General features: G+C 47.9%; 2 protein-coding genes and 4 long non-coding RNA genes across 7 annotated transcripts; 1 reads left to right on the top strand and 5 right to left on the bottom strand.

Annotated features, from left to right (window-relative positions):
• Positions 1 to 41,594: 41,594 nt before the first annotated feature.
• LOC137841905 (uncharacterized) lies at positions 41,595 to 48,043 on the bottom strand. The gene is made up of 5 exons (XR_011088824.1): positions 47,498 to 48,043; positions 46,552 to 46,894; positions 45,924 to 45,974; positions 44,302 to 44,421; positions 41,595 to 42,274 (listed from the first exon to the last, which is right to left on the bottom strand). It is a non-coding gene; the product is annotated as an uncharacterized lncRNA (long non-coding RNA).
• Positions 48,044 to 73,656: 25,613 nt separating this feature from the next.
• On the bottom strand, positions 73,657 to 99,472 carry LOC137841544 (heparan sulfate glucosamine 3-O-sulfotransferase 3B1-like). The gene is given in 3 exon segments (XM_068654531.1): positions 73,657 to 76,787; positions 98,864 to 99,094; positions 99,096 to 99,472. Coding segments are annotated over 3 exon segments (1,050 nt in total). The 5' UTR covers positions 99,296 to 99,472; the 3' UTR covers positions 73,657 to 76,168.
• Positions 99,473 to 102,183: 2,711 nt separating this feature from the next.
• Positions 102,184 to 104,996, top strand: LOC137841546 (uncharacterized). The gene is made up of 2 exons (XR_011088651.1): positions 102,184 to 102,230; positions 102,678 to 104,996. It is a non-coding gene; the product is annotated as an uncharacterized lncRNA (long non-coding RNA).
• Positions 104,997 to 111,401: 6,405 nt separating this feature from the next.
• Positions 111,402 to 211,713, bottom strand: COX10 (cytochrome c oxidase assembly factor heme A:farnesyltransferase COX10). The gene is made up of 7 exons (XM_068654529.1): positions 211,557 to 211,713; positions 210,832 to 210,956; positions 209,696 to 210,020; positions 200,518 to 200,642; positions 144,306 to 144,376; positions 125,901 to 126,133; positions 111,402 to 113,727 (listed from the first exon to the last, which is right to left on the bottom strand). Exons 1-7 carry the CDS (start codon positions 211,597 to 211,599, stop codon positions 113,285 to 113,287), a joined length of 1,365 nt encoding a protein of 454 aa, XP_068510630.1. The 5' UTR covers positions 211,600 to 211,713; the 3' UTR covers positions 111,402 to 113,284.
• Positions 211,714 to 212,136: 423 nt separating this feature from the next.
• Positions 212,137 to 219,459, bottom strand: LOC137841545 (uncharacterized). The gene is made up of 3 exons (XR_011088650.1): positions 219,388 to 219,459; positions 212,726 to 215,132; positions 212,137 to 212,337 (listed from the first exon to the last, which is right to left on the bottom strand). It is a non-coding gene; the product is annotated as an uncharacterized lncRNA (long non-coding RNA).
• A 10,321-nt stretch (positions 219,460 to 229,780) lies between these two features.
• LOC137841825 (uncharacterized) lies at positions 229,781 to 235,916 on the bottom strand. 2 transcript variants are annotated; one of them, XR_011088774.1, is made up of 4 exons: positions 234,927 to 235,916; positions 232,960 to 234,651; positions 232,755 to 232,877; positions 229,781 to 231,996 (listed from the first exon to the last, which is right to left on the bottom strand). It is a non-coding gene; the product is annotated as an uncharacterized lncRNA (long non-coding RNA). The 2 variants fall into 2 exon arrangements; XR_011088773.1 differs by lacking the exon at positions 234,927 to 235,916 and having other exon boundaries at positions 232,960 to 234,849.
• Between the last annotated feature and the right edge of the window lie 52,442 nt (positions 235,917 to 288,358).

Here is a 288,358-nt window from a genome sequence, read left to right on the forward strand (position 1 = left end):
CCCCCACTTTTTTTTTTTTTTTTTAATAAAAAAGGGAACTAAAAAAAAACAACCACCACACCTCAATTCCCCCCTGGCCATGTTCTTAGACCTCCAAGTAACCAATGCCAGGCTAAACAGACGTGACATAACTCAGCAGATTTTCCCGAGCTCTAATTGAATTATAAGCCATTACTTTATGGCTGCATGTAAAAAGCTTGCGTATTCCCTGCCCGGCAGAGCGTGATTTACTGGGCACAGGCAGCTGATAGCAGGCTTGGTGGGCAGGGTGACCTGGGGACTTTCCTGGGACCACCTTTGGCTGTGGTGGCCAAGCCACATCTCACCCCTGCAGGCTGGAGCTGCTGGGTCTGGGTCGGCATCCGAGGACAGACTCAGATCTGCAACCAAACGCCCTCGCGTGCTGGTTTCAGTGAAACAGAGGGGGGAACCAGTGACACACAAATGGTCGTTTTGGTCTCCATCCCCAGATAAATCACTTATCTGTTTTTTCTCACTGCGCACAGCAATGGCAGTTTATGAAGCAGCTGTCTGAAAGGAAATTTACTGGACAATTAAAAGTGCTGACTTTCAAGCAGTGCTCTCGAGGTGGAGTCTAAAATTATTGGGTGTGAAATGCAAATAGATTTAACAGTTTTACTGCTATTTATATGACATTCACCCATTCCCAGCCATTTTTCCTCCCCCCCTATTTTTTTCTCTCATTTTACACGGTCCCAACTTTCACAGGTTTTAACGATCTCAGACACATGTAGTAAAACCTGAAGCACGCTCCAAGGCTGAACAAACCCAGATCAGTGGTGTGTGCGGCGAAGGAAGGTGGGGGAAAGCAAGCCCTATCCCAAACCCTTAACAAAATATTAATTTAGAAATAAGCCGGTAATTACATTCAGCTTTGGGTCTGCCCCACAGTCCTCTGTGGCGGTTCTTATTCAATCAGCTTTTGGCCAGCACCCAAAAAACCTCCTACTCGAATAATCACAAATTGACCAAACGAGCTGCTCCCCAGCTCTTGGAAACCCCTCCCTGATGAGGAGGGATGTGGGAAACTCAGCATGGCAGTGGGTCAGGCCCCGGAGAAATCTCCTTCCCATGGGCATGCCCATGAAGCACCCATGGCCCAGACGTTCCCTGGAGGTTCAGCACAATCTATCGGAACAAGGATGGAGTTTTTATGAGGCTTCATTCCTTCCTGCTACATTACATTAATGACCAAAACAGTCCATAGCTTAATTAAAGATTAACTGTTAAGATCAGCAAAGCAAGATTGCTTCTCCTGCTGTTATTCATCCCGGGGCTCTGCCTGGACAATCTGAGACAACGTGAAGCAACTTCTGCGGAGCCTCCAGCACCGAGCAGACTGAAGGTTTTTGTGCCTTTTGGCTCATCTGATTTCTTCATTTAATTGAGGGCAGGCATCTACTGTTCCTGCTTACCTCCTCCCAGACCTCATGTCATAAAAGGTGCCCCTGGAAGCTTTGCCATGCTGAGGGATTTCTGGGCTACTGGTTATGGGTTTCTTGTACCTATAGTCTCTGGTGCCGTACAGTTTACCAGTGCTGAGGAGAAATATTTGCTTCTCAGATATTTTAGGCTGTTGCGTGAGCTCCATTGTACCAAAACAACTCTAATCTCAGCCTGGTTCAGAGCCAACTCTACGCATTTACTGTTTAGCTTACTGTGTCTGTGCTCGTGACCTTCATTATCTTTTGTGAAGCAGATCAGCAGCCTCCCTGCCAGATTCTTCCATCCCTGTGTTGTCTGTGAAATGGTATTTGTTACTGTCTAAAAAATGCCACAGCTGAATTCACAAATCATGTTTGTGGGTGAAGTGACTGTTGTTAGCGTGGTCAGATAGGCACACCTATCCATCTGTCCACCTGTCCATCTGTCCTGCCATCACCGTGACCTCAGTTCTGCACAATTAGCTCCAATAAAGAGATGCATCTATATCTGAGCCTGTACAAAACTCACCCATTTGGTTTAATTTAGTCTCACCAAGCTCATTTACCAGCATCCCTCCTGTGCCCTAGGCTCCCCCCAGCTATGTGAGGACACAAAACACCCCTCTAGGTACTGCAGATACCACGCACCTGAACCAAAAGCAAGACGTAAGACACACACCCTTAGCCACCTCCCTGCGATTACAACACCATATGACCATACAACAGAGGCGAGGTGCCTGAGCAGCTATGCTGTGGCCCCAGGTGCTCTCTCAGGATCAACACCTACTTGCCATGGTCAAGGTTGGCTCAGAGAGCAGAGGCACAGCCTTCATTGGGTCTCCATCACTCTCCTCCTTCTCTTCCAACCCACCATGCAGGGAACGTGACTCACTACCCTTTGTTTGCAGCTGCAGTTATAGGATATGTTCAGGCTTTTCTCCATTTCTCTTTCTACAGAAATTAAATCAGACGTGGAGAAAGTGGAGCACTGTCTTGAATGTCAATGTCTCTCCCTTCACCCTCCCATTCCTGTAACTCACCCATCAAGACAAACCCCCCAAGATCCTTCCTTGCAATCTAATAAATAATAATAATAACCATTCTACCAACTCATATTTCTGCAAGCTGGCAGTGATTTATTTTTTTGGCTCTTGCATCTGAAATAACTGAAAATATTCAATGGGATAATGAAAAATCTTGCTTTTAATTCTGAAGTGAAGTTTGCCAACCTGGAAGGTCTTTAATAATGATTTTCTGATGAACACATACTCACTGGGTCTCCACTTGGCAGCTACATTATGGTGAAATCCCTCTATATCTGTATATCATGTATGCAAATGTAATTATAATCAGTAGTGGGGGGCAAAACCAGTACAAGTTCAGGGATCCAGTCAAGAAGCTTTGACTTGGAAGAAATTGTGCTCCCAATACAAATAAATAGGGCAGCTCAGAGAAAACCATGCTTATGCCAAGGCAGTTTTGCCCCTGACACAGAGCAGAGTGGGGCTGCTCACATGCAGTGTTATCGAACTTCTCCCTGGGGTTTCCCAGCTGGAAATGTCTGTGCTTGCACCATATAGCTCGTGGGCAAGGAGCCTGGCTCCTCCAAGAAGCATCACAATCACTTCTGTGCCTCCACAGACGGGCTGTAACCGATGTGCAGTCATGTTGTGTGGGTGTCTTGCACATGAGCTACCAGCCTTAAAGACCACACACTGAAGGTCTGATGTTCCCAGCCAAGAGGACACGTCCAGGAATATCCAGCTGGAGGTGGTGACCTGTCAGTTGAGGACTATATTAAATACTTTCTGCACGCACTGGAATACCTAGGTGTACCTGTATCTCCTCCAGCATGCACAGGACCCACAAAGGGGTGAAGGACTGGAGCTTGCCCGCAATACCTGAGATAACACCCTGGGAGAGGGTCAGCACCATGGGGCTGCAGCTGACAGGCACCATTGGGTGCAACTCCCAAAATTCAGAGCTTTCCCAGGTCAGTGCAAGTCCCCAGCCAAGCTGCAGAGCTCACCTTGGGCTCCCGAGGTGGTTGGACACAGCTCTGTCTTAGCAATTCACAGTCCCAGGAGCCAAGTGCCTGAACCTCATGCTCCTCAGGTGCTCCTCGAGTGCTGGACATGATGCAAATGATGCTTTAAGGGCAGGTCTAGCTGCATGAGGATTTGATGGAAACAACTTCAACAGGGACTAAGCAGAGCAGACATTGTTAAGAGCAATGCTCTTGTTTTCAAGTGTGCTCTCAGACCCTATTGACCCCACCAAGTAGCAGCTACGGGCCTTTCTGCAGCACTGTGATAAACCCAATTCTTTTGTGGTACGTCCCAAACAGGGCTGCCATTATCAGATCCCCAAATAAGTCAGGGGAACCTGAAAAATACTTGAAATTACAGGATGGTCAGCATAAATAATTGCCAGGCCTAGAGCCCCTCCTGTACACCATGGAACCTCTGGATTCACTCCCGTGAACACTTGTGGTGGTGCAAAGCCAGTACCAATGAAGAGAGCTGAGCTCCTGAGGAACACACATGTACATCAACATATGTATAAAAGTGTATACATATATTATAATTTTGCTATGAAATGGTGATCTTTAATTCCTTGTCTGCGTTTCCTAACCTCCTGCCCAGCAAGACCAGATTGTAATATATCCCTTATTGGTTTATTAAAATAAAATAAAATAAAATAAAATAAAATAAAATAAAATAAAATAAAATAAAATAAAATAAAATAAAATAAAATAAAATAAAATAATAAAAAAGTCTTTACTTTATCATTTCCTGTTCTGCACTTCCCAAGAACCATTTGCAAAATAGAATCACTTTCGGGCTGCATGCAATTTTCTATTAACCAGAACAAATGAATACAAACTCCAGGTCACGGTCCAAGTAGTGAAGAAGGGAAAAGAAAGGAAGGCCAGAGCAGGGCTAAATGGTTGCCTAGGGCAAGTGATTTCATAGCTGCTGAAATATCAAATGTATGAGGCTGTTCCACGGAGTGGGGAGACGTACTTTAGGATGGGCTTGTAGACTCAGAGCTGATTTCTAGATGGAATTTCATGGAAGATGGAAAATCTAGACCAACACACAAGAAATATTTTTAATAATAACAATAATAATAATACACATACAGTTTTGGGGAAGAAAGTAGGGATGGGGACTCAGGAGGAAATAATGCATTAGGTTGTGTTTGAGCTTTCTGGATCAGCATTTAGTAGGAAGAAGTCAGGGCACTATCTGCTCTCAGTCTGAGCTGCGGACTAGCTGTGCTTCAGCATAGAAAACAGAAAAAGAGACAGCTCTTCATCTCTAACCTATTTGTCTAGTAATTTGAGATGAAGTTCAAGAGAGATCCATACTTCTCTAAGGAAAGTGATGTAATTGCGGTCAGTGCTGAGCTGACCTTCTTATCAAATGTGGCCACTGGAGCAAACAAAGTCTGGCCACCACATCTGGAACGAAACCTCTGAAAACCAAGCGAGAGTGGAAGGGGGAGCAGGATGTGTAGAAACTCTTCTGTAAGGCTATTTCATTTCAACAGTGTCAAAAGATTTTGTTTCAAATGTCATCTTGATTCATTTCATTTTGACTTTTGTATTAAAACACTAATTGTATTATATATAAATGTTGACATTCTATGAATATATTAATACATTAATATTGTAGTATAATATAACAGTACGGACAAAATGAATGGAAATGACAGTACACATACCAGATGTGTGAGCCCTGTCAAAAACGCAACTTTTCGCAGCCCCAAACATTTTCAGATTTTCTTTTTACCTCGTATTTCATCTGTTCCACCCACACTAGCTAAACCCAGATTGTCTAAGAAGGAGCTGCAAGGAAGACAGAGCTTGCAGGTTGGTTTCTAGCAGTTTTACAGCCTGTACGGGTTCCTGTGTCCTCACATATCCCACAGCAGGACACCACGGGCAGAGGACCCATATCCTTAGTCTCATTTTAATCATGTGCCCTTTTTTGTCACCCTCTTTCTCTAGATTTTGGCTCCAGGTTCACGTTGGACCTTCTTCCCTGCTCCCCCCAGCCCATCACATGCAACACAGCTCTGCGAGCACAAAGGTCTATGCTCATTCCCCTGCCAACATCACCGAGAGGAGCAGGAGGAAAGCAACAGCTCAGGTACTGGGATGAGAAACAGGAATTATTTAACCTTCAACAAAGCTCAGTGAATCTGTGAAAAGGTTTGATTTTTGACCAAAATACTTTTGGAAACAGTCACTGCCTTTTCATGTGACGTGACGGAGCTCTGCTGTGGTTTAGTACCCACTGACACTCATTTTTTGCTCACATCTAGAGATGGTTTGGAAAGAGAGTCCCCTCCTTCACAGGGAAAATATGGTCACAAACTATTTTTCCTTAGTTTTTAAACAGAATTAAAAAGAAAAAGGAAAAATGTTTGGGCCTCTTGGTTTTTGAAAACAAAAACTTTTTTTTTTTTTCAGTTGAATTCTTAAAATCTTTTGCCAAAACCCCAAAGCTTTTGGATTTTTGTCCAAAAAATAATACAATTGGGTTTTGAGGTATTCTTCTGGCAAGAAAACAACATTCTGAGGAGAGCAGATGCTTTCTGTAGAAAAATGTCATCTTGTCAAAAGCACAATCTTCCATCCTAACGAACGTTCGTGCCAGAAAGCATTCGATCAGCTCTCCCAGCATCCCGTATCCCCTTTCAGGGATAAGCGACATGGTGCCTGTCTTTTAACAAGATGAGCCTTCTAAGAATAGTTACTGAGGAATCATGAATTTCTGATCAAATCAGGGCTTGGTAAACAGGATTACAAAAGGAGCCACTCTTATGTTCCAAACCATAGGATCCACCTATAGCATGGCGTGCAATTGCTGTTAATAAAATGACTCCATCCTTAAATACAATTCCTCTGTTGTATAAATATATATTTCCTCGGCGGGACATTGTGGTTACTTTAAGAAGCTGGAAGACATCAGAGCATCACGTTCCAAGTTTGGCATTGAACAAGAAGCCACCAGAATTAAATCAAAGTTCTTCTTTCTGGCAAGCAAAGCAAGTGTAATGAAAATTCCAGCCTTGATCCTCTGCCAGTGGTAGGCAGCAAATTGAGTGCATGCCTACCACTCCCAAACTGAAGTCCCTCAGTCTTGCCCAGGATGCCAACTACCAGAAGTACAAAAGATGAAAACAGCCTGCCAGACACAGCAAACCAAAGCACTCTCTTCATTAAGAGGAGCTTATTACTTTCTTACAGCTCCACCCATGAGCAAATTCACCCTGCTCGATCTTGCTGGGACTGATGAATGGAGGCTGATTGCTTGTGGTGAACTTGGTATTCCAGGAAAGCATTTGAGGTGCCTCCTCCAGTCACCAGCACCTGCCCGGATTCCCACCCAAAAGATGCACATTCTCTCCAATTGCAAAGCGTAAGACCACCGTGGTTATAAAGGCAATCCCTAGTGAGGCAGGCTGGAGAACAGAGCAGAAACATCACCAGGAGAGCAGACTGACTTTGGAGAAGGGGCAGGTTTACCAGGCTGGGTTGCTTTCTCTCAAAGATCTGAGTAATATCAATTATTAAGAGGAAGTGAAGCTGCTTTTCTTCAAAGCACAACTATTTCACCTGCGGTATGCGGCACATTCACGGCAGCCGGTGCCGTGGGGCCGCGCCAGGCTGTCTGCTGTGCTGGTTCGGGCTGGCCTCCACTGATGACAGAGTCCTGAGTCCAGGGTCCTGCCACTCCAGACAGCAAGGAGCCTGAAATGGCCACCTTCCCCTCTGGAACAGAGGCATCACGGTAGGCACAGAAATTAAACGAGGAGTTTGTGGCTGAGAGCAGTACCCAGATCACCCGTCTGCTTAGTTTTCTTGTCTCACTGATGAGTGCCCACCATCCTGTCCTCCTCTCATCCTCATCCACCTGAAAACCCTTTGCACCCATGCAGCAGTGCTCGTCCCACCAGCCACTGCTGTGCTGGGCACCTGCACCAAGCTGATGGAAGAGGGGCAAAGGCAAAATCTTCATTTATCTTGAGAGGATTGACTTTTGCCTTCCCAAGACTTGTGCTTCCAGAGCACATCCACTGAGGCCACAGAATTGTTTCAAATTAATAGAAATGAGGCTAAGAAGAGGGCTTTTCCTGCTGGCCTGATGTAGCTGCACTTAAAAGCCTGGGAATATTGCTACAGTGCTGGATTCAGGGAGCAAGGGAAGGGGATTTTTGAAATGCTCAGCCCTATTTTCTTAGGGACTGCAGTGAGAAGAAGGTTAGAGCAACACTGATACTTTTGAAGGTGCCATCCTACACTGAAGAAGAAAGTGAGGCTTTGAAAATATTGAACAAAAAAGGAACCTTTGAGATTTTTTATTTGAAAGTTGTAAGAACGGTATACCCCGATTAGTGACCGCCTCCTTTAGAAAACACCAGCTGCTGTCTTTATCTATACGTTTATTTCAAGAAACGTGGCCATTTAATAATTAATGTGTATAAGTGCCTAACTATGAAAATGCAGAATGAAATATTAAATAGACTTGGTACCAAATGGGAGGACATCCGAAAGAGAAGGAATGAGAGCAATGTCATTCCCTATTCCCAGGGAACAGCCCCAAGCATCTGGAGCAGAATGAATCCAGGTGGATGAATACAAAGCGCTCGGCAGGAGAAGAGCAGGTGGGTCACTGATATTATTGTTGGAAGCCCTGGCCCCTCGCAAAGTGGGACAACCAGGAGACAAGTCTCTCCCAGCAGCTCCTGCCTTGCTTCCTGAGCCAAAACTGGCCTGAATGTGACCAGGCACATGCAGAACATCTTCTCAGGGCCACAAAATGGTGAGTGTTACAGCTGAGTATGAATAATGGAGAGTACAGCTCGTGGAGCTGACAGCACAGGCTGAGAAGCATGGTTCAGCTCCCTCCCCACCCTTTGGTAAGCTCCTGATCTGCTTCTGGGAGAGAGGATGCTTTGGAGTGACCTGAGGGTAATCAGTCTGAAGTTGGACAGAGCTATTTCTATTATCACTGCTGGCGAGAGCCAAGGTTATTGATTGTCTCGAGACAGAGAGAACTTGGGTAGGATGTTGATACAGATATCAGCAGTATTTAGTGTAATAAACAGCTTGGAAGTAAAGTTAAACCTCACACTCCAGAGCTCAAACAAATCACTGCTAGAAACCAAGCTGAAATGACTGTGGGTTACAGATAACAGCCCTCCTGCCTTCACCGGGAGTTTTATGTCTCCAGCTGGCAGAAGCAGCAGTATGGGGAAGGCTAATTTGCCCAGGTTTTCCTGAACATTTCTACTCAGGTATCTGGGGGTTACCTGCATTTCTGGTTTTCCAGGATTCCTGATTGGAACAGATGTGTAGCATCTCCAGCCAGGCTGGTGAATAGCGAGGCATGTGCAAACCCAACAAACAGCACGCTTGTGGTAGCTCCGACACTTTGGGTAAGCACTGACCTTACCACAAGTGTTCCTCACTGGTGCTGGGTGAACATCAGCCTCCAGAAACACTGGGCACAGGCCCCACAGCTCACATCTGTCTAGGAAACGCTCAACAAATACACGGAAATGCTGGGTAGTGGCAATCAGATGCAATGTTTGACAGCTCCGCTCCCATGTCCAGACTTTTCTCCATGCTCTCACAAAATGCTGCTCCATGGGATGTGAGTACAGCACTGTTCCTATCCCACCATAAAGACACCTCGGTTTCCATCACCCCACGGTGAGACTGTCCTGCCTCCAAGAAGAATAGGGTCTGCCAGCAAATCACCCCAGCAGATGGGTGCAACAATGCTGCGTGAGGATGGATGGAGCAAGCACAGTCGTGCAGAGCCTGAGGGGAAGTCTGCAGAACAGAAAGAGGTGGCTCAGAGGTGGAAAGCAAAGCACCACAGCCATTGACCACAAGCAGAAAAAGGAACCAGCTCCTAGCCCAGGGCACTTCTCCCGTATCTGGGCTTTACAGTCCAATTTCAGACGTCAGAAAGTGCTTCCATGGGAGCAAGAGACTCTGGTATCCCATTGAATAACACAGGGGCATATTTTCAGCTGGCTGAAATCTCCATAAGGCCAACCCAGCAAACTTACAACAAGCTCAGATATGTCCCGTTCAGCCTGGAAACGAGAACCCCCTCCATATGTTTGCCCTCCAATTCCTCACAATGAAGGAAAGCATGAAGACTCTGAATCATCCCCAGCCAACTGTATATTTGTTATTTTCTGTATTTACTTCCAACTCCAGGATTAAGAAAATGACTCCAGCACTATGACATCCATACAATTAAATGTATCATTTTCCCATCGACTGGCTGGCTGTGCCAAGCCGGGCAGCTCGGATGCCGTCGCCATATGGAAAGCATCTCTGCCTGCACAAGACTCAAACGTGACAATTAGAAACGGGCTGGGTTCCCCCCAGCCACGAGCAACAAGGCACTCTGGAAGCACTTAGTGAGGCTGAGAGGACCTCGTCATGTTAGCAGAGCAAAGGGTATCTGACAGGCCTTTCCACTGCGACCGAACTGTGAGCTTCCACTGATAGCCCCCAGGGGAGGCGATGTGCCCAAGTTTTCCTGCCCCAGACAGGTCCAACAGCCCTGGGAAATTCAGAGTAGCTCCCCAGGACCCTGCTCAATATCTCCCCTCCAAGGACGTTCTGGTAGAAAACATTACACAAAGACCCAAAACATGAACAATGTTGGGGCAGCCAGTCCTCATAGCCACTTGTCTGGGGCTTTCCTACCGGAGATGGGGGGAATCCCGACTCTTAAATCCCCACAACAGCTCCAATTCAAAGCAATGTAATATACAGCTCCCCAAAACACCAAAACTAGTGCCAGCCTTTGCTCCCCATCCCCTTTTGTTAAAACAGAGGGTGTTCTCTGGTCTGACAGCACCACGAAGGTCTGGTTGCAGGGCACATGTTGGCACCGTACACAGCACACCAAGAGACCTCTCCTTTCCCAGAATCGCTGCAGACCCCGCTTGTCTCATGCCCCTCTCTCAGCAGCAGGTCTCGGGGACTCTGCAGGGTGGTGCTGCCATGGCTGAGCAATCCCAGTTACTTTCACAGACATGGACACGACGGAGGCATTAACCTGAGCTGCTCCGCACTTGCTGAACCAGACCTGACCTTCTCCTCTGCAGCCTCCTGAGATGACCTTGATCTTACTCACGTTCCCTCCGCTCCTGAGGTTGGGTTACACCCATGGTTCTGGACTCTGTTTTAAGTCTCCCATGAATAACAGTGTCAGATCTTCACGCAGCTATCTCAGGAATGTGGCCAGGCTGATCTCCATGCTTACTCAAGGTGACATTGATTCATTTTCCCTCTCACTGGCCAGATTACATTATGGGAATGTGCTCCGTAACATCGTCACCCATCCACCACCACCACCCAGCTCCCATCCCTGACCTCCACCTTTGGCAGCCCCTGCTCCGGGATTTGGGGTTTTCTCATCAGCAGAACACACACCCAGAGGCACTTTGGGCTTGGAAACAGGCTGAGAGATCGCATTTAGAGAAGCATCAGAGGCCAGATTTCACACTGAAGTACTGTCCCTAAACCGTAATCATTTCATATTTACACAGCAGTGCATAAATCAGGTGTAACTCCAGGAAGGGCAAACAAGTTGGGAATGGGAAGACCATCCCCAGCTTCAGACCCCAAGAAGAAGCCAGAGGTAAAGAATTTCACATTAAGTGATTCACAAAAAAAATTGTTTTCCTATCCAAACCCTCCATATGGGACTGCACCCCAGTGCCTGTTCATGGCATGGACCCACATCACCTCCCTGACTGTCTGTGCTCAAGGCAGTGCTGAAAAAGAGGCATTTCTTCTTGACCACAGAGGTGATCTATCTACGTAACATGTGGCTGAACAATGTTTAGGCAAGGGACTGGGGTTTGTGAATCACATCCAGGTCTTTGTTTTATTCCAGGCTTCTGGGGAGAGTTTAAATAAAGGATTCAGCACTGGGAAAAATAAATAAATAAATATATAAATAACAAAGAATAAAAAGACAGACAGACATCTGGAGTGTGGCACGGGGCCCTCTGCTCGGGCTGACCCAGTTACTGGGAGAGCATCGCAGGGAGATCCTGTTGAGCAGGAGGAACAAGCAGCCGAGGGCTGAATTCAGGCTCAGGGTAAACAAACCCAGCTCTCACCACGTGAGCGCTGCACGTTTCCACCTGGTCTCCGTCTGATCACGATCATCCAGAGCTGCAGCCGTCCCACCTGGCGCAGAAGCAGCAGCAAGGAGCGAGGACTCCTGCCCACCGCAACGCCAGGACACAGCATCCCTGCGGCTCGGTCCTGTGCCCACGGGGAGGAGGGCAGCTCTGCCCTGCAGCTCCCCGTGTACAAACAATGGGGAGGACAAACAAACCCAAAGTGCCTCTGCCAGAGGAAACAGCAGCTGCACCTCCTCGTGTTGTGTGTGTGGCCGTAGGGACACGAGGACAGGCAGTGCCAATCCACGCCGCAGCCCATGCCCAAGCCAAAGGGGCTGGGGCAGAGCCCTGCTCCCTCTTGCCATGGGTACAGCCCTACTTTGCTGTATGGCACTGGTCAGGGAAATGCACCTCCTTCAGCTTGCCCCAGAGAAACAGCTCTAATCCCAACAAAACTTCTTTTAGGGTGGAGCAGAGAAAACACCCCAACACCCCAGGAATGAACTCAAGCTCTTGCCCACGTTCTCCCATCTGCTTGCACTGGGGCCCACCTGCAAGTGAAAGAACAGCTGAAATGCCTGCCCGTTTCCTGCTAATCAATCCTATTTTCCAAGTTTTAAAAATAGGCAGTAAAACAGTGCCCGCAGGACTCTCTGTGCAGGTTGAAGTCCATGCACAGGTTGCCCTGGACAAGCCGGGGCAAAGTGCAGGTTTGATGAGACATCTCCAAACAAAACCGCTGGCAGTTGCTGATACCCAAACTTCTATCTTTCAGCTTGCTACTAACAACCTTTTACCAAAACTGATTTCAATTTAAAACCAGGCTGTTTACAGGAAAAGATGTCAGTGTGAACGTTCCCGAGATCTGGCTTTTGTTCCCCTGAAAACACATTTACTTCTAAAAGACAGCGTTTGGTAAAGCAAGTGGCTCGAGGTGTTTTGGCAGGAAGCCTCCCAGTTCTGACTCAGGGCAACACAGACAGCACAGAGGCGAGATAAACAAAAAGGGAGGTTTGGAAACGTGGGTTTAAATCAGTGTTTTGGCCATCACGGTGGCTCACAGCTGAGTCATGCAGCTCTTGCCCGAAGCACAACCACCCAGGGAAGCTCAGCTCTGACAAAAAAGTCGGAGACGTGATTTTCTGAACTGAGGGAGAAGCCAAGGTGAAGCCGCTGGATGCTCAGGAGGGGTCAAAGAGGAGAAAGCGGGTTAGCCACAGACAAAAAAATAAAAAACAACAGCATCCCTATCAGCAAGGCCAGGGAGAGACGCCGGCCCCATAAGCGCCCTCTCCCAGGTCAGCGCCCCTCGGGGCAGGGGAGGCGCCCTCTGGGCCCAGCGCATCGCCCCCAGAGCAGCCTCCCCTTCCTGATAAGAGCTGACCTTGGGACCGTCCCATCGGCCTCCCAAACAAAGCAGACCTCCTGCTAGTCCTCACCAGCACCCTGATTATTTTCTGTCACGTCTCAAGGCAGTTCAGAAGCTCCTCTGCCAACAGACTGCAGCAGAGATGTCGTGGCAGACCAAAGCCCCATTTCGATCAGTAATCCCACACTCCAACAACAGCCTCCTCCCCTCCCCAAAACAAAATAGGAATTAAAAAAAAAAAAAAAAGCTCAATTTTTCTTCATTATAAGCACAGAAAAACCTGGCCTAAGAAACGTAGAGCCTGAGGAACAAAGGCAGGACTTCTCTTCAGACCTGAGCATTCCCCAAGCTCCTCCAGGGTCCTTGGCACCCTCCAAACCCTGTCCAGATCTGGTGCTCTTTGGGGTTAGCTCTGCAGCAGCTCCCCGGGATAGTGAAATTTTCAGCAAAGAAAGGAAAAAGAAAAGCTAAAAATCCCTGTTACTCATTGCACCAAAGTAAAAGCAGATTCTTTCTCTTTTAACAAAACCTCATTATGATAGACAAAAAATGAAAGTTTGGGGAGAAAATGTGCCGCCTGCTGATAAGAAGTTTTTTTTTTTGTTTTTTTTTTTATTAAACCTACAAGGCTGGATTGAAACTTCCCAGCCTTTGCTGCTCCCCTCAAGACTGCATCCACACAGTTTGAACTCCCCAGTCTGAGCAGCTGCAGACGATTTGCTAAATAGGCCTTCGAGCTGTGCCTGTGCCCCTCTCACCAATGTCCCCACCCCATGCTTGTGGGGCAGTGGAGACCTTTAGGATTTCCACTGGGCTACTGATGCTTCCTTCAGAGATGCCCCCTTCAGATGTACACTCACGCACTTGGCACCCACGTCACACCCCAGCAGCACCCACTGCGGGCTCCCCTCTCCCTGCTGCCACCCAGAGCTGGACCCAGATGATGCTTGCTCTGCCAAAAAGCCACATCCACGGCCATAGGGTGGGTAGGGCCCATTTGCTTTCAAGAAGAGCCTTAAAGACAAACCCTGGCTGCAGCACAGAGCTGTGGGGTCCTCGTGGTGCAGCCTGATGCTGGGGGCTGTGACTGACTTCGGTGTAAGGTCTGAGGTGTGGGTGCCCACACCCAGCACAAGCCCAAGCGCAGATAAAACAGGGCACAGCAGTGACAGGGGTCAACCAGGACAACTTGTGATGTCAAGGAACATCACAAACGACATAACCTCGATGTGCAGCCCCCTTTCTTCTACTGCCTTGAGCGTGGTGGCCACAACCCAAGCAGCAAACGTCACCCACGAGGCAGCTGTGCTGTGCCGGGGGACTGTGCCCGGGGTATGGCTCTGCTTTCCTCAGAGGGTCCCTGGGAAAGGCAGCTCCTTTCTGCTGGCCACGAACAAGGGGTTTGTCCACTCTGTGCTGTCAAAGATAGCTCTGGGAATCAGAAAAGGCTGGGTTTTTGCTCCAGAGTGATCACTTGGAAAAGGAGAGTCAGCTTTACTTCAGGCTAAGTGGGAACGTGTAACAGAGCCTTTCTCTAATGGGATGCTAAAAGCCCACAGCAACTCTTCCCGGAAAACAAACAAACAAACAAACAAACAAACAAACAAACAAAACCAGCAATGAGTAAAGGCTGCTGCAGACCTGACCCTCGCAGGCAGCAGGGCACCCACTGGTAGGGACCGAGCCAGCGCTGATCGCAGGGACACACACGGAACAGCTCGCACAGGGGGCACGCGGGCACTTTCTGCTGTAGTCATTGTTTTCTGATAGAAAATTACATTTCCACAACAGTGAAAAATACATTGTGGAAAACATTTTTTTTTTTCCAATCAAATTGAATTTTTTCATCTGGTAAATCAAAATGAAACATTTCCTTTTAGACTAGTTTAAGCCGGACAGGAATGTTTCATTTCAGTGGAATTACCTGAACTGCTCTATTTTAAAAAGGGTTTCACCGTTCCACCCCCATCTCCCTGTCAGCACACAGCCTAACGGGGAGCTCCCTTTCCCCAGTGCCCCATTTTCCTGCCCTGGACCGATCCTGCTGGAAAACTTCTCCCACCAGACCCCACTCCCATGCCCCTGGGGCTGTTCTGGGGGGACCACGACGCAGCGCTGCCAATTTCCAAATGAACCCCTCTGCCACTCAGCACAGCAAAACAGAGACCGTGACCCATGTTTCCAGTGTCTTTCGTGCCCCAAACCTACCTTCCCAGTTATATCTAATGTTCGCTTAAAAAGATTTCAGCTTCATTAATAATCAGAACAGACAGTGGGGGAATAATTAGCAGGGTAATTGGAGAGCACAGAGAGCCATGTGCTCAGGCAAGAATGGCAGTGAGTACTTCGTCAGAGGGAACGAGCAAAGAAGAAACCCTCATCTGCACCAAGGACCTTGTTTTATCACTGATTTATTGCAAGGCCCCAGCCACGCCAGCAGAGCTTCAGCAGAGAGCAGCATGTGGCCACAACGAGAAGGAGCCAGGCTGAAGACCACCTAACCCCTCAGCTTCGTGAGCAAGGATTTTATACGTTAATGTCACGTCCCACCTGCTGCCTAAAACAATTTTCCAAATGGCTTTCCAATTCCTACGGCACTGGGAGGGGTGGGGGTTAATTATATAAGAGTTTCCAGAAGTTTCAGTTATGTCATGTATGTGTCACACAAATGCAGAGCGCAGGAAATAGCTGAATTTCAACACCTAAAATTAAAAATTTTCCAGGGTAGCCTTCCCCTTCGCAGCCTGAAGGAAAACATCCCCTTGTTTCACTCCATGAGGTTAGCGTTAGGTGAGAAATCCTGCTGGAGATGGCAGGGTCCCCATAGCATGGATCTCCCATGGCACTGAGGGCTCTCTGCCACTACAAACTCACGCATCCCATCTCTACCAGTACATAATTACAGTTAAAATTATTATTATGCTGTAAATATGTTTTGGGCTTTACTAACACATAAGCATGCTCAAAAATCAGCATTTCCATTTCACTGCCCATTTTGGCCAGCTCAGCATCTAACTGTGCCCACAGGGGTAGCGATGTGTCCCCTCCGAGCCAGGTGTCCCACCCGGGCCACGTCCCCGCTGTCCTCGTGCGGCCACAAGCAGCAGAGTCCTAGGGGACATGTCCTGGGTCAGGGGCCAGTTTGCAGGCACTGGACGTGAATTGCTCTTGAACTGAAGTTTTTCCATTTTGTATGAGAAACAAACTGATTCACTAAACCCAAACAAGCGCCGGTATATTTTTTTCCCCAGTGGCAATCTGCTTTTTAATCAGTGTTCTGATTTTGTGAGAAGCATGTTCTCTCCTGAAGGCCTTTCAGCACAAAACTCCTCAGCAAGCCTCACTGCTGGTTATTATATTAAGACTATGTTTGACTGATTTAAGAGAGGCCACAGCCTCGGGAACCCTGCATGGCATTCATGGTACCACACGTGCTGCAGTGTCGTGGAAGGGACAACAGCGCCTGGTGCAAAAATGCATTACCTTATTAAATGCCTTATTGAATGCAAGTTCCCTGCCAGACCGTGCTCGCTCCTTCTCAGGGGTGTGCATGACTTCCGTGGACCTGTTCTGGGGCTTAAAGGATAATAATTAGCACAACACATCGTCAGGGTGTAGTTGAGCACATCCCGGCAATAATATATTTATTTAACAAATACTTTTTTTTTTTTTTTGGTACAAAATGTGATGAGGTTCACAGCACTTTTGGCTCCTGAGCTGGGCAGCACCAGTCTCCACTGGGATGGAAAAACCCCCATGGCTCTGACAGCCCCTCCTGAAGCCCATCAGCATCTCCTCGCCAGGGTTTTGGGCTGCATGGACACAAGTCCAGGTAGGATTTCTGCTAATTCCTCCCATCTACGAACACAGCAAAAGCAGCCATGCAAAGAGCACTGCAACGTGTCTGCCTCTAGCTGCTGCTCTCAGGGAGCTGAGAAGTGCCCAGCTGTAAATACTGTTAGGTCTGGTGACATTTTCCAGCCCTTTCTAAACGAATCCAGTTTTGTTTTGTTTTTGCAGAAGTCCTTCCTCACTGCCCTAGGAGACGTTTCCCTCTCCCACATTAGCAAGTTTCCTTTTGCAAGACCGGAGCCCTTTCCAGTCCATCCCAGCTCTGCAAGGATGCCCTGCAGTGTGACAGCTCTCGGCGGGGACAGCCCCGTGGTGACTTCAGTCCCTCTCACACAGTCCGCTTGTGCCTTCGTGCCCAGCGGTGCTACAGATGTGCAGCGTCTGTTCTGTGTTCACTGGGCAGGACAGCATGAAAAGAGCCAGATGCTTCGGTTAAAAAAGAAAATTAAAAAGAAAGAAAAAAAATAATAATAAAAATCAGTGCCCAATTTCACATCTGCAGCTCCAGAAAGCCAATGAGAAACAATGGTCCAGAGCAGGGCTGTGTGTGTGTGCTGGTGGAAACCCAGACCTGCTGATCCTTGTGTGAATGGTGCCAGCCCCGAAATCCCCAGCCCAGCCCTGCAGGCAGCAGGGCTCAGAAGCAGCCCCTTGCTCTGCGGGTCTGGGGCCGGTCCCCGCAGGCGGCACAGGCACAGCCGGTTCCCGAGCTCACCCCAGCTCCCCATCAGCACCGGCTGCTGATCTTGTCACCAAAGCAAAGCCAGCAGATGAAGCCTCCAAACTCCCTTTTTGCATTGCTTTGAGCTTGAGATACAGGAAGGGAAATTAATCTGAATGCAGAGCTTACTCCGTGCCTTCCAACAAGAGTGACCTTGGCTTTTAACCATTGCTTTTCCTTTCCAACCCTGGAGGCTCTCATGTGCCCGGAGCAAATCAACCCTGAGGGAATCAGTCAGCCCTGCCTCTGCCTCAGTCTTGAGGTCTGCTTTCCTGTACATATTAATGTGCTGCAGCCCTCAGGACTGTGTAAATACGGTCTGAGAAGCACAACTGTGCAACAGCAACAACATTTGGCACAAACACGCTCCTCAGCCACTGAGCTGTGCCACGGCACGCAGTGCCACTAACAGCCATGTGGCTCTGCCCAAAAACCCTTCTCACCAGGAGCTGGGGACCAGGTGAACACAGGCTGGAAGGCGCAGGCAGCTGGATGCAATCTCAGCTCTCGGGTGACTCTTACAAACAGCTAATTTGCAGCAGAAAGTCAAGAAATGGAGCCACCCGACCTGCTATCCCCTCTCCCAGCATTTCCCTGTTGCTGGAGGTGAGGGGAGCAGCTCACCGGCTGGAAGGGTGGGGAGCACCCGCACCCGCACGGTTATTCCCAGTAATAAGATGCCTGTCAACATATAAACCAATTAGGTGCAGCTTTTGTGCTCGTAATAAGGCTGGGCAAAGTGCTTTCTCTGAGCAAGTGCTTTCAAGTGAAAAATAGCTTCTGAAAGAATCTGACAGTTTGCACATGAGGTTTCAGTTTGCTCGGGGTTTGGGTTGTTTTAATTCAAGTAATGAAAATTCTCACATTGTTTCAAACCAAGAAACTGTGTCTAGGTTTTCAAGCGTTTTTTCTGTACCCAATTTTAGATTGTCTTCCTTTTTCCTTTTTTTTTTTTTTTTTTTTTTTTTTTCCATGGGAAGAAGAAAGAAAAGAAAAAGGAGGAAAGTGTTTGAGGTGTAAACATTGGAAATAATTATTTTCTGCACTTTAATTAAATAAACTTATTTCAAACCTGTATTTGTGTGTGCTTCCGTGTACTACCAAGAGAGATCCAAATTTTGGGGTGGGAAACAGTTATTGTTTTAGTTCATTTTCCAATTATCTGTAAACCACTGGCATCACAGTTTAGCCCTTATCTTAGAGATAAACCCTGAATTCTGGCTGAAATCAGGAAAAAGGAAATTACAGGAACTCTTGTATTTTGCAAGTGACTACAGCTGTCCCCCAAAACTGTTTTTGTCCTAGGTGGAAATGCTGAAGAACAAAAAATTAGTCCTATGCATCGTATCACTCTTCAGAGGACAGCAAAAACAAATCCCATTTAGACTAAATGGAGGCATCAACCAAGTTTTGTATTTGAATTCCAAGCCCAGGGGGCTGTAAGTGAGGCTGCGTGACTTATATGAATAACAAGAAAAAACAAGATGTTCCCCAAAAGGAGGACCCATCAGTCCTGACCCCTGAAAGTGACTTTAGCCTCATCCCGGCTGTGCAGCTGCCCAGGCTAATTGCTGTTTCTTGCAGATAACAGGAGAATCACAAATATTGAGTCATTATCATCTCCCTCTAGCGGTTACCTCAGCTCTCCCGACCCCAGGCTGTGGGTTGCAGAAAGGCAGCGATGCTCGCAGAGAACTGTGAGCAGAAAGGAGGAGCTGCAGAGAAAGCTGAGTTTGCAGCGAGCCGCTTGCACAGAGCCCTGTTTGCACAGCTCAGAGATTAAATTCAGCCTCTCAATCTGCCTGGCTAAGCACCCGAGCTCTCCTCCTCCCTGCGATGCTGCAGGTGACCCTGACGAACCAGCAGCACCTCTAAATAGCTCGAGTTATTTATTCTTTGCTAGCAGACGACACGGGAGCCATCAGCACCACGTTATAAAGAAGTCAGCAGCGTTGCCTGTGTCGTCCCCACAGCTCCAGCGCTGCCCTGTGACTTGCTGGTGACCCATCGCTGCCCGTGCACATACAGGGCTTGCAGGAAAGGGAGATGGGGATGGGGTGGCAGAGATCACCTTGAGAAAAATGAGAGTTTTTCTACTTCAGAGTAGCTGGCCAGAGGGCTACCAAAGACCTGTTCTGTAATCAAAGGCAAAATCACCCCCCAGCACCCTCAATCTCCGTTCAACAGATTCTGAAGTTGCAGAAGTGCATTTCCTGTGGAAAGCTGCTTTTAGAGAGGGAAGAGCCAAGGGACAGAACCGGCAGTGGCAGCACCAGGATCCAGCCTCGCACTCCCCGCAGAGCCCTGCTCTGCCCGCAGCCCACCTGCCGCAGCTGGAGGGGCTTTGTTCCACCTTCCCCTGAGAAACGGGGGGAGGGAGACGTGAAACCTACCCAAACGTTAAAAAGAAAGGGAAACCCCCCGTCACAACAAACAGCCAGCCTCCCAACATGTGCAAAAGCCATTTCCAGGAGCAAGGGAAGGGAATCCAGTCCCTTTTTTTGTACAATGGCAGCGAGGAGATGCAATAGCAGCAGCACAGGGAGGCACAAGGAGGCAGAGCACTTGGGACCAGCTAATTCCCAGGGTGGAAAGTGCTCGTGCTTTATTTTTACAAAGCAGCCCCAGCTCTGTGGCACGTACCTGGAGCCTTCGCCTCCCATCATAGGAGGCTCCATGCTGAAACACCAGCCCTACAAGCATCACTCAAGCATCAAGCTCACAGTGTCCGTCTACGCAGGACCAGCGAGGCACTATCAGACACAGCAATTCCTGCTCTGGCTTATCTCAGCAAGATTTTTCAATTCTGCATGAAAAAAGAGCAAGTGGGAAGAGAGGAACCAAAGGGCTGAGGACAATATGTACCTACGTACGGGAACAAAGAGATTTCAATTAAAAAAGGGGAATCAGCAAAGCCCTGTGAAGTATGAATGAGCTGGTGCACTCCCAAGGGCTGCTTTGAAATCTGAAGTGTTGTATTTTGAAATGGACACAGACCTTAGCGGGAAGTGGGGGAGCAGACAGTAATGGTTTAATAGACTGTGGAATGGCTATAAAAAAAAGGGGGGGGAGAAAAAAAGAAAAAGCAGATGGCAGCCCCTTCGCAGGAGCCATAAAATTTCATGGTGTATTTTCTATCCTTGCCTTCACTGTAATTCAAGCCTTGGGGGCCAGCTTTCTCTGGCAGTGGTTCCAGAGGGGCCTTGGAGGGCAGTGCCGGAGGAGCAGAGGCTGGGCACGTCCTGGGCTCACTGACCACAGGCTCCCGCTGGGGCTGGAATGGGAAATAAAGAGAAGTTGTGTAGGAGAAACGCCTGGGAGGCTGCCCAAAGGCAGCTTTGCAGGGGCAGGTCAGAGCCCCAGGAGCAGGAGGCTCGGGGAGGACACGTGGCCAGGGCTGTGTCTGACAAAGAAACCTCTGCGACCTCCACCTTCCCCTCCTGCTGGTTGCTTTTGTGCTGCCCCAGACCAGGTACCTGCCTCTGAATGTGATCTAAGCATGGTTCAGCTCAAAACCATGTCTGGGGTTGACTTTGGCTTTTTGTCCTTTGAAGCAAGCTCCCAGATATGAACACAAATAAAGCAGTGCAGAGGTAAACGTGCAGATGTTTCAGTTCCATCAGCAGGCAGGAGCAGCGCCCTGCACTTCAGTGACTGGGTTTGTGCCAGTTCTGGTGGTGTTCCAGGTTCTCACTTTGTCTGTTCCCCAAGCCCACCCTTGCTGCTATTGTTTTTTAGTTTCACACCACGTAACACAGCACAGCGTGCACGGAGCACCCCATAAATGCCCATACAGCACAGTCCTGTATCCCTCGCTCAGCACCTCCACAGGTATGGAAGCAGAGCGTCACCAAACCCAGAAATGCAAGATTCCTTCCACTATGCCATGCATGGCCATTTAGGCTATGAATGCAAGGCATGAGATGAAGTGTTAATCTATCCATAATATATAAATACAGAAGAACAATTGCTATGCTGGAAGAAAAAAGGAGAGGCATGATTTCAGTTTGACCTTTTTGACACGTTAGTTCAAAGACAAAGCATTCCAAACCCATTAGAGATAAAAAGCAGTAATTGGAAATGAATGCAATGAAAACTCAAGTTTTCTTCCACCTGTTCCTCACTGGAACCATTGCTACATTGAGGATAAGGAGGAGAGAAAGGAAAGGAAAAATAAGCCTCCTGAAGCTGTGTGCTTCAGTTCCACTTATTCCAACTATTCCAAGATCTAAGAGGTTTACAAAAGCATTTGTTTCAAACTGATATCAAAACCACTTTGGACAATAAATACTTTCTCTGGTATTCTTGAAGTTCAAAACTAAAAAGCTTCATCCACATTATAGAGGGGTGTACATTACACATGGACATTATATAGGATATACAGCAGCAGAGGGAACACGGGAAGGATGCTGAGGGTGAAGAGTGCAGAAATGCAACAGAGCACGCGTGCTCAGGTACCACTTTCTCCTGCAAAACAGCTGGCCCCATGCTCCACCTTGGAGTGATAGGAACACTGCGCTGCCTCCCAGTGCCATGAGAGCTGTGTTTTGGTGGGTGGAAATAGAAATAATGGAGACTCAGGGGTGTTGGTGGTGATGCAGCTGGAGGGGGCAGAAACAATTCTCCCTCCATTTGTGTAAGGAAATGAAAGCAGCTGGAGACACGGTGAGAAAAGGGGACTTGTGCTCTCTGCTAGGATGGAGATGGACATTCCTATACAAGCAGCAAAAAGAGGCATCATTTTGCTGGTAGCACAGTATGAAAGGACCTATCTTCTCAGAACAGGAGGAGGGAAGGAGGAGCAAAAACAGGCTTCCTACTCCCTGAGCATCACCAAGATCCCTTTATTGTTACATAAAGAAACCCAGAGATGCAATTCCTCATAAAATTACTTATTCTGGCTATTTCTTTAGAAAACTCTCCCAGGTATACATCATTTCAGGGCACCAAGGCTCTGTTCTTGCTGTTTCAGCACTGTCAGTGTCCGTAAGTCCTGCCCAGCCACAGGGAAGGTGGCAGCTACGTGGCCGTCCTCCTGTGTGCACCAGCCACCAGCACCACTTCCCACTAACGAGCAATTCCTCAGGAAGGTTAAAGAAGAGTCAAGGTTTTCATTAAGGGCTTGAGCCATTTAATTGGTCTGTTCTGACTAATGCAATAATATTTGTGGAAAGACCAGGCAGATAAAGGAAAAAGTAAACAAGGTCAGCAGTGCCCACGTGAAACGAACCCTTGACGGTGTGGCTGAAAAGCTTCTACTGCCACCAAAGGGGATGCTTCACCTTATCCCGCTTGCTGGAGTTTGCACTTGGGGGTAAGCTGCTTCTTGTTTCTATTGAAGAATTTGCCTTAGGGATGAGCAGGTTTGTGCTGAATTAATGCAAGGTTTGTACTGAATTAACACAAGGTTTGCATGCACAGCCTGCACAACTGGTGCCCTGGTGATCCTTTGCCCTGTTTGTATGGGTAGGAGTGGAAACTTGCCTTCAATAAAATAAAATAATAAAAAGCATTGGATGGGTCTCCAGGAAATGAATTTTTCTTAGAAAGTAAAGCCAAAAAAAAAAAAAAAAAGATTTTTCTACACTTTTGCTTCCCCAAAAGTTTCCTATTTCCCCTTCTTTAAAAAGAGGGGATTACCACCAAAAAAAAAAAATTAAATAAATAAAAATCTGAAAGTGCGGCTATTAGAAATTTTCAGTAAAATATGAAGAAGCAGAAAATCTGATGATAGAGTAGGGGGCACTATCCTGCCCCATCTCTGGTGAACTTTGCCCTGTTACCACCAGCATTTTAGGGCTATCCCAGCTCCTTCTGGAGCCCCCTCCCCAGTATCATCCCCAAATTGCTCTGCAGTCCACGGGATGCTCGTCAGACACACGGCACCCGGGAAGATGAAACGTGAAATGTTCAAAACAGACCAAAGGAAGCATTTCTAATGTGAGTAATTATCCTGTGGCGCTTCCTGCCATGCGATACAAGAGAAGCAAATAATGCAGAATAATTCCTCAAAGACTCGGTTACCGAGTTGAATAACAGCATCAGCTGCAGTTTTGCTGCCTTGGTCCAGCATTATGAAGACTCCTGGTCCTTGTGCTTCAAGCTAATCCCCTGCTGGGATTAGAAAAGCAAACAATATCTCGGTATCAATGACACTCACAAGTTCAGGTAATGAGCAGGGCTCAAGTGTTGCTTCTGGGGGCTGGCTGGCAGAGGAGATAAAGGATTGGTTTTGCTTCCATCTTCTCCCATGCACCCGTTTAGTCTGCCTGTATTGTTTTGCATACAGAGTAGAGGAAGCCTTTCTTTAATGGAGATGCCTTTCTGCCTCTCCATTGCTTAAAACCGACTACTTAAAAAGTATAAAGCACCACACAAGCATCAGGAGCCTGCATTTTTCTACACAAGCCAACACGTTTGGCTGTAGGGAGAGAGTCACATTCACGCTTGCCATCTGCCAGCACCACCCAGGCACATCCAGGTCCACGTGGGGCTTGTCGCGGTGGCTCCCCACCCCAGCTTTCCAGGTGCTGAGCTCCCATGTCCCAGCCCAACGCATGGAGCACATTTCTCAAGAGCCAAGCAACCCATTCACACATGGGATGAGCAGTTGTGCTGCTCGGAGGAGCCACGGCTTTCACGCTCGGGTTGGCACGGCTGTGGCTCCCCGGGCAGGTGCCCGCCGGTGCGCGGTGTCATTAGGAAGCGGCTGTTCCATGTCCTTACACAGTAACCTCGGTGCTGCTACATGAGTAAACGACGAAGTTACACATTAGGTCGTAACATTTCAGGACCTATTAGGAACAAAAGTGCCTTTGTGAACACACGGGTTACTGAATAACCTCCTCCATCCCCATAAAAAGCAGCAAGGGGTTTCAAGCTTTTTTCTTCTTTTTGAGCAAGCTCTGGTTTATATGCAAGACGGGATCTTGAGGCTCCTTTTTGCATCTCTACAGCTTGCCTGCCTTGCTCTGGGCCTATCAGCCATCCTTAGAGCAGGACGTTGGCAGGACTGAACTTTAAAACAGCTTTTGGGGCTCAATACAAAGGGCTTAGTGACCTGCTTATTTAGGGCAGGAGCAACAGTACCCCTGAAACACCCAAAGCCCACCCATCTTTGGGTGCCTTACACCTACTCCATCTGGCCCTGGAGAGATAGAGGCAAAACAAATCGGGTCTTGGTTTTATATATAGATATGAAAAAAGCATAGCCACCCTACGGGGAAAGAGGGAGAAAGAAAACAGCCCACATGCACGCATGCTTATGCTGCAGCTCACCTACGGGCACAAGGTACCCAAGGTAACAACCTCGGCTCTTCCAGCCCCCTGTGCTTGGACACGGGTGCTGCTAGAGCACCTGTAGCTGCTGCCTGGCCCAGCAGCAAGGTGGGAAGCCATGCAGAACTTCCTGGTGCCTTTCTGTCATCCACCAGCCATCAGGCACATCCCTGACACCACTGTTTATTACAGGAATGTTTCTCAATCATCTTCATACCCGCTGGAGAGGGGCCAGAATTGCTGGAAGTGCCAGACCGTGGATGCTGCCCTGCAGGCCTTCCCGGAGCACAGCTGAGTGCAGGAAGGCTGCTCGCCCCCCTGCTGCTTTCCCATCTGCCATCTCCTCCGAGCTACCTCCGACCCAGCTTTCTCCATCCCTGCACTAGCCGTATTTCTTTTGGGATTGGCCATAATGGAGACAGCAGTGCGCACCAAGCCCCGTAATTGTTCCAAGCTTTCCGTAGCCCTTCCTAACGCAGACCCAGCCCACAAAATGAGCACAGTGGGAGCCCTGCTCCGACAGGCACTACCTGAGCTCAGGCGGTGTTTTCCCAGAGCAGTTCATCAGGGATGCTAAAATAACCCTCTGCTCCCTGCTCCTGCACCAACCCGATCTGTTCCCATTTCCTACCAACAAGCCCTTCCTTCAGACAGGCCCCTCTAGGTCCTCTCCCTTCCACCAAGATCTGCTCGAAATCCCCCTGCACGGAGCCCTGGGAACCCAGCAGCTTGGTGCTCTCTGACCTTCATTTCCTCTTCCGAGCCAGAGAAAGACTGTCCCACAAGCTGATTTCCCAGACCTCACACTTGAAGGCACATTAATGTTGCTGTAGCTCTGATTACATTACATGCATTTAAACCGACTGACATTTCCCACCACCTGCAACGGGGAGAGCCCAGGGCGATGCTGGGATGCTCAGGCTGCAACATCCAGAGGTGCCTCTGCCATCGAACACTTGACCAAAACCACAACGGGGCAGCAGCAAAGCCAGCGCAGGACCTCTCATATCACAATTTGCAAACCATCACCCAAACCACTGGGTAATGCACTTAAAAGCCCATCTATAAATAAACTTGTGCTTTATATAGACCCAATTAGAATACACTGGCAAATTATCCAAGGGGGCTGGCAGACACATACTTTACTTCAGGTGTCAGCCGCAGGAGAGCGTTATGGGTTTCACATTACAGGGAATGCATTGTGACTTTGAGTTATATTGCACTTAGCCTGTAAGTGAAACAATAACAGCTTGGTCTATGGAGATAACACCCCAGATCAGCTCCCTACAATAAATTAGTGAAACATTCCACTCCCCAGCACTGCAGTCTCACACCTCTAAATATCAGCTCAAACTCTGAAGGTTTGATGGAAAAAATGGTGTTAAGTCTCATGGTGTTTGAGGAATTTCCCAATATGCACTAAATTAACTTTCTGGCTGCACTAAACAGAGCAGGAGAAAACAGCCCCATCGGAGACAGATGCAAGGCAAGAGATCCAAGCAGCTGTTTTGCACATGAAATCAGATTGAGATTAACACTTAACCTTGGAGTTCTCACTCTGGGGGGAAAATATAGCTTCAGGTACCCCCCTGTTCAAAAAGACCCTCAGTTTCTTCAGAGGACTAGAATGAATTAGGAATTGGAAGTCTCCAGACCATGTTTCCCACAAGAAGTCAAAGGAAGAAAATCTCTCTCCATCAGCAACAGCATCGACTTACGTTCATCCTCTTTGTTTCCTCTAGCCTGGCATTTTAAGGACTTGGCCCAGATCTTTGAAGTACAGTTCATCAGATTCAGCTGGAGAAAACCCCTCATCTCAACACACTTTGTATTGTCAGAGGACCAAGACAGACACAAAGTGTGATTAACAACAGACGTAAAGTTCTGTACAAAGCAGCAATGTCTCTTCGAGGCGTAAACAGGTGGAAGAAAGGCTTTCATGGATACAACCCCACAAAGACTCGTGCATTGGAGAGCCTGACTGTGCTTTTTTTTTTTTTTCTTCACATTTGCTGATATTTACACAAATTCAAAATCCTGGAGGAGAGAGCGAATAGTCCAGGTGCTGACCAGCCTGAACCAAAGCCATTAGGATCCCCTGGATCTTCCCCCTTCCCTGGTTAAAAGAGAGCATCCCCTGGAGCCTGGCTGCACTTCCCAAAGGACACAGCTCATTTAGGCCACTCTGCAGATAACATGAGTTTGTTTTCGGGGAGGCAAAGCAATCTGTCCATAAGGATTTCTCACGCTTCATACGACAGCCCCGGTCAGGGAAATACAACATTAACTACATTGAAAGAAATCGTTGAATGAATAAATTATAAAAGCATTCAGGGTCCCTATCTGGGGGATTATTTTACACACTGGTGCCGAGCAGGTTAAAGGAGCATGTTTGACTGTTATTGCATTCCCAGCAGCGTTCGCAAGGCCTCGGCATCGCTGTGAAAGTGAGACTATGGACACGAGCTTAGCAGAGCAGAGGGCACAGTGCAGCAGGGCAAGATGCTGGGTTTGCCAATGTCACCTCACCTTTAAAGAAAAGCAGCCCAAGCACCAATCCTACCAGCATCAAAGGAAAGCCCTCCAGGCCCAGCTGAGCACAAGTCCATCAAAACAAGCCCTCAAACCGCGGTTTTGCAGCAGAGCACAGACCCTGCCCTTTAATTCCCACCCTCCTCCTCCTCCCCACACAGCACAACATCAGCTCCTTGCTTAGCCAGCACCCAGCGCCACCAGACACGCCGTCGGTGCACGTACCTACCACTGCACGTCAGAGGATTTCAAAGAGCTTTGCAAATATTATACAATTAAGCCTCCCAGCCCTTGTGTGGATGGGCTGGGTATTATTCATCACGGTTTCTCAGCCATTGAAGGAGAGACAGAGCCATTAAGTGATTTATCTAGTATCACACAGAAATCCTACAAGAGAATTAGGATTATCACCTAGATCTCTGGATTACCAAGCCCTTTTTAATGCAATTTATTCCTGATCAAAACCATACAGTCCACTTTGTGGCTTTGCTCGTGGGAAGATTCCTAACCAGGCGGAATTTATACAGTGGGATTTTTTAATGCAGGAATTTTCGTTTATACAGATGCATTTTAACTCAAGGAGATGAAAAAAAAAAAAAAGAAAAAAAGAAAAAGAAAGAGGAACGAACTACCATACTACCATTTAAACCAGCAAATGTGCAAAGTTCATACCTTTGCATTTAAGAACAGTCATCAATGGGCTTTTGATATAAAGTTAGCTGAAAATTATAGGGAGGAGCACTCAGAAGTGCGGGTGCTGATCCCAGCATGACCTTGTCTGCAGACACCCAGCCTCTGCCTGGCGAGCAGAAGGTGAGAGCCTGGCTCCCTGGGAGCAGGAGGAGCGCTGCCATCCCTGCCAGTGGGGCCAGGGTCTTGCTCGGGGTGGTTACTGGGTGAACGCTGTTGCCTTTGGCATGAAAGGCCTCCCCAGGTCATTGTAAATTATAACGAAATGGTATTAATTTTGGCCTTTTACCCAAAGAAATAAATGTCTTTTCGGGAATAAAGCCTACCCACACAGAGGCTACGAGCTTCAGCCGGGGGAGAAAAAGGGCAGCACGGAGCCAGAGGCAAAAGGAGGGATCTGCTGCTGCCTCGTCCATTTCAGACCCACTGCTCATCACAAAAGGTTTTCATTTGGCCCCTGCTGTACGCCCACAGTCCCTGTTGGGCTGATCTCCCCAGGCAAGCAGTAAATTACGTGCCCCCACAGCCAGCCCCTCCGCTCCCCTGCCCATATGGTGACCCTCAGCACTGGTGAGCGGGGCTCAGGTGAGCCCAGGCTCTTGCCCTAAATGTCCCCGTGTCAGCTCCGTGGGTGATTTTAAGGTACATCATCACCGCTGCCTCCCAGAGGTGTTATTTGCCATCTGGAGCTGGGCACGCATTTCAGATGAAGACATTAGCCATTAGCAGGAATACTTCTCAGCAGACTCCAGTTGTTTACATTTGAAATGTAGCTTGGTCGCAAAAAGTGCCATAAAATAAAAATAGTGGTGCTTTCAAAACAAAATACTTCAGTTTTCTTTTGAAACAGTGTCCAGAAGTGAGAACAAGCTTCATTTATAGAAAGAATTTGAAAGGATTAAAAACTTAAAGCCAACAGAATATTTTCTGACTGACTCAGGACCAGATGGCTGAATAAGAAAAAATTTTAAATCAAATCAACCCCATGGCCTTCATTTCCTTCTTTTCATATCCAAAACAATTCAGATCGATCCTGTCCAGATTCAGTAAATCCGACTAAAAACAAAAACCCACCTTCCCACTCCCCCCTCGCCAACAGAGCCGTCGATCAGACCCAGTGTGTGTAAGGGACCTTAGCTGAGGTGCTCTCAAATCCCATTTCTCCCTCCCGGGTGCCCCATGGCTGATATTTGCAGAGCAGCGACACAGTTCCCATTGTTTCCATTTCTTTCTGTCTGGTGCTATGTGGTCTAAAACACATTTGGCCCTGAGTTTGGGGGGAAAACCCAGCATTTTACTCCCTTTGCATGGAACACAACTGCTGTACAAGGGTCTAATACCTATCCTAAAAGCCTTCCTGGCCCATTAGCCCTGATGTTGGCCACCCTCCCTCCAAAAATTAGCTTTGCAAGGACCTAGCTTATGTCTGGGCTTCCCTGCAAGCCACTCTAGATCCTGCAGAAGCCCAGCCCATTGTACCCGCACCCTGAGCGAACCTTCCCGGCACTCAGATCACTGCAGAGCAGGTGCTCCAAGACAGGGAACGCATGCATGTTACGACTACAGTTTGAGACGTTTTTTTCCTCATTTTCTACAAAATGAAATCATTTTGACTCCAGGCTCTTTACAGCTGTCACATCTGAAACGGATTTTGCCACTTCTGTGTCCAAAGGCTGCCTTTGCAAAAGGAGACATAACACAAAAATCCCTAATAACGAGGAGGCAAATCATTTGTAAATTGAGCCATAGTATCTTTGGTTGTGACATTAATTCAATTCTCTAACTGCCACACTTAGGCAGAAACATTCCCTACCTAGTTAGTGATCATAGAAAAAAACAGCAATAAGCATATAACAAGAAACCCCAGAAACAAATAACACCGGCCTTTTGCAGGGATTGTGTTTTGGAGCATTTGCATTTCAATGGGACAGAAAGCATTTTTTCTCAACTGTGCTTTGCCAAACTCTCTAGAGCACCCTTTTCTTTCTGTTTGATTAATCATTTCATGCTCAGAGTCTTTAAAAACACTGCTGCTTCTAGCAACCTGGTAAGTGTGCATCTCTTCAGATAAATGGTGAACATTAAGGCTCTCCCCTGGCTAGTTCTTTTCCTATTCCAGCTACTTCAGCTCCTAAACATGCAAACATGCAACATGTTTTCTAGCTGGGTACAAAACGTGGTGGATTTGAAAGACTAAAGCAATGCAGGTCCCCTTGCCTCAACTGGGGCTGGGAAATTACGAAAGCCAATCTAATAAAAAGGTGAATTTTTCCAAGTGTGCAGCATGATTAAAAATCAGCCAATTAAAGTTTTGATTCAATATAAAACCTGAATGTTTCCAAATGCATAAAGCAGTTGACACCAGGCTGACATCTGCCCTTTCCCTGCAGCTCTCCATATGGAAAAGAAATCGACCTGCCTTCCCCGTGCTGCTCTATAGCAGAGGAGCAGGGAGTGAGCTAAACCAAATTCACCAGCAAAGTCTTTGCCCCGAGCTTGGCTCCAACATGCAGACCTGCTTTGTTTCTGCACAGCTCCTGAGGCTGCTTCATAGCGCATAAAAATACTGCACTGGGTCAAGCCATCTCATCCTATATGTTCATCTGTCTCTGACAGTGACAACAGGAGATGTTTGGGGAGAACATGAGCCCGGCCACTTTCTGCAGTCCCTTCTTTTTGTACCAACAAAGTGTCCACAAACACCAAGTATGGGATGCTGGAAGCACACCCATGCCCCATTGTTTTAGTGTCTGTTTATGGTGCTGCTGCATATGACTTTAAAAAAAAAAATTCCCCCTTTGAACCTGCTCAATTCACCACTTCTATTAAACTTCCTTTTGTTCTTACAACATGCTGCTTTACTGACCTCCACACTTTGTGAAAAAGGCGATTCTCACACGTCTACTAACCAGATTAACTCACGAGTCTGCACAAATATTCATTTGCAAAGCCCACAGGAACTGCTGCTGTTTTTCAAGAAACCCTCTGGGGTTTGCAATTCTCTTCAGTTTGGACAGCAGCATGGGAACATTGCCATCCCAGCAAGTTACCCAGGAGCTGTGCAGAGGAAAAATTTCTGTAGGAAGAGGTTTCTTAACAGACACAACATGAAACAAACTGCTATTCCATTCCATGTCCTTCTCCAGCAACCCCCTGCAGGTCTTCACCACGCTGGGTAGGTAGGACAAGAGGAACACCTGCATCACCCCAGCATGTAATACACCTCTGTCATTCCCAGGGTCTTCCTGCCCTTCCACTGAGGGGATTCTAGGTCTGTTCTGGCTGAGCAGCGTTTCCTGAAGCACTTGAACATCCAAGTACGAGGTCTCACTTCGTACATAACTGATCACAGCAATGAATATATTCTTTAAATAGTTTATAAAAATTTCACACTAGGAAGGGAACAAGAGAACACAAATGGCAAATGCTAGTCCTGCTGCCCAGAAGGTACTCAGACACAGGCATGGTTCAGCACTGAGAGTGTGCCCAGGATGGGACATTGCTGCCTGCAGGAGGAGGAAGAGACATGCACTTATTCCTCCACCCTCTTCTGAAGCTCTGTAAGTCCTCCTTGGAAAAGGGAACTGGAGAAACAGGTCCATTTTGATGCTCTTTTATCTTGGACAAGCCAAAGAGCTGGTACACCAAAGACACTAGACATCTCGTTTTTAATGAGGCCATTGATTCAGCTTCAAAAAGATATGTGAGAATTTTATTTTTAAAACTGAAGCCAGATCTGTTTCTGCCTTCACCTTTGTTGCTTTAATCTTAGCTGAAATGAATTACAAGAAGAGCATTTCATAGAGAGCAGTGAGTGAAGCCCCATTCAAGGGAAACCCATCTCTCTTTACAAGCAAACACCACCCGTCCTCTTTCAAACACACCAAATTCCTTGTGTGGGGATCAGTGCTGGGAGCTGCACTCCTCACCTGCACGTGAGCCTTCAGCTGCAAGGAGGGTGGATAACAGGGCCCAAAACTCTGCGTAAAGCAGACCTACCCTTCTGGAGCATGCACAACTTTTATGTGCAAAGAACTGCTATAATACATGGTAATAACAATTGCATTGCAGCCCAGCATTATTTTCATCATAAGCCTGTTTTATAGTATTTTACATCCAGGTGATCTCTAATGACCTATTTCTCACGGAGCAGCTATATCCCACTCTTAGTGAAACCTCTTCTGTTTAACATCCATGCTGCAGGTTAATAAATGCCACAGTGTCATTTCCTCTACTTGCTGGTTTTAGCAAATGTCAAAGGGCAACCTCATAGCAAAAAACAAGCATAGAAAAGGGAAACAGCAGCTACCAATAATCTCAGAAAGCTTTACCATTCTTCATCCAAGTTCTTTTAGGTTTACTTTGTGTTCATGTTTACTTTGAAGAAATCAGAATTTATTATCGCTGTCCATACCACACTTTGCACTGAACACCCCAGTGGCAACTTGCTGAACTAACAAATCTGGAAGAAATCCCTCATTTTTGACACCCCAAAGAATCAGATAGCCTCCCCTTTTCTGTAGACATACTATAATAGGAGTAGAAAAGTCAGTTTGATTCAAAGCTTGCCTTGAGAAATTCATAGGCCCATCTGGCATTTCTTTTTTTAAAAAAAAAAAAAAAAAGTTTCTATTTTCAGTAGTATTTAAAAAAAAAAGAAAAAGAAAAAAAAAAAAGAAACTATTAATTAACCATAATTCTCAGGTTACTGAGAGATTTATATAGGGAACATGAACTGTCCTTCCTCTCCTGCACTTTAGTCAAAACAGTATTATTAAAAAAATACATTACATGCATTAAAAAGGCACTGCATCCAAGGCAACGCACTGCAGGGTGACTGGGTTTTTGGAGTGAAAAGTTGAATGGGCAAAGATAGCAAAATTGCATTCAACCTAAAATAATTTAGGCTGAAGTACATCTGGGTGACAAATCACTGCCCCAAACTTTACGAGCCCTACACACATAGCAGGAGTGAGCAGGCACCGCATCAGCCCACACAACCATGCAGCACCAAAGGCCTCCATCCTCACGTAGGACTGTACATTTCTGGAAGCATTGCTACAGAGGGGATGGTTCTACACGTAGTTTCAAAGCAAAAATCCAAACAGGCTGTTTGAATCACTCAGCTCCTATCACAGGGTCCCACACTGGGTCCATCCCTGCCAAGGACACAAGTCTGTGTACTGACCAGCACTGCCTGAACATTTTGTAACCACAATTTGAGTGGGAGATGGCTGCTTGGTGAACAGTAGCAAGTCAGGCAGCACAGAAGGGAGGAGATAAGGCTCCATGGTGATAAACTGGCCCTGAAGCAAGGGCATCCCACGAGGCTGCTCCACCTACACACTGTCAGTCGTCCACCCCACCTGCAGGAAGGCTGCACCAAGACAAACGGGTGCAATGCAATCTCATGCAAGAGACGGGGGTTTTTGCCCATTTTCCATCCTGTATCCATTGTGGCAGGTTGAGGAGAGGCGTGTGATGGATGCTGCCCCAACCTCACAGCAGTGAGGCCTCCAGGCCTCGACCCACACAGGTCCCAATTAGCCAAAATTAGCCAGCTGTGGCCAGGATTCGTCTTCCCTTAAACCCCTAACTGTGTGAAAGCAACAGCCCCTTTCTCCGAGTTGCCCACTCAAGCCTTTGTGGCTGTACACCCTTCCCAGGCAGCGTCCTCCGCTTTTATTTCCTCTCTTCGTGAGCCGTGCCAATCATTAAAGTCTTAGCAGCCCCATTATCATCCTGGGCAATTCTTAACTTAACTCATTAAGCTTTAAAGTTGTTGAACCGCAGGAGGAAAAAAAAAAAAAAAAAGAAAAAAAAAAAAAAGAAAAACACCAACCAAGCAAATGCTTAAGCACAATAAAAGGATGTTAATGTTTTACCCCACTGACAATGACTGAATCTGTAGGACAATTATTATGGATATTTCCATGGGTTTAGTGTTACTTTTTACTGGCATGAGGTCCTCTGTGCAGAGACTAATTAAAAATGGAGTTTAATCTGCAGCCAATCTCAGAGGTTGATTTGAATTCTCCCACTGTGAACTTTCAAACATGGGAGCACGTCTGTTTGCACCGACAGGATCCAATATCCTGCCTTTGCAATGGACGTTTTACATTTTGGCAGGCTGCATGCCTATGATTATGCCAGACTGTGGCATTAATAATTCACCACCTGAACTAATCTTTCAGCATGAAACACAAGTAAAGACGACATTAAGTGCTGCTTGGATTCCCTTCCTCTGCTGTTCTCCTATTGTGTCTTCAGATTGTGCTTAATCTAGTGGGAATTTAGTACTAAATTAACAAAAAAAAGACTTCTTAAGGGGTCAAACCCACATCAATTGCTCAAGAGAGAAAGCAGTCTTTCCTGCTGAGTTTACATTAATACCATGATTTTTATTTTTATTTGAATCTCTGCATCAGAATGAGATAAATTGTGTTTAGATTAGGATGCAGGAGAAGATAGAGGAAATTTTAACCACTTCCTAGTGAACAGCTTACTAACATTTTCCCCTTCTTCCCCCGCTCATGTGAAAAAGCAGGTTACCTGCAGAGACGAGAGGACACCCCCCTCGAGCACAAGAGTAACGCTTTCTAGTTAAAAAGTAGTTTCTGCAGTGAAACAGAAGAGAAACCTCCTCTAGGAAACAAAATCATGCTGAAATACTTTTATATGGTTAAAAATAGCCTAGACCATTTCAGTATGCTCAGATAACTGTCTGTCCCACGTTCAGTTGGATGGGCTCAAGCAAAGGAGCCATAGAGCAGGTTCTCCTGAAGGCTTTTTGCAGTGGCCCTGTTTCTGACATCTGCGTCCTCTGAACCTCAGGTGACTTGAAAGCTTTAGCAAGCTACACACATTCCAGGTCTTCCCCTTCTCAGGGACTCTTATTTTCTTAATTTTAAATAAAAAGATAAAGTAACAGAGTAAAGGAAGATACTTCTGTCAAAACTGAGGTTATCTTTCAGAGCGTTTTGTAGAACATGCAGTTTTCCCTCATAGCCCTGCATACTTCCCCTTGCAGCCTTAATTGTTGCATCCCAAAAGCTATTACAAGGAAGGGAAAATACTGTGCTTTCTATCCCGAAACAGCCTGTGTTGCTATTTTACACATATCCACAGTTCTGGTGCTGTTACCACATTAACACATCGAGATTCCAAGTAAGGTCAGCGCCTTCGTCAGCCTTTGTACAGTCAAGAGACAGTCCTTGCCCCAAAGACCTCAAAATATAAATAGATAAGACAGACAAAGGGAGAAAGAAAGAGAACATTTCTATCATTGTCACATCACAGATAGGAAAAAGGAAGATAAAATGGTTTGCTGAAGGTCAGTGACACAGACCTGAGAAAAGAAGACTCTCAAGTTTCTGCCAGGCATCTTTACCCATGAAGCTGTCCAAAAAAAGGCTCCATTTCCTCTGGTGCTTTGTTCAGGTCCCTGGAGTGATACCCAGAAAGAGGAGCTGCAAGGAACCTTTGCAGACTCTCAGAGATGCTGAGTTCTCAAGAACTCCTGGAAGAGGTCCTCACAGCACTGCCCAAAGGCAGGCCCAGAAACAGATACCCCAAATTTGGACCTGGCCCCTAGGAACACCAAAACTCAACAAAAACACAGCCCCAGAGCTGCTCCTCAGTGCCCATCAGCAGAAGAAACGGGATGCAGGGTTCAAGAAGTCATCCTCCAAGCAACTGGGGCAAGAAAATATGAAAGACTGGAGAGAGTGCAAGAGACTGAACTGACCTGCCTTGTGTCAACCACAGCACTGTGATGGGGAGAAGGTGCCTAGCTTAGGTGTTAATATATCAGCTTTTCTGGAGCATGTAAAAGACAGACTTTTCCAACAGGAAGGAGTAAGTTCACTACTATCCTTTTCACTTTGATAGGAAATCAGGAAAAAAAAAAAGAAAAAAAAAAAAAAGCAGACCTTATGGCATAAGCCATTCTGCAGAATAGTTTGTTCTTCAGCCCCATTTAGCGGCTGGTATATGCCCTGTCCTCTTAGATTTCCCATCCTTTATTCATTTTGTCTGGATGTCAGAGAAAAAGCTCTCTTACAGGCTTCACGTCCCTGCATATCTCGTGGCAGCTGGCTCTGTGATTAACTGCGCTGTGTGGTGGCTCTCATCCCCGGCTAGGACATGCCAAGCAGGTAATATTAGAAGTCTTATGTTGAAACAGAGTTTAAGAGTGTGTTTAGTTAACCCAGGTTACAGTCTGCAGTTTCTCTCTGCTTTCTCTGCCTCCCCCCGAGCATAACCAGGCATAGAAATTTGCAGGTTTTGGGTTTTTCTTTTCTTTTTGAAGCCTTTGTCTTCACAGAGCTGTTAGATACACCACAGCAGGGACCTGTGCCGTAACACAAAGTAAGCAGCAGTGCAGAAAAAACTTGCAGCTGCATCACTAATGGCTTTCCACGTGGGATCTACACACAGCATTGTGGCAGGACTATGAGCTCTGACCCAGGTAAAGAAGCTTCATTGTAGAGTCAGACTGCAGTGAGTGTCCGGGCCAACACAGCCATGAGAGCCGGTCCCAGCTCAGGCTCTAGCTTCATCCCTGGCCCATAACATTCACACAGCGATGCTCTGACCTATAACAGCATCTTTAATTGCCACTATATCCCAGGTGACCAGAAGAGCCCATGTTTTACCCAAGCCTCTGACACTTTCCAGCCTACAACCCACAAATCACCTTGGCTTTGCCCCTGAGCTTCCCTTTGGAAACCAACACCTCCCCTGCTGTCTCCCCAAACCCAGTCCTTCCTGTAAACAACTGAGCACCGACTGTTAACGTAGCTCCTGCAGCCATCCGGAGCCATTACCAATGTTTAAAGAAAGCTTGAATTACTGATGGATGGGACACTCCAGCTCACGGTTGTCTTTGCTGCTGGCTGGTGTGTGGCTGTAACTCTGCTTGCACAGCCCGAGGAGGGTTGTGCTGAGCTCTTCCAGGAAGAATACAGAGCTATGGAGATCCTTGGTCTTTCCAGGGGGAAGGATCCTTCCAATGCGCATGGGACAAGGCCCAACCAAGACAGAAATAAGAAAGCTAAGAGAAACCAGTGCAAAGCCAAGATCAGAAATACAGCCTGGCTAAACAGGACAGATGTGTTGCCTACTACCAAATTGGCCATTATTTATGTCCAAATTACCCAGCTCTTGGAAACTTCACTTTTTTTTTTCCTTCCTCACATCTATTAACTTTCTGTTATCTAGGGGAAGTGTGGAGCAATGTCTTCCAGTTTCTTCCTCTCACATTTCTCTCCCCAAACACCCACAGCCAAGCTGGGCAGGTAACAGCAGCCCCACTAATTGGGACAGTCATGGGGACAGCTTGTCCTGCAAACCCACAGGGCAGCAGGTTCTTGGCACCCCGTCCTGCCCGCAGACCCACACCTGTCCTGTGTCACAGCCGGGCTGCCCAGACCTGGAATCTAATCCCAGGAGGGAGGTTATTTTATCTTCAGAGAAAGGCAAACAGGATGGGCGCTCATCGATCTTGAGAAAGAAACATTAGCCAAGGCAAACACGCCGGGCTCTGAAGCAGCAGGATGTCCATGAGGTAATGCCCGGATTCACCCTGCCATCTCCTTTTACACTAAGGTTAGACTTGGAGGGAAAGCAAAGAGATGTGAGCACAGGACACAGAATCTCTACACATTTACCAAACCTCTTCGAAATCAGCACTGGTTCCTCACTACACAGAGTTCAGAGGTAGTACTGGCAGCTATCACACAGCGCTGTCAGACCTGGGAACCTACCACCAGCTGCCCAGGTTGTCTACCTGAGCTGGGTCCCCACATATCACGTGCATTGCCTTCTACTGCTTTGAGCCATTCAGCCACGCACCAGGACGCTTTCTCAGGGCCCACTGTAAAAAGGTTTCCCTCTTATTTATTCTGTGGTAGTTTCCCCAGTGAGATGGTGATCTGGCTGGAGAAGAGCCCAGGCATCTCCAGTTGCAGCCAGCTGTGGCTCAGCACGAGCCAAGACAAAGGCACCTTGGCAGGAGAGAGGAACAGCAGGACACCAACTTTCCCCCACATCACATGTGATTTTGTTCTAGAACTGATGCAAGAACTCCCACAGAGAAGCTCCTGCCGACAAGCTTACCTTTATCCAAGGCTATGAGACCGTATTTTTAGTTGTTGGCTCAGACCTTCTTACTTCTGGCCAAAGAGCAAGCAGGAGGCAACCCAGAAAGCCTGTTGTAACCAGCCTCGTGCTGTCCCCTTCTGGAGCCAGCTGACAGCCATCCCAGATCGGAGTTTGGTCAGAGCAGCAATAGGATGACACGGGGACAGCAGGAAACGAAGCGCTCCAGGCTCAGCCACAAGGCCATCTATCAGGGGCTGAGAATTACTTTGCCCTCAAGAAGGTTCTTTAGATAGGTGCTGTTCAAAAGAACCTTTCAGCTAAGGAAACTAAGGAAACTAAGGAAACTGTTGTGACTGCAAACCCCAGCATGCAGTGGCCGGGCTTGCAAGTACTCATGGAGAACCCAGGGGTCTCTGTTAGGATTACAATCAACTGCAGCATTTTTGCCCCTGATGAAGGCTTACACCATCCCAAACCCAGTAAAACAGAAGACGACCCATTACTCTTCTGCAAAACCTAGCTGCCAAGGAGCAGACAAAAAGCTCCCAGGAGCAGTCAGAAGAGAGGCTCTGATGCCTAGGTCACACCGCCCTGGCAGCGGCCTCAGCATTTTGAAGTCTCAGGTGCTTCCCAGGTCTAACTGGCAGAGATGGCACCAGGAGGAACCGTGGACCTTCCCCTGGAGCCAGTTTCTCTCGTGAGAGAAATGGGAAGAACAGACATAATTAAAAAGCATTGGGGGAGAACTTAATGGAAAGTCGGCAAAATGGGTGGTGGCTTTGTTTGAGCTGCAAGTCAAAGTTCTGTTTGATCTGCTCATTTACCAGAGCTAGTTCAGAGAGCTAACTACTGGCATGGACCTCAAAAGTTTATTTCCTTGCCAGTATTCCCAGGCTTGTATTACCTCCTTTAACAATAACACCATAAAATTAGAGCTTCGTTAATGCCGAGTTCCACATTAATCCACAGAAGACAGTAAACAGACCTAACGTGACCATCCAGGCATTGACTAAAACAAACACCTCAGAGGATGCTGTAAGAAAGACTCACATTTAACAGCGCTCACCATCAGAGACGTGTCATTTTGTAATGATTTGCCTCATTAAGCCCAGCACGACAGACCTGCCTTCCCTGCTTGGATGCTTTCTGACACCCAAAACGGGTGCAGGTGGGAGGCAGCACGCATCCCACTGAGGCTCCCCTTGACCCAGCCTGCCTCCTGTTTCTGGTTAAGAACTTTCAGCAATTATTTTTAATGCCAAAACACAATGTTTCACAGCTGATAGGAGATCTGAACTGTTCCAATGGGAAATTAGAATTTGTTTTAGAGGGCTTTCGATGGAAATACGCATTCAGTAAGTGGGGGGTCTTCCCACCTCTCGTCTTTCCTGAAGAAGCAGAAGTTCATATTTCCCTTGGAAGTTTTAATTCTTTCAGTAAAATATAATTTGTTTTTAAGCTGGAAGTTTCAGCTGATTTGACTGAAGTGGCATGTTGCTGCCTCTTGGGCTTTAATAGTTTAATTTTACTTTTTGGAAAAAAATATTAGAAAAAAAACTTACTTAAATGGGAGCCTTTGTTAGAAGAGGTTATTAAAAGTTTTGGAGAAACTTTTGTCTAATTGAAAATTGTTCTTAATAACACTGCATTCCATTTCAGATTTAATTTCTCACTATTTTATTTACTTTCTGCACCACAATCCCTAGTAGGAAATTTAATCTAATCCCAACTTTGGAGATATTAACAGCCCTTTTTTTGAACATGCTATCAGAAATCTGTGAGCATCAGCTTTGATTTAACAGACCTCTGAAGTGCAAGCCTTTTAAATGGAAGAGTTCTCAAAAAAAAAATCTCTGTTTAATATCAGCTACTGGTAAATCTACATTATCACTATTGATTCTGACAATTCTTCACATTTCTATTGAAAGTGGAAAACATTTCTCAGCAATTATCAAGAAATATTTTTAAAAATAGACAAGTTTATAGAAGTGTATCTGATTCTTTTATATATATATATATTTTAAACAGGCCCACTTTTCCCTTTAGAAGTCCACAGAACGTAAACAACTGACACAAAAGATTCCCACCCCAAAGCCATCCTATAGTGATTTTCCATTTCTGACCAGCTCTAGCAGCCACTCAAACCTAGCTGCACAGAGAAAAACAGAGAAAAGCTGTTCCAAGCCAGTGCCCCAGCCCACCTCTGCACCCCACAGCACCCGATCCCATCACTGCCTGGGCTGAGCAAGAAGCCACGGGACTCTGGCTTGGCTTAGCACAGTAGGAAGAAAAAAAAATCTTTCCTTTAGAACTTCTGTTTTTTCATAGCCTGCAAAAAAATAAAGACCTGAAATCAACCTAGCGATCCGACAGCAGCCAGCCTTACACTTTATTCACGTGCCACGGTGGAACCAGCCCAAGTGTAGCACCAGAGAGAAGGAGCCAGGAGTAATTCCCTGTGTTTATTTTCCCTTGGTGTGTGAAGCCGGCTGCCAGGCAGAATCACTTACCTCATGGGCACACGGCACCGCTGTGAGCCGGGCTGGGGGCAGAGGCGAAGGCTCCAACCTTTGATGCTCAGGAGTCTCACATCTTCCTTAAAACAGAAAGAAAAAAACAAAAAAACAAACAAAAAAAAACAAACAAAAAACAAAACACAACAATTTAGGTTCCCAGCTGAAAAAAAAAAAAAAACACACAACATAAGTATGCCTACCAAAATGACCTACCTGACCCCTGTGGCTCCGAAGAGAAGCAAGATACCAAGTATAACAGAAGTTTCTTCCACAATGACCTATTTCCATCCAAAACGACATGCCCTATTAGAAGCCCTGGCATATCATCAGGCACTGCAGTGACTACAAAGGCTCCAATTCAGACACGGCTCTGAATAGCAGCCACGTTTCGGAGGCCTGCAAAGGCTCTAGCAATGCTCAGCATGCTGTCCTCTTCCCCCTTGGCAGCTCCACAGCAGCCACCTACAGGGCCTGAGCAATGGAGAAGGACTGCTGACCACTGCCCACCCCCCAGCAGGGCAAATCACCCCTCCTGCACAGCTCAGAGCAACCAGCACCAGCCCACGGGAGCAGCAGACATCCCCCCCCCTCCCCAGGACCTTCTGCAGGGTTTGGCTGCTCAGAGCTCCTTGCTTTATCCTCACCTCCACAAAACAGCTCAGAAAGCTGTTCTGTACAAGAACTGCAAACTGGGGAGCTGTCCCCAGCCCTCAAGCTCTGTGAAACTCACTGACTGCAACCCCCCCACCTTTACCAGTGCCCCAGCCCCACTGGCAGTGATGTGCCCCCTGCCACCCCGCGGCGTCCCACAGCTCCTTAGGCACCTGCGTGGCTTTTCCCTCAAACAGCAGAGGCCGAAGCCTGGAAGAAGATGATGGCCTGAGGGTTTCTTCATCTCACCCGTTGTTTTCCCACTTTTACAGTTACTGTAGAGCTTGCAAGTGCTCTGGGACTTGTGCCCCTAGCAATCACCTGCACTGTCACAAGGATGGGCTTTGGCTCCATGGTGACACGGCCGAAGGGGGGCTGTGGCACATCCCGTCCAGCAGCACTTCACCCCGTATCACGCTGATCCGCCTCCACTTCGGTCTTCTATCAGTGAAAAAAATACATTGTGAGAGTGACATTAAAACCTCCAGAGCCAAACGAGGCTCCCATTGTGCTGCCCCACACCACGGGGACAGCAGCTGGCCCCAGCCAAAGCCATGCCCCCGTCCTGCAGCAGTGGGGGCTCTGCGGGGTGGAGGCTGGACGGAGGTGCTGGGGGTGCTGCTGGTCGGGGGTCTTGCAGAGGGAAGAGGTCTCCACATGCCCTTCCTTCCTCTCCAGTCAATGCTTTTCATCCCAGCCTCTTTTTCAATGTAGAACATCTCACTGCCACAAGAAAACTTTTTTTTTTTTCTTTTTTCTTTCTCCCCGACAATGGTACTTGAAAGCCCTCAAAGCTGCCACTTTTCTGTGCTTTGGTTTTGTTCCCTTTTTTCTCCTGCTGGCTCTCTGTCCTGCCCTGCAGATGAGATGTCTGTTCTCCCCCCCTAGCTACCCCACTTACCTCTGAAAAAGAGAGAAGAAAGCAGAAGAGAAGAACCTGAGAAAAGAAAAGCAGAAAAAAGACAGAATGATTAAAATAAAAATAGGGGACAACTTGGGGCCAGGTCCCTTTTCCTAGTGTTATTCTTCCTCAAAACATTAGTAGTTTTTATCACTTTTTTTTCTCTTTGACAATTAATTTTGTCAGCTCTATCTGAGGTTGTTGTAGATGTAAATGGGGAACTAAGGCGTAGGCTGGCCAAAAAAAGAAAAACATATTTTTTTTTAATTTCCATTTTCAGAACCAATCTCCGTCCTCACAGCCAAGCAGTGCTTCACAATCCTTTCACTCTGAGATTTCTCCTAGGAGTTGGGGTCTCTGCTACTTTTCTGTGACTTTTGTTAACTGCATTTATTTTCCTGTTCGCATACATTCGGGTTCCCTTTACCTGGATGCAGAGCTGATCTCGCACACACAAACCCCAGCCCACGGCCACCCTGCTGACCACAGCCAGGCTGCCAAGGATGATCAGAGACCTGGTCTTCAAGAGGGCTGCAAATACTCCCCTAAGCAGCTAAATCACCTGCTCCAAGCCAGAGGAAGCCTGCCAGATTTAGCTCATTGGTTTATTGCGACTAGAAGAAACCCTGCAAGGAGGCAGGGCAGTGGTGGGATGCGGGGCAGGACATTTTCAGGCCAGCCCAGGATGCCCACACTGGCTGGGAAGAGGCTCCCGAGCCCTCTGGTCTGCCCGCAGAGCCTTGGAGTGCTCTAACCCAGAGCGCTGGGGTATTTGAGATCTCAATTATTTATGTGTTCATGCTGTGGGTTAATGCTGACTGACACTAAAACACTGCCTAGATTTAGCTTCATAAAATTTTTATCCCCACTATGAACTGCAAGTCTTTCTCCAATTTCATTTAAAGGAAACAGAGTATTGAAAAGCCTACTGAGGAATTCATGAGCAACCAGCTACAACCTCACTATTCCTCCTAGCCAAATCCTGGGACTTGATTACCATGGCAACATATCATGATTTTAATTCCCTTCCTGATTGACCCTGCACACAGACTAGTACATCTGCTTGCTTTCCTAGGAGCTTGCCATGCACTTTGGGTGTAAGGTGCATGGTACTTGCTCCTTAGGGCCTGTGAGGGATCCAGGAACAGATGCTGTGTCCTTTTAGGGGTGAAACAACCAGAAAAGGTCAATAAAAATCAGCAAACCCAATGCAGTCAATGCTGTTGATGCGCTGACCTTCGAGCATCACAGACATCCAGGTGTAGCCCGTGCAGTGGGAGCTCCTGGATGGAACAACTTTGGGGTATTTTGTGGGGTTTTACTTATTGCAGCAATCAGGAGTGGCAGCTTCCACCACTGTGATGAGAACTGGATGAGAAGTGTCTACAAAGATGCAGCTTCTCCAGGGTTGACAAGTCTCTGCTTTGAGATTTGTCTTATTTCAGCAATCACTGCACTCACAGGCATTTACAGGATTATTTTCTCCATTTGTCTCACTAGGGCTGACACTGGAGATGCCTTTCCCAATCCATTCACTGTACCTACACAAATACAGCATCATCACTGAGAACAGACAAAGCTCAGTGTGTGCCCATGTTGGTGTCACCCTCAGAACGGTGATCTCAAGCACGTAAAATCAATGGCTTGAGGTGGAAAACCCTCGTTCAGACTCAGAGCCCATCAGGGAGCCCCCGGTGTCACAGACATTTGGGTGCTCACTTCAGTGCACTTCATACACAGAAAAAATAATCAGAATTCCGATTCTCACATTAAAATCTGCATATAATAAAAGAAATGTGGGCACATGCTTCTTACGAAGCAGACACACAAACCACTGTGACCAGCACTGACAGAGCAGCTTTGTGCATCAGTCACTCATCCCTGCCCATGGAGAGGATCCTTGTGGTCTGGACCTGCCCTCTGAACTCCCTTAGCTTGTGTTATACATCCATATCTATATTTATTAGCATGTTTTATATATAATATAAGTAATGCCCAATCTTGTTGCAGACACCCGGAGACTCACAACTCATTTAAGCACAGACAATACACAGGAGATTCACCTTTCTCTAAGCCCAGGAATGAAAGCCTCATTGAAAGGAGCAGATTGAAACCTCAGCAGTCCGGATGTAGCTACCAGACGGCGTGTTCCTCCACCTCGAGAGATCCAGCCCTTCCTCCTGCTGAAGGGTTAAAATTTTGAACAGAAACCACAGTATTTTCCTTCTTTCTCCGAGCTATTTTATTTAGTTACCCTTTCATTATTGTTTTCCTTCTTCTAAAATAAAAGTAATCTAGGTAATCACGATCATAAAATGGACGTGAGCAAAATGGGTACTGCGGGGTTTATAAAATACAAATTTCCCTTTTCTGGGAAATACGGTCTCTTCTGCACTTAAGCTTTTCAAGCCCTGCCCAGCTCCTAAGGTGGCATGGACCCCATAAGGCTCGTAAGCCCCCGAAGAGGAAATCACTTAAATATCCAGCCCTCCTCAGGACCCGCTTCAGCGCATGCAGGGGAGCTGCAGCCTGGTTTAAGCGTGGGCTTCAGCACTGCCTTGAACAGGGATGCTTTCTGCATAGGAGCAGGAAAAGGCCGTCATTAAGAATAAATTAATGAATGTCTAATAGATGAGCTGGGTACCGCTGAGCCTGCACAGCGATGCCGTCAGCAGGGGCGAATCGTGCAGCTCAGCTAAATGTGCTCGAGCCGAGGGACTGCCACCGGGCTGAAAATCTGACCTGCATGAGGTAACCCAGACACAAGCAGGAATCAGCTCCTTCGCCAACAAAGGAGCCCATTGGGTTTGGGTTTTCTTTCCTTTTTTTTTTCTTTTTTTTTTTTTTCTTTTTAAACTCTTCTGAAAATGACCCAAGAAAAACCTTCCTTGATGTCAGCCAAGCAGTTACTGGCAAAATTTCACTGACACGAAAACAAGGAATCTTTCTTACAGGTTGAATGTATCCAAATTGCTCCAACCCAGTCAAGCCCTCTTTTATTTTATTTTTTTTCCATTCCTCTATTTATTTTTGAACTGATAACTGTTCTGTGCATTTAAGTCAGCCAGAAAGGGGGAATTCCACTTTGATTTAGGAAAGGAAAACACCAGTTATTAGCCTGAGACATCATGTAATCTCCTCTAGAAATTAACTGCTATTTCCAAATGACTGGAAAATCCTCAGAGAAGGGCAGGTCTGAATTCTGGGTCTCCTAACCCCAGAGAAGCTCCTCGATACCCTGTGCAGTGGCAGGTAAACAGCTCAGAGCCTGCATTTATGTTGAAAAGCCACATCACTTCTTTCATTGTCTGTTTTCCACATTAGTGCTGAGGCTTGAACTACATAGGAGATGGCTGTGTTTGCAAATGAGGTATCCCAGATCCTCTTCAGTGTCTGAAATAGAATCCAGTACACCCCAAATAATTACCTTAATGGTTTTTCAGGTGTATGGACCCCAACTTTTGCTTCCAGAGCTGTTATTTTGCCCAGAACAATCAAGATTTTGGGGGGAAGATGCTGCTTTATAACCACCCATTTTATCAACAGCAAGAAGGAAATTCTCATTCTCTTAAATGAATCTAACTCATTTTAAAAAAGTCCCATATTATTTACAAACTGGCAAATCTACCTTTATTTGTCACTGCTTCATAGAAATGGGGGAGATGGGCAAAAGGTCAAATTTTACCTTTCTGATCCTGCCTGGCGTGGGATGCTCTGATTTCACACAGACGGCCACCTGCGTGTGAAGGTAACGAGCTCTGGGTTATCTGATGAACTTCCAGCCATAAATACTTACATCTCTGCTGCCTGATGTAGCCTCACAGTGTGATTGTTGGTATCTCCCTGTGTGTGTGCAAAGCCACAGAGATGTCGCACGGTGCATGGTGGGCACCCATGGCATGCACACATGCAAAAACACGAGGGGAGGCATCTGTTCAAGGCCCTACAGCAACCCAGGCTGAGCCCAGTCCCTAATTTCCCAGGTGTACCCATATCACTGAAGCTTGTGGGAGCTTCCTCTCCCTGTTTTCTTATGTTTGGAGCAGCTTTGACCAAACTGCAGAAAGGGAGGCTGATGGAAGGGCTTGGGCTCGGTGCAAGCCTGAGCTGTCACCACGGGCTCCTTGCAGTCAGGGCAGAGAAGCTGCCACTGCCAGAAGATGGTACGGTTCACACTAAGAGAGCTGCCCAAAGCAGAAAAATTTCCATCCTGCCTTACACACCACTGAAATTCAGTCTACATCTACAGAAGACTCACCTGCAGCAGCAGGTGAGCCAAGTCCACCTTGCCCTTTCCCTGTATCCAAGCTCACCTCCTGGCTGTGGGCTACCCCACTCGGGTCCTTCCATCCTGTCTGGGGGTGAGGATCATCCCGGTCTGACACAGGACAAGTGGCCTCACTGCAGGCAACAGCAGGAGCCTTCCAGGAAAGGGTGTAGCCCCCTGCCAGTGCTAGGAGGAAGGTACAACATTCTTCTGACCACAGCTTGCCGGGCTCCACAGCAGCTTGATGGGGCTTTGCTAAAGAGATCTGTGATCTGTTTTTCTCCCCATGTTGACCCAAATCCACAGCCAAGTGCAGGATCGACTCCTGCGCACACACTTGTTGCAGACCTTGGTGAAACTCCAGGAAGACAGATGTACCACTGGCAGCCCTGTACAACGACGTACATTTTTATGCTAAGTACTTTTTTTTTTTTTTAATGTGCTGATTTTTTGGCAACGTGACAGCAAAGTTAATCAGACCTTTCATTGCTTTAACCAGTTTTAAAGGATTTGTAATATTATACTCACTTATTAGAGAGCAGAAGGAAATTGTTTGTCTGATTCAGAACCCGTTATTTATTGTGCAGTAAGAGCACAATCACCTAATACAGTCAACAGCAAGATATTTTATCTGAGTTTTAGGGAGGTGGGAGTGGAAACCCACTATCCCATCCTACCAAGTGACATAAACCTACTGTGATCTCAGAAGCCACCTCCTGAATACTAAGGAGCTGGGACATAATGGCTTTTAAAGAATATAGTTTCCAATTAGGTCATTGGTTTCAAACACAGGGTGTACTAAATTAGTAACATTTGGTGGTAAATTTCTTTGAAGTTCTCATTAATCTTGGTCTTGGATTTGAACTTTTCTTGGCCATGTTCCTTATAGAATTTGGATCCCGGTTATGTCAAAACAACTGATTAGCCCCACAGTTTGAAGGCAAGGGGGATTAGGTAGGGCGGGTGTTAGATTTCATGAAAGGCCTATTTACCTAGTCGTTTAGCATGACCAAATGGGAGGGCAGCCAACAGGGGCGACGTGCTGGAAAAATTCCAGCGTTCCTGGCTCATTAGAGATCTCTGCAGCAAATGGTAGCGTTGCACTTGTGATAGCAGCCACTGTTCACATCCAGCTGCCTGCTGGGCCCAGGCAAGGGCCGAGGATTTCCCCTGCCCCGTGAGGGCCCTGCTGCCTGGTCAGGCCGCCCACTTCTTCATCTCTGGGGAGATCAGTGGAGGAAGCACTTCCCAGGAACGTCTTCAGGCGGTGATGCTGCTTCTTCATGAATGGCCCAAAGCAAAGTTCACCTGAAAAATCAATCGAACTCTTTCCATCAATTGCAACACATTCAAAGCCAGGCTTCTGAATAGATCAGTCACCAAAACCAAGAATTGTTAAGAAGCTCACGGGGATGCTCTGACATGGCCTTTATCTAAAGAAGCAATAAGTTTAATTCCTGAATTAATGAACCAGAAGAAAATACACGGTGAGTCATGGCAGCGGCGAAGCTTGGGAAGTTCTCAATAGGACATGCTACAGTGAATCCAACCTGCAGCACACTTGTGTCCACGGTGCACATCTCCTTCCTGAGGGCTCCAATTAGTCAAGGAACAAAGGAGTACACCCGGAGGCCTTTCCGCGAGATCACAGCCCGGTGACAGGGACCTGACAAGTAGAATACTCAGAAGTTTCATGAAGAAAAGTGCTCTCACTGGAGCATTCAGCGGCTGAGAGCAGACCGAGAGCCAAGCTACTGTCTGTCCCCAGGGGACATCTGATCTCGAGCCAAGACAGAGTGCCAGCCCCGGAGGGTGCAAGGCCAACGTCACTTCCAGGTCAGGTGGATGCACGCTGCCTTGGCAGAGCTTCAAGCCCCGTCATCTCATGCAGTTACCGCTCACTTCCATGGGACCAGAGCAGCATTTCCAGGTGGTAAAGCTGCACGAGACACCAGCCAGCCTTCACGCTGCTTGGCTGCTGTCAGCAGTGCCCTGTGAGCAATGCTTCTCCTGTTTGTCCTGCAGAATAGACCTGGTAGCCAGCGTGACTACGTGGCTTTGCAGCTGAAATGCACTGGAAAATTGGAACTGGTGCAGCAGTGGCCGTGCTTGCTAAGGAGGACAGCACGAGTATTCAGCCCCAATGGCACAGTGTAAAACTAAGTGCAACTCATCTTCTTGGAAGGAAAAAATAATCCCAAGATTGTGATTTCACTTAAGAAAATGACTGGTTCAGCTCTAATTTTAAATGAAATTCTTGCTTCCGTCTCTAGACAATCTACCTAAAACACTTCATCAGTGCTCAGGAAGTCCTCCCTCACACCAAAATGCCACGATTGTCTAAACCCAGACCTCGTTCTCACCAGCACCTAATACACACACTCAGCTTTCAGCATGGGTTCAGCCTCTTTGACTCCAGCAGGGACTCTTCTAACATAAATAACATTCCTACATATGCAGAGGTGTTTGCAGGATCATGGCCACACAATTAATACAGAACTAACTTTAATAAGCCTAATTAGGGTCATTCCCCGATGGTGCGAAAAGTAGCACTGATACCTTACTGGCTGGGGAGGGAGAAATCACAAGTCTGATCGACCACGTGTTACTTCCCACAACTTGGTGACCTCAGGGTACGACTTCAGAAATCCCTCCTATAAAACTGGAGCTACAGAAAAGCGACCTGGCTGCATTTAGATGGAGCCATGGAAAATACTCTCTTATTTTTTTTTTTTTTTTCTCAGCAGTACACCTTGGCTCAGAACCATTTCTTCCACAGTTAGGAGCTCAGTAATATCCCTCACATAATGATGTCAAAGTACGGAAAAAAAAAAACAACAAAGGGGGAGAACCAGCGTGCAAGGGACTTTCTGGAAGGGCCATATCCTAAAGAAGTGGAGCGTTTTAGTGGTGTTTAGCAGAAGTTACACAAAGAAGAAAGAGAACTTCGATGTGGCACTTGTTGTCCTGGGTCCTCCCCGGTGAGCCCACAAGACCTTGAGCTGTCCCTGAGCTTTCAAAGGAGGGGCTGGCAGAAAGCTGGGGGGTACCCACACCTCGGGGAAGGAGGAGACGTGTCCTGGCCCGATGCGGTCACCGATGCTCCAACATCCTTGGACACTGCACAGCCAGAGCAAGCAGGCAGCGAACACACGTGCTCTGCAAGAGGAGCTTGGAGTTTTCCAGGGGAAAGCATTTCCTCTGGTTCTTCTCCAATTAAAAATCACTCGGTGGCCTACAGCAGCTTCTCGTCTGGCATATCGTGAAACCACTATTTCAGCACAATTTACAGCCTTTTGGGGAGGGGAGAACGTGGTTATTTAGTAACTTCCCTGCTCGCCCCTAGGAAGGTCAGATCCTTTTGTTCCTTGCCAGAACAGTGAAAGCCGTAAACTACAGGAGGGAGAGCACGCTGGGAGCCTGTGCTGCGAGTGCACGCACCTGGATAACCCCGCAAACAGCCGTGCACTGCAGGCAGGTCACGCATGGAGACGCAGAATATTAGGGGACTGAAGCATCAGAGCACGGTACGCAGCAGCAGTGCTGGAGGGCAGTTTAAGAGCCAAGTGCTAGAACACAAAGTGCATGGATTAGGTGCGTTTTATTGAGATTTGGATGAAATCTGCCACTTGTAACCAAGCGTTCAGTAGACACCAGGAGAGGCTGATCCCTATTAATTTCCCCTCACCAGCCTTTTTCCTGTTAGGAGACAGAAAATAGCAAAGCAAGATTCAGCCTTTCATCCCCTCCACTGCTGGCACCTCTAAAGCATGGTGTGGTGCCCAGCCCTGCTGTCAGCGGCTCCCTCAGCTTGCACAGTAGTGCGATGCTCATACGGGCTTATGGAAGGTTAAAACAATAAAACAAACAAGAAATGAAGCAAAACAACATTAAAACATAATAAGGAATGAGAATAACTTGCCAAGAAGCCCCTCCTAAAAGAAATTATTTTAAAAGTTATTAACAAATATTAAGGATTTTTAAGGGGCAAAAAGCTAGCAACATTATTTCCATGTTGTTTAGTACCCAAAGTTTTGCGGATATTTAATTATTGCTGTTTTCACACACCCCAGGCAGGCTCGCATGACACAGATGCCGCACTCTGGGGGAGAAGCCACCTGAACAGGCAGAACATTGTTACGCGACTTTTTCCCACAGCTTCTCAGAGCTTCCAGACAGTGGTTTGGGGAATAAGGTTAAAAAGTCCTCAGGGCTCAGAAAATCCACCAGTGAGAGAAGGAAACACCTTCCATTGTCACTACACATTTGTTAACATTTCATTTCACAAGAAATCAATACAGACCAAGCTGTTTCTGCCAAAACCACAAAGGAACAATGGTCCAGTCACCCCACCCCAAGTTTTGTCACCCCACCGAAGCATAAAACAAACACTTTCCCTCTGCCTCCCCTGTTTACTCTGAAAAATATTTGTCCGGGAAGAGCCAAAACTTATCTTCAGGAAGCTTGCAGAGGAAAGATAGCAGATGAGAAAATCGAGAGAAGAATTTTGAATAGTCCAAGCAACGAAGGCAAAGCAGTGGTTCCCAGCATCATCTTCATCTCAGCTTGCTTGCTCAGCCTGACAATCAACATCTTATTATGCAGTCCTAACATTTCTCTGCAATTTAAACACGGCATCAGTAATGGTGTGTGATCTTCAAGGTCACTTTCTGAAGAGCTGTCTTTAGCCCAGTAGTCGCTAGCTATTTAGGAATAAAAATGACAATTTCACTAAAGCAAATTACATCCTAGAAGTGTAATACACTTCAGCAAGTGCAATGGAAATGATCAGACGGGGGATCTGGCTTGGAATGCATTAGCTCTCATGTGTATAAAGCAGGTTTCTGGTATCCAGAAACATTTCAGTGTAGCCTTCAGAAAAAACGTGTCCCCCTTTTTATTTTTTTTTTTTTTATCTCCAAGTACATTGATTTATAATCATAGTACATTAAAAAAAAAAAAAGCACTACCCTTTGCTATTGTATATGCACGCACCAGTCTACCTAACATACATTTCCTTGGATATTTTTTACCTTGGGAAAAAAAAACAAAAAAACAACAACAAACAAACAAACAAAAAAACCCAACAACTTTATCCCTGCCACACATAGGCGAATATTACGTCTTGCACATGAAATGCTCCTTTAACCTGTCGTGCCATTTATTTATTTTTCCATGCTCTTAACTGAAGAGAATCTTCTTCTTCTATACAGCCATGTGCTCCTTCTGCCTTAGCCAGAAATTGTTTGGGCATCACTGTAGCTCCTGTGATGGCTAACCAATGTCACCAAGGCTGGGCTGTGACATCACAGACCGAGCGGGTTCCTTTGGGTTTACCTACTCATGTTTAGGCAGTGCATGGAACAAGGTCCCTGTAAAGCCCTGTACGTTTGATTGAGGAGGTAACTCAGCTAATATACATTACATACCATGGTGCGTTACTGGAAAATTCTGAAATTTTCATGAAAGTCCAAGAACTGCAAAATAATTGCCAAAAATGTGTGTTTGCAACTTGATATTGCTCCTCTGTTTCTGGGATTCACATGAAGTCTTCAGGTCTGCTGATATTTTTGATCAGAGCATCCCTTTCTCACAGGAGAAGCCAGAATAACGCCACCTTTACACATACGTTTTAATTTAAGTCACTCTATTTAGCTCAGTCTGATCAATCCTTGATGTGATACCCATAGAGAATGGTAGAGGCACTGCCTCAACACCGAGGAGGGAAACTGCCCACAAAACAAAGCAGCTGGATCAAGTCTAGCAGCCAGCAGTACAGAGCAGTTTTCACCCAGGAGGACCAGGGGAGACATCTGGGTAGGTCCCGTTCCCCGTTACGGGTGAGGCCATCCATGTCCTTGTAGCTGGCAGAGGAGCCAATTGCTTCCAATTGACTGGTCTTAAACCTTTAGAGCCAACTGACCAGCAGGAAACACATGACTCAGGTGTGTCACTGTGATTTAAATCATCTTAATATGTCCCTAAATCTTCACGTGCTGCCCGTTGTTGTGGTATCAACTGTCCCCGCACTTTGAAAAATTCAAACATCCCAAAGCTGGGAACAGGACCAATTTGCCAAGAGCTCACAGACACGAGATTAAAACCTAAAACATTAAGAGCCTTCTGGGGTTTGGGTTTCCCCCCACTTCCTCTCTCACCGAAATCAGGAAGTGCAAAGAAGCAACTGTGAAAATAAAACTTAGTTTCTTTTCAGAAAGTTACTTGAACTTTTTGAACCTTCTGTTCCATTTCCATTTAGGGCAAAAATCCAAGATAGTTATTCCTGTACTTAAGCCAGGTTCGGTCATCCTTAGTAATTAAGGGCACTAGATCAAAAATGAAATTTATTGTACCAGTAACACAACCACAATGGACCTTCATAAAACTTAACCACATGGAGAAGTGGGTTGCCTGAGATCTGCCATTCAAGCAGGCTTTATTGCATTTATATATAGAATCATGAAAAATAAATTAAGAATGGGGATGACCCTTTGTCTACCTAGGGGCCTGGAAAAGATGTTTGCCTCTGATACAGTTTGAAAATTAGCATTTTATAGGGTCTGGGATGCCGCCTGACACAAAATACTTTAAAATTCTGTAAATAATGTAAGTAAATTAACAAGAGATAGCGACTGCAATGAATAAAACATAAGTTAAGTACCTTTCTGTTTCCCCTGAAGCCTGGAGGAAAAAAGTGACTAGATTTGGCTCTTTGGGAAAAAAATTGCAAGTAGTCCTAGTGCTGGGAGGAGAATACACAGATAATTTAGAGAAACACCAAAAAGTCACTCTGAAGCATCTTCAATTCAAGTCTGAGGAAAGACAGTCTCTTATGGCAAGACCTTGGGGTGAGTGTTAGCTGCCTGCAGGACAGGCTGGCCCTACAGCCCTGAGGGCTCAAGACGGCCACCAGGGCCCGGCCTTCCCCCCCTTCCTCATCCCTCTGCTCCCCTGCTGGGGTCTTTGGCAGATGCCTCTCCTCAGGAGCTCCTTCCTCTGAAGGTGAATGCTCCCGAGAGCTGCTTTCCAAGCCCAGCACCCTGCTCAGGGGCTGTCCCTCTGGGAGGCTAAGCAGAGCGCAGGGGCATCTTCACCATGAAGTCCTCTGCTGTCACTGCAGCAAGTCAGAGCTCGGAGGGGCAGTGAAGAGCAGGGAAGCCCAGTTTTGGTGCTTCTTGCTCTGTTGTAATGTATGCGACTGTAGCTGACGTGCTTCAGGCTGAAGACCAAGACCACCAGTCCCATGCTAGCCCAGGGCTCCCTCTGCTTCATGAAGTCCACCTGAGAGCCTGGACACGACTGAGCAGTCCTAGCAGGGCTCTGCAGCACGGCATGGCTTTGCTGTGTAGACTGTCTGGGGACAGAGGACAGCTGGGCCCTCTCTTTGCACTGACTGAAGTACAGATGGGGCTGTCCACTTGCTTGCAGAGCCCCCTCTGTCCTTTTAAAAAGAGAATCTCTTTTGGTATGACTTTGGACAAGAAAATGAGTTGCCTATTTGTGACACAAAGCACGTGTCTCAAAGGAGATCTATGAGGTCAAATGCATTACATTCGGTGAGGCATTTGGTTTCACGACTCATATATTTGCATTTACACTTTGGATCTGGCCTTGAAGGCCTAATCCAATGTCCCTGGCTAAGCCAGAGCAGGAATCGTGCAGCAGCACGCCTGCTCGGAGGCGCGAGCCTTATCAGATGGGCTAGAAATATGACAGCAAGAGCCTCTCCCAGGATGTTTTGGCTTGTGATCCGAGATGAACACCTGGAAGCAAACAGGAGCCTGGAACAGATTAAATGAATTGGCCAGACTTTCTCATCTTGTTAGCATGCTGCAGGCTTCATTTATGTTTTGGACAGGGTTTCAGAGTGCTTCTTTATTTGATTCAAACCAGATAGCCCATCACAAATCTAAAACTCCTGCTTGTATCAGCATCACCCAGATACTGTCCCTGCAGCAAAAGGTCTTTGTGACAAAGGCATCTCTAACAAATTCAAACGGCGCACACAGACTGGGGCTTTGCTGCAGATAAAAGCTAGCAGAACGTTCCACATTGTCTCCTCTCCTCCACCTTTTTCATCTCACTTCTTTGCTTCTAGTTTCACTGCCCCAAATCACAGGAAGATTCAAACTGTGACAGCTTCCAGAGACTGCATTAGGACATCCAGCTGCAACCGGTAAAAGGACAAACAATAACATCTCCTCGGAGAGCCCCAACCACAGCCACACCATGTGCCATGGCTGGGATGCAGCTGGTGCACTGCGTCGCACCAGCGCAGCCAACAGCTTTTATTAATTTTCCTCTCGAGCAGCAACTTTCCTATCTCCCTATTTATGGAAGTGACTCAGAGGTCCCCGTGGAGATGAGGTTTTTGTAGCCATCTCCTGTCTTCAGGAGATGCACAGCAAGGACAAGGATGCCCAGATGACACCAGCGGTGACGTACACACACTGCCATAACACTGCTCTGAGCCACCAGCCCCGTTCCACCCCCAGCTCTCATAAAAACTTTCAGGCAACACAACGTCTTGTAAGATTTAAGTGGATTGAAAATGTAGTTGGATGTCAATAATCAACCAAGGAAAGCATAACGCAGTGGAGGACCCAAGACAGCAACAGCACCAGCATGAGAAAGACAATGGTCATTGGCCCCAGAGGTCTTCATTTGTGCTGCTCCTAGACCACGGGATTTCACCACCGGGGGAATCCCAGCCTGCCTTTTTGCATCTGCAGGTAACAAGAGCAAAATCCTTCAAGAGAAATTCAGCAGCTTCTCTTCCCCCTGCTGCTGCTGAGGACCCAACATCTCATCGATCGTTTCCACATGGTTCGTGCTGACAGTATGAAGCCATGCTCCGCACAGGCATTAAACTGCTAACATCAATTACCAAATCAAGAAAATGGAAGGATTTTATCAAGCACCGTTACTGGCAGATCTGCCTGTGTGCAAGGCCTTCCAGCAAGCATATAAATCATGGAGTTAAACTGTAGGGAGGTGCACTTGGCCCTGCGGTGGGGAGAGCTTTGCTCACAGGCAAGGGAAACGGTCCAGAGCCTGCGCCCAGCCAGCCCCTGGGGTCCTCTCAAGTCCTGCACTGCCCTGGGCTTGAAGCAGGAAGAATTTGGGTTCTACCCAAACTTTACCATTGTCTGATCTGGGGCAAGGTACAACCCCATTTTGTGCCTTGATTCTTCTAATTTAAAATGGAAATGAGTCCAGACAGCTTCTGAGAACTGCTTCAACCCATGGGGAAAGAAGAAACAACAACAACAGAAACAAACAAGCAAAGGTCTTGCAGATGCCACAGTATCAGAAACTGACAACTGATTGTATTTCCTCTGTAAGAGCAGAAATCTACGCATCTCCCTAATCCATGACTTGTGGTCAGAGTAGCCACTGCTTAGGAGCTTTTCTCAGAGGACGGCAGAATTTAAAGCTCATGGCTTTACAAGCAGGCAGAATGGTTTTGCTTTTAAAATCAGTTTACACTGAAAAATGCCCAAATCATTTGCCTTCTGCAGCCTCTTATCATCCCCCGCCTTCACATACCAACACTATCAATTTAGCTGTAGCTTTGTTCAAATGCTATAAAGCACCAGGCAGAAAGTTCCATCTGTGTCAGAAGTCCCCCACCTTTTAATATTTTTTTATTTTAGGGAATTTGCAATTTAATATAAATCAAACCTGCCTCCCCTGGGCTGAGGGCTGGCTGGACAAATTGGGGTTAGCTGCTTACATATTCTAAAGGAAGCAGAGCTGGACAGGGCTGCTCAACAGAGTGATTTGCCATTCCTGGGGCACAACCAGGCTGATCTACACCAGAAGCAGCTCCTGGAAGGGACCTGGCCTTCAGACACATCTGCAAAGCACCTGACGCTGCGCAAGGGACTGCAGGAACTGCAGGACCCAGAGGACAAGGTGGTGCATGGGAGAGAATTAATCAGCCTGCTCTGAAGAAGAAAGGGAAGAAAAGAGCTTGGCCCACATGATGAAAAATTTAAGAACCCACAGCCTGGCAGTTTCCTCCTGGGGAGAGTTACAGCACAGCTGGAGGAGAGGCAGAGCTTTCCCTTTGCACATGTACTGCATAGAGGCTGCACCTAAACAAATTGCTGTTTTACTCGCCACAAGTCCTTTCCTCTCTCCAGAAAGGAAACAACCAAAAGATAAGGAAACCTTGCCTTTTCAGTTGACATTTTTGCTGAGTCTGAACTCACATTACTGCAGCACCCCAGCCTGAGCTAATCCCACTGCATCTCCCTTGTGCAGTGTCAGCATTAGCTACTCTGATTTTGTAGGGAAGAGGCTAAATTAGAGCATTTACTAGCCCTGGCATCCTTCCCTGTAGAACAGCCAACTCCCTGACCAAGGAGACTGCACAGTTATAGAAAGGAGAAGCAGCTCCTTTTCTTTGGGATTTCTCCTCTTTCCAACAGTTGGAGCGGGTGGGAGCATCGCACCCCTGGTGGCTCCGTTCCCTGCAGGTAAGGCAGGGACAGTGCAGACATTGTACAGATACGGAGCTGGCAGCAGAAACCATGCAAGAAGAGCAGGCAGTGGCTGTATTCGCCCACCCTGCTGGCCAGGAGACCAGGGTGTCCCCTCCGCCACCTCAGAACATGAGCAAGGCTACCAGGGGAGCCCTGGCACCAGCCCCGCTCCCTCGAGCGCCACTGCTAAAACCCCAGCAAATTCAACAGCGGCTTCAGAAAACAGAAACCAGGGCAGGCAGCAGCACCCGTGGAACAAGCAGGGCTTTATCCAAACATCTGCACCTCCGCTCCCATCACCCATCAGGCCAAACAAAAACAAAGGCACAAGCTTTCCATTTTCTTCTTTTATTACCCACCTTAAAAAAATAAAACAAAACCCTGGTCAGCCCCAGGATTCCTATTTTTATGGAGACCATCCTGCCAGGCTATTGCTCCACAAGGACGTCATTAATGCCATTTACAGCTCGGCTAATAACCGGCCTCTCTGCTGCTCAGTAGGCGAGAGCTGTGGAAGAATCATTACAGAGGCGATCCCAGCAAAACCTAATTCTGCCTGGCCACACGCTGGCAGGGCCAAAGCGGCAATCTCTTGGCGTCCTGGCTGTAAAATCAAATTAAATTAAAGATCCCACTTCACCAACGGCCTAATGCTAATTTGTGTAGCATTTCCATTAAACAATGCTAGCTACAGAAAACATACACGAAAGCACTTCAACAATTTAACGGGGAACATTCCAGTAGGAAACATTATTAGATTTTCCTATTAAGCTGCTCAGGGCACACACTCGCTTAATAGACGTTAATTACATTAGCAAGGCTGCAAATTCAGCCCTGGTGGAATCTAAGTGACTTTTGCAAAATTGACTCAGTCCTGGAATTTCTGCCTTTTTTTTTTTTTTTTTTTTTTAAAAACCTTTTGTCACTACAGAGAGAAAATTGGAACCAAGCCACAGTGTCACCACTTTTTCAGCAGTGGCTTTAAACCACTTCAGCGTACTGGTGGATTTTGCTTTCACATTGCCAGAGTGGAATTTTGACTAATTTCCCAGCTTGGCAAAATAATTGGAGAAAGCTCATGATATTTGATTAATGACTTTATGGCTTTTTTTTTTTTTTTTTAACAGCAGAAAGAATATTTGATGTTAGAAACAGAAGAAAAAAAAAGTTATTTCAGTTAGTATTTTTGTCAAGCCACTAAAGTATTTCATATTTCTTCTAAATGTGTTTGTGTTCTATTACATTCAATGGGGATTTAAATATACGCTTTGAGTTAACAAGGCATATAATGATTAGCTTAAATCAAGATCTAATTACAGAAGATTGTTGACAAATGGTTTCAGACAACATGTAAACGCAAGCCAAAGAGCACTCTGCTTGCACCCAACAGAATTATTCTTTTCAAGATAATTAACTTTGGCCTGGACATATCATCCCTAGCATTTGGGCCTGTGCTCCAGACAGCTAACCTCAGCCACTTTTTGGAAGAATCTCCAGTTTTTATTGACTTTCAAGGGAGCCTAAACATAGATTTAGTCCTCCACAGCCACATCATTGAGCCATTACTTCTGCCTCAACACTTAATATTTTGGAGGTGCAGTTTCTGTTTGGTTTTGCTGTTCACTTTTACACTTTGCTCTTTTTTATTAGTAAAAACCAAGAACCTTGAAAAGCTCTGCCTCAAAACTGACTCTGACTGCCGGGAGTAGGCCAGTGGCCAAGGCCAGGGCTGGAAGGCGCTCCCAGACCCCCAGCCCCACGTGCACCTTAACCCCCGAGGGGATTTATGTCCCTACAAGCACAGGAAGGGCACTCCCACATGCAGCGCAATCTCCTAAATCTAAATTAGTCCTGCCGTATTTTAAATTCAATAAAGAGCTGATTACTCCAGGCCCTCAAACAGCCTTTCTGTTCACTTAAACTTTTCACTATTAGAAATAGTAAACACAGTATGCACTTTAAATATATCCGAAGCCTTATCCTAATCCCTTCCCTTGCTCTTAGCCTGTATGATTTCTAACACATGTGTTGCATTAATAATTAAGATGAATTTAAAGGAAGATTAGGCCTAATGCAAGACATGGGAGGTGCTGGAGCTAAGCACTGTGGCAAAGGAAGTTGACGGCCCCACTTGAGCCATGGCTGCCCTACCCCTCCTGGAGGACACCCTCTGTATTCACCCTCACCTCAGTGCTGTTGCTCCTGATTTAGGATCTCCGGGGAGCTTTCTCAGCCCCCAGACAGGGAGATCAGCCCAGAGGTTTCATTAGCTGCCAGCCTGCCACTTCTGCAGCACCTGGGACCCAAAGCACAGCGCTTGCCGATGGCTCCCTGGTGCTAGGCCTCCGCTTCCACCAGCAGCACAGCACGACAGCCTCAGCACCACATGGGTGTTGTAGCAGGAATCCTCCAAAAGTAGGGCCCTGGCTGAGCATCCTGAAAGAGCGTTCCCCTTCCTTCAGGGACTGGCAAACCTCCATAGCTCGTTACTGTAAATTAAACCCAGGCGGGGGCACCTCCCAGCCCAGCTCAGCCAGTGACAGAGCAGTGTGGATGGAGCAGCTGGTGCTGCCCTGCTCCTCCTCTCTTCAAAAAAAAAGAGAGGAACAAAGACCTGTGTTTTGTTTTTGAAGAAACAAAGACATGCGTTTTCCCCAGCTCTGCATCTCCAAGACCCATTTCTTCTAGCCACCAGCCTCAGCAGCCAGGAACAACCACCTCTCCCCAAGCTCTCACAGTCCTCTCCTCCAAAAGGCTTTAAGTCCAGATCTTCTTGTGCACAAGAGCGCTTCATTTTGAGTTCTTCCAACGTGAAACCAGCAGGGTTTAACCCCCAAGGAGAATTTTGAAGCTGAGGTGCTGCTCTCTGCATGCCCAGCCACTTTGCTGTAGGATAACCCCATGCCTAGCAAGGAAAGACTCATGGTGCTGACTCCTGACCAGCTGGGTGGAGATGGAAAACCAAGGAGGGGAAGGAGGAGGTGTCCTAATGTGGCAGTACTGGGTAGACCTAAGGTTTGAGGGAGTTTGGGGTAACTTTACTCCACTCAGTTGCTCTGAACTCTCACCAAGGGCTCCAGCTCCACGTCCCGGTGGCAGATTCGCATTTGCACCTCTCTGAGCACACCAGAGAGGAACAGACATTTCCCTTCGGTGCACCAAGGAGGTGGAAACAAGACACTGCTTGTCTCGACGTAGGATTTCTGACGGCTTTAAAGCAGACAGACACAAACTGAAAGTCCCCATTAGCAATCCGTCACCTAGGCAATTGCTCATGTTCTGTCATTTTGGCTAAAGTGTCATTTAGAATAATTGGCCCTTTTCAGAGGCCAAATACTATTTATGAACCCTCCCTTAAAACTACATATAACCAATAACATCTCCAGCATGAAGTCTTTTGGGCTTAAAACATCTAATTAAGCAGATGATAACATCAACACAACTTCTGCTCCACTCCAGGAGCTGTCAACACACAGGACTGACTTTTTTTTGCAGTTTTTATCATGAGATCCATTATATCTGGCATTTCTCTTCCATCGCTAGCACAAGGACTCATATGGTTATATATGCAACTCTCAGCTCTTTAATTTAACTCCATTTTCAGCATTAATGCTTGAAAGAAAAAAAAAAAAAAAAGACTCTAAAAATCATGACCCAAGTATAATTGAGGCTTCAGAAGTAGAAGCTATTTCAAAGCAAAACAGAACCCCTCCCTGCCATCATGCCCTCATTTATGACAGCAAAGCTAGATTCAGAATCACTTAAGATATTACTCAGCTCAAGTGATGCATCAGGAACAAGGCTGCAGCTAATCCGCTGAAAGCATCACTAAAACCCCAAAAGCACAGAGGGACCTCGTCCCATCTCCCACGTCCTCCTGCGTGCTAGGGCAGCTGAGCTTGGCTGAAGCCCTCCTCTAAGGAGACTGGTTGACTGCAATGATGCCAGGTGTTTTACCCATTGCCCCAAAAATAAGCATTAGGCAGGAATGCACAGGCTCGGGCGCACTGCTGTACCAGCAGGTCAAAGGACTGGAAAGGAAAGAGAATCAGACTGGAGACAGGGCTGAGCAAGTTTTCCTGAGTAGCCTTCTGTGATGGGAAAGAAATCTTCTTATTGAGTAGCTGGTGGTACTGGGGATGGCAGAAGACAGATGCAGAAATGAAAACACTTTGAAGTGCAGCTAAATAGCACAAGTGCTCTGCTCAGCCCAGGGAAAGCCTCAAGCCAAGCGCAGCCAGCAGCAGGCACGGGAGGGAAATTCAAGCCTGAAGAGGATGTTTAGTTTGGGATAGCAGCTTTGTTTTCCTCCAGCTGCAACCCAGACACTGTTTTTCACATTGCAAGATGTTTTCAGCTCTGCTCATGGCATACATGTACACAGATGAGGGACTTTGGACTGATGGCAGTGGCCTCCTGCTAAGGACAATTCCACCATTTTAGGGGCACTGAAGGCACAACTGAGGCTAGTTTTCTGTAGAAGGGACTATAACTGAAAAACTTCTTATTCACCTCAGGAAAGGCATTTGCATCTATTCACCTCTAAATCCCCAAACTGTAGATCAGGCAGATTCAAAGCCCACATCTGGTCATCTTACAGACTGCTCTCTTCTCACTCTTACAAAGATAAGTCCTTCTTCCAGCAGGTAGCCCCATCTGAAACTGCTTTAACACGGTGAAAACTTGCCTCTGCCTTCCTTCTTAGTAAAACCCTTCCAAAATCTGCTGCACCTTTGGCTCGTTCCTGGGAACAGCACCATTCTACATTTGTTTGTGTTTATGCTCTTGGCCTGCCAAGAAGCAACTCTGACACCTTTCTGCCCGTCAGCACCCCATAAAAATATTGGAGCATATCATAACCTCCAGCAACAGAAGCCGTTGCTAACCCATATGCAGCGCACACACCCATTTTTGTCAGTGGGTCCAGGATTTCAGGACTGTCCTGGGGATGTTGGTGACCTGCCCATCGTTCCCTCTGCTTTCAGGTGTCAGGTAGAGCAAGGCCAGATGCTCACCTCCCCGGCACGAAGCCCCATTAGCATGACCATCCGCATGCTGATATTCAGCCAAGGGCTGAACTCACCCGACCTCGCTTGGCGTATGAGATCCCAGCCCAGAGAGGTATGGCTGCAGGCCAGTAAGAAAACAGATGTCTGCTATAGACACCACTCATTGATACTTTACTCCCATTTATTATTTATCCAATACAGACTCCAGGTCAATTAGGGTTCTGTTTTTGTGAACTCTCTACTAACATTTTTAGAAACAAGGTCTGACTAAGAATAGCTGCTCAAGAGATGGAGAAATTCTCTTGCCAAGGGACATGCTGACTCTCGGTAGTTTCCTGCAGGAGGAAGATTGTCTCAGTGGCAAAGCTCACTGGGAGCTCAGTGAGAGTCCAGAGCGAGTTCAGTCTTCGGGATCAATAGAAGCTGACAAATAGATTACGTGCCCAAGTATTAGCTTTCTGGGTACAGCACAGGGATGTTCTGAAGTCGGCCACTTTGACTGTTTCTAAGCCAGCTTTGCCACCTTCTGAAGATCTCACAAGCAAGTTTTCTTCAATTACAATGGAGGGAAACAATCAAAAAATAATAGAAAACAAACAAATAAAAAACAATTGTGCTTTTAAGATCATAAAAGGACCTAAAAGGACAGTGCAAAGACTGACCATATGAATATAGAAGTAACAGTTGGCAGAATGGAAAAGAAAAAGAAGTCACCCCATGGGAGCAGGGAAGGCTTCAGCCATTGTTGCAAGCTCTCTCCATGGGGAAAAGCAAGGCTGGTGACCATATTTCCATATTTTACTAAGAGAGAGACATTGAATCAACTGTGGTCTTCTGACCAAGAGAGAAGCGGTTACTCATGTACATGCAAACACAGCAGCTCTCGAGTTACTCTTGTTTTGCAGCAGGAAGGAATTTCCTTGTTTGCTTTATCAGATCTGCCTTGGAAGGAGAGATCAGCCATAAGGATATTTTGTTCCAGGTTCACCTCGATCCCACGAGATGCCCAAGGCAGGGACCTGATCTGGCTCCCCTCCACTGCTGCTGGCCAGAGCAAAGTTCCCAGACCCTTCTGCACCAGTTTGGTGTGTTGGGGAGGGCTAGGCTGGAGGAAATAGTGTTTTATTCCCTCCATGCTGCATACAGTAACTATACTTGCCCAAAATAATTTATAGCAGCTCCCCAGAGATGCCCAATGGAAACCAAAATCAGCAGAGGTGTGCCCCAGATCCCTTTTCTTCACTGCAATGCAGGGGTAAGGGCCGGGGAGCAGCCTGTGCAAATGCAGCCACAGGAGTATTATCAAATGACATTTTCCTTTACCCAGAGATAATTGATGATCAGGCCGTTAGAACAAAGATTAATGTCAATGGGTCACAGAAGATAGTCTAGAAGGGACCTTGAGGTCATCTAAATCCATTCAACTGTCCCACAAAAGGTTCATGTCTGACAGATATTTGACCCCTTCAAAGTAAGTGGGAAGCTTCTGACCAATATTTTAAACAAAAATATTCCTTGGCCAACTATAAAATACTTCATTCATTTTTCTCAGATGGGAAAAAACTCTTAAGGCACTTTTTTCTAGGTATTTTGAAAACAGAGTCAAACTCTTAAGCATGCCCATCAAATGAAGCACTTCTGAATTCCAGATTGTTTCTAGCAAAATAATTCATCTTGGGGTAAACAGAACTCTGGAGGATTATTCTTTTCCTCTTTCCTGCCAAGAACTTCAAGCTGTTTTCATTAAAAAAAAAAAAAATGCTTATAATTGCCAGAGGAAAAGAAAAAAACAACACACACAACAAAAACCCCACCAACACAAAACACACAGTTTTTTTGCACAAATCAAGGCTCATTCATTAAGGACAAGAGCTGATACGGGGACGGGGACGTACTGTTGCACAATACCCAGGTCTGCCTCCCCTGAGGCCATAAGGACACTCAGGGAATTCGGTCAGAAGAGTTTTGGTGCAATGACCTCTCTCCTGCACACTTTTCCCTTGTTTCTGTCTTGTCCCTCCTTCCTGTGCAGGAGGAGATTTGCCTGCTAGCAGCGGGGATAGAGGGGGGTTAATGGACCTTCATCACCACTCTGCTGAACTTGACTGAAGGGTGCCACCTGAGCGTGCAGCTCTTGGAAGACGGATGTGAGAGTGCAATGCGGTGTTTCCCTCCCATAATTAGAATTTCATCATGTAATAATAATAGGTAGTGATTGATCGTGGCCCTTCACCGCTGCAGGATGTTGGTCGTTAGGAGAAACTGATTGATCACTGGAGCTGCTGCCATTTGGCCACGCAGAGCCCTTCCACTGCCTTTTAGAAGGGGAAGGGAAGTCTCTTTAAATAAATAAAACTTTAGGAGATCCCAGATCACTATCAGGAGACTCTTAGCCCCTTCCTACACTCATTGTCAGAGGCAGCAGAGCAGGAGGTTGCAGGAAATCTGCCACAGAAAGGCATCATTCGGGTGCTGTGAGCCAACAGAGATCCTTTCTCCCCAAAGTCGTCCTTCAGCTGGAGAGACACCGAGGCAGAGGACAGCAAGGACCATCCCGTTGGGCATCAGAAGGGCTCTTTTAGCCGATGGCCCTGGCACAGGGACAGGCTTTCTGCTCTCTGACCGCCCAGAAGAGCAGAGGTCCAGCTCTCAGATGGGATTTTTATCTGCTTGAATGCTGCAAACAAGCTGTGGGCTGAAAGGGCAGGAACCCACCGCAGGTTACCAGCTTTGCTGCACGCTTCCTGCATGTCCTTGGGTAAATCTGCATGTCCCTGGCTAAATCGCTTCACCTCTTTGCGCAGCAAGGATGAAACTTCTGGGGTCTGAGCATGGCTTCTGGGGACAAGGACTGACCAGGAGGCTGGGATGCTGCCCTTCCATCCCACAGGGTCTCAGTGGTGCTGGAGACCTCCTGGGACCTCCTGCACCAGCCACAGAGACCTCAGTTCGAGGCTGCATCCCTTTCCATCCCCTTGAGAAACCCAGCAGTTTCCCAGGTGACTTTAAGCACTGCTCGATGACAGTACATTAATAAACAGAGAGATCTGCTGTCTGACAGCGATTCAGCGCCCGTACCCTGCTAGCATCTGCCAGCAGTGTTGTCAAGCACCTAACTGCCTGTAATTGAGCTCTCAGAAGTATCTGCCCTGAGGTGAGCTGCGGAGAAATTTTACAAATGAAGATAATAGATGTTTATGTCACACACACGCAATGAGAAGCGGCAAGCTCCGATTGCTCTCTTGATAAATTCACCTTCAGCAGCGGCTGCAGCAGCTCTGTCTGCAGCTGAGTCGGGGTGTCTCCGGCAGCACCCGGTGCCTTGCCAAGAGGAGTGAGACTGCTTGCTGAGCCATGCCCAGAGCCGGGCACAGTCATCCGTGTAACACCATCTCTAACATCTTTATCCCACAAATATTCACAGATTTCCCCAGATTTCTAGACAGGATTCATTATCTGCAAGCATTCGTCAGAACATCTGGAGACACAGGGCCAGCTGCGTCGCTAATGCTAATCAATACAGCTCCCTTGAAGTCGACACAGCTATGCCAGCTTGCCCTTGCCAAGTATTAGTCAATCTTTTCCAACGTGCAAGCTCTTCCTGAACGTATTGTTTATTCCCAGGACACATCATTATTTACACTTTCAAATGAGAAAGCGAAGGTGGTGAGCAGCAAGAGAGATGCACGTGCACCCAGCTGCAATAGCCAAGCGCTGCCCCAGAATTAACGACGTCGGCAGGGCAAGCTAGGGCGATGCCGGGAGCTCTCTGCTGCTTTCAGGAGAGAAACAAAACACAGGCCTGCAGGCAGGGTAAGCAGCTTGCCAAAAATCATCCAAACAATTCAGCAACAAGAACCAGACCTCCCAAAATGCGGGATTTTGTTTCCTCTTTTTCGATGACCTTCTAACAGGGTCGTGGACTTGTGAAGAACCGGAGAAATGAACAAAGCACCTGGAGTTTAAATGACCGAGGTAACGCTTGCAGAAGTGAGCGGTCCCAAAGCCCTGATTGCAGCTGGGCATCTAATTGCCAGCAGCGTTGGTGCGAGTAAATCACTTTTATATTCTCAAGATAGGGGCAGGCCATAGGAACCTGGTTCCCATCAGCTTTCCGTAGGTGCCCAAGGTGCTTTTGAAAATGGGATTGTACAGAACTGGGGGGAGGGTGGGGAAGGTGGGAAAAGCTTCATTGTAAATCTTTTAGAGTGTCTGTGAAAAGCTGAGCGACACCCAGAAGATCAAAGTCTCCCACTGTTATCCTGCCTTGAGAAAGGCAGAAAGTGAAGCTGAGACCCTGAAAGCATTGCAGCTTCTGAACGTGGCTTTCTCCACCTGCAGCAACCTCTTGGCTTGCACATCCACGCAGACCCACGTAGGGTCTGTTGGCTTCATCTCTGAAGAGCTCCAAGTGAGCCTGTGTTTGTCCCTTCCAGTGGTGGCTCTTCACAGGCACTGCCACAAAGAGCACACGGGCACTAGGGTGTTGCAGGAAGCACGGCCGAAAGCACGACAGACACCAGCAGAGTCAGATCATGCTCCAATTTATTGCCCGAATAGCCTAACTTTTATAGTGAACTTAACAGGGGCGGACAGTGTTTCACACAAGATTATAGGTCAAAAGCACTCAGACAAACAACTACAAGAAAACAACCCCACCTGCAAGAAAACAACCCCCTTGTGATTAGCAGTCACATAGACCTTGTCCTTGAAGCCAGCTGCTGGTAACAATATTTTTCTGAATTCCTCAATTGGGCGATGTGGGAACACTGTCATGGGAACTTCTCATAGTTGCCCTGGTTGCTTGGTTTGCTCAGCTACAGCAAGCCATGGGATTTTTTGCTGTTTCAAAAAATCCCTCAACACTTGGGGACACTTGGCCAGAATTTCAGGCACTCCCCTTCCTCAGCAAGTCCAGTCCTTGCACCCCAGCACCCCGCATGTCAGCCCCTTGTTTTGAGAAGTCCCATGCAAGGCCCCTCACCCCAAGCACCCCATAGCACTGTATGCTTGAACGACATCCCTCAGATTGTCTGCAGGCAGTTATTCACTGTTGATACACAAATACTGTATATTTTCCAGCACAACAGCTGAGTTTCCAAGCATGCTCTCAAACAAAGCACTATAAAGCAAATATACACAGAGGAAGTGTAATGAGATCCCTGTGCTGTTACCCCTCCAGGGCTGGATAATGCTAGCCCCACACATGGCACATGAATTTCCCGAAGCCTGACAGCCAGCTGGATTTCTTGTGCAACCTCTGTGGCCAGGCCAAGGTAGATGGAATACGAATCAAACCCCACCAGTCGCATGGGGCTGCTCAGGATGGAGCAGCAGGAAAGTACCTGCCTGCCCAGGAACTCCCTGCTGCCTTCTGAAGACTTGTGCTTCCCCTCGAAGCAGCTCCCACCCTGCTGCCAAGGCCCCGTTGCTCCACTGAAGACTCAGCTGCAGTGTGCGGAGCGAGGCTGGTATGCACCAAGCTGAGCATCTGGTCCTCCGCCCTGGAATTGGAATTTGGTGGCAGAATAAAGCCTTACTCTGTGCTGACCCTGAACTGGGCATGTCCCAGGACCCCCCGAGCAGCAGGCAGCCCGCAGTGCAGCTGGAGATGCCGCACACCCCCAGCTGCCCGTGGCTGCAGACCCAGCTTTCGGGGCAGCATCTGCTAACTCAGACGCTGCACTCCGGTGGAGCTGTCCTGCACGGGCTTGCTTGGTGCTGCTGGGCCCTAGATCTGTGCTTTGGAGCTTCCCCTAGCAAAGCTGCGTCTGGACTTGGCTTGAAGTTCACTTTTTCCATCGTTCTTTGATTAAAGAAATCCATGTGCAGCCTGACACTTCTGCAGTTGATTCTGGGTTAGTTCATCACTGAAAAGCAGTGACCAGAGGTTTGGACACAGCCCAGGGGTGACAGCACATCTCCATACCTGCTGGTAGACCCTCACCTGCCAGCCATCAGTGGGGTCAGGGGGCTGTCACCACCCTGCCTGCTGCAGGGACACAGCCAGCCCTCCAGGTCCTCGCTCTGATCCCCACCGCCCCATCTGGCTGCCTTATGCTGGGTCAGGATTAGCAGAAGCATTAGTGCCACTCAATTTTCCAAAAAGTTGTTTTCTTAGTTTTTAAGCTACACGGAAGATTCTGCAAAGCTGCATTTTCCATAGGAAACAATGAACATGCAGGGAGAAGTGAGTCACAAAAATCTCCTTTGGATTCTAGGGGAGTTTTGCTTGTCAGGCTTTAAAAAAAAAAAAAAAAGAAAAGAAAAAGTTTAATTTTTGTTTAAGTGGAGGGGAGACTAAGACATAGACGGGAGCAGCTCTGCCTCTTCTACAGCAGGTCATTCACAGCATGGTCTGTCTTGAGCCCACCTTAAGATGTGCATCCCTGGGTCCAGACCAGGTTGTCTGGAGCCTTTTCCAGTTCTTAGCAGTGAAATCACGTGCCAGAGCCCTCCAGCTTTGTGGTCCGAAGCCACACGAACACGATGAACCTGCTCCCTTTTCCCTTCTCCTTTGTGAGCTCAGCTCGTGGAACTCAGCACAGGAGCCTGGCTGATCATCCAAGAGGACAGAGGTGAGAGGAAGAACATGGGAAATCCACACCAGCTGTATCCATGTTCCACTTGAAGGCTGTTGGTGAAGCAGTAGGGAAATGCTGAGCTGCAGGTCACTTCTTTTTTTCCCAAAACAGCCAGAAGTGCTTTTTCAGTCCTGATGAAAGCTTCTGAGCTAGATATGGTTGACTAGCCAGAGCTCTTGATTATGCACTGTCTTAGTAGGCATGACCCACTGGGTTTCAGAAATCCTCTTGCATATGAAATACCCCTAAGCAACTGCAGCCCATGCGCAGGGCACAGAAAGGCAGGATCTGCAGCATCCCTTACCCGTTCTCCGTATCACTCCCCAGCGATCTGTTTATTGCCTCCAGCTTCCTCCCCAGCTCACCCTTTGAAGGCAGTGGAGCTCCGCCAGCTGAGGCCCTGCCTGCCCAGCCTTCCTGGCTGCTCTCCTCCTGCTCTCCCCGAGGGGTCGGAGCAGTGCTCGCTGTCTGCCCGGGTCATCTGCCAGCCAAGTTACCTTGCAGCAACCCGGGCTGGCTGCACACTGCTGCTCCTCCCATGGGAGATAGATGCGGAGGGATTGCTCTCAGTGACTATGAGCAGCAGGCTCTGCTTTTGCACTGCTTGGAAACAAAGAAGGGTTTTGTTGTTGTTGTTGTTTTTTGAGGTTCAGGGCAATATATGTAAAGCACCCAATAATTGGTTGCCTTTCTAGATTACCTAAATCTCCTTTGATCTGCAGCTGGGATTGGATGCTTCATAAGAAGGGGTGTTTACTTGTCACTTCGGGTTATGTTCTAGGTGTGCCTTGACAAGGGAAAAGACCCCAATGCACAGCTGAAGGAAGGCCAGGCACAACAGCACCTCTCAGTTGGATTCTGCTCTGTTCACCTGGGAGCAGCACAGCAGAAAAGTCAGTCTCCAGCTCCTTGTTCTTGGAGCTGTCTGGGGTCAGAGATGGGCTGCTGGCTGCAAACTACGTCTGATACAGTCTAAGGAAGTACTGAATGGGAGCATCCCATGGAAATGCCCTCAGGTTGTACCGGGGGTGGATGTTAGGGAAATTCTTCACTGAAAGTATTGTTAAGCACTGGAACAGGCTGCCCAGGGAAGCAGTTGAGTCACCGTCCCTGGAGGTATTTAAAAGATGTGTAGATGTGGAGCTTTAGGGACACAGTTCAGTGATAGGCTCGGCAGTGCCAGGTTAGTTGTTGGACTTGATCATCTTAGAGGTCTCTTCCCACCTAAGTGACTCTATCTTAAGGGCTTGCTCTAGGGACTTGGAAATAAGCTAAGCCTCAGATAACAAATAATTAACAATAAAATATCAAAATGTTAACCAAAGCAGTAAACAAGGAAACACTTCCAAAAACCAGGACACCCATGCCTGGGACAGAGCTACACACAACAGGTGGAGGAACCGAACTTGAGGCTCTGCAACAGCCAGCATTTACAGGACGAGCTGGGGATGTGGTAGGAAACAGTGAGGAGTCAGACAGTCTGTGGGAGGCACATGACAAAATTCCCTGCAAACTGCAGGAAAACGCCTTTAAAACAAAAAACACCACAGCCTGTGGACCCAGCTTGTGCCAGAAGAAGAAACAGGGGGGACCAAGGGGAGCAGGGACAAGCTGGGGTCCTGAGGAAGATGTGGGGCAAAACCTACCAGGGCTGCTGGGGAGGGAGGCTACAGTCCTGCCATGAAATCCTGGCTGGACTCCCTGCCCCTCTCCAAGTGCAATGCAGAACTATCCAGGGATGCTGGATATTAAAAGAAAAAGAAAATCCTTTGCTTCAATGCCAAAGACTTATATAAAAAATAATTCATGGTCAGATTAATGAGAGAGAAAAAGTCATTAGAAATCAAAAATGAGATAGTTCTGCTGTAGACATGAGTGATGGTGAGAAATAAATTATATTTGGCTGACATTACTTAATTAGTTGGAAACATGGTGCTTTCTTAAATTTGCTTCAGTGAAGCTTTTAAGCTTTTGACACATAAATTCCCAGCTAAATAACCTACATGTCAAGGCAGCCAGTTGCATCTCCTCTGCCAAGCCATTTTTGAGCATATTACTTTAAAATTTCGTTCCTTTGTTCAGCGTTTGGGATGCTACTAGGGCATGGCACATAATTCCTGTCAGGAGCCCAACACCCAGCTCTGACTTTGTTCCCGAGGACAGCTGGTACTGATGTCTTCCCAGCCACTCCTGGTGGGTTGGGGAAAAGATCAATCCAAGACAAATGGTGATGGCTTCACTGCTGCAAGCAGCTTGAACAACAAGAAATACTTTGTGTTGCTGCAGTGCTTCTCATCAAGCACCTCAGAAGACTTTAATGAGCATGAATTAACTCACAATTATAGCTGACGGTATAAATGGTTGCAAATAATATTCCTCAAGGATGCTCTTCAGTTCTTAACTGAAGAGATGCAGAGATAGCAGCTGACTCCTGCAATCCTATTTATAAGCCCTTTCTCAGAAGGAAGGGGAAACTGTGGAGGCAGAAGTCTGGATCCAAAAGTCATGCAAAACTGGATCGTGGTCTGTTGGACAAGAAAGGAAAGCAGCAATAAACAGGGCACACAGCCTAGCAAGAAGAGTTTAGAAACAGGAAGGTAAACCAGCCTCCTGCATCTCTGGTACCAGTCATTCCCTCTCCATGAATCAGCGTGTAGGGCCCTGCAGTTATCTGGAATTGCTGCCTTAAAATAATTATACCCCTCGCACAGGGGACTCCTGGCTGGCAGGAAGCTCTGAGGACTCGCAGAGGCCATGAAGTTTTATCCTAGCTGGAGGTACCAACACTACCATTTGACACAGGAATTCCTTCCTCTCTAATAAAGAGGCCATTAAACACGGTGCTCAACACTTGTCTTCCATAGAAGTCTTTGAATGATTTATAACTAATTCATCGTTATTATTACCTTTTTGAATATATGCATTAAGAAAAGAGTTAACACCATGATTCTTAACCACAGTTCTTAACCACAGAGAAAAATTGGGGGATAATAAAATGTAGCTTTAAATAAAGCTATTAATGGACAGATCTCATACCTATTTTTTTTTCCTCTTTCTTTTTGAAGGGGAAGAAAAAAAAAATCAGGAAGAGAAGCAAAGCAATTCCTATCACAATGTCATAGTGGCTAGGGAGCCAGGACCACCAAGGGCATGAGCCAGCTGGGAATGGGAGACGCACAGCATACACCACTCTCAAGGAAAACTTCCAAAAGTCCCTTCCTGAAGCCATGCCCAAAGCTTCCTCAAGCTTCAGGGTTACTTCCAGCACATCCCTGTAGTCCAAAACCCAATAAGCACGAGCCACCTACAAAGCCCACCAACCTTTTCAGTGGCTTTGTTGAAGTGGACTCAACTCTTCAAGTTCTACCAGCACCTTTTTGCCTCGGCAGGGCCTCCCAGCTCTTTCCTTGGCCACCCGGCCCTCCACACCACACTCACAGAGGTAGCCCAGTCCCTTACAGCCCAGTTTTTCCCTGCTCTGTGCCTTCCCACCCTGGCACCCACACCTTCTCCAGGTGGCACTCCTGCAGGAGGCTTTCTGAACTCCAGACCCCAAACACCTTCACCAGGAAGGCAGCGTTCATGTACAACCTGGGGCCCTGGCTGATTGTTTCATCTGAAAACTCACCACATTCTCCCACCCTCAGCCTGTTCTCACCTAGAGATAAAGTAAATCCACCCCAGTACTCAGCACCACTAGCAGCGTCCTTTTAACAGTTGCCTCAGCCTCATCAACCTCTCCACCAAACCATTTGAGGTCATTCCAGAGCCTCCTTTTTTAGGGGAGGCCCCCAGAGCCACCACCAGACACTTCAGCACACCTGCATGGCAAATGCTTCTCTGATCCAGTACCCGATCCCAGAAGCCACACAGAAACCCTTATATTTCAAACACCATCACCAAAACACCATCTGAGGATAGGGCCCAGCCCAAAACAAGCAGGGAAACACATCCCAGTACCACAGGCCCAGCTGCAACTGGGAAGAGCCTGCAGGGAGATGCAGGGCAGACACCAAGCCCCACGTCACAGGGACTGACCTTCCCTTTCTGTCAGCACCAACCCCCCATTAAGGAAAAGCACCCATGCACCTACCCCAGAAACAAGCCGTTCCTGCACGATAGAAGAGGGGCAGCCCGCTATGGCTGCTACAAAAGCAGGCCCAAAGGCCAGGCCTACAGGCCCCGGCTTTGAACGCCATCAAGGCGAGGCCCCAGTGAGCCCAGGTCAGCTCACCACATCCAGCTGCACCACTTCATAGCTACAGGGGAGCTCTAAACTGAAATCTGCATATATATATATATATATATGCATATATATATATTTTAATGTATAACACCTGTAGAGTTTAAGTGTTGCTGGAGTTTGGGAGCAGCTGGTTAAAATCCTGCCGAGCTGGAGGCACCTGGGTCAAATTCATCCCTAATTGCTACATCGCACCTTGTGCTGGGTTCTGCCTCCCGTTCTAGGTCTCTGAAAAATGGGCAGAGAGATTCCCATCAATTCCTCTGCACCGGATGCAAGACTTGCTGAGGAAAATTAAAGTATTTTAATTCAGTTTAGTTCAGTGGCAATTGCTATGTTACATAAATCTGCAAAGCTCTCTAGGTGCTGCTCTGTATAGCACAGGCCTGGGACTCTTCTGAATTTAATGAGAGTGAATTTTTATGTCGTAAGCGCTGAGTGTGTAGGGAGCAGTGGTGACTGCTGGCCCCAGAGGTTTGGAGCAGCATCACTGCAGGAGGTGCAATGCTTTAGGAAAGAAGCCTGGCACTGGAGAGGTTCCCCATGGTTGGGAAGGACCAAACTCATCCTCCGGCACCCCGACACAGGAGGACACTGTCACCGACCACCAAACCCACCCAGCTCCCGCTGTGGGGCCACGGGCCAGCCCCCAGGTCCCCCTCTCCAGCCCCGTGTTTGACAAGGACGTGTTGGGTGGGCTGCTCGCTGCCCTGCCTCCAGCTTCGGGGCTTTGCCATGGAGCCGGCACCACCAAACCCTGGGTGCCCAAGGAGGTGCCCAAACCTCCGCCCCCACGCCTGCAATGAATACAACCGTGCCCATCGCTTGGTAAAATATACTTTTTATTTGTTCATACAAATAGTATGAATTATCAGAATTCCATTTTCCTAGAAACATCTTTCTCTGTGTAAAATTAATTTGTGTTGTTCGTACCACAAAATATTTGATTTACATTTTTTCAGGCTTTTTTTTTTCTTTCCATTTTGTTCTTTTTTTTTTTTTTTTTTTTTTTTAAACAAATTGGCTACTCTACAGTACCATGTTACAGACAACACATCACTAATACCTGTACTGCACTTCGGAATACAGGACTGAATGAAACTCAGCCATAAATTAATGTAACAATGTGAAGGAAAAACAAAAATGGAAAAAAAATGGAAAAAAAAAAGAAGGAAAAAAAAAAGAACTTCTAATCACACCTCCAAGCTTAACTTAAAAAAAAAAAAGGTTGTTGTTTTTTTTTTTTAATGATGACAATAGAACTGATTCCGGTATTAGCAACCAGATGTACGCCACGGGGAATTCACCTTTCTTGTCACATTGTTAGGTAAGGCCTTTATATTAGATGAAGTCTGCTACAGACTTCATTACAAAGGCCTAACGATTTGCTTAAGGTTACAAGAGTTATTATTCACCCTCTGTGTTTCTACTCTCCAAGATTGCTTCATGAGAGCTTTTTGCAGCAGGGCTTGATTATACAAATTAAGCCCACGCTCCGCCATACAGCTGAGGAAGGCATCAGGACATGAAGAAGCTGTTTCCAGGAGGAGAAGGGGGATGCTCAATGGTCCAGCATTAAACACCAGGCACGCACACGTGCCCCAGAGGGACCCGCGGGCAAGGAAGCCACCAAAGCGGTGACTGCGTGGAAGGACGTGGCCAGCGCAGCCACGGCTGGGAGCTCGCCCCGGGCTCGTGGAGAGGATGAGTGTTGCATAGTAGGAAGACTGAGGGTTTGGGAACCCCAAGTCACTCTTTTCCACCAGGAAGCATTTACTTAGCACCCCACCCAAGCCCTGCGGCACCTTCCCCTGGGCCACCCAGCACCGCAGGGTTTTGTGACTTGCTGGTGTATCCATCACCTGACTGGGGAGCGGATCCGGGGGCCTGGCTGGGCACCAAAACACCCCGAACGTGCATAGATCCATCCACCACCCTGGGTTCCCAGCTGCGTTTTGGAGGACAGGGTGGTGTGTGTGCTCCCTCAACCTATGTGGCACAGCAGGTCCCACGCTCACGTTGGTGACCTCCGGCAGCAGGACCGTGTTGGCTCTAAAGCGTTGCTTTGGTGCTAGAAATGGCTCGGGGTACAAAGGAGAGGATTTGCCCCACCTTCTTTTTGTAGGAAGACTTGTTTGGAGGCAAAGCCCAAGGAGGGAGCTGATCCAGCTCACAGCAGGTTTACTACGAGGCTCAGCCTCATCGTGCTCAGCATCTCCCATTCCTCCAGGGCACACCAGTGCTTGGCGACCCCCTGTGAGCCCACAAACGCCTCACCAGCACTGCTGGGTGCCGGGTGGGCTGAGCTGAGCTGAGCCCAGAGCCCTGAGGTTCAACCAAAGCCCCAAGGGCAGCGCTCTGCCTGCACACCTCTGCAACCACTGGGTCTGCTCCGGGCTGCACGCAGCTGAGCAGGACCAGGACCAGACCCAGCCCGGCTCCAAAGAACCTTTTCACCACCAAACAGCCACAGCAAACAGCACCAACGGGCTGGCAGGAGCAAGGAGGCTGCAGAAGTAAATGAACTACCTGGGAAATCCCAGCACGTGCGCGGGCACTGCCGCAGCAACGCCGCCTGCAACCGGCACGGAGCACGGCACCTACACACACACACACACACACATTTTCACATTTGTCCTGCAGGAAAGATTTCAAATGCATAGAGGGGTTGTGGGAAAGAGCCTCCTTGCCACCGGGCAAGGAGAAGCAGGCTGAGGGGCCGGCTCTGCCCACACCACAGGCTCGGGGGCCTCTCTGCAAGGCAAAGAGCCCCGCAGAGCCCAGGACACCGAGCAGGGGCTGTATGGCTTGGGGTGCCCCACGCAGGCACCCGGGCTGCAGGGAGGTGTGCGGCTGCCCCCCACCCACCCCACAGAACCCCCCCGGGACGAGGGAGCAGAGACCGGGACACCGGAATAGGGAAAGCAAGTGTTTATAAAGGCCAGATACCCGTAACAAAAATAAATTTGTGCTTTCCCTCCCCTCCCACCCTTTCTTTTTTTTTTTTCTTTTTTTTTTTTCGATTTTTTAAATACAAATATTCTTTAGGAAAAATGGAAGCACCGTCTGTTACAAACCAAACCAAAAAAGGGGAGAAAATGGGAGGGAAAAAAAAAGAAAGGAGAGATGTATTAGAATTAAACAGGGTGGAATGTTAAACAGGTTACGGGCTACCATTCTAGCCAGTGCGGTTAGGCAGCTTAGTGAATTAATTGCTTAGGAATTAAAAATAAATTATTATAAAATAGATTTCTGTACATTTTACATACATATATATCTCTTTATATACGCAAACCGTGCTGGGCAAGTAATTACAGGGGATTTTCCCACACCAGCCTCAGTCCCAGCCGAAGTCCTGCCCCGTCATCTGGTAGAACTTCATGTTGAAAGGCCGGTAGAAGTCCCGCAGCCTCTGCACCACCTCCTGGTCGATGTCGGGGTGGGTCCTGCCTTTCGTTTTCCCCAGGCAGTGGGGTTTGCTGCTGCCCTCCGCCTTCTTCAGGCAGGGGAAGCCCTTGGTTTTGTTGAAGTAGAAGTGTTTGTCGGTGATGATCCTCTTGAGGCCCAGAAAGTCCTGGACCCTGCCCAGCTCCCCCGCGGGGTCGCTGATCAGCCTCTCCCCGCTGACGAAGAGGATCTGCCCGATGGGGAAGTAGAGGAGCCAGTTCTCCAGGTGCTTGGCGTAGATGCCGATCTGGATGGCGCTCCACGAGGTGTCGATCAGGCCCGTAGTCCTGTTTTTGAAGGTCAGGCTCTCAAAGGTGGGGATATCGGGCTTCTTGGAGAGCGTCTGGGTGTAGTCCGAGATGGCTCTGGTCACGGGGTCCCGCACCACCACGATGAGCTTCGTGCCCTTGGACATGGAGGAGATGCGGGCCGGGGCCTCCTTGGTGACGAAGTAGCTGGGGGTCTTCTCCATGGTGATCTGCCCCTCCAGGGTCCTGGGCATGAGGTCCCTGCAGCAGAACACATGCATGGGTTACAGCAGGGAACAGCAGGGAAAATACACATAATACATGCAAACATCCATACTCAAGCACAGATACACAACGATTTTCCTCCCTAAAATGTCTGCGTGGGCCATTCAGCTTATACTGATAAATCCATTTTCCAGTGATTTAGAGTTTGGGGAGGGATTATTATTATTAAAGGCTACTGTTAGAAATCCAGCTGAGCAGTCTCCCCGGGCTGGGTGAGTCAGGCCACACGTACGTGGCTGCATGCACCATGCCCGTTCCCAGCTGATGATCCAGCCAGGATGAGTCCACGGCAGAATTTCGCGTGGCTCAGGTCAACAGCAGAGAGCTCCCAGCCCAGAGCTCATTTTCCCCACGGTAACGAGAAGAAGGGCTTAGCAGAAGCCAGGAGCTCACCAAAGCGCATCCACCCTGCTTTCCCTTAGCATCCCAAACACGTTTTTCCCAATTCAGGCTCGAGGGTGCAATTTGTCCCCAGCATGTGCCTAGCTTGTCACCCAGCTACCTTGGTCCCCTACACCCAGCAGAGTGTTTCCCTAACAAGCACAAGAAGGAGCATCAAGAGCTGCTGGTGGCATCTTCAGCATGTCCCAGTCCTGCACCCAGTGAGGACAACCTCTCCCCTCTCTCCTCCACCGCCACGCTGGCTGGGATACGGCACATGAGCATGGAAAACTCAGCTCCCAGGCAGGATGCACCCTCACAAAACACCCTTGAAGCCCAAATCCTTGAGCAATCCCAGCACATTACTCTGGCTATTTGTAATTAACCACACGGAGAAAAACTGGAGATCTTGCAGAAATGGTGGAAGTGGCTCAAAGCAAAAAGTAATTTTTTCCTAACAGCCATGGACAAGCCTAAATATTTTAGACCTTCTGCCAGTTCTTTCCCTTTATACCCAACGGGGCTCATTTGCTGTGAGCCGGTTAAAAAAGGCAAGAGGGGAGTCTGTCACAAAATTAAAGCTATAAAACTTGATTAAGTTCTCAAAGCATCCACCCATCGCGGAGAAACGACCGGTGAGCGTGTGAGCTGCCAGCCTGGAGGAGCGTTTCCCCCAGCCGTGCTGCACACAGCCACTGCTTGTTCCCCTTTGCTTAATAAGAAGCCAAGGGGGAAGAAATGTGTCCCATCTGATCTGAGGGCAAATAATAAGAAATTCCAGAATGAGTGGTTTGATTGAACCATGAAGCGTTGTGTGCCTATTAAATTTAGACAGTAGCCGTTCACGCACTGGCTGTTTGATGCAGATTGTGCCTGGTATTCTGCTTCGTCTCCTGGCATTACCTTCACACCGTGTCCCTACTGACAAGGGCCGGGTGACCCCACACACCTCCGGACCCCATATCGTGCAGGAGGGGAGCTCTGTGCAGCCCAGACCCCCCCATTTGGCACAGGCCCCTGGTGGGCGATGAGCCCTGTGCCAGCTCCACCTGGGTGACCGGGAGAGGCGGTGGTGGACCCCAAGCGAAGGGGCCCCATGGGCAGCAGCATCCCCTAGGGCTGCCGTTTCACACAAAGCATCACGCACAGACACAACTCGTGTCCGGTCCACCCGGCTCCTGGGGTGTGAGAGCTTCTGGAAACCAGGAGCTGGCACCTGCTGGCAAGCAGTGACTGAAATAAAACCGACAGATCCCTCAGCTTTCTGGAGAATTTGGCAAACTGGTCGCGCCTTCAGAGAGCGCCAGTCATTAATGCTCAGAGAGCAACTCTTAAATCTACCGTGGGCTGGCGTGGATTTTGACAGACTCCTCATTACGCCGTGTCTCTTTTTATGGCCACATTAAATCTGAGTGGTACATCCTGCGCTGGCCACCGAGCGCTCCCCAGCTTGATTTAAGGGGTTGGTGTCAACCCGTGAAGTCCTTCAGGGCTTGGGACCTGCCAGGAGAGGGAAACGCTCCCCAGGACATGCCCGGGACCCTCAGGCTGCACCGAAGCCCTGAGCAGCAGCAGGTCCATCATACAGGACCCGGACATCGCCACCGACTTCCCCTCCAGGGCTGCTGCAACCAGCATTTACCAGGCTCCTGGGAATGATGCAAGGCTTAGTTTTTTTTTTTTCTCCTTGCACAAGAGAGGCCTTGGGTAGGGCTGGGCCCCAGAGCCCTGGGAAAGAGGAGGAAATTGCTGGGGGTGGAGGTGCGGAGTCAGGCGATCTGGTTGGGAAACTCTTAATTAGTGCTTCGGGAACCCAGAGGAGCCAGAAGTGGAAGTCAGGAGGGAGCAGCTCCTCGTCTGGGAGGCATCCACCGGTGGCAGTTCCCTCGCAGAGCCACCAGCACCTGAAGCCCTGCTCCTGATCCGTGCCTGAGGCCAACCAAGGGGTCTTGTTGCAGAAAGCTGAGCACGCTCGGTTCTGTCCATCCCCAGCCCTCCCCCAAGTGGGGTTTTTGGAGAGGAGCTGAATTCCTGGCACGTGCAGAACATCTCGCTGCTGACCCACCAGGGCGAGAGAAGCCAAAGCACACTGACACTGCTACCGGAGGGACAGCACGGGCTAAGAGGAGCAGGGATAGAAACAGGGCCTTCAACCCCAAAATGAGAACGGGATCCATCAAACCCAGCCCCTCCACCCAGATGGGTGCGGGGCAGAGCCCCCTGTTAAGGTCCTGGGGGCTGTCGGGCACTGCCTTGCTGGAAACGTGGCTGCACAACAGCAGAGAGCAAAGCCAAATGCTGTGACCCGTGGCCGTGGTTTGAACCCCTGACAGCATCACATCCAGGAAAGCAAAGTTTCACTGCACGGGCCTGTCTGCAGCACGGAGCTTTCCCAGGGCTCCCAAAATCTCCCACAGAGGCAGCACCCGTCCTGCTGGCAGCCAGAGACAGCAGAGCCTCGGGGACAGGAGGAGTGGGAAGGTTTTGCTGCTCTGAACTCACGCAGGCGGAAAAGTCACCACGAGGGGATTGTTCCCAGTCACACCACACCTGGAGAAGGGCAAAATTGGAGAATTTGGAGAATGGAGAAGGGCAGAGCACTGCAGCTCCGGCACAACGCGCACACTGCAGGCAGTGCTGGGAGCAGGAGCAGGCTCCAGCCCGCAACGTGTCTGCTCCTGAGGCTGCCAGACACCAGGGGCAGCGCCAAAGGGAGGGGAACACGGAGCTGTAAGGGCTGCAGGAGCTGCAGCCACCGAGAGAGAGAGAGGCAGGATCAGCAAGATCCCAGCACGGTGCAGGACCCCCAGGGCAGCTCCTGAGCGCTGCGGGGCCCCTGCTTTCCACCCTGCTTTCCACGGAGGCTTCACGGACACATCACAGACCCGGCGGCTTCGTGGTGCAAGGCAGGGGTGCCGAGACGCAGCCGCTGTCTGTACGGGAGAGGAAAGGGAGGCGAGGAGGGATTCGGGCTGTGGGAAGCGGCCACCTGAGCGCAGACAAAGCTGCGGCACCAGCCGGGACGGCGCTGGATGGAGACGAGCTGCAGCAGATAGCAGGGTGGGAAATGAAGGCGGCATGAGAAGCTTGGCACGCCGTCCCTCCTGCCTTGTTATCCTCCTGCCTTCTGGCAATCTGGGATTCAAAAACCTCTGGAGCCAGCGCGTGCACCCGAATCATCCTGTTTCATATTGACTGGGAACTGTCTGAGCCTTTTAAGCCCTTTCAGCCTTGAGAACATCCCAGAGCAGCGAGTCCCAGCGCCGAAGCCCTGCCTTTGAACCCTCTCCCTGCGTCCCCACTCGGGAAGGGATGAGCTGCTGCTCTGTGGGCACAGGAGAGGAACGCCAGGGTGCCAGGCACCGAAGCCCCACACCCCTGAGCACCACACACAGCACCCGGGGTCCCAGGGGAGGACGGAGAGGCAGGGGGATCACGGCCATGAACTGCCCCCAGGCAGGGAGCAGAGCCCCTCACTCCAAACACACTGAGACAGAGGAAAAGCTTTTCCCCTAATGAGTATCTCCCCCGCGAAGCCTGCACCCTTCGTAGGCGCAGTGATAGGCTTAGCCTAAAGATGGATTGGCCTACTTTACCTATTAACCACTTAGGGTAACCCAATAAAGGCTCTCCCCATTCAAACACCCCTAATCCCCAGCCCCGCGCAGCTCCGAAGCCCGCAGTAGGTCGGGATGCTAAAATAAACCTGCTGGCTCGGAGGGGCTGGGGGTGGGGGGAAGGATTTGTAATTTTTTAAGTGCAAACTTCTCTAATGTGAAAACCGGACCCAGGGCAAGCTGAATTTACAGCGTGGGGATGACAGGTGGCCCCGGGGTAATCCAATCCTACAGCCTAATGCCCTCGGTGGCAGCTTTGGTCTGCGCAGAGGGGCTCTGGGCTAATCTGCGGCCACCTCGCCGCCGGCGGCAGGTAGGACAGACGGGCAGGAAGGACAGACGGATGTACGGGACAGACTGCAGCCTCCCAGGGAGGGGAGCAGCACCGCAGGGTGCCCCAAGGTGTGGCCGTGCTGGCCCAGCCTGGGGGCAGAGGTGGCCCCCCAGCCACCTGCCCGTATGGAGGTCACCGTCAGGCCGCCCAGCAGGGACCCGGTGAGCCCAGGTGCTCCTGCCCCCAGCCACAAGTCCCGGAGCCAAGCGGATTATGATTTCTCCTCCCTGGGGAGGGCTTGGGGCTGGGTCTGTCCTTTGTGCTACCCAGGAACTGAAGGTGCCCTCGCAGCATCGCTCTGGGAGCCGCGTGGATGCTGTGCTTGGCGAGGAAGCGAGCGCTGCCCCAAACCTCCGCGGCACAGGAGCCACCATCCCCCAAAACAGTGCTCACAGCACCCCAGAGAAACAAAGCTGGGGGCAGAGGGGAGGTGCAAGGCTCCCTGTGCACCGGTGGGGTTCAAGTGGGGGTGCCCCGTGCTGCAGCGAAGGCTCGCTCTGGTCTCAAAGCACCCCCCACTCCCAGACTCCTGAGCTGCCTCAGTTTCCCTCTGCAAGAACAACAAAACCTCACTCCAGAGGGCGAGGGCTAGCTGTGCGCAGGGAATTCTAAACCCACGAGAAGCATCATAAAAGTTAGGACAGATCACCAACATTTCGGGATGCCAACAAGTTCCCTGCACGCTACGGGGCAGGCCAGGCAGCATCTGCACAAGCCCTGTGGCAGATACAGCAGGAACAGCTTTTTGTGCAGGATTTTTAGGCTTTCCCCCCCCACAACTGTGCCTTAGCAGCAAGGAAAATAGAGGAAAGGTGGGGAGGAGAAGTCAAGCTATTTTGGACACCAGCCACGTTTACACCGAGCTCAGCCCTGTAATCCAGGAGCGTTTGCTTGGCCGCACAGCGGTGCGCAGGCAGAGCAGCCAGCCTATTTCTGGCCACGCTCTACCCAAATTCCTGACTGGTGTTTCGAGAAAAGAAAAAGTCATTTCTTCCCAGAAAACCAAAATTTGGAAAGCTGACAGTTTCTGGGGAAAGTGCCCCCAGATTCTCGCAACAGGCAGTCTGAAAAACCACACGGATTAGTCCGAAAGCGAATGGCAAGAAAGGTGAGCAGAAATGGAAAAAGCGAGCACGAAAACTCTTCTCTCAGCCTGGAGGGAGACTTTTAGCCCCCAGGTGAGGTGAGCAGCCGAGGCAGCCCAGCACATACGGAGGGACAATTTGGAGCAACTGATGAACCTGGCGTGGCTTTTGTCGCTTTTCTAACTTGTGGGTCACCTGGGATGCTGAAAGCAAACGAGCCTGATGGTACCAGATCAGAAAACCTTTACAGAAACGAATATAGAAGATGAGGCAGGACGAAGCCTCCCATGCTGATGCTCTGCAGCCCATGCACGCTGTCCCATCCCATCCCTGTTCCCCAGGGCTGTTTGGGTCCCTGGCCCTGCTCAGCTCGGGGTCCCCCAAAGCCCCATCCCGTCTGTCCCATCCCATCCTGCTGCCTTGAATCAAACACGCTTTTGAGAAAGGTTTCACTGCCATTCCCCTTGCAATTCCCATTTTCTATCCCCCTGCTTCTCAGCTCCCTATAAATAAATAAATTTAGGCCAAGTGAGATCGGTCAGAGCTGCAGACGGGCAGGAAGGGACGGGCTGGCAGCGAGCAGCTCTGCCTGGGCAACACTCGGTTGGTGCACGTCTCTGAGGCAGCACGAGGCTGTCGGACAGCAGGAAAAACACAAAAAAAACGTGAGCGGGGCAAGGATTGCGCTAACACTGCCGGCTTCATTCCCTGTCAGCACCTGATAGCGAGCGAAGGTCTGGGAAGCAAAAACCCAGAGCATCAGCAGCATCGGGTCCCAGGGCCACCACACTGGACCCATCCCAGTCCCATTCTGCCCCTCTCAGCAGCAGCAGAACCGATCCCGTCCCAGTCCCACGGGGATGCAGCACGGGAGGGCTCCGAAGGCTCCGTCCCCAGCTCCCTCCGTGGGTACCGCAGCACCCAGACACCCTCGGCTGGTATTTACCCCCGGCTTTCAACCGGCTTTGTGGAGCTTAAACTATGCACCGCTATCTCCGTTATCGCTGGACAGCAAACCCCCTCGTATTGCTTACAAGAAAGCAAATGCCGAAAGGAGCAGGATTATCGTGAGGCTCCTTAAAGCCCAGGCTGAGCTTTGCAGAAGATAGGAACAGCGCCGAGATAAGAGCCCGGTCCCGAGCACAGCGGGGCAAACAGCAGGGCTGAGCCTCCCCACGAGTCTGAGCCTTTATGGCTGCTTCTCCCTAAAGCTGGACCATAAAACCATCAAGCCCCAGAAATCCTGCTCTAAAGCAAGGACCTGACAAGCCCGGGGAAAGAACGGAGGAGTAATAAAGCTTTTAATGGCATCACGGAGCCTGCCACCGGCAGCGAGGCGCGCTGGCTTCGACACCCGGCTTGCTGGTGCCAGCAGATCCGGCTGGGAAAGGAGGAAGATGATGGGGAGGAAGAAACCAAGAGAGGAGAGGCAACAGCAAACGCCTGTTCACTTGCTGCTTTCTTATTTGACACATCTGATTTTTCTTAGCCCAATTTCCCCGTCTCGGGCTGCCCTCTCCTCCCACCGAGGACCGGTACGGTAGCACGCGGCCTCTCCTCTTTTTATTAGCAGCGGTGAGAGCAACATGTGCGCCTTTGTCTCGAGCGGGGAGCCCGATGTTTGGGTTGGCAAATTATACAACAATAAAAGGGAACGGCTGCGGAGCAGCCCCGGCCTTTCTGAAAGGGGTGTAACTCTATCCAGCTCCCTCAAACACTCGCCACGACGCTTACACAAACCAGATGATGGGAATTAATGAACTTGGGGGGTGAGAAAGGGGGAGATAAAGGAGAAGGGAAAGGGGAAAATAATATGTGGGCATGAAAGCTGTGGTTTTTCTCACCCTCCTCGCTCCCTGCCCCCAGATCTCTCAGGTCCCCGTCACCTGTTGCAGACTCTGGGCAGCAGGGGAGCAGAGGAAGGCAGCAGCACGTGAAGGCTCCCCTCGAGGAGCTCCTTCCATGGGCTCTGACGGGATGGAAAGGTGGTGTCCTCACGTCCTGGTGTCCACCACCACCTGGGAACAGGCTCCAGCCACGGAGTCTGACCTCAGTTCCTTCGATGAGGATGAAAAACCCCAACAAGTGCTGGGGAGAAGGGGGAAGAGGGCTCTCACTGGAGAGCCAAAGCACCACAAAGACTCCTTGAGGACGGCGAGGACATGCCCGTCCTTGGCAATGGGCACAAAAAAAACACCCATCCTACCACAGCGCTGAGAGGAAGGGCTTAAGAGGATGGGGACCAGCAGCCTGAAACCCTGGGGGGACACACGGAAGAAAGTCCCTCCTGACAACCATGTGCCCAAAACTGCTGCTGCCCACCCCAGGTACCCGCAGGGAACAGGGGCAGCACGGCAGCTCCTGGGCTGGGCAAAGCCACCGTTGGCTCTCACCCTGGCCACGGGAGGGCTCGGGCAGCCCCCAAGCAGTGCTCCTGCCTCCACCAAGTTCAGCTCAGGACCCTCCTGGCCCTTGGAGCATTTTGTCTATGCTTTGGCAGCTCCCTCACCCATCTCACAGACTTGCAGGGAGCGCAGCCCGCTCCAGCTCCTTGCTTGCTCATCGTGCACCAGCACCTGGCCTCGTGCCCCAGCCCCGCATCCCGGTTACAAACGCTCCCCAAGAACTTTCCCTCCGCCTTTGCTGGAGCCAGGCGAGATATTCATCAAGTCCACCAGTTCATTATACAGGTTCTGCTCTTTATGTAAACAGCAAAGCCTCTTTCTGTCCCCCGTCGTACTTAAAAGCTCTGGACTTCCACTAAATAATGATCTTCGCTGAGGGGAGAGGGGCGGCGCTTTCCATATCAAAGGGCTGCTTTGGAGGGATTTACAATAATTTAAGATGAAGTGGTAAATATTCCATTCACTTCACTTTATCTCCAGTAATAATTATAATCCTATTAGCGAAGTCCCAAGAAAGTGATTGCATTATCAGCCAGCGAGCATCTATGTGGGTTTCTTGGAGGGGGAAGGCCATAGGCAGGGAGAGGAGTAAAAGCAACAAAAGATGCGATTGCCAGCACCTCCCTCCCCCCAGCAGGATTTGGTCTCCATTGTCCCGATGCTTCAATGGTGCTTTGCTCTGAAAATAAGAGCTTTTGAGTGCAGAAAGGGGGTGGGGCTGAAATGAGCATCTTACTCCTCCCGGTCAAGCCCGGTCCCTTTCAGGGCCACCAGGTCCCCCTGCTGCCGCCCCGGGCACAAAGAGCTCTGGTTCCTCTTCCTGGCGGGCACGGCGCCCCCATTAAAAGCTAATTGCTGTTTCTGGGTGAGTTCTTCAGAATATTGCACAGCAGCACCGGACTTCGCTGCCCACCACTCGAGTCATGTGAGATTAGAGTAATCTGTCTCCATTTCAAAAAAAAAAAGAAAAAGGAAAAAGAAAAACACTGCTTTTGTTTAAAAGAAGAGCAGGGAGGGGGCAGCGCTGTGAAACACGTGATTTAAGGGGGGAAAACAACCCCAAACCCAGCAGGAAACACGACTGAGCTAACTGGCAAACTGGGACTGGGGCTTTATTCCAGCAGAGCGCCGGCCAGCTGCCCCCAGCCCAGCATTTTACTCCTGCGTGGCGTTCCCTCCAGGTACACCTCACCGAAAGGTTGAACTGCGATTTATCCCAGCTCAAGTGCTCCAGCTGCACCCCGGCAGCCTCCTTCCCTCTCCTCGGGCACCACGAGGCCTCCCTGCCTCCTCCAGCAGCTCCTTTGCCCAGCGCAGGGGGGGCTCAGCTCCGCAGCCCAACAGAGCCGTGCAGGGACAGGTCTGGAACAAGCCAAGGTTACTTTCATGGTGTCCAGGAGTCCAGGACAAAGCAGCGATAACATTTCCTTCTATAAATTAGGCAAAAAGGGAGGAAAAGGAGGCAGGGTTTGAGGCATCTGCAGAGTTTCAGCACTCCCAACGCGCTCCCTGGGTAAAGTAAATTCTCCCAGCTGCCTGGCTTCTGGCTCTTACACCGCGCGAGCCTAAAGGACCAGCCATTTCCCTTCCCTCAGAGATTCACAGCCCTGAGTTGCGTTATGTTTACTGAGCTTATGGGACATAAAGGTTCAGTAGATCCACTCGTATATTCACAGCAACACAGCGATGCTCCTGGAGCACCTCGCAGGGACCGCTGGTTTAGCACAGCCTGGTGCCGCGACACTGCCGTGAGCTCAATATTTGGGCAGTGCAGATTCCCCCCGTCCGTGGGACACCGCACCCAAAACCTGCTGAGCTGCAGGAACCAAACGGCCCCGTCCAAAATAAGGACGTTTCCTCTCCTCATTCACAGTAACGGCCCCGATCCTCTCCAAGACGCTGAAGCCCCACAGGCGCTGCTCCTCACTGGTCCTTCAGGCACCTCTCCTCATTCCTGGAGCAAAGGGATCAACCTCCATAGGGTTAAGCCACATGTACACAAGGATTTGGGGGAACGTGGTTTGTTGGCTTTCAGCTGGTGTCCCTGAAGCCCCAGGTCTTTCAAGAATTTGATGTCCAACCCAAGCAGCACGGTGGCTAACAGGAGCTGAACATCCCAGCACCAGCAGCAGAGCAGAGCATCCTCCTGGCTGCCCCAAAGGGACACACTGCAGGGCCAGATCCTGAGATTTGCTCCCAGCATGGGGCCTCCCATCCCCTGCTAGGACACCTGGAGGAATTTCCTATCCCTACCACATCCCTGTAACCCCGTAAGCCCACGGGAGGTCATCCACCAGCCTCATCCCTAAAGGCTTTCTCCAGGGACCTGTCATGCGGGTGGTGGGGAGCCCAGCGAGCAGAGCACGTCTTGTTTTGGACCCAAGAGGTGCAGTTTGTGTATTTAATGCAGGAGAAAAGGGTCACTTCATGTAACCCCCCATCACTTGTAGGGCCACTACACACCATGGCAGCATTTTTCCAGCCATGCTGCAACAGGGAGAGCTCCCCCAGAACAGAAGAGCTTGGTTCAAGGAAAGCAATGCCTGCGTGGGTCTGTCTTGGGGTGGCACTCTGTAGGGTTTACGTGGAGATGGATTTTTATGCCTGTAAATCCATAGGGGAAGCCAACGCTTCTGCACCCCTTCCCTCTCCCTGGAACAGCCAGGGCACCACGTTTCACCTGCTCTGATTTCGCTACGGAGAGGAAAAAACTAAAGGCCAGAAAGCGCAGAGCCACCCCCTAACTAAACGCTGCACAAGTCAACAGCCCCCGAACAAAACCAACGCAGCGAGATACGGGCAGGACCCGCGCTCCCCTCTCGCCACGTTCATAAATCACAGCCCCGCTGAGAGGTCTTTTGTGTTTCTCCCCCAAGACCTAAATTAATGCCCTAATGTGTGTGCCTGCACAGGCAGGTAACCAGTCACACCGATAATGCTGCCTTTTGTTCGGCGCCCGCGCGAGCGGCCTCCCATTTGCACAGGGAGGGCTCTGCTCGCCTCCTCCACACACACACGGCCCCCACAAAGCCCGGCCCTCCTGCGATTAGGAGCAAAGCCCCCGATAAAGCCCCTTGCTGCTCGGGAGGCACCCTCAGTGATCCGTCCCTCTGTGGGGTGGGACACGCTGGATGGGGTGGGCAAAATGACCCAAAAGGGGCGAGTGCTGGTGGCAGCTGTGTGAGCTCTGCTCCACTTCCTCACCATGGGGACAGCAAAGCAGAGAAAGGAGAGGAGAAGCTGCTCTGTTCATCCAGAGCTCTCCTCCAGGCACAGGGAGTCCTTGGAGCATCCTCCACGGAGCAGCTCGGCCCCTGTGCAGCCTGCAGGAGTGTAGGTCTTGGGGTGGCAAGGCCAGGACAGGCTTCAGAGCAGCCCGAGGACAGACATACATCTGCCTAAAGGGCTGCAGGTCTTTAAAAAGCCGCACGACATCTCCAGGAATCCACCTTCTGCGCCTAATGGGATGCTGTGGGCAGAAGATAAGTGAGCAGCACTCGGAAACAACAGCTCACAAAGCAGCCAACTTTCCATTTGTACCATCAACCCTTCAAGAAGTTATTTTTTCTGTCCTTTTTGATATAGCCATGTACGTGTGCATGCTCATAACATGGTCCGAGCGATGCCGGGAAGCTGCTGCCACCCCCAGCCGTGTGCCTCCACCTGGTTCTTCAGCAGCACCCGAACCACCTGGGGCTGGCACTGGGGATCCCCCACAACTGCTTCAAGGGAACGGGGCTGCTTCAAAGGTAACGGGACCCCCTGTGACCGTCAGAGGACAGGTAACCCGCTGGTACTGCAGCGATGAACAAACTCAGACAAAGAGCAGTTACACGGGACGGTGCCAACCAAGCAGGCACACCCCACACTCACAGGGCCCAGCTCTCCTGCTCCCTGCTGTCCAGCAGCAGCTCCCATTTCTAACACGTTTTGACACCCTCACAGGATGGCGCAGACCTGCTCCAAACCATCTCTACCTCACAGCAGATGGGGACAGGGCGGCGCGGGCCCCCCAGCTCCAGCTGGCCCTGTCGAGTCCTTCAGGAACCCTAAATTGGTTTAGGCTTACTCCACACTGAGCCACCCGAGCCATTTCCCAAGGTCTCCAGCCTCCATCCCAGCCCGAGCAGCTGATCCTTGCTAAAGGAGGTGACGCTCACAGTGGGCACAGGGCGGGTGGCACCGACGTGACCGCAGCCGGTGGCCATCTGGCCACGGGCCTGGTCAGCGCAGCCCGCCTCGGGGCGAGCTGTGTGTGCCACAGCAGGCCTGGATCACACCGGTGATCCTCTCAGCACTGATCCCTAAACGCATCTGAACACAAATGGGATTGCTGCCTCACCTCGTGCCTTAATGGATTTGCCGTGACAGCCGTCAAGGTGTAGCCGGGGCCTGGGGGATGAAGCTCTTGTAAACAGAGCAGGCTGTGAGGGACAACACGTGTCCAAAATGGGATCCTCCTCCCACAGCGTCTCCAGTCGGGCCAGCGGGGCCCTCCTCAGTGCCTCCCCACCCCTCTCACCCCTCACAGCAAACACCGGAGACAGACGATGAAATTAAATTCCAGGCTGAAAGAGGAACGTGCCCACGGAGGTACTGGATGCGGCGGTGCCGCCGTGCCACGAGGTGGGTCCCGGCGGCGCTGCGGAGCCCAGGGCAGAGCAGGAGGAAACACAAACAGCCCTGGGAAGGAGCGAGATTCCCAGCGGAGCAGGGAGACAGGCTCCAATTAGGGGAACAAGAAGGAGCAGGTCTGGCTGCAGCCGCCCCTCCTGCCCCAGTCATTACGTGGGATGGAGGTTGGTCACCAGCAGGCAGCCAAGCGCAGTCGAGGGCTCCTTAAAGAGCAGACTCAGCTGGTGGAGATGCTCTGCTGCGAGTACAGCAGATGCAAAGCACTACTTCTAATTAAAAAGGTATTCCCATAATTAGAGACTGCGCGTTGCCATACCGATAATTTGATCTCGTCCAGCACACTCGCTCGGGCTGGGTTTGGGAGGGTTCTCCCTGCTGAGAGCTCGGTCCTTGCCTCGTAACCCTGCCCGCTTCACACCCTGCTGGCTCCGAGGGCAGGTGGCAACCAGAGAGGACCTCGTGGAGCAGAATCACCACGCCAAAACCCAACATCTGCCTCCAGCATTCCTGAAAGGAGCAGGTCCACCCCAGCAGCAAGGTCCTGGAGAAATGCATGCACAAACCAACCCTGCTATGAGCTGCTACGAGCCCATCTCCTTCCGAAGCCGGCTGCAGGGCCGAATTATCCCCTGGTCCACCAGCCCCTCGGCACAAAGAGCCCAGTGGGCTGGTATGCTGAGGCCTTGGAGCACAACCCAAGTGAAATGACTTTTCCCTGAACACCGAGGAGTCTGAATGAGCGCCATTGTCATTCAGATGAAACCGAGTGTCAGATTAACAAATCAATGGGCATAAGAGATATAAAATGGGTTACCATTGAAGTCCTTCAAATACCCAAACATATGGATGAACCAAATGTGAATTGTAATTGACTCACCCGCACCTTTGATCTCTACACCCTTGGGTTCCCAAAGAGACAGCCGGGCCCCCTCGGACCAGGACTGAAGTAATTCGGGACTCCATTGTGAGCCCTCACAAAGCCCCTTCTCGCTGCCTCCAGCTCCTGGAGGTAGACACAGCCCGGTGCCTGCAAACTGAGCCAAGCCACTTCTGTCCCAGAGAGCCACGGAGCTGGGGAAGGGCAAGCTCAGCACCCAAATGCAACCTCTCACGTGGAGCCCGTCACCCCCGGCACCTCTTCCCACCAGCCCCGGTGGTGGCCACCAGCACAGGGGTCCATGTGGCCGTTGCACCAGCAGGTGCCGTGGTGCAGCAGCAGAAGGGAAGCAAGGTGTGCAGTGATGCTGCTGCCCCTCTCCTGGAGCTGGCTGTGGGGCCTGGTGGGGTTTTTTGAGGATTCCCCTGCACAAAGCCAAGGATTAGACTTGGTGGATGTGTGGTGTACTGATGTCCTTCAAAACCCAGCCTGATCTGCACATGCTGAAAGTTGGCTCAGCACCTGACAGCACAAACGGCCTCAGCCTGATGAAGAGAGACAGCTTTTAGTTTTCCTGGGATGTTTCTGCAGCTCCATCAAAAATAACCCGCGGTATGAACTCAGCCTTACCCCTAAATGCTTACTTTTGGGGTTTTCAATGAGTTTTGCCCCTTTTTGGGTAGATGTAAGGGTTTAAAAATAAAAAGAGCATCGGTTTTGATACTGTCCAAATCTCAGCCCTGCTGGAGTCACCCAGCAAGCGCTTGTTTGCCTCCAATCTCATGCCTCGTTACAAACTTCAGGTTGCTGAAGCTTTTCCAGGAAACCCGGCCTGGCTCATGCCTCCACCTCCACTCCAAACCCCACGGAAACCAGCTTTCCACGGAGCGCTTCTCCCATCACCACAGGGAGAAATAAAAACTTATGCAAGTGGGTTATTGCTGCACTGAGCCTCGCAGCAACAGGAGTCCTGCAACGCCTGTTGCTGAAGGCGAATCCCCGAATCCCAGCATCCTTCCCAGTAGAGGCATGGATGGGGAAGGCAGAGATGCCGCACACATCCCTTCCTCCAGCACCGCAAGAAGACTGGGATCGATGGGGGAACTGGGCGAGGCGGGGAGCCCAGGAGCAGGCAGGCTTGGCTCTGTCCCCATGGTTTTTCGGCTCAGCCCCAGCCCTGCAGCTGCTCACCACAACTGGTGACCCGTGCTGGGATGGCCGAGCGTGACAACTGCGGGGCTCGCCGCGGAGAAACCGAGCGAGGCAACAGCCACAGCGAGGAGAAAGGCGGGCGAGAGGAAACTCCCGCGCTCCTAATCTGCTTTAGGACCGGGTGAGCTCGCTGTTTATATATAGCTTAATTAATTATTACACTGCATTTAGCAGCCTGACCTTGAAACCGTCTCTGGGGGGAGCCACGGTGCAGCGAGGGCGGGTGGCCGAGGCGTCGGGGTGCGCCGAGACACCGGGCTGGGCCGCTCCTCCCCGCGCCGAGCTGGCCGGGCAGCGCCGCGCCAGCCTGTAATTAAGAGGCTTCGGAGCAGACAGCAGCTCCCGGCCCCTCTCGGCTCGCAGCAAACCCAGCGTGAAACACTAACCTGCTATTCCACTTCTGCTTTGGCACGGCCCGTATCTTCTCCCGAGGTTTCGCTCGCTGCTCAGCACCCCCTGGCAGCTACTCCCTCCGCTTTACAGAACCCCGTGCAGACAGCCCAGGGCTTGTTAGATAGCAGAGCTGCTGAGGAGGGAATTTAAAGAGCAGGAACAACTCCACGCTTTGCATTAAGCTGCAGCAAGCTTGTGCATGGCCCTGGGGAAGGTGGCAGGAGGTGGGATCTGCTGATCTGTCCCCATCCATCTCCTCGAGCAGGGGCGATGCTCTGGCTGCTTGGCTGTTGCGTGGCTCAGCTCGCAGTGATGCCACCCAGAGCCACGGCGATGCCAGGGCAAACGCTCGGGGATGTTGAGATGCTCACAAACCCATTTGGGCTCCAATCTGTGGGCACTCAGGGGTCGGAGCCCAGAGGCACTGTGTTGAGCATCCTTTGCACAGGGACACGGAGCAGGGGGAGCTGCTCAGACCCCTGCAGCCTCACGAATGAGCCAGCTGAGGACACCGCTGGCACTGACGGGCTGTGACACACCTGCTGTTTACTCCAACACCTCCCGCGCTCCTTCCAAGCCTAATACATCTTTAAAATATAAGCTGCATGCATGCCAGAGCTGCAGGCAGTGCCAGTTTTTAAACAAATATTTAATAGCCCGATGAAGAGGCAGGGAACTTGATGAACACAGCGCCGGGGTTTTGTCCTCCCCCTAGTGACGGGAAGGTCTCGGCAGCGCCAGGCTCAGCCCCCTGCACATCAACAGGAGGAACCCAAAATCCTGCTGCGATCCCAGCCTCAGCGCCGTGCCAACACGCTCTGCTTTTCCTGCCTTCAGCCGTCCTCCCACCATCTCTCAGCACTTCTCCAATGACTTCCTCCGCCTCCACCAGCGCGCCGCCGGCTGTCCCGTTTTCCGACACGTTTGGGTTCGGTGCCTCGGAGGGGTTGGAACACAGAGCTGCTTTCTGGGGGCTTTCGCAAAGTTAATCACTGGGATGGATTTTGCCCAAGAGGACGCACGTGCTGCTGGAGAAACGTTTTCTGAATTCGCCATCGCATGGATGCATGCCGGGGGCCTGGTCCTGTTTGGGCAGCATCGAACACAGGGAAATTTCAAAGGTGGGTTTTCAGAAGCCCCCACAGCACCCCCTGAGCTGGCTGGGTTACAGCCCTGACCTCGTGAATTTTAGCAGCAAGGTGGCTGCAGGGTGGCCCCAGGCTGGCCTTACGAGTGGGAACCACTGCCCCAAGCTGTAGGAAGTCACCTGGAGAACAGGGGTAACCGGCTGGCACAAAATCATTTTGGGGTCAGATGCCCCCCTGCCGTGATGCCCTTCAAGGCAGTGCTCAGTGTCCCTCAGCGGGGACGTTCCCATCTCCATCCCTTTTCTGTAGGAGAGGAGAAAACCAAACAGAGTCTGAACAAGACTGGTTCCAGGGCACTTCTGAGGAGGATTTAGCAGAACACATCATTTTTCTCGAAGTCACGTTCTCCCCTTCCCTGCTGCCCACCAGGTGACGGGGCACCACCACGCTCACGTACAACAGCAGAAACACCAAGTGCAACATTCAGTTACTTGAAGTCCGCGTGAGGTCTTCTTGCCAGCACTTTCACATCTCTTTTCCTCAAACTCTCCGACCAGCAGCACCAAAATCCCTGCCACCCAAACCTCCGAGCCTCTCCACACAACTCCTGAAGGAGCCCAGGCGCCGGCAGGGCTGGGACACCAGATTTGGGACGCCAGCCATCGGGGAGGCCGGCTCACAGTGCCCCGCACAAGCACAGCGCACACAACCCCGCAGCACCCCGCGTTCTCCTCCTTGGTCCTCAGCTGTTACAAAGCGCAGAAGCCACCCCGGGGCACATTTGAAGCCAACGTGGCACCAGCAGCCGTCGTCTCCCTCCTGTGACCTTTTCGGACCGAGCTCCGCGGCACATCGCACCCCGCAGGCAGGAGGAGCTCAGAGGGACCCTTTGGTGCCCCACGGCAGCAAACCCAACGGCGACCAGCATCACCCCCAGCCCCACAACAATCCCACGGACAAATTTCCCCACCGGAGCCCTTCTCCCCTTCACATTAGCCCAGGCGAGGGCCGCATTGACTCAGCCGCCTCCCGGCCACCGCTGGTGACAGCCGCCGGGCCGTGCTCCTCTCCGACGCGCTCACGAGCTAATTAAGAAGCTCCCCACCAGCTGCTGAAAGCCCTGAAATTGCACCAGCGTGGGCAAGCCCGGCACACTCATCGGCAGCAAGCCCCAACCCGGCGCGGCACTTAGTCACTCGCAGCCGAGGCAGAGGCGTCCCCTCCGGTCACTGCCCACGTGGGGACAACAGGTAGCACCGATAGCCCCTGACCCCCTAATTACAGCGCTGCAATAACGAGCCCTGCTGTTTGTTGTTGGAGCCCACGTGTGAAGTGTCCCCGCACCGCCCCGGCCCATTCATTATCCCCGTGACCCATTGATCACCCACGGTCACACCGGCAGGAGAGGTGAACGCTGGCGCTGAAAGATCACTTAATTAGGCTTCTTGCCACTCGGGATGGATTAATAGCACCGAATCCAGGCTCGGGCAGACGGAGCAGTTTAGCAAGAGAGGCCTGACGGGGAGACAAGTTCAGGACCTGGGCAGGTCTGAAACGCAGCTCGGAAGAACGGCAGTTTAGGTTGAGTTTTTACAGCCACCACATCTGGGGCTCGCTGGATGCTTTTAAAAGCACAGCCTCGACTGGAAGCGCCCAGAGGTATCCAAAGCACAGCATGTTACAGAGATCTGCCTACTTTAACGAGAAAAAAAAAAATAACCGAAAACTCCCCAAGCCGGAGCCCAGCCCGCGGGTTTTTCTTCCCACCATTCTCATGCCAAGAAGGAGCCGAGCGCTCCCCGGCACGGCGCTGCGCTAACACGATTAGCCAAGCAGATCCACCAGCCAAATAAGTCGCCCCCAACGCATGGCCAACGTTGAAAAGTTCAGCAGCTCAACAGGTGAGGCCGTGAAACCCGATCGCGGCAGACAATGTCGTCCCCCCCAGCGTCGTGCTGGGAAGAACTTGTCACGTGCGTCATATCGGGCAACATGCTTGAAACGGAGCGGCGCGCTGAAACCCCAGCAACACGAATAATCTTTGCCATCTGTTTGAACAACTCAACCCTCCTCAGATCTGGAGGAATGAGCCCATGCAAACACAAGGGCCTTGCTGACTGATTATAGCAGCCCAGCCCTTCTTTTTTGGGGCCGTTTGCTTCCGAACTTGGCCCGGCGACCAAAGGCGATGGCGGTGGGAGCGGCCGAGGGGGCACAGCCGGCCCCGCTCCTGGGCACGAGGCAAGGGGGACCACGAAAAGTCAGCAGGGCACAACGCACGGCCAACGGTTGTTTTTTTCTATGATATATTTTTACATCAAGTAGATAAAATCTCAACGGGACGCTGCTTGGCAAAGCCACCCTGGAGAACACGACCGTCCCTTGGGACGCGCTGGTTCCAACCCCGTGTGGCTCCTGGGAGCACGCTGGAGGAACCGCTCCTCGCTCAGCCACGGGGGCTTTACGTGGAGCTCCCCCGGGAGAAGCGGGCCCGTTCCCGAGCTTCCTGGGGCCAAGGAGCTGCGGGACACCCCGTGGAACAAACACCGGGAGCTTACAAACACCGGGCTGTGGTGGGACAGCGGGGTGGCTGCAAAGCGTGGTGGCAAGCGGGATGCGGGTGTTTGACTTGCTGCCACTGTAAATTTGGGATTTTTACGGCCAAACACAGGGGTAAAATTCTGCCTCGCTCAAGATTTACCCTCGGTTCAGCAGAGCTTTCACCCCTCCGAGCCATCAGCTGCCTTATCCTTGCTCTGCTCCCAGCAACGCCCTGCTCAGCCCCACCCTGGGGCAAAAAGGAGGCTCCTGGGGGGAAAAAACAAATACAAAAACAAAATCCCCAAAATTCAACAAATAAGGACATTTTCCCTTTCTTCAACAATTGCCACGAAGCAGCGCTTTGCACTTTAAGGTCCCCTCTGCTTATTTAGGTGGCCGGGGAGTGTAAGAAACGCACGCCTGAAGCTGCTCGCTGCTCGCAGCCGGGCCTGATCCTGCTGACCCTACCCAGCTGGGCGTTTCGGCACAGAGGAAGAAGGAAAAAAAAAGGAAAAAGAAAAAAGAAAAAAAAGAAAAAAGAGAAAGCAGCCGGCGTGCCCGGGGGTCCTGGCGGAGGGCGCAGACTGGTCGATAAATCAGCGAGGGGGAGCGGGGCTGGGAACGCTCAGCCGCGGCAGGACCGGGTGCCACAGCCCACCGGGCCCGAAGTGAGAAATAAAGGAAAAAAAAAAAACCCTAAACACATAACCCTAATGACACCGTGTTTTTTTTTTTTCCCCGTACATTAATTACAGGACAAAAGGCTTTCATGTCCCGACTGTATTAAAAGCGCATCGTTATTGCGCGAAACGGGAGGAGATGCAAAGGAAAGCCGAACGAGGGACTTCCCAGGCTGGGGAGAAGCAAATCCCCCCCCCAGCCCCTCCAGCAGCTTCCAGGGGCTGTTGGGGGCCGCTCGCCCGCCCGGCCGGGCACACACGCGGCTGAGCTGCCGCAGCCCCGCTGCTGCGCAGGGAAACTTCGTGAGTGCCCCAGATCCCGGGCGCTACTTACAATTAGTTTGCAGTAGGGGCTGGATCCCTTTCTCCTCTGTCATGGTAAATATTTTCCCTGCAAGCAGTTAACATGCTGCATTCATTACCGGGGGGGCAACCCCCACAACATGCGGACCGAAGTTGTTTCCCTTGGATTCGCAGCTAATTCGCTATCGAAAATCTATTTCACTTTTACTTCTTCTCCCTCTGCTTTTTAGGAACAGAGCGGTCAGCACCCCCTGATGCCGTTTTGCCTTCCAAACAAATGGGAAAAAAAACAAATTCTGCTTTAAACTCCTCCACTTAACGGCAAATGGAGCAAGGAAAAAAAGTTTGCAGTCCCTCCTTCGAAAGTTACTGTACGTGAAAGCTGGAGCACGGCGCAGCACTTACAGCGCTGTGGGTAGTCACAAATACCCCCAAAAACAAGTTTTCATCAAGCCCCACGAGCAAATTTGAGATGATTCTGCCTCTCATAAATCTGCAGAAACTTTCCTTTGGGATACTTCGTTGCAGGGCAGCAACAACTTTTTAAAGAGAAAAAAAAAACACACACACACAAAAAAAACCAACCCCAGAAAACCTCCCGGTAGATCTGACCAGATTTAACTAAATGCCTGTGGAATAAAATCTCCTTTCCATAAGGTGTGGGTCAAAACTTGCATCTTCGTCTTTTCAAAGCCAGGCAATGGGGTTAAACTGCAACAACCGGGCACTCACACTGCCCCAGGTCCAAAGTTCAGCCCAGCCAATTTGTGCGAAAGCATCTGAAAAAACGGGGACGAGGCTCGCCCAGTGCGGTGCACGGCTCCTGGCACGGCAGATATTTTACAGCATTTTTTTTTTTTATCGAATTTTATTGGGCCATTAACAAGCAAACACAAACGCTTCTCCTTATTGCCATTAAGATAATAAATAAAAACCTCACTGGGGCTCGTGGAAATCGGCGTGCTCTCGAGGAGCCGATTCACTGGAGGCAGGAGGAGTTTGGGGCTGGGCAGCGCCCGATTTCTAACGCTGAAATTCAGAAAAACAAATTCCTGTGCTTATTTCAAAGCAAAGCTAGAAATAACGCGAGCACTCGTCCGTTGATTTGAGCCAATTCCTCTCCCCGTGTGTCGGGCACCGAGACATTTATTGAGCCTCCCTTGCTCCCCAAGCCCGGTGCCGGCTGAGCGCCGGGGGCTCGGACCCGAGGAGTGGCGAGGTTTCGGGGCGAGCAGCCCTCCGCAGAGCCTGGGGCTTGGGGAAATTGGGCCCGTGCTGCTCCAGTCGGGGCAGCTGAGCCCGAGAAGGGGTTTAGGAAGTTAAGGGCAACTTCGATGGCAGCTTCTCCCAATGTAAGCGCGAGGGGTGCCCTCCGCACGGGGACTGCAGCCGCTGCGCCTGGGCCAACAGATCGGTGCCGTGGTGAGCGTTATTCCCTCCTTCTCCCCATCCACCTCCTTCTTGTAAAAGATTAATCAACCATTTTACGGTCTAATTTAGGTGCCTAATTAAAAACAGAGTTCAACACCTCCAACACCATTTCGCTAATAAACCCTGACAGCCCCTCAGCTCCGCAGCACACAAGCCCTCCTTTCAAAACCATTTTTGCAGGGAAATATTTTTTTTTCCCAAACGCACCGAGATTTCCCCTGCGGCTGCTCCGGGACGACCCGCCGCATCCTCCACCCAAATCCTACAATTTCCTAAAACGAAAGCGCTCCCAGGAACGCCTCCTGCCCGGCCAGACCCCAACCCGCACCCCCTGACCACCAGCCGAGGGCTGGCACCGTCCGAAATCCACGGCGAGCCCCAGAGGGTGGCAGCTCCTGGGGCTCGGCTGCCACCCGGCCACAAGATTTGGGTCGCTGCTCCCTGCACGCAGCCAGCGGATGTCGAATTAAACCCGAATTAAACCCGAATTAAACCCGAATTAAAGCTGAATTAAAGCTGAATTAAAACACGGAGGCGCCGGGGGGGGACCGAAGGCGCTGCCGTCGGGGCTGCGCATCCCCCCCGCACCCTGCGGGCTCCCGCACGGGGGCATCTGCGGGAAGCGGTGCCGCGATTTTGGAGCTTTTTTTAAAATGCTTTTTATGCTTTTCAATGCTTTTAATACCGCTTTTACCGCCTCGCCCGCCGCCGGCCGCTTCCCCGGCCCCTTCTCCCGTCCCCTCTATGAAATTCCCCCCCCGGGGGTCCCGCCCCGGCCGCGCTCCGAGGGTGCGGGAAACGGAGGCGCCGGCAAATAAATAATAAAAATAATAAAATATAATAAAAAATAATAAAAATAAAGCCCCGGGAGCGCGGCGAGACGAGCGGCGGGGAAGAAAAATAAATTAATAATAATAAAAAAAAAGCGTTGCTGTGCGATTCCAGCACTGAGCGCACCGAGGGTAACGGGGCCAGCGGGCTCAGGGCTTTTTTTGGGGGGGATTTTGGGGTTTTTTCCTGGAGGCGGGGGGGATCGCGGAGGGGCCGGGAGGGGCCGTGCCGTGCCCTACCTGTACCAGGCGAGGCCCCGCTCGTAGTTGCGGTCGAAGAAATGGGGCTCGGCGCCGACGGCGCGCACGTCGGGGTGCACCCGCAGGAACTCCAGCAGCGCCCGCGTCCCCCCCTTCTTCACGCCGATGATGACGGCCTGCGGCAGCCGCTTGCTGCCGGTGCCGTCGGTCAGGCTGGAGATGGGGCGGGCGGCCTCGGGCAGCCCCGGGGGCGGCGGGGGAGGTGGGGGGGGGGGGGGCCGGGCCGCCCCCCGACGGCCCCCGCGGCTCCGGGGAGCCCCCGGGGGCCGCCAGCCCGGCGCAGGAGCCGCCGCAGGAGTAGAAGAGGCAGAGCCAGAGGCCGAGCATGGCGCCCAGCAGCAGCAGCCGCCGCCGCAGCACCGAGGGCACCGCGCCGGGCACGTCGAGGCGCCGCTTCAGGGGCTGCCCCATGTGCCCGCGGCCGCTCGCGGCTGCATGGCTGGGGCGGCTCGGCTCGGCTCGGGGCCGCCCGGCTCGGCTCGGATCTGCCCGGCCCGGCCCGGCCTCAGCGCGGCCCCGCGGCCGCCGCCCGCCCGCCCCCTCGGCGCCCCCCGCCCGGCCCCGGCCCCGGCCCCGCTCTCGGCGGCGCCGCCGCGGGCAGCGCGGAGCCAAGGCGGAGGGGCGGGGGACGGGGTAGGGGAGGCGGGTGACGGGCAGGGGGCTCGGCCAATCAGCGCCGCGCTCCGCCGCTTGGCCGGCCCGGCTGCTGGGAGGGAGCGGCCAATGAGAGGGGAGGGGCGGGGAGAAGGGAGGGAGCGGGGGGGAGGAGAGGCGCTGATTGGCTGCGGCGCGCTGAGGGGAGCCGCGCCCGGGGCTGCCTCAGGAGCGGCCGCGGTACGGAGCGGGCGGCAGGGCGACAGGCGACACGGCCACGCGCTGTCGCGACAGGCGACGCCTCACGCCCGTGCTGCTCGGGTGCTGCCCTCAGCTCCCAAGTCCCCCAAACCAACCCCCTTTGGGTGCTGGGGTCAGCACCGTGCCTCTGCCACACCTCCAGCCCTGCAGCCGGGGCTCCTCCGCCTGCTGAGCGCTGTTCCCCCCGCTGTGTCCCCGCAGACCCCAAATTTCGGAGCCCCCCGAGCCCTGCTGTGGGGTGGGGAAGCGGCACCCGCCCTGCCCCGGCTGCCGGCACCCACCCCCGAAACAGCACCGCGGGGGGGTTCCTCGGGGACTGTGTCCATGGGGTCTGCGCCTCGCCTCCTGCTGTAAAACCACAAAAAATGGGAGATTTGAGGGGATTTCAGGCCCCAACCCACAGCTGGGATCCCAGGGCGTGAGATTTCTCCCCGTCCCAGTGTGCCCCCGACCCCCGTGGGGAGCAGCCTGGCCCCAGCAGCCTGGGCTGCCCCCCGGGGCCTTCACACAAGAATGTTAACCTTTATCCCTAAACAAGATGTAATGACAAAATTGTAAGTTGAATTGCTAGAGGAAAGACGCGGGTTCAGAGGTCTCCCTACTGTACAGACACACAGGAGAGCCGTAGGACAGGATGATGCGGTTTGGGATTATGGCTGTCAATCCGCACTGCCCCCGGTTCGGCACGGCTCCGGCTGCAGCCCTCCTGCAGGCCCTCGGCCAGGCTGGGATTCACGGGGACCCAGGACCATCCAGGCTGGGAAAGACCTTCAGGATCACGTCCAACCACCTACCAAGTCCCTCACTAATCACGTCCCCATGTCCCTCACTCCCCTGTGCTCACTGCCACAGGGATTTCCCAGCTGGGGCTTGGGCACTGATGGCACAGGGTGACACTGGGGACATCTCTGCCATTGCCTCCTCCTTCTCCTCCTCAACCAAAGCACTCGGATGTGTGAGAAACAAAGTGGTGTTTCTGCAGAAGGATGTGTTTTTGCAGTGATCGTTTCCCACAGATATGCCTCTTCTGTGGCTTTTTGATGAGCCACCCTCCCGTGGCTCTGTGTTTCACGAAGTCCCTGCCTCTCCACAACCCCCCTGTGAGGTTGCTCACCGCCCGTGTGCCGGGAGCTGCAGAGGTCAGGCAGCAGCCTGCAAAAGCAGAATTTGGGCATCTGGCAGAGCTGACTGCGGCAGCGCTGGGAGCCTCCGCTCCAGGACCAGGTCACGCTGGTATTTTCCAAAAAGCCTGCGGGAGCTTTGCACACACCACAGACGTGCCCAGTGTGACGCTCATCCAACACGCACACAGCCTGGCAGCTTCAGTGCACGTTCAGTGCAGCTTTTCTACCACGTTGTTACTAAAGACGCAGAAAATACCGTACCGAATGAGCCTGATTTCAGAGCTCTGTTGCTCTGAGGGAACAGCAAAGCTTTGCTGAAACCTCTGCCTTTTTTAATGTTTGGCACCAAACTGTTGCAGAACAACAGGCAAATCTTTTACCCACCACGGGCCTTCATCTTGTGTGTCAGAAGTGACAGCGTGATGCCGATTCCTTCATGTATCAGCTTTGCTCCTTCATGTTTCAGCTTTCCACCAGTTCATGAAGAGCCCCGTGCAAGAGCTGGTGGTTCTGATCACGCTGGGTTTTGTGCTATACCATCTAGTAAAATTACCCCCGCTACAAAGAGTTACGGACTAATTAAACCAGACAGATCGAAGAGGGGAAATAAGGTCCTGAGAAGTGTGTGACTTCTCCAGGAGTTACCCAGAGAGCTACCAGCAGAGCTTGGGCCACCCAAAGCCAGCCAGGAGCAGTGCCGGGGAACCATCCTGCCCGGGACCAGGTGTGTGCGAAGCAGGCGTTGGGAGCACACAGGGAGATCTATGCTGCAGCTCCAGAGCCAAACTGCGAGGCATCTCAAAGCACTCCTCTGCTCTGAGCTAAAATAGACAGCGTTGCTGAGCTGGCTGGGGTATGGAGGGTGCCGTGAAGCAAGCAGTGATGAGAGGCAGGCGCAGGAGGAATTGTTTTCTAGTTCCTCTGCATGCTGGCAAAGCTCTGCCAGCTGGGTAATTGGGAACAGAATTAAACAGGAGATGTCCAGGGCTGAGCCCCAGCCGCGGGCAGCAATGTGCCGGCAGGTGGCACAGGCTGGCTCTGCTGGACCCGGCCGCTGTCCTCTCTGCCCAGTGCTTCCCACAGCCCCAGAGCCTGCTGCTTCCACGCACAGGTTGCTCCCTACAGCCAAGGGAAAGAGGAAAACCCTTCGGATGGAGCAATTCTTCCTGTTCCTTACGTCTACCAGCACCAGCCAGGCTAACATCAACAAATGTCACAGAAAGTTTGGTTTAAGCTCTTAATATATGTCAGCTGTAGCTTGTAAAAGCTGGATTGGCTTTTTAAGCAAAATAGCCCCAAGATAGGTTTTACTGTAATTGTATCTTCTGCAGTTGGCCTTCAGTTTTCTTCCTAGGACTGCCAAACAGGTAAGGTATCAGAAAGAGCAGAGGCTGCTGGGCTGCCCATGGAGCAGGGGCAGGCGGGGAACCAGCGGGGGCTCCGGCCAGACCCACCCGCAGCTGGGCTCCAGCAGGGCTCCAGTGCCTGCCCCTGGCTCCTGCAGTTTGTCCGTGTGCCACCTGCAGCAGCTGGGCTGGAGCACGGGGCTCCTGCCCTGCTGGTGAGAGCAACCAGGGCTGCATCAGGAAGGAATGGGCACAAGGAGAAATGCCAGGCTGGGTTTGCTCCGTGCCTCTGCCCTTGGATCACGGCAGTAGCAGATCACTGCTCAGCCCCTAATGCCGAGCTTCTTCTTGCTTTGCCTTTCCCCAGATAGAAAATCCGTGTGTCCTTTTGGCAAGAGATGTTTTTTTCTGCCACTGAAAAGGCCGTTCTGCAATGCTAGGTGTCCTCTCTCTTTTTTTCTGAACTAGGAAGACTTTTATGTTCACAGCAGGGCGCGCACAGCCCTTAAAGCTGTGCAGGAGCAGCTGGTCCTGCCGGGGGAGAGAAATGGGAGCAGGGACCCGAAATCAAGGCAGAGTGCTCCTGGTCCCACTCCAGACAGGGCGCAGCTTTCCTGATGTGGTCTGAAGCACCTCACTGTTTTGTCTGAGAACAGTCATCGCCATTTGGTGACGGTAATCAGGTGTGTGTTCGTGGGGAATTGAGTATTTGGAGCAAGCAGCCCAGGATTGCTGTGACATGCAGTGACCTGGCCAGAGAGGAGGTGGCCAGCCCCAAGCACCTCCTCCTGGGGACTGTACAGAAATATGAGAGGTTGGGCTTTGGTCTGCAGCTTCTGCTTGCTACCACTGCCCTTTCACATCCACACGTAGCCGTCTATGATGTTTTTTTTTTGTTGGCCTTTCACAGCACGCTGAGATGTCCCTAAGTCACCGGGCCATTTCCCCAGCCCTTGCCCCTGTGTGGGGTTCCAGGGAAGAGAGCTCCTGCAGGCGTTTACCCCATTTCTTCCTCACTGAGCAGCCCTCGGTGCTGTCCTCTCTTCCTCTCTGCCACGTGTGCCCTCTGCAGGGTGTGCTGCGGTCTGGTGCACCGCTGTGATTTTGGGGCCAGAGGAGGAGAACTGGGACACCCGGCGTGTGTCCTCTGTACCCCGGCAGCTCCCTCACTGCCCACATCTGCTGCGCTCGTTCTGATGTCACAGCAGTGAGGTGACAGCCAGGGGAGAGAGCTGAGGGCATTTTTCTCCTGAAAAACACGCGCTTTAGTACCAACCCAGGGGGCACAGCTTGCCCTGAGCGCTACCTGGGCCAGGACTGCTGGCAGAGCAGCCAGTGCCCACCCCAGGGGGGTGCCAGGGCTTTTACCCCAGTGCCACAGGCTGCCCCCGAGCTCCCAGATGTGGCTTCAGAGCCACATCAGTGCCCGGGGACACCCCGAGGACGTCGCCGCCTCTCGCAGCAGCTCGTCGCGGAGGCCCGGGCGTGCTCCAGCCGGGCAGCGGGCAGCACCACTGTACAGATGTAAGAGGAGATCTTGTTTCTCTCAACCTGAAACCATTTCCTTTCCCCCGCTGCCCTCCCTCCCCTCCCTCCCTAATTTGTCCCCGAGGGTTTAATATCTATTTCTCCAAGTGCCACGGGCCAAATTTACTGCTCGCATAACTCCACCGACTTCAATGGAGAAGAGCGTTTAGGGTGCTCCAAGGAGGCGTAAGTAGGAGTGATGTGATGGAATTGAGTAAAGGAAAATATAGCCTGATTGTCAAGAAGAGTTTCCTACCAGCGAAATCTATAGACTGTGGAAGTTTCCCATGGGAACAGGCAGAAACCAAGTTGCTGAAGTCATTTTAAAACAGCACAAGAGAATAGGAAATCAGCCCAGCGACCGGCCAAAAGGAAAGGCGAGATGACATAATGCTACTTCTCCTCCTCTCGTTTCTGCGGCTGCATTGCTTTGTCTATGCAATTATTTTCATGCAACTGGATTTCTCCTTGTTTCTGAGCGATGCGACAGCCCTTGCTGCTCCTGCAGATGTTTGGGTTCCTGTGCTAAATTCTGTCCTGGCAGAAACACCCGCTGCAGCCCCCGCTGCTCCTCCTGTTTGTCCTGCTGAGCACACACCTCCTCTGGGCTCTCTCCAGGTTTCTTCCCTGCCTTACCTGACTCTTGGGCTCCTGCATTTATGAGGCTGTACCAAATCAGTCAGCCTAATTTGGGAATAACGGCAGGGCTCCTTCAGGTTGACACAGGCTACGGATGCTACCGATGCGTATCTGCAACTTACTGGCAAGCAGAGGAGAGACCAGGGCTGGAAATCTTCCTATCTCCATGGGTCCTTCAGGCAGATTCCTGGTAGATCATCTGCTGGAAAATCATAAAGGCAATTAGCACATCAGGAACACTCCTTTCCCTGGTGACTATCGGGTCCGGCAGCTCCCGCCTGCCTGTTTCGGGCTGGGTATAGGAAACCAGGTCCGCACACGCCGTGGGCATGCCCAGCTACGACCCGGTGGTTTTTGCAATCTCTTGCACATGGCACTTTCTGATGTATTTATTAATGACTTAACGTTCGCTCATCGTCTCAACATTAGCAACTTAAAGCTTTGCTGCTCGCAGCCTCCTACCTCGCACAGATAATTACAGATTAGAAGCGGCTAATTTTTATTTTTGTAAAGCTGTCAGAGATCTATGTTTGTTATTATTGTCTCCTAGGTTGCCAGTTGCATAAATACATATGTAAAAACCCCTTTGATCTCTAAGTATAATGACACAGATTTATCAAATGTTTGCCTTTTTCTGTCTCTTTGAAAAGGCTGATTTATGGAGTGCAGTCCCTACCTCCCTTCCTCTCTTGAAATATGAAGTGTTTGTGAGCAGCCAAGGTAATATTTAATATCCTGCCAAGAATCCTTTGCACTTCCTAACAAATGAACTACAACCTAACCAAATGGTTCACATCTGTTTAGCCTCTTCTCCTTTTTAACTAAACAAATTAGCATTAGAATACCTGGGAGGCACACAAAGTCCCTTTCTAGATGACAGAACACAGACAATTATTAGCAAGGGGAGTAACTGTACTGAAAGGAGCAGGCATGGACCCAGCAGATGTTTTCACATCTCCTGTAGTGTCCATGAATGACCCGCACCGCGGCTGACATGCCGCCGTGGCCTTTTGAAGGGGGTGAGGAGTCCATTCACTGCCCCCTCTGAATGCAATTAACGGCAGCGGCCCCTGCTAGTGAAATCACGCCGCATTTCATCGCAGCAAAGGTAAAATTTGGTGTTTTTTTTCCTCCCGAATGGCTGAAAAAAAGAGCATCGCCCCGTTCCTGCCACCTTGCAGCCAGCTGTCCCGCTCGGAGGGAGAGCGTTCCCCGTGCTTCAGACAGGGAATGGGCAATTCTGGGGTTATTTCTGGTTTTGCTCATGGCTTCTCATCCCGAGTGCCTCAGACCTGCCAGCTTCATTGCCAGTCCCCGCTGTGAAAGAAGGAATCAGGAGAACGGCAAGGTGTAACTGCACATCTGCAAGGTAAGGTCGGGATTAGCACGGGCTTCTCCTGCTGGCACACCGGCACAAATCCACACTCCTCCAGCCATGTGGGGCCTGTCAAGCACCCCTGTTCCTGCCAGAGTCTCCAACACCTTTTAATCAGGCATTTATGAGTGGATTTTGGGGCTGCGGCAGGACAGGATGCAGTGGGATGAACTCTGCCGAGCGCTCCCTTAATTGGACTCATCGCTGACGAAGGGAGCCAAGTGAAACACACGTTTTATTAGGGCTAACGCTCAGCTTTTGTTGTAAACGTTTTGAAAAAGAAAACACTTTAAAGCCTCGCAGAGATACTGCTATTAATATATCATCCAAATAACAAGTGATTAAAACCAACAACAGCTACTACGAAAATCTGGCTTTGTAGCACCGGACCGCATGGGATGCAGCAGGGAAAATCATTATGAGCACACCAGCAGGGTGCAATTATAAATAAACCCAGCTCTGTGCAGGCTACAAAAGCAGCAATAATCGGTCCAGTCTGTGGTTTAGTAAGGGCTAAAGCCATTAACCGACGGCGCTATTTATTACCAGAGACAGGGACACGACTGGATTGCGGGGTGCAACTTCAGGATAAGTCAACAGAGGGAGTTCAGTGCCACCGCGGCCAGGCGAGGCGCAGCCTGTGCATCCCAGCGAGCAGCTGATCATTGCCTGTCCCTCTGCCTGTCTGTCCATCTGTCCATCTGTCCATTTGTCCATCTGTCCATCCGTCCAGCGTGGCCTTCGTGCAGCCCCCATTACAGCAGGTGAAGGGCTGCTGGCGTTGGAGCAGCCTCCTTGGCTCGGAGCTGTGGGCTCCGCTGGAGTCCCTTTGGTGCCGCGCTAAGGACAGACCCAGCAAGGCTGAGCTCTGCCGGGCTTTGGCAGGGGTTTAGCAGCGGGGTGAGCCGGGCTTTCCCCAGCGGGTGCCTCCCCAGCTCACCCAGCAGTCTGCAAGCGGCCTCATGGAGCCAGGAGGGCTGATCACGATCAATCCCGATGTATCGCCAGCTCCTGCCACCGCTCGGTTACAAACCAAACGCACGCAGCAAGCTGCAGACCGGGGAGAAGACATCTCAGGTCCTCCCCCTGCCACAGGGTGACCGTGTGGCCACGGGCAGCTCGCCTCCCCCAGCTTGCCTCAGTTTCCCCCTGCGCTGGCTGGGAGTCGCTGCTGCCGGGTGGCGCGTCCACCAGCAAGCCCTTGGCTGCTCCGGTAGGAACCTCGGAGCGAAGCTGATAAACTCAGCCTGTTCCTTCCCCCGTCTGGATGCCGTCCAGCAGCTCCCCTGGAAGCACGGCGGAAATGCCTTAATCACCTCGTTTGCATCTCTGTTTCAAGTTTAATTTGATACAGCGCCTTCTCTCCGCAGCCAAAAAAATCCCAACCATCTCCCAGCCTTTGTTAGCACCGCAAATCTTGATCTTTTTCACTGCTCGGAAAACAAAAGCCGAGTCCCCCTGCCAGCCACGTCTTGCTGAACGAGCTCCCACCGCCGTGTGCTGGGCTCCATCCCGGCAACCAGGTACCCCCCAGCAGAGGACGACCCATGGCAAAGCCCCCCCTGCCCGGCTCCTGCAGGGTCCATCCCCCCCTCCAGGCACCACGCTCTGGTCTCTATCTCTTCCCTGACCCAGGGGCTCCCATTTTCCCCATCCCCTTTTTGGAGGAGGACGATGGGCAGCTCAGTAGGGTCCCAGTCCAGGCAGGCAGGGAGAGGCTTTGTTTTCAGCCTCTCAGGGCAATTCCCTCAGGTTTGTGTTTAAAGAAAAGACCAACTGGCTACAGCTGCAGTTTGTACTGGTATGAACGGTGTATTTTGTAGTACAGAATTCATGAAAAATAGATATCCAAGGAGAGCCACTCACAGCAGAAGGTGCTGAAGAGGTGAGCGGTGACCAGGACAGACCTTGCCACGCGCCTTGGGCAGCACCGCGTGAAGTGCAGCAAAACCAGGGGGACAAAACGATTCCCCGGGCTGCCCTGGTGCTCTGCGGGGCTGCACGCTTCTGAGACCCACCGAGACACCCCTGGGTGTTGCACTGCCTCACTTAATCACAGGATCATGGAAAGGTTTGGGCTGGAAGGGATTGCCAGGGATGGGGCACCCCCAGCTCCTCGGGCAGCCTGTGCCAGGGTCTCACTGACCTCTGAGCACAGAATTTCCTTTGAACATCTGATCTAAATCTCCCCTTTTTTTACTTTTAAATCACCCCCCCATGTCCTTTTGCTATCTGCCCGCTGCTCTCCAGCTTTTCTATAAGCTCAAGTACTGAAAAGATGCTACAAGGTCTCCCCGGTGCCTTCTCTTCTCCCTCTCCGGGCATCCCTTTTTAGCCCCTGGGCTTCACTAAAGCAGAAGGACCGTGGCAGCAGCTCCCCACCAGCTCCCTGGCTGGCTCCTTGCCTGCCACGCTCTGAGCACCGGCTGCATCCCTTTGGAGCCATCAGCAGCAGTGCTCAAACAAGCGTTTGCAAACAAAAACCTCGCAGAGGCTCAGGGAACACGCAGGATCATCACGGAGAGGTTGGACGCACCGACCTGAGCCCGCAGAGCCCGCTGCCAAGGCGTCAGTTCTCCTTCCAAGGCCTGGAGGTGCCAGAGCTGGGTAGGAGCAGAAGGAAAAACATCTCCGCATTGTGGGAAACCAGCTCCTTTTGCCAGCCCCGTCCTGCGAAACAGTCAAATTGCGCCTTTTGAAACACTGGAAACTCAAAACCAGCCCAAGGCACTGACCTCGGCTGGAAAATCTGCAGCACAGTTAACGCTGGCGGCGGAACACCAGAGGTGGCGGAAAGCGAACGAGGCAAAGCCGAGGGGAGATGCACTGCACACATGGAGCTCCGACCACCTCCTGCTGTTCGGGCCGGGGCAAGCCCGACCAAAGCGAGCCCCAGCAGGGCACAGCGATCGTCTCGCTTCCAAAAAATCCTTCCCATCGGGCTGACAAGGTTTGGAGGGCAGCTCCCGAGCTTGCTGAACTGTCACAGCCCTAAAAGCCGTTCTCTTTGGCACGATGGGGATGCAGCTGTGGGGCAGCAGCCCTGCCCTGCAGACGGATGCTCCCCACAGGCAGTGAGCAGAAGGGGAAGCAGCCCCACGAGGCTGAGCCACGGCCACGCGGGCAGCACGGGTGACACGCCGAGCCCTGAGCCCCCTCCAGGGCCGGCTCTTCCCATGGTTAAGAAATACCAGGACCAGAAACGCCTGCCACGGGGCTGCTAGTGTTACCACCACCAACCGGGCTGCCTGGTAGGAAAACAGCGCTGCTATTTCTGTTCTAAAAGCAAAGCCTCCCGTAGACAGCGTTTCTAAGGGGGGATATCTAACCACCTCTGGAGAGCAACCTGGATAACATGCTTTCTATCTGTAACCATCATGATTTCTAATAGTATCCCTCTGTTTCCATCCCATCCTCATGGGACCGCCGGAGCTGAAAAGACCGTGTGTGTTTTGTGTAAGCCCTGAAACGCCGCGGCCGGGCTGAGTGAGAAACGCTGCTGGAGCCAGGGGAGTGTGAATGTGCTGCTCTGCTGGGGCAGATTATATCGGAGACTGATACAGGAAGCGAGAGAAAAACATGTGGGGAGAGCAGAAGGGAGGGAGCTGTGTGCACAGGGGTTGGGTTTCCTCCCTCGCGCTGGAACAAAGCAGGGACCCCCACCGACCGCTCGCTTTCGGGGCCGCCTGTCACGCCGAGGTGCCGCAGGCGCTGCCTGGATTCCTGCAGCAGCCCTGGCTCCTGGCGAGCGCTGGAGCTCGGGGCAGTCTGAGATCACGGAGCTGGGTTTCCCAAGTCCTCCTGCCTGGCAAGCATTGTACCGAGGTTAAGCAATCTGCTGAAGGTCAGAGCAAGGAGCAGGAGCGCAGGGGGACGCACGAGGCAGCTCTCCGCAGTGCCGCTCAGATGCCAGCACTCTCCTTCAAGGCCCGTGAAGAACAATGGGCAAGGGGCTGACAAAACTTGGGCTATCGAGCTGTTCCCTCGTCCAGCCAGGCTAAATATTATCATCCCTACTCTACAGATGGACTGCATTTCCTCGGCAGAAATCTGGAAAGAATGAAGATCCCCGGAGCCTTAGGGCTACTGTTTTATCCACAAAACCAGACTTGGAGGCACACAAAAGGTTTAAAGTTCACATAGACTAAAACAAGCTTCGTCTTCTCCACTCACTGGCCCAGATTCCTCCGTCAGCCTCAGCAGAGGCTTCAGGAGGTGCAATGCTGCCAGCGAAGGATTTCCTTTGCAGAATGCCGTAACAGCAAGCCCCAGAAGGGACCACCTCGGCACCAGCAGAGCCCGGGGCTGGAGGGAAACAGCACAGCGCTGCTGCTTTCTTCCTTCCACACAAAGCAGTCTGCCCCAGGAGGGCCAAACCACATGGAGACCCCAAGTAACCAGGATAACGGGATGCCAAAGAACCCATGCTCAAGTCCTGTACACAGGATAACAAAACAGCATTGCAGTTCTGTGTAGAAACCATCGCTTTGGATCTGTGGAGCTGTGCAAAGCAACCCAGTGCTTGCAGGGTCTGGGACAGAGATGGAGGAAGCCCAACTTTAGCCCCCGGCATTTACAATCACAGCAAGTCACCAGCATGCCCCTCACCTGCTCTTTCCTTGCAGCATTTAGGCACTAACATCAGCGGTGCTGGAGCAGGGAGAGCTGTGTTAATCCTGGATGCAGGGTCACAGCGATCACAAACACTTTGGGATGTGGCCAGGCAGTTTTAAAACCTGTCTCATTCCCACAGCGGCACCCCGAATGCTGAAATGGACACCTCACACGCCTACCACGCTGTCTGTACGTACCCGAGGTTTCCATTTGGCAGTTTTCATTTTCACAGTGTGAGCAACAGCAAAAATTCCTGTAGGCGGTTGAATGTCTTCATCCATACCTGATGCGTGGCCATTTTACGGCATGGCACAGAACACCTCCTGGCTGAAAAAAGGCAGTTTTTTTCCTCCCACCAATAAATAAATAAATACATGGCATTTCTTACCTGTAAATTCAGGATCCACGCGTTCCAGAAAGATGCTCTCTCTTCAGGCCAGACTGACCAGGCGCGGAGATGGTGGTGCAATTTCGTGACCTGCATTTTGCAGACACTCAGTGATGATTACAAAGCTCCCGTCTGGACTGAAAACCTGTGAATGTTACACATTCTGGCCCAAGAAATGAAGATGTCCACTCTTCAAAACTGAACCGCAGGCATGTCCTCAGGTCCTTTAATCAAAATCGACTGTCAGGACAGCACCCGTACTTGCAGGCCATCCTGAGGCTGAGCTCAATCATGACTTAGGAGAAAACCACAACCCTCCTGTTTCAGCACTGCTTTCTGCCTCTGGGAGCCAATCCTGCATTTTTTGTGAGCCATTTGCTATTTTCAGGTTCCTCTCCCAGCTAAAGGTTCACCAAATTCTTTGGTTTTGCTCAAACTCTTTCCATTCACATGCAACCTATTGCAGTGTGCTTTTTGCACAATAACCCAGTATTTTGCAAACCATCCTTGCTCTTGCAAAGATCAAGAAGAATACTGGTGCTGGGAGAGATGCCACAAAACTATCATCAAATAACTTCGCAATTAACCGAGCAGTACCAGAGTTTCAATTACACATCAGTTGTTTAAAAACAGCTTCCGAGCACTCCTCTCTTTTTGTACAGTATGCACTTTATTGCCGAGAAGACTGAATGCACTTTTAAAACAAATTAAGAAGTTGTACAGTTGTACAGTTTCCAGATACTTGCACGAAGCGTTCCCCCCGGTAACTTGAGAATGATGGAGATGCCCAGAAACTGGGAACTCAATCCTGTCATCTGCAATCACTTGAGAGAGCCGGGAAATCTTGCAACCGATTATTTAAGAGCCATGTAAAACAGGTGGCTCTGCTCCTGCGGAGCACCTCCGCCAGCAGCACAGAGGTTACCGGTGTCACTCCTGATTTACACCGGCGTAACTGAGACCAGAAGTTGAGCTTGGAGCATTAAAGCCGCCGGGGAAGATTTTATGGCAGCTTGATACACACAGGGTGGCAGATTTGTGACGTCTCTTGAAGGGCTTTCTTCAGGATCAGGTTAGGGAACTGTCTCCCGTTTCAGATATTGCTGCATCTCTGGGTCGATGTACAACTGTGCTGCCCAGTTCTCCCCACATGGGAAAGAAATCTTGGCATGGAAACGCATCAAGTCATAACAGGCATTAACTACCACAATAAACTGGAGCACGGCCTTTGTCTACACGGGATGCCGGCGTGTTTGGAAGCACCCCAGCTGCTTGCAGCCAGCCCCAGGTATGCTGAGGGTGAGCCACAGCCCCGGACTGGCATCACAGCCACGTTGCACCGTGCCTAGGGACACATTCCATCGCATCACTTAACAAAAACAATGCATTTTCCTAACAGGACTATCCCCAACCGTTCTTTTGAGAGACACTGGCTGCATCAGCAATTTGAACGGTACAATATTAGAAAAAAATCCTAAACATTTTTTTTTTCCTATAAAATGTGTTTTCTTACTGATGACAAACCCCAAGAGAGACCTTCTCTCTGATCCACAGTGGTGGGCCACCAGATACCGTTCGAATTCTTGATGCAAGTCCAGAGCTCTTTCAAGGACACTGGGACTGAACGGGCTGGCACAGGACACATCAGCACAGAAACGCCTTACAGCTACCAGACTGAGATCTGCTCCCCTCCTCCCACACCTTTTCAAAGCTTGCAATGGCAGTTTTTACCCGCTGAAGATCTGGCACACAGGGCTCAAACCTTAATGATGTAAAACCACATGGGAGCTGGAAATTCACCGTGATGGATGTAGTAGGAAAATGGCTAAGAGTGTGTTCAAGTATATGCTACGGAATAGCTGCTCATCTGGAGGTTGTTTAAATGCTGATGTGTAGTGTGCTGAAAGACAGTTTTCTTAACTCGTTTAGCATCGTGAAAGCATTGTGAAAGCTAGGTGAAAGCTACAAATATCCTAGGGTGCATGGAAAATCTTGGGAGAAGTAACTGATAGGAAAAAGGCTCAGAAACGGAAGGTTTCTGTGTAATAACAGAGCAGGGACGGCATAGACCGAGACGATACAAGCTCACCCAGCCCATCATGAGCCTTAAAGCTTAATTTGGAAAGGATGCTTGGGGCAGGGGTGATAAATCATTCATTTGTCGCTTCCTGACTTCTTCGCCAAGGCTGCCAGTGCTGGCGGTCAGTGAGTGTGCGCTTGTGACTTGCTAAGCGAAGACCCATCCACGAGGTGAGAGATCAAGACTCACAAAGGCCGTGGAAGGGCATCCGAAAGTGTGTGCTTCTGACACAGGCAAAATTTTAATCTGTGGTGAGTGAATGAATGGGCCTGCGGCCCGTGAATGCTCAAAGCTCTCCTGTCTATTCCCTTTGAGAAGAAAATAGAAAATCATCGCATGAAGTGGTCACCAGGCACAAATGATTCTTCTTCAAACAAATCCCACAGGTTTCCCCCTTGTAACTACTAAAATACACTACCTGATGTGTCATGAGGATGACAAATCATTGACATTTAAGGCAATCTCATTTCCATAGCCCTCCCGGGACTTCCACCGTGCAGATCGCCTTTTTCTTCCTTCTCCAGCAAAGACTTCTTGCAGGAGAACATGACGAGCAGCAGCATTGGCAAATGCCACAGACTGCAGAAGAAGAGCTTCCTGGAGCTGCTGCGGTCTGCATCCCTGTAGAACCGAAAGCCGAGGTAGGAGATGTAGAGGTTAATGGGGAGTGAAATGATGGGGAAAGTCCACGTGGTGATGTCGAGGACGGGAGCCACCGTGGAGAGTCCGATTAAGGCCACGCAGTGCCGCAGAGCCACCCGCCTGCACAGCGCCGGGTGGGTCACGGACATCATACAGTAACCTCCTCGGGAGTAATCTTCCCGCAGCCCCCAGCTCAGGGCGTTGAAATGAGGGAACTGCCAGGAGTAGAGGATTCCTCCCAGCAGTAACGCACCTGCAGTGGGACAGAGAGAAGGAAAACGGGCGTTAGAGGGCCCAGCTGGGCCACCACAAGTGCTGCAGGAAGACCTCAGCAGATACAGGGCTTGTTTTTGCAAAAAGTCAGTGCTACAAACCTGCTCCATGCTCCCTGCAGAACGAGGCATGCTCTGCTTTTAACAGCACTTACAACAGGTCATGCTTGGTGGTTCTTCTGCTTTTGCCACTCTTAATTTGCAAATCAGTTCAACAAGTTGCTTCTTCCCAATGAGCCACCGCTAATCATCTCTGCACCGACCCATTCTCTGCCTCAGAAGGTCGATGAAGCAAAGGGGGGCAAGAGACCACGAGGCTGGTTTCCTTAATGGCCTCTCATTCCCACTCCTGTTCCCAAGTTGGTGCATCCAGAGGAAGCCCAGGGGCTGAGGCTGCCTCACGGCTGTGCTGCTGCCCGAAAACGGGGGCCCTGCTCGATGGGAGCAGAAGAGGAGAAGCTCACCTCCTCCAGAGAGCTGGGCCAGCACCCTCAGAGCCTGTTTGTCCGCTGCACAACAGGAGGAGAGTGCACACAGCAGGGCCGTGCTTCGACCACGGACCCCAGGGGCAGCAGAACTGGCACAAGTGGCTAACGAGGTGACAGCAGGTGGAGAACCGGGCTCCAGAGCAGCTCTGGTACCGTGCAAATAACCTCAGCAAGTAGCAGCTCACACCGACCAGCCACTTTTACGTTGCAAAAGCAGCTATGAGCACACAGCGTTTTCAGCACTGTTCCAGCTATCCCCAGGACGTGATACTGGTCTTATCAAGGCAGAAGGCGCTTATGCTGATTTCAGTGAGCTTCAAGGAGGCCCTCAGACTAAACTCTGATCACAAGTTTTGACTGAAGACACCAAAATGCCCCAAGGCTGTTGCACATTATGAGCATTCCTGGATTTTCCTCCCATCTCCCCAGCTCCCAAGCACTCTGTTCCAGCATTAACACTTTCTTTGCATCTTCCTGCTTCCACAAGTTCATCCTCTATGGAAACTACTTCTCACCTGGAGCTGCAAATCTATCACTTGCTTAATGAGTCCACAGAAATGGCACTGCTCTGAGGTTTGTCCTCTCTCCGACTGTTTTGGCTGCATGTTCCTTGGGGCTGGGCACATCCAGCTCTTGTCTTAAGCAGCACGCCATGCAGTGGTGTTGCCGTGCAAAAAATGATAAGAGTAATTTGATTTGGAAGTTTTGTTTTTGTTTTTGTTTGGTTTGTTTTTTTTTTGCCCTACAAGTGAAGGAACGGAATCCTAGAATCAGTAAGGTTGGAAAAGACCTTCAAGATCACCTGGTCCAACCACCGCCCGACTACCAACATCACCATTAGACCTCTTGCAGGTTTCCAGTTGCCTGCAAGACACAGCAGTGGTGTAGAAGACCTGGTTTGTCCCTTTTTAAACTGAGTAACCAACATCTCCGCCAGGTTAGTGCAAGCTTCTGAAAGTTGATTACCTTAAGCACGGAGACAGAGATGTAGTGAGCATGCAGCTTTCAGAACAACACTGCCTGATACGAATTCAGGTGATTTCCTGACCTATGACCAAAAACACTTGCAGATCCTGCCATCTGATCCTCCCAAAACCTTACTCCCAGGGGACAGATGCTTAGTGCCTCCTCTAAATCAGAACTTCATAAGATGGTTCAAATGGTGCACCCCAAAGTCACCATTAATTTCATGGCCAGTGCCAGCAACAGCGATGTTGACCCTAACAAGACAGGATTTGGGTCAGTTCTGCTGAAACCCAACGGCATAGGCTTCACTCAAATAAACTGAAATAAAACTTCCTCGAGGAGCACCTCAGTTTCACCCTACACCAGGAGAAATCACGGGGAAAATATTCCTGCAATATATCATTCTTTAGCTTTTTCCTGCTCTTGTAAAACATATCACCAGAGGCAAGATCCTGAACGTGATAAAACTGGGATGGGAATACCCGTCAAGTCTCACATCCGAGGTGCTTCGGGGACATCAGGCTGTCGGTTTGTGCAGTGCTGGGAACGGCAAGCTGCAGTTCCCCACCGGCAGAGGAAATGTGCGGGGCTGGAGCCAGGGCCAGGATTCGCACAGAGGCTGCCCCCGCTTCCCACGGACCCGGCACGGGCTGCGAGGCCGCCTTCCCTGCTCGGTTCTTCAAACGCCGTCTGCAGCCAAGCTCCAAACACGCCCTAAACCTCAAGCAGAGAACGCTTTTACGGTTCTCAAACTGTAACACCATTAAAAAAATAGTCATCTGGAGAAACTTTGAAACACAAACAGGGCAACCCGACTACTTGGGGCTGGGCTCCCATTTACAAAGCTCTGGTTTTTACATGCAAGCCTTTGGAATTTAATTGCTTTGATTACATTACAACCATTGAGATAATTGATATTTTACAGAGAAGCTGAACAGTAAAACAATTTAATAGCCCATTATGAAGATTTTAACTGGCCCGGTCTTTTTGTTAGTTTCCCATGTGCCTTGGACATCCTGCAATTTCCTTTGGAGATTGCCAGGCTGTCGGAGATTTCCAAGTGTCACACAAGACCGACGACTTGCAAAGCACAGCACACGGTGAAGGACGATTCAGCAACAAATAAGCCCCAAGCAGGAGACCTGTCAAGCCCAGAGCAGACACGGTAATACTCAGTAATTACTAGATGCATGTTAACTGTGTCATAATTAGGTCAGTCGTGTTTTTAAGCAATACTGTAGTGAGACTGACTCTGGAGAATTACCTGGTTCAAAACCCTGCAGTCTGCTGTTTCTTCCGAGCAGTTCCCAACAATTTGGGAACTCGGTTTAATCAAAGCAAATCTCCTTTTTCTCCACAGAGCTTATAATTAAGTGAAGACCAGGCGAGGCTGTTCACAGCAGATACATGTGGAGCTCTGGATTTTTATCCAGACTTTCCATCCCCAAGTTTCCCTGGCTCCTCCGTGGCACACGAAAGTCCTGAGCACACACCAGCCAGCACGAAACACCCCTAAGATCTCCAGCTCTCCCTAAGTGGTTATGCATGGCAAGACCTCAGGGATATCCCAAACTCTTTTGCCTCTTTGGCCGAATTTTGAATAACTGCAAGTTGAGCCCGTTTATCACCACCTCCAAACTCTTTGCTTCCCCAGTGTGAGAGCTGCAAGCAGCCCCGTATAAACCCCGTAACTTGGCAGAGGAGTCCTGTTTGATCTCCGAAACCAAATGGAGTCTGTTTAGGGAGACAGGACCCAGTATTCTTTCACTGTTAGGTGCAAAATAGCCATAAAGTGTTTTCACTTCAGTTCCCGTTGTTTAATTGGTTTGTACTAGCTTAAATCATCTGGAAAGCCAGCCTCGCAAAGGACCAGGTATGTCCCTATAGCATGCGCAGAGTTAAAGAACAGATTTTACCACTCATCATGAATTCTAAGGTTAAGCTATTATTTTTTTTCTTAAATTCTTTTAAAAGTACTTAAATAGTAATAATAGATCTTCTTTTTAATAAACAAGAACAAGCTGAGATTTTTATTTTATTTTAATATCTAAGATAAAGCCAAAATGTCAACGGGAGCTGAAGAAGGTGGAAAATGGTTATTTCTTTCTGTAAATATATTTTTATCTAGTAAAATACTGAAGCTCTATAAATTGCACCTTTCCTAAAACAAACAAGAGACTAAATTCCACAGACATTGGGAAACTGCTTGGCAAGACATTTTAAGGTTCAACAAATTTGAGTAAGAGTTGGAAATAACAGTGAGGTGACTTCCAAGAGCAACTAGTGATGCTGGGCTTTCAAGCTGCAGTAGCTGACAGTCTAATTCTCAAAATACAAGAACAAGAAGCCTCCACCTCTGAAGTTTTGCTCTTCTTGGTGTCAAGAAGGCCTTGCAGTACCTCAAAACGTTGATTAAAATTCTGTGCTTTATTCCTTTTAAAGCGGTTTATGGTGACACCTCATCTGCAGGATGTTCCGAATCCCAAGCTAGGGAGCGCCTGAGCCTGCTCCGTCCCTGACTCTCTGCTAAGAGCAGGGAAATAAATGGGAGATGGCTCTTGGGGTGTGAGCCCTGGCCACCGGCTGACACGGGAACAGGAGGGCAAGCACACAGCAACAGCTTCTTGTCCTGCCTGCCCTGGCATTGCTGGGGATGTTCCGGTCCCTAGTGCAGTCCCCCAAATCCCTAGCAGAGTCTCCCAAGCTCCCCACACCCTGTGAAGGACCCAGAGTCTGTTCCAACCCAAATATCTCCTGCTGAAGAAATGGTGGGCACGTTCCCCGCTGAGCAACAGTGCCAAGAGAAATCTTGCTGGAAGCATTGATCTGAACAGTTTCCTTCATATAAACTAACCCGAGGGCTGCAAACCTCTCAACCCCTGCAGGGCAGAAGTAACCTCTGGCTCCTGCTGACCCCCCTGCCGAGGACGCTGCTCTCTGAAGCCCTCGTCTGAGCAGGGTCCTGCTGGCAGGCGATGCCTCCCACCGTCACGGCGCTGTCTGCAGCGTACAGCCGGCACGCGGAGCAGCGCGACGATTTCACCCACAGCTGAATTCGTTCAGTTTCCCACTTTATAACAAGGCACAAGATTTTGGGACGATGTGATCAAAATTCTCCGCAAACTTTCTGCGGGCGAGTTGTTCCAGGGCAGAACAGGAGCGAAGCAAGAGAGGGCGGAGGCTGGAGCCCCGGGCACAAGCTCGGCGCCTCGGGCTGGAGTCCTGCCAGCGCGGCGCTGCCTGCACACGCTGGGGCAAACGTGCCCAAGGTTATCTGCAGGGCCGCTGCTGTGTCGACACCGTGTTCCTGAAAACACCCAGACGAGCAGCTTATTCTGTCCTCTTGTCCTTCCCGCTGCTCTTTAGGGCACGCACGGTGCTTTCTGTTCTCACCCAGGGACCTGCAAACCTCTGCTATCGCTTGCAAGCTCTGGGCAGGACAAACAGCCAGATACTTAACCAGGACAATAAACCAACAAAAAAAGAAACAGAAAGAAGGGGGAGCTGATGTGTAGCATCAGTTCAGGAATGGACTCGCTCCTTCTGTCGTTTCTTTGGTGCTGTGTATGTATGACTGGGAACTGGCCAACCAGGCATTAAAATAAACACGGAATGGTTAAAATATCAGCTCCAAAACAGATGTTGAAATCTTATTGCATTTCCCAAAGCTGGTGTTTACTGCCTTGGCAACCTAAGAATGCTGTTTTGCTTAAAGCACAATTTTAGTAATTCTTCTGCCTTGAATAATGCGAAGGAATTTTCAAATTATTTCCAGACCTCGGTAGCTCCCCGCCTTATTAGAGGGAAGCACCGGCCTTTTGTCTCTAGGAAACTGCTCCGAGGTTGGCTCCTGTCAGGAGGGGAAGGCTTTGGTAGCCTAAGCTTCGCCTCTTAATGGACTGTAGTCAGGAAACAACCACACACCGTTTTACTTGATAGCACACAACTGGCTCTCCTCAGCTAAGAGATGTCGAACAAATTGCTCCTCTTTAAGCCAGACAAGGTAGATTAGAGCTCCGAGCCTTGAACTGCTCCAGCTGTATCCACCTGCTCGGAGCAACCATGCTGTCTCCGACTGCATTTTTCACCTTTTCTACAAGAAATCTGACATAACCGGTCCAAAAGGTTTCCCCGTGGTTCTGCAGGCTCTTTACAGGCTGTCACACTGGCAGGAAACGTACTCGGTACACCCCCAAAGCTTTTGTTTTCTGGCTTCCGAGCGTGTTCACAACAGGTCTAACCCAGGAGATTCCCTGGAGATTTCTAACTACGCAGCAATTACAGGTGTAAAGGAAGATTGTGAAATCTCATCGTAAGCGTGCTGCCCACTGCAGGTACAGTGACACACCAAATATCCGCAGGGTTATCTGGGGGAGCTGGGACAAACACTCGGCACCCACAGCACCGCTGTCCTGTAGGAACTGCTTCACAAAGCTGCCGGCAGCGTCTTCTGTTTGTGCAGCAGTCGGAGCACGCACTAATTGGGATCTTTCCTTCAGCTTGTTTCAGTGATGGAAAATAACTATTAGGGTAAATCAATTGGCCTCAGATTACACGTGTTCAAGATACTGCCCTGATAAAATCTCCCCGAGGAAACATTTTACCTACTATTTAATTTTTACCATTGTCTTCAGGAGCAGAAATGGGATTAGCTCTACAAAATTTACATCTTAATTCGTGATTACGAAGCATTCTCAGCCACAAAGGCATTTAGGAATTATCTGCTCACAAACCTTAACCAAACCGAGACAAATTCCCCCGTACTTTACCACTGCAGCGTTTCCTACATTAGCAGCAGAGCAAGACAACAACCGGCACTTCTGCCTCCACTGGAAACAAAAGCACATGCTATTGCTTGCTCCAGATGACACGCGAGTGGCTAAGCAGCCTTGAGGAAAAAAAAAAAGGAAACGTATCGCTTCCAAAGCCTCGCACAAGGTCCCTCGCCATGGACAATGGGGCGGGCTGCGGCGCTCGGCTGCCTTTGTGAGCCTCAAGGCTGTGCGGGGGAGAGCGCGGCAAAGCTACAAAGCTTCATGGTCATGGGTTTCTATAGGTGGCTCTTTTGAGGGGTGGCACAAAAGGCTTGTGCAGCAGGACTGTCTCAGGGCTGCAGGAGATTTCTCTGCGGGAGCAGGTAAAGGGGAGGGGTGCTGGGGTGTGTGCGCTCTGTTGGCAGAACAAGAGGAGCACCCTCGGTATCCACCACGAGTAGGAAATGAAGTTGGCAGTGGGGTTTCTCACCTCCAGGGAACGTTGCTGGCCACTGGTTTTAGCAGAAGGAAGCCAGATGTCCTCAGGTGTGCTCGCCATGGGGAGAAAGATAGCTGCCGTGTGCAGATACTGCGTACAGGTGAAGATATCACATACAGATACACGCAGGCACGCACAGTTTTGTGCAACACACAACCGGTTATTGCTGCTGACAGCCCCACAGGGAAACACCTTTCATTGTACAGCCACGGTTGCGTAAAACAATGCCCTACATAACTCGTCTCAGCTACCCCAGCAACATACACCACAAAAAATGCAAGCCTGGTGGTTACGATGGAAATTACCAGAGCATTCATTTGTGCAAATACATCCAGGAAGCATTTGCCAAAGTTTGCCGAAGGACCGGGTTCAGCAGAGGACGGCAAAACTGCACAGCCATGCGGGGGCTCCCCATCGACAGCCTCTTCCAGGCTCCAAAGTGGGAGCCCCTCCTGTAGCCCCCGGCTGGTGCCTTCTCCTGAGGGTGCTGAGCACCATCCAGGGCACCTCCTGGGGGTGCTGTGCGCCACTGCACGGGGCAGGGATGTGGGTACTGGGGTGCAGCCTCTGAATTCCTGGGGTCAGTCGCTCCAGGTGCCCCACTGCTGGAGCTGCTGCTCGTCTCTTTTGAAGATGGAAAGAATAAAAAAAGCTCACCAGCTTTTGTGCTAAATTCAGAGCAGCTGCTTACTAGTCCTGTCCCTCCACCCTGTTTTTTACAGTTCCTGCCCACACAAAGCACACTCCTGGCCCCCAGCTTCCAATTCTCAGATGTCGATAACACGAACATCCCCGTTCCCTCTGTAACAGACCACTTATCCTGTTGTCTTTCGTCTGAGAAGTGAAACCCTGCACAGCTGATGTTGCTGGAGGGAGCTCGTGGCTGGAGCCCCCTCCCGCAGGGCAGCTCCCACCTTGAGGGGCTCGGAAAGCTCAGTGCTCAGCTAGAAAGGCCGGGACACTGAGATGTCCACGCTTATTTTGCAAGCAATTAAGCTGTTGCTTTGCTCTCCCTCCTCCTGGCAGCCAAATGCTACATCAGGGAAGGTATCGGAGACCTCAGGCACTGACAGGTTGGGCCACGGCCCCCCCGTGCCCTGTTTTCTTTTTTTTGTTCCTGAAACTATCCATCTGCCAAATGTCACTAGCTGATAAGAACTGCCCGTTATTAAATCCCCATTTGTAAATAGATGTTGGCTGACATAATTAATGTCTACCATACAACATAATTTGAATTACAAAGTAAAGGCAATTTAAAAATCAGCCTCCAAATGATTACAATTGATACGCAGTCTATAAATTCCATAGCCCCCAGGAATTATTTAAATTTCTGAAAATGAATGAAAATCAGTACAAGATGTCTTTCAGGAAAACGAGACCAGAAGTGGAGCATCTGAGATAAACTAAATAGTCTCTTGAGATAAACACTCTTTGGTGCAGTAATACCTATGGCTCCAGGCCACCGCGGGTCTGTAATGTCTGCTGTTGTGTCAGGGCCGTTATCTGCTGTGCCACTGCCACCTACTCAGAATAAATCCCCTTAACTGATAAGCACATTATGTTGAGGACCCCTGCCTGTCACTTCCATCCAACTGGGTGGTTCACACCAACGCCGTGGCGCTGAACTGCTCCGCTCCGAGGCAGCGACACTGCAGGCTGGGATCGAGCCGCCCGTGTAGGAGCGCAGGGAGGGGAGCGGAAGAAGTGCGAAACGTGGAGAAGCAAACACGGGCTGTGGCGCTCGGAAATGCTCACCGCAGATTTATTCCTCTGCTAACTAAAAATAACAAGTTAAGATGGGCAACAAACACTGTTAACAAGCAAGCAGCAGTGTTAGGCTGGGGAGGCAGAACAGCAAGGCAAGGGTAATTTAAAGCACACATACGTATGCCCCTCGCATGCCAAGATAAATAGCTCTGGTACTTCCTCCAGACATCTGCACGATGGCATCGCACGGGCTCAACAGCAGCACGGCACCCGCAGGAGCACTGCAGAACCCGGACCTTGCACGCGGCAGGGCTCTGCTGAGCTTTGCCTCTTCCTCCTGTCTTTATGCGATCACTTAGGGCTTTAAGTGTGTTTCATTATTTTCCTGCTAGTCCTTCCTTCAAAAAATCAGCAGAAATCATTTGAGGGAGTCTAGATTTACTAGAAAAACAAATATCTTCATAAATAAATAGTACCACAAAGGAGCAATGAAGTCTGCTTTCAAGGAAGCAAACATGCTGCTGCAAATCACAGGCTGGCAGTTAAGTTCTGCATAAATACACCAGATATGTGGTAGTGATATCTATGTGATAAATTACATTTATCACGCACCTTTGACCATCTCACCTGCACTCGGATCACCCAGCGAGGAAATGTTAACATTCCCAATCTTTCATCAGTTTCAAACAGCTGCCATTAAAAAAAAAACACACACAGAAAAGCCCCAAACCCACAACAAAGAATTCCACATCTTCCCAGAGATAACCTTATCTTTCTCTTTTGAAATGTGAGGTTTTCCCTAAATTGCATTGGCACAAAATCCAGGGTTGGGGGCAGGATGCTCAATCAGGCTTAAGAGCATATAATTAAAGACCTATCAGGGACAGAAAAGGAAGCAAGCATCACTGGGAATCACCAGATCTGCAGCAGATACGTAGGGTAAGAAATATAAGTACTTATTTGCATCACTGGAGATAGAAGGTCTCAGATTTTTATCTGCAAAAATGCAATATTTGTTTCTTCTGCAAGAATCTGTCGAGGAATTACCTTTGAAATAAGAGTTACAAGTAAAATGAGGACAAATGAAAGCCAGGCTGCTCAAATCTGAGACATTTTCTTATTATCTCTGGAATCAGAAACTAGGAATCGCCTTCAGCTCAGATGGCAAGATCACCCCACAGCGCTGCCACCGAGCCCTGGACATCGAGAAGGGTGCAGGAGGGGCTGTGCTAGGGCACGAACTGGTGTGGTGTAACACTTGGCTATCCCCTCAAACAGTAATGAAAGGTCTACACTTAAATACTGTTTCCTCTACAACCAGCAACATGTACAACAATGTGGCTGCTGTGAGATTACAAGGAGAGAAAATCCATAATGAAATGTAAACTCAAAAAGGCCAGTTAAGCCGGGAGCACCTTCCTTCTCATTAGCTTTCTAACTCCCTTCCTTCACATTCCTCTTCCTTATTCAGTGGAATAATCAATCTTTTTTTTTTTCTTTCTTTCTTTCATTTTTTTTTCTTTTTAAACGAGGTGCAAATGCATTTTCACACCTCTGCTTAAAACTAGGTTAAGTTTCCAAGCTAATTACACATTATTAATGAGCTCAACAACTGTGGGTAGGCTGGTTAGAGAAGGGATGCAGGTCTGCACGTCACAAGTGTGTGCATGAGGATGCACATTTGTGCTCCAGGTGGGATGGAGTCTTCCAGGTGCTGAGCTCTCTTATTTTGTAGTAGCAGGATGCAAAAGACTGAAAACTGTAGTTAACAATGCAGCTTTTTTTTATTATTTATTTACTATTTTTCTAATTATTATTATTATAAATACCGAAATGCATTAAAATACTACATTCAGGCCACCATTTTCACGTGCCTCCTCAAACACGCTTCATTACAAGACTACTGGGGTATCAGCCCAACAGGATTTCTTTCATTAACCAAAGCTGCTTGGCCCTGCTGACATGGACAGAGATGACTGCAGAAAGTTTTAGCTAACCAGAACAACCAGTACAACAGCAGGTTACACACCAGCACAGATCATTGTGTTCTGGCAAAATCTTCTTGGGTGATTTAAAAGTTGTCATCTTCCACAAACTGCATCAGTGCCAGAGATTATGCCCTCTGCAGCACAGCACGTGCACACCATTAGTTGCCAACAGAAAAGCTTGTATGGGACACGGATGGTGCTCTCTGCTGATTGCTGCACAGGGACAGAGTAGCTCTTTGAGAAATAGGTCTTGAAGAGCAAGTTATAACATGATGATAAAAGACAATTAAAGATAGCAAACACCACTGCCAGTTCCCTTTAACGCAGGGGGCTCTAACAGCAGCGGTTTAGCTCTACAGCAATGCCTCCCGGGAAGCCGCAGCTCCTCGCTCCTGGCTGGACTTTGCAGGGGAAGCATGGGCACAAGACAGACATCTTACAGGATCAGCTCTGCAATGAGATGCCAAAACCAACACAGGAATTCCTAAACATCCTCAGATCCAGGGTCTACACCACGGCAGTCAGAATGATATAGTTCTGAAAAATATGCGTTCATTTTGCTTTTAATTCATTCTCTTTTGAGAAATACAGAGCTTCTAACGATGTCTGTTATGCACTCCTTAACGTGAGACACTACACATGCACATACACATCATTTATATGTCTAAATATAAAAAAAAAAAAAAAGACGATTTTCAGAGACATAAATGTTTGTACAGAAGTAGTACGCACAACTATCAAAACAAACAACCCCTTCATCCTAGCTCTGGATTAGATCTGTATCGGAACATGTGTACACACAGCCAGCACAGCCTGACGTTTATAGCAAGCATGCAGCATAAATGAAGAATGGTGTGCTATGGATCTTGCACAGATTCTGATAATTTCTGGTTAAAAGCCTTCTTGTTGAAAGTATTATTCAAACCTTAAATATGCCACGCTGTGGGATGAGTGTGTGCTAAAAAATTCTTAACAGACCTGCTAATTGAACTTCATGCGTTTCTTCAGAATACAACTATGCAGAATATAACTATAACCACTTTGATTCTTTAGTTTCTAGCTGGCAGGAAAAACAAGCCCTAATTGTGTCAGAGTTTAGCTGCTGAAGAGATCAGTGTTTTATGAGGGATGTAAAAATGGTTCACAGTTACTAAAATAGATTTTTTTGTTTGCTTTTCAAGGAGGGGGGAAAGGAACATTTATAACTTAAGAGTCTAAAAGTGGGCAATTAAAAAATACACCAATAAATTAGTCTTCCTAGGATATTTTCTGGCCTGGGGAAAGACAGTAGTAAACACATCTGGGAATTTTCCTGCTGAAAGCTCCTGACTTGTAAGTCAGATCTAAGTGGGTATGGTTTTAATCCCAAAATTACATGTTTTCTTCCATGCAAACCCCATTTGCTAATACTCTACTTTCCTTCTAGATTTTCTTTTCAATGTGACCTAAATGCACATTTTATAGGAGAGATTCTTTTATCAGCTCCTGCTTACCCCTAAAATGCCCCCATAAGGAGAATGATGCCATCATGTCTGCTTCTTCAGTCCTCCCGGTACTGTGCTGCACGAGTTTATATTCCACCACAAACAGCGGAACAGATCTACTTTTGCAGCAGAGTCAGGTCAACAAGCATCAAGAATGGTGCTTTAGAAAAATCATTACTTACTGCCTTTTGAGTAGGTACGTTTAGGAATCCCAAAGACAATACTGACAATGGCTTCCCCCCGACGCCAACGTGGATTTTGCACTTACCAGCATCAAGACTACCAGTAGCTGCAGTCCAGCCCATGACGGGGGGAATGGCACCGACGACAGCTCCCACCCATGTGTTGGCAATGCTCATCCTCTTCATGGGTGTGTAGCAGCACGTGTACAGGAAGATGTTGAAGGCTCCCAGGGCGCCGGTGAGAGGGTTGACTCCCAGCGTCAGCAGGGCGATCCCCGGCACCCCGCAGGAGGCGGCGAAGCACACAGCGAGCAGAGGGCTGTGGGAGGAGAGCCGGGGCACACGCTTAGAACAGGAGCTTGTCTTAAAGAGTTACTAGAGCCCCCCTCCCCTCACTCTTCCTCCCACTCCTCCAGAAAGCTAAGATCAGATTTGGGTTGTTTTTAGGGATTTTTATTACGCTTCCAACTCCAATTTTCACATCTCCCCCCCATCCCAAGGCAAGCCTTTCTAAACAGTCAAGGCAATTTTGCCACAGGTTTGCAATGATTTTATCCTCGTGACCAAATTTAAGCTATGCAGGCCAATAGGCCCCCCATAGAATTTGTGCTTCCAGCAGGTCATTTTCTTTTATCCTAATAGTAGTGCATTTTGACCTCTGGAAAAGGCACTCTGTGTTCAGAGTGAACGAGCACGGTTGCAGCCTGCCAGATTTTTAACTGATTGCAATTTTCCAAGGGATCTTTTGGAAGAAATACAACAGGGTTAGACATAAAATTAGGAAGCATTTAAGAGGAAAAGAGTACATTCAATCATTTTGAAATTATGCTAACAGAAATAAAGTATTTTTTGGCTTTTCAAAAAGTGGCTGAATTCTCCATATCCCCATTTAGCTCGCACGCTCTGCTAAGCAAGGGTAGCACACCAAAGCAATTCCGGTAACAAAACCAAAATTAAAACTCATCTTCTAAGTGTAACTGGAATTAACTGAAGATATTTTAGGTTTGCCTGAAAGAACCAAACAATAAAGATGCTAATCACTTCTGCTGATTTCTACTGCACAAGAGCTAAGAGCCAAGGGAAGGCTGGAAATTCCTGTTAAAATCTGTAAGAAAGTGGCTGAAGCTGTGTAAACTTCTGCTAATAAGTTCCACAATAAACACCCAAATATGATGAACAAGGATTTTTTGTTCAGCTACCAAACCCACACTTCGCGGGCAGCAAGCACCATGATGTAACCCGAAGGAAGCCTTATTTGTGTTCCCTTACCGCGATCAACATGTTTGCTGCTGTGGAAATCTCTTCACCTGTGCTTGTTCAAGGACATTTGGTGAAACGGGAAGAGAACCAAATGCCACTAAGAGGAATAATGTGGTGTGAGAGACCTGAGGAAAATGCCATTAACTGTGTTGCATTAAATAACCCATGCAGCTAAATACACACTTTTAGTCCTACATATAACAGCAAAAAACACATGTGCTTGCAGCAATGTCTCTGCGTAAACTTTAGCTTTACACATTTTGTCTAATTTCAAACTATGCAGCCTTTGTATTCTACCATTACCCTGCCCTCTGGCTGAATCCTTAACCTTAAATACGTGTTGCAAGCACTGCTCCAACCCTTGTAAGGAAAATTTGCTGGTGGGGATGGATTTTATGTGAGTTTTATCAGCAAAAAAATCCTCCCGTTCCAATTTTTATTTTTAAAACCTTCATCAGACCAATACTGCATGGAAATCCTAAACAACCACAAGGACTAAAACGAGCATATCTCATACCAAAGATCTGCCTTCAATTTAAATTAGATTGACTGAGTTGACACATCCCAACTTTTTATCCAGCTTTTCAAATCCATCGCTGGATTTCAGGTTACAGAGCACGTTCACACTCCATGGGCAGCTTTGGGGTTACAAAGGCAGCGCAGATCCAGGCCGGGCCCCGCCGTGCCACCCAACGACAAAGCCATGTTCCCAATATGGGAACGTTTCCATGAGGGTCCTGTGAAAGGATTCAGACGGAGCTGTGCCCTTTGGGTTTGCAGCTAGTGGTGCTCTTTTCGGGAAAGGCAGCAAAATGGATCCTGCACAGTAAGCTGCCTCAGCGCTGCATACCAGTGCTGTACTTTCCAGGTGTTGCCCCTCTACAGAGAAAGCCTGACTGGGTTTGGTTAAACAAATCTGTCTTGACTGATTCCTGACTAAAATACTGTCAGACACACAGATGAACACCAGGCTGGCACAGTATGTGCTCCAGAGGCGACAAAAGACCAGCCCGACGCTGCAAGGCCGAGTGCCCATGTCCGCTCCCATGGGGTGCACAGCCCTCAGTGAGGACACGGCATGACCTAAGGCAGCAAGAACTTTTCTCACTAATTGAGTGAAGACCCCTCTGCATCTCTCCGAATCAAAGGGGCACCAGGCACCACGAGCCACTGATGAAGCAGCAGACACCAGCACTTCACCTCTCCTTGGGAGAGGGAAGGAGGAGGCCAGGCCCTCCATGGCGGATCCAGTCACCGCGGCCTTCCCTGCAGGGCCAGCCCTGGCACCACTGCTGTCAGAGCTGACCAATGGGTCAGAAAAACCCCGCTACAAAATGCATCTTTATAGAAAGGGAAAGGTGAAGTTACGTGATTGAGACCTCCAGAAAAGGCATTCCGTTCCTGGTGGATGAAAACACGTTTTTGTTTCTTGGTTTCTTCATTTTTGCTTCTTTAAAAGGAAGCTCCCGAAGGCGGTTTGATCGTGTCTGTATGTGTCTGTACACAGTCCCACAGATCTCAGGGGAGGGCATTAAGTCAGCGATGGCTGTTCTTCACAAGCAGTCAAACTGTTTTACCCTTAGACATCTAGAAAGTATCCCATTTTCTACTTCTCTAGTGTTTCCTTCAAAAACGAGGAACTGTAAAATTCTTCTAGAAGAGTAGTTGTGTGACTGACAAGGGCCTGCATCAGAAACTCCAGCTGAGGTCTGAAACTCCGACTGTGAGCTGATGAGTCCGCTTTGTTATTTCTGCCCCATAAAACTCTTTCACATTACAAAGACACTGCACTCAGAAATTAGGACCTGCTTTCTTGGTGAGACGCGAGGCAGAAGAGAATTCAACTCACTCTCCCAGAAATATGTCATCTTTATAAGGTGTAGAAGTGCCCCCCACTACAGCTTTGTGCCATCACGCAGCGCAATGCACATTGCAGGAGCACAGGTAGCGGGGAGCCCGGCACCAGGGAATTCTCACATGGCGGTCAAAAGTGGCTGCGGGGTCTCTGCTGGTTTCCTTCATCCCAAAACCATCCATACAGTAAGTGCAGGCTGATGACAGACGCTGGTGCATAAGCCTCATTTCACTTGGGCGTTCACTTATGCTGAGGGAATCACTCCCATGGGAAAAAAAAAGGGCAATCTTCCATTGGAAAATTGGCCAAGGAGCTAGCTGAGAAAGCAAACATATTGAGTAAGAAACTGGGTTTTATGATGGATTCCTGGGAGGAGTTGGTTTCAGTTATTTGGCTGATTAAAATCAGGCTCTGGAAAAATACTACAAGTGCCAAATGAGTTCTCTTCAAATTTCAATGCTAAAATACCCAAGTATGTCACCACATAGGACACCTCCTACAGGAAAACCAAAAACTGGTAGTTCTGCCTCATCCCTCTCCTCTCCTTTATTGAGAATGCCTATGTCAAAGTCTGCCCAAGGAAACCTCTAAAAGACTTGCACATTCAGCTAAAAGCTCGGGAGAGAACTTCAGCTTGAACAGTGATCAAACCCTTACAAATCCAAAGAAAATCTGATGAGATTTCATTCCTCTACAGTTTGAGGAGGAGGAGGGGAAGGGGAGCATGGCTGAAGGACAGCCTGAAGCTGCTGCGGGCAGGAGGAACCCCTCACACACACCACCCTGAGGGACCCACGTGAACCCTCACCCATCGTACTGCTGACAGTGACTTCGAGACACAGCAGCCTGCTTTAATTCATGTGCTATGGCATCTTTGAATCTAGGTGCCACTTACAGATGGGCTGGTTATACATATATAATGGTCTTGCACATGTGTGCATGAAGCATATTTATTTAATAGGATCCAGAGCCATGGGTAATAGCACCTATTGACTCACAGCATTACTTGGAAAAATTGAAACAGGAAAACAAATTAAAGCATTTGCCCATCTATAAAATTAATGTAGTATTTTACCTATTTCACAGCAGCATTAGCAAGCTTAATGTCTATAAAGATCAATAGCCTCACTACTATGCACGCTCTTCTACACTATCCTTGGCATTTTGTAAAGATCGCTATCAAAGTACAGACAGAGCTACAACTAAAAAACCCAACAGTATAAAAAAGATGATAAGGAGTTTAAAAGCAAATTGTATTTGGAAAAAGATATCTAGAAACTACACAAAATTTCCCCTTAAAACATATCAACATTCAGAAATATGAAAAATTCCAGTATCAGCATCTAACACTTCGACCTAGCTCTGTGAATATATTGACACTCATATACACATAGAGACACAAAGCCCCTATGAATTCTGAATAGGTGCATTCAAGCAATCAGCAGTTGTATGCAATTCATGTTCAGATGTTATGTAAATACATAAGAAACTTAATTTGTGACCTTGTGTTAATGGGAAATTGGGCACGCAAAACATATTTGCATAAAAGCTTAAGCTTGCGTCTAAGTGTCCATTTAAGATTGCCTGCATATTTCTCAGGTGAAGCATAAGTGCTTATATTTGAAAATTAGATTCAAAGCCCAATACAGAAGGTAATAAAACAAATTCTCTCTTCTCCCTGTCTGTCAAAAACCTTTTATGGAAACATCACCACTTCTAAAAAGGCAAACTGAAAAAAAAAAAACAAACAAGAAAACAACAGTGCCCTTTTGTTCTGCTGCAGCATGCCCAGAGTACCTTAATGGACTGAAACATTTAAATTCCTGGTTGGTATTTTGTATTAGATCTTACTATTACTGACAACAGTTCCTTGAGCCACAAGGCCAGGGATCTGTTCTGCCAAATGCAGGGTGCAGAACTAAAAGCTACGGGATGGGGACGGTGAAGAACAAAGCGTGGGGGCAAAGGCTGGGCTTTGGTGGGGCAGGGGCAGCGGCAGCACGTCTGCTCCCCAGCCACCCCCAGCCATGTTTTGCCTCCTGAAGGCGATCACATCCTTTGCATCCCAGGATGGGTTTCCCATTTCCTCCAAGATGCAGCCTCAGCAACACCACCGTGCTTCACCCCTCACTTGTTTGCTGCAGCTGCCCCCAGAAACAGGGCTGCCTGAGCACTGGCTTCAGCATCTCCCCTCATGACAGGTAAATGAGATGATCAAGGTGAGACTGATGCCTCAGACTGATCTCAATATTGCTACTATGGACGTAAATTTCATCTGCATATAGTGTCAAAACAATTTGTCGTAATAAGAAGAGGAACAGCCTGCACCAGCCTAGCACGCAGATGGGTTGAAACTACTGGGAGCTCTGCAGTTCTTTGGCAGCACAAGAACACAAGAGTGATTTGCATCTCTGCAACTCCATTTCGCCATCATGGTCTGAGATACGAGTCCAGTGCATGAACACTGTTCCAAAGCCATAATTAAAATCAGATTTTGGGAATAATCATCATAAATTGCTTATTATTACTGGAATCTGTAGGTACTAAAAAAGTCCCCTGACTACCCGCCTGAACGAGGCTGCCAGAGGAAGCCCCCTCTTTCTAACTTTTTCCAGGTCAGCAAGAAGTTATTAAGGCTTCCGAAGCCAATTCCAAGCTCAAACAAGAGCTGCAGACTGAGGTTTTTGCATTTTTCCAGCAGCGACGAGAGGTGACACAAACCAAAGCAGAATTTGCTTCTCTTCAATTCTTTCTGCAGCCAGGAAAGCTCGTTTCATGAGGGGAGATGTCCACAGAAATCTCCAGTACAAGCCATCACCCTCCGCAGCTGCTGATTTAGTTTTGCTCATGTCTTGGCATCTTCTTGGCTCCTTTGGCCAGACAACACCAAGAGTTGCCAAAAGCCAGTCCCGGGGTGGGAGCTGAGCCTGGATCACCACGACTGTCAGGCGGTACTGAGCGATGGCTCGGCCACCTCCCGCAGCTGGAGGAGCACCAGCAGGGGATTTTCTTTTTCTTTTTAAAGGATCAGCACCCAAAAACTGCTGAGCCCTCCTTGGAAACTTTGAGATCCAGCAGGAAAACTGAGGAAGGCCATTGGGCCCGGCAGCTGCCCTGGCAATCCCATACAGCTTGGAAGGGCAGCGAGGAGCTGAGGATGTTACACACTGCAACAACATATGACTGTATGAAGCCTTCCTGCTCCTAGGACTTAGGTAATGGGGAAGAAAGACCATCTCCTTCCAGCACACATCTGGACTGTGTTTGCATAATTCCCAGCTCTGCTTCCCCAGATGGACAGACGCCTGAAACCGGCAGCGGGGTTGTCTTCTGGCACAAGTGCCGCAGTCAGCTGACAGCAAAAAATGAGCCAGAAAGCTGTAAAAGGCACATTTTGCCCTGAATAGCAACGGTAGCTTCCCTGAAACGATTTTGATGGGAGGCTAAAAAAAACACTCCGACAGCTTCTAAGCTCAAAGTAAGGAACAGATCATTCAAACCCAATCAGTAATCATGGCAGACAACTGAATGATGGCAATCTACCAACAGTGAAATTGAATTTTAACTTTCCACACAAATCCTTTCAGGCTGCATATTTATATATTTAGTAATAAAAACCATATTCATGACCATTGTCAGCTGTAAAAGTTATATAGTAATAACAACAATGCTAATGGAAACTGAAACTGGAACAACATTGTCTGGATCAGTAGCTTCATCACTGATGATTTTTCTAAAATGATTCTAATTTTTTGCAAAAGATATTAAACCCCAGAAGAGCCCTCCAGATAGACTGGGCTGCAGCGATAGAAAAAACATTCACACTCTGGGCTGAGATTTTAAGTCAGAGTGGTTACACGGGGATGCAGGATGGCCCCTAGTCAGCACAGCCTTGAGACAGCACATCTTTTTTACATACAGCACTTATAGCATGACTAGCAAAATGTTTTTATATTCAACTACAGCTTTCAATTACAGATTTGATTAGTTTCAAGGAATAGTATTTCTTTCCAACTAAAAGGAAAAATAGCTTTAGCCCTGGCAGAATGCATGTGTTGCCAGACCCCTTTCTTCTTTCATACAGATCTGACTCGGCATCAGGCAGCTTTACTGCACACAAGCAACTCTCCCTCGTGTATCATCTTCCCCAGGTACATTGTGGCTGAACACCATGAAAGACCCCCAAGCCTGCTGATTAAGGGTATCTTGCAAAGTACCAAAATGACATTAAACTGAACAAAATCTATCACAGAGCTAAACTGGAACTTTCTTAAGAGAAAAGTGTAGAGAAAGCTGTTAATACACATCCATTTATTCTCTCTCAGTCATGCAAGAGAGTCCATGGCTCATGACAAGGGCTGGAGGATGATTGATTTTAAAACTAAAATACGAAACTTTTAATTGGGAAGTCAATTTTTCCCCATTAGCTCCAAGCACCAGAATATGGGCTTGTCTGTCGTTTATTACCAAAGACTGACAAGATGTCCTTTGGGAGGCAGAAACAAGTGGGAACCTCGTAAGTCTTTTTTTTTGTGGTTTCCTTAACGAATTACTGAATGCTGTCTTCACAGGTACAGAGCAGAATCTTCATTCTGCCGGTGTTCAGCCTCTGGTCTGAGCTGTGAGCAAACTGTGTCCTGGTGTCCCATCCCAGAGGATGTGCTCCGACAGCAAATCAGGTTCTGCAAGCACTACAAGAACTGGATATCAAATTCCCTTTACCTGGGTATAGCACTACCCCAGATTTTAAGATAACATAGCAGACTTGTTGTAACTCTGCCTGCTGGTTTGTTTTTGTTGGTTTTGTATTTGGTTTTGTAACCAGATTTTTGTAATTCAGTTTCTGGTAATAACTATGACAAAGATGTTGATAACCTGAAATTGGGCTGTACTTTTCCCCCAAATGTAACAATAAAATATGGGAAAATAATGGGAAAAAATATAAATATATGAAAAGTTCTAAAAGTGCTTTGTAACACAAAATCGGAGCTGGAGAGGAATGAAGTCTCAAGGGGAGGTAGGAAACTTGCAGAGTGTTCCCAAGGAGCTGGGTTAGCAGGCAGCATTTAGGCACTCTGCGATGAGGAGCTCAGCCTGCCCTTCCAGCACTGCCTCTCCTGATGAAGTTTTCAGCCCTGCATTTCCAATGCACCTCTTTAAAATGCAAATCCCTTCAAAAGGAGCTGCCCTTTCTGGAGGCACTAGGACATGTCCTTTGTCCCAGGGTCAGGCCAGGCCCATCAGCACCAAGCTGGTGGTGTTCTGAGGGCATCAGGACCGAGAGCAGGGCGACCAGGCAGGATTCAACCCTGAGTGATCCCTAAGGAAGGGATCCCCAAGGAAAGCAACACAGCGAGAATTTGGCATCCACAGGGCTCAGTGCTGGGTAAACTCATAGAGCTGGCTGGATGCTGTCAGGGAGCTGCTTTCTGGAGCTCTGGCACTAAATTGCCGACCACGCTCTGGCTTTGCTATCCAATATACTCGTTCAGAAGTCTACTTAGTGTAAATAAATACAAACTAGGATAAAATATCCCGTGTCTGTGTCAATTCATTTCTCTCCCAATGAAGAAACAACCCATGCATGGAGCCCAAGCCTCCCTGTCAGGGCTGTGCATCGCTATTGTTTAAAGGAGTAATTGACACTGTATTTTAACCAAATTGGAGGCAATTAGCTTCCCTCGCTCCTCAAGAATCTGAGCTGCAGATGTTCTGTCTCCCTTGCCAGAGCCAGGGACTTTAAAACTATCATAAACAAACAGGGCTAATTTAAAAGAATCATTTCATCTTGAAAGGGACACATCTCTCTTTTTTACACTTGCATAAATCAAAATTGGCTCAATTGATTTTGCTGGAAGTTTCCACAACGATGCCACATTTATGCTGAGACGAGGTAAAAGATTTCAACTCAATTGCAAAAAGAGAAACTGGAGTCCCACGCCTGGTATGGAGCTTTTTCCTAAGCACATCCTGCTCTCACTTTACCACCGCAGCTCCATGCCAATGATGCCAGGATCTGTTTTTTTGCTGCTCACAGATTCAAGTGTCTGCAGGAGGACTTGGACCAAGGCAAACACAGCCTGGGATGAGACAGCCTAGGAAACCTGGGGGCACTTGCAGTTTGTTAACACCATGTTAGCTAATGTTCAATGTTTGCTAACAGTCAAAGTGAAATAAAACTTTTTCTGCTGCCTGTTGTTACTAAGCAGAAACTTCAACTGGGCCCCATCATTTCACTTGAGGTAAGAAAAAAATTAAAAACGAAGAGGACCCGTACTTACAAAATGTTTATGCTCCCATTACATTCGCTATACACACCAGAATGCTAATCATAACAACCCTGAGCAACCCTGCCGAGCGTTAGCGCGCTCCTTGTTGTATGTCTTTGTTAGGTAGGAGTGAAAGGGTGACTAATAATATTCACAGCTTCCCCGCAGTCATGAAAATGTAAATATTTTTTTAAAGTGCTTACAAGACAAACCTACAGTAAATTTGAAAAATGTGCCCCATAATATTTAAACTAAATCCTCCTCTTTAACCTAACAAACCTAACCTTACAACATGGCAGTTAAGTGATCCATTCATTTTATTTCAAAATCTCAATTCTCTCTTCATTTAAGAACCGGAGGCCAGCTGACAAACAGAATGGATAATATGTTCTCTCCAGAAACATTTTTCTGTGATTTAGAGTGATTAAACCTAACACATGCTTCTGCTGAGCCTTCAGCCAACACTCGGAAAGCAGCAAGTAAAGAAGTCTCAGGCCAGTTCTCAATCTCGTTAAGACAGGGAAAACTGAAGTTTTAGAGGATTTATCAAACTAGCGTTCAAAAAAAAACATGTGAAAAGTTAGCCCAGCCATTTTTGATTGTGAAGTACAGGATCACAGACTCTAAATACATTCCTGGGAGCAATGAAAGTGAAGGAAATAAGTTATTCACTGCATCCAGAGACAACAGAGAAAAAGCAATGGTCTGCAGCGCAAACAAGGACCCTGGCTGTAGACACCATTATTTGGAGGAGCACCTGAGCAGATGAGCCTGTCCAAGCGCAAGGTAGGTGAGATCCTGCCTGTCTGACTGCAGTTCCCTCTCCAACACTGTGAGCACATATTCAATGTTCATCGATCATTTTAAGACACCACAGCACGCTCTAAAGTACTTGCCGTGTATCACCTGAGACACGAGCACTACACATCCTGGTGGCCGCTGCTACCATGGAGAACTTCTTCTAAGTCAGTAATTCCTTCGTTCAAAAATAAAGCCTGTTTACCCTTCCAAGCTACCCTTTTGTTGCTACTTATAACCTAGGTATGGTTATACTCTGACAACTGCCAGAAGTTGTCCCTGACAACTGCTGAAGTTGTCACCGTCCCACTTTTAACCTGTACCAGTTAGGATCAACAGCTCTCAGTTCTGCTAGGATCAACGGTACCGAGAATGCAAAAGGCAGTAACAAAAAATACCTTTGTGGTCCCTCATAAAAGACACAAGTACCTTACTGTGAGAGTAGTGCAACCAGGGCTTCCATTGCTGTTTGCCAGGAGCCCAGGAAAAGGACCACAAGCCGACCCTCCAAGAATGCAGGGACACTGGGCACGAATTTCGGACGGGCAGCGTGACTCAGTTCCAGGACTGGCCGCCAAGAACCAAACCCTTGGATCCTTCCTTTCTCCTCTTTCCTACAGCAAAATTGAACACGTAATGCTTTTGGGAAAATGAATTAAAACCAGAATCTCATCTCTAGAAGCCAACTGACCCTAAAGCAGGGCAGCCCACAGACACCATCTCGGCGATGAGCGCTGCCACGCCTGGCACGCAGCAGGCACCATGGCAAAGCTGCTGCTTTCCCAGACTAGAGGAGGATGCGAACGGTTGTGTTTTGGGATTCCTGCTTTATTATTTTGGTGTGTTGTCTACTACGGCTAGCATCTGGAGTTATATTTTACAAATGTTCAGAAGAATAAACAAAAAAACCTCATATACCCTCAAAGTGCACAAATATAACAGAATATTGTCACACGCCGGCAGCAATATGAGTCACTGTGGCTCACACTCCTTTACAGCATGATTTATAATATAATATTCCTGTGATTCTGGACCCTAGCAGAAAAAAATCAAACAAAACATATCAAAGAGGCTCCCTGGACATCTTAACCTCAGGAATGCTGCTTTTCTAGACAGAAAGACTAAAGAGCAAGCGCCCGTGTTAGCACGAAGCTAATTAAAGTATAAGAAAAACCTTTCTTATATCTGCCTTGCCAAGTTGATAGCATGTAAATTATAACTTGCATAAGACATGATAAACTCTGTCCTTCACAGAAAGAAATGCACTTCTAACATGACTTTCTGTAAACAGATCTCAGGGCATAGCAGCTTCTAATCAGAGGCAGCTCCGTAATGGACTTGTTGAGCAGTGACATTTCCTACAACACTTGGCACGCGGTGAATAATGATGCTGTTGTGGTTAAACCAGATAAGGTTCAATACTAATACAGGGAACAAAGTGGGGGATTTTGACTGCATTAAGCCAAAATTTACAAACATGAACCTGAAATGTTTGACAGCCACGAGGCGAAAACTGCGCGGGACTTGGAGATAGGATCCTGGGTTTGAAACTCCATTTTGGCTTGCTTGTGCAACATAAGAGAAAAAACTCTCTTTAACATCACCTTTAAAGAAAACTACTCACCACAAGTCAGTTAAAGGAATAAAAATTGAGGGCTAAAGCCAACGTCCAAAAGGCCCATCCACAGCAGGCACAACACTGAAGGATTAGTACACAATAGTTCGGCTGCCTCCAGCTAACGGGGCTCTACCCCCCGGCGAGGAGCTGACATGAGAGGATAAGACAACTCCATTAGGAGCCCGTATCACTTCTCTGCAGTGTTCCCCACGAGCAGATGGAGCAGCTATTTAGCCAAATGCACCGTGACTCCTGGTTTATACATGAGCATCTGGGATGTTTCCTAACGTGAGGCGATGCACAATGTACGCCGATTTATCAACTGTCCCATGTGCAATTAAGGATTCTGATAAATAATTTGGCGGTAAAGGCCCCTCAGCTGAACTGAAAAGCAGCAAGGCGTGAGGGGTCAAGTGTTTCCGCAGGATTTATATCCACCAAACAGAGCTGCCTACAAAGGAATGTCTCCATTGAGCGGCTGCAGAATCGCGGAGGGGCAGGAAGAGGCTGCTGAAGGCGCGAGCGATGCCTCCGCTTCAACTGAAATGAATCTGAATGTAATGTTAGTTCTTAGAACAGCCCTTTTTAGTGCCTTAAGAAACAAAATATAGATGTAGTTAGAGCTATGTAATTTTCTGCTAATACACATTTTGATCTAAGGATAATGTGCAGTATCACCACTTTGCTGTGAATTCTACAAAAAGACCCTAATACCTTAGAACCATTTAATCAGCATCCTATGCAGGCACTGAATAGATAATTGAAATATAAGTACTGTCATCCATATCCCCTTTGGGAAAGTGACACAATAAGCATTATATCATTCCATTAGTCCATCCTTTGATGTGGGTTTTATTCTCATTAAACTATGTTTTAGCCTCAAGGTTTCTCCCCCCACTTCTCCATGACGTGGCCATGCCAGAAAAAAAAACACACACACACAACCTTGCTGCTCAAAACACGGCAACTACATTTTTACAAGTACTTGTACATGTCAAAAATAAAAAGCTGCCTTTCTAATTTCTTGTTTACCAAATACAGTCAATGACAGCTTCTAGAAAACAGGGTGAAAAAAAAAAAAGGCAGCCAGGAGGGTGGTGGTGGGGCTGGAATGCATTTACTTGTTTTCAAATAATAAAGGTTGAATACAAGCGGGATAAAAAATGCTTGAAAAGGCTGCTCTGGTGGTGTCTGCTTTGAATTGTGCCCTGTTTAAACAAGAGGAAAGCCTCCCACTGAAAAAAGAAACATTTTTATCATTCAGAAAGATCTCAGGGCAGCCCCTTTAAAATGAGGTATTTTCTAAACAAAATATTGGAATGTTTCCCTGCAGGGAACTAGCATCTGATCTCTTAAAAATGATTATTCTTGAACTGTAGATTTATGGAGTTTTTGTTTTATTTGTTTTAACTTAAATACAATGAAACCTGTCTGAAATGACCACCCAAGGGAGCAGACCAATCAGCTAAGTAGAGGCTGATCTTTAAATGGAACCAAAGTTGTACCGAAACCCTTGGGGAGATTTTAAACTGCTGGCTTAAAACCCAGGGCTGGCTAAATGCTTAATGCGGGTCTCAGCCCTAAGCCGAGGACATGGATTTCCTCTCACTTACATCAGTGTAACTCCACCAACTTCAGGAGAAACGTTCCTGATTTACATTAGTGTTAGCAAGCAAAGAATCAAGCTAATTACGCTGAGTTATCAACAGTGATTACAGGAGATTTTTTCTTTTTTAATGCACGTGCACTTCCTCAGCACAGCAGCAGCAGGTCTGCTGCAAGCAACCGAGTAGAAAACTCCGCTTTACACTGCCAGAAAGAACCAGACCTGAGTCTCAATGAATTTTTGAGTAAATAAAGGAAGTCTGACATGCTGCAATTTCCTATCAGAGAGCGAATCTTCAAGTTACGTACTTGCAGCTGGGACTACAGCTCATCAACACAAACCATCAGTCAGAAATATTCCTGCCTTCAGAGCTCTTTTTGGGCTGATTCTTCAAGAGTTTGTCTTAGAGTTTAAACTGACCAAAGTCAACACTGCACTCAGAAATGTCAACAAGTAGGAAAAGTATTAACGTCTCCATTAATTACGGCAATAATTAAGAGTGGCCATAAGAACCAGGAGCTCATACACAACACGGAGGAGGTTAATGGGATTCCAGGAAAAAAGGTATTTACCAAACAAAACGAAGACTTATTTCTTTTGAAGCGTCCAAGGCATTATCTGTGTTGTGCCAAGTGAGCAGACTTAAAACTTCTTAATTGCACACGGAAAAGGAGAGCGAAAATATTTTGCATAAGGAGAGCACCGTTAAATTCCACAGCGTGTTAGTCACATGCTGAAGGTTTTTTAGATGAGACTGGATAAAACCTGGAGTAACCTGGTGTGACCTCCCAGCTGACCCTGCTGGGAGCAGGAGATGGGACCACAGCTCTGTGACGTCCCCTCCAGCCCGAGCCCCCCTCCGATGCTGCCCGCTACGACCAAGGGCTGTAGGACTGGGTCCCCAGAATCACTGCAAGCTGCAAAACACTGCAGGGGCAGGACTGAAGGGGGTCTACACGGTTGTGAATTAGTCAGCTATTTAGAGCATGCTGTTTGATGACTGATGCGGCAATTTCCCACTTTTTGTTTTTCTGTTTTTAGGACGAAAACTGTTTTGTACAACTATTAAGTTTTTATGAGTGCTTAGCACAGCAGATCCAGCAGCACTGTAAGTTCATAAAACCAGACGCTTTTTAACAAGTGGGTATGCGGCTCCACGTGGAAGGGCAATCAAACCTGCCACTTGTACAACATAATGGAGCAGGACACTTGTCACACGAGAGGCTAAGCTCACTCAGCTACTGCAGCTAATACTGGAGATTTATTTAAATTAATCTCCAGGAAAATTAAATCCATTACTTTAAGAAGCGAGGGAATAAATCATACCCAACAGGAAACTAGGAAAAGCTGCTGCCATTTCAGTCAAATCTCGGGAAGCATGAGCACACCAAATTTTTTCTCGTCAATGACATAAAAACAACTCATTGCAGGAAAAATAATATCAGCTGTTGTTGTAATGCAAAACACAAATAGCCTTGATGAGTTTAACACTGCAACCGAAGTATGAAGAACATCTTAAGCTGTTTGTATTTCCAAACAAGACTCGAGGGGTCAGAGGAGGGAGGAGGACGTGTGGGCAGGCTGGAATGATGGATGGTGTTTAGTGGCATGCTGTGTTTGGGTCTACTCTTGTTATTTTTGCAACAGGATGTCTCTGATTACTCTCTGAAGAGAGAATAAGGATGGTTACGTCTCATTGCTCAAAGGGGAATTTTTTCAGAGCCTTACAAATTAAATAGGACGTCGGGAAGCAAGCGGTCAATGAACCATCAGGTGCTGTTTGTCACAAATCTAGCAACAGCATCAGAAGGTTCCCTGGGGGCATCAGCAGTGGGTTTGGGGCAGGCAAAAAGCTATACGTACTCTTTTCCTATGTACAGGAGACCCCAGCTCTGCAGAGTCCTTCGGTGTCATTGCCTGTATGGTTTGCCTGGTGTCAGAGCCAGAGGATTTTACAGCAGGGGCATACTGAGCCTCTCGGTAACTCTTTCAGCCATGAAGTTGATGATACAACATGTGGAGGACGTCACAAAGGATGGAAAACAATTACTGTCCCAAATTGCATCCTGCCAGAGATCTTTGCAGAACCAGCTCCTGGCTCACAGGGCGCTGCTGCCTGGTGTGATGGTCGGGCTAAAGCTGCCTTGTGTAAATACCTTTTAAGAATGAACAGACACTCTGTGTCCTCACTTGAACCTCAGAAGCTCTGGTGACACAGACACCTCACAGCGCAGCCCTGTTTCCTCGAAAGCTCCTCAGGCGCACTGATGCCAAAGCAAATTGCAGCGATTTGAACAAAAGGCTCAGTTGTGGGGACCTCAAACCCTGTGAACATGAATGCAGGTAACATGAACACGCAAAAGCTTTGCCTAGACAGTTTGTTTTGGTTTGCTTTCTCAAAGCAAAGGCTTCAGACAGAAAGGACAGAAACATACAGGCTGTAAACGCTTCCAGGGATGGGGCATCCACAGCACCCAAATGCCTCACCCTCTGAGTGAAGAATTTCTTCCTTATATCTAATCTTAATCTCCCCTCTGTTAAAGTGATAAATGGGGGATGGGGAGAAACTTTACAAGTCGGGTCAGTTACATGGACAGCTTTTCTTAAACCTAAATAACCTAACTAAACTGCTGAAGCTGCAAATGGAGGCCACAAAGTGAAACACATGAGAGTAATTTCCCTACTAGAGCCTAACATTTCTGATGAGCCAACCCCATAAGTTGGCTTATTGGCAAGAAAGACGCGCGCTCACCCAGGGCCTGGATGACTCAGGGACACGCAGGACCTCTCGCTGGGGTGTACCAGTGGGATTCTGGCCCAGGTCCCACACATCTAAGAGCTGTCACCAACTGTGACATGAGTTGCTGCAGTTACTGGTATCATCCTGCTACCCGTACTGTCCTGACCCATGCAAACTAACTAGGGTGAATAAATCAAAGGGAAAGGAAGAGTGGAAAATTAAGGAAATCATGTTATGTTTATGAGCAGTGACGAAGAAGGTGGATTGTAAAACGATGCACTGGGTATCACAGATGTTATACCACAACACAGTTTAAAAAGCACCTAACATCTCAGGATGTGAAGCAGCTAAAGAGAAGAAAATGTCAAAACTCAACTGTCAGACACATTTTTTGGGCAAGAACTCAGCATAGACCCCAAGCTCTCTGGATTCTTTCCCAGAGCTGTGATACCAGTTTACCTACAATTTATCCATCTCTGTCCAGTCTGTTTTTGACTTATTTTAGCATAAACATTTAAGGGTTTTATTTAATCAGCCAGAACAAATGAGTTCAAAGAACACCAGGGAATATGTGGCAAAAAACAGCAAGGTTAGATCACTTGCACTGGATTATTCTCCTCTGGCACACCGCAGCAGAAATAATCCCCGTCATGGTCTGTGTGTTCAAAAGTCTACAGGGAATTAGGTCAGCATTATTCAAGGTAAGTGACACTTTAAAGAACTTTAAATTAGCTGTTGACAGTCAGGTAGATAGATTGATGAGTGATTACATGAAGTCCCCAACATTGCCATTTTGTGGTGAAAGCAAATATGAAAAGGGGGAAAAGAGTAAGAAAATATGGTGAGATGGGTTTGCCGATCTGGGATGCAGTTGGTTCATTTAAGGACACTGGGAACTTCCACAACTAATTGTTTCCTCTAAATCAAAAGCTGTCAGAAAGTTTCCTAGCAGAATCACTGCAAGCAGTGCAAGTCAACTATGTAAGAAAGAAAGAGGGAAAGAGGAAGAGAGCTTTCCTTATCATCTTTCTTCCTAGCTGGCTGGAAGGGAGCAAGCCAGTGCTTCTGTTGCTGAAGGTCCACATACGAGGAGAGCAGAAGCGCAGAGCCCCTGAGCTGCACAACTCAGGCGGGCTTATTGCGTGTACAACAGATGTCCTTACTGCAGTGGTCCCTAAAATACATTTTTAAATAAAATTAACTCAACTCAGGAATCTGTAATTAGCACCATCTTTGAGAACAAATCAGAACAAGTTTATCGAAGCGCTCTAACTATTTACAATGAGAGCAAATTTACCCTCAAGGTTCACTTTACTATTTTGTCTCAATTTTCTTGTAATTTCATCCATCACATTTTTTTCAGTCCTCCAAAGGTGATGGATAAAACACAGAAATAAATAGGACCAACTGTTCGCAGAAGCCTAAGGGAAAACAGAATTTTGTTATAAATAATCCTTGGCACAAATCATGGAAATGCAATACTAAAATTGTTTGTTGAATCATTTATGAATTGGGCCTTCAGTTTTAGTTTGCAAATAAGTTACAGTTTTTGTTGATGTTCTTTTTCACTTTGCTTTTTTAGCTGGAAAATGGCCTTTGAGAATCTGAACTGGTATATAATCCAGAAATCAGAGTGACTGATGGATTTTTTTAAGGGAATCCCTGTGCTAATACAGGACTCTTGTTGTATTTCAAGACAGATGATGAGAACCTAAAGGACAACCAACTTTTACAAAACTTTCTTAAGATGCCGCCATTTGGGGTTTTCATTTCAGCTTTATGCTAAACACATAGAAAAGGCAAAAACAACATGGTGCCTTACAAAACCACTAAAACAAAAAGATTTTCCACGTAGGTAATTTTTAGCAGCACCTCTACAGGACAGGAAATCTTCCAAATACCTCTCCCAGGAGATTCAAATGAATGCATGTGATCCAACAGATAAATGGGAATGCTAAAAATAAGACACAATCTTGTGTTCGTTCCAAGATGGGGGATTTTGAAGATTTGTTGTTACAAACTAATGCAAACCTTGAAGGGAACATAATGGTGTGCTGCCACGCTGTGCATGTAGTCCTGTCACATGTACAGAAATCCACAAAGGCATGGAAATTTTGCTTTCTTGAGGATTTCGGTATTTTAGAGGACAGCTGATTACCCAAACTCCTCACATGAAAGTTATAAACATGAAAAAATATCAAAGAACAGAGAGATGCATTTCTTTCTTAGACTTTTGTCTGTAAATTGCTATTTTTCCTCATCTGAAGAAAGAGAGACGCTTGGAGACAGATAAAAGCAACGTAAGACCATTTCTCATTAGCTGGAGCAGGTGTGCTCAGCCTTACCTGATCTGTCCTCGCACCAGTGGTCTGTTTTTTGTCCTGTTCATATTCGAGTCAAACGGAACCTCAAAGAACTGTAAGAGAAAAAAAAAAAGGAAGAACCGAAATGAAAGGATGCCGGAAATCATGCCATGCGTGGAATGTGCCGGCTGCATCTGCAGGTGCTTTCATCTCTAGTTTTGAAGGTTCAGAAATACAACTGAAATGGCAATCTCCTTTTACTGAACTTTGATAAGTCTGCATTAATACTTTTGGCATCCCCTTAGAAAGAAAATCACCTGGAGGACAAAAACAGTTTGCACAAGTCCCCAAAAGTTAATCATTTGAAGTAGAGCCCGATTCCAAGCTCTGTTCTTGACAGCTTTGACGCAGCTTTTATACACAACAATTATATATAGACATACATGCACATATACCTCTGCCCCCGGTTTTATATTAATACAAACAGCCCTTACAAATGTTGTGCTTCTGGTATTTTAAAGACAAATGCCATAAATTTTTTTCAAGATCTTCTAACTTCTGAGAACCTATAACCCACCCAAAAATCAATCAACTCTTGTAAAATGCTACTGAAACTGCGCTGAGCATCTAGTTCTAGCAGCAGGGAATGAACACACCATATGGTGTTATTTAATGTCACAACCCAATTTGACTTTAAACACTGCCTATGGGAAAATTCAGGCGGCACTATCATCACGCTACGAATTCCTGCAGGCTTTTGTACGAGCCGCTTTTTAAAGAATGTTACTGGAAAAGCTGAGTGCAGTTTTCCATGCAGCGAGCGTAAAGCTGTTTTACTCTACATGCACAAACCGATAGTAAAAATGAAAAAACAAACAGAAAAAAACAACCACCATAGTTAGAGATTCACCAAAACTTATTTAGAGGCAGAGTAATGTGTACTTATAGAAAGAATATCTTCTACTGACATTACGTCTGAGGTTTTGGGGTAGGATCTCAATTATAGTGAATACGTAGGACAAGTAGCATAACAAATCGTAATTTCAAACAATCAGACTGACAATATGTTGAGTAGTCAAACTGCAGACAGATTTAAGATGACTACATGATAAGATCTATTCTATTTCATCACGCTGATGCATCCTTCTACACAATAGAAGACAAAATTAGCAAATATCCTCATTCTGACAGTGCCACATTGCTCGCACTTAATGGGGATGCATTCCCCAGTGCAGAGAGGAAATGATCATTGAAATCTATGCAAAAAATAAAAATTAAAAAAAAAAAAATCCAAGGATTTTTAAAATTTGTACATTGCAAAATTCAACGCATTTCACACGTTTATCCACACAGCCTCTTCCACGCACCAACCACTATGAGAGGGCTGCAGGGAGCAGAGCGGAGCCCACCGAGGAACTTCCCACACAGGCGTGCTGAGAGGACAGCACCCACCTCTACCACTGATTGCTTTCACGTAATTAGTGCATAACAATTTGGGAACCTCTGCTGTTGCTCCTAAGTACTGCAAGCACAGCGGGGAGCAGACACCCTTGGATCACCCCACCCAATGCCGGCAGCATTCTCCCCTTGAGGTGAAGGCCCAGGTGGAATCACCTTCCTGGCAGTTTTGGCCATCCCCAAGATCGAGGTTGGAAGAAATCCTTTCTGCCTGGGTATGAGGGAGAGAGCACAGACGTGCTTGAGCCCACGTGCTACGTTTTTTTCTGTTTAAATAAGGCTTGCCAACAATACGCTCTAAAAACAGAAAGTTTGGCAGTGGGCATCACCTCCACGTTCTGTGATGCTGATGAAAGTGCCCAAATTTGGGAAAGAATGAGGTCAAGGGAAGAGGACAGAAGGGCTGGGCAGCAGCGGGGCACCCCCAGACCCCTCTCTGCCAGCCTGCGGTGCCAGACCCCCAGAAAAGCAGTGGCCTCGTCCCCCTCTGGCGGCTGGCCATGGCGCATTAGTGACTGCTGCTGAAGGCCCTGCTACACGCTCACGTCCTCAGCGTGTCCGTGATGGTCTGAAAGCTGCCGGGGCCAGCACAGGAGGAATCCTGAACTTGCTGGCACCTTTACAAAGCGGCCTCCCCAGGCAGGGGCTGCCCACTCGGAGGAGGACAGGACTTCACGGAGGAAGAGGGCTGTTTTCTAAGCCTCGTCCTCTGTGATGAGGCTGGAAATGCTGCTCCAGGAGCACCAAGAGGTCCCGAGGGTGTGCACCACACACCACTGGGTGCAGACGGACTGGGTGCTGGTGCGAGGCCGGGGTGGCAGCACCGGGTGTCATACAAAGAGCCTCTGTACGCAGCGGCAACAAGTTCGTTCTGGGAAGAGAAAGCTCTCTCCTTGGATGTGAGGCCCGTGATTGCTTCTGACAGCTCAGCATTTTGCTAATGGGTTGTTTCACTGTTACATTTCAGAGACAATTATGTTAAATGAAGAAAAAATGTCATTTGACATCCGACTGGTAGAGCAATGCAAGGGAAAATTCTATAGAGCTGAAGTCTTCTCTTTCTCTTCTCCTGGAAATATTTTGGGCTATGTGCAGTTTGGGTTTGTCTTAAAGGCCCGGTCTTCCCTTTACTGGTACTTGCAAAGCCTGACTTCCCAGCTTTCGTCCAGTTTGAACTTGTGCTCCTGAGGAGATTCTGGCTCTTAAATAGTCTCGGCTAAAGGTACTCAGTGTGCGATGGATAAAATCAAAATAGTGCGTACTTTTTAAACTCCATGCTTCTCAAACGTAACAGGGCTGAAATGAAGAACAGTTGGATGCTCAGCACCACTGAGAGAATTGGAATTAGGCAATCAGTATAACCTGACAAAACTATGATCAGTGTATGAAATATTTCCATATATTTGACATAGCAGTTAACCCCGAACATAACTTATTTTGAACAAGAAACTTCTCTGGTAAGTTAAGTAGTCCAAAAATGCCAGTCTCTGCTGTACTGTGTGACGTGGCTGCTCCTGAAATTAAGGTTACTGCCTGGTTTAGGTCTTCTTTGCTTTTCTACATCTAAGTGATAATCTGCATAATCTATTACTGTCAACTGCATGCAAGAAATTACATATCTGACTGAACTAGAGTTAGGAAAAAATCCTTTTATTTGCAATACCCCAGATTCCTTCACTGAGGAAGTTGCAATTACGTGTCAGCAAGACGCCATTTGTCAAACTTTTTACATTTTGTTCCCAGATGTTCAACAAAATTCTCCTTCCACTTGAAATTATTTCCCCCTGATATTCTAGAAAAAAATGAAAAAAACGTGCATCTCAAATATCATCCCATAGGAATGAAAGGGTGAACTCAAACATCCTATCTGAGGCCAGGCCAACACCGTCCTGCCTGCTTTAGCAAACAGTAAATTCAGGGAGATGAATCCTGGCTAAATAAATATTTCAGAAGCTCTCATGAGACTATTTCTCCAGGAATGCATCAGCCCAGCCAGATGAGGCAGAGTATTTTCTCCCCCAGGTATTCAGGAGGCTAGCCACCAAAAGGACAGACAGAGGGTTAAACCTACAGCATCTAAAATCCCTGAGTGACAAAACTTGGCAATAGCTTCCAAGACCCTAACCTAAATTTTAATCAGTACGCACGAACATTTAAAACACGATGTCAGAAAAAAATAAATCAGGCCAGCTAGTACTTTGTGGTTTATTTCTCTGGCAGACTCATCAGACTCTTTGTGTAGATCTCATCTAGTTAATACGCAGTAATTATATCTTAAACATGTAACAAATCTCAGATTAGCTGTCACATTACTGCTTACAGTTATTTACAGTCGTGTTTTCGCTTTCCTGAGCTGCTTCATATTGGTTTCCTCTTTGTTTCTCAGAGAAACGTTACGGATTGCTTCGCTCCTTCCAGCCACCTCCTGGCCCAGCAGCCAAGCGCTGACTGAGGGCTGTGCATTAACGCCAGTGTCTGGGCGAAGCCAGAATCACAGAACTGAAGGGGTTGGAAGGGACCTTGAAAGATCATCAGGTCCAAGCCCCAGGCCTCACACAACGTCGCCATAACGTGGCATTACACTCCACTGGCACTGGCAGGGTGGCACTTACCCACTTACCCTCTACCTGCACGGGATGCCCGCTCACTCTTTCCGTATCCCCACCGAGGAGCTGATTTGTAGTTCCAGACAGCACCTACTGAGCTCTCAGACACTCGGCCTGAATGCTGGCGGTTAATTTGGCCCCCGTGAGGGGATGGAAAGCCCTGAGCACGAGCCGTTTGCCTCCGCGGTCGTCCCTGCGGGAACAATTTCAGCTGCTGAATTATGACAATTCAATACCTTGATTCCTGTTAACATGCAAACGTAAATAGAGCATGTTAAGAGGAACAACATGTCACACAGTTTCTCAAACGGGTCGCCCACGCGGAGGCTAGGAGACCTTGCTCATACACCTCGCTGGATTTAGAGCGCAGCCAGGCCCAGCCTGGCCCCTGTCCAGGGCCTGCTCTAATCTGGGACACGTGGTGGAAAGAGCAGCCGCTGAGGTGGGCACAGCTCTGCCGTGTATTGACATAACATTTTGCTCTAATGCTAAACACATATTTACATCAGAACTGATAATCCCACAGGTCCAAAGACGCAGCGTATTCCTGCTATTAAAAGACAATTTAATTGGAGGCAACCCGGAGACCTTCCTGCTGCGAAACCAACCCCGAGCCCGAGCCGGTTCCAGAGAGCTCCTGGGCAGCAGCCCCACTGCTGAGGTGTCACCCCGGCCTCCAACCCCAGTCCCCTCGCCCACCAGGACACCCCCAGATAAGCTCCTACGTAAGGCTCTGTGCTCAGAAGAAGCACAAAAACTTCAGCCTGATCATAAGGAGTCGAAATGACGGGCCGTTCCCAGTGCCTCACCCCAGACCTACAGCGTTAACCAAGCGCAAGCAACTTCCAGATAAATTGCAATTAAAACACAGCAGATCAAGTTTCAGTGCGAGCAGGTGGGCTTCGAGTCATCCTGCTTAATGTTGGAGCCTTAGCTAAGGCGCCGAGGCGAGGCGTGTTCTGCCCTTGGCTCCCTGTGCATGAACACAGAGGAATTAAAGCTGAGCAGCCCGCGGGCCTCAGGAGCAGCGCTGCCCTCGGGGGGGATTTTGTTCTCTCCCAAGCCCACAAGAGGAGCCAAGGGCAGTTCATGGGACTTGGTGGCACAGATGAGGGCAGGACAATGTGGGGTTATTGCCAAGGGACCTGCACCTCCAGCTCTGCAGTGCTGCAGTCCCCAAACCCCCCCGCACCCTGCGCTGCACCCTGGGGTGAGACCGAGCCACGAGGCTGAGTGGCAGCAAAACCTCTCCTCGGCTGATGTCTCTTGCTCCAGACCCAAGCCAACATTTTAACACAAAGCAAATAACAAGTACAAGGAGACTCCCTGTGTCACCAAATGTCTGGGCTGCACGTCCTGTGTGCCCTCGTCTTGCTGCATGGGAGGCTTTTGGCATCCTGTGACCTCCCTCGGCTAGAGGAAGCTCGGTCCTCTTTGGGGTTGCTTGGTATCACCAAGGAGCAAATAGCTAACCAGAAACACCATTGAAACACACACTGGAAACTAAAAAGGCAGAGGGATCGGGGAAGCATGGGTAGAGCAGAACCAGGTGGAGTGTGTGGTGGCAGAGCCGAAGCCGGGTGCCCGGACAGCACCCGGAGCTCTCCTGTGAGGAGGATGTCGAGGGAGCTGATCCTCCGCCACCCACGCCGCCTCCAAATTCAGCAGTTTGAGCACCAGCCCTTTCCTATAAGGTCTGCAGCATTTCGCACGTGCTCAGGGAACAGTTGCTACAATGAGCGCTGGGAAGGCATCGGACTCCCAAGGTTCAAGCCCCTCCTTTGAGGTCTCTTCCCCTCCACGGTATCTGGTTATTTTTACTCCGCAGGTTTTCAGTGATTTATCTTATATTGTGATAAAGTAATATATAATTACACAAAAGGGAAAGAAAAACCTAACATATAATTTATGGTAAATAAGATCAAAGTCAAGATTATTACTATAGGTTTTCTTCTGGTTTCCTTTCAATCACTTTTATATGAAAACAACAAAGAATAATTAAAGTATATTACAAAGGTCTTTTTATTCAATTGTACACAGATGTGTTTAAAAAAAAAAAGCGAAGGGAAGGATTTTCAAAAGCACTCATGTACTGATCTAACACTATTCTCACTGAAGTCAGTGGCAGTTTGACTTCAATGAGAGCACAGACAGACCAATACTGAGTGATTCTGAAAATCCCACCCTAATTGTACAAACAAGGGAAGGCTTTAGAGATTGCTGGCTTGGAGATTGTATATTTGAGAATCATAAAGGGCACACAGCACCTGTTTGTCTTCAAGATATGAAAATAAAGCAAGGCAAATATTTTAAGGATTAGAAATGGCTTTTTTTTTTTCTCTCTCTTTTTTTAAAGCAGTATCTGAAAACCCTCTGGCTCTGCAGTTTCCAGTCTAGCTATAGATCTGCTTTAATATTTTCCATTTCAAAGAGGATTCTAATTAAAAATGAGATTGATGCAAGCCTGAACAATGTTACCAACAGACAGAGAAGGGCAGCTAACCCCCAAACTGTCATTTCCCAGCGAACCCAAGAAAGGCTGCTAGGTAAAGCAGCTGCCACAGTTTGATTTTTTTTTTAAAGACGCATTCCTCATGCTAGCCAGCGTTTAGAAGCCCATTGCTGTGTACAGGGAAGAGGACAGGAGGTAACCGCAAAGAAAATGTTGAGATCTGTCACATCAGAAGCATATTTTTAGGACTGAGGATGCAAAGACCTACAGACTTCAATTAGCAATTATTTGTCCCATAAGATTAATAACATGCCACAGAGGCTCACCTTCTGGGTGCTCAAGAAAGGACACGCTGCTATCTCCCTGGCCACTTCCAGGTGCATGACTTTGTAAGGATGCTCAGACATCCACTGCCCCCCAGCCCGGGACACCTTTTAGGTTGTGTTAAACACCAGGTACCCTTACTGGGAAGTGTCTCCAGGCCCCATGGCACGCTGGGGACTTGTTTTGCTGCCCCCCAGGTGCCTTCTGATGCAGTGACATCCTCCTGCTCCCACCACCCCTTGCACTCTGCTCTGAAACCAAACAAATCCCCAGCACACCCAAAGTGCTTCCAGAAGAGAGACAGCGAGTACTCGGGCAGCCAAAACCTCCGAAACCTCCGTGCCATCCTTCACCTGGCTTCTTGAAGCAAGGCAGTGCCAGCAGGGCGGTGTGCCTGCTCTGTTTGTTGTCAGCTCATCCAAACCCCATTAGTGGGTCTGACCAACAACACAAGCACTCTAATATTAGAGTCTTGTGGCTTGCCGGCCTCTTCGTCAACGCTTTTGCCAAACAATTTCCTCTGGTGATACCACAAGCACTGCTACAAGATGCTTGAAAAGCACGCAACTGTGATAACACACAGGAGGGATAAAGGGACACGGTCCAAACACCAGCATGCCTCATTCCTGCTGCTCTGCCTTCAGGTCCCGTGGTGATGACAGACGCATCCTAAAGCACAAAGCTCGTGGCTGCTGAAGTGTGGCTCAAGGGGCTGCTGCCACCGCACGTGGGATGCACATGGGGCTCCACCTGGGCTAAGGGAACAAGGACGGAGCACAAGGCTCTGTGCACGCGTGGTGTGCCCAAGCAAGGCATTGATGAAGCAGAAAATAGCTGGGACTACACGTGGTCTTCAGTTGTATGAATAACTTGCCATGGGGTGTTTGCACCAAATGTCATTTATCTACTCCATCTCTGAATCAAATTTGCTAGCATCAATGCATAAAAAAATGAAGCTTGTTCCATCTCATTGTTCTCAATGCACAAGAAGTTCAGGACTTGAGAATGGGATTTAAAAAATAAAGAACCTCCTGTTTTGGTGCTCCTGGGGGACCACTGAGGAGCCCAGCTCTTCCCACTAAAATCATATTTCGCTCAGAAGATTTTCTAACAACAACAACAAAAAAGTAAAAAAAGTAAAACCAGGCCCTTATTTTAAAAGCTGCTCAATCCTGAGAACTGCTGACAGCACGGGCCACTGAAACAGCGTGTTCACGAGGTCGGCCACAGCCTCGGGGGCAAGGCGAGCTGGGTACCGCAGCCAGACGCTCACCTGCTGCGATCCACCCAGGAGAAATAACTTTCCTGGGAAGAAAGACTGGTTTCTGGCCCGCTGCCAAAGGCTTCTAATAATATTAAATATTTACCACCAACAAGTTCTTTTTATTTAGCACACAATGAACATGTCCGCAAACAAACGCTCCCTGCTTCAAGTCTCGCCCCAGCCCCACTTGTGAGAGGGGGCTGCACGGTCCCTTGCCCATCGCCATCCTCGGCCTCCTGGAACCGAGAGGAGCAATTTCCCAGCCCAGCACACGCTGCTTGCCCATCCCTTCCTTCCTTCTGGGCATGGACTTGGTCACCACTGTGCTCCTCCTTTTCACCTTGCAAAGGAAACTGCTATAAACGTGTTTCACTGGTCTGAGCTCCCCGGTGAGACGAACACCTCATGCTCTTCCCTTGTGCCAACCCACCAAATAACCTCATCCGGCCAAAAGGAACAAATTTCCCATTTTTTTTTTTTCCCTGGAACATTTTTTGATCTATTTCACTGGATCAGGTCACCCTGGGTGAGAACACAGGAGAGGCAGGGGGTGAAGCTGTGACTCGGCTCCATCAGGGACCCCCACGAGCGGGTACCTGCGCAGAAGCAGCCACACAGCAGCAGCTTTCACCTCCAGGGGCTGAACTGCTCTCTCTGTGCAGACTCTTGGGATAAGGCAATAAAGCAATGTTCAACTCCATCTGTTGTGTTTCCCTGGAATAATAAGGGAAAACTTAACCTACACATACAAAATTCAACAACTGGACTGCGGTCACCCACCACCAGCTACCTATTCACACAGGATTTGTGTAAGTTTGTAAATGATGAATTAGAAGTGGATGCCTGATACAGAAGTACATACTTTCCATTCTTTAAGAACTATTTAATTCCTATACATCTCCGGAACAATTATGAGAGCTGAAGAAAAGCACCATCTTTGTGCCTACCAAAATGCATTCAATCACTTTGCAGCGCCATGCTCCCGAAGAGATTCCTTTGCATTAAATCATATTTGTCACGATGCCAGCATGCCATAAGTGCAACGTATAATTTAAAAAACAAACAAAACTTCAAATAACAATCTCTTCGCTGAAGATAGGAATTGCACAAGGTCGGTATCTGGTTTAAGTTACTATATGTCCTAAAATACATGAGGCCAGGTCCTCTGGACACAGTGCAGCTGCTTTGAGCAATACTGCAGATAAAATCCGATACTGAAGATGGCTTAGACAAATTCCTGTGGTGGAATAAAGTTGTTACTCAGGAACTCTTGGGGAAGTATTTCTGCTCCCCAGTGCAACTGTTAAGTCAAGCAGGAGCCCCGGAGTCAACTGGGAGGCACAAGTCTCCTCCAGATGACAATTGAGAGCGAACAGAGGCAGCAGCTTGCCTAACGCCTGACCGAGACGCAAAGCCCTTATTTCTCTTTAGTAACCAACTACACAGGGATCCTGAGCTCCCAGCTTTGGCCAGGGCAGTTGTAAAAGGGGCAGGTAACTAGACAGCCCTCCACAATATCAGTATCAGCTGCTTTCAGTCCCTCGTGGCTACTATAGAGAGCTATAAAATAAAGCAGCCTTGCTGCTGCTCTGTTCTTGCCCAGGAGATTAGAGCAAGGAAGTGTAAAGGTGAGATTTAAATCACTTCCACACATCCCCTGGCTCCTACCCATGTGTCCAGGATCCAGGTCATTTTAATCAGCTTTTTATAATTTGTCACTCCGATGGTAAGAATACTAATCCACCACAATGTGCTTCCTGCCAGGCACCCGAATATTAATCCATAAACTGCTCTCTTATATCATATGTAAATGTGTTCATTTTAACTGCTTGTGTCTGGCACGGCCTGTTAGCATAGCTTTTTTTTTCTTACAATACAGACAAAAGTAGCACTGCAGCAGGTTTGTCTACTTTGGGCCATAGCGAGGTTATGCATTTATTTGCATGCACATAGTTTACTTACTCAAAACACCTTTTAGTTTGGGAAATACAAAAGTAACTTTTTCTTACTTGAAGTCACTAGCACAGGAGAAAAAATAATTTGCTTTGGTTTGTCTGTAGTTGGCAAAAGAAGAATCTTCAGCTGCTTTAGGAAAAAATACCTCGAAAGCTCGCCAACAGTAAAAAAAAAAAATTAAATTAAATTAAAATCCCACACCAAAAAACAAGGAACAAAATCTGGGAACAAGATTTTAAGTGTGAACAAGGGTGTAAAACGGCATTAACATTTACTAACATGCCTCAGAAAAACAGCATGATAACTTTGCCCAACTGTTGCAAAACTGATCTGCTGGACTTAGAGCAGCTCAGACTTCTTAATATTAATAAAATCATTCCTCAAGATTTATTGCTTTAAAGTACTGAGGAGTTGATAGCAGGAAGAGTTTTAAATCACATTCTTACATATGGCATATTTAGGGAATCTACTGAGTCTATTGGAGATAATTTCAAGTACATCCTTCAACCAAAAATAAATAAATAAGTAAAACAACTTTTTCTGTTGTTCAGATGTCTGAAAAAAAAAAAAAAAGATCAAGAAATATCTGCAGGGGATTTTGTGAGTTACATTTAACTGGCAAGAGAACTTGCTTCCAAAAGGCATCTACTTTCTTCTGTTCTGCAGAGCTGTAAATGTTGAAAGACAGCATCAAAGACACCTTGATGAGTGCAACACCAACTTCATTTGTGTGATGCTGGTTTTATTTTTTAAAATAGCTTGGCAATAAGGCAAATTACCAAAAAAACAAACCACCCTCTCTCCCACGTGAACAGAAATTAACTGACAGCTCTCAATAGCTTCGTAATACATATTTTTTTCTTACTGATTTGACAGACCACAAAGGAAAGCCATATCTCTGCTGAAGAACTCAGTAAAATGCAAAACTTCCAAAAAGCCTACAGCTAAAGATAGATGAGATACTTTTGTGAACAGCAGGATTCAGCCAAGGGTCATCAGCCTGCATGGAAGGGGTCTGTGAAAGCCTACCCAGAAAGGCAAGGTGCACACGCAACGTGGCCGGCTACACGTGGGGCAGTTTAAAGCATTCTCTGCTTTGTGAAGCCAGCACAGCTCTGCTGATCAAAAGACACAGAGGAGTTGCTCACCAAACTACATGAAAAATTTCTGTTCAAGCCTAAGGATCTTTCCCATAGTAAGTAAGTTTTGGTAAGGACTCTATCTTCAAAATACCATGTAGAGCATGTAGACTTGCCAAATATGGTGAGTAAGTACAATAAAATAACACATATACAACATACATTTAACCAATTAGCTCCAGCTTTGCAGGTAAAACCTAGTACTTTTTTTTTCTTTTTATAAAGCATCCCAAACAAATTGGGACCTTTAAATGAGGGTGGCCGTCATTATGCTCTTCTGTTAAGGGCTGGATGACAAACCTCTACACCAAGAATTCAAGTTAGAGAGACATCCTGGACTAATAAACAGGTCTCACCTTTTCTTCCCCTTCATTAAGAAGAAAGTGAAGCACCAGTCTTCCAAGGACCCATCAGAAAGCACAAACACCCAAACCTGTTGCAGGGGCATCACATCATCCATCTTGCTAAAGCTGTCATGAAATGTTTGTCATTCCAGTACTGCTTGCATCTCCCCAACGCTAAGATAACACGCCCATCAATCTCGGCTAGAGTTAAAAGAGGAGTTGAAAAATAAATAGTTCTGAGTCATGTTACTAAGAGGGATTCCACACACTATTAATTTAAGCTTGGAAACCAATTAAGACACCAAATTAGCATTACTTCCCCCCATTTTGAAGGTAGAATGACCTATTCGCTTTCCGAAATTTATTTATTTTACGACAGCGATCCTTTCAAACGCTTAAGGAGCTTAAACAACAATAGTTTTAGTCCTGGCTTCTGGCAACAGGAGAATTTTGGCAAAAGGGGGTCAAAGATACGGCTGAGATAGTGGGATTCTCTCTACTAGTAGGCGGCGCTTAATACGAGAGAACAATGAGTGTAATGGCATCAATGGGGGGAATAAACCAGTTTCTACACAAAACCTGGGACATTCTTTGTCCCTTTTGACCTGAGTGTGGCTCCTTGCTGCAGGTGAGGCCTCGGCCATCCCCTGGGGCTGCACAAGTTGCACAGTGCTCCCAAAAATGCCTGCCAGAGGGGAGCTGTGGCCTGCCCGAGTGACAGAAGGCCTCAGCTGGACTCCTGCAGCCCCATGCCACGGTTATCGCCGCAAACCAGCCCTGAACTTGCAGCGCCTTTTTAATATTGACATGCAAACGCCACTCTTGGCAGATCCGTCTGCCGGGTGCCTCAAATGTCACGTGTGTTTGCTAAGTGTTAGTCCGATATGATGCTTCCTGAGTGCCTATGGACAGAGGAGAGCAGCCCTGCCCCTCGGTGGCCCCGCTTTCCCTGGGTGCCAGCACCCAGGGGTGGGGACCCTCTGAGGCCTGCACAAGCCCGCGGGATGGGAAGCCTGCACCGAGCTGAGCCGTGTGTGAGGCAAGGTGCCAGCACCCCAAGGCCTCACTAAAGTTGGACAGGCAGACCCGGTGTTTTATTAAGCCACAACAAGGAAAAAAAAAGTCACCAGGATTCAACAGGGGGGCTGGCTGACTGGGGGTCTCCATACAAGGGGTTAAAGCCAGGCTCTGCTTTGTGGATGCATCTGGCACTGGTTTTATTTTCCATGGAACTAAACCCAGAAACTTGAGGTGTCTTTCTGTGGTAATGAAGTGCATCACAGTGTCCGATGGCAGACCCAAGCCTGGATGTCTTTATTCAGAAAAGTAGGAATACGTGTGGGAGAAGACAAATGGTTACAAGTCCAGTATCAAGGTTTTGCTGATCCGAGCAGGCTTCCACTGCTGGCAAGCAACAGATAAACCAACGAATTTAATTTGCTTGTCTTGAAGCCCAGGGTAGTTTATGATGCCATCCACCCCACAGTACCTGTGTGCAAGCATAAAAATTAAAAAACAGAAATTTATCAGGTCTTTTCAAGACAGGACTGTAAAATCAAAATAGTCCCTCATGGAAACTCTCAGAATTTAAAATACAATAAAATAAAATCACTACAAACTGAAATGAAAATGGACACTGTAGTATTTCTATGACAAAAAAAATATCTGTTGAAACATCTACTTTTGGACCAGGTTCAAATTTCTTCAGTGAAGAAAGTAAATGTATTTGTGAAACACCACCTTAGCCATGCAAAAACAAGTTTGCAACAAAAAGTTCTTATTCCAAAATAAAAGTAACCATAAAAAAAACATTCCTGAGGAAAAAAAATGCTTTAAAATTCACATCCTACTAAAATTCAAATGAATTTCCCTAGGTAGGCAAGTCCTTAAATGTATACCTCGATTTAATTACACGGCAGTTCCTGTGTAGACAAGTCCCAAGATGCACTTACATGATAATCATTAAATATGAAGTGGTGAAATGAATTGCAACATTTAGTAATGCTTCTTATGAACTAAGATTTATAGAGGAAGCATGAAATAAAACTGAGAAAGCACATGGTTACAATGTCTGCATGTTGTGCTGAACACGAAAGGGCAGATATCGACACAGCCACTGAGAATCCTGAACGGCCGGGCACGGGCATCTTCCCAAGAGCTGCGCTGCAGAAGCTTACGCTCAGCCCACCTACTTATTTAATCCACGTAATAGGGGTATTAAAATTCGAATGCAATCTAATTACATTTTACAAGTCATTTAAACACGTCGTGAAAATAATCTGCAGAATTGTGCTATTTGGTAAATACCATTTTTTGCTTAGATCTGCACTTTAGCACTTGTTAAAATTGAGCGGTGGAAAGTTCAGGTATAGCTCTCAGTTTCACTACATAAAAATCAGAAAAAAATCCGGTTTTGTAAAGCAATCATCTGTTCACGGCTGCAGAAATGACATAAGCGCAAAATATATCAAATTGTGCTTCCAGCAAGAAAAAAAAAAAAAAAAAGAACAAAATAACAGCAATCAGATAAAAGAAACTCTGAATGCGTCTTGTTGCAGGGAAACGCAGCTGGGCATCAAACCCCTTTATGCACCTTGGCAATTTCTGTCTAAACATCCACCCGTACAAATAAAGGTTTAAGATCTATTTTCTCCACTAAAACATACACAAAACAGGTTTGGAGGATTGCTCATATGGCTTACAAGCACTTCATTTCCACACAAGCATATGCATTCACTATATAAATATTTATAGTTTGGCAGTTCATTCTCCAAATCTGCACGGGTTTTCTCTGTTGGGTTTAACCAGTGATATTTCCTCTGAATTTCCACATTTCCAGATGCTTTGCTCATGCAGCCTTGATGGAGAACAGTTGTGCCTATTAGCAGACAAGCTGCTGACAACTAAGCCCAGCTTCTAAAAGCTGGCAGAGAGATAATCTGGCACCGAGATCTGATAAGCTAGAAGAGAAGAGGCACGATGGCCTGCAAACAGTGGGAAGTCAGAGGAAACCTGGTCAAGCCCTGAGCCTTTCCTTAGGGCGCTTCTCATCTCAGTCCAGAGCCCTGCAGTCAAAGATAGGAAAAAATCTTGTCCTAGCGAGGAAAAATCTTGTCCTAGTCGAGCAGTCTGCTGGCCAGCACCACTCCTTTCTCAGCAACCACAGCCTCTCGCACAAAGGAAAGAGATCATTGCTTCCCCAAATGTAAAGGAATTTACTACAGACATATTTAAAAGAGCTGTTTCTCCTCCTTAGTAGTGTAAAATACGATGAAGGTGGGAAAAAAAACCTCTGTTTTATGTTGCTATAAATCCTCTTGCCTTGCCTTTCTGAAAAAAAAAAAAAGTATAAACTGCACTTTAGAAAAGACAACATTTTGGGGGAAGAAAAAAGGAAAATGCATCTGGGAGGCTGGCAATGTTTACTACGAGTATTCTCGCCTTTTGTGAAACTACCTGAACACTGGCACTGCTGTCCCCACTGAGCGCTGGTACCGAAGGGCAGTAGCAGATGAAGTCCAAGCAGCTATGACAGCAGAGCAGCCGTGCACGTCCCTCTCAGCTGCTCACTTCCCAAACTCCTTTCTTGCACGGTTTTGAGCAGCCCATCAGCCACCACGCACAGCAAGAGCTGCAGAAATGCCCCAGCCAGGGCTCCTCTTTGCATCCTTGCGCTTCGCCCCCTCCGTTTCCATTTTCTTAATCCCCTGGCTGCCTGTCTGAGAGGTGGCCGTGGGTATCACGGGGGACCTTGGACTCAGCCTGCCAGGGTGAGTGCAGGGCCGGAGCTCAGCAGCTTGGCCCCACTGAGAAGTCTCTGCGAGGCTGCTCCGTCCACCCAAGCAGCAGCTCATCCCCGCTTCCCGACAGTAGATCCGCACCAGCACATCCCAGCACCATGCCAGACAGGACAGTGACTGTGTTCAGGCAGTACTGGAGTCTTTCCAGGGCAGATAAAATCTGTTTGCTTTTTTTTTTTTTTTTTTTTTCCATGCAAAGAACAAAAAACTCATCAAAATCCAAGACCTCATTTAGACTCTTATACTCCTCCTCAGGCATTCGGTTTTGGCCACTGTTGAGAGACAGGATTTCTTTGTTTTGTCCCAGAATGACTTTCCCAAAGCATCTTCCAGGTGAAGGGAATTCCCTCCCCCTCCCTGCTGCCGCCCTCCCACCCGCTCCTTAATTAAAGTCGGTACCAGCAGAAACCCTGTTACAGACTAAAAGAGCACAAAAAATACGTATGGGGATAGGTCTGAGAAAACAGACCGCTAGCAATTATTTCAGCGTTTGTTTATAATCTTTCAACTGTTTCAAAACAGATAACGAGGATTATTGCAATTTAACAATAAAGAGGAGGAGAAAAGCAGAAGGAAATGTGCTCCTCACTTCTGAACTTACGCCAGGGAACAGGGATCTCTTTAAGAATGCAACTAATTAAAATATATCTTTTCCAAAGTAACAGGGCAAATGGAAGCGGTGCTTAACCCGAACCATTGGAGTTCAAAGCACCGAGAGAAGCCCCACCAGCTCCGTGTTTTGGCTGGGAGCACACGGGGGCTTGCCGCCCTCGCAGACATCAAGGCCTTCGCAGAGAGCCGAGCTGCCTCCACGGTCAGGTTCATCCAAATACCTTTTCCATGAACTAATCAAGCAGGCATTTATCAGCCGAAAGAGGAATACGCAAACCAAAGGGGTTTATGTAGGAGTTTCTCCCTTCATAAAGAGTCCCAAAACTTCTAGTCCAGAAGGTCTTAGATTATCACGGCACAGCCAGACCCACACAAAGCATCCCTGATGTCTAGACCAAATGAAAAGATTAGCGGGTCTGCTCCCGTGCTGATTACACCAGGCTCATACTGTTTTTCCAGCGGATGCTTTCATAATTAAATATCAAGTAACAGGAGGCACTAACATTTATGTCACCCTCACCTACGAAAACAATAAAAAAAAAAAGTTTTTGCATTGAGAAATCTAAAGTATTAAAATCAGCCCATAGCTGTAACAGCGACCTGTCAAGCTGCAAAGAGAAATCTCGATCCGGCGAAGAGCGTCCCTGGGGAAGGGCCCGGCAGCAGCGCGCACTGGCACAGCAGAATACCAATCACATTATGCCGGTAACTAATATGAACAAAGTGGAATGAGTAATAAAAGCCAACAAAAAACAACTTTTACTCTGATTAGTGATCGCAGACTAATAGGCTTCAATTGCAATTTAAAATTAGGTGGCACCATCAATCACGCGGAGCACTCCGAGCCGTAACCGCTGCGCCTGCGAAAGGAGGCGAGGGGCCACCTTCGAGCAGGATTTCCACTCTCACGGCTGCCACAGACCGAGGTTCCTCGAATTTAGCAATTGAGTTAATTTGGAAGAGCAGCACAGCCTGTAACAGGAGCTCGAGCACAAGAATGGGCCTCAGGGGCGGATTCTCCAAGCTCTCCGTTTATTATTTTTTTGTAAAGGCACCAGACTCAGTCCAGACACAGCCATCGACTCCTTGCGATGAAGAGAGGTGACAGATTTTTGATGGTTTGAGAAGCTGTTGTTCTGCACCATGGAAATATATCACATTGTCAATTCAGACAGGGCCTTCACCAGGAGAGAGAAAAAAAGGTTTTAAAAAAAAAAAGATTTCCAAATGGAATGAGCATTTACTAGGGAAATAAACAGCCAGAGAGAAATCTGTTAAACAACGTTCATACTTTCTCAGTATTTTCATCAAAACACAAGAAGACAGGCCGGGCTTTGTAGGGGTGCTTTGTTTTAAGCAGCTGGGTGCATGTCCTGAACAAGTCACTCAGCCCCTTGCCAAAGCCCCCTCGCTGCATGAAGCTGCTGGGGCCGAGTCGTCTCTGACGTGGAGGCATCCGTAACGTATGAAAGGGATTCCTGTTTTATTAATTGCTAGAGGTTTACGATGGTTGGAAACCTCCATCTAATTTTCGCCCATTTGTTTTTTTTGCCTGCACGGTTCTCCAGTTTGACCACGTCCTTTCCTCCCTGGCATCCCCCGGTGTATGCGCAGAGCCATCGCCTCCCCATCGGCGCTGTTCTGCCCGGCCACACAGCCCAACTCCTCAGACCCACACCCCAGCGGGGCCTTTTCAGCACCCGTTCCCCTCGAATTATTTCTTCTAGCACACAGGAGAGCAGCCCGGTACACGGTTTTCCAGATGCCTGCCTGCTAATGGCATTCCTAGTTCCTTATCTCTGGGGAAATGCAGGATCGCCTTTGCCTTTTTCACACTACTGCACAGTCATGCTCTGATTAAGCAAATTAGTTGTTTTGTTTTTTTTCTTTTCCTTTTTCAGTTCTCTCTGCCTGAGAAGCCTTCAGGCTTGATCCCAGAGCAGATAATATTCTGAATGAGAAAGCAAAAAACCTGGCTATTAACCTAGGTCAGGTATTAACAGCCCGCAGAGCGATCCTGAAGAAGTCACTCACTGTTTCCACGTTCCCCTTTTCATTCCCACACTTGCCTAGTTAAACCCGTAACTCATTTAGGACAGGAATCACCTCGTAATCTAAATTCAGTGCCTCTCAAGGATCCTGCTCAAGGCTGGAAAAATCCTCATGTCTCCCAGGTCGGAAAGTCTCACGGAGCAGTCGAGTTCTCAGTTTTGTCACCAGCTTGTCATCGGTCGGAGAGACCCCAATGTAAACGCACACCCCCCGGTAGGTGTAGGATGTGGCTGGGTGTGTGAACAGGAGAGCTGCTGACGGCACTGAATCACGGCGAAGTCTCAAGGCATTTCCAGGAACCTGCAACTTTGCCGGGCCTTTTGTGACTGCTCCCAGAAACGTCCACTGCTGAGCAACCTTTGGGTAGGCTGCGACGGGTGTGAAATGGACTGAACATGAGAAGAGAAGGGGGATTCAGGGAGACATAAATTCTCCTGGCAATTTGCAATGTATGCCGTAAAACCGGCCCTGGTGGGGCCAGCGTGGGTTAGAATTACTCTGGTCCCACAGCCTGTCCCCATAAACACGGAATGGGGGACAGAAGATGTATCTTCTTCGGTATTTTTCAGGAGTTCCCATAAAGTAGAGAAATGGACAGTCAGGACTAACAGTCCTCGTAAAGAAATATGTAAAAACCGAAATAATCGTCAGTGCTAGGAGAAAACTCCTCGCTAAGGCTGTGCTGGGCAGAGGAAACCAATTCTTTCAGACGTGTCACGGGGAAAGGAGCCCCAAGCCCTGTTATTGATACAGCACCACGGTTATCAGAGACCAGCCTCACACCCCAACCAGCACCCAGACAGGAACTGGGTGTCTCCTAGCCACTGCTTCTGCAGGTTTCAGCTTACACACACAGAAAAAAAGCCAAAATCCAGCCAACTGCACACCAAACGAGAACCCCACCAAACGCAGCCACAAACGCTCCTAATTAAACCTGTCAGGGTGTAAGATGCGTCACTCTATAACAGAATCACTTCTGATTTTAGGATCTAAGTGCTAATTACTGTAGGTTTTTATTTTCCCCAATCAATTAAAAACAACACAGGCTGGTGCAGCAGTCAGCAGGGCGCTGGGGTGCTGCCCAGACCTTGCTAACACGCGGCCAGGGAAAGGCCTCCTGCATGCAGCGAGACCCGGGGTGAGGCGGGAGGGACCCCAAACAGCACCCTGGCCACGGAGTGAACGGGAAAATAGCTTTTACCTTGTTATCACATCAAAAGCACATCCCACGTGATGCTCAGTGAATGCTGAATGGCTCGGAGCGTAGCTGCAGACCCCCTCGTGGGCTCGGCCTGGACACACGGGCAGGTGGGAGCGGAGGAAGGTGGCAGCACCGGGAGGACTCCGGCTAACAGGGGCACGTCCCGCACCCAGACAGACCCTTTGTGGCAGTCAAGCAAAGCTCCTGGCCAGCCGGAAGGCTTTGAGAGAAGCTCACAAGGAGATTTTGGTGCAGTCTCTCTCCAAACCCCACACTGCAGTCACGCCGTTACGCTGCCCCGGCGCTGTGCCCTCGTGGAAGGCCTGCTTTGTTACACACACCCCTCTGGCTCTGAGAGCCTCCAGAACCCAAATGCTTGAAATATTTATTTAAAAACAAACCAAAAGAGGTTATCCCCACTTCTTGTCTTTGTGGCTCATCTCGTCCCGAGCACTTGGAAGCAAACCAGGCACGTGTCACAGCTGGCAGCGAAGGGCCACGCGGGAGGAAAGCTCGGTGGGAAACCAACACTGATCTGTGGAAATAACCGCAGGGCAGCCAGCAGGGCCCTGTAGGTGCACCCCACAGCACAGCCCAACCCAGGTGAAAGCTTAGAAACCTACCGGAGGTGAAATATTAGGAATTAATCATGCTGGTGATGGTTCAAGCATTGGCTCCCAACCCTGCTGGCTTCCTGGGGCACCCACGGCCGAGCACCAGCAGGGTGGCTGCCTGTGGGGCTTTGGGGAGCCAGGCAGAGATAAAAGCTTCCCAGGGGCTGCCAGGAGGCTGCTGGCACACCAAGACCCAACCGGCCACCCCGATCCCATCCATAGGGCCAGCACAGGGCTCTGCTTCACGCGGGTAAAACACACGTGTGCTGGTGCTTTGGATATCGTAGATTTTCATGGCAAAACTCAGCCAGGTGCCTCTCCCTGTTCTCTCCATGACCTGAAGACAAACACGGGGTGCTGAGCCCTCTGTCCGGCTGCGGGACCGCCGCCCGCGTGAGCTGCTCCTCCCAGCCCCAGCCTTCTTCTCAAGGCGCACGGAGGCACAGCCACCACGAAGCTTTCCATCCTGAGCACTAGCAACACTTCAAGGAAATTATTTTTATCCCTCATTACAGAGAAGATTACCTGAGAGGTTGCTGTTATTATTACTATTAACTGCAATTAGCACGGCGCAGCAATTCCTGTTTTCCAGACCCCGATACCAACATTAGCAGTGTCTGCTGGCAGAAAGCTGTGTTGTCCCCATTGCGTGGGAAACAAATTACAGAATTCAAGCGATTTGCGTCTTTACAATTGAGTTGGGAAGCTCGTACAAGACTTATCATGCAAACGGTGCATCGGGGATAGTTTCAGGAGACTACAAATTATTCGGAGACTCTCTGAGTCACTCCCGAGCTAAATGCTCTTCTTCTGAACTCTCTTACAGGCAGACTTCACTACAAAGCGAGAAAAGCTTAAGAAACCACTCAGAAGAAAACACTAATAAAACGCCATAAAGAAAAATCACTTGTAAAACCATCATTATTAAGAATTATATTTGGACTCCGGGCTGAGAACTCAGCTGATGTAAATCTATCCTAATGCCATTTAATTGAGTTATATAGATGCAAACCACAAAAGAATCCGCTCCCAAGCCTACCAGGAAAACAATCTCTGCTCGCATTCTTTGCAAATGTTGGTCACTATAAATACATCCTGAACATGCGAGGATGAGCCACACGCCCGCAGGCTTCGGATAAAGGAATATTATGTACTCTTGAAGAGCTTTAAAAGACATATATAAGGCCCAGGGCAATGGAGGCATCTCCGCATCACGGGAGATCAGACTTGCTGGGGAGCCCCGTTCCTGACCTCTCGGCGTGGTCAGGAGCTTTCAGGAACTGTTTGGAGTGGAAAAAAAGCAGGGATCCCCCGGGGGCTGGGCACAACACCGGGCTGGCAGCAGTGGCAGACCCCAACACCCCACCCAACGCATCCCCGGGTGCTGCTTCTGCCACAGCAGAAAGTCACAGACCATCGAGGAGGTGGGCAAAGGGGGTATTTTAACGCTGATCCATCACAGTGCCTCCAGTAAGTGGCAGCTCAACCAAGACTTTTCAGACAGAAGCGAAACATCTGACATTTTGTCTCCTCGAATCACTACCCGAAGGCTGAATTTTGGAGGAGGGAAGAGTTACGAACCTCACAACTGAAGAATAAGGGGAACAAAACCCCACGCACCAAGGGATTTCTCAGCAAAAGAATGATATACTAGACAAAAATAAAAGGATATACCATATGTCAAGTAATAAAATTGGCAAACCCAGCCAGGTTCAAATACTGCTATTCCACACATCTGGGCAAAACGGGAAAAAAATCATTAAGCAATCTGAGAACCCCCAAACAAAGAAACTGTAAAATTCTGAACTGTAAAGCAAAGGAAACACACTTAATCCCCCGGGAGTTGAAGTATGTATTTCAACTGGGCTATCCCAGCCCTCGCACGGCCACGGAGGCGCACCGAAAGGCACAGACACAATATAGGCACTGTGAGCCTGCGGGCAGGCAGCCAGCTGCCCGCCGGACCCAGCGCCCGGGCACCTGTTGGGTTCATCATCCGCAAATGCGTTACCTCTGCGGGGCACGCAGGCAAGAAAAACACTCTCTGAAGTGCCCGGCTGCTGGCAAAAGCGCACGGCCGCGCACTGGGAACGTTTTAAATTGGGATTTCCATCCGCAAAATGAGCCCCCTTCGAAGCTGACGGAGCGGGGACTTGAGCGCATGCGGAGGTGGCGTGCGGGAACACGAGCAGGCAGCACAAAACCTAACCCTGCCCTCGTGAAACTCCATCTCATCCCCAAGCACAGACAGAACCTCCTCCCCAGCCTCCCCGGAGGCTGATTTACTTATGAACGTTCCCATTAAAAATAGGACCACGCATAGGATCCTCCTTTCCAGCGGGCAGGTTCGGTGCACAAACGCCTCGTGGCAGAACACCTCCGAGCAGAGCACGGTGCCCCCAGGCTGAGCACGCCGCCGTCTCCACCGGCCTCTCGGGCTGCCCCAGCACCGACACCAGACCCCTTGTGCTTTGGGTGGGTTTGTTTTTCCAAAGGTAATTCAAAGCTCTGCGGCCACACCGTAAATTTGGAAGGAAATTGCACAGAAGCAAGCTGCTACTATTACTTCTGATTGCAGCATTAAAAATACTTTTATATAAATATATATATATTACACACTTTTTTTTTTTACTATAACCTAATACAACAATAATACAAATTGCTTTTTTTTTTTTTTCTTTGATTGTTTCTCTTTAGTTTTTGACACAGTTCTCAAGATTCGTGGCAGTGAAAGGTTTGCTATTACCCCTGCCTTACGTGTTACGAAAAGGGAGGAGAGGGCTTTGCCCCAGCAGGATGCCAGTGGGTATGGATGGCCCCAGGATCCACGGGCAGTGCTGGGGGAGTTTTTATGGCTCACTTGAAATCGTATTCTGATAAAAGGGTTTTGGGGGCATCAGGTTGGGAGAAGGGGAAAGAGAGGGAGTGTGGCTGGCTGCAGGACTGGGAAACTTTCTGAAACACAGGGGATGATGTGATTAAAAAAAAAAAAGACAAAAAAAAAGGAAAATGCGAGAGCACGAGAAACGTGAAGAAGGCTTGGAATAATAGCAGGGCGCGAGGGGAGGAAATGAAACCGAGATGCCTTTGAATGCTGAGTGCACAGAAAGGAAAATCTCTGCCATGCTTTCATCCCCAACAGCACTGACTTCAGTTCGGGGCTTCTGGAAAAGCACGTGGTGGATTTGGAAAAGTCTCCAGCCATGGCGAACGACCACGATGGAAGATCTTCATGCAGGGGATGGCCTGGCAAGAGCCTGACAGCTTTCAGCAGCTGTCCTCCGAGTCCCCACCGCCCGTGGCCGCTCCGCCGGCGGCTGCGATCGCCCTCGCTCCCTGCCTGTCATTCCCAGCCCATATCAAATGAAAGAGAGATGGGGCAGCCCTGGCAGCCTGCGTGACGGACGGGCAGGAGTGGGACCACAGGAGGAGCTGCTGAAAGGTCTGAACTCGCTGATGTGTCCCGCAGCATGAAGGACACTTGCCATGCATAATGGATAGGATGCTGACTATTTTCCCAGTATCCCAGTTGGCCTGCGGACTGCTTGCTGCCTGCTTCTCAGAAAGGAGGAGGGGGGAAAAAAGAAAAGAAAACGAAAAACCAACCCTGTGAAATGCTCTGATGTGGTTATCACGGAACAGTTCCTAGGTTTTGAAAGACTTGTTTGTACACTGCCACTTTGCAGAAGCAACAAAGCAAAATATAAAATAATAATAAAAAAAAAAAGACCCCCCAAAATTGCCAACAGAGCAGAAGATGGTTCACTGCTTGAAAACCAACATCCAAACCAAGTTTAACAGTCCAAGACGCTGGATGCCCCCTGTGCCCTGCACTTTACCATTCATTCAGGATCTCAGCCATTCAATGCACTGACCCAAAGCTTTTCTGGTACCCACAGTGGATTGGAAAGGAAAAACTTTAAAAAACAACAGAAAACTGAGTTCAGCTTTTGGGGTTCGCGGGTGTCGCACTCACATTTGGCTTTTACTTAAACCCACCCTGGCAGCCTCAAGCGGGCTGCCACAGCCCTCTGCCTGCCATTCCCAAGGTAAAACGCGCAGAGCTGAGAAATTAAGGTACCATTTTTTACATCCAAGATCCCAGCTATTTCCTTCAAACCATATTTCAAGTCGTGCTGGTACAGAACTGCAGCGCTGCTCCCACCCAGCCCGTGGTGGCTCTGGTTGCAGGCTGCTGCACGGGGAGCACGGCCGGGAGGGGATGCACGGGGACCGCCTGCGCCCGCTGCACCCCGGGCAAGGCTGCACAAACTGCGAAAAATCGATTTCACTCACCTCCCCCAAGTGTGGAAACGGGGTTTTTTCAACCAAATTAACTCCCAAATGGAATTAAATCCATAAAAGCTATGAGGAAATTGAGTTTGTGCTAACGCTTACATAAACAGCATGAAAAAAACGCACAGGAACAAACACATCGAGGTCCACGCGCTCGTGTAGCAACGTGAGGAAATTCTGTCCTGTTACGCTTGTTATGGCGTACTACCACCAAAAGCAACATTTTGAGTTCCAGTTTTACAAATCTGTATTGGTGTAAGCTGTATCCCACCAAAAAGGCTGCCAGAGCGGGGATTTGGCTGGATTGGTGTCAGAGCAGGAGCTGGAGCTGCTCCTGGAGATGCAGGAGCTTGGGCAGAATTTGGGGGATGTTAAAATAACAAAAATAAATGGCAATTACGTTTACTGCTGCTCACAAAACTGAAAATTTAAGCAGAAAGAATAGTAAAATAGCATCAAATATGTGTGACTCCAGACAATGTTTTTTTGGTTTGTTTTTATGATGTATAAAGACAAACCTGACGGAATACACACTTCTTGTGGCAGCTCCTTCCTTCATTAAAACTCATCCGAAATGACTGATTCCTTTAGTTAGCAGTAGTCCATACAAAAGATATCCTATATTCTGAAACGAAGTGCTACACATCCTCTTAAACACACTAGGGTGCACACAAAGTGAAAACAGTTTAAGGGTAATGTATTCTTGTATTTAAACATTTATATTTAAAGATATTTTAAGGACAGCCCCATGGATTGTTCCGTTGAAACGAGGATTTCTTTTGCACACATTTTCCTAAAATGCCTCATCTACGATATTCAAGTCTGGGTAGCGTTATTGGTCTCAAAAGGTTTTCAAGAGTTGACACTTTGCTCCCAGAGGTAACCTCGAAGTTGAACATCAAAGTTCACATTACTCTTCTGCATACATTTTTTTTTTCCATTTTCTTTGTTTTTTTACTCTGTATCATTTTGGAAGACTTTATAAAATGCAAAGAGTGCATGATCTCAAGCAACAACTGTCAAAGGATTGCTAAAATACTTGATGATTATGACCAGAAGCTAAATAACAGAACTCTGCTGCAGAAAACACTTCTGGAATATTACCTCTAGAACTCTACGTAGGGAAAAGCTCGATTATTTGATCCAAATGGGGCTGATCACTTAATGCGAAGCGCTGTGTGTGTTTGGAGACAGTAATAAAATACAGCTATTAATGTGCTCACCAGACTCCCACTTTTCAATTGCAATGAAGAAAACTTCATAGATTTCCAATATCGCGTGCAGCATAATCAGAAATCTCATTTATAAGGACTATTTCCTAGCCATTTCTTTTTATTTGAGAAAGATTTTCAGGATACCGCAAGCCAGCTCTCTCCTACGTGTATTTTTTCCAAAAGCACAAGGCACAGGAAACAAAGATTTTCGGATAAAGAGGGAGCACGCTGTCTAACCCAAATCCCCGCCGGCATTCCCCAGAACAAGAAGCATGTGAAAGCTGAGAGAGAAGCGGGTCAGTTGAGAAGCCGGAGCTGCGAGAGCACAGCAGAACAAACACGCGGTTATCTGATGGCTTCAGGAAAAGGAAAGTGTAGGAGGAGGAAATATCGGGGTCACCCCGCGCGTACCTTTCGCAATCGGAGCAGGAGAGGCTGTGAAAGGAAATATCGCAGCTCCACGGGCCCCCACAGGATTATAAATCTTTTGGCTCTTGGGAGCAGGTAGAAAAAAAAAAAAAAAAGCATTTCAATCATTAAATAATAAAGAACAGCGCTGAAACCGTAGCGGTGATAGCACGTGCAATCAGGTGCTGGCCAGACGGGCTGAAAGTGATTTACAGCAATGGCTGCAGTGGGGAAAGAGATTGGGCTTTGTAAATACAGAAAGATGGATCTAATTTACTCGTATTAAAAATCAACATGTAGATTTGGATAAATTCTCTAATCTCACAATGAATTTTATCATGTGGGAGTTCTTGGCCAACTCTTTGTGGTTTCTTAAATAGTTTTATGAGCCGAGGGAAAAGGATGAATGAAATTTTTCATTTATGGGAACCTTATTAATTTTAAACCTCGGTTTCCAACTAAAAAGCAATTAGGTTACACGTGGAACACCCCAAAGACAGGCCCGAACACTGCAATAAATATCTGAATATAACAGCGGCTTCCTCCTTAAACTCTTTCCTTGAACAAACTGGGAAACAGGCACGGATCGCCAATGGAAAACGTGGAACAAAACACAAGTGGTGTTTTTGTCTTCTGTAACATCCTTCAGAGTTAACAGGAGGCAAGTAAAAGATCGCTACGGACTCCTCTGGGTTGGGATTTATGCACTACAATGCCATTAAAAACCCAAAAACACCCCCCCAACTCCACCTTCCCAGCACAGTCCCCTCCATACAATCACTACGGTGAAATAAAAATATACAGATATAATAAATAATTTATAACACAGCACAACATGTGAAACGTTAAGTGGCAGTTGTTAACAAGAACAGTAGATTTTCACATATTTTTTTGAAAAATGCTGCGAGTTGCTGACAGAGAAGATACAGAACAAAATTATCCCGTTAGCTAATTGAATTCCCAGGGCTCTTTCTAAACAGGAAGGGTTTGGTTTACTTAAAACATCTCCAGCATTTTACAAGGAGGCTTAATTTTTCTTTTTCATATATGCATATACTTTAATGCACTGATAATGAATTATAATTTAGATCAAATTATTTACAATTCTAATTAAATTACACTGCACTATAGGATTGCAGATATTGATTTAACTAATCTGGAGCTACATGATAGACGACTCAGCTGCAGGAAACAAAAACTCTAACGCTGATCTAAAGAGGCTTTATAAATTATAGGGACCCAAATCTTACAATTAAACTTTGCTCCCAGTTTTTAATCACTGTCTAAAAGAGACAGCCGGGGCGATTTTCCTCCCAACAAAGAAGTGTGCTTGCAGTTTGGCAATATTTCTGGGTTGAATTGCGTTTATTTTTTTTCAGGATATGTTAGCACAAGACCATACTACAAGTTTTAAAACTACCCGTGATGGAGGCAAACACACGGGCACCTTTATATCCACGATGTAAGCGGCAAGTGGATGTAATCCACGCTTTCCCCCAGAATTTCTTAAGCCCTGCCTTGATAGAGAGGGGTGCGTTAGAAAAAGAGACAAAGGGAAGAGCACTGCCCAGCAACCCCGCTGGCAGTTTTGCTCTGAGATCTGTAAACTGTAACTCGAAAATATTCTCAGAGAGAAAACTGAGACTATTCCCCACAGGCCAGAGCAGGCCGTTGGATTAAGCCGTGTTTTTATTATCTAGTTTTTTATACAAGTTTTGGGTATCAAACGGAGGTTTCTAGGTGTTTATAAAATGTCAGAATAAACAGCGGGTCATAAAACCCCACTTGCAGAAACGGGTTCTGCATTAGGGAGACCTAAAACCCGCTGGCCTCGTTAGATCCCCCCACGGGTCCAGCTGCTCCGGCAGCCCTGCCCCGTGCCCGCCGACCCGTTTATCACTGTGCTCGTTTGCGGCCACTGAATGAAAGCAATCAGAAACCTCTGTCTGCCATCACCATCCTACAACACCCCTCTGCCCACCTCAGGCAGCGTGCCCCTGCTGGGGAGGCTTTTCCATCCAGCATTTCCTAGAGGAGATGTCACGGATATCCATGTGTGTGCGTTTGGGCCAGCAGGCACGGGGCATTCGACACATGGCCATAACACGCCGAGCATCAACCCAAATAATTAAAGAACCGAATTATTTCTATGAAATTGCTTCCTTTCCATAAAGCCTCCGCTTGGATTTACTTAGCTTTAAATCCAGCTCGCTTGCAAAATGGTACCGCAGCCCGGGCTGCATCAATTAGCGCTGACCCTTCACCCTTCCAGGCAGTGATTAAGGTCCAGAAACGTTATTGATTTGGCTGTTCACTCCATTTCCTTCATCTCGGAGTCCAGAAAACACTTTGTGCCACTTACTCTGCTCGCTGCCAGAGGAACTTCACCGCGTCCCCTACCAGTGACTGCTTACACAACGCAAAGCTGCTCTGACATCAGCTACCCACGGAAATTCGGGAATTAATGGATGCCATTCATCTGGCAGCAATTTTTGGTAAAGCTTTATTAGTAAAAACGGCATCATCCCCGCTGATGTGAAGGGTGCTACGTGGCTATTGCTCCCCAAAATGCAGGACGTTTGCCACCCTCCCCAGTGCCATTCCAGCCACACCACGTAAAGGATTTGCGAGTCCCACTGCTGCAGCACTCAAACCACAGCACGCATTTAGTAAATAACAACTAATGCCCCATCCCCAAAATTTTCAGGGTACAAACAATGTGCTGCTCAGGTGTTTTTTGTTCCCCTGCTGTCTCTTAATGGAGAACAATTCTTCCCTGAGCCACGCGGTGGATTGAACTGGGAGTGCTGAGGTTTCACCTCCCCGCCGGAGTCACAGCCGCAGCTGCAGGGGAGCGGTGCTGGCACAGCCCCCGCCTGCTTCCCAAAAATCTGCACCCACAGCAGCAAAGACGGACAAAAGGAACTTTAAAAGTAACCGTGCTGTTTGGCCTAACGAGGACAGCCTTCGAGAAAAGCAGAGGGGGAAGTGTACTAGGGAGGAAAGTTAGCAAACTAACTCAATCAATGCCAATAACTGGAGCTGCTATTTTTTTTTAAACCATTCCTATTACAAACGTTTTCCCAAAGAAAAGCGAGGGAAAGCAAAGAAAGAAAAAGAAAAGCAAACAAAGCCAGAAGTTGAAAAATATGAGCAGTTGTGCCAGCAAGATTAACTAAAGTTTTAAGCAAATTGTAGAAATTTGACAACTGAGGGAAGACTTTCCCTTACGCTAATTCACATTTATTTAAAGAATATTAAAAGCACCGTGCATCACCAAATGCACTTACTGAACCTCCACTCACAAGGATGCATTTCTCTTCTGTCAAGCTTCATTCTTCCTACTGAATCTAGATCTTGAATAATCCAAATATTTTTTTCCCCAAGTTCTCTCTCGCTCGCCTGCATAAATACATTACTATCTGGAAGGACCCCTAATGTTCTTATGGGGGCAAAGATGCTGCATAAACACCAGCTTGCTTTTTATTTATATTAATGTTTCAAATAGCTTTTAAAACATTCTAGGAAAGATGATTTTTATTTATAGCTTAGATTTTTGTGTGTCACATTTTTAAACAAAGGAGAGAGGGGAGCGAACCTCTGCTGTACCCAGGAGATGTCAGGCAGACATCCGAAAGGTGTACAGTCTCGGAATCGGAGACCAAACCATAAAAATAACATCATATTTGCTTACATTACCAACTTCTCCTCTCCCTGCTATTAAAGCTGAAATCCTGTGTTGCAGAGCAGGATTTGGGGAGGAATACACAACGCTGCTGAGAAATCTGCCCGAAACCTTCGCGGCATCGCTGCAGTTCCGAGAATAAGGAATTAGAAAATGTGACATTTGACAGGCAGCGGATAACAAGGTGCAAAAACTGCAAAGTTGCTGTAGGTAGAAAGAAAGCAAAGCAATGTAGTGGAAGAAAAAATTCCTGACAGCTCTGACACATGGGACCTATTTTTCTCCTCGATGCACATGTAGTTCTCCTGCGAGAATAATGAGTTGTGCGCATATGGGGAAGAGAAAAGATCGCTCCACACAGCAAACCCCCCAGCCAGCCCCCTTTAAAAATATTATGTCAAAGAAAATATAAAGATGTTTGGGGAACTTTTGAGGCAACTAACCTGTTTGCAAAGGCTTTAGGTCACTTCAAAGTAGGAGGAGGAAAAGGCAAATGTTTATAAGGGCTCACCGAATGTCTAATGCCTCAAATCAATCACTTGTCTACTCCGAAGATAAGTCCTCAGATTCCAGTCCCAAAGTAACAGCTACATCAATCCAGCAGAAAGCAAGGATAAGAGGATTGATGGCAAAAAGGGAGATCTCAGTGATTAAAAAATATTGTTGAATAGCTGAATTACTCAAATGCCTCCATTTAATGTTATCGATGAATTCCTCCAGCAAGGGCGATGATAGGAAACCCTTGTTACCGCCGAGAGACAACACCAGCCCCAAAGGAGAGCACCTGGAGGACAGCAGCAGATCGGCTGCGATTAAAATCCTCCTATCTGGAATTGCACGGAGGTTCAAGCACCGAGGCGCATTATGTGGACGTGAAGGGAATATTTTGGATGGCAAACGGTGACGCCGTGATCCAAATTCTCTGCGCCGTCCGGGCAGCCCTCAGAGCGAGCTGTCACCCAAACAGACATCCCACTGCTTCACATTGAGGGCTGTGATTTTTGGTGCTGCTCTTTGCTGTGTCCAGGCTGCGGGGCTTAGAAGCCACCCGGCAGCCACACGCGTGCCACAAACCTGGGGTGAGGGTCGGGGGTGTGCGTGGAACAAACCCGGGCTTCCTGCAGTGCTGTGCTCCAAACGTCAATCTGGAGGAGTTGGCTTTTTGCCTCCATCAGCAGACAGCCCTAAAAACCACTTCTGTACCTCTCCCATATTGGAAAAGCTCAGCTCGGGCGCTGCCACGCACACACTGCTCAGGGAGATGCCGTGCAGGAGAGCTGCAGCCCGTCAGGCGGAGGCACCGAGGCCGGGTGCCCGGTTCAGGGCAGGAGCTGAAAGCCAGACTCCGACTGCATCATCTGGACAGAAGAAACAAGAACAAGATCTGCAGATCTTCACCGCAGCAGCACTGTGATAGCTCCTTCCAAAACAGCACCATTTAGGTTAATTAATTAATTCTTAATAACTTTAGCATGAGACTGAAGAGCGGGCTGCACCTCCTAGCCAACGGCTACTGAAGAACAAAATCCATCATCTGAACGCACGCTTACACAGAATACAGGGGAGGTTGATTAAATGAGATTTCTGCTTATTTTAAAGATGTCAAAACCCAAAGTCTTAACACAGCTTTATAACTTCCAGGATGCACCTTTTACATTTATTAAAAATGTAACCGTGTCATCCTCTTGAAAGAAGTAACAGATATTCCCCACTTCTTTTTTATTTTTTTAATTCTTAGGAACATTTGTCAGCTCAAATGAAGTTCCATCCTTAATAAATAATGCTTTCCAAATGAGAGGAGAACATTAATCATCAAGGGAAAAGAAAACCCCATGATGAGCAATCCTCTTGCCAGCTTGCCAAGAAAGTGTGAGCTTAGTCTTCAAAGTTTTTAAAATTTGAAGCAAGCTCATTCTTAAAACAAGCGAACTGAACATTAACTTCAGTGTTCCCTGTCCAGCCTCTTGGCACCATTTTCCCTGAAACAGCCTCGTTTTCTCACGAGGAATCACACCGAGGCAGACAAAGAGGTTCCTGCACCGCAGCCCTGGCAGGCAGGCAGGAGCGCACAGCATCCGCGTGGCTCTCTGCAGGATTTGTCTCTTCCCTGTCTGCTTTCAGACTCCACAAATTGTTTTAGGAATCCTCCTGCCACCAAACTGTGCATTAGCTGGCCAGAGGGCTCAGCCCAGAGTCAGCAAGCCCAGGTGTGAAAGCAGAGAAAACAGGGGGAAGAAACCAAACCATAGCAGTGTGGGGCTGCAGAGCACTCAGCAGGATTTGTTTCAAGAGCACCCTTAGGCACTCCGGATCTGTGCTGAACCACACTCACGAAACCTCAGGGCTGTTTGGAAACATGCAAGAGAGCAGTAAGGCCGTTCAGCATCCCCAAATTGTGAACCAGCTGGGCAGGGCCCACGTGGGCACCCCGTGGTGGAGTCAGGACCGGTCGATGGGGCAGGGATCCGTTCCCCTGCCCGGCCCCACAAAGCCCTCGGCCCCAGACTTGGTCTCACGCAGCCCACATCCAGGCTTTGAACCCCAAATACGCCAGCACACGCACACACACACACACACACTTAAAGTCCCCTTTAAAACATTTGCAGAGTTCCTCCTCTCCTCGCCTGTGATTAAATGACTGAAAACCTAAATATTTGTAAATTAAAACTCATAAGGATTTAATAAAATGGACAGATATGAGAAAAGAGCTTAATAAGGATATAAACAAGGCAGCCTTTAATCCTACACCACAGTTGTTGCAAAGAAACGTGAACGGGAAGCCTAGCTGCCATCTAAAATGAAGCACGATCCCAGTGAGCAGCCAGCAGAAGCAAAACAGCAGCCTACGTGATAAATATTTAGGTGCATCTTTTACGCATTAAAATCCCACCTCTGTCCAAAGAGAGTCAACTTTATAAAAGAGGCAGAGCACGGATCTTTCCCCTGAAACTGATAATCGATGTTGTTAATTCACTCTGTATGCAGCTACCTATTTTTTAAGGTTTTGCAGCTTTTGTCCCTCCCAGCAGACTCAAAACCACATGCTAGGATTGTTCAAAGCTAAGCATTCAAAGCACAGCCAAAGTCAGTGCAGAAAGCCTACCGAAATAGCTGGCTCTTATGAAAAGTACAGACTAGTACGTAATACATAATATCCTGTTTAATATAACAGTCAAAACTTAGGAAAATGAGAAAATGTTACCATATGTGAGGATGGGCACTTCTATAAATTAAAAGCAGAAAAAATCATTTCAAACACAAAAAAAAATCGCCAGCACGGTCTAAAATATAACTCCGGAGGCGTCCCGCAGTCACCCCGTTATCCTGACCCAAAAGCTGACCCCCAGCACCAGCGGAGGGACCTTGTGCCACCCTCCTGGCCCCAGGCTCCTGCATCCGCCAGGGCCATCACATCGTGCCCAGAGTGCCCACAGGCTCGAGGCAAGGTGGGCACCTGCAGGGTGTAGTAGTGAAAGGGAATTTTGTGCTTAAAGACCTGCAGATGATCCGGCTGCATCAGTGTTACGCGCCAGGTTGCTCTGCTCAGGCTGCTCCTGCTTCTCCTCGCTGGACACTGAGGCCGGCTGCTTGGTCCGGTACCTGGAGGGCTGCCAGCTGCACGGGACAATGCTTAAGCAATAAAAAAAGTAGGCTTGCCCTAAAGCAGTAACTGCTAATTGAAAAAAAAAAAAAAAAAGAAAAAAAGCACTATTTAAATGTATCATTCACTTTAAAAATGTATTTTTGGCGAAGAAAAATACAGAGCAGACAGCTCCGAGCAGCAAGAGGGGTGGGTTTGGTGTTTGTTTAGCTCTAAGAGGGACCCCATGGCCATAAATGCTGCCTTCTGCCGCATGGGGCTTTGCTCTGGGGCAGCTCTTGGGGTAGGAAACCAGCGGGGCTGGGGCTGCTGAGCACCAGGAGCCCAGCAAGCGAGCGCAAGGGGCAGAGCAAGGCAAAGCCCAGCCTCCTGCACCGTGTTTTAGTCGAGGTTCCCCACCGACTCCAGACATCACCTCTCACTCCAACACACTCCACGCCCGAGATTTTGATCCTGAGTTCTTCTGACAGGATCCTTTTAAAGTTCTCCACGGCAGAACGGAGGGAAGCCAGGCAGATTTACATGCAGGAACTGCAAAAGCCGGGCTGTGGGCTTTTTGTCTTTGCGGTTTGCTGCCATAATTTAAAAACCACACACGGCGCTGAAGTCTTAGCCCACTATTAGAAACGCAACTTTGGAATAAATTAAGAACACTCGTGGGAAGGAGAAGCGAACTTTCATGTGGCTTCCTGGAGGCTGTTTTGGCACTGCAGGAAAATCAGACACTACACAGTAGTGGCTGGGTAATAAACCAACCTGCGCCGGGCCTTCCAGCGCCTGTCAGGCGCTCAGCGACGCGGACACAAAGCATCTGCGGGCTGCAGCCCCGCTCCCGTTGCACGCCGGCATGCAGCAGGAATTCTTCAGCGGGTGCATAAATACACACAGCCAGACACGCAGACAGACAGACGTCCACGCTGCCGGGAAGGACGGACAGGAGGGTTTTCCGAGCGGGTTTCTCATTTGCATCTTTCTGACTACTAGCAGTCATTAGTCATGTTCTTAGAAATAAAAGTGTCATTATTTGGATAATAAATACAGAGCGTATGCGTAAAACAAATAAGAAACTGGTGAGATAAAGCAGGGCTGGTGAGGTCTTCAAAACAAGAAAGAGCTTCAGCTGTGCTAGGCATAAAGATGCACGCAAACTACTTTTTTTGCGATTAAAAGGTCTGTTTCTGGCAATTACCACACCGCTTCCTCAAGTTTTCCATCTTCTTGGGCAGGCAGTGATTTAATTCATGTTTTAATTATGTTACAGAGAGATTATTACTCCGTAACAGATAAATAGCATGAGGTCAGTCAGAAGTTATTTCAGGCATTATGAAGTTCCCGGGGCTCCCTGCGGCGCGGCTCCCTTCTCCTCCAGCACCGCTCCGTCCCCTGCGAGCGGCAGAGACCTCCAGCACCGAACAGAAACCAGGGCTCCGTGCCTCCCAACGGGAAACCAACACTGGCTACGCACCAAGCACACCAGTGGTCACAGATTTAAAAAAAAAAAATCAAATTAAGTTGACCATCTCCCAGCACTCCTGATTACTCCAATGATGAAACGAAAGCCACCCCACGTTAGCAGTGATGGCAGCGGGGGGATGCATTAAATATTCTTTCCCTAGGAGATGTCTTCTGCTGAGGTTTGCTGCCCTACTATCTTCCACTAGTACATAACAATATTCCTATTTAGCTCTGTAGGATAAATCCCGTTCCTGTTAAAGACGGTGGAAAATCTGCCCCTGATTTCTGTCTGAGCAGACTTTGGCTGAAGAAAAAGCAACAATGAACTAACACCGTCCCACGCGGTTAAACCTTAAGCATCAAGAAATTAATCATTTTCTAAGAACCCTTACATGAAATAATTAAATCTACAGTTTAACTTTTTTTTACTAAAACCTTTATTTTTGCTAATCAAAGCAGTTTTTTGTGTCCCCCCCCCCCTCAGCCCCCTCCAAATCACTCATAAGAGTTTAAAAGCCACTCTGCTGTTCAAAACACCGAACAGCCAATGCTAAAATTTACCTTTTCAGGCAAATTTATATGAGAGCATTTGAGGAACAATGTTGATTTGCTGGCAGAAAGCGGTGGGACAATTAAAACCCAACTGTTCAAGGCATGGAGGCAATTAGCTGGGATAGCACACTTCAGAAAAGGACGGAGAATCCCCCGAGATCCCCAGGAAAAAATGCGAGCGCTGGGGGCACGCTGCACCCCCAACAACCAAACACAGATGTACGATTAAAAGGGCAATTAAAGGCACATTAACCTTAAGCCAAAAATATAACAGTAGTTTAAATTAGTCAAGAAAGTCAGAGCAGAATGTTATTTCAAACTCCTTTTCCTACGCAGGCTTCTTTAAAGCGTTATCCATTCATTTCTGTTTTATGAGGGCAACACTGCCCATAAAACTAACATTTTTGAGGTTAACACATGGCTAACTTGGAGAAACAATGTTTTTGCAGGAACGTAAAAAAATATCAAAATGCCAGACTGCAGCGCACATCTCCAGCGAGCAGTCTGTGTGCTGTGAGAGCTGCGGTGCCGACGCGGGTTAAAGCCAGGATTCACTTTTGGTTGGATCCGATCTGTCACTAAGGTCGGTATAAACTTAGCGATGCATCACAAACCACGCTTATATAGGAGGGAATTTTAAAATAAACTAATTCTGAAGACAACCAGGATTCCCAAAGAGGCTGAAATTCAGGCGTTACACCGAGTTTTGTTTTTTTTAAAACTGAAGCGAGCGGCGTTCACCCATTTACCACGCTACGTGACCAGAAGACGCATCGGCACAAAATAAACTTTGGAACAAGGTTTAGAGCAGAAACGAGTTAGCCAAATGCATCCACGTGAAGTTGCTTAAATAACACACGATGCGTCCAGAGACGCACAGAGCAGGAGGAGCAGCGAGCCCGGCGGTGTGGCAATGAAGCACCAATTCTGCATTCGCCTGTGGTGCAGAGCCCGTGCTGCTGCGTGCCCAGCTTCAGAGCAGCCAGGCGCCAAGCCGCTGTCTGCTACCACCCAGAACATCCCATCTGAAGGCTTCTCGGAGGGCAGAGAATAGAGGTGAAACCCTTTCACAAGTGGCATAAAAGAAATGCCAGTCCCGCTGTGCATGCCTTCTACTCACATAGCCCTGTGTTGTTTTGTTTTCTTTTTTTTTGGCTTTACTATTACCAGCAACTAAATTTTCCTGTAATGCAGTTTTTATCAAAAATATTTTGTGGTTAAGGGTCTGTTCCATTTTGTTTAGCTCTTCAGTTTCTCTAATATATTTTCTCTTAACTTCCCAAGTTAGATCTCTTAAAAATATTTTAATAACAGTAGTCAACATTTGTTTTTCGTACCATATTAGTAGGAAAAAAAAAAGAGTAAGCCATTCAGTGAATGACTTGAAAATATTTACTTGAAGTAACAGGTTAAAAAAATACACAAAATTTGCCTTGAAAATTACTTTGACGGTATTTTGGGATTTAATGGTATACTTGCTACCATGGCTATTTTAAGTATCTGTCAAAGGGGCATTTTATTTGCCTACATTTACTTGCAATTGATTGCTGAAAAGACTCCAAAGACGAAGCTAGATGTTAATTAAGGTTAGCTTTCAAAAAACAAATCCTACCGATGTCTCCAGAGTAAATTTATCACCTGATTTTTGAAGCTGTGATCCGCGGAAATGTAGGCCACTAGCACAGCCGATCAACTTGAAATTAAACTTCAAAGGGAAGACCTGACGTTCGGAATTGGTTTAATACAACGCAAGAACGAGACAGCTCCCAAAGTTAGTTTTATTAATTGTAGACAGGATCCTTACAAGGGTGCTCTGCTGGCACACCGAGAGAAGTCTGCAGCCCCGCACTGACAAGATGCGCTGCGTGCACGGTGCTTGCAGCAGTGCGAGGACCACCCAGCAAGAAACCCCACAAAACAGCTCTCCCCCCGCAGCACCAGCTAGCAGGGCACGCATACACTGAACGCAGTGTCTGAAGAACGACAAGCGTGCCAGCAAGCTACAGTAGAAATCCACGAACTGCACGAAGTCAAGCAGAAAATACTCACTGCTCAGCTGGTGACGGTAGGGCTGCTCCATCCCGCAACGCCTGTGCCACTCCAGTCCCTCAGCAGATCTGTCCCAGTGCTCTCTGGTAGAACTAATACCCCAGAACAAGAAAGGAACTTGCAATTTACGTGAATAAAAACATTTTCATGCCTTGGACAGCAGAGAAGTTGCTTTCAAGCAGCTATCCATATCCAAATACTTTTGGATCAGCCAGAGCAGGAAAGCACCGCACAGTGTGCATTGCCATTTCTCCGTGATATTAATGCTTTGTTTTCACTGCATCTGTTTTAAAATATCACAGAAGACGCGGTGCTGAAAGCTACCAACCAGCCGAGCACCCTGTTGTCTCCACACTCAAGCCTTAGTTGTGTTTCTGACCCAGGCTGATGCTGAAGCATCACTAAGGGCTCCTCAGTCCCATAGAAGTGCAGGGAGGCAAGCACACAACCCTGCAGTCTCCCAAACTGACCCAAGCACTAAGCAAAAAAGCAGAAACGGGCCATCAGGCACTTACACTACCTGCAGCTGTTACTTCGGAGCAGGAAGATTAAAATTCAGCAACTGGGCATTTTCCACATCCCGCTGCTGGGTGCTGCGGGAGCCTGATCCACAAAGGCACCGCAAGCGGCTGACGGGATCGCATGAGAAAAGTAGCCGTGGACCCATATGGTTTGACTTAATATTAACTGATTAAAGGTATTTTGACTAGTTCTGCAGTTAAATTACATGCACCTGTTACACACATTAGTAGCACCTACATCCCGCTGCAAACACAAGGACGCTGGCCCGGCGATGTAGGGCTCAAGAAGATTACGTTTCACGTGCTTAGCACTGGAACAGAGTAGATTTATTCATCAATTTCACAGTTCCCTTGAAATAAACCATTTACATTAAAATAATTCCACCTAATATGCCATAAAAATAACATTCAAACACTCTAATTTATACCTTCTTATACAAATTGTACTCTTAGTTTTATGATCTGTGCAAAAATAATTTATCAGCATCTAGTTTGCATTATGTATTTTCAGGTTTTCCAGGGCCAAACATTATGAATCATGGGAGAAAACGTTCCAGCCCTGCTAATAGCTTTAATTTCAGTAAATAACCATAACAAATAAAGCCAGTCTATCCGACCTGTATAAACTTTTTAATGCATTAATTATTTTTGCTCTGACAGCCTTCAGCTGGTCACCACCGTGTATGTGTTTTCTCCCCCAGAAACAGGCTGCTCGTTTGGTTCACAGCAGTAGCCTGGTACTGGGGAGATTCGGCTTCAGTTTTGGGTCTGTTTTGGGTCCATTTTGGTAAAACAGAGAGACAAAGGGGGATTGTGAATATAAAGCAGCTAAACTATGCCTTGTGGGTACATCTATACGCAAGAAGGTAGCTGTGCTGCATTTCTAAAACTTTCTTTTCCTTTTGGTTAGCAGAACAGCGGACAAGACTAGCTGGGAGACAGAACACATTTTATTGGAGCAAATGATATAGTTTGGGGGGGGAAAAAAAAAGATAAGCTTTTGAGCACAGCAGTGAGCCTCCAGATCTGAAACAGATGCAGCCGCTGGGCTGAGCTGGGCAGGGAGGAGTTACTTTCTCTTCTGAGGCTAATGAGAAAAGCAAGCTTGCTGGCGAGAGAGACGGCACGGTACAGAAATACTTGGAGCCAGCCTATATGAGGGTCCTCCACCAAAATAATCAACACACCAGACGGGGACTAATGAGAAAGGAAAACAGTAGGATGACTCGGGATGCAGTCTGATTTCAGCAGCAGAAAGCATCTTACTGTTCAGATACACCGAGCCCGTTTTGAAAGGACTCCAAAGGCAATGACTGCCTGAGCCCTTACTGGTGGGTTAACACTGAGATCCCCACTCTGAAGTCTTCAGAGCCTCAATCTGTCCACATTCATCTGAAGTTCAAAAACTACATTCCCAACTGTGCGTCCAAACAAACACTTCAGAGATTTGAACAGCAAAAGCTTGGAGCAACTCTTGTTAGGGTACGGGGCACAAAGCCATCTGTATCTTCAGGAGTCCTGGGCTCACACCTCTCATCAGCCAGGGTAAGCTCAGCACACACTGCACGTGCAATCCCTGCAAATCAGACCTCTTCTGATGTTCCTGCACCAAGAATGTAGGGGAGCTACGTGCTTAACTCCTACCTACCTTTAAAATACACAACACAGCAAACCTGTCCTGGATGACACATCTGTGGTGTCCCTTTCAAAAGATGTCACTTTTTCGTAGCATGAGAAGGAGGCAGTGGTGGCTGCAGTGAGCTCTGAGCTGTTCGCCCTGCGAAATGACCCCCTGGGCAGTAGGAGACAGGTCTATGGAAGCCAGCCACTACACAGAAATTATTTTCAAGAGAAAAGAAAACAAAAGCTAGAGACACTGCACCAGAGACAGTTGATTGCTGTGATTGATTACTGTCCCAAGAGCTCTCATCTCATTCTAATTACATTAAGGAGTTGATTAATCAAATTTGCTGTTCCCAGTTCTACCCACCACCAGAATGTGTGTGTGTGTGCATGTGCACCCGCCTGTTGATGCTGCCCTACACTTACACTGCCACTGTGTAACTCCCTGCCTATACTCTCATCAGACGATGCAGTCTGGGCCATCTTTCTCAAGGAGAAGCTCACAAACCTGGCAAAAAAGCACAAAGGCAGTCAAAGGCACAGAGCAGCTTCCACACAGGGGTACCAAGACAAGGAAGGGAGAATATGAGAGGTGTCTATGGAATGCTAAGTGGAACGGAAAAGCAACAGGAAAACGTCCAGTCTTGTCTCTTCCAGTGCTAAAAACGGAGATCAGCAAATGAAATGCTCAGATTCAAAACAAATAAAAGGAAGGGGTTTGTCTTGCAGCATTTAAATACATGCCTTTGCCATAGCACGCTGCTGAGTTTTTCACAGTTTCAACTGGAATTCAACAAAAAGAGACGATACAGCAGGCCAAGGAGTGCTGAAGGGACAATGAAAAGGAGAAGGCAAATCTCAAAAACACAAGACCAGGAAGAGCTGGGAGCAGGGACCAGCATCTCCTCCTGGAGAGCCCACAGCACCTGCAGGTACTGCAGACCTCGTGGGGCTGCCCAGCACTGCCCCACAGGGCAGGAGCATCCCATGCCAGGCTCCCTCCTCCCCATTACCTACGGGGCCAGGAAAAGATGAACGAGGAGGTACTGTACTCGAGCTGCACCTTCCAATTTTTTCCTTTGGGAACGTGGAGCAAAGCAGCCCCCCGGCATCCCGTTGCCCACCTGGGACGATGACAGATCCTCAGCTCCAGGGACGCGCTGCAGACCCCGGAGTTAATGCTGGTGACATCTCAATCCATAAAAACAGCCTTATGGAAATATAGCGGTGCGCTCTGCCCCTGCCGTCCCAACCCGTTCCGAACAGCTCAGCTGTCTGGGATCTGTGTGCTGCATGATTTCGTCTGCCCTCAAACGTAGAAACGGATTCATAAATAAGTCAGAACCCATCACAATTAAGCTACTCTCAGTATTCAAGATCATAATCAAAATCAAAGAGATGATTTACTCTGAAGATTTCAGATGACATCTGCTGAAATAAAAATATAGTTTGGAAAAGGATTGTAAAAAGATGACTACGTTATTACCAATAACTTTTACATCTGTCATTAATTTTCACTTGGTTTTATCTGCTCTCCTAGTCTGCATCCAATTTCACATTGACTTGTGTTTTATTACAATCCCAATGCGGATCCCATCAACTGAAAAGACTAATAATTGCCTATGAAATGCCTATGAAATGCTGCAAATAGTAAGGATATTGTTTCCCTGTCCGTAGCAAACCGTATGGTCTTCAGGTCACTTGCACAAAGGAGCATCGAGAGCCTTTAAACTCTGCCTTTCCCCGACATACAAGAGGATATGAATACACGTGTATAAACCAGCATTTTTCCCCTGAAACCTGGAAAGGGTTAATTTAAGTTACACTTCTTGAACTGGTTAGTGAATGACGTTGAAATGGCACAGAAACGTTTTCTGGCACGGCGTACCCGAGACAAACTTCCCCCAGTGACCATAATTTAAGGCTACTTTTTAAAGGGCCTTTCAAAGCTCAGCCTTACAGGGGACTGCCGAGGCCTGTAACAGTATCTCCCTTGCCTTCCTTCCCTGAAAATACACCCAACTCAAAAGTATACATTTAACACCCAAGGGTCTTACCTGTCTTTAAGGAATTTTTATAAAGTAGATGGTTACCTCGGGCTATTTAAGTACTTTGTAGTAAGACATCAATGGCATGTACAGAGATATTCCTTTGATCATTACACCACTGGGGAAAAAAATAAAAACCCAACCCCTACCTCCTCACCGTATAAATTTACACTTGGAACTCGGCTACGTAAGCATCATCACGCTACAAAACCACAAGCAGCGTTCAGTTTATTCTCTGTGTTCTTGCTAATATGATAGCCTTTGATATTCTGCGGGATGAAAAATGAATACATTTTACTACAAAGATGCTTTCTGAACAAAGCCCTTTTTAATTTCAGTTTTCCACTGAAGAACAAAAAGAAAAGAAAAGTTTAAGGGTGAAATCAATAGCTAGGCCAATTATTAAACCCAACCAGCAGTAAATGAATGAAATTGAGATTTGCTCTTTTGTAATTTCTAGCAACATGTTTTTCGCTGGTTTGTTTTTCAGTTCAGGATACGAGGCAGAATTCAAACAGTTTGCATTTACAGTGCCTGCACTGGAGATACGCTACTGTCTTCCTGTAGCTGTATAACGAAAAGCTCAAGCAAAAAAAACCAACAAGTTACAGAAGTTTTATTTTAAGGACGGCTCTTGAAGAGCAGGAGGATGTGAACATCTGTGAAAAACAAGTGCAGAAAGAAAACTAAGATATGTAGATAAATCATTAGTTATATTAAGATATGAAACAGACACCCAAAGAATGGCATAAAATGTAAATGAACTTTGGGATCTGGTCTCTTAATTTGACAGCTGTTTGACAACTGCAAAATGGAAAACTGACCTCAGACAACTGTGTATAAATGAGACTATTAAGCAGAAGAATTTCACATGGAATGATACAATATACACTGCAGTAACTCCTCACAGGGGAATAGATAAATGCAGTCTGGAATTTTTATTGTCTTTGAAGGTGGTGATGTTAAAAAGACTTGAATTTCACAAAGAAGAGCTGTACGCTACATTATCACAATTAGTGGCACTCTCTGAAATCCGACGACTCGCACCCAGAAGTACAGCCACACACAACCCGTGGGCATTTATACAGATGGATGTGATGAAGCTGCTCAGGAAACACAGAAGAAAACGTGTCTTCTGCCTTGGAGATGCAAATCTGAAGCCAGCAGAAGTACGCGGTGACTAGGTCGTGGGTAACTGATTTGAGGGTTTGTTTGAAAGTTACAGGCAGTGACAAGCACGGGTGGCAATGCCCACACCTCCAGAGAGCCCCGGGACAAGCAGACACCGACCCGTGCAGAGAACGGCTCGGGGAAATATTCTGCAATTGTGGCCCCAATGGGGGAGCCTTCTTGGAAACGGGGGTGAGACAGCAAGGGGGAAACTTCTGCTGTGACTGCCTGAAGCAGGGTTTAAATCTGATAGTCTCATCAGTAACAGAAAATTAAACAGAGAAGAGGGAGAAAACCTACTTTTAGATGTATCCGACCATTTCTACTCATAGTTCTGCTCCAGATCCCAGTGAAACAGGGCAGATCTTGCAGGAGCATCCCCAAGCAACTACTTCTTCACATTCCCTAGCAGTGCAAAGAGCTATTTGTGATAAATACGTTTCATTCCAAAGCAGTTAAGAACACTGCTGTTTCCTTTATCCTCTCTTTGGGACAAATACTTAAAATCAACCTTCCTTACCTTTGCTTTTTAACCACAAAAGCGGCAGACGTACAACCTGTACCACAAGAGGCAAAAAACCACCCAAGCACTTGCAATGAAATCCAGACTTAAAACAAAAGATTACATCTCCAAGCACAAAAGGTTAGCAATAACAGCAGCAGAAGCAAAGCAGCTTTTCGAGGTCAACTGAAACCAAAGAGTGGGGTTTGGGGTAGGAAAGCAATTCACTGTGCAGCTTCTTTAAGTTTCAGTGGAAGCTTTGTTTAAAACCTCATGCCCAGTTGTATGTCTCAGTATTGCTCAATTTGTAACGAAAATGAGGCTAGAAAATAAACACAGCAAATCCCAAAGATGCAAAAGAAATGAGCACCAGCACCAAACCTTCACCATCCGAACCTCCTGCAGCAGAGTCCTGCAGTTCAACTGCCCGCTGGGTGAAGGACAGGCTCCTCTGGTCCTTTTAAACCTGCCTTTTGCTAAAAGATGACATTCTTTCAAGACACAGTAAGTAACAGTTTCCTAATCACCTCCTCCCTGCCACTTGTGCTTTTACACACTTTCACCACTCTGCCTCACTGCCGCCTACTTGATCCTATTCAGAAATCAATCAGGGATTGTATCAATACCATTGATTTATTCTTACACAATGCTGGCACAAAGACAGCTCTCAGAGTCCACACTGACTAGGTCCTAGTTAGCATCAGTGCTACAGAACTACAGCTGCAGGATGACTTGAGGAAAGTTTGTGTTTTATAGCTTATCCTTTTTATCCGTTCTCTCTAACTCCAGCAGTACTTCTAATAAAATATTTTAACTCTTCCTACAAAAGCTGCCCTGCTCATAAGCATCTGCATCACCTCTTGGCCCCACTTCAAAAGAAACTTTAGAAACACCCGAATCAGGAGGGAGTTAAAGACAACCATGGTCTTACAGAGGAGGCACGAATGGTTTCCACCAGGAGTGGTCCTCGCTCTGCAGACTTTAATCAAGGACGGAGAATGTGAGCCCAGCGCACAGGCCGAGTTTAAAATTCCCCCGTTCTGGCTGAAGCTCGGCCAGACGATATTCTGCATTTGTTCCTTCCAGACACCGCTCTGCCACTTATCCACAAGCTAGCAGGAACATTCCTCGGAGTGAGAAAAACTCCACCGACCCTGAGCGGAGACAGGCAGGATTAGGCAGGCTGTCCTCCGCCCCGCGCGCTTCCAACGCCGGGAAGCTGCCGAAGACGATGGCAGAAACACATCAGGAATTGAGCTCTAAGAGGAATGAGCAGCAAGTTAACCAGGGCAGAGACCTTAACTTCATCCCAGCTTCATTTCCTATTACCAGTTCGGCTGCCTCGCTGTCTAAGACATTTTCAGACAAACATTTTTCTAAAGGATGCCCTTCAAAGATAATATTTTGGTTTTATTGCTCTTTAATAAACACAAGACATGCAAAGCCTTAATGCATCCTGTAAAAGATTATTATTTTAAAAAGCATCTAATTTCAGAACATAAAAATGAGTTTGAAGCTGAATCTACTCAGCTTGCTTTCAAATGCCATCACCTTTACGACGCTCTCTGAAGTTAAAACGGATTGTCATGTCTCCGTTACGAGCATCAACATAAATCTTGACCGTAATAAGAAACAAGTCTTAAAAGGAGGATTACAGGGACAGATTTTCATCTTCTAGAAGTCTGTTTTACTTCAAAAATTTACATAATCTATACAGATCCAGACAGAGTTAGCCTTTACAGTGACCTGAGAATACCAAAGCTCAGAGATTTGCAAACGTGTTTGGTTTAAAGTCAAAGCTTGTATTATTAAGCTGCTACAACTTTTTATATTTCCATGCACGTGTCCCATTTGATTTCTTGTCCAAGTTTAATGATACTTTCAACATGCCTCGTGCTTTTTAATCTGAATGATGCACCTCATGATTTTGGTATTGAAAACTAACCTCTCCTTCGGTTTCCATGCAGATGTCATAAAACCCAGAAGAAATGGATTACTGCCCAGGGCTGTGGTTTACTCCTTCGTTAAACAGCTTACGCTTCGAATCCTCTTAAAAAGTCACTTAGTGGTAAATGGCTATTCGACACTACAAATAAAAATGTTTTAAAGAATTTACTACAGCTTTCTATTCATACCAGTGTTATAATCCCACTGGGGTGCTGCTGGCGTTTGTGGTGCAATGGGGCTGGCCATTTCCCCATGGAGTCGCAGGCACCAGAGAGCAATCCGGATGCGGCACCTTCCCAAGAAGCGTGTCAGACACCCACCTGCTTAAAGCACAACAAATTTCAAGAGGAAAAATATAAAAATCCAACCATCAGCAACTGTGTATGGAAAAGATCTTTCAGGATAACTGACGAATGCCCCAGGAGCTTGCAGCATCGCTATGGCACATGCCACGTTTGCTCATCCCACCATAAATCAGGCGGATGACAGACTGGAAACCTCCTGAACAGAGCAGGCACGCTTCCAAGAACCAGGCAGCGTACCTTGCGAGTGCCTAGAGCGATATCCAAACCAAACTGTGAGCGGAAATATTGGGAAAAACTAGAAAGCATTTTAGGAGTAAGAATTTTAATCAGCATAAATCAACTCTCAACGACTCTCCCATTTCTTTCAGGATGTGAAACGCGTTGGTTTTTGGTAAACTCAGGGTTGACGCTAGTGAACAGCCTGCTCGACAAACATGAGCTTTGACAAATCTCAGTGCTTCCTTCACCCCTTCCAAGGTCCAGCGAAGTAACGCACAGAAAGAAGATGGATGCACCTTGAGTTCGGACATGCTGAATTCAGCTAGTTTCCATTCAAGATTACAAATCCTACAATGGTCTTCCTTGATTCCTACCGACCTCCTTTCAGCCTTCCCTCCGTGCTCCCCTGAAAAGCTGAAGGAGGTGACTCAGAGAAGTGGGTTTGGCTTTGTAAAGGCACACACGCAGGCTTTCCTGCTCTGTAGCTTCCCAGGCTGCAAACTGCAGGACACGCAGCCTTATCTTAACCTCCAACAACACTGAACTCTCAAGACACTATTGCAATAAAAAAAATAAATACATACAATTCTGTGCTAACACCAAGAAATTGCAAAGTAAAGATATGAAGGTAGGGATCCTCTGCAAGTTGCATCCACCATGACCCGCTGACTCTGCTTCGGTGCCTTCAGAACTGGAGATGCCGTAGTAGTGACACCCCAGCAGATGACTGCTATTACACATGACGGGGAGTTTTCAAAAATGGAACCAAACCCATCTATCGGTGCCTCACTTATGTCAGAGAGCGCTTGATCAGGTTCTCAGTGACCTGCTACCCTGCCAATCCCAGAAGTGCTTTTCCAACGAAGTACTGACGGAGTGTGAAGGAAAAATCAAAAGAATTATGTCACTGCGGTACCCGTGCCAAACTACCAGGACAGTTAAACTCCCCATAAATGCAACAAAAATGGGATCAATGTGACCAAGGAAAGGAGAGGGGAAATACTTAAGCACTTCATGCAACTTTATCATCAGTCTTTCTACTACTAGTACCACTACTACTAGTTATCGCATTGGTTACAGAGGCATTCACCCAAGCATGCACTGCACACGCGTGCGTTTACACCAGACCCCTACTGAGACTGAAACGATTGCTCATGTCCCCATGAAGACGATTCCCTTGGACACCCACCTGCCCCCAAACCAGCTTTGGAAAGGCTTCACTGCAAAATCTCACAGTTTTGGGGAAAAAAATGAGTCAAAAGCAATGTAAGGTAAGGTAACATCTTGCCACCCACCTAAACAAGCACATTCCAAGTGCTTGCTCCAGCCCTCCGTGCCTTTGCCAACGCTACCAGGCAGCACTCTGCTAGTGGGCTTTGCGAAGTGCCTGGTGTAACGTGGACAAAGCAGAGCAAGTCTCGGTACAAACAGCAGCAGCAGTCATGCAGAATTAAAGAGAGGGGACTTTTAGTGGTTTACTGCACATAAATCAAATCCAACGCTATGAAGACACAGAAGAATCTGAATTCCTGGCATTTACATAATATTTCTCAACAATAGAGAACTGAAAGGGAAAACCTGAGGATCATTCAATAGGAAAGGGACTGTTAGAATGCTCTGGGTTTGTGTTTCAATGAGCTATTCCCTAAAGAAATGGTACTGGGAGGCTGCATCAGGGAACCAGGAAACACTTTTCCTTAACCCTTACGAGTCAAACTTCACGGTGCACTCGGAGTTTTTCGAGGAGCGCAGCACTCACGGCACTGGATTGCCACCGTTGTCAGCAGCCTGACTCAAGGCAAGAAGAAAAGAACACAGTTTGCATTACAAAAAGATGATGACACTTCAGTAATTACCTGATTGGGTTAGAATTTAATATTTGCATTACTAAAGAAACTCCTGTCGATTTGGAAAATGTCAAAACTTCTTTAAATACTGACAAATAATATTGACTAGTTATTTCCACTTTTCAGTTTCTAAGCTTAGAAAGGCAATAACACCACTATGGATCAAAAAGCCAGATAAATCTTATTAAGTACTACGTTTCCCTTTTGTCTGCTTCTCTCCACATTCCATCATTTCGGTCCTTTGAAATTCCTTTGTTCTGCCTGTGATCAGGGTTTCCAGGGGAAATCTGGCATTGGATCTAAAGGGAACCCCACACCACTGAAATACTCCTGACAATTAATCATTTGGTAAATTATTTCTTTCCCCCTACCTCCCTTGCCTCCAGGATTTTCAGGGAACATTTCAGTACGGCGCTAACGAGACAAAACCTCCTGAAGCACCAAGATGAGGGCTACCTCGAGGGTTCATTCACACGCCGAAGCTAAGTGGTGCCTGCAGAAACCACCCAGACGTTCCCATCTGTCAGGCTGGTGTCTCACAATAAGGACGGGATTTGTCTTTTTTGCCACCCTCAGACTGCACGTATCACCAAAAAGTATCCGTACGAAAGAGCTGCTTCAGCTAGGGAGAAGGAAAACAAAAGGGCAGGGTGGCTTCCCCACATGGGTCCTGGTGGCATGGAAGAAGCCGATGTCCCCCCAACCACATCTTAATTCATTCACCCGCCCGCTGCCCCGTGCTTGTCTCGGGCATGAGCTGCTCACCGGTGAATCCAAGCAGGGAAGGTGAGCACCCAGCACTTACATGTTAACGCAATAACAAGCAATGGGACGAACTTATTTTGCACTCCTACTTATTCTGCACTCTCTTTATCAAATCCGGAAGCACAGCAATCTGGAAAAAAGGGACATGGCATTAAAAGCAGCTTCATACCCACTCCTTAGGCTTTGTTTGTTTTTTCTCCTTTTTTTTTTAAATATATATATGAAATGTAACACAGGGAAAAGAACCCAAATAAAACATTTTCATCTAAATTTTGCTAAAATCTCAAGCTTTATGCTAATGCATGAATGCCACAGAGGGAGGCAAAGTAGTAAAAAACGATGTTCTTTTATTTATTTGCATTGCTTTTGTTGAAGATTATGCTTTGCTACAGGGGTCCAAGTGTCCCCTCTTGCCAGGGCCACGGGAAGCCATCCAGGGTCTTCCAAAGCCTCTTCATGCGCAATAGTCACGCAATATGCATAGGAGGAGAGAGAATTTCTTCCAACAATGGTACGCATTAATTTATAACATTTATCCAAGATCCTTTATCAAGTTTCAGTTGTAGGTCAAATAATTTATGCTTCGGAAAGATAATCTCTGCATTTAAAATTTATCGTTCCTTCAGAGGTTGGTTCTCATTAGCGCTCATCATTTTCCCTGCTCATGAAATACATCTCCACGAGCCGAGCCGTTCCCACTCGATAGCAGGGATTCCTGCGCGCTAACTCGATCTAACTGCGGCAATTACCGATCATCTGACGGAGCCGTAAGTTATGCTCCTCGATGACCGCTAATGAAGGCTGCCCAGCAGTTAAAATATCCGAGCAGCATATATCAGCACGCTTCGGAGCGCAAGATAGACTTCCAGCGTTGCGCTCCTCGTGTATTTATCGTACGCTGTAAATTACCTCGCGGGCTGCCTCCGACACGGCCCGTCCCGCGCTGCAGCCAGACACCAGGTTTTAATAACCACTCCTGACAATCTTTTGATCGCTGGGGGGGGCAGATGAAAGGCAAGGCCGCCTGCTGCAGGCAATCTGCTCAGTCAAAACAAAGGAAACTTCAGAGGGAGACAGAGATGCATCAGGTGTTAATCTCCACCGAGCGCGGTGCGGGCTGACTGCCTCGCTCCCCACTCCGAGCGCCTGCAAGCGGGCGCGCTCAGGATGCGGCAGGAAAGGAGAGGTGCTAACAGCTGGCCGTGAAACGCTTTGATTTGGGAACTCAAAGCCTCAGAAAGTCATTTTAGGGTCCTTCTAAATTACTTTAAACTGGTCACTTGACTATCTGATGTTTCAGACGTGCCGTATGGAACAAATCCTTTTTTTCTTTTTGTTGAGAACAAGTTCTCTTATTCAAAAAATGACAGCGTAATAATCTGCTAGGGGAAGAAGCAAGATATAAATATTCAGGGCACTTAAAAAAGTGGAAAAAACAGAATATTGGAGAGATGACTTGGGAAAAACCTCCTGCATGGAGCGGAGGTGGGCTCAGTGATCTGGTAGAGGTCATCTCCACCAAATTGGGTCTGAATGAGAGCATAATGAGTGAGTAATGCTGGTGGCATCATAAATCAAAGTTCTCACTACCTGCCCTCAGACACGTATTTGGTATGAAAAGTTTAGGCGTGAGGAGACAACACCAAAATAACAGCCTTGGTTTGGGACTATGAAAGGAACGACTGCTGCTCTCTCTTTAGCGTTCAATTTCTTTGTGGGGAAATAAAGAGAAAGGTCTGGGGGACTGCGGGACTTCTGCAATTTCTCTTTGCTTCAGTAATCCAAGCGTCTCTTGCTATCATTTTATGTGCATTACTTTAACCCTTGCTCTATTTTTTTCCTATCGCTTCAGTCCTTTTAAGAGATTTCTCTGTGGAGCTGTTCAGAAACCACAACAGCTCTGAAAGGAATACAACAACCAACGTCACATCACTTGAAATCATTCCTTCCAGGCACTGAAAGCAAATAGTTTACTCAATGTCTAGTCCAAAGTGAAACATTTTAACTTCAACGGTCAAAAATCTTGCAATAAACATCTCTCAGATGGGGAAACTTTGAAGCAAGAAGTTTTGCAGAGCATCTCATCACAGTATACCTAGAGTATTTACAAAGCTTTCATAAACAAATGAAGATGCAAGTGAAAAAGCCCAGTGCCGGCGAGACACATCCAAACCTCCCAGGTGCCTGCTCACTCACAAAAGCTGTTTCATGGGCTGGGGGAAGAAGGGCTGAGTTAATACTTAGGAAAAAAAAATCGGACACTGCGTCTAATTCACATAAAGTTATGGCTGTTACCGCTTGACAGCCCTGAAACAAAACGTGAAGCTGATGAGCAGAAGACTCCTCTCCGTCCTGGAAGCCGGCGGCACATCTCCCACCGCCTTCCTCCTCCCCACGGCACACGTGTTTGGGATAACCGATTCCTCATGGGCTTTTTTCTTGCTTTTAAAAATGAATTACATTTTTAACTGGCCAAGCAAGCTAAAACACTTACAGCCCATAGATCTTCAGAGAGAAGCAAGGTGTTGGACTCCACGCGTTCCTTCATAGCATTTTCTTCAAAATTAAAAAAAAAAAAGCCACCCTCCTACTTACTTTTTCCTACTCCTTTCATCCAATTATGAGATGTTAAACAAAAAACTACATACACCAGGCATCCAGTCACCGTCTGAGCACTGGACTAGGAGCCCATCAGTGCAGCTCCCACTGATTATGTTCTTGTTTGGCCATCCTGGTACAAACTGTTCACCTGCTTTTGCCCGTTTTCTTTCCTGGGCTCCAAGTACCACTCGTTAACCCATTTTTGCAAAAACAAGTGTAAGAATATTGACTTCGGACCATCACTCCAGCAAACAATGGCATCATCTGCAGGCAATGGACACATGAGCAAGGCTTCAAACCGCTGCTGGACTTGTGAGCCTCCCAAAACGACCGCACTGTAGGTACCTGCACACCTTAATCACTGGTACTCCAGCAGGCTAGCAGGACCTCCTGCTCATATTCCCTCACAAAACTCGAGAGATATACAACAAGTCTATGAAGCAAGACAAAACCAGAGTATTTCCAGCACCAGTGGTATTGTCTTAACCAGTACAACGAGCACCTGTAATAAAAAATACTGAATCTGCTCACTGCAGTTGACATCCTCTAGAAGACGGTGCAGTAGTCACTTATCTAAGTAGGCTAATTAATTTTTTAACATTTGTTCCTCTGATTTTTGAATACCAGTCAATCAAGTCATTACAGAATAGCAAAATATCATCAGAAGTGAAGTCCACAACTCTCCCTCTGACAGCGCAGAGGTAGGAGCAGATTACAAATGGCAGGAAAGGCTGCTCTGTTCTGATTTTGGTCTGGGGCCCGTCGCTGTGGTGTCCCAGTGACTGTCACGGTTTGCATTAATACAGAAGATCACACGCAGGGTCCACAAGCTGGCAACTGAACTCAGATCCTGCATTTGCCTCCACTATTTTAACACTGAGCCCATCCTTCCTGCCCATTAAAGCCACACTTCTAAGGGATCGCTGCTGTCAGGGGAGGCTGTTGTTAAAAGCGAACGCAGCCATCAGATCAGACCCCGAAGGGACAGGGATGTGAGCTGTCCTCGGATCCGTTCCCTCACCCTGATTAACACACTTACCACGGTTCTCATTTCTGGCTCTCCAAGCTTCGCTACGACACTCAGTCCAGTCTGCTTCCTTTTCAAGGTGCTATCAGTCAAACCCGACCACATCGTTTTGGCTCTCAGTTACTAAATTCAAACCATTTTAAACATCCTGCTTTCATCTTTATAGCTCTCTCCCACTTTTTAACCGTGCTGCAGTTACAGAAGAATGTACTTGACATATAAAACGTGCACATGATTCTTTTAACATTTTAATGCCATGTATTGTGTTGTAAACATCTCTTCATGTTTTATCTCCTTCCCCATAAATCAGAGGCTAGTATCTTAGAAGTCTCAGAAATGACATGTTTTCTCCATAATATAAATGTAAGGCTCTACTCCTTGAAACCTGAGTCAGCTTTCAAAAACCATCAAAAAACAGAACTAGGAAACAGCAGCAGATTATCAGCTAAGTTAAAATTATTTTTTTCCCACTCTATTAGCACGACAGCATGATCATAATATGCAAACAGATATGTTAGGAGATAGGTCTTCACCAGGCTATCAGAAAGCCAATGTTTTGATTATTCTTTGTTGTCACTTCGCTGGAACACCTCTGAAGTGAAATACCTTCCTTTGTACCCAGACCAGTGAAGGATGCTGGAAGAGTCAGGAAAATAGACATTTAAAAAATAAGTGATATGCTAGGAATAATTATTTGGTTAATTCACAATTAACATGCAGTGTTTACTAGATTAAACCCCAAAACAGATTTCCATTTTCCTTACTGTAGCTGCAATTAGTAAGATTGATCTCTCATAATGAGATTTTCTGGTGCATTTGGCTGACTTAGCAGTACTACAGTGAAAATGTGTCTCAATCTATTCCTTGGTAAATACATTAGTCATTTATTTTATTTTTAAAAATTAAAACCACTGTAAAATACTTATTCTTTTGAAAAGAAAGAACCCCAATCGAAAACACCTGTCCAAAATAATTTTAAGTTACTTCAATGCTGGAAAAAGAAAAAAGAAGAAAAAAAGGAAAGCAGTTTTAGCAGGTGGGACTGAGAAGTGGTGACATGTTGTAGTACAATACTGAAGGGCTGAGGGATGTAACGCAGTGTTGCGTGATGTGGAAGAGAACGAGGGACCACTGGATTAGCACGCCACTAAAATGCTAGATGAGGTGAGAAGTACAACTCTGAAGTATTGTGATATAAAGGAGTGAGGCAGAGGCAGAACTGCTGGTAGAGGACAAGAGAAACAAAACACGATCTTTTCTTGGCACCTTCCAGCAGGAATTAACTCTCGCACAGGCCACAGCACGACGCTCGATTCTCAACACCCAAGATTCATTCTACAGAAAAACTCAAGGATTCTCCAGTATTTATACGCATCAGCAGAATTCATACATTTTTCTACAGGGCTGTTTCTACCAAAATGCTGTCTAACACGAATTACTGTAATTACTCTTGCAATTTGGACACGAACATTTCTAGAATGACATCACGGTAGAACACGCACCACGTTACCTGCTAATGCAAGCCCAAATCAGGCAATTTTTCTTTGTATTTTTCAGGATATTTTCAAACAACATTTTCACTATCATTTATCAAAAATAAATATATAAATAAAAAATAGTTTCTTAAAAATCATTACCCAGTTTCAGAGAATTGTCATAAAAATATATTATTTCTACTTGCCACCAGAAAGCACAGCTAGAATTTACGCCTGTGAAGGGAACATGTCTGTAAATACATGCCTTTGGTTGATAAATATCCAAACTGCACTTCTATAAACAATGGAAAAACACGGTGCTGCTAACTCCCATCCTTTTTTATTATTGCTTAAGGACAGTGAAGGTGGAGTGAGAAGCTGCACTCTGGTGAATTGTTGTACCATGCTAGCTCTTGTGGTTAGGAGAAAAAGAAGTTTCAAGTATCACAGCAATCTGAAATCAATAGGGCAAGTGATAACTAAAAAATTATTTCAGACCAATTTCCTCAAGCAGCAAAGTACGGCTTCGTGCTCCCTCTGCCTGACTCCACGCAGCAGTTTGGAGCAAGCCAGCCGACTTCACCCCACGTTGACAGCGCTGACCCGGCCCCAGCTCCCTCCGGGTCGTTGTGATGTGGTCAAAAGACAGAAAAAACAAAAAGAAGCCACAGAATTTGAACGTTTAGAAGTTTGTAACCACACTTCTCAAATATTGCAGAATCTCTATTACATTTTCACAGGATCAAGTTCTTCACATCCTGTCCTAAATCACGGGGAGGAATCTGACACGATCAACGCCTTACCTTCCCACGGTATATTTGAGGGCTGTAAATTGCGAATGCAGATTTGTCAGGGAAATGAGGGGTGGGAAAGACGAGTTGCCCTTAAAGATGCACAGATTTATAGCAATATGGGAAGCGGAAAGACGGTTATCATATAAAAAGGTCCTTGAGGACCAGCAAGGAGCACCAAGGGAAACATGAGTCATGAGCTGCCAGGGAAGAGGATGTGCGCTGGGAGCAATGGACAGAGCAAAGTAGCAATAAAAGGAAGTTCCAAGTCAAATGTGCTCCTTCCCAAAGGTCAAGACAGATACCCGAGCTTACAGTATTTATTGAAAATTAAATTCCCAGCCAATTCAGACACAAACAGCACCAATAGCAACATCAGAAAATGGATAATCATCGACTGAAAGGGTCTATTGATAAACAAGGTCATAAACCACAGCTGTTTTCTTTTGCTTTGTTACCAACTCTGCTTTATTTTCCTTAATAAAGCCTTGAAGGTCTGCCTATACAGGCGAGTAACAAACTAAAGAAGAATGAGAGTGCAAATTTAAAGCACTCAGCCCTGCTTGTGCAAAAGAGTTTTACACTTCAAGAGGCTGCAGTAAGCCTCTCTTTAAGGGCACAGTAACAGCTGTTCCTATGGGGAGATAGCAGCGAATAAATCGTGAACTATGAACCCAAACACAAGGTTACTGCACTCTTAACTTTCCTTTCCCATCCCAGCAAGCCTCGAAAGTGCCGAACTCCAAATTATGGTGCAGGATTCCTGGTAATCCCAAGCGTCTCAAGAGTTTAAAAAACGCCAGTTTAAAAAGCAGCTCCCCAGAGGTTAAAAACCACATGCTTTTGAGACAAAACACAACATCAGGCAACACATAGAAGCTGAAGACAAAGAAAACCAGTTATTTGTGCATGAATATCACCTCGAGGAAGATATATCAGAATCTCAAGACAGACACGTTACACAAGAGTCTCTGAACAAGAAATAATTAATTCTCTTTTGAGTCTAGTAGTATCCATGTCAAAAGGGAAAGCAAATATGACAGTAAATACTTAAAAGCATTGACAGGTCATGAAACAAATTCTTAAATATTAAAAAAAACAGCAGATAGAGAGAAAAAGCATCTCTCTGAAATTATATCAAAGCCAAGAAAGATCCACCTCAGTTAGAACAGTTTCTTTATCCAGACCTCCTTTTGTGGAAAAATATGTGCAAATGTGTACTTTTTTTCAAGGCTAAGTGTTGTCACCTAAATATTTCTATGGAATTCACAAAAATGCAGCATTCTTTCTATTTTACAAAGAAAACAGACATACAGTTATCTGCTGAGCCCAAGTCCAAGCTCAGTGAAAACAAGCACCATCACCTTTGCTTACTTGAGCCTGAACAAGAGGTGTTCCTATGGGTGTGATCCCAAAGAGCACATCAGTGCCAGCAACTGAGCTGTTAAGAGGCTTAAGCACAAAGAGCCTGCCCCAATCAGGGTGTCTCCGGGAGGCAGATCACAGCAAAGCTCCACGACCTGCTCCATCAGCAGTGTCCCAGGACTCAGGCCCCCACTGCCCAGGTGACTGCAGACACCACAAAGGGCTATCGAAGGCACTGCCACTTTTTTCAGCTCGTATTTACAGCTTAAACTGGCCGTGGCTACCAATGCTTTGTAACTCCCTTCCACCCTGCGTGTTACCTGCTCAGCAGTTTGTCTCTCCTTTAGGACTAAAGAAGAGCCTAAGAGCAACTTTGCTTCACAGCTGGATCGATTGCAGGAGAGCTGAGAGCTCAGCATCAAGCCCCGCAGGAACTCTCCCACAGGCAGGGAAGCTCAAGTTCGGGCACCTACAATGTTTGCAGCATGAGCCACAGCTACCCCACAGCTGAGATTCCCAGTGTTTAACAAATGCACAGGAGATATCCCGATTCCAGACACACTAACCCCCCCGGTGCCCCGCTCCGAGCACTGCTCCGAGCCTCCCCTCAGACAGACCCCACAAGGTCACGCAATAAAGCCCCCAAAGAGCCAGGCCCGTAAGGCTGGAGCCCTGCTGGCTCTGCTGGTACTCCAATTACACAGCTCTTCCTGTGTCATTTTCAGTGATCCATGCTCGGTATTATCAAGACAAACATTATTATTGGGAGGCTTAAAACCTCATCAGCTCAATTCTGAACAAACACGCTGTGCCCAGCGACTCTAATTCACCGACACGGCCTTTCTGCGGTGTCGGTTTTAGCGGCCCGGAGCTGGCGCTGCGGCTGCAGGCAGCGCACGCGATGCCGCCCGCTCGCTCCTGGCAGCGTTTCCAAAGGCAGAACGGCAGCAGCAGGGCAGCACTGACCTGATTGATGGAGTTGGCAGCGCAGGAAGCCAGTCCGGTTCCCAGCGAGGCGAGCAGGAAACAAGTCAGGTCAAAAGGGACCGGGGCCATGGCAAACCCAGCGGACGCCGTGCACACAACCAGAGCTGCAACACAAGAGCACAGGTCAGGGAATCAGCAAGAAACCATCTCCTTTAAACGTACCACTAGAGTCAAGGTTTTAAAACCCTGTAAGAACTACAGCACAGATTAACTTCTTACTAGTTTTTGGATGAAAGTAGCCCCAAGAACAGAGCACAAGGAGTGGTAACACTCTGCATAATGAAGGCAAAGACGGAAGGAAGAACTGCCAGGGATGAGACACCCAGCAGCAACAGAACTTAGACAGAAGAGGGGAGAATAGAACTTAAGCCACTGTATTCTCCATTTTGTGGATTGCTAAAGGATCAAACAGCCTCATACAACATGGACATGAGATGCTTTTCCAGCAGCCCACGTGCCATTGCAAAGTCTAACATGGAGGAGAAGAAACAGTAAGGAAAATCCTGAGCTGAGAGAGAGAAATTCTATCGAATTATAGAAGAAACTTCAGCAGGGAAGAAAAACAAAAACAACAAAAGAGGAAAATAAGGCTATGCAGATATACCTGGTGAAGCCAATAACTTCCCTGTAAAAGCTCGCACTGTTTCCATTTGATATGCCCACTTCAGGCAGAAGGTACAATCACACCACCACATGGACCTCACAACACCTAATCCACTCAAATTTGAAAGTCTTTAACAAAAATCCACTTCAGTTTTGTCATCCAAAATTATAACTTTAGTATAGTGCTGCTAATCACATCCTTAAAAAGAAAGTTACCCTAATCTCAATCCTAATACTGCAATTATCCAAATAATAGGTTACATGAAACTCACATTTGGCAAGAAATGCTATAAAATAAAAATTTCTTATACTATAAAAGTCAGGACTTGCTGAGTTTCTTGCTCATGACCTTGAAACTGACAATTGAAAATTAATAGTTATTAAATAATTTTAAAATGTCTTGTGTGTAATTACATGTTCCAGACCTCAAATTAAAAGTATGCATCAAAGAATCAAAATGTTCTCATCTTCCTGATTCCTGCAAAGCCTCCTATGTGTCTAAAGTTATGTGACAAATAAATAACCTTTGCTGACTGAAAATATCTGGATTATCTGCTGGGTAGTGTTACTGGAGATGGAAGAACTGAATGTCACGGCAGAGACCTGTCACAAGGATGTACAGGCAAAGCACTCGTTTCAAGAGCTGCGCCTACATAAGGACCTTAGGATTTAATCATAAAAAGACAGTGAAGATGACATGCTGCTCAGCACAACTTTCCGCTAAGTATTAGAATCTGTTGGCAGATGAATATTATTATAATAATGTATTTCACGTTGTCATAAACGTAACTTATTTAGCCTGGTTATGGATTCTCAGGGTGCCGCATGGACGGCTGTGACACAAGTCTCCAAGAGCACAAGGTTTATACCACGCTAAGCCACAGCTTCACCTCCCGTGACAGCTCCTGGCTCTCACTGTGGCTCCTTCAGCTGCTTCCAAAACACCTCGAACCTGCACGGAGCCTTACCATTACCTGCTGACATGCAAACGACGATCATTGCCAAAAGGCTGGACCCCAGCTATTCAGAACTGAGGGACAGAGCATCCTGGTTTCAAACTTTGACCCTTCTTCATTGAGAATAATCAAGAAATAATTTCAAGATTATAATTTCAAGGAAACACGAAATTCCTTGGTTTACAGCTGATAGAGTTAAAGAATACACTCAAAGAGGATGGTGAAACAGTGGCGTTTGCATTTCTAAGAATGATTACATTCATCTTTTGGCATAATAAATCACCCTTCCACTTCTAGACAAGAGTTTAATTAAAACTTATCTTAGGGAGCACTTTATGCCAATTTATTATGGGAAAACACCAACCCATTTACTGAAGAAGAAAGGTGGAGCAGATTGGCAAACAGTCTATGTAACCTTACCATCACACTGACCTCAAAGAAATCCTAATACAGCATAGCTACAGCACTAATTAAAGTCCCCATTGATTTCTCTGGATTAATTTCAGCCCGTCATTTCAGAGTGACTTAGCAGGATCTCGTTAAAAAAGGCCAGAGTACATCCTCCTACTTATCCAATTGAAACAGGTATTTTGGGTTGCTCGGCAGTGCTCTCAACACAAGGTTTTCCCTGCTTGTCTCATCACCCTGCAATTCAAATGCGACATGTTAAGAATAAGTAGGAAAACGTTCCCTTTGGATTGGGAAGTTTATTTGCTTTTGCTGGGGAAGCAATAATTTACTCTTCTACTTTTTTCATGGAGGAAAAGTGTATTTAATTGAAATCACATCAAGGGAATGAGCTCATAGATTGTTTGTTTTTTAATCCCTGTTAGTTTAGTGCTTTTGGGGTCAAATTCACTTCACCTTATTATAGAAAAATGGAATTGATCCTTTCAAGATTTGTTGATGAGAGCTGGCATTATCTTCAAAAAGAAGCCAGGATTTAAACTTATGATCTCAACCTAAACCTAATTTTATGTCTTTTAAACATCTTTAGCTTTAACAGAAATTAAGAAGGGGCATTTGTCTACAATTTCAATGTCAATGAAAAAGAAAATGCTAATGCACTGGTGGGGGGGGGGAGTGAATAATGGCATTTCCAGCATAAGAACACGTTTGAAAGGACCACGGTGCATAGTATGCTTTGCATTTCTGTTGGGCTTCATTGTAATCTGCCTTTATAAATCTTTATTTGTACTGTGCGAATCACCACACTGTATTTTGGTTACCTCCTATTAGAAAGAAGCCAAGTTGAAGTCGATGGGAAGAAACCCAAAGCCAACCACTTCAGCTTTAGATTTCCTTTCTGTTCCCGTACTGATTATGTATCAGTGCATATGGAAGAACAAAAGCAATTGTATTCCTATTTTAATTTAAGAAGCAATTTTACCGTTTTATTACAAGTGTTTTTGTACTCCTGTAAAGGAAACTGGTTTTCCAAGAGCTGATAGAACTTCTCTTCCTGAGTTTCCACTCTTTGCTTTCAGGAAAGCCAAGTACAGCCTCAGCATTGGTGCTGTGGGTCTGACAAAGGTTTTCTTTGTAAACTTGGGTTTGTCTGGGGTAGGTGCATCTTGGTTTTGTTGCAGATTCTAACCTGCACACTGAAGACGGCCAAACTCCTGAAGCAAATTTAAATTTGGGACAGTAACTGGAAGCAAGTCTTCACATAATCTCATATAAAATTCAAGTGCAGTAACACAAACACAGCGAACAGCAATAATCTCTTCTACTGATGAAGAATTTTAAAATGCTTTGCAAAAAAATAAACTGTAATAATAGTTTGTTTTTCTTTCATTAGTTTTCTTTGTAGCATGGAAAACAAATTGCTAGAAAACGATCACTGTGAAGCTTTGTCTCTTTGATAGGATAATAGTTACTGATTTAATAACCACAAAATGAGAACTACTTTGACAGACCTATAAAATATGTTTAGGACTGGAGAATGCATGTAGACTAGTAACAATCTATACAAGGAACGCTGATAAATCTTTGTCAAAGTTTCTGGCTATATTAAAGCCACAATTTAAACGAATAAATTGTGCTCTCAGCTGAAGTGGAAATGTACTGGAACTCCAAGCAAATGGAATTTTTTTTCACTAGAGCAGCTGTTAGCAGATTTTTGCCCATGCACACACAAGCACCTTATTTAGTGATTGATGCCACATTACTTAGCAGTTCAGCAACACTCAGAGTCATTATGCAAAGCTGGATAACCATCATCTTCACTTCCCAAACACGGAAAGGACGCAGGGATGAGGCAGGGTGTTAATGATCACACTGCAAGCCAGTAGCAAATGTCTCACGCTTCTCATTTCCACTTCAATACGTCTGTGCTAGATGATCACCAGCGCACAGACAAATTCAGACGTAAGCAATACAGCTGATGAACTTGGGTTGTTTTCTGGTAAAGAAAATAGGATTATTCTCTTAAAAGTGTGCATAAGAAAAATACCCTAATTTTAGTCTCCAAACCTGAAAATGCTCACAAATAATGTTTGTCCATTTTTCAAAATTTAAATATAGCTCAGTACGTCCATGATGGAGAAGCTATAGATATTTTTGCAGCACGCAGTCTCTGCTCCTAGGACGCTGTCTGATATTGTCTAGCCACATCAGAGAACGGTTCCTACTGGAAAGGATTTCAGGCGATCGCCAAGTCCAACCTCGTGCAGAAATGAGGGTCAGTGCTGAATTTAGGCTGGGTCCCTCAGGATTTTTTCATCTCCAGGGACAGAAATTTCACATCATCTCTGGACAACCTGCTCTGAAGTTTGACTGTCGTCATTGCAAAACCGCTTTTCCCTTAGGTTAAGTCAGAACCTCCCCTGATACGATTTATGAAACACTTATCTCTATGCCAAGATTCACAGCATATTTAAGAAAAAAATGAGGACAATCCTCTTTTCTTCCAATCCTCTTTTTAAAAGAATTTTGGCATCTGACTGGAGAATGTCCAAATCCTTCTTCCTGTGGAAGAAGCTACTAACGATCAGGTAGCAGCAGAACGACACACAAATTTTTACCTTGAAAACAAAGGTCAAGTAAATTCATGGGCCTCCTCAGAGAACTGATTCCACCAGTCCTGGGATTCAGCCTGTAACCTACACAACACTTTGGCAAGGAAAAAGCTTAAAAAAAAAAAAAAAAAAAAAAAAAAAAGTTTGATTCTGATCTAACCATGGTAAATCCTGGAATGACTCTATTAAAGATGACAAATGACTCCAGATTTACTGAGGTATAAACACCCCAGGCTGGCCTATTTTAGCTCTCTCCTAAGGCTGATCATGACAAGAGCAGAGAGAATTTACTCCCAACTATTCTTGCATAACACTAACAGGATTCTGGGCTGAAATCTCGGAGAGCTAGATATAACCAAACAACGTTTCACATCCTCAGTGAGAGATACACAGAAAAACAAACTTTGGAGAAAGTTTCCAGATTTCATAGTGCTTAGAGAAACAGCAATACACTTAAATTGAAGCTAAGGGGGGGGTTGTTATATCCACCATGAAGCTTTTCAGCAGAGGACACTAACACACTGCAGCAGGTCGCACAGGGACGCTGTATATTCTCTGCCTTGGATGGTTTTTAGAACAAACAGAACACCATCAAGTCAGGGATGATATGCCTAAGGTTGGTCCTGCCTTGGGGAAAAATAGATTAAACGACCTCCTAAGTGTCACCTTGAGGTCCCTGTGATTCTGTGGATGCTGCACGTGTGGAACCAAAGCAAGTCACACAGCACAGAGGTCTCTCCAATGAGATCTGAAACAAGGCTTCAGTAATCAGAACAGAAAAGAATATTCATCATGCTTTAGCAGATTAACTGGTGAATTTTGGAAAAATACTACCAAAACTCTAAAGCGGCTTCAAAGGTTTGGAAGTTACAAGTGCTTTGCAATGAGATGATGTAAAAGAATATAAAGATTTTGGGTAAAAGATTGCAACTTTGCATAGGATCTCCAGATAAACAGCAATCAGTTAACAAACAACTGTGTATAAACAAGAATCATTAGATGCAAATTAATACATTTATGAAGACATCTGAAAATGTTCACTGTAGTATATTAAAATACAGGACAAGGAAAGACAGGGAAATGCCCACAACATGTGGACATTAATGTGCCTTTCTTCAAGGAACTCAAGGTTTGTGTTACAGTAGCCAGAAGGAGAAACAAGAGTTGGAATTCAGCTCTTACAGGCACAGTAGAGAGAGAAAAGCTAAAGACACAGTCCCTTCCTCAGCGAGCTTGCAATTTAGATTAGGAAAACTACAGCAGTTCAGAAATTAGCAATTAAGTTTACACGTTACTCATGTTTACACATCCCAGACGTGTGCTACATAACGTGCTGTGCCTCTGGCTGGTCATTGTCACCACAAGTCCAATGCCCAGGGCATCCTTCAGTGCAGGAGCAACAACGACAGGATGGTCACAAACCGTAGCAAAGCAGCCAGCGAGAACACCCAGCACTCTGCACATCGTGCCTTCGCTGCGCTTCCCCCAGACCAAACCCTGGCGTTTCTTTCCTGGGTTTTTCCACACAGCTCATCTTAGTACTCATCTGTGATCACTGCAAAAGCATGAAGTTTAAGAAGATGAGACCGCCTGATATTCTTAACGATGTGTATGCATTACAAATTACTAGGATTTCCTCCTATCACCATACCTCACAATTCCTTTTCCTATTTTCAACTACACATGAACTTTGGGATAAAGTTGAAGACAATAACATTTATAATTCTGAAGACTTATCAGGCAGATGCATTAGCTTTCCAAGCGCCAGGATGGCAAGATGCAGCTGTTCAGGCAGCGGCCGACAGAGAAAGCAAAGGATGGAAATCGAACCCGAAAAGGTGGATTATGCAAAAAGTAATTAAAAAATCCCTAATCATTTTTTATAGCAAAAGAATATAAACAGTTTTTTTTTCTCTCTTCTGTTGGAAAGTCATAAGAACTATAGTTTACATGAAGCAGGAGGGTATGGTAATAGCTAAACTCATTTCCTTTCAAAGGTGAATTGCAGTTCAGAATACAAACAAACATCTCTTTGCCTCAGCAGCGGGAAGAGAAGAGGGCATGAGGAAGTCTCATTTTAGCATAATGCACAGTTTGTTTTTTTGTTATTTTATACCCTAAAAAGTATAAATAAAGAGCCTGCCAAAATAAACACATAGGATATGAGATCTATCAGAACTTCATGGGTGGAAGGAATTGAGTTGCGTGTCATTTGTAGAATAAAAGTGACCTCAGAGAATCTATTTTTTCTTTAGTAAAATAAATAAATAAATCAAAGAACGACACCACCATGCTCTTTACAGAATTTGTATTTTTCCACATGATCGCACAGCTCGGAAAAAGAGCTCAGTCTACTCCCTTGCTCTGCACACTGCACCGAGTATTTTTCCTGCTCGCCTCCTACACTGTCCTATGACCAAAAAGACCAACAGAACTCCCTCCTGCAAACCCTCTTCATCCAAAATCCAACTCACACTTTTATACTTTCTATTTTCAATACAGTCTCTCTGCCCAATACATAAAGGTCACACCAAGAAGAGGGATTCACTTTTTTCTGTATCTCTAGACCTTCTCAACAGAAGCAGAGTTTATCACCTTGGCTCAAGAACAGCACATCTGAGAACACGCTTGTACAAAACAGGCAGTCTTGAACCAAATGAAATTCCGTAACCTTTGCCTTCTACAGCTTTCTGGTAACACTATGCCTTAAAAACAGAGTGGTGCTTTCTTGCCTGCAATGTTGTTTTTTCCATTTCAACAAGAGCTACTAGAAGCCGTTCAGAATTTTGGCACCAACAGTGAGGCCACACGAAGAAAGTAACACATAAAATCATTTTCCCCAGAAAAAGATACTCATCCATCTTGGTGAAGTTCTTCAAACTCCTGTTTTGAGAAGCAACAATAATGGTCAGATGTGGTACTGAGCTCACCCATAAGGGCTATCAGCAAATTTAACACATTTAAAGCTTTTAAAACAAGAGCTGATTCTCTCCCTTTCTCCACATTTCTCTTTCTCCTCACCCCATTTAAACGGATCACTTAATCACAGAACTTTAACTTTTTATTTCTGGATCTATTGAGTTTTTTTAATTTAATTCTATTTCAATAACCAGCATAGGCTTCAAGCTCACATAAAAGAGGCACTTAAATAAAATCACCTAGTTCAAAATAGGCCAGAAGAATTAATTGTTCATACAGCACTTAGACATTATCTGTGGTGAGCACTACAGAAACAAAACACTGCTAAAAACTTAACAGCATAAGGAGGGAAAGTCAGCTCCACACAGAGAAGAGGCAATAATTTCGGTTGTACGCGTCATAAAGCTGTTGCAAACTTGGGAGTGCAATAATTCTGATAACTGATAAATGTGCCAGTAAGAGTCTAATATGCCTAAATTTGAAATTATCAAGGCTAATAAATAAAAGGAATCATTAAAGTATCAAAAAATATATATTTTTTTCATACATCAAGTCTACTAACTCAGCTCTTGACCAGCACAAAATAAATACATCTTGATTTTTTTTAAATAACAAGGAGGAACATTTGGACATACAGACAAGATTGGTTTTGCAAGTCCAAAACATGAGATGTCTCACCAACACTAAGAACTAGAAGGCTTGTTTATTTAAGAAAAAATTAAATGACCATTGTACACTGCATGAGGCCAGTACAATTTTTCCAGGGAAAACAAAGAGGGAGAACATATATACTGCAAGACAAAAGTTTCAGAAAGCAAACTGAATTCAGGATTTTTTATTATAAAAGGTTGTTAAAGCAAAGAATAACAGTTTTATTACTGATTTATTTTTTTTTTAAAACTAGAAAAATTCACCCACTGGAGAGAGCACCACAGCAGGGACTTCAAATAATTGTACTTCTGTTCTTGGCCCTGATACTGACAAAATCTAAGTCTTCAGTCAGATCATTACAGCTTCCTTAGACATAAAGCATACTTAACACTACTGCTTGGCAAAGAAACAATTTCTAGCTGTTATGTATTACTATTAGAATAAAGGGAACGTAGTTAGGCTGCAAAGCAATTGCTTAAACTGCTGGTTGGAAGGTACAACTCTGTTAACAGCTACAGAATTATACTTTCAGAAACTAATTGGTCATACTTGAAACTTTTCCTTCATAAACTTTGAAATGATTACGCTTATCTTTTGTTGGTTCTCCAAATATGAATTTGAAAAGAAGCAGTGTTAAAATGAAAGGTAATAAGACAGAATGTTGGTAAACTTAAGCAAAAGGGTTTTAACTTAATGCGAGGTTTATAAAACCTCTTCCTGTTCCAGTTTTACCTCAAAGTATTTTTTTTGGTACAAACTCTTGCTTATGATCCCCAAAAGCTAACTGACAATATAGTGCAAGCAATGATGATTCTAAACAATTTAATAGGCAAAGAAATAACTTATAAAACTATTTTTTTTCCAACACACATTTGATGGAATTGACCCAGGTACTTTGTGTCACCGAAGCAGGAATTATCACACAAAAACACACCTGTACCATTAGCACGTTAGACAAGTCTTAATATCAAACAGAATACACAGAAGTGAAAAAACAACCAGTAGTACCTGTAAGCTTAATTTTGGACAAACGTGCCAAAATTCCTGGCAAATCATCCAGCCGTAGCTTCATTTCTTTCCATTGTCTTTCTTCTTTGGATTCTGCTCTTAGTGGTGTGGCTGAGCCTTCAATTTCCACAGCTAACTTCATTTCTTTCAGCTCATTTATGTTTGATGTCTTAGACAAAGGTTGATGAACAGGAGAAATTGGTATAATCTTGTGTATAACTTTCTTTTCTTGATCCAATTGTTGACTCTCACGAAAAGGAGATGCAACTGAATCTGACTTAGGTTTTGCTCGTTGGCTGAGGTCTTTGTTGTACTGTGTTACATACTAAACAGAACAATAAATTTTAAGATGATTAGCTAAGAAGATGTTTTCATCCATTTTATGTTGTTATTAATACCAAAACTATTGCTACATTATTCTTCTTATCAGGTTTACTTTACTATAACAGGTTTACTATAATGACATGACTGAGTCAGCCTTCTTTCAAACATTTATTTCACACACAGAAAGTTTCTGAAGTTGGACAACATACAGCAAAGGCAGTTTTCCATTTCACAACTGCTTCAATGGCATTTACGTAAACTTGAAGAATTGTTTTTGGACAAAATATAACTTCCCTTGTAGTTTTGACAGCAAACTTTACTTAATTCATCTTCAAAACTACCAGGCAATATCACTTGATTTACAAATGATTAATTCAACCGTAAACAAACAGGTACGCATAGGTCCATAACAACTCCAATCTCCAAAAACAGGAACTCAACTTTTTGCATCTTTACAATATTTAAGTGATTTTCGTACTAGCACTTAAACGAATAATAAAAGCAATTTAATTTCACGTTTCCCAGCAGGAGATGAGCACTCCACTTCAAAGGCACAGAAGGCTCCACGAGGAAGAGGACACGCTGAGCACAAGGCAGTACCTGTGCTGCAGCGACCTTCCTCCAACCTCAGCTGTTTCAGATCCCATGTGCTTAACTCTGATGCAATGCACAAAAGGAGATGCTTGGACTTGCCTGAGCTTGCCAGATAGGAAATTTGTTTTTTTTTCAACCAATCTCCAGTTTCACTTGCCACATGAGAAATAGTTAATCAAGGAATGAGAAACACGGGATAAGCACACTCCTTGACTTACCATTCGTTTGAGAAAGTTAAAGTACTGAAACGTGATCAATCTGTCATTGGCAACTCGGCACAGATGCACAAACTGGCATGGTACTTGCCGTATTCCTGTTTTCTTCAAGTGCCAAATAAATAAACCTATTTAAAGAAAAAAAGGAGAACATTAGGTTCCGGCTCTGCCCCTGGATTCACTTGTAATTCAGCCTCCAGCACCTGTTGTCTGCTGGGACGTGACACCACCGCAAATGGGAACCTGGACAGGGGGAGCCACATTTGTGGAGTCCTACTGAAGAAACCGAAAGTGCAGGTTGCTCTCATGGTTTGGAGTTTTTCTTCCTAATTTCCCAGCTCCCCACAGAGACGCTTTTTTAAGCTTCTCTTCCTCCTCCACGACCCCGCAGCTCTCTCAAATGCGTGCACCTCGGCCACACAGCATGAGCAGCGTTAAAGGAAGCAGCTGCCACAGGGCTGCAAGATCACACCAAGGCCACCCGCGCCTGATGACACCCATGCTCCTTTATTTTATTTTAAGAAAACACCGCTACAAACCAACCACCCCACGACACCACCCGACCCCGAAGGGCACCCTCAGCCCCAGCACGCCCGGCGGGGACACCCCTCATGGGAGCCGGCCATGCCCGGGGACACCCGGCGTGCGCTCCTCACCCTCCTCCCTGCCAAAAGCGGCCGGCCCCGCTGCCCCCAGAGCCACCTCAGCACCAGCCCGGCCCGCGGTACCTGCCAGCGCCCGGGGCGGGCTGCAGCGGCGGGCGGCGCTCATGGCGCTGCGCTGCTCCCGCCGCCCTCTCCCCTCAGCTCCTGGGCGCCGCCATCTTGCGCGCCCCGGCCCCGGGACGCCATCCGGGTCGGCGCTTCCGCCGCCGGCTGAGGGGAGCCCGGCCCCGGGGGCGGGAGGGGAGCGGGGAGCGAACATTGCTGACCCCCGGCTGCCAAAAAACAGCCCCAGATCCCTGCCGGGGTACACAATCGGCTTGTTTCTGGCGCTGGTTATTAAAATATTAAAATCTATTTATTTTTTTCCTCCTGGATCGCAGCGTTTTTATTAAAATTCGCGGGCTTAGCGCGCTGGCAGTGACAGGAGGAGGGTGCCGGGGGAGGGGGGAGGTCACAAAATACTTGTGAAACAACCGAGTAAGGGGTAATTAAGAAGGTAAATGTGGCAGACAGGTCGGTGAGGACACGGAGTCTCATTCCCCAAACTACCTGAATATTAAAGATCATAGAAATCATAGAAAATCAAAATCATTTCGGTTGGAAAGGACCTTCAAGATCCCACGGCTTGGTTAAAAACAAACAGCAAAAACACTTGTATTCACCTGCCAAGGTCACTTGGAAATTGGGATTAGTTTTCTAACCCGCTCGGATTCAGTTACACGCTGCAGGAGGTCGGATTTAGAAGACGAATACTTCCCAGAGGGTCCTCACTGAAGGCTCATCCTCCCTTGTAACAGTGCTGGTGCTCCCTGGAGCCTTCTCCAAGCAGATTCAACTTGCTAACCTGAAAGGAAAAAATAAAAAAAGTACTTATTTTCCTGGGTTAACTGTTTGCACCCACCCTGTGCAGGGGCAGATAGGCTGAAAGCTGCACGAGGAGGGGGCCTCTGCTGTGCTCTGACCAGAAAGGCAAGGGAATGGTTGGGACTGCTCAAGCTGTAAAGCGTAATTGCACCCCCAGGCACCTTTAAAATGTTTTCTCTTAAGAGTTTAAGTTCAGGAGATGTAGGCTATAAGTCACTTAAATGCTTTAGAAAATCATTCTCAATATTTTAACATGGAAATCTGCCTCAGACCCATCTTCCTCCCGGGCTTTCATTTCTTTATAGTGCTTAAATTCATGCAAAAGTCATCTTAAATCATTATTAGGAAGATAAAATGAAAACACTCACTTTAATTCACCAAGAATATCCTACTTTGAAGCATTTATTTCCACTCTGCTTCTATTTGGGGAGCTGGGGAGAAATTAGGACTTCACATTTCTTACAATTAATAACCTGTTTTACTCTGAGTTCTCATCACTCAGCATATATCACTTGGCAGTTCCTGTTTGCATCTCCAGTTTTTGTAACTACCACAGGTTTGGTCTCAAGTTAAATTTACACCTGCAAAAACAAAATAAACATCACATAGCAAACACACAATGGCTACACAGAGGGCTGGAACGGCTGGTTGGTTTTAGGGCACTTCGGGTCACAGAGAAAAAGGGTGAGGTTGCCAAAGGTTCCATGTCAGGGCTGAGATTTAAGGTTTGGTAATTTTCATTGCCTTTCACTTGGGCAATAAATTGCACCCCTGTAGAGAGGGGGTAAAACACTACTTTTCTAATTAAGGAGAATGTTATCCATGGGCCTTCAGGCAGAGAAATGCCTCCTTATGAAACGATAATGATGATTTAAGGAACACAGAATGTCACACATCCGTTTGGGTTTAACCACTAAAGTTACTCCTTGGAGAGAAAAAAAAAAAAAAAAAAAAAAAAGGATTTTTACTGAACACAAGTATCCAAGCATCAGAGTTACGTTTCAGCCTAAGATGGCTGCACAGGCTTTGGGTCTTGTTAGCAAGGCTTTGGGTCTGCAGAGTGCTGATACTGCAGAATCTGCCTCCACGAAGTACTGAACGCTCCAGCAAGCGCCAGGCACCGTAACAAATCATTAAAAAGGGCACGTGGCACTTCCAGGGAGCTCTCAGCACCTTGCTCACTCGGGTCCCCCCGCCTCGCCCCCGGGCAGCATCGCAGCAGGACTACCTGCAGGCTGCAGGAGCAGCTCCCTGCCTGTCTCAGGGCACCAAGGCCAAGCACTGCTGGGGCGCAGCGATTCCCGAGTTCTCTCTGCTAATTGCCGAGATGGGCAATTGCTTCGTACCTATTGCTACTTCTCCACGGTTATAAAATAAACACCGCACCTAGAGGTCCGTTTTCAGGGTGATGCAAGGGGTGTTTAACCACGCGACTCCCATTAATGTTAATTACAGAGCACATATTAACAGCGTTATACGATCCTTTTTCCTATTAGCACTATCATAAATCTGATTGGTGGGGCTTAATTAGATCTCAGCAGCATAATGCAATAGTTTGATACACGAAAGGGCAAATTCATGGAGACAGCATACTATTATTATACTTTAATCTCAAAATCTCTCCTTCTCTTACTCATAACACCAACAAGGCTTCTTGTAAGATTGATTTGTTGTCAGAAAATGATTTAAAGACCGACTGTAAAAATATTATATTTTCCTTGCTTCATAGAATGCGGCATTGATGTTAGAGCTCCACAGAGACTCGATGTACTTTCAGATAGGGAACTTTAAAAGCCAAGTGCAAAATAAATAAGATGGCATCCTGCTGTTATTGTGGTAACCTTTACAGATCATTTCAGAGCTATGACTGTTGCGGAGTTCAGTAATACACCATGTGGGAAGCTGTAGCTTTGTGGACTTCTACCCCCTTTAGCTTAAGCCCCACTGTATTTGCTTTGTTGGGACCCAGCTGTGGTATGTAGCAGAAGGAACAGTGTCCAAAGCGAAGGGCACAGGATTTTATAACTATATTTTCCCTGCTGAGATCTCCTGGAGTCAGAGCTGGTCCCAAACTCAGTGGCTGAGAAACTCCCCGTGACGCTGATGACCATTTAAATAGTTCATTGTGTCACCCGTAATGGGATAGATTTGTGATTTTCCACAAACGAGCATTTGTGGTGCACAAGCACTACATTGATGCACAGATGTGTTTTGGGCTTGAATGAAGAAACCTCTCAACCAGAAGCAAAATGTACTGGTTCCAGCCGAGAGCCTGAAACATGCCAGTTCATTGCTGTTAAAGCCTTGTGCTCAGCAAATAACTCTAAGTGGTGTGTAGCGGGTTAAAAAATAAAATAAATAAATCAAAACCCCTAACGCCCCCCTCCACCCCAGTCCCAGTGCTCTGGAGTAGCTGAAGCTTCCAAGAGCAAATGAAAGAGTAGTCCTGGTAGATCAGGGCTCAGTAGCCTTTCTGAAGGGGTGTGCCAGACTGGTTTCTTTCCCCAGGCAGAGTTCAAATATACCGTAGGAAATCAGCAGAAGCTCAAAACTGCTGCCTCTTCCCAGCTGCCAAAGGTGGCCTCGTGCTGACCCTGTGGTATGCCGTTTTTGGCAAGCCTGTATGGCTTGCTCACCACCTGCAGTGGACTCTGAGCTGTAATTGCTTCCTTCGGTTAAAGGACTTGCAGCCTTTCCATGGTAGAGCTTCGCTGGGTGTCTGGTGTAAGCTCGGCTCTGATCCAGTTCGGAGCTGCTGTCAAGCCTGGTGCAAACCTGCAGGCAGTGGGAAGTAAGCAGGGACAAAGTGAGCAGAGATGAACCGTGCCGAGGGAATCAGCCCTAAAACATGGTGAGACCTAGAGAACAGAGAATAGTTCAGCTGGAAGGGACTTGTAAATATCAAGTCCCACTGCCTGGCCATTTCAGGGCTAACCAAAGGTTAAAGCCTGGTACTGAGGGCAGTATCCAAACGTCTCGTGAACACTGATGGGCACGGGGCATCAACAGCCTTTCTAGAAGTCCTGTCCCAGTGTCTGACCACCCTCACAGTAAGCAAATTTTTCCTGATGCTTAGTCTGAACTGCTCCTGGCACAGCTTTGTGCCTATCCCTCATGTTCTGTCACTGGTTACCTGCACTCTGGCAGCAGAAACAAGTTCACAAAGGAGCTACACAGCCCCCCACGACCTCCCATCCCATCCGCCATCCCTTCCTAACTCACCGAGACATTGCTGTTCCTGACAGGCAGCGATGCCCCTTAAAGTTCTCAGCCAGCATCAACAATAGATTTTTCCAGCAGCCCTTTGCCCAGAAAATAACCCCCTGAAGAAAAGAACCTGTGTCCTGTGCTTTTTCAGCTGAGAATTGCTGCCTGAATATCTGCAGACCCTGCTTCTTTTTTTTTCTCATACCTCCTTCCAGAGGTCTTTCTTTTCCTGGAAAATCTATGTGAAATTCCCAAGCTGCCTAGGACTCAAAAGATCTAATAAAAATAAGATTTATTAAGAGCAGAGGGAGGAAATCAGATTAAAACTGAAGAAACAGCTTGCATAACTGATCTCTTATACTCAGCAAATGCTCAGGAAGTGCTCGGTGCACACATTAACCGTTTTGTGGAAGCCCTCTCCACCCCGGCAGCCAGGCGAGGCGGGCGGTGGGCTGCAGCGTGTGTCTGCTCCGCAGCCATGGCCATTAGCTGCACAAAGCCCAGCAGAGCACGCCCGCAGCTTCTCAGCACCAGATGCAAAGCTGGGTTTTGCTGACCCGCAATTAACCCCTTCTGCCTCCCTGACCCCAGGAGATGCCATTGCTCACGGGTGCAGGCTGAGACCTTCAGGATTCCTGCCTCTCCCCCCTCTGCCCATCGCTCTTTTCTTCTCTCCCCAGGTCATGCTTTGCTACCCCATCAGCCCACTGCCCTACTCAGGTCCAGCTTTGGCTTGGCTTAAACCCCTGCACTTTGCAGGACTCTTCTGACTTGTTTTTCTCCCTGGGCAGCATTTTGCCCAGATAGGCAGCGCTCCCCCCACAGCATTTACCTTCAGGGACACGATAGCAGCACCCACCTGTGAGTGCCTGATCCCATCCCTCTGCGGGGGCTACCTGAGCGTGATGATGCCCCACGAGCCAAGCTCCAGGAAATGCAGTTTCAGCTTCCTCCTCAATCCAAACGGTGCTTAAACAGTCCTCAGATCAAACAACGTGGACTCCAGCAGGCGATTTTTATGCTCTACTACCCTCACTTGGATGCTTTTGCATCCTTGAAAGATTTTGGACTGGTTGGCCCCACCAGCCCCATTAGCCAGGTATCTCCCTGCTTACCCATTGCTGAACCCAAGCAGGACACGTCTCTCTCTCTTCTGCTTCCACCGATACAGCTTCTATACCTACAGTTTCTTCTGCTTCATGGAAGACCTCTCACCTTGCCTAGCTTGACTGGCTGCTACTTCATAAAATCTTCGTATCTTCTTCTGGCATTTTTTCCTATTCTTTCTCCAATATAAAACAAAGAGGGAACAAACAGATTTTGTCTGACATCTCAGTGCACACCCTACGTGGTGGATGCAGTTTTGCTCCATGTTTGTTGCCACCCCAGCCAGGTGGGCAGGGATGCTTGTGCTTGGAGGGTCAGGCATGGAGATGGCCACCACGAGACAAGCACTGAGAAACGTTCTGCAACATGCCAGTGGCTGGGAGCCCTGGCCCTACACGTGCAGGAGCCTGTGTGTCCGGCTCCTGGTTGTCCTCAGGAACCTTGTCCTCTGAACCCACAGGTGTAGGTCCTGCAGGCATCTGCCGTTCCCTGGTCGGGGATGAACAATTTGCACTGCCTCAACTACTGCCCGACGCAGCGAGTGAGAAGGCAGCAAAACCACGCCGGGATATTTACAAATTATGTTTTATAATTATATGTCAATGTGGATTCTGGACTTTCAAATAATTCAGCTCGAACTTCGAACTGCTTGATCTGCACGTCTGCATGCTTCATCTTGAAACTTAAGCCCCGAACTGGCTGTTCCCGAAATCAGTTGATACCTGCCACCTCTGCCTTACACAGGAGCTGAATCAGACCCAGTGCTCGTGCATCCCTGATGAAGTGTCACCACGCCACCAGGGTGAGCAGGGATTCCTCGGTGGGAACAAAGCCCCACTGGGCTCTTCCCTGCCCACAGGGGGTTCAGTGGGTGCGTGGGACACGTCCTGTCCTGCAGGACCCACAGCTCAGCTCCCTGTAACAGCAGCACAGCCGGCTCAGCAGCTCGCCTCCTTCGGCTCACAGCCTTCACAGCTTCCCAGCGAATCTCCCGTTCTGCGTGACTTCCCTCTGCCCTGCACTATTTCCAGCCTTTATGTAAGAGGCATCGCAAGCCACTTAACGCTAGTTTGTTTGGACAGTTGCTCTGCAGCAGAGTTTGTTGGATTCAGCAGAAATGCCTTCTGCTGTCATAGCAGCACCAAACACGGACGTGCAGATGACTGACTCGCAAGGGTAACGGCACTCCGGAGCCCTGCAATTATGCACAGCGCTGCTATTATATAATTGATCCGGGGATTTCATAAATTATTCTTTTTATAGTTTCTGAGAACACCCAAAGTCAGGTTAGGGAGAGCTTTAATGCCCACTTTCCTTGCCAAAAGCACATTGCTTTATCTCATGACCTGGCGGCTCCAGGAGCAGCCTTGCTCCTGCCGAAAGCTGCCCGCTAGCCAGGGTGTCTGACCGGCAGCGCTTCTGCCTGCTTTTCTGCCCACCTCATCCTCACCTCAAAGAACTGCAGGTGCAGTGACAGCAGATCCTGGTAGCAATAACATAATCCTGGCTACAGATGCCATTTATTTTTTAAAAGGGCGTGAGACGGAGCTGCCAGCTGGAGGGTGCACAGCAGGCAAGGGCTCGGTCCCCTCTGTGTCACCGCTGCTCGCCCTGCGCTGCGTGGCACACAGCCAGGCTCGTGGTGCCATCTTCTCACATGGAAGCAGTCAAGCAAAGTTCAGCCTTGTTATTGCGTGGATCAAGCCCTCAGGATAACCCGTGGTGCTGTGAGAAGCACCCTGGTAGCTACTATCCAGTGTTGCTGCTTTTCTGTCTGGGTCAGGGCTGCATCAGTGGACCCGGTGCAGTCCAGGCATGGTGTGGCAGCCAGCGCCACCCTCCAGCTGTGGGACATCACCGAGCCATAACCCTCATGGGCTCTTCTCCCCTGGCACTGCCAGACAAGCCACAGCCTCAGGGCAGAGGCAATTCCTCGCAGGCAGGAGGTCGCCTGTGTCCCTCCCTCTCCTGGGTGAGAAGCCAGACAAGTCCCTCCTAGGAGGAGGGTGAGAAGCTCCCGTGTTTCACTCACTGTGAAGGAATCACTGGTTCATGTTTTTCTTCATCAGTGTGTGGATCAATTTAGTTTCTGAGCCCCCAGTAAGAACTGGGGAAGGGAGGGGTGGGAGAGATGCCTCAGCCCTGCTGCCTCCCCCAGCACCTGGCAGCCTGGGACGCCAGATGGCCAAAAGAAATGATAACCTCACTTGTGTTTCCAGTTGATCTTTACATCACAAAACGCACCTAAAGCACAGCAAAACTCTTTTGCAGAGAAATACTGTGGGTGTCCTGTTGATTGCAAACTCCACCGGCTCCACAAGACAAGGGGCCAGAGCAGCCTCCTGAACTTGATGAAACAAAGGAGATGAGAGCAAGAGGATGTCTTGATTACAGAAGAGCAGAACGCACAGCCTCCTTATTTATGGGCAAGACGTTCAGGGAGTCAGAGCTGTTATAAATCATGCAGCCAAGCAGTCATTTTTTGTGAAGCTCTCACATCCCAGACCAACTAACCATGCTCATATTAGCCTCAGCAGTTGACAACCATAGCAAAGAACTCGCAGAAAGGATAACATTTATGAACATATCAAAATGATTCATAATGGGCTATTAAAAATAGCAAGAGATGAAAGAGGCAGCCCACAGATAAGCCATTCTGAGATCCCCAGTAATTCAGAGCACTGTTTTAAGAAGTCAAGTTTTAGCTATCACAGACCTGTCCCTGCTGCTCTGCAGATAACAAGGTGGGCTGTTCCCAGCAGGGTGAGGGCTCTCCTCCACCCAAGGCTCTTTATTTCACTCTGGCAGCTATCACACAGCTATTGAAAAAAGCTGTGCATAACTCACACCCACCTTCCGTCTCCACTCTGCCAAGTGACAAGGCTGAGCACACGTCGCGCTCAGCCTTATTTTCCGTAGGCTGGCTCCGCGCAGCGCTCGCATATTCCAAGGGTTAATTTTGGCAGCCCAGGGTAGCTGGTCAAGCACAGCGCGCGCACCCCCTGGGCAGTTTTCGTAGTCTGTCAGGCACTTGTTAACACACTAACCCATTCATTTTTATTTTTTTTTTATTTTTGGATGAATTTGTGGCATGTTGGACAAGAGCCAGAGGCTGAGCCGGGAACAATATTTATTTATATCTACACACAATAATTCATGTCTGCCCAAATCACGGACTTTCCCTAATCCGCTGTATTTCAAAACATTTGCAGTTCTCTCAGCCGATTAGCAGTGGCTTTGCTTGGCCCGATCGAGTGGAAAGAAACGTAAGACAGCGAGTGCAGCTGAATGCTTTGATTCACTGATAGAGGTTGAATGTTCGGCCCCGGCTGCTCCACCAGTCCCTAAACTAAAGATCCTTCTAGGTGTAAAGAGCCACGTTTTGTGCCATGACAAGGCACGCCGAGCATCCAGTCCTTGCTGCAGTCCTTTGCTCTGCTGTAGCGACCACAAAACACAGTGTTTGGGATGAGGAGGGCAGCAGGGCACGGAGCTACTGAAGGTACAAAATGTCCCGGATACATGTAAAAGGAAAAAGGGATTAAGAAAGGGAGGAAACAAAAGAGGATTCAGAGGTTTGTTAGGCAGGTTTGGAAATTATTTGGGGAAAATGCAACTTGGATGCAAACAGGTTTAGTGTCAAGTGTAACTGGGATGAGAGAAGCCTGCTGAAACCAACCCCGCGTTTGGGTATGACCACAACAGCATGCTGTGCCTGGACGGAGAGACTGCTGACTGTGTAATAGGAACAGCCAATTATCAGCCCGGGCCTTTCACGGCCTTTGGAAGATCAGTGGCATCACCACCGGCTGCAGGGAGGGGAATGAAGCACAGAGAGGGGACAGGATTGCTCCGATTCACCCGAAATACCATGAAGAGACCTCCGTGCCCTGTCTGCCAGACCATTTGCCCATATGTAAGTGCCTGGGCTTAGGGACAAGGGATCAGAAACAGATCAGGAATCAGGGGAATCAGAGGAACCAGAGGAACCAGAGGGCTGCCCCGACGGAGCTCGGAGAGGGGCCAGACCCCCTCGCAGGGTGCCATCACCCAGGGGGGAGCTGGAGCAACCCCGCAGGGTCTCACAGAGGAAGAGCTGTACTTTTCTCTTGCCGATAGCAAATGTGGGGACTGAGTTAAATCAGCCTGGCCGGTCTCACTGCTTAACCAGCCCTACATTGGTTTGTCAAGGCAGTGTTTGTTTTCAAAACAGCCAACATGACTTATTTATATGTGGTGGTAGCCCGGGTCCTTTTGGTCACATATTCACCTTCAGGAGACCTTTGTAATTTTCCAGGCAGCCCAAACAGTCCGTCTTCAGTATTCCCAAACTGATTCTTTCTTATTGCTGTAAAAATGAGTGGAGTTTAAGCCTGATTTTTTTTTTTTAATATATTTATATTTTTACATGGGGAAACTTGAAGGGGTTGCATCATTAACAGCAACTTTATCTGACCTGAATTTGGCTACTGCATAGTTTAAATCCCTCAGGGGACCTTCATTACTCCAGCATTAAGGAAGCTTTCGGAGTTTTAAAAATCCTCGTAAATGTTCTTCTCAGAACCACGCTATAAATTCAGCTTTTTATCACAAACTTTTCCCCTCCCTAAATAAAAAAAAAAAAATCTCTCAACTTATTTCACTCTATTTCATGACAGTGTTTTAAAATAGAATTTAATACTCACGAAGTGTTCTGCAAATCCAAGTTTTGTGTATGCGGGCTGTACCAAGGGGGGATGTTCTGAATTTGGCCAGGGCTTTTTTTTTCTTTTTCTTTTTTTCCTATTCTCACTCCATATTATTTGAATTAAACTCCACATGTATGCCAGCAGAGATCAAGATCGGCTGGCACTAGGTGCTATAGAAATACAGGATAAGGCACAGCCCAGCCCATAGATAACTAAAATCGAGGAGATAAAGCCAAGGGAGGGAGGGAAGTGCTCCTGTCACCACTGTGCACACCTGGAGCAAGGGCACGAAGGAAGGAGCACCCACACCAGTTATCTCCAGCACTGGTGCAGGAGCCCGGGTACGGGTGCAGGTCCCTAATGGCAGTGGGTGCTCCCAGGGGAGCGTGCATCCAGAGCCTGAAGGGGGGGACATGGGACAAGACCCCGGTGATGGAAGGAAGCTGCCCCAACCTCCTGACCCCTCCAGGTGGGTAATTGGCCTGGTGTTGGGCTCGGTGGAGAGCTGCAGTTAGCAGCAGTTTGTTTCATTAAGGCACCGGTGCCAGCTACGTGGGCTGGCGTTGGGATGGAGAGGGGGCGTGAGGTGAGTGTGAGGTGTGCTGCTTGCACTAACGTGCCCGTGAGCCCCAGAGAGATGAGAGAAGGGCTGTTAATTACAGGTATTCAGAGATGACATCCAGTCTGAGATATCCGTATCCCCAAGAAACTGAAATGATGCACATCCCAGTTAGAAGCATGGCAGCCCATCGCCTCTGAAATGAGGGCTTTGGGGGGACAGAGGAGAGATTTGGGCCCCCAAAGGTCTCCAAGGAGAAACAAAGTGCAAGAGCAAACCACTCCATCTCTCTGCTGGAGAGCGCAGACACAGCTTCGCCCTGCTGCACAAGCCTGGCGCAAGGTGTGCACACGAAGGCACCAGGAAAGGACCCCGAGTCAGCTGGGGGACGTGCAGAGACCTCTCTGATTTTTACTGTAAGGAGTTAAAACTCAGCTTTCTTTTCATTTTTTCACCCCCGTCCTTTACATACACTTGTAATTGTTTCTCTATTCTAGACACTATGAATAAAAGCCAGTCAACCAGGCATGCAGAGTTTGGTTCCACATTAAATAACTGTAATAGGAACTGATTATTTCCCCATGCAGTAGCGCCAAAGGTCACCTCTGTTTACATTTTTCTCCTCTGCAAAGTCCATGGGTGGAAGCTCGCTCAGTTACAAGCTCCCTTCATGCACACTGTGCTGCTGTCCTGGCACCCATCGCCCCATCCCCTGGGCTCCCCCAGGTTCAGCTGTGGCTGCTGTGTGCCACATGGGGTCCATGTGTGACAACCCCAACCCCTCCACCAGTGGCTCCAGGGGGGCACAGAGTGGACAAAACCTGGAGACCCAACCCCATGGGTCTCTGGTTTGGAGGCTGCTCAGCTCTCAGGGTTTGTTCAATGGCTTGGAGGTTTTTTCCCTATTAGAGACAACGTGAGTGCTCTGCTGAGAGCTCTCTGGGCTGGCTGGGGACATGGCACGGTGCCACCACTCGCTGGCTCTGCAAGGGGAACTCCTAAGGAACCGCCTGCACCGTGCCTCTGCCCCTTATTTTTCTTGCTAATAACTTTTTTTTTTTTAATGGAGCTCAGCAGCTCAGCCATCTCAGAGCCACCATTAATTTTATCTTCCCCCTAATTTATCGATGGAGCTCCTTTCTCCCTTGCCTTTTCTGTCCCCGTGATATATTTCCAAAAGCTGGCCGGTGCCCACGGGAGCAGTCTCTCACCCCAGCTCCCCGCCAGCCCCACACATGGCCCTGCACCCGCTCCCTGCCCTGCCACAAAGCTCTGGCTGTGTCTGGCCATCCCAGCACCTCCCTCTTTTGCTTTGTTTGCTGCTCCTCACACACTGCATTTTTCTCTTTCCATGTAAAAACACAGCTGAGGCATGGAGTGCACCGGCACCAAGCGGTGCAGCCCCTTCCCATGGGGTCGGGCTCCCTGGCTTCAGCTCCGCTCTGTCCTACTGTCTCTGCCCCACCACTCGCTCCTTCAGTTGGAAAAATCACCCTTCCTAGTACACCGTGTTCACCAGACTCCTTGGTTTGAGATCTACAAGCTTCTTTTACACCTGCATTACAGTGTTGTAACAGTTGTGTTCATTTAGTATTAATTAGCGGTGCTGCAATTTAGCTCGGTCCTCGAGGACACCGTCACGGCCCAGTTCTGGCAGCGATGGCACACAGGAACAGCAGGAGGCAGCCCCTGCCCCACAGCCTGCGCTCTGCAGATGAGTCAGGAGGGAAATCTCATCCTCCCGTTACGCCAGGGGAAGGAAACCGTGCGGAGATTTGTGGGGGAGTTCACAATCACCTCTGATGGTTAAGCTCCCACGCCGAGCCCAGCTCCGTTAATCCTGCCCAGGTGGGTGGCGCAGGGAGGTGCGGGTGCCACGGGGCATCCGCATCGTTTCCCATCACATCGGTGCCCCAGTGCCATCAGCTTCATCCTGGGCATCAGCCACTGGCTGCAGGGACCCCGCTGCTCACACGCGCCCCACCAGCACCCACAGGGAGAGGGGCTGCCTGTGCCAGCATGTGAGAATTTCCCAAATGCAAGAAAGGTTTTGGTTTGCTGGTTTGCTTAACTTTGAGATTTCTCTTTCAGATCCGTTGCCCATCCTGCTGAATGATTTCATCCTTTCTGAACCAAATTGCCTCCCTGCTCAACAACCTTCAGTTAGGACAAGGCGTCCCACGGCTCACACAGAAATCCCAGCAGCAAACGGAGAGTGGCTGAATTCCTCGTTGCTCTGCAAGATAAGCTGTAGGCCAGAGCCAGAGGAGATTAATACCTGCTCCAGATGGAACAGGAGGTTGTTTCTTAAGCGGGTAAAAATGGGTTCAAACATGTGGGTGTGTGGCCAGATGGGCTGGTTGTGCTGGGAGCACACACTTGCTATAGAAACTTAAATATTTTCTTTAAGGCGCAGCAACTATTCGTTTCAAAAAATAATGCCATCAGGTTTCTGAATCTAAACAGGAACAAAGAGCAGTACATAATGGTCAGTACCTGCAGCTGCAGGAAGTGCCTCGGCAGCGCCTGCGGTCCCACACAGCTCGTCCCCCTGCACGCCCCCCCAGCCACGACTGGGAGGCAGGAGCTTGTTGGTGATATTTGGCTTCTTCCGTGTCTTTGTGAAACAGGTTTCTTTACGGTGCTGTTTTTGTGGGGAGAGGAATGGGCTGGAAAATGTTGCTGCTGGAATAGGGCCGGTCCCAGCTCTCCCCAGCTGGAGCAGGGTGGGACGAGGACGGCTTCCCCACATCCCAGCCCAGAGACCCCGCAAGGAGCAGGCACTCCAGCTCTGCTGTGAGCACAGGGCTGCAACACAAAGCTGCTTCCATACAAAGCACTGGGAAAGCCTTCATTTCATCCCAATGGGAAAGAAGTATAAATAAAAAAGCCTCAAAAAGTGCTGGGAAAGGCAAGTGGCTCGCTGGCACCTCCAGGCGTGACAAGGGCAGCGTGTGGTTCTCTGCCCTCTTCGCGTACCAGGAGCGTTCATTTCCCCTGGGTGAATGTGAGCAACCAAGAGGGGTAGAAACCACCAGGAAATTTGGGCTGGAATGTGGGAAAGCCCACAGCATCCATCTGCACTGCCCTGAGCGGGTGTGTGAAGGGTTACCCTGCATCCTCACCCGTGGTGCCCTACAGGAGGTGCACCCACATACATCTGCACAGAATAACCTAAACCATCCCCATCCCCATGGGGTAACCCAACACACTCTACCCGCAGTAACGGCAGTGCCATGAAGAAAAGTGAAGGAAATCTAGATACAGCCAATTCTTGATGGTTTATTGCCTTGCTGAGGCTGAGCTGGAGCTATAGAGATTGGGGACGTGGAGCGATGCACTTCGGGAACTGTGCGGTGCTGGACGGGCCGAGCTCCTTGGATGTCCCTTTGTTGCTCAGCTTGCAAACCAGGCTGTGGGTTTGGGATCCTGACTTTGGATACTCATTTTAACAAATAATGGCCTTCATTTCTACCAGAGGCAGAGAAAAAAGAAATTGTCTGCCCTGGAAAACAGCCATTCAGAAACAATTTCCCCTAAAATTCTCACTAAGGGTGATGAAAATCCAAAGCAAAGGCGGGGGGGAAAAAAGAAGCTAGATGAATTAATGCTCTTTTAAAAAACTTTTTACAACTGATTTCTAATGAGGCATGGCCAATGTTGTTGACACGCAATTGGATCAGCTTCAACTCCTGGGACGACTGCTTGATGAATGGACAAATTCCAGGGCTGGAGACAAACGCTGCCTTCCTCTCCCACAACTCAGCACTTCTCCCACAGACTACTTAAACCTCCACCAGAAACGACTCGACTCTATATTAGTAGTTTAATTAAAAGTTTCCATATGCAAGTTGCCTTTGCTCTCACCAGCTTCTGAATGGGGAAATTAAATGCGCAGCAACAGGGAAAGGCTTTGAGCTGGTTTTATGGGGAAAGCTGCTAACCCGCTCCCCTGACGCTTACAAGATACTGACTGTACCCTGCCTGGCCAAAAGACTGCGGCCAGCGAAGGGGCTGTGCCTACATAAAGCAGCTTTCTATAAGCTCAGCTGCAAATATATGTATTTTTATCCTAAGATGTTGCAACAAAATGTAAAAACAAGAGGGGCATTAATGGCAGGAGCTGCTGCTCTTATTAAAGTCACCAGTGTCTGCGGATCAGACACCAGGTGTGCTTTCTGGAGAAAAGACTGAAAGTTTGAGACGTTTGCATGCCCCTTTGCCAGGGGGCCATCACTTCTAGCAGCAGAGCTGGGTGCTCCCCATGCCCATGTGGCCGCGGGCAGGCACGGCTCCTGCTCTCAGCCCAGCTCTTGGCTGGATGTAACCAAAGCCCGAGTTCAGAGCTTCTCTTCTGAGCCAATCCACCAAGGATGTGTGGCTGTGAGATGCTCTGGCCAGCTCCTTCTAGGAAAGAAAGAAAAAAAAAAAAAGGCTCTTTGGGGGCACTGGAACAAAAGCAAATGAAATGCAAATCCAGCTTCAAAGAAATGTGGGAAGCAGAGAGTGGTTTTGCAGCAACTGTGAGCCCCAAGGGTCTGCACCATGCTGTAACACAGTCCCTGCATAGCAGGCTATGGGGTCAGCCCCATCCTCTTGGCCTTGTCTCAGCAACTAGAAACATATTTTGCAATTGGGGGAACCAGTCCCACTGATGGGATGGATGGGTCTTGCCTGAGCATGTTAATGGTTGTCTTGTTGGAGCCCTTGTGTGTGAGGAGAGGCCCCAAAGAGCCCTGGCAGCTGTGGGAGCTGCTTCCTGATGTGCTGGAGGGAGCCGGGAGATCCCCCACGGCAGGGCTCCCCACCTGCTTTCCCCAAGCAGAGCTGTTTGAGCTCTGGGGACACAGTTGAAGCCACATTGCCTTCGTAGATTCCTCTTTAAATAACAGTAGCGTTGTCCTTACCCCAAAGCACATGAGGCCAACCAAAGGACCGATGTCCAGCCAAGGTCCCCGGCTCCCCGAGGCACCAGCAGCGGTCCCAGTTCATGCTGAGAGCGGGCAGCGCTTGCTGCGCCGGGCCAGGGGAAAGTCAGGCGGCTCCCTTCAGCCCCTAAAGTGATTTAAGATTCACACAGGCAGCCTGTTTCAAAACTCTTGGCTATACTCTGTAGTGCCATCAACCATGCACCTTTTATGAGCATTTTATTCATTTCAAAAAGTCATCTGAGTGGAAAAAAAATTATACATATATAAACATGATATAGGGAGCGAGCACCTTACAAACGGGAGCTGGGGCGAAATAAAACCCACTGCGGCGCTTAAAGACCATTCTAAATAGATTCACACCAAGCTTTGCTATTTCATAAAACATTAAAGGGTTTAAATGACTTTAAATACATCTGTAGAAATACAGGCCGTATTTTATTAAAGGTGTCAGGTCTGTCTAATCTCTCCTGTGTAAGATGTTCATTTCGCAGTAGCAAAGGCGCAGAGATCATTAAGTCCATCTCCAGTGCTAGCGAAGGCAGCTTTTGCCAGCCACCAAACCCTCTCCTCATTAATATTTTAACGTTTGAGGTAATGCCGAGGAACTTTCCTTTGTCACAGACACCAGAGAGATTAGCAGGAAATCTTTTCAAAGAGAACCACGGCACCCTCGGCACCCGGGGATTAGAACTGGAGCTGCACCGGTTCCTGCGTGATGGCACGGCGCTGGGACACAGCCACCAACGGGGGGTCCTCAGCCTGTAAACACAGATTTGGGGGTTCTCAGCTCTGAAGCCTCCAGTGGCAGATGGGATGGGCGAGACAGACCTCAGACTGACCCAGCATGGAGAATTTGGAAGGCAGCGCCATGAAGGCCGGGGGACAGGCAGGGTACAGAGGGAGCGCTGAGGACAGCCCGGGAGCAGTGGCCTCCTGTTAGGGATAAATCTGACCTGGTGCCTGCAGAAAGCAAACACCAGAACCTCCAGCTTTAGGAGCTGCGGGGAGGGAGAGTGTCAAAACACAGAGGGCGTTCAAGAGGTGACAAAATCAGCCCAGCAGGCGATGGGGACACCCGGCTGGCCCCGTGCCTGCCTCGCTGGGGGCAGCAGGGATGTGCCACCATGGAGCAGCAGGAGCACCGTCCTTCACCTGGGGCCACCCACTCCCCAGAACATCTAGACTAGGTCCTGTCTGCCCCATCGTGACCCCTCTGCTTTGTGCTGAAGCGTTTTAGGGAATTTTGAGGGAGAGGCACGGAAGGAGCTGACTGTCTGAGCAAGGGAACAGCAGGCTTCATGCAAAGCAGCTCCGAGGGGAAAGTGAAAACCCAGTCAAAAACTCAATGAAGGACCAGGCTGAGATCCTGCCGCCAGGATAAGGCAGTGCTGGGGCTCACAACAGTACCACTGGATGGAAGGATGATTTGGAGTGAGAAAATGAGAACCAGGGATTCTGGCCCTGTTTCTGATTGCCACAGGCGTCTCATGGCTGCTATGGGGCAGATAAATTCTCTGCACCTCAATTTTCCTGATCTCTGACATAGGAAAAGGAATTCTCCTCCCAAAGGTCGTGCCTCCCATATGTGCCGGCACGAGTCCTTCCCTGTTTGGTTAAATGGACAAGTTGGAAAAGGAAACAAGGCAAATATCTTGCATTTGGAGGTGTGAGGTCCAGGGAGGACCCTTAATCTCTCAAGCACTGATAAGACGGGAGGGTCAAGCAAAGCGACGAGGCTTAGAGGTGCTGAAATGGGACAGAAAGAGGCAACCCAGTGACAAAGGGTGACAAATCCTGGGGAACATTGAAAGGCAGAGAGCAGAACCGCTACACCAGCACCGTGCAGGTACCTCTTGAGAGGCACCAAGGAGGACAGCGAGTGATAAGACAACAGATGTTCTACCACAAGGACAGCAGAGGGGAAAAAAGCAATTACATGCTAAGATGGCACTCCAGCGCTTGCACGCATGGCTTTGAAAACAAAACAAAACAAACAAAAAATCCCCACAACACTGGGTCTGAAATGTTTTGGCATGCGATGTTGTGATGAATTTCCTCCCCGCGCACGTTTTATGACCTAGTTCATTTGCTGTTTGCGAGCTGCAGCTAATGGGCACGCTGTTGCTGCGGGGCTAGGCAAGGTGTGCTGCTGCATGCACAGGAAGAGAACGCAAAAAAAAACACCAGCACAGACTGAAAAGCATTTGAGTGAAGCAAAATATGTAAATGGAAAGGCAAGCAAGGAAGCCCACAGACTGCAAATGAGTAAGCTCTAGGAGCTATGCAGAAAAGAGGAGTGGAAAGAGCACCGACCGTCAGCATCGCTAAGTGAGAGCGCTTTGGGAGCGGGGCTGGGGTCCTGCACGAGTGCCTGGCCTGTGGGGGCAGGTGGATGCCACTCAGCAGGGCCCAGGGCTGCTGCAGGGCTTAGAGATAAAGTTATTGGCCTTATTTTGCTGGCCTAGTGGGTCAGCCTGTCAGCTGAACCGTTTTATACTGCCCTGAAGTGAATGGTGTTGGCATTTGGCCACCAATTCAGCAGCAGCCTTGAACTCCGCTTTCTCTTCCACTTCAGGTGAGGCAGATTTATTCGCAACTTACCGCAGATTTGCAATTCAGTATTTATTTGCAGGATGCCTGGTTCCTTGGGCAGCGATGCTGGGAGCACCAAAGGTTTGTTTTGGATCCCGCGTTTATTGCAAAGGAAGGGTTGGTTGCGTCAGATTCCTTCTGGTCACATTTGCTGTGTGGTATACACAAGAAGTGTCTGTTAGGAGTCAATGAAAATACCACTGAGGTTACATTAACATAGCTAATAGCTGTGTTAATAAATGCCATATAAGAAAATGAGAAGGAATATTTTCAGCCAGGTCCAAAGCTATGTGAAAAATGCATTTGATTAATGAGATCCATTTCTGCCTGAATGGGACCTTTATAATCATCTGACAATCTATCTGTGTCCTATTCTTGCTGGGTAAGTATTTGCAGCTCAGCTTTTTAGGCTGTATTTCAGAAGATCTGCTGTCTGCTTGGCCTCTCTCACAGACTGCTTGGCAGGAGATGCTGGAGGATATTTGCAGCCTCCATCCCGTTTGGAGATGAGAACAACAAACCGAAGCCACCAGCAGCTACCAGAAGGTGCGTGCATGGGGGCTCACTCCGTCCCTGTTTGTAAATCATGGGAGCATCAAAGAAATGCACTGGTGTAAGTAGATGTAAGTAGCCTATTTCCTTCCGATAGGAATGATATTTGGAGGACAGCAGCAGCTCAGACAGTGCCACAGCTGCTCTGGGATACACACATTACCAAACCGCTGTTTTTTCTGGTTTTGTATCAGAATGTCAAGAGCATAAATGAGTCCCCAAACTTTCACCCACACAGGCTGACTCTGTTTCCCTATGCCTTGTAAAGGCTGCTCATCATACACTTGTATATTCCCAACCAGACAACTACAATTTCATCCAGACAAAAGTTTTCTTCAGTATCACATTCTGTGTACTGGAGTAGCCAAGGTGGGATGGGAGTACAGCTAACGGGAGGAATTCTTGCTATTAGAGAGGAGGGGAAAAAAAAAAAAAAAGCAGCAACTTGTTGATTAAATCTGAGGTAACCCGTTAAAAGTAGGTTTACGTGCCTCTTGCAGGGTTCTAGCTTGAACAGTGCCAATTCATATTGGGGATTCTGCAGCTTGTGTTGAAAACACAGACGTGAGAGCTCATGCAGTGCCCTGCAAACAGCGCCCGAAGCAATGCTCCCCACCTCATTTTAGACACACTAGGAATTAAGGCAATAATCTTTTCTCAAATGGTTGAAAAGCTGAATGGCATAATCTGCCCTTAGATACAAGAGTCACCCACGCCGTGTTGTCCTGCAGGCAGCGGACGGTGCGTGGAGGAGCTTAGGAGCTGGTGTCAGATACCCATGTGCTGGCCAGATGCTTTTATTGGAGCACCAGCGAATCGCTGCTGCTGTGATCTGCTAATTGTTTTGACACCAGGGGAGTTGAGAAGTGCTGGCGAACACTTGGCTCGACTGAAATGTGTGTTTTAGTTAAATGACCCCAGGGATGATCAGAGTCAATTTTCCTGCTTATGTCTGCTGCCCTGGCGCTTGAGGTGGTTCTGGTCAGTGCTACAGAAAACAAGCTCGTATTTGGTTAGTTCCTGCTGCATAACACGCGAAGAATAGGAGTGCCTGTTCAAAGCCAGAGGCTCCAACTCAAGGAGCCACTTAAGCACATGCCCTAATCAGGACAGCACTTGAGTGCATTCATGCTTATCTGTAAGCACGTGCTTGAGTTTCGCTGGTCTGCACGGGGTTTGCACCCAGGTCTAAGCGTCAGCACATACTGAAGTGCTTCCCCAAGATGTTTTCCAGAACCAGGACCTAAGTGAGAAAAATGAGCGTGTCACGTCTGGCCACATTTGAATATCTCACTGCTGGTTTTGCAACTGTGAGGAAATCCTGACAAACTTCATTTCCCTTAAGGTCAGATAAATTATTTTCCACTTATCCCCTTGCTCTGTCCTCAGATACACGAGGAGGCAGAGGACCTTTGCTGCAGAAGACAACCTCAAATCTCTGCTCATTCGGGTGCGAGCTGGAGAACAGAAGAATGTTGGCTCTTGGAAAGAATTTGTTTCAGACTCATCCATTAAAATCAGTGTGTTGATTCTTCCACAGTTGACTTGTAATGGCTCCCAGGAGTTTCTCTCCCAGAAGTGAGGTCAAACATATTGACTTTTCTTTCTTTCCTCGCAGCTTTTCAACACTGGACAAATGATTGCTTTGATAATTAAACTTTCACAAACCCAAGGCACAGTGATGGTAAGGAAGGACTGTGTCGCTAGCAGCGAGCACCCCTGCTTGATGAACTTGCAGCCTTTTAGGGACTACATATCTTTCACAAGCAGAAAAGGTGCTAACTGGGGATATTTTCAGTTTAAAGACAAAAAAGGTGAATTCATGAAGTTACCCTGCCTAACGTGCTACCTTGATCTGACTCTTGCCAAGCTACCTGCTGCACAAGTCACGCTGTTTCTAACAATGGCACAGTGGAATCAGCACATGGAGAAGGCTTCCACAGGATCAAGGGAATGGACTGCCCAGATTTCAAATCAAGGTAAATTAATGTCAGCCAGAGAAACTACAGTAAAGACAGGAAAACAAGGATTCAGAAGGGATACAGTGGCAAGATGTCAACAAATTATAGATGTCGTTAGGAAGATCTTCCCTGCAGCTGTGAAAAATCTGGATGTGGCCATCTGAGACAGAACCAAACATGCATTTTCATAGGACCCAGGGCCCTTTTGCACTGAAGATGAAGCACAAGAAGTCCTTGTCCTGCTCTTGCCTTTGTTACTCCACCTTAGCAGGCAGGACTCAAACACATTGACCATGCAACCACCCCGGGAAGGTCTGTCCCATTTGTAGAATCCCATCCGAGTCCCTTTCACGTCTCTCCCTCCTAACTCACAGCACGAGACTTCCTACACCCCTTCACTGGGACAGATAATTCTCACCCCTTCCTTCATGACAGTTGCACTTCAGCTGCCCTCTAACCAAGGAGGTGTCAAGTCCCACAGGCCAGGAAATCCTCACTTCCCTCCCCAGGAGGGCTAACTCTTCCTGCAGAGGCTTCACCTTTTATAACCCCATCCATCAAGTTAATCGGGCCTCTCAAGTGAGGGTTACCTGACCAATATGATCCATTTCAACCTCTCCATCCTGGTAATGGAGGAAAATCTACTCAACCACAATCACCCTAAGGCATTTATAGCCGCTCTCCCCAGGTGGCCTGAAAGCTGAAGCTAAACAAATGTAGACATGCTTTTTTTTTTTTTTCCCCCTCTTCTTTTTCCCTCCTCCTAGCAGCGACCCTAATTAATCTTTGGAAGAACTTACAGAAATTCTGGTAGTTGCAGAAGTTACGGTAGACTTTTCCATTGCTAGAAATTTTGAGGTCAGGATGGGATGCTTTTCCATACTGTGGTTCAAACAGGAATAAGTCCAGACAAGTCCTAGAGGCTAGGAATATGAGACCAGAAGATCATAATCAACCCTTAATGTTTATGAGACCACATCAGTACTGACCTTGAGGAGAATATACCAAAGTCATCCCAGGTTTGAATCCAGAGGATTGGCTCTGGCATCGTGAGATGCAGCTGCAAGAGGCTCCCAGGGGCAGGGACTGCAGGGTGGATGCAGCAGAACACGTCCTGTTCAGCACGTGGCCCTTCCTAAGTCAACAAGGAGCAGATAGGTCCCAGGCAGCACTGATGCTAATTAAAGGTTTTAAATATATCATCCTCAGGCCTGTTATTAGTATTTACTAAGTTACTTCAGCTGTTTCTTTTCAGAAGGTTAAAGAGGCAAAGCATTTTCACCCCAAGCAGACCTCCTACCTCTATCTTGCCCTCTCTCATGCATACACACGGTATTTGAACATTTAATCCCTAATTTTATCAGGAACTAGCGAGAGCCTGATGTTATTGCCTGAGACGAGGAAGAATTGAAACACGCAGCCTGAGGAGAGGATGACTCAGAGGCTGGTTTACCAGCAGTTTCAGTAAACACGTGTTTACAGACACCCCTTTCAACCCCACCGGCTGCTGTGGGTTTTCTTGGCACGACGGAAGGTGACACTAAATGAAAGGGTCTCAGTTGCACAGGAAGAAACCCAAGATCTCTTGTGATGCAAGGACAGATTAAAAGAAAGTGCCCACATTGTCCGAGCAGGATATCCTTTACGTGGAGAGCTATAAATGAACGAGGACACCTTGTTCTGAATGAATCACACCTCTGTTCTCGCTTTGCTGCCCCTGTGCTCTAGCCCCATGGAAACATTTTTCCTTAAAGACCTCCTGACATTGTCACTAGCTTTGCAGACTGCTCGTGCTTTGTACACAGGAAAAGTCACTTTTGGAGGAGCGTTTAGGTGAAAGAAGATGGACTTTTCTACACCGAGGAATAACTCCTCATAAATCTGCCAGAGCACATTCATCTGTCTTGCAAGCTTGCCTCGAGCCCCCAGTATCTCTCCTCATCAAGGTCACATCTGTTTAAACGTGCACGGGGAGGCTGAGCCAGCCACTGGGGAAACATTGATTTGTGATCCAGTATTGCAACAGCCTGAGCAATTAATATGATCAAAACATCCCATTCCATGTCATTATTATAGACCTCGAAATATTTATTTTCATTACCTAGGACTTAAAGATGAAAAGGGCAGAAGTGGCTCTAGGGTATGGCTGTAGGTGGGAGAACCCTAACTTGTCTCAGCTGCCTACACACCCAAAAATGAACTGCTCTGATAGCCCAGAGCAGGGGCTGATGGATATTTCAGTAGGCTTGAGGTCACCGTTGCGAGTTTCCAGCTGAAACATAGGTGACACAGGTCAGGGCTTCACAACAGCTGCCCTTGCACGGATTGAGGAGACAGAAACACACCACCATGAAGCCTGGTATGGTGAAGATCCTGAACACCCTCTTTCTGACTTTATTTTCACCATTTTCCAACTGAAGAAAGTGTTACTCCAGCAAAAGAGCTGCCTTTGAAGAGATGAAGTCATCTCAGCCCCCTCGCTGTCAGCAGCACTGCAGGGAACGCCATCCTCTTGGACACCCGCGCAGATCCGCGTCTGTCCTTCCCAGCTGCGCCCAGCGAAAAACGCTCTTGGCAAAGGCTCTCCAATAAACCTAGCCCCTGCAGTGGTCCTGCTCCAAGCAGCATCCTGATCCCATGAACGGTCCAGCAGCTCCCTCCATCCTCAGGGTTTGTCTGGCCAGCTCTTTCTCCGAGCTAAGCAATACGAGTGAAATATGGAAGCAGACGGAGAGGAAGTGTAGTTAGCATTCATTCATTGCTTATGTTGTACAAGCTGTCAGAACTAATGAAATTTTATGACAGACGGGCAGCGATCAGCTCCTCGGTGTTATTTATCTTTCTCACTCCTGGCTCTACACCCCGGGTAATTCTTCATTCATCTTTAAAAATGGCAGGATGACTAAGCGCAGGATCCACCTACCCTGAAAACTAGCAAATTGTGTCAATGTGTGGGGATAATTAATAATCACCTGGCTCGAGTGATGAGCGACTGCCCCACTTCCTCTCTCCTACCGAGCTCCCAAAAACTCCAAGAACATCCATTACTGGGGATTTGCCCTTCCCCCTTCTGCCATCTCTCCTCGAGCTCCAACAGATGTTTGCGGAGACATTCCTCAGGCTGAAGGCGCTGGTGGATGGCGCGGTGGGCACCGGCTCCCGATCCGCATCATTTATCCTGAGAGGTGCCAGCGAGGCTTGACAGATTCATTTGTAATAGCTTTGTAGTAGATGATGCAAATTGATGCAAAACATATGAGTGAAGCCAGCTTCATTCGCCACCTGTTAATGGCAGGAGCGCGGTGCGGGGGGAGGAAGCGCAGCGCTGTGCCTGCACGGAAACTGCCTCACCTGCTGACGGGGTGGAGGTCGCCCATGCTCAGGATGAAAGCAGTGGAAGGAGAAGCAGAGGAACGTAAAAAATAAATGTTTTTGTCTCCAAATGGAAGGATGCACCTTCTTATGGAAGCGATACTCTGTGCAGGCAGGAAAATCGGTTTTGCTCCAGGGCTGCCATGTAAAGGTGGAGTCCTTGGCGCATTCAGCACTGCGAGACGTTCCCCTGCATCCGTCAACAAATCCTTATTTTTACTTGGCAGTGTATCGAACCAAGGCTGATTACCTGCAAAATTCTTCCTTAAAATATCATCTGTAGGCCTCAGAGTTAAGACTGAGATGAATGAGGCATTCAGCCCTCCCTGGAGCTGCAGACCGGGGCTGCCTGCGGGGTGGGTGAGCCGCCCTGCTTTGCTTAAATGTGGTTCACATCCAGCCCCGAAGGGCAGGACGGCAGAGCCAGATTCTCCGTGTTGCTCCAAGGGGGTCTTCTGCCGCTGATTTTGGACCATTCATTCAAAATCAGTCATATTTAGGCACGAACAGTGAGGAGAGGAAAAGTTATAATAAGAAAGCAGAAATGTGCTTCTAAACTTCTCTGGGATTTGTAGCTTCTGGATGTATTTGTGATTGCTCTGTTTTTTCTGTAAAGGGGATTATGATGCAGCGAACATTCACACGGGTGAAAGAAAATAACCCAAACAGCTGCCTCCACTTAACCACCAGATTTTTCAGAGGCTTTTGGGAAGGGCAGAAAGCTGGGACTTTAGACACCAAACCAGCCTGGTTTGAGGTAGCTACGAAAGAAAAAGAAAAAAAAAACCTATTAAAGGAAGGTGATAAATCTACTTCTAAAGATCATACAAAGATAGGAAAGGTTATGAGAAAACATGCCCAGTATGAGATATTGAAAAAAATGAGTCTGCTTCTGCCTTCTGGGGGGTGATTCCCAAAAAGCAATCTCTGTGCTCCTAATAGACTGCTAAAATGCAAGAGGTTGGAGTAAAAGATTGCAGGAGAGTGACAGACCTAGAACTCTGGTCATCCTACTCTGGATCCAGACCATCCACGTGGACGAGCTGGAGCAGCAGCACAGGGTGTGCTGCTGGGCCCCAGGCCTTCTTCAAAACTTTTCTGCTGTTTATTTCCTTTTTTTTTTTTTGTCTGCTTTTTCCTGCCTTTTTTTTTTTTTTTCAGCCAGGCAATAACCTTCTGGCAGGACACAAATCAAGAATCTTGCTCAAGCCAGCCTTATCTTCAGGAGGCATTTTCAATTAACTTTAACTCAGAAACAAAGTGACTAAATGGGGAGTCCCTCTCCCTTTGAGCTCCCTCCCCGATGCCATGCAGCAGTGGGAGACGTGTGGTGCCCTCTGTCAGACCAGAAGGGTGCAGTCCCCAAAATGAGGCCCTGGCTGTCAAAAGGGGCCGTGACAGCATCACTGCAAGAGCCGAGCAGAGCTTCCTGCTCTGCCCGCCAGCCCTGCAGGACCCAGGGCACTTCCTTGCCTCTCACTTCTGCTCTGCCAGCACGATGCTGTGGCAAAAAATCTCCAGCTCTGGGGCCCGAGCAGCTGCTTTCCCTGAAATTTTGCCTCTTTGGAATGGGAGCTGAGGAGTTGAGTGACCGACAGGCTGAGCCGCGGGGAAGGAGGCCTGGAGAAGTTGAAATCCCTGGAAAACAGACACTTATCCCTTCCTCCCCTAAGATCTGTGGATGATGGACCTCACAGCTGCAGTCCCATGATTATTATGTTCTCCTAGGAACAAGCTGCTCCCCAGAGCGGGAACCACGGCATGAACTCAGGGCAGGAGCAGGGAGAGGCGAGCGCCTGTCCTGGCTGCAGAACCAGGTAGTTTGGGGCAGCCGGGCAGGCTGTGATGCAGCTGCATCGGGGGAGGCATCTCTTCTACAGGGGCTGCTCTGATACCTCTTGAGCTAAAGCAGCACCTCAGAGGGGGAAAATACCAAGACCTTTTCAGCAGGTTAAAGAAAACAGAAGCTCCCCTTGGAGCTTTCCTCGAGGCTGCGCTGTTCTTCCCCCCTGTTCGGCAAGAGAGAAAATGGAAAATGTGGGAAACCTTTTGGCAATGGGAGACATCTGCCTTTCCCTTCCAGCTGATGGAACAATGCAGTGGGAACTCAGGCTTCTTCCCTCTGCTGGGGTCTCAGAGGAGGGTCCCATGAGATGGGAGCCACAGGGCTCAGCCCTGACCTCCTCCATCACCCCTGCACCAGGCACAAGGTGGCACCCACACGGGTCCCAGGGTCCCCAGGCTCGGGGCATCCCGCAGGTGCCCTGACCCAAGCAGGTGTTATCCTCTCAGACAGGAACCAGGAAATGTGAGGAAACCAGTACTGGCTCCTGCTCCTGGGTCTAATTTAATGAGCAACCTCCAATCGACTGTAATGGGTCTGGACTCTCTCACAAGCCAGAAATCTGGGTCTGGATTTAATAAGAATGTCTTCAGCACATTTTATTTTGAAGTCTGCTACAAGGAGAGACAACGGGATGCAAAAACCAGTTTGCCCTGCATTTAAGAGTAGTTCAGCTCACTTTTTCCACTGCTAATATTCAACCAAGCCCCGTGGTCCCCATGCTGTCCCAGCCTCAGTCCCATCCGACCATGCTCATCAAATTACCCCTAAAATCACAGATCCTAACAGGGATGTTGGCCATGAGATGCGATGCCCGTCCTGCTAGCAGCATCCTTGGCTCAGCAGCACCTGTAGCATCCTATTTCACCACCAGCCCCCTCTCGCCGTGGCTACGGGCATGGCCAGGATCAAATAAATCCCAAGAGGGTGCAGGAACAGCCGAGACACCCAACCACTGGATGGGTTTGGGGCCCAAGAAATTTTCCAACTCATTTGAATTGGCCACGTGGACTAAACAGCAGATCCTGGCTGCCTGTGCGTACAAGGTTTAATTTCCTAATTGGAATTTCATGGAAAAGCTGCACCTTTCTGATTAGTCGTCCCAGCATGAGCGCTCCCTTGTAACACAGACATCTGCCCTCCGGACTAACCTTTCTAGAAGCTGCATCAACAAAGTAATGCTAATAAAAATATCCATCTGTGCTTAAAGATAAACAAAGCATTAATACACCAAACTGAGGCTTAGATTATATTAGAGTCAGCTTTAATGATATTACACATCTGTTAGGATGTATTTCCCACCCGGGCCATCTCTCTCGTGCTTTTAAAATATCTTCAGATGAAAAAAAGCTCATGTGTTTCCCCGGGAGCCCTTCGTGTGCGTCACCGCCGCAGCCAGCGCTGCTCCGAGTGCCCCTTCCCTGCTGGGATGGGGCCTGGGGACAGGGGTCTGCAACCTAAACAGGAATATATCCAAAAGCCAATGTCCCCAGCGATCCCTGCCGGGGTTTTAGAGCCTCTCCAAAGCTCTTGGTGTCCCTTCCCCAGGCAGCGGGGGAAGAAATACTTCAAACCCCAGAAACCAGGCACTTCTGCCAGTGCCGCAGAAACGCCTGCTGTGTGTGCCCGCGTACATCCAGGGGGGAAAGGAAACATCCTCGTGGTACCTCACGTCCTGCAAGGCTTCCAGGAAAACTGATTTAACGTGCTGGCAATCTTATCTGAAGAGAACTGATAAAGTTGTTCTAAAAGGGTGGTACTATCCTGTTATCCATGCAAAGCTGCCTGCAGATTGGAGCCTACAATTCCCAGGACTGGGATGTAATTCTGCCTCCCCCTGTTCTGCGCCTCCTGTCTGCACATCTGTGAAATGGGAATAGCAGCCACTGCCTGCCCCCCAACACAGCCACGGGACAAGGGGCATTCTCATCCCACCAAGCATTTAGAGCAAAAAAAAAAAGCAAAATAGAAGCATCCCTACCCTCACTGCTGGCCCTTCAGAGAAACAGCTGCTTATTCAGCACCAGAAACCCCGGTGTTAATTACAGACACGTATCAGATAGTGCTGAAGAAAGGCTGTCAAACGTGAAATTGTTGACTACACCTGCTCCATCGCCTGAAAGCGTTTCCTCTTTCAAGCTCTGGGGTTGTCTGAATTTTCCTGAGCTCCAGCTGGGGACGGGGGCTTGCCTGCCTGCAGCAACAAAGTGCTCACTTGGGGCTGGTGCTCGCCCGTCCCCAGTGCCTCCCACCCCTTGTTCACCATCCCCACACCAGCTGTGACTTCAGAAGAACAGCAGCGCTCCTTTGGATGGATTTTTGCTGTTCCACCATGGATTTGCTAAGATCTGATTCCTCGGGTGAAATATTAGGGAGAGCAACGTGCTCAAAGCTCGTTTGCTTCCACTGGGTGTATTCCTCTGCGTTACAGGAGCACTGAGGGATGCCTGCTGTGCTCCAGGTCCCAGTGTCCAACAGGTTGCACCAACACACAGGAGCAGCACATGCTTCCAGGGAAAGCCAGAAGCTGGAACACTCAGGCTCAGCGCTAACAAAATATTTGGTACCTTTATTTTTACCAATATGGAATCAATATAGAGAGCTATCTATATGGATCGAGTTCGCCTCAAGTGTCTTAAAACCCATCTACATGAACTGTAGAATAGGGAAAGCAGGCACAAAAAAGGGAAATAACTTGGAGCAATAAGGAATTACAGCAAATCCAATATGCCTTAGAAATACCGCAGTGTCTCACACCCTTGTGCCTGGCTTACCTGCCAGGATGCATGAGCTCAATTTGGGGTGCTGAGATGTTAGCGTTATCTGTTATTGTTCTGTATCAGACGACGTGCAGATGTTGAGACATTTGAGGAGTTCAATAGGTGCATAGAAAGATGCCTTAAGTACCTCTGTGCTCTCCAGGAGGCGAGAGAAAGAGGTAGCAAATTCTCCCGTTTCTGCATATCCCTGGTTAACGTGGTGCGGGATGTTACTTTCCCATCTGGAGAGATGCCGCTCGCGTATCTCCTCGCTGGCGCGGAGCAGGGTGTAATGCCAGCATGACTCAGAGGCTTCCTTCCAGCGGAGAGCTCCGGAGGGGAGACGGCATCTCTCAGGAAATGGCAGATTGAAAAACCAGAGCCATCCTGGCTAAAAACGCTGAAAACCAGAGCACCGGTTTCCATGACAGAAAATTATATTCCTCTCGTGGAGCGTTATTAGTAGAGGAAACAGAGATCCTTCTGCAACACTCAGCTCGCTGAAGTTTTTCCAAGAATATTTACAAAATCGCCAAGGTATCGGCAGAGGTATTTGTGGTGAGTGGGAGAGGGCTGCAGAGCTGTGAAGCCTGGAGGGCTTGGGCCACGATGGGACAGTGCTGGGGGTGATGGGGGTGGAGGGAGGTGGCCACCAAAATCCCTCCTGCCATCTCAGCAAGAATCTGCCCTGTGAGCCCTGCAGGCACCGTGGTGTAGGAAGTGGTAAGGTAGAGCTGGAAGGGAAAGCAGCCTAAAAGCAGCTCATGCATCAGGGGCAAGGTTTAGCCAGCAAAAAGAGAGCAGCCGTACCCTAAGTCACATCACCCACAGGTCCTCCTGCGATGCAGGGTGCAGCTCCCAGCTGTGCGGCTCAGCCTGCCTCCTGTCCAACATGGGAGATGTTTAAAAGCTCTGTTTCTTCAAAGGATTAATTTGTCTTTTGATGCAGCAAACACTCTGACGAATGCTACTTTCGCTATCACATTCAAACACACACCATTTTCGAAGTTAATAAACCCATTTGCTGCCAAATAACCGTGTTCTTTTTTTTTACTTTTTTTTTTTTTTTTCCAATTTCACTCCATCAGGATGATAAGAGGTTTAATGTCTTCGTGGCCTCTCCTTCTTCCTTCAGGAGCTAAATCAGGTGTAACTATCACTGCAGAGAGCAGCACTTTTTCCCTGTTACACAACCACTGTGCCGCTTTCCTTCTCCCCAGCTGCTGCAGATGACACCAAACCCCTGCCTGCCCAAAGGGCGATGCTTCCACCGGCCACATCCAGCAGAGAGATGAGCCCAGAGCAAACCATGGGAGTGGGGATGCTCTTGGGCCAGGAGTTGCCTTTTGTTTGAAACCCCAGCCTGAATAACAGCCTGTTACACAGCCCCTGTACAGCCCCACTTGCGTGTCCTCCTCTGTGGCACAGCATCCTCGTAGGAGAGGATGGTGCGGTGTGGGGGTGCTCTCCTGCTCCATAAAACACAATTTGGGCTCTGGAGGAACACTTGGGCACAAGGAATCATTTACATTCTTCTATCATCGTAAATAAGAGCAAGGCAGGGTTTATAACTCATGGGATGTTTCCCCTTTGATAGTGCATCAACAGCTACCCCGCAGCACCACTGCTGGCGGTTGTATGGGCGCAGCACCCATGGCCCTGCTGGGGTGCAGCCCCCGGGAGGGAAAACCACAGGCTGGAAACACCACAGGGGCTACGGGTGCTCACGTTGCAGCACACAGAGATAATGCTGGTGTGTGAGAAGACTCGGGTCTGCAAAGCACCACATAAACTATCTGGTTTGGAATAATAGGATTATTTCTTTCTTTTCAAAGGGGACTAATTTCGAAACAAATTTCAAATTCCCCCATCAATTTAAGGAAGCTGTTTCTTTCACATTTATGCTAGCAAAACATGCAAGTATAAACAGCATCGTCTAGCTCAAAGACTGAAAGCTTACTGAGGCCTAAACCACAGATCAGCTAAGTCAACACAAAATTTTCCATTGCTTTTGCTGGACTTTGCATCAGGCTCTAAGAGTAAAAAAAAAAAAAAAAAAAGTGATTAATAAGATGAGTCCAAGGAAAAAAGATATGGTTGGAGGCAGGAAAAGGACTATGAGCAAGGGCTGTAAAACTTGAGAACCTTCTCACCACAAATGCTCAGAAACCTTAAACCGTAACCTGGCATCTGGATACAGCATCTTCCCCTGCGAGCAAAGTCTCAGCTTCCCAAGTCTACGATTCCTGGTTTCCCCCTGCCAATTTTCTTCCAGCATGCGCAGCCTTCTCATTTTTCAGCCGATGCCTGTGATGAATCCTGGAGCAGTAAGCTCTTTTTGCATGGTTTGCTTCCAAATTCCGAGCTCTGAAACCTTTTCAGTTGTCTGTAGAAAGATCACAGCCAGGCACTTGGAGCAGCACAGCAGAGTTGCGTCGTAATCAAGATCTGTTCTCTTCATTTGAATGCATCAGTGCTTACAGCAGGAGATTCTGACTGTAAAATACACACTCTTTTTTATCCTTTACTAATTTTAATCTTTCTTTTTCACTTGTCACTGCTGCTCACAAGGCAGGCTTTTTTTTTGCTGAGGCTTTCAGCAGAATGCCTTAAAGCGAAGAGAGATAACAAGACCTAATAACCCTCTTTATCACAGAATAAATAAATAAGAGAACAACTCCTCCATTTAGGTGTTGCAGATATAATTGAATGTTCCTTTGAAAACACTTTGATCAATGTAACTTGTTAAACTTTTGCTTTTGTCTCAAATTTAGCTTCTGGTCTTTTCATGTCGGTTGAAAAGCTTGGGTACTCTACTCGGCTTTATCTCAAAGTGATTAGTGGGGTATTTTGGGAATGGTTTCTGCGTGCCTCCTACACCCTGATAACAATAAAGTCCTACCCACCTGAGAGAGGAAGGCTTGCACTGAAAATGGGTGAGAAGTGGCATTTTGGCTGGCTTGCTCATCCTATCATTTCCACTTTCACCACAGTGGCACGATATTACCCACATGTATTATACAGACATACTTCACTGCAGATTGCACACACGCGAAAACATAAAAGCGTGCATGCCTCCAGGTCTTGGCGGGTTTACCAGGAAAGAAATATTTATCCTGGCAAAATCAAAGTCTGACAATAAAAGGAATTGCTATAATATAGAATGAATACATGCTTTGTTATCTAGAGGCAGAGGCATTACTAGCCTAGAGCAGATCACGGGTTCATCTGGCCCAGCCCCTGCCTTTGACCACGGCAATATACTGCAGAGGAAGGGGTAAGAGCCATACAGGACCTCATTAATTTGTTTAAGCAGATTGATAAACAAAAGGCCCATCAAGTCAGCTTAAGATATTTCAAGATTGATTGTTAATTACTAAATTAAAGAGCTCTCCATTCTGCTCTAGGTAAACTCAAAAACCAAGCAAACAAGAAACAGTGAGTGAAGGGTACAAATTTCCCCAGGAATGAAGGTTTCGAGCCCAGCCCTACCTGCACACTGAGTCACCTGGCCTATGTCAACAGCATCTGGGTGCTCCTAGGGGCATGTTGGCAATAACCTGCTCATGGCTGAAATCCAGCCCGTGCTGCTTTCTGGATTCACAGGAAGGCCCATTTTCTTTTGCTGTAATAGGTGAACAGCTTCGTTTTCCTGCTCTTCCCCCCACACCCCACTTCTTTACCACTTTTCCTTTTGTTCCGTGACATTAAATAAAAAGTCATGCCCACTTGTCATTAATTTCTCAATAAAAATCTAAGGGATAGCTCTGGAGATTGGACAAAAATTGGTCTTGAATATAAACAGCTGATTTTAGCACCTTTCAAGGATCCCGGGCATCCCGCGCAAGTACTGCACGGAGAGAGAAAGCAATGTGCTGAAAGTCCCATGCAAGGTCCACCTGGGGTTAGGACCCAGCATTCCTGCACCTTTCTCTCTGAAATCTCAGCCCACGTGCACAGGCCTCCCTTACAAAAAGCAGGGTCTCTCCTGTAGCAGTATTTTTAGAAAACCATTAAATATTTGAGAAGGATCGGCTGTTTTACCTGGGGAGGTGGGGATGGGGCGGTCCCATACCCAGGGCTGGCTTGCCCACTCCAATCTCCCTTTCAGTGAGGAGCGCTGCCCAGAGGGGGACACCTTCCTGAAAAACAGGAAGGTGTCAGCTCAGCCTGGGAAGGACAAGGCCATGGGACAGCTCCGAGCCACTCAGGGCCATCTTCCCGACAACTTATAGGTGAGGGCTTTGTTGAGACATGTGCATGTCATAAAACTTCTGAGCTGTAACTAATGGGTGAGTCGAACAAAATTTCCTTTAATGTCCTCATTTGCTACTTGAGTGGTCCATTTTCTCAGATCACTCAGTAAAAATACAGTTTCCTTAGATATCCTGCTATCTCAGGACTTGGTACTCTGTCTTGAAGCCTTTTTTAAAAAAAAAATTATTCTTTTTTGTGCCTCTGGATGTTTGCACATTAATAAAGGGGCTTATCAGGCTGGGGTGAGTTTCAAAAGCTGTGTAATAAACAAGTGGCATTCAGTCTAATTATGGGACCTCAGTTTTTCGTGCGTGTTCTCAAGAAGAGCAAGTCAACAGGAATGATTTTAGAAGTACGAGAAATGGGTCAGTCTGACAGAAAGTACATTTTCTGAAACAATTTGCTTTGGAGCTAGGATTACCTTCTTTTGTGTCAAGCCAAATTTGGGGGTTCTAACTCCAGCTTTACTCCTAGTTCATGCAGGCAGGGAGGGTTTGAGTAGAAACTTGGCAAGGCCCAGAGAACCTGGCTGAGTCCCCCTCCTTTCTGTGCTTGCTCAAAGCATCACAGAACTGTTTTCAAACCGGAGAGCTTCAAAAGCTGGCTGCCAATATTCAGATTTACAAATAGGACTTTTGTTCAACGGTTCATGATTTACATGGGATGGTTCATGTTTTCTAACACTGCCCCAGTCACATGTGGTACATCTGAAAACACAACCAGTTATTTGACAGCTTCCTTTCTGCATTTGTAATGATGCCAACACTGGCACCAAGTCTTCAGTAGCTTTTCTTTCCAGAAATAATCACACACTTTTGCACAGGGAATGGTATTCCTGGGGCTCACAGAAAAATGAGGACAGGGAATTTCTGTATCAGGAACTGGCTGATGGAGGCCTGGGTTTCACCTCACTTTTACATCTTTAATTTAAAATAGGGATGTTGAGCTAGAATTTTTTACCATTCGGTTAATTAATGCTTACAGAGTGAGATGTGAACATGTCATGGAGTGCAGGCTGTTAGGAGGCTTCTGAGCCACGCTCCCACCTCCTGCACATCACTGGCGAGGGGCACAGATGATTTCCAGCACAGACATGGGTCAGCATAACATCTGGCTGCTCCAGAGATGTCACCCAGTGATGGGTTTTGCTCTGTATCTACTCATTATAGAAATAAAGCAGCTGGCTTCTTAACCACCATCGTACCAGCACTGCCTGGCATTAATTCCTCCTCTGTGGGCTTTGTATGTGGAGGAAGCAGAGGGAAGAGAGGCAGCAAAGCAATCGCACAGGAGCAGCTGCTGTTGCTGAGGAAGGAGGGACAAGGTGGGGTGATGGAGAGCAGCACCTCAGGTTGTTAAATTGGGTTGCTGCTAGTGTACCTCAATTTCTAGGCTGCTCTTTGTGTTGACTTTCACTCACCAGGTCCATAAGGACCGCACTGGTGAAGCCAAGAGCTTGCCATGGATTTCACAGCACTGAGCACAAACACAGGGCTGCACTATGAAAAGCAGAAATGTGGCTGGTTTGTGCCACTCTCAGCCATTCCTGCCTAAAAGCGGAGCGCAGTAAATACCACTGAGCGTGGCCTGACAAAAAAGCAGACGCCTTCAGGCAAATGCCACAAAAGTCCTCATAATCTCTTTAGAATGATCTCTAAAATCTCCCTCAGCCCCAGCTTGCACTCTTTGAAGACAAACACCCACCTGATGAGCTGAGGCCTCCTTCTCGAGAGGATGCTCAGCCTTCAGGACTTCAGCTCACCATGCTCTGTTCTTCAAGCAATGACAAAAATGCTCTCATTACAGAAGCACACAGAATAGCTAAGGTGATGCTGGAGGACAGAGACGGGAGAGTGGCTGAGGTCTGGCCTGGAGGCAGCGAGCTCACACAGGAAATAACATCATTTTTTGCTGAGGGGAATACATAACCAGAATTCTGCCCTGCTTTCACAGCCCCTCTGCATCCTCCCCAAGTCTGTCTGTAGAGCAGCGACACAACGGGTGCTTTGGAGGCAAACCCCAAAGCTTGTGGCTTCAGAGGAATCAGCAGAGCACCCGTTCTGTGAGAAGACCCATCTCAGGAAATTCTGCTCGTTATTCCCTCATAGCTGCACAAACATCACATGAATTCAGAGGATTTTAAACAACAAAACAAATCATTCCGAAGCCCATTTCAGCAGTTTCTTTTCTGAATAAACAACTGCCACATATATTGTCTCTCTTCATGGCTCTGCAATCCCAGCTTTACACACCTGCCACAGCCTTGATTTAGTACGTAACGCAGCTCCAGATGTGACTCCCCGAAGTGCTGTGCTGCTCCAGAGCTCCTGGGGATTCCTGTCCTGGTGGTGGCAGCTCCCGCTCTGTGCTAAACATTTCCTGGGAATACAGATCTGTAATCCTATGCTCAAACGCTGGTGTGCAAAGTTCAGCTCCGTGATCAATCAAGCTGCTCGGGTTCCTTGTTAAGAGATGCCCCAAAACACACAACTGGTGTCAGCAGGGGGTAAACCCTGGTTCAGACTGGTTCAGCAAACCTGGTGCAGCTGGGAGCAGGAGTGCCAGCCCATGGCCCTAGCTAACAAAGGGGTCAGCATTTTGCAGATGGAAGTAGAAATTAAATGACTTGACAAAGGCCACCAGATTCATGAAGGGACCTGGTCCTTGGGACCCAGACTCTGATGAGTGCAAGAAAAAATCTGTGCCAAGACCATCGTATTCCTGCTAAGGACCAAACAGCACAGCTTCGAGACTGGTAACTTCTTTCCAAGCAGGAAGAATTACTAAGAAATGGAAGTGATAGAGACAGCGAGGACTTCCTGACTTTGTTAAAGTCAACGTGAATTACAGATGTTTACTTGAAAGATGCTTTTTTTTTTTTTTTTTTAATCCATCTTCTGACACAAAAGAGAGCTGTGAGAATATGAGATCTATTTCAGTGCATTAAACAGTTCCTTTCTCAGGTAATTTTATTTGAGCTGCTCTGAAATGAAAAACTGGGAAGAAAAAGCATTTAGGGTCATTTTGCCCAATCTATTTTTTTTTTTTACTTGAAAAGCATATATTGAAGTAATTTTAATCATTAAAAATCTTTGTGAAAGGAAGTTCTGGAATATTTCACTTCCGACTGGAACATTTCTACTTTTCTAAAATCTTTTGGTTTGGCCAGGGATATTCGCCACCAAATCCCGCACAAGTCCTCAGATGGATATTTTTGGCTCAAGTATTCCTTAATCAGCAAAAGTTTCTTTTAAATAGGACTTGGCCAAAGAGGAGCCAGGCAGCACTTCTGGGACATGAGTGGCTCAGGCCCCCGGGAGAACCAGCACGGGGCTGGGGCCGGGCCCCTGGGGGGCGTTCATCGCTCTCCATGTGAAATCTGCACCACAGGAATGTTTTTTGTCCAGGCAAGAACCAGTTCAACTACATCTCTGTCAAAACTCTTTCCAAATCAAACTTTGTTCTTTAAGGCTTGCAAGCTTTCAGCAGCACTTGGTCATACAGGCTTCTGGGTTTAAGCACGTGCATTTCTTGCACTGCCCAGTTCCGTCAAAAGCTGTCACCTAGGAATAACAGAAAGGCCATTCAAATATTTTTCTAGCTAATCCTAAATACAGAGTGCTGGTGCAGGGAGAAAGGAAGAGATTTTTACAAGAGGTACAAACCTATGAGGTTTTATACCATGTATAAGCTATGGGACGTGTTGTGAGTGGAACCACCAAGGCCTCAGCTTTGGAGACTTGCCCTTTGCTGCACCGCGTGCTCCCCATGGCTGAGAGAGCAGCTGCTCAGTGCGTGGTAAGCAACCAGCTCGAGATTTTCAGATTTTGGATAACATTTGAATTTTGAAACTGTATGAGGGAGAGAACACTTCTTTTCAATCCATGATGCTGGGACTGAAAACTCCCCTTGTGTGACTTCCTGGGGGCTCACCGAGAGCCACCGGCTGTCTTGGTGTCCGTATTTCCCTGCAGTGGAATGACCTTCATGGGGTACGCTCAACATCTTCTCCAGCCACGTCAGAGGAGCCAATGTTTCTCCTTTGCAATGACTTTCTTTCAAGAAAGAGACACACAGCTTCATGGAAAGGAAGGCTAATGGGTCACCCATGGCAGCACGTAGGAGCCTCACACAAGACCAGGCGCTACTGAAAGCTGTGGTACGAACATGGGACAAAAAAGGACCTCCCAAAAATACCAGAGTCACCTGCCACTGCCACTGCTGAGACAGCAGCTCATCCAGATACAAGAGCACGAGAACCCAAAACCTAACACAAAATGCATTTTCAGCAAGACAAACGGCCTGCAGATCACCCCCTCGCTGGCTGAGCTGCCAAGCCAGTCTTTCCAACTCCCCTGTACAGTGAAAAACGTTTAACAAAATTAGAACAGAAAGCTCCAGGGAAAAAAACATTTTCTGACTACTGTAATAATGATTTGACGCTAACCAAATACAAGCACACAGATAGATTAGTATCAGCTAATGGTCTGTTCCAAAGGCCGTTGAAATCAAAGTCAGCCTTCCCTTTGATCTTGGTATTTTCCCTAGGTCAGGTTCCAAGTTTACAAATCGCATACTATAACAAAAGATGTTTCACAACACACATCCACTCATATGAAAGAAACCTGTGTCTGGAAAGATTTTTTTCCCCGTGCTGATGCCTTAAACTTCTTCTATAGTTGCTATTGTGCAGGTCTGAGGGAAGGGAACTCACCTACAGAGGAAGAGCTTGGTCCTTCGAGCTGCTCCCCTCGCCCCACTGAGCCACCATACGTATTTCAGTGGCAATACATGGTCCCTGGAGCAGAATATCATGTCCAGTCCTTCTGTAGCTCTTACCAAGCAATGAGATACAGATAACCCAGCTCCGCAAAGCAAAACCCTTTGACCAGTGTTTTCAATTGCAAATTCTTGCCAAGTTAAGTTTACTTATTGACGGTGACAGATTAAATCCATCTACATTTTGTACTTACTGCTCTGCTGTTTCTCTGTTGTTGTTCCATTTTGCTCTTAGTACAAAACTCACAAGTTAAGCAGTGAAACAAGGAATAAAATTCAAGCAGGCTGAACAGAGCTTGCTATGCATGGGAGAGTTTCACATCCAACACCGTAAGGCCACGCTCGGATCTCTTGACTTCAGAGCTCTTATCTCTGCATTTAATTGACTGCCTTTTGTAGTCTTTGAGAGTACACGCTTGGAAACAATGTCTGCTACAGACATGCCTGGCTGCCAGTGTAAAACATCCAGGTTTACACGCTACAAAAGATTTGAAAGACCCTGAGCTGAGAGCTGATATAACCCCATGGCTCCTACACCTGCAAAGCTTTCCACCGTCATCGTGGCAGAACAGCTCTTCTGGGTGAAGCCTTTGATTTTCCTTTGCCTTCCTCTCTTGCCAAAGCCTAGGAGAAAAGGGTCCCAATGCTGGCAGCCCATCTGCAGCCCTGCCTCCTGCCTGTCAACCAAGGAAACCATCAGAGCAGAACATTTGCTAGCTCAGATATGTTTTCTGACCCAACTGGTTCCTGGTAAAATAAAGCAGATTAGTTTAAGCTAATGCTAAGGACAGTTTTCAAAAGGTAGACAGTAACTTTAACCACGGAATTGTCTGGTGTTCTGGAAGCTCTTAACCCATTTGTCGAACAGGGACTCAGGGCCCTAAGGCAACACAGTTCTACTGAAATTATTACCCAAAATCTTGGTGCAGGTCTAATACTTGAGAAGAGGCTCTTGCTGGCACCTCTCCCTCCTTCAGACAGGAGGATCTGAAGCAGGAACTCCACTTCCATCGTAGTTTGCACAGCTTTTCAGCCCAGGTCATTCATGCTGTGCTGGTGCAAGTCTACTGTACAACACTGACTTAATAAGGTCACAGAACGTAGAATGGCTTGGGTTGGAAGATACCATAAAGACCATTTGGTTCCAGCGCCCTGCCATGGGCAGGACACCTCCCACCAGCCCAGGCTGCCCCCAGCCCCATCCAACCTGACCTGGGGCACTGCCAGGGATGGGGTCTGCAGCTGGGACAGGCAGGAGATCAAAGGAAACCACGTTAACTGAGCACAGGGCAGGGGACCCACGGGTATAGCTGTGCCATCAATATGTCCAGATGGCTAGGTTCCTCAAAGCCTTTAAGTAGCCCAGGAAAGCCAAGTTCTCAGCTCCCAGGAGCTGCTTTTAATTGGCAGAGGAGCCTCCATCTCCTCCCCAAACACACGCACAGCAAGCACAGCCTGTCCCCCTCCTCCTGCCCTTCTCCTGGCACTGGCAAAGGACTGCAGCACCGTGCAGCTAACACCAGCTTCATTCAGCTACCTTTTCTCTTAGCCCTTTCAGCAGCCACAGTCCTGCCAAGCATCACAGCAAAAGGGAATTTTGAAGAGTTCCATGGAGTGACGTGCAAATAATGGGCAACAGCTGAGCATCAGGATGATGTCCCGCCATCTACCACTGCAGCAGGACGTAGGGAGTAGGGGAAAAGCCAGAAATGCCCTCAAAATTCTTCCTCTTTCATGCTGGGCACCTTGTCTCTGGTTAGGAGGAGCGCTGCCCAACTGTCTCCTGCAGCAGAGGTCGCACAGTAACAGTCTCGCAGTGCAGCATCGCTGCTGACAGCATAATGAGGCAGATGGACAACGCGGTCCAAACTTGCCTTTAAGCTGGTGGCTGCGATACACATCTTTAAATCTGTTTAATTACACTCCCAGCCTAACTAGTTATCACATTCCTGGTTGGCTTCAAAGTCTCTGGGGTTGAGGCTGTAGGTAAGAGGGCGATGTATATCACAGCCTGTGCGGCTCGGGAGCTAACGCAGCCGTGATTTCGGTGTAGCAGCTCAGAGAGAGAAGGAATGGGAATTACGGGCTGCAACGGCACAAGACATTCAGGTTCTGGGTGCACAAGTCTCTTCCTGCCTATTTTGAGAAGGATGCTGCAAGATCATTACTAAGACTGTTAGAAAATGTGAGTTATTTTGCACAGGAAAAAAAAATTTGGAATTTTTCCCTGAATTCTCTGAACTCTTCTCTGAAAGAAATGCCTGCTATCAAACAGACATTAAAAAAAAAGCAATTCATACTGAAATGGATACAATTCTGATGTGATTTCTGGGTGTTTTGGACAAAAGGTGAAAAGCAAGATGCATTTTTATGAAATCGGAAGGTGCAAATTTTAAGGGATTCTTTAAATGACCATTTAAGGTTGCACATCTCTAGTCTGCAGCAGAACAGAAAAACAGAAACAAACCAAAACAAACACCAGAGACAAAGGTGAGGCCAGCTGCAGGGATGTAAATGCAGCAGGCCCGTCAGTACAGTTCTGAGGTTTCAACAGGAATCTGAAAATATTCATCCTGTGAAAAATGTTTGATAATGAGAGAACTCTATTGGGTTGTTTCCTATCCCCTCAAATACCTTCACAAAAGCAGTCCCATTCCACAACAAGATCCATTTTTCAGGCACTGTTTGCAGCAAGCACAGCACACAGTTCATACCACCACGAATTCATTACTTGTGAAATCCTGGCTTTATGTTTTGTATTACAATTCATCACTTACGCCCCAGGAATCCTCAATCACAGGTAATAGGTATTTAAGCAGTTTCCGCTACGAATGCAGACTAAAACATCAGAAACATTTTCAATCTGTCAACATTTTCACAATCTACTGCTTTTCTTAATATCGCGGACAATAAAAAAGAGCTGCGGCTGATCAGAAACCTGCAATTCCATTCTGCCAAACAATTTGAGGTTTTGCAAATTGTTTTCACTCGGATGCAAAAGGAAACCGAAAGGTTCAGAAACTTGTGGCCAACGTGTGGCTCTCACGGCCCCCTTTTAGGGTCCAGCCCTCCTAAAATGCAAGCCCCCCTTTGCCTGCTTGGTGATGCAGGCAGCGTCCTGACCCCCGGGTTCAGTCTCTATTACACTGCAACAACAGTTTCATTTTCCTTCAGAAGCAAAGCAATTTCAAAGCCTTGAAATGTTTCTAATTACGTCTGTTGTTTATGAGTGCTACATGATCACTGGAGTATACGTGAAGAATATTTGCACTTTCCAGGAGTTTTTGAACTTCAGCCAGAATGCGACCCATAAAGCCCCACCGCCACCGCTTTCCTTATCCAGCCACGCGGTTTTTCTGAATGTTGCTGCAGCTTCGTCCTGCTGAAGCTCTGAAATTTCTGCCTAATACTTCGGTTGTGATTGAAAAAAAGTCTGGTCAAAATATTTCAGCCAGATCTAATTTATTACCCACTGTAAATGCCCGTGGAGTGAACTCATCTTTCTTATTTGCCAAACTACTGACCCAATCACTTTTTGTACTGCTGGATCAATTTTAGCTTAAATTGCTTTTGTCTGCATAAATTACATCCCTTTGTGAACAGGAGGGCTCCTGCCTCTCCCCACACGCAGCGAGCAGCATCTGAAAAGTTGATCCTTGAGTTTCAGGAATCTCAGGGGGAAACGAGGTATTTCAGAGATAGCATTTAAAGGATCGAGGCCTTAAATTGTATCGCATTGACCGCATCGGGCGCAGTATTAGTCTTGCTGAAACCAGCAGAACTACTCACACGAGCAGAGATATGATTAATGCCTGCAGGAGTGCCTTTCCTTTGGGTGCAGTGGAAATCAGACGTCATCTTCGTGGTCAGCAGCGCTTGAAACGTGGCTGCACATGGGACGCGGGAAGCTCAGACAAGGGACCCAGCTCCGTCCCCCTTGGCAGGCTGTCAAGGCAGAAGCAGTTCTGAGCCCTGAATCAGACCAAAATTTCAAAGTGACAATCAGCTGCAATTAACGGCTTCCACAGCTGCTTTCCAAAGTCCAAAATAACGTTCGGATGTGCCTGCGCCTGATTTAAATCTCGGGGGATAAACTGCACGTAGCAAGGCTGACACGTGCGATAGACATAGTGCCGCCTATCATAAGCTCATTAACAAAGTAATCAAAGCCTGGATAGATCACTGTGAGCTCACAGCTAATCACCTCGCCACGCACAGCCCCTCGTGATGAAGGAGAGAATTTCACTCACAGACCCAAATTCGCACCCGCTCCCCCCAAATCCGCTCCGATCTTTGATTTCACTGTAAAGCGTTTGACATCAGAAATAATGAGACACCCTTTCAAGAGTCGTTCCTTTTCATACGCTGAATGTTAATTTGAGCCCATCACTCATTAAAAAGGACAGTGTCACGTCGTCAGTCCTTGCTAGATTGGGAGCCATTATCCTGATGCTTAGATCAAAACCCTGAAGAACACAACGCGTGGGGCTACCTTGCAGGACCAGGACCTAAAAACCCACTCCCAGGCACCATCCAGCACCGGAGTATTTTAAAGCTGGCTCCACAGCTGTAATTTGCAGCTGCTGTTTAGATACTTTACGGAAACAGCCTGGCAATCTCATAAACAACAGCCTTATTGCAGCGTATCTGCCTGTATATTTTCTTGCTCCAGTGGGAAATGCTGCAGGGAGAATCTCATCGACACTTCTGCCCTGACGTCCAGAACGACAACGTGCAAAGGAACAGCGAAATACCAAAGCTTCTCAATCTTTCTCCAGTCAAAATCCCAGATTTGCCTGTGTCGGGCGGCAGTTTGGGTGGGTTTGCCGAACCAGCTGACCCAACAAACTACACTTTTGCACTAATTAGATTTTCATTATCGGGACATCTAGAAGCCAGGCACAGTGCACAATTTATCTGCTGGCCTGGGGGACAGCTTTCAGTGGATAAACGACCAGAAGCCAGCTGTGAAGGAGGCCGTCCTGCCTTCTGATGGAGAACTTACAGCTTCTGGTCGTTTGAGGAACCCAGAGTGTTTTCATTTCTTGCGGCTTTTCAAATACAGTCTGCATTTATGAAATATGCAGGGGCTATGCTTGCCTGCAAGTGACAACTGAAAATTAAGGCTGACATTAATCCCGACACTGCAGGGCTCTCAGTGGGGGAGGATTCTCCCTTAAATGGGAGATGATTTGTGGGTTTGCTCAGGAACCGAGACAGCGACAAGGCAAAGGCTCAGGAATTTTCCTGAACAGCACATTTAATGCCTCATCTGCTTGTCTGCAGCCCCTAAAACTTGGGCAGGCCCCAGGCTCCCAGCCTCAGCACTGGCAGAAGGAAGATGCCCTTTAACTTTATTTTGGGCTACACCCCCTCCACATGGACTTGGGTGAAGCGTTTCTAGACATGATGCTGATTTTTCCTGATGGATTTATCCTGCTCAGGGGCTGGTGCATAAAAGAGAAGGATGCTATAAGGGTGATCCCGATGGTAAAAAATGCATCCTGGAGGAGATGCTGCCCCGAGGTTCCCAGCAGCTGTTGGGTGTATAGATGGGATGCTGAAGCCATCCTGGAAGCAGTACTGGTTTCCTGAAGGTGTGAGTGGCTTTGAGATCCAGCCAGAACCGCGGGGGTCTTGCTGCAGCTGATCAAAGCCTCTTCCCTCCACCATGGCCTCACTGCTCTCTGGGCCAAGTTCTGCATCCCCGTGTGTCACCAGGAGCTCTGGGAGATGTGTCTTGGGACAGTACTGCCCCTAAAGGAGTTATTTTGTTCTGCATCACTTCCAGTGACATCCAGCAAAGGAGCTGCTTGCTTTACCACCTTTCTTTCCAGCACTGGAAGGCAGCAGTTGAAGCTTCCTACCATTACAGCCCCTAGAAACGCTGCTTCAGGCACGGGTTTCCAGGCTGCAGGACTCATTTCCAGCTAGGAGCTGGCTTTAAATGCAATTAAACCCCAAGCCCAGGAGCACTAGGAAGGATGAGCCTTTGACGGTGCCGAACACTTATAATAAACTGAGTTTGGAAAGAAAGGAAAGGCATTTGCATACATCTGAGGAGGTGAAGAGGTGCTCCACTGACTGACCATTGCCAGCGGTACGGCAGTGTTGGTTTAAATCTCATTTGTTTGGGCAGATGCTGCTGCTGGTGGTGCTCAGGCTGACCCCTCATTCCCCTTTCTCTGCACAGAAACTCTGCTCGTGTGACAGAGGCAGCACAGCCAGGCAGGAGTGCCAAAGGGGGCATTTTGAAATTCTAGGTCAGGCTGAAGCCAAAGTGTTAGGTCTAAGGAGGGCCCCAAGTTCTTCAAACGTGACTCTTGCTGCTGCTGACAGTACCTAGCCCCAAAGGGTTACGCTACCCTCAGCTTATTTTTAACTTCTGGCTTTGAAAGGAAGAAAAAGTTCTTTGGCAGCAATTTGCCCAGATTCATCCTTTGTGCCTCATGCCCCGAGCTATCGCCAGTCCCAATTTAGGTCTCGGAGGTCCTGGGGAAGCCAATCGCCTGGTCGGGGCGGTCTGCAGCTTCAGAGCACGCTGGAAAGCCGGGCAGGGGATGCTCAGACCTGGCAGGACATGAAAGGTGACCTGTGCTGCAATTAGGGGAGTGCAGCTTGTAATGAGCGGCGATTGCGGGCTGCGCTGCCCCGCTCGCTCGGCAGGACAAAGCGCTGCGGTGCTATTTTTATGAGATCATAAAATAGTTGCATTCGGTATGTTACCCTATTTTGTAACTACATTTTTATGAACCTAAAATAGCAGCTTGCAGTTACTACTTGGGATAAATTGCTACCATATTTGCCAATCACTTTAATACCCACCGTCAAAACAACTGCTGCGAAATGCATGTAAATTATATTTTACTCTACTCTAAGGTTAGTTAAGAGACCTACGTCCATCATTTCATCTCAGCTTTGCAAAGCACGTCCAGTGAGTTGGAAAATGGGAACTTATTTGATGCAAGAGAAGGGAGGGAAGTGATGTTCTGCAATCAATTTCAGCATTTAAACCAATTTTATTAAAGCAACATGCAGTGTTGCTGGTCCCCAGCGCTCCAAAATCAAAAGTACCTCAACATAAAAAAAGTCTGCCTCAAAAATAATGAAATTTTTAAACTAAATTTCATATTCTTATTCAAATCTCATATTTAATCTTTTGTCCTAGCCAGGAATTCACATACCCATAACAAGTACTGCTGCAGCTATAACAGCATTGCTTGCAAGCTTCACATATTGCTGTGACTCCAGTAGATGGGCTCTGACTAAATAGCTGAAAAAATGTACGTACTGAATGTATATATACACTTTGATGGCCTTTCGTTTCTTTTATAGTGCTTTAGAAAACAGCAATTACGACTGTCTAGAATGACATTGAGTCAAGTCTCTCAACCAGACATCTCCAACCCCTTTTGCATTTCTGCAACATCTCCCAGCTCAGTGGCACCACAAGGGCTTTGTGATACTGCTCTGCCCTTTTTGGCCTGTTTTTTTTTTCTTGTCTTTTTCTCCACATCTGCCATTATTTCCATGTTCTCACACTGCTAGTGAATTCGCTTTGCACTGACACGGGTGCTGTGGGTGCCCGCAGCGGATTGCACTGTTTATTTTGGGAACAGTGTGTGCTGTCCTGGTCCATGGCGAGCTCTGTGGGCTGCTCGCCCAGCCTCAGGCTCCCCGCCTGCTCTGGGGATTTTTGGCCAGGAAAAGGCGGTCATTACCCAGTGGCAGTGAACAGCAAGCAGAGGCTCCTGGCCCTCCCAGAGCCTCCAGTTTCATTTGTTCTGTTGCAAACTGGAGCAGAGAGGGACCTACACCAGTGGCTGCTTGTCTGCACTTTTTCTTTCAAACTTGTGCACAAACATATTTCAGGCCTGTAGACCACAATCATAGGTGCCCACAAACATCTCATAGCTCTGATTTCCTAATTTCTCATGTCTCACCCTGCCTACACCCCCTCTCTGCATGGCCCTGTCCCCCCAAAGCATTGCACCCCAGCACCCCCTGCCTGGCACAACCAGTGGCAGGCTCAGATGAAGAGAAGGAAACAATTGCAAGCAGTATCTGGAGCCAAAGCAGAGCATCAAACACCCCAAAAGTGCTCACTGGGAAGGATGCAGACTCACCACTTATCTACTGGGGAAGACCAGGGGAGCATGTTCAGAGCTCAGGGGATTTCTAAGTGCTTATTTGGAGCTTCTCCTCCTGTGCCAGTGGTCAGCACGCACACAGCTAGAGCTGCTCGGTGGGGTTTTTAAATGAACACAAGCCATTGCTCAGAGAAAAAGTACTAAAAATATATCAAAACAAAACACCACCAGAAAAACCCACCACCAGTTGTTTCTCAAAAAGTCAGCCCAGGTCCTGCTGTCAAGTTCTGATGACCAATTTAAGTGATAACCAATGCAGATGGGCCTTCCCTTCTCCAGCTACACATCCCTGCCTCCAATAGCCAGCAGCACGAGTGAGGTCAGAGCCATGCCTCCACCACTGGCCAGATTTGGGGAAGGCAGCATGCTGTGCCTCTGGGTTTTACAAAGGTTGTATGTCTCAGCCCTGCTGCATGAGCAGTGGGAGCAGAGCTAACCCCAAGAGGACTGCACCCGAGCCTCACCGTCCCTGGCAAGGGAAGCAGATCTGCCAGAGCCATGAAATGGCCACTTACCCCTGGGTCATGATGTGTTCTACATTTGAACCTTCAGGTAATGGCTTTGGGTTGAGAATGACAATATTAGATTATTATTCTTATTAAACATTGGCAGAAGCTTGCAAAAATCTGACCTCATTCCAGTAACTTTGTAAAGGGCAAAGAAACCCCATTACTGGTGAAATGAAGAACTTAAAAAAAAAATAAAAAAAAATGTTTAAGTTCTCAAATCTCCCTCATAAATTACAGGCCACTCCTGATCTCAGCTGCACTGGTATAAATCCAATTCAATTCCACTGATGCAAATTGACTTGTGGCTTATTTACTCCAAATAACTGAGGTGTCTATTTGACCTACATGTGAAACGTTTGAAATAAGGAATGGCATCTCAGTGCAAAATGTTTTGGTAAGCCACAACTACCTTCCCTCATCTGCTTGTATTCACCGAGCACTGTTTGGCCTAGAGAGGGGAGCGTGGGGTAAGAGATGGGACAGAGGTGCAGGAGATGCTGGTCCTGCTCCAGTTCCAGGCACTGCTGTGCTGTCTGAGCTGCATTGCCCTGTAGGGCCCCATCTCCTGCTTCACTTCACCCACTGCATCCTGCCCACCATGAGGCCATGGTGTGTGGTGGCCTTTCTACCCCCACCACTGCAATGCTGTCACCCTCCAGCAGAGCCAGGGACCCAGAAACAGGGCACGGTCCTGCTGCATGCAACCATCCATGCTCTGAACTTGTTACCACAGGCTCCCCCAAATTGCTTTTGGCTTGGGGCAAACCTCCCACAGATGTAGAGCATTGGGGACAACAGGATCTGCCACACTGGCCAGGACCTTGAGGCATTGCTGCTGCAGAAATGCCTGTGCCAATACCCAAAGGATGCAAGTTTCCACTACACAACACCTTGAACTAGAAACATTAGCAGCCCGATCCTGCTTGTGCACAACCCTTGTGCAAAGCAGCATGACTTATCCAGCACAGGATCAGAGGCATGCTGCAGGAAGAAGCCATTTTAGATGTCAAAAGCAGGCAAACTGTGCAGCTGTTGGCAGGACGTAGATTAAAGCTGCCTCTTCAGAGATACTGTCTACAGGGCACCTGACGGAGGTTCCCCAGTTTTTATTTTATTTTTTCCACTGAAAGGACTCACAGATCTGGCAAGCCTAGTGTTTTGTGGCCCCCACACAGATGCTGCAGCACATCTCCACACACACCAGGCCAGCTGGCACCAGGGCCGTGCTGTGAGAGGTGGCCCTGCTCCGATTGCTGCTGCCTCGTTCAGGCCTCTCAAGCCCCATGTCCCCTCCTCACGCTGCAATTCTCCCCCAGCACACCCCAAATTTGCCCCCCAGGGAAAGCTCTGACCTACCTGAGGCACAGCACTTCTTGCCAGAGCACCAGAGCTGGAGACCGCCACAGCAGCTCCACACGGACCACATTCCTGGTGTGCAGGGACCTCACACCTCTCCTCCACTGGCCTTGAAGTACTACCAAAGATGAGCACAGAGCACAGTTCCGGTGGACTTGGTGTCCTCTGTGCATGGGGTCACCAAAGCAAGGCCAGGCCCAATGGCCTGGCCTTGTGCTGAGGCCATGGCACCTCCCAGCAGAGCTGTGCCTGCCCACCTGGGGACCTAGGGCCTTATGGAGCTGGCTGCCTTTGGAAGGCCTTAAATGACACTTCCTTTCAAAAAAAAAAAAAAAAAAAAACAAAAACAAACAAACAAAACAAAAAAACCATGATAGATTCTGTTCTCTAGTACCTTATCACGGATTTCAGCACAGAAATTCCACCTCTGAGGGAATCATGAACGAAGGAGCAACCCAAAGATCCCACAACTGATTACTGCAGACACCGTCCCCCAAGAGCTATTTCCATGCTCTCACAGGGCTTCCTCACCCACCCTGAGCAAAGCACAAACCCTATGTAACTACACAAGTACAAGCCCTATATAACTACACAGGAGCCACGAGGATGCTTCTCCCAGGGCGTTTTGGGAACTCCTGCCTCCCCATCCCCTACAAGGAGGGGTGTTGAGAGCCATCCCTAGGGATAACCCCCTCAGAGATGGGCGTCTTTGAAGGGGAGTGACAGCAAGTCAGGATGCGGCCCTGATTGGCATTTCCAGCGGCGGAGGATTGTGCTACAGCTGCTGCCAGCGGCACCTGGCACGGCCGGTGACAAGCCGCTTGTCGCGTCACCCAGAGATGAGAGGCAGCAACGTCAAAAGGGACCCTCTGAACACCAACGCCACGACACAAAAGCGGCAGTTCAAAGCCCCTGGTTCCCCTCCTAGGGAGGCAGTCTGGTTGGTAATGACACTAATTTATTGTCTTTTTTTTTTTTTTTTTAAATTACAATCAAAGGGTTTTGCCTTTGAATCTCTTTGGCTGGATTGATAATGACATTAAATCTTATCTGAGCTGTAATGAAGGATAGTTTAAAAAAAAATAAAAAAAATAAAAAAAAAAGCCTTGAATGCAAAGTTTGGGTCTTACGACTTATTTACTCTCCTGGCCACAAGCCAGATTAATTCAGGGTGTAATTTCATGGACTCCTGAATTTCATCAAGCTAAGAGGTTGACTGTATAAAATAGTTGACAGGTATCAGTGGAGGGGTGATCTTAGGTCAGCCTTAACCATCAATAGAGACACCCCCGAGGCTCTCACAGCACATTCCTCTACCCTAGCCTTGTCTGCAGAGCTTCGTTTTTTTGTTGTTAGCTTATGTTTTGTTCTGAAATCACTATGCTGCAGGAACTTTGCTGTACACACGTGTACCCAAGGGAGCTGCATGAGATGGAAGAGTGGCAGAGAATTGCAGGGGGCTTCTTTAGATGTCCCCCTGAAACCTGGGGCTTTGGTGGCTCATAAGGTTGGCAGCCTCAGTCCCCTTTGCTACAAACACTATCTACATCGCACTTTTGGCAGCACCACTGGGGATCTTAGAGAAAACTCAAGGAGCCCCTGAAATGGTGCTCTCAAACGCATTCCCAAAGATGAGACATGCAATTGCAAAGTGAAAGATGCATCCCTGGGCCGAAGTACCACTGCTGCCTGTGAGAAGCTGTTGGCCCACCCCAAAAGCTGGTGGCTCCTTTGGTGCCAGGCCAAGGAGACAAATGGTTGCTTGGCCAGAGCAGGGCTGTCTACAATTTCTGAAAAGTTAACCGAGCTTCTTGGCTGCAACCTCAGTGTGATGTTACTCTTTATCCATGTTATAGGCCTGTGTTTAAACATCATAATGATCCTGGTAATATGTTTCCAGCTGCTCACCACCCTGGATAGCCAGTTATTAAAAATAAACTTGCATAAACATGACATTTCTTTTGCATAGCTCATACATTTTGCCCTCTTGCTCACGCTAAGAGGTCACCAAGCTCCGTTTGTCACGTCACTGTACGTTCCTCTGGGAATGGCTGTCAGCAGGGGATTATGTCCTGTGCTGCGTCTGGGTGAAGAGCAGGGAGATAAAGTAGGCTTAAAAAGACTCTTTGTGTACATATGATTTTTCTGTATTGCTTAGAGAGCAGTGTTACTGAACATTGATCTTCAGCTTGATGATGGGTTTCAACAGTTGGTTTGCTGCCTCCTCGACGTAACTAAAAGTTCATTGGGGGAGCGGAGGAAGATTAATTAAAGTGATCTGAATGGTTAGTCTTTCTATTGGAAATGATCATCTATGGAATGGTATAGCAATATATCATTAATCTGGAAAGGTCAGTTATGAAGAAATATTGATTTCAGAAGTTTGGTTTGATTACATTGCTGTAAAGTGTGACATTAAAATCCTGCTGTTTGTGTCTCTGGTCTGAAACCAATGGAAAATGTGGGCTTGGATTTGTTTCCTTTTTTTTTTTCTTTTTTTTTTTTCCTTTAAAAGCAAAAGACAAAGAAAAAGAAGAAAACTTCCAATGGCATTAACTACCCAGAGTAAATTGTTACTTAGTTGAGGGTGACGGCTGGTTCTATTAAAAGGATACTGTCAAAATGCTTAGACCCAGCATTTATAATCTAGTTGATGGAATTTCCTGATGATTTTGCATCAAAATGTTTCCCTGATGTCCATGAACATCAGCCAGGCTGTGACCATCAGAACAAAGCTGCCTGTGGCACCTCCAGGACTGTGAGAGTTTAGAAAACTGGGCAAGATTTCTAGTGTATTACGTGTAAATATTTCAAGGAAGCATTTGCAGACATTTCTCACTTTTTATAGCCAGTATCACAGTGTTATGATAGCTGCGAAGCTAAGCCCGTTTCTAAACAAAGCCCCAGTAAAAGAGCATTATTCATTAACCACTCAACAGCAATCTTCTGCTGGGAGGAGGATTAGACCCGTCACAACCGTCTCTCCCCTTGCAAACCACGGGCAGGACACACTCTGGCTCTCACGCAGGACCATGGGCTTTTCAGACACCAGCCCTGCCTGCAGGAGGCAGACGTACCTGGCTTGTTTTCTCTCTGTGTATGGGCCCACAGTGTTCCCTGCAGACAGCATCGCAATGCCAAGGATGCATAATGGCAGGAATCCCTCCATGTGCTCATTATTGGTCTGATATTGCTGATGCTTGGATTTCACCTGCAAAATCCAGAGTGAGGGCAGACCTGGGAGCACAAAGGTGGTGACGCCACCTCTTGTCCCTCTCTTTTAATTCCGTAAAACAAGTCAGGATGTTTTACGGTGCCGCAACAGTGTGACATCCCACAGAGAAAGCTCAGTTCTGCAAAGTGCTTTGCAGAGAAGCACATGTAAAGCAGCCACGAATGTGAGCCAAGGCAGAGGGCAGGCAGAAGCAGTGGGACGCCACCAGGCACGAGCTCTGCTCTCCTTCAACAGCCAGGGACAGAAACTTGGGCAGGAAAAGCTGCTCTTACATGGCCCCACTGACACCCCGAGCCAACACCACCAAGTCACTGCCGGGCATTTATCGAGGCTGCTTTGCCAGGGGAAAGCATGCTCTTATTGTTTATTATTCTGCTTTTGCCTTGTAACCTGCTTCACTAAAAGCCTTAAACGAAACAACTGCCATTAAAAAGCCATCAAACAGGATTTTATAGTTCTCCCCTTCGCTGTGTAGACCTAACAACTTATAAAAATTTATTTTGCACTCTGCTCAGTTCCATTAAAAGGCTACCGGGGTTTATTTTTAGGCTTTATCTCGGCACTGAGTTACCTAGCTTGTAACAGCCAAGGTTTTGTTTTGTCACCTCAAGGCCTAATCATAGTGGGATTTGCTGACATTAAGTCAGCAAATATATCTAGAGACATCAGCTATGTAGAAATGCTTTCAGCTGACACGGGGTATACAAAGGGAAAGGGGATCGCACGCTCTCTTCTGGTGCAAACGCCAAGAAAGGAGTAATTATCCATGTCAACATCCTAATTTCCAGCACTTTGATCAGAACGCTTTGAATTGTAAATATTGGGGAGGGGGGGAAAAGTGTCATCCATCAGTTTTAATGAAAGGGATCCTTGCCCTCAGAGTGCCACGCGCTGCACCAGAGAGGTCTGAAGTCGCCTCCTGGATGGCCCCGAGAGGCCGAGTGCCTTCAAAGCCGAGGCTGCTGTCAGAGGGAGCACAGAGCCTGGGGCAGGCACCGGGCTGGCCACCTCCACCGAGCACTCTGCAGCCCCAAGCCAGCCCTTCCCAAAGCACAGACTCACTTTTAAACACACACCAGCCCCCCGGAGCCAAGAGGCTCGGGCACCCTCCTGCAGAGCCATGCAAAACATTTTGGAGCAGAGCTGCAGCCAGGGACAGCTGAGCCGGCAGCAGGATTGGACACAGCCACTAAAAAAAGTGAGAGGTTGTAGCATGGGTGGGCACAGCCAACCCAGTTCAGCCTAGACAAAGGGGTGAGAGTAGCAGTGAAGACACTGCAGGGCACAAAACACGGCTGGTGCAGATCCAGTCCCCAAAGACTTCGGCACACAAGGCTACCAGGGGATAAAATGAAAGACGTGATGTCACATCCCCGGTGCTTTTAAGCATTAATACAGATCTTATACAAGCTACCTTCGTTTCCACTGTGAGGAGAGCACCAGCGTACAGCACCCAGCACAGGGTGCACGCTCCAGGGCTGCCCCCCTGACCACAGCACTGGTACCAGCCCTGCAGAAACCTGTACTGGGGGGACTAAAAGCTGGAATTGGTAGAAAAGGAGAGTTTCTACATTGGCTGGGCAGCATGAATCTGTACTGCTCACACAAGCAATTCAAGAACTCTTTCACCAGTGTCAGGGTGTCACAGCAGATAGGGAGAAGATGGACCAGATCCATTCAGTACCAGTGAAGTGGCTGGGAACAGATGCAAGAGCAGGCCTGGGGTTGGGAAGGTCAGTTTTGAGTCTTTCTGAATTACCACCATATATACACTCTGTCCCTGACCATCCACCACTGATCTCTGCAGGAGATGGCCTGCTCTGACCCAGGATGGCAGCAATCAGCTGCCCTGGGATCATAACCACAGCCAGCCACGATGCTTTCCTGCACAAAACCCCATCAACACGAGGAACAGAAGCATGTCTTCCATCACATTTGTCAAAACATAGTGATTTGCCAAAACATGGCAAGTTTCCCTATATTTTGAGTGCACACATGGCCAAGATGATATACATCCCTGATACTATGGCAACCTTATTCAGATGTTTACTTGACATGAATTGTGCAAGCAGCTAAGGCTTTAATTCAACTTCTGCATATTCAGCTGGCCCTGAAGCATCCCCAGGCCTCCACGGCCACAGCCTAACCCAAGGCTCTGCAGCAGATTTTGGCAGGGACCAGCGATGCTCCTCTTGCCATGAACAAGGAGCACCCACACCGCAGGAGGGGGAGCTGCTCACCGCCTCCCCAGGTAGGAAGGGTTGCGCTTTGAGCACTGCCTGGTTTTCCATGAAGTTGTGTTAATTAACAAGATTAAAACATCATCTGACAGGTACAGCTCCCACCCCTCCCCACTCGCTTGACACGATCGTAAAGTGTTAACAGCAGACGTCAGTCCTAGAGACTGTAAAAATGATCATCTCAGAGCTATTAATGCAGCACCGTGGTTGGGGAGGGGGGCTCTTTAAAGAGCATATAGCATTAAACCTCTAGCTAGATGTTAAGGGGATTTCTTAACCTGCAAAATTATAGTTATGTGCAAAAGATGGGAGGGAGGCAGGGGGGCTTAATTAAAAATCCATACTTAGCTGGCACAACACTGTACTTAAGGGCTCTGGAAGAAGCCATTTAAACAGGTAAAATACTACCCCAAATGCAGAGATGTCTCCTGGATAAAGAGGCCCTTTGTATCTTTGATGTCCTGTAAGTGCCATTCTCTTTAATTTTCCCTTTCCTAACAGCCATAAAGGACATTTTAAATGCATGAGGGACACTCAAGCTGCGGAGGCTATAGTACAGGTGTTGAGTGCAGTGAAACATTCCTGGAATGGACTCCAACAAGGGCAGCGGTCATTCAAAAGTCAGAGGAGCCTGTAGAGATCCTAGAGGGGACAAATTCCTAAGTAGCTTTATTTGCTGCTGGCAGTATGGCACCATGTGTGAGACCAGAAAAGGATTCCCTGCAAAAGGATGGTCTGCATGAAAAGGCAAACCCCATCCTGGACAGCTTGCACTGGAAGGTATGTGTGCTATAGGGAACCCCTGCCCAGTTAGCCATGGCTCTCCAGTGGGAATGCAGTCTGCTGGCAGAGGAGCAGCACTACAACCCCAACAGCATCAGGTGGGAGAAAAGCTAACTTCTAAACCAGCCCAAACTGATAGTTTTCTCTAGTGCAGTCCCCAGTTGCAATAATATATTCCCTCTCCCCTCAAACCTCAAGCAAAGCAGAAAAAAAAATAATAATAATAAATAAAAAAAAAAAGCCACCCAAGCTGATTTTAAGGGTTGAATTTAGACTGAGCAAATGCAATTTTCTTGTTACTGCATTCAGTGAGGCATGCACTAACGAGTTACCAGCTCAGAGCTGAGCTGTGCTCCCTCTCCACCAGCATTCAGCAGGAGTCCAGCCAGCACAGCAGTGTTAGTGAGGACATGCATTCCCCTCTCCTCTTCACCAACATCACATCAGCAACATAGTTTAGGTTTGTACGTAAGGTAGGCTGGCAGGTGAATATGCTCAAACACAGTAAAACAAGGCAACACCGATGCCTACCTGACTTGCACTGTTGCAGCATACAGTGCCAGAAGCTATAGAACCAGGGAGCTTCTCAGCCAGGTTTTGATACAGCAGCTTATACCAGCAGAAGGTCTCACGTCTCCTGCTCTGCTAGAGGTTCAAATGTACATATGACCAAATTTACAAAGGAATTCCACCCATGCACTGACTCTTTGGAGGTAGATGTAACCACCCCATAAATTAGGAATAACTTCTAAGAGTTTGGTTTGAACTGAGAGGGAACACATTCAGATGCAGCCTGATGACTTCAAAAGGAGCAGCTAATTACATGAAACAATAAACAGCACTGTTCACATGGGACTGCCCAGGTCAGCACTGGATGGGAATCCCCAAATCCAGGAGCAGTCCCTGAAACGAAGCCACAGCCTTCATTTGACTCAGGCACCTGGGCAAAATTTATAGCCACGATTTCTCCTACTCCATGAAAATCATGTTAAGAGCTCATTTTCATGGGACTTCCCATAGGCAGAGGTCTGCATTAGTGTTGTGTCTACACAACTCCATTGGGCCTAGAGGGTGGACAAGAGCCGTACCTAGGAAGGGGTCATCATCTAACAGCATCAAGAGGTCCTTCCTTAGCAGAGCACAATAAAGGCACAGCTGATGGTAGAAGAGCAGCTCTCACTCACCCCATTCTTCAAATTTTGCATTAGTGCAAGAAGAAGAGCAGGGGTGGGCTCTCCATCACCCTGTGCCATGGGCTGTCATTTATGCAGGTGCAGACACATTTATACAGGTCTGGTCAGGAGGCACTCGCACAGCCTCAGCACAGCTGTAGGAGGAACAGCATGAATCGGTGGTGTTCTGCATGGTTGCTGCAGATAGCATTGAACATGGACCCTGCAAGCAGAGAAACCGAGTCCTCCATAGAAAGCGCCTGATTTTGGAAAGCAAAAAGTAAAAGCAGGAATTAAGCTTCTGGGGCACATGGGAACTGTGAAACCTGGGTTCCACAACTGCTCTTTTTATTAACTTTCACAAGGATCTTGAGGAGATGCTTTAACTGCTCTATCCTTTAAACTGGAGTAATAACGCTGTTGTGTTTTGAAGTGCCCATGGGAGCTGGGGAAAGATTTTTTTTTTTTCTCATTATTACCTCCGGCCTCAACAGCATCTCATAAAGCAATCATTCGAGCTCCTTCTTCAGGGATCACCTCTGGCATCACATTCCTTGCAGGTCATTGATCTTGCACTTTCTGCACAGACCCAACAAGGGCTATCAGCAGATCCCTCTGCAAGGTGGCCACGCACCCTGCTGAAGCTGTCGGCTTTGTAAGGGCTGGGCTGGGAGTGAAAACAGCATGAGAAACAGCAGGGAAACCACCAGCAGGCAAAATACTGCATGTCAAGGTGGTAGAAGTCCTAGAGAAAAAGTCCTCACGGTTTAATAGAGAAGGTCAGACAGAAGTTATGTTTGTGTTTTCCAGCGTGATTGGATTATAAATATAGTCAGAGGCATAGGACACAGGGAGCTCTAGATCGTATTGGGATGCGTCACTTCTGACACGGGCGGATGATGCCTTCATAAACCTGGCTCCGCTGTCACAAGCCACAGCAGTGCGCAGCACAAGTGCGGTGGGAGCAGGCAGAGAATAAAAGACAAGAGCACGCAGGGGAGCCAGGGGGCAGGCAAAGCAATTATTAAGTTATATATGTTTGGCTCTATCCTGCGTTTTATTCCAATAGCTAAACAAAGGTAGATTGTATCATTAAGCTGCACCCGTGGCAGGAGCGGGGGAAGAGCTGCCAGCTCAAGCAATTTCATGAGGTCATGACGCAGCCAATACATCTTTGATGTGCACAGGATACATCTGCTCTCTGCAGCCCACAAACCTGTTTTTTCTGCTCAACAACTCTGGAAAAGATTTTCAGAAGTATTTAGAGGATTTATGGCCACGCACTCCTTTAAAATGAGCTCTCTGCCCACGTGCGCTAGGCAGGTTGTTGGGCTCTGCCGAAGGTATTGGCACCTCGTGCAGTTGGTGCTAGTCAGTCAGCAGGATTTATGCTCCCAAAGCTCTTAGGTGCAGATAAATCTTCTCCAGGGTAAGCCCTGGTCTCCCGGTCAGATCCATGTTGAAAAGTTATGCAGTTTCACTAAGTCTGCAGGATGTCACTTCAGAGGGATGGTCTCAGGCTGCAGCTCGCTCAGCGCTGGTACTGAGGAACGGATTCGTTTAACAACGACTCGAACCGTTTATGTTTCCTATCAAATCTGCAATATCACAGGCAAATGTTTAGGTGACTTCTGGGCAATATTTGACCTATTCATAGCAAAAGCACTAATAGGCATGTCAGGAGTAATCTGTTTTCTGCTTTTGAATTCATCACCCATCACCACTTAGCCTTTTCCTGAGGATATTGCAGTTCTAGCAGCAGAGATGATTTACTCAACAAAAAGGTGAATAGATTAGATGAGGGGATAGACAGTGGATGTAGAGAGAAGAAATGGTGTTATTTAACACGTCACATCTGGAAGACGTAGCTGGATACTCTTGCTGCCTCGCATCCTCCAGCCATGGGGATGCTCAAAGCTGGAGAAATGGGAAGGGATGTCGTGGGGCACCTGCTGAGGATGTGAGCAGATGGGCTCTGCAGTCACCACACTGCTGCAGTCCCCAGGCACACAGCTGAGTGACAGTGCACCTTGTCACCTGTAGCTTGGACAGCAAACATCACTGTCCCTTACCCATCTTCACATAGTCAGCTGCAGAGCACTGAGGGCTGGAGCTGTATTACCCTTTCCTAGGGGAGATGTGTTATAGAAGTACCCTTGCCATTAATTCCCCGAACTTTCTGTGCTTACCTTTCCTGCTGTAACTAATAATTAGGAAGCAGAATTTTGAGGAGAAATCAAAGAAAACTGACAGCGTCCCCTAGGCTGAGGCATGGGAAGACATTTCTGGCTCTCACACATGACTCCAAGTTCCGCTGCCTTCTCAATACTGAACACATCCCTTAATCCACTCTATCAGTCCCAGTCAGAAGTGGAATTAATTCCTACCCTGCTATCACAACAGAACTATTTTTTTTTTTTTTTTTAAGATCAGAGAGGTTTTTTTAAAACAGCAATACAGAAGACTTCAGAATAGCCCAGCATTTAGCTTCGCAGTAAATCCCACTTGTACACCAACAACCCAATCTCAAAGACTCAGACCTAACCCCACAGGCATGCAACTGCGTGCAGAGATAACAGCCAAGCCAGGGAAGCCACCACGCAGCCAGAGAGCACATTCAAGCGCTGAATGCCCCCTTGTTTGACTTTCACTAATATTGTTTAATTATATTGCTACAAGGCAAGAATTCCCATTTGTCGGCAACTGGGAAAGTGCTTAAGGTGATGATATTGTTCTGCTTGGGTGGCCTGTGCCTGAAGGTAATCTTTCAAAAGCAGCTGCTTTAAGTGTTAGTTAAATGGTACCCAGGGATTCACTTGACACAGGTGTCATGTTTAATCTTATTCATATATCAATAAAACTGGTACCATATGTGCAGGTTGGTTGGCAGCACTGAACCTCCGAGACAATCAATATTTCCATTAACAGACTCATCCTCACTGGTCAAATCCACCGCAGGCTCCCAACTTCAGCCTTCCCCAGCCTGCCTGCATCTAACCCCTGCCTTCCAATTGACTCCTCAAGCATTTATTCTCTGGGGATTACACTGCAGGACCTCAATATTGCAGCTCAGCTTTTATTTGTGCACACATTTCCCCCAGCTACGCATTAGCGTGTAGCAGGGAAGTGGTGGCTGTCAGGGTTTAAGTACGTGCTGTTACTACATGTGTTTATCTAATACTTTTTAGCAGAGGCTCTCAGAGCACTTTGCTGCAAGCTCCACGGCTGCAGCCACATGAAGGTCAGTGGTGGCTGCAGGATGGAAATTCCTTGCCCAGGAGTGCCAGGGACGGCCTGGGAGCCCCGATGCTCAGCATACAGCAGCATAAGTTAGTGCACATACAGGAGCTCGGGCATTTACAGCTCCATGGCTGTTCCACAGCAGCTGCCCAGATGCGTGCTGTGCTCAGGGACACGAGGTGGCTTGTGTTAGGCCATGGACTTCCTCTAACAGCTCTCCCAAAGATGCAGCTCCGCTGTGATTTTTTCAATGTAGCAGTTACAGGTGTATCTAAAACTCATTAATATCCAAACTAAGTTTGAAAACATGGTGCCTAATTCCTCACACATCGACCTGCTCCCAGTCAGGGGTCTGGGAGGAGCAGTGGCAAGGAGAGCTCAGCAGAGAGCCCAAACACGGCTCCTTTGGACACTGTGGGGACAATAGCCAGGATCGCTTCTTTTCTGACACACTAATTTAAAATTAGGCTTAGCAGCTCTTAAAGGAGAACCCAACACAATGCATCACCATCTCCGATTTAGCTGCCAATAGCATGGAGCAGCATGGCCTCAATAAGCCAGGACAGAAATAGCAGGAACGCTAACGGCGGAGCATTGGCAGGGCCGCATGCGAGAAGTCAGCACAGAACCTGCTTTTTTTAGCTGAGACTGCTTCTCATTTAGGTGAGCACAGAAATTTTGCAGTTTAAAAATACACTTGGTAAGGTTATTCTCCCTGGCCCCTGCGTTTGTTTCACTTGGAGCGCAGGGTGCTCCTTCCATCCCTGGGCAGGGGAAGGCGCCCGCAGCCGCGCTGCCTGGATGGGATTCATCTCCGGACAAGTCACCTGGCAGAGCCAATCCCCAACTTAGCCTGAGAGACAGATTTAACACTCCCAAATGAAATGTTAATGCAGGAACAATCCCCTATAACATCCGCACCGTAAATAATTTACTTTCCTTCCCAGCGCTGAGGAAGATTAATGGACGGCTTTTTGAAAAAAAAAAAAAAAAAAAAAAAATCAAGTTAAAACATTTGCAGGCCCCGGTGTCATTGCAATAATAGGCAGCACGTGTAAACACTGCAAGGACTATCCATTTAGGAGCGGCTCGCAGACCACACAGTGCACGAGAGGCAGAGCTGCCCTTGCTATTAAGGGGCCATTTTGAGTTTCCATTTGCAGCTGGGAGAGGCGGGGGATTCACTGGCCGGGCTCGAGGCACCGGTTATTTGTTATGATGAACTCCCCGAAACAAAGAGATTAAAATAAGTCCAAAGTGTTTCTCTGACAAATGTTTAACGTCACCCGCAAGATTTATAGCACTTCTGTTCCCCCTCCAAAAGCTTTTAGTTCAGTGGCAGAGGTTACCAAGGGCTTGTCCACTGGCTGCCGGCTTTATAGTTTTAGCACTGGCCAGAGAGTAATCCAAAGTTTCAATAATGAGTAATAGCACTTTCAGCTCACCATCATCATTTGTCCTACATCCATTATTGTCCTAAGAGACCCATCTCACTGATGTAAATGGTGCTGGCAGCTGGTGTGTCAGCATTTCACACCTCCGCAGCTGCCGGGCTGCGCTGGCAGCAGCTCCGCTCCCCATCCAAGCCTCCCAGCCCCTGCGCCCAGGAGATGTCCTTGCTGCCACCTCTGGTGCTGGGAAGCCTGGAAGGGGTGGCCTGGCACAGGTATGGGCTCTGCAAAGCTTTTGGGGAGGGTTTCTGCTATACCCTTGAGACTGCTATGCCGTGATGCAGTGGGAGATGTTGCTCTCCCCTTGTAAGCACTGCTGCAACACCTCAAGAAAAGCATTGCCGCCTCTTTCCTTCCTTTCTGTCCCACCCCAGGGATCCCTCTCCCTGCTCTTCTCCCCTCCTTCCAGAAGAGGGAAAGGATTAGACCAGCAGCAGCAAACTCACAAGGAGCATGCGCAGGGAATGGGGATCCAGCCTCAGGTGCCACAGGTGTGGGCTGGAGGCAGGGGGTGATGGCTGCTGGCAGCACTGCTCACACCTTTACACCAGGTAGCAGCCACCGTAGGGCCACCCATGGCCACAGTGTCCTGCAGCCTAAGGTAGAGCTCCCCACTCCGCTCCCCCTAAATCCACACGTTACAGCCCATCATGCACAGCCTCCAAGCTCTGTGCTCCCGTGGATAATCTGTCTGTATTAACACATCGATTTTCTCCCCTTGTTTGCTTTTTAAGGAGATTGCAGCTGTTCAAAACAAATGGCCCATGCTGCGAGACCATGGCAGAATACCACACCCAGCAACACCAGGCTGCCAGCAGTGCAACCCACCAACGGGACAGCAAAGTGGGCACGTATGGGCTACAGCAGATCTCCCAGATTGTGAAAGAAGGTGCTGGGTTTCCTTTGGCATAGCTGATCTACACATTACCCCAGCAAGCTGGAAGTTCCTTCATCTCAATTAACATGTCCCCATGTCTGCGTCACGAATTGCACGGTGCCCTCGTGCTTGCCTCCGTTTGCATCCACTGCACTGCTTTGAATGCTCTCACATTGCTCCTTCCCTTCCTCCTCACTCACCCAGGTGAAGGTGACGCAGCCCAAACACGTTCAGCAGAGCAACCGAGCAAGAACAACAAGCCACCACAGACAGCAAACCAGCCAGGCTGATCTACAGGTGCAAACAACTCCAGGTGATTGACCAGCTTTCCAAAAATCATTAGAGGACTGAATCATCACAGCATAAATCACCAGTCTCAGCTATCACGGGGCTGGCTGGACACTAACAGGTCAGCTCTATTGCCCAGATGGAGAACTTAATCACCCCACTGTTAGTTTGTGTAATTACTGCAGTTATGAATCTCATTCTTTACCAAACCCTTTCACATCCAGCCCCTGTATTTGACTTGCTAACCTCATCCGTACACAGCCCTGCCAGGCACTGCGGTAGGTAGGTTTTTAACCAAGTAATAAATCAGGTGATTGCCTCCAGTGCAACTCAAAAGCTTGACTCTAAGAGTGGCTGAAGACCCTCTGCCCAACACTGCTGACCCTGGAGTCAGGCCAAGACAAAACTGGTACATTTAAGCTAGCACAGATTTTGGAGCAGGTTGTTTATCTTCCTCCACACAGTGCACTTGAGCATCACTTTTACTTTTCCTCTATTAGAAGAATTTGCTGAGATGCTCACATGCCCACAGGACCCCGGGAATAAGAGCTTTAAAGTGAGTTCAGAACTGCAAGCAGCTAAAAAGCCAAGTTGTGAAGTCTCTGTTGGACCTCTGTGAACTTGGACAGAAACCAAATTCTGCTCCTGGAGACCCTGAGCAGACATGATTGGAAGCCTGACTTTTTCCTCCTTTGTGATCTGGGACATCTCAGCACTTCAAAGTCCAATGAGCAGTAGGCTAACAAGACTCCCTGTTCAAAAAGGAACTGCAGTTTTCCATGTGACTACCAGACCTCTGCCTTGAATTAAACTCTAGTCATCTTGGGAATGTTGCAACCCTTCATTTGTGTTGAAACAAGAAGGTTTTACCAGGACACGTAAAGAGGAGTTACACAGCCAGTGCCATACCAGGACCTTTTTACACAAGGTGTTAAAGTCACACGGGTCCTTCTGAGTACAGGTTTGTTGCATTAAGAGACTTGAACACAATACCAATAATCTCCAGCTCTGAGGCTGAAGACAGCCTCAGTAGGGGAGCCACCCTTCAGCAAGGGCTCACAGATGGGTGCACTTGCCCACACCTTCCCACCCCACCTCCCTGCACAACCCAACCCCCCTGGGGGCTCTTCCCTAGCAAGGCATGTAAGGACAGGGATAACTTCAAACCCATTACTCAGATCACTGCTACCAGGGGCTTTTAAGCGCATCAAAATATATGGAAAGAGATTTGTTGTACACTGGGATTATGAATACAGGTCCAGGCTGAAGACATGGGGGCTTGAAAAGGGAAAGAAAGTTGACAAAAAGGGTAGGTGATTTAAAGCAGCAAGGTTTTGATTTGAAAGGAGGTGTGTTAATTCATGCCAGTGAGTGATTTAGCCCATCTGAAACACCTGATCTTAACTGTTGAACTTACAGCTGAACTTAACAGCTTAACTGTTGAACTAGCCAATCTCTTAAAAAACATATTCCTTTCCACAGTAAAACCAGGAGGCATAGGCTGCAGGAAAAGCCTTTGGAAGTTAGTTGATACAAATCCAAGAGCAGTCTGTAAAACAGCTCTTAGATCCTAGAAGATTTATTAGAGATTTACTGCACAGGCAGCTTGCAGAAAAAAAATCAAGCAGCTACCTCAGTATCAGATCCCTGCTTTGCTAGCAGGTACCTCCCGTAACCCCACTCCGTGCCTGTAGTCCTGAAGTGCAGCTCAATCATCTCCACGGGCACCCAGAGGGCACACGCTACAGAAACCAGCCAAGCCACTGCAACTTCATGCCGTGCTTCTTGCCAGCCAAGCCACAGCAGCACAGGGCAGTGGGCAGCGAGCTGCGTCCCTGGGTAAAGCACAGAGCAGCCGCTGCTACAGGGCCTCCTGATTACCCAGTTTGATGGGGAACATCTGCCCCTCCACTCTTAGCTCTGTGCTTACAGGTATGTGATGCCAACGGGCACAGGTCTAAGTGCAAAGAGATCCCACTGAAGTAAATTACATTTGAGTTGGAACATATGTGAGCCTCAGAATGTGCTGGGATTGCAGATTGCAGGCTGCTAGCCACGCTGCCTAGCTGACCACAGTGCTCCCAGTGGAACCCTTGTAAATCCACCATCTATCAATTCCTCCTGCTTGAAGGAATCCAATCCCAAGGCAAGAATCAGAAAGCCCTTCCCTCCCTTCCTCCCCAGGCCACCTTTCTCCACTAAGGGAGATTAATTTTTCCCAGCTGTAATATTGCCAAAGACAGTAGGGGCCTAGTGGGGAAAAGAGCTTCATCCCAGAAAGCACCGCAAGTTAGTGTATCCGTAAATCAAAGATTAAAAGTGAATTTCCTCTTGTGTATGAATCATGTTTCCTCATCTCTCTTGATGAGGCTGGGAGAAGAGGTTAACAGGGAGCAAACAGAGCTAATGATTCAGTTACAAAACTCATTACCTTACTAGCAGCAGAACCGAGATGCTCACACCTCCAGCAGCCCACCCTCCACAGATCCCTGCAGCCTCACCTGGACATCTCCAGCCTGGAGAATCCCCAGGGTCTCCCACCTGTGGGGGCACCAGGGGAGCCTTGCCCAGAGCTTGGACAAGCAGAGGCTGCCTTGAGATGACTGCTTTACTGCAAAGAGGTGGTGTGCAGCTGGAGGTGTGGGGATGTGTCACATCAGTGGGGCACTGAGGCAGGGTCTAGAACATCCGTGAGCACCAAGGAGCAGGTGATTATGACTTAGCTTATTTCCAAAAAGCTTATTTCTCCTCCAAAAAGCTTATTTCTCCTCCTCACCCTACAATAATCAGCAAAGTCCAGTTCCACAGCCCACACTGGTTCTTGGAGCAGCAAGTCTACCAACTACTCTAGGTTCTGAATTCTTTCGGAGTAGGAGCTACAATCTCAACTCCTGTTGTCCAGCAGCATATACAGCTTCCTTAACTGATTGTCCCAGGCTCAGCTTTAAAGCCTTCTTTTGCCCTCATAACACCCCCACAGGCAGGCAGCTGGGGCCCTGGCTGTGTTTTGGAAGCAGCAGAGAGCTCTGGAGGTGGACTGGCTATGTAAAGCCTTCCTTCCTGCATCTTCAGCACTGAATGCATCCAGGACAGAGCTTGAATAGATAAGAATAGCGTAAGGTAGGCCTTTCCTTGCCCAAAATCCACATGCTAATTAAAGACAAAAGTGCATACTGAAGTCTTCCCTATAGAAACAGATAACTTCTTACTTTCATTATCAGAGATGAGCAGGAGCAACCCCTGAACTAGAGAAGGCTGCTGCCACCTTCCCTGAAGCTCCCCAGAAAACCAGAAGGGCATCCCTGTATGGGGACTTTCTAGAAAGCCTCGTTATGGCTGAGGGCTCTTAGCTGGGGCAGGGAGGGTTCCCTCAGCTATTAAAGCTGCTCAAAGTCACCATTCCCCTTTGGGAGTTCTGGCCTTAGACCTACTATGAGCTGTTCTAAGTTTTGCCTTCTTGTCTAGCCTATATACTTTTAAAGTGCTTATTTGTAATGTAATTTAGTATGTATAAGTTGTAAATGTTGCTGTTTTGTAGTCCTCTCTCGCCTGAGCTCCTTACTTCACTTCTGGGATTGCTGCTCATAGGCATGCAGAGTGCTCCCAGCAACCTGCCTGTGTTTCTGGGGCTGCAGCAGGGATTTCGGCAGCTGTGCAGGCCCTGGTGCCCTGAGATGCTCAGGAGTTGCTCTGAGCACCAGTTGTTTGCTGTTCTGATTGAAGGTCATTACTTTGCAATGTATTTGTTATGCATCTACTGAGCCCAAAATCCTTTTGGGATGCCTGGCTGTGCTTGGATCTGCTGCAGGAACCCCTTCCTGCTCTGTCCCCCAGCAAGCCCAGCCCAGACCCCAGTGCTGGTGTCTGCCCAGGGAGAAAGTAGCTCGGCACAGCTCCTGGCTCCTCCTAGCTCCTTCTGGAAGAGAAAGATAAAATCAGAAAAAAAAAAAAAAAAAAAAAAAAGGCTTAGGTGGTCAGGCAATCACCAGTAAAGGGGAAAAGGTCTTGCATCACAGAGCATCTCCTGAGCTTTTCCCCATCTCTAAGCTTTCAACACATCCTACTGCTGGCTCCGTGCCTGCTTCGGTGCTTGAAGCAGGAGAGGAAGAGCTGGGGCCTCCTCTGCACTCCACTCTTGCTGATCAAATTCTGGGGCTGCCCAGTGTGACTGTCCCTGTCCTAGGGCGCCCCAGCTGCCTCACAGGGCTGTATGCTGGCATTGGAGGTGGAGGAGAGGAGTGCTGGTGGTGGGACCTAGCTGCTGGCTGGCTGCTCCACCAGCCCCTGGTACAGAGCAGCCAGAGCTAACGTAAAGTTAGCAGCAACACCACTGAGCTGGGGACAAGTAAACTGGAACCGGGAGGTGACAACACAGAAGGGGCTGGGCTGGGTGGAGTATCTGGGAAAGGCAAGGGATAGAAATGGATTTTGTGTGACCTGCTTGGTGCAGTTTTTTGTGTCCAAGCACACAGCGAAGCATCAAGCCACGCACCTTCCCCACTGCGTGCTCATGACATTGTCGGTGTTGAGTATCAATGACAAGCCCCGTGACTTTATTGTGTACCAATGATTTGGGGTTCTACAGTGACAGGCACCGTGACTTGTGGGAACATCTGAGGCCATTCAGCTGCTGTGGCTCCCCCAGTCCCTGTTGAGAGCCCCCAGGTGCTGTGAGGGGAGAGCTGGGGGGAGATGCTGAGCTGCAGGTGGGCTGGGAACACGAGGGCATCCCGATGAGCAGCAGCTGTGTGCTGTCGGTCCTCCTGCCCAGGTGCACGGTGCGGTGTGAGGTGGGAGATGGCAGAGTCAGGAGAGCCCAAACCTGACCCAACAGCCAAGATCAGCCTCTTACCTAGGACCTCTCCAAGGGCAGGATGAAACCCTGCAGCAAGACGTGTCACGGCTGTCCCACTGCTGGCTGTCATCCAGTGTCACTGCCTGACGCAGCTGTGCCTGGCCAGGTAATGTCATATTTATTTCTTCTGCCGGTGGCTGTCATAAGGCACTTGATCCAGGATAGGCGGGAGAACTAACAATAGCGTTAACCTTTTCGCTCAGTAAAATAACCTTTTTAAATGTGCATTATTTAAAAGGGTGATATTAAAAGCCTGGCATCCCCGTGGAAGTAAATCTTCCCCTAATAACTCTCCCCACTAGACTCCTTTCCAAGGAAGTGCTGCGTTTTCAGGAAGAGCTTGCCCAAAGGTTATTCTTACTTTACATGCTAGCTAGCTGAGGGCTTTTGTCAGGGTCCCTTCTCTATAAAGAACCTGGTGCTGTGCCTTTGTGGGGAGGGTCTGGATGCTTGGTTTGGGAGCCTCTGGCAGGCTCAAGGGCAGCAGCAGGGTGCTGGGTGCTGCTTTTTGGTACATGTGGAGAGGCTCGGCATGCAAAGAGCAAATAGATGCAGTGCCAGTAGGTGGGGCTGAAGAATATAGTGTTTAGATCCCAGGTCTTAAGGGCGTAGTAAGAGCAGTGTGCTGGCTTTGGTCTTTATCTGTGGTGATTAGTGGCACCACATAATACCAAAAAGTCCCTTAACCCCCTGGCATGGCTGAGCTGAGGTGTGTGGGATGTGAGCTGGGCTCCCTGTGCAGTGATGGGGTGCTTGGGGTCCGGATGGGAGCCCTGCAGTGGGTGACGGTGGCAATCCCTGCAGTGGGTGCTGCTGCTCCCCAGGGCTGGTGGTGATCCCTGCTGCTGGAGAGGCAGCGGTGGGGCTGCAGGGGTAACTGCCCCTTGCTCTGTGTCCGCTCCTGCTCTGAGGAAACAGCCCAGCTTCACGTGAGCTGTGTGCTGCTGCCCTGAACCTGAGCTCTGGTTGCTTTATAAACTGTGGGGCTTTGTGCTTGGGCATGAAAAATGGGCACCAAGGGGCTATTTACAGCAAGGTTCCAGTGCAACTTCCCTGTGGCAAGGGCAGACTCTAACAGGGGGACCCTCCTCTCCTACTGCTGCCTGAGGTAAGCGTGTGGCTGCCCATTGGAGACTCAGATGAAAATCAATCTGGCTGGGAGGTGCTGGCTAACCCCTGGGGGATCACTGCCATGATCCCAGCCAAGAAGGGCTGCCTTGATTGCTCTCCCACCTTGCACACATCTCCTCTGCTGTGGGGATGGGTCTTTGTGTCTTCAGGGGTAACAGGAGCCTGCTGTGATGAGTTTGTGTTTGTCTCCTCTGTGGTGGAGGCAGCAGGCTGGATATTATGGGATTAATCCAGTCCACGGGTGCCATTTGACCACCCTGGACTGTGTTCTGCTGGTGCACAAAGGGGATACGTTTTAATGTATAAAATAATAGGATTTAAGGCTGTATGGGTTCAAGACACTATGGGAGGCTGCAAAGGGCCTCAGAGCACGACTACCTTTACTAGATCCCCATAGCATCCATGCTATGTGTTCCAGAGAAAACATGTTCTATTTAAAATAGATCTCATTTGAGATCCAGAGGCACAGGCATCTGCAGCCTGTTAGGAATAGGGCCTGGTACTCCTCAAACCTCTCATCAGATTCATGTTTCACAAGCAGATTTATAACCTTGATGGAAAAGCTGACAAGCCAAACTCCAGCCTCATTCAGTAACGTCTTACTAAATTGAAGAAGTCATAAACCACTTTAAAAAATGAAAGTTAGGACCAAAGGTTTGAGTGCAAGTGACTAAAAGCTCAGAGAAGAGCATCATGAGGGAGGTGGGGGAACGGGCTCGGGCAGAGACGGAGCTCGGTGCCTCGCCATGATATAAGACTGAGAAATGGCACTGGAGATTAATTTATTATAAGGATAAAAGCAGGTACTGTGGAATAGGGAGGACTGAGTAAAAAGAAATGAGACTGAAATGAAGCCAGGCGGTGAAATCTGCTCGCTGTAGGAGGAGGGAAAATAATTCAGGCAAGTGCACAACGCGTGGCTGCTTGGTGCAGTGGGGATGGCGACATCGCACCCGTCTGCGGGGCTCCGGGAGTAATCGGGAACTGTGGAAAGTAAAGCAAAGGGGAAGGAGGGCTGTCTGCCCCAGCCTGGGAACATGAGATGGCGGTAGGTGGGAGCCCTGAGTCAGCCTGAAAACTCATGAGATCAGCTTTAAAATGAAGAGATGTATTTTTAGATGCAATGCTGCTGTGGTTTTTTCATTTACTTTTCGGTTCCCGAGCATTTGGGATGTGCTTGTTTCCTGCGGGTGCTCTTCTGCGAAGCCATGAGGGACGGGAACATGTAATTCCATTTTCAATAAGATAATACTCCTGTGCACTTTGGTGAACACAACATCTGGGTTTTTAAGAAAAGCGATAAATACCAGAAAATGTTGTAATGAATATCCAGGACTGGTTGCACCACTTTGATTTCATGGCACACTGTTCAGGGAGCGAAAGGCAGAGCAGTCCCACGGAGATGGTTATGGACTTACATGGCCATCCTGGGGCTTAATCTTCTCCCAGCACCCCAAAGGTCAGCGTGGTTGTGACACAAGAGAAGTGCCACCCCTCTGAGGACTCTCCCCAGAAGACAACCCATGTACTCGCTCCTGGCCATCGCGGATCAGCTCCCACTTTGGTCAAGGTGTGCACGAGAGGGTCAAATGCAAGCACTGGGAAACGCAGTGTGAGCTTCTGCAATATGCAAACTTCTGAGCGGTGCCATCCTGAAGGTTTCCCGAGCTTTCAGCTGACCTCTCATTGCTCCGGGGGTGCCACAAGGAGGGGCAGGTTTTGGAGAGCTGCTTTTGGCTGAGGACAGCGTGCGCTCCCATGCGGTGCAGGGCTGGTGGCTTCAGATCAGAGGCTCCGGCTGCTTGGGGTGGGAGCTCGTGGCAAGCTGGGGCGGGATGGAACAAGTCTGCTGGAAGAGCTGGAGAGCTTTTAAGACAAATCCACCGCAAATAATAGTGACAATGTTCCCTGTCCCATGCTGAGGGATGTGCACACCAGTGCTGGGCTGAGTAAAATGCTTCTAGTTCCACCACTTAGATTGAATATCAATAAATCCGGGACGCTCTCACACAGATTTTCAATTTTCTCCTTCCCTGTGTCGCAGCTATTTGATCATTGATGTTTTCTGAATGTCACCTCTTAGGAACAGGGAAAAAATGAGAAATTTCCTTAGTTTCCTCCAGTTACCCTCTGCCCACAGGCAGGGTCAGGAGACAGCACTCAGGTCTCTCGCAGACCTGCGCATTCACTGGTACAGAAGGAAAACAGGTCGGAACCTTCCTGCTAGTCACGGCATAAGAGACCTGCCCTGTTAAGCCTTGAGTAAATATTCCGACACAGTTGCAGCGATCAGGAACATCGCAGCTAATGCTCACCCAGAGCCAATTTCTGGCTTCAGTTCCGTGCTCCAGCTGCACTGTGCCACTGCCCTGGGTCTGCCCGGCAGGCAGGGATGTGCACGTGTGCCAAAACCACGTACACGCCGGGATGCAGAGCAGCAGCTGATTGTCCGTAGTAATTTTTAGTTTCTCTGCCACAGCTTTGAACACAAATTTTTGCACACAGATTCCGCATTTGCAACAATGCTGAGTGATAAACTTTGGGCCGTAGCTGTTTAAAAGAATAATAAGAAAATGCTTAGTGAGCTGAACTAATTCCTCCATTCAGGTCAAATTCGTCAAATCGGTTCCTAGCACATTCCTCCTCACATGAGGGAGAAATGAAATTTGAGAAAGTCAGAATGCTTCATCTCAACATTTTTCTGGATGCTCTGTTTCAAGATGACATTTTTTTTCTTTAAAAATGTCATTTTCAAATGGGTTTGAGAAATGAGTGACTTCAAGTGAAACAAAGTTTTGGTTTCTACGAAGCAAACTTTTTTTCTTCCATTCAAGCAGTGAACTGAAATCAATTAGTCACTAATTAATATAGCTCTGGTGTTGACTAATTTGTAGCCAAGACACTAGATTATGGAGAGCAGAGATGGAAGGGGGAAATGGACCGATCTATGCCAGCACTAGTGGTTACGTTTAAGGTTGTTTGGAAAGAGAGAAGGCGCAGGGTCCTGTTGTGTGTGGGGTTGTGTAAAGGCTCCCCAAGGGAGTTCAGGTGTACCCAAAGGCTTCCATTGGGAGCACTTTTTGATGGGAGAAAGTGTCGCCATTCATGTATTTTAGGGTCCTGATTAGGGTTCGGCTTAATGAATGCGTTGGATGGGTTGGCACAAAGACTTCTGGCCTTGTTGCTGCCTTTTTAGCATCTGGCTTTCCTGCAGTGCTGATGGAGATGGAGACACCCAAAGGGTGAGGGTGAAGTCAGCAATGTGGTCTCCTAAAATGAGCACGGGTGGGATTTTTCTGCCTGCTCCCTGGCACAGTGGGGGATTTTCTGTTTGCTTGCAGCACCACTCGTAGCTGAGGCCTGAGACCCGTGTCACTGCAGAGAGGGCATCCCGTGCTGGCATCCTGGCTAAGAGCTGCTCGGCAAAAGACCCCCAAGGAGCAGATTTCCCCATTTCCTTGCAGCTCAGCGTGCCTGTGTGTCCAGGCGTGCCTGTGGGCTGCAATTAGGCTCTGTAATCACAGGGGCAGGGATGGCTGCACGGGACCCACCACGGAGCTGCAGCGGTTTGGGAGCAATGAATCAGCCGGTGCCCAGGGATTATTTTAGCTCCTCACTGATGTGGCAACATTCCTGGGGCAAGAAGGGGATATATCTTCTGCGGCCACCCCGCGTCCATCCTGTGCATGGTGTAATTTGGACAAGAAGCAAAATGACTCAGCCAAATCCATGAGGAAAGTCGGGGACGGGGTGAAGCTCCCAAATACATGTGCAGAATGCTCCCTCCATTCTGGAGAGGGGAAAAAAAAAACAACGATTTTCTGGTTTTTGCACAAGAGGGCACTGTCAAACAGCAGCCCCTCTGGCTGTCCCCATTGCCCTGGGCTCACCAGGGTTTGTCCCTTGCACATAAAGATGTGAGAAGTACTTTGCAGCTTCTTCATGCCAGTGCAAGGGAGATTTTTGTCATCATTTATTCTCTATTTGGGGTGGAATTGGTGGCAGCGTGGAGCTGCTTATCCTTGGCACTGGTGATTCAAGCCACAGACAGACAGACGGACACACTTGGCGCTCTCAGGTGCATCGCCCATGCAGGACCAGTCTCCCTGGTGAAGGGTAATGAGCGTGTTCCTCTCAAATGAAGAGTGGTGGTGGAGGATCCAGAAGTGCCACCACGAGGACTGCATTATTATCATGCTGGCCTTCCTCTCCGTGCATGGAAGCCACCCCTTGGAAGCACGATGCCTCGTATCGGCTGTGGGAATGGCTTGCTGGCAGGACCACATGCTCCTCCTGGTGAATCGGTCTGCCGGGGGCAGGCGTTTGGGTGGGCTCTGCAGCTGACGCTGGGCTTTTTGCAATATTTTACTCCCAAGATGAGGGAGAAAGGCACTGCGAGGAGCTGAACGCCAAAGCTGTTTGTCAGCTGCAAGTCTTGCAGCATTGCCTCTTCCATAATATTTCCAAGTAGGTGCAAGTGCCCTCCCTGCCCTTGCAGTTGCAGCATGCTCACACCCTCACCCATGTCCCCAGCCCCTGCCTGCTCTCCCTTCCTCCTGTCCTGGCTCTCTGTCCCTGCACAGAGCTGCCAGCACCTGGACGGCCACACCGGGGTAGCCCAGTGCAGCTTCTCCATCACTCCTCCTCCTTGGTCCTGGAAATTATTTCTGAAAAAGAGGCGTTCAAAACTGATGGAAACTAATGTATACAAGGACTGTTACATTCTTTGGCTTTTTTCTTTCTTTTTTTTTTTTTTTTTTTTTTTAACTACATGGTGACATTGTTAATTAATGTTCTGGTAGTTAATGATTTGGATCGCTAATAGAAAAAAAGGCCAAAAATATAAATCATGTAACACTAACACTGTTGCTTCAGGGAGCTCTGCAGTTGGGTTTATGTTGAAGCTCTGTTGGTCTGTGACTGTGGATAACAGGCAGCGGGTTTGGGACACGTGTTTTTTACATATAGGAAGTATGTAATGGAAATTTACTTCTTTAAACTCAAACCTCCGGCATTTTTTTTTTTATTTGCAAAAGCAAACTATAAAACCTTTGCTTTACCTTTCATCAAAAAAAAAAAAAAAAAAAAAAAAAAGGAAATATGAAAACAAACTGGACATGCCAGTGGAGGGCTAGGCTTTCTTTCAGGATAAAATCACCACGGGTTTAAGTGGGCTCCAAGACAAGAGCTACGTAACCGGTTGGCTTCCGCAGGGAAGAACATGCCTTGATCACCATTGTACCATGGCTGGTATCACTGGAGGGCAGAGTTAAGGTCGTTGGGAGATTTAATTACATATTTTCACATCTTATTCTCCGTGGGCTCATTAAAATGCTGCTTTATGTCTAAATCTTTGGCTTTATTTAATACCTGGCTTTGGAATAATTACAGGACCCTTCTGTTATGCTTGCTCTGTAAACTTCTGGCCCGTACTTAATTGTTGGAAAAAGGGTTGGTGTGGATGTGGTTTGGTTTGTCTGGGCTTACATCACGCATTTCCAGGCTTCAGATGTTATTTCTGTTGTTCCTTGTGCCTTGCACTAGAATGCTCCGTGCAGAGGCTCTGCACACAGATAGCAAAAGGATCATGCACAGGGAGGAGGTACCAAAATGCCCTTTTGCTCTCAGAACTAAACACAAATGAGGACCCAGCTCCCAGCAGCAGTTAGCACAAATCCCACCTTGTCCTGCCTCCAGACCCGGGGGTTCAACAGGCTGGCTTGGCTGCAGTCTCTAACAAGCACAGGAGAGTTTTGGAAAGACTTTTGAAACCTCCATCCCTGCTGGATGTCAGATATAAATAACATCCCAGTCAGATTTAAATTGCGGATTGGCACATAAAATGCGATTCTGTAGATGGTGCTGCATATGGTCAATTAAACCCAGGTAGCCGTACAAGGCCCATCATGTTCCCACCTGGGGCTGCATGCACCAGGTAACTCCTCAGTGTCCAAGCAGAGCTGCGTGGTCCCAGCCGGGGGCTGCATGGGGGTCCCACCTCCGGGTCCCACCTCCCTCTGGCATTGAGGGCAGGAGGCAAAGCAGAGGTAGGCGCCCAGTGACCTGCACAGCCTTGGGGATGGGGAAAGTATGGGTGAGGATAGATTAATGGGTAGCCCTTGAGTCTTAAACCTGTTCAAATTTACAAGGGAAAAGTATTTTCCTATCATTAAAAATAAAAAATAAAATAAAATACGACCAGGCAGAGGGCAGCACTACCTGCATGGGGAGTCTGTTGCTTTTCTTGTAGCTGGTGATAAAAGTGTCTCACAGAGGTGCTGCAATGAGGACCAGCGATGAGGGGAAAGCAGCACACAGACAGGTGTGAGTGTGGGTGACAGCCTGAGCTGAGAGACTGAGCAGGTGATGCTTTGTGAGCTGTTGCTGATGGAGCAGTGAGGTCACAGCAGGGCTAACCCCGTGCCGTGCCATGCTCTGGCCTGGGGTGCAGGATTTGGGGCTGGCTCCTGGTCAGGATGCAGAAAATTTCTGCTTGCAGCACTGAGCCGTAGGAAGGTATCTACTGGAGAGCTGCAGTCGTGGCTGACAATTTGGGCTCCGCGGCTGGCTTCCAGGTGACTGTGTGGCAGGGACCTACCTGTGCAGTGCCCAGAGCTCTTGGTGGGCTGCAGGCGATGCTGCTTGTGGCTGCAGTGAGCTCCTGCAGTGTCCTTTCTCGTGCTCCATCCTTCCCTGCACTCAGCACATGGACACTTTGGCAGGGTTGATGTGGTAGGGCTGGAAAGCAAGAAACAAACTCAAGGTTTCAGAATTCACCTTGACGGGAAGAACAGGAAGAACAAGGTAGGTGAGCCAGCTCATTAATTAATCGGTTCTCTAATTAGCTTCCAGGGGATCCTGGGACTGCTACTTTGGAAATACATGCACCAAAATAAGTTCCTGCTTGGAACAAGTGCCCGTGGCATGCTTGCAGTGCGAGCCAGATGTGTGCGAGTGGTAAACGTGGTATCAGATGGCAGCCAGGCAGGGGACAACCCTTGCAGGAGTGATCTCCCACACCATGCCACCTCCTCACGGCTGCGGGCAGGCTTCCTTCCTTCAGCCTGGGGCTTACAAGCATGGAGGGTCCCCAGGTGTGGATGAGGATGGGGCAGATGCACCCTTGCTGGCCAAAGCTTCTTCCCCATTGCAGAGCAGGTTTTCACTCAGCCTCTGCAGCTCTTTCAGCTTTTCTTGCATGGCTTAAGGTGTTTTTGGGTAACATGGGGCTGGCTCTGGCATAGATTTGGGGTCGCTTTGTGTCCAGCAGTGGAGCTGTCTCAGCCCAGGTGCTGGTGAGGGCACAGCCTTTGGCAGGCAGGGAAGCAGCGCCGAGCCGTGCCGAGCAGCCCCTTCCCTCTGCAAGCATTTATGCTCTAAGCTTTCTCACTTAAAGGTCTAATTGGAGTCTAGGTGAGCTGGCACACGAGAGGAGAGCCTAATAGAGACATTGCAGTGCTATTAGCACAGATGGTTGTCATATGTATGCAAATGAAGAGCAAATTGAATTTGGTGTCCCCTCTCGCCAGCTGTCCTATCAGCACTGGCTCCTGCAGCAGCAAAAGACACTGCCACTGCTCTGCTAATCTGTCATCGCAGATTAATTACAACTAACACATTAATCATCATTTGTTTCCCGGTACAAAGGAAGTATCTTGTTCTTTCAAGTGCATTCTGGCGGGATGGGGTGTTCCAACTTGGGAACAGAGCAGAGGAAGGGGGAGAGGGCCGGGCAGCTTCATTAGCGCCGGTGCTCAGGGCTGGTGGGCTCCTTCTGGCAACCCAGCCCCAACGGGACACTGGGAGCTCCTGGGATGTCCACTTTGCTCACCAACCTGCCCAGGACACATGGTTCCCTGCTTGGCTTCGTCCCAAGGTGCTGGTGTCACTCCCTCCCCAAGCTGGCAGCATCCAAGGGGGTCGTTATCGTTAGCACAGGCTGCGGCTGCTCCCTACGGAGCCGTCGGGGTGCTGCCACCCCTCGGACAGGGGCACTTGGGCAGGAGTGGGAGCAGTCACTTCTGTCTCAGCTCATTTGGACATCTCGATGAAAAGTGAAATAAATCCTTCAGATATTTTTTTCCAAGCAAAAATGTTGCAGCTGAAATATTTTACAGACCTCTGGAGCTCGGTCTTGCTATATTTTTTTGGATAGAAATCTATCCCCTGACTTTTTTTTTTTTGTTTTTTTTTGGTGTGTCTAGTTTTGTGCTATTTATTGGAGTAACCCATAATTCTTCTTAGTTCTCCATTAGCTTAGTGCTTGGACTATTGCCTCTGCTCCACATGTGGTCTCTAATACCGTGATCTGAAGCGTACCAATGACAAATGTTAACGATGTCTACTTAATCAGCCTGCTTGTAGAAGCCTGGATCTCTCATGTCCCAGGAGCTGGAAGTGCTGAAGGAGCCAGCAGCCCGAGCCAGCCAGGAGCTCCCTTACAGGGAGCAGCACCTGAGCCCAAAAAAAAAGGGATTTCAGCCCCCCTGGCAGTGTTTTCACGTGTCCTTTTGATGCCTGTATGTGTCCTCACTGCTGGGCTGCTGGCCACATCGTCATCCACTAACTTCCCCGTTAGTGCATCTCCTAGGAACCTGCACTGGATTATTGCTGTTTTGAGGACATTTAATGAAAGCCCATGATTGTGTCACCCCCTGACCGTCCTGCAGCGGAGATGCTCTCAAGGTTACAAACCCGACAATTCCCAGACGAGAAAAGGCAGGAATGGGAGCTGTGCTGGGGGAGTGGGTCAGGAGCCCATGAGCAGTAACCTCTCCAGAAGCGTAATTATTGCTAACCAGGCATAACCAACGGCAGGAATTCAAAGCACAGGGTCACCCCTTCCAGCATGAACAAAAACCTTTCATGTGGTTACCAGCGAGAAGTTTAAGTGATGGACATAACTGCAGATTTGGGCAACATGAGTAAACAGACATGTTATTGTTTTAAATTGTAACCTTTCATTGGGTTTCTATCGCAGTATTTGGTCTGGTGTCGCTGTCCTGAAGTCATCAGAAATTGCATTTTCTGTGGTTCTGAGCGGCATGCCCTGCTCCCAGTGTGCCTGGTCTGGATGGTCGGAGAAGGGATTGTGTGGGGAAAATTGTTGGTAGCTGGAGAAAGTGAGCCCAGAGGCTTGATAACTGTGCTTTAATAACTGTTATGGCAAAGCTGAGGAAAAAATGTGGGCTTCCATCAGATGACACATTCTAATATTTACACTCCTTTTTTGCCAGTGAAATAAAATAAAAATTGCATGACATTCTGAGCACCCAAACCACACTTTAGCTTGCCCAGAAGGCAGCCAGGCTTGCAGGCCAGCGTCTGGCATACCACATCTCCCCATCGCGGGCTCCCCAGGAGCAGTTTTGTGGCTCTGCCCCAGGTTCCTTGAGCAGCACCCAGCTGTGGGTACCACAGACCTGCTCCACTCATGCTGTGGGCAGGAGAAAATCCGTGAAAAGGCCTGAGGTGGCTGCACAGCAGGGAAGGCTTTGAAATTAGTGTCCTGTGTGGCACCAAGCCACCAAAATCCGCGGAGCAGCTATGGATGTTCGTGGGTTCACAGGCATTCAGACCTGGAGTTGTCTGTGGGGCTGACATGGCCTTGCCTATGGGGCACATGATGAAAAAAGATCGGCAAATGCCCAGAGCAGTTCACATCACAATTTAGGGTCTCCAGGGGTAACCTATGCATGTGGTTGTGGTGGTTTCTTGCTATCTTGGAGCTGAGAGTTGTGTTGTTCTGATGTTAAACCTGGCTGACACCAGCACTGACATTTCCCAAGAGGGGAGTTTTAAGCCCCAAATCACTGATAGATTTCCAATAATCCTTCCTCGGAGGTTTGGTTTCTGTGGCTGAGCCCTGGGGGTCAGCATGAAGCCACCTCTGCAACCCCGTGGCCGGGTTAATCTATGACCAGGAAACCTCCAGCCTGTTCAGCAGCCAGCTCCGTGCAGATGACCGATGATGGGATTAGTGCCTCCTCCGGCCAGAGCAGGACGGCTGGAACCACATCAGTCACCTCGTCACGGAAGAAGTGACAGTCACCACTGGCATGAGCACTTCTGTAAGGCTGAGCTCTTTGTCTGCCCGGGGTCCTGCGG

The sequence above is a fragment of the Anas acuta genome, chromosome 18 (assembly GCF_963932015.1).
Source record: "Anas acuta chromosome 18, bAnaAcu1.1, whole genome shotgun sequence".
Classification (NCBI taxonomy): Eukaryota; Metazoa; Chordata; class Aves; order Anseriformes; family Anatidae; genus Anas; species Anas acuta.

Excerpts from the sequence above, each read along its gene's own strand:
- COX10 (XM_068654529.1), bottom strand. The coding sequence starts at position 211,599 with ATGAGCGCCGCCCGCCGCTGCAGCCCGCCCCGGGCGCTGGCAG. Across the intron at positions 210,021-210,831 it reads TTAACTTTCTCAAACGAATG|TATGTAACACAGTACAACAA; the intron begins GTAAGTCAAGGA and ends TGTTCTGTTTAG. Across the intron at positions 144,377-200,517 it reads CTGCCAACTCCATCAATCAG|TTCTTTGAGGTTCCGTTTGA; the intron begins GTCAGTGCTGCC and ends TTTCTCTTACAG.